The sequence below is a fragment of the Pan paniscus genome, chromosome 17 (genome assembly GCF_029289425.2).
Source record: "Pan paniscus chromosome 17, NHGRI_mPanPan1-v2.0_pri, whole genome shotgun sequence".
Taxonomy (NCBI): domain Eukaryota; kingdom Metazoa; phylum Chordata; class Mammalia; order Primates; family Hominidae; genus Pan; species Pan paniscus.
This window is the reverse complement of record NC_073266.2, coordinates 63,394,017-63,597,423: the sequence shown is the minus strand read 5'-3', so window position 1 is coordinate 63,597,423 and position 203,407 is coordinate 63,394,017. Positions and strand designations below refer to the sequence as shown.

General features: G+C 43.8%; 3 protein-coding genes, 2 non-coding genes and 1 pseudogene across 8 annotated transcripts; 4 read left to right on the top strand and 2 right to left on the bottom strand.

Annotated features, from left to right (window-relative positions):
• Positions 1-45,137: 45,137 nt before the first annotated feature.
• Positions 45,138-68,343, bottom strand: HAUS1 (HAUS augmin like complex subunit 1). 2 transcript variants are annotated; one of them, XM_055102628.1, is made up of 10 exons: positions 68,214-68,343; positions 67,287-67,461; positions 55,123-55,258; positions 53,373-53,507; positions 50,862-50,985; positions 50,088-50,153; positions 48,567-48,638; positions 47,670-47,717; positions 46,691-46,808; positions 45,138-45,396 (listed from the first exon to the last, which is right to left on the bottom strand). In XM_055102628.1, the coding sequence occupies exons 1-9, from the start codon at positions 68,241-68,243 to the stop codon at positions 46,707-46,709; spliced, it is 888 nt and encodes a 295-aa protein (XP_054958603.1). In that variant the 5' UTR covers positions 68,244-68,343; the 3' UTR covers positions 45,138-45,396; positions 46,691-46,706. The 2 variants fall into 2 exon arrangements, with proteins under 2 accessions (XP_054958603.1, XP_003830247.3); XM_003830199.4 differs by lacking the exon at positions 46,691-46,808.
• LOC112437863 (U6 spliceosomal RNA) lies at positions 51,729-51,835 on the top strand. The gene has a single exon (XR_003026365.1). It is a non-coding gene; the product is annotated as a U6 spliceosomal RNA (small nuclear RNA).
• Positions 68,344-74,064: 5,721 nt separating the features above from the next.
• Positions 74,065-88,441, top strand: ATP5F1A (ATP synthase F1 subunit alpha). The gene is made up of 12 exons (XM_003830193.4): positions 74,065-74,459; positions 77,480-77,558; positions 80,732-80,901; positions 82,583-82,756; positions 82,848-83,014; positions 84,323-84,471; positions 85,088-85,239; positions 85,348-85,572; positions 86,086-86,193; positions 86,323-86,467; positions 87,934-88,084; positions 88,225-88,441. The coding sequence occupies exons 1-12, from the start codon at positions 74,400-74,402 to the stop codon at positions 88,304-88,306; spliced, it is 1,662 nt and encodes a 553-aa protein (XP_003830241.1). The 5' UTR covers positions 74,065-74,399; the 3' UTR covers positions 88,307-88,441.
• On the top strand, positions 83,203-83,275 carry TRNAK-CUU (transfer RNA lysine (anticodon CUU)). Its single transcript has one exon. It is a non-coding gene; the product is annotated as a tRNA-Lys (tRNA).
• Positions 88,442-88,589: 148 nt separating the features above from the next.
• On the top strand, positions 88,590-189,220 carry PSTPIP2 (proline-serine-threonine phosphatase interacting protein 2). Of its 3 annotated transcripts, none has more exons than XM_008955630.4 (15): positions 88,590-90,666; positions 132,957-133,057; positions 148,113-148,190; positions 156,860-156,894; positions 161,482-161,588; positions 167,235-167,297; positions 173,236-173,334; positions 173,931-173,976; positions 174,943-175,022; positions 179,108-179,206; positions 180,614-180,710; positions 180,833-180,914; positions 182,060-182,094; positions 184,049-184,106; positions 187,306-189,220. In XM_008955630.4, the coding sequence occupies exons 1-14, from the start codon at positions 90,616-90,618 to the stop codon at positions 184,096-184,098; spliced, it is 1,023 nt and encodes a 340-aa protein (XP_008953878.3). In that variant the 5' UTR covers positions 88,590-90,615; the 3' UTR covers positions 184,099-184,106; positions 187,306-189,220. The 3 variants fall into 3 exon arrangements, with proteins under 3 accessions (XP_008953878.3, XP_034799498.2, XP_003830245.3); XM_003830197.4 differs by lacking the exon at positions 88,590-90,666 and adding an exon at positions 100,280-100,443; XM_034943607.3 differs by lacking the exon at positions 179,108-179,206.
• On the bottom strand, positions 141,725-146,097 carry LOC103783599 (U3 small nucleolar RNA-associated protein 18 homolog; annotated as a pseudogene).
• Positions 189,221-203,407: the final 14,187 nt, after the last annotated feature.

Genomic DNA, 203,407 nt, shown 5'->3' with positions numbered 1-203,407 from the left:
AAAAATAATAATAATAAAGCTTTGAGGAGGAAAATGTAAACGGTCTTTACCTTTACAGAGCTGTGCTGGAACCTCGGATGAGACCCGTCACCTCGGATGAGACCCGTCAAGAGGAGATTCTGAAAATCTCACACCACTGGGTCCGCACTCCCCTAAATATCAGTCTCCCCCTTCAGACCAGGCCCCTTAGTTCCCCCACTTCACTCATTTTTTCTGACTGCCTACAGGAGTGCGAGTTTTTCATCCCCAACTACAAGAATAAATTAAGAAAAGAAAATAACTTTTATTATACCAGGCACCTTGCATTTAAATGGGTTAAATCCACTGAATCCTCATTACAACTCATAACAACCCTATGAGTTGGATGGCGTTACTAGTCCCAAATTGCAAAGGTGGAAACTGAGGCACAGAGTGACCTGCCCAAGATGACACATCCAAGTAAGTGGCAGTGTTGGATTCCAACACAGGCAGAGCTTACTTTCTTAACCACAGCCACCAACTGCCTCACTGAGAATCACAGAGAACGTAGTGTGTGCTAGGTAAGTAGTTTATCCGTGTATGTTATTTCACTCGTTCGTTCATTTATTTACTTTCTGCTACCTGAGTCCTCAAGGGATTTGAGAGGTTATGGGGTAGTGACAAGAGCCCAGCCTATTTCAGGAAAAAAAGAAAAGAAAAGAAAAAATCACACTAAGATCACAACTTTCAGTCTGGAAATGAATGAATGTGGACTAATACATTGAGTTTTTAAAAGATTCCTTGACAGTCTGATCTAATCAATGCTGCAGAAATACTGAAGTAGGACCCTGACTACTGAGATACCATCTTGGGTCCTTCTCCTGTTTTTTGTTTTTTGTTTTTTGCTTTGTGGTTGTTGTCTCTTTGTTTTTTGTTTGGTTGGTTGGTTTTGGTTTTTTGGTTTTTTTCTTGAGACAGAGTCTTGCTCTGTCGCCCAGGCTGGAGTGCAGTGGCGCGATCTTGACTCACTGCAATCTCTGCCCCCCGAGTTCAAGCGATTCTCCTGCCTCAGCCTCCCGAGTAGCTGGGATTACAGGTGCACGCCACCACACCCAGCTAATTTTTTGGTTTTTTAGTAGAGACGGGGTTTCACCATGTTGGCCAGGCTAGTCTCAAACTCCTGACCTCAGGTTATCCACCTACCTCAGCCTCCCAAAGTGCTAGGATTACAGGTGTAAGCCAGCGCACCCAGCCCCTTCTCCTGTTTAATACCAATAAGTCAATTTCCTACATCGAATGGCCTTTGTATATTTTTGGAGGCTAGGGCATTTGATATCCTAATTACTAATATTTTTATTACTACTATATTTCCATTATTAAATGGTACAGTTACTTGCTTCTTCCCCTTCTTCTGTAGGAGCAGAAGGGATCCTACTTCTGCCTCAAAGTCTTCTGTGTATCCAATACTTAGCTCTACAAGCTCCTGAAATGCCATCTCTCCCATAAAACCAGCTCAGCCCAGACACAACCCCCGTCACCACTACCCTTATTACCCCCTCCATCCTGGCCTTCCACTGTGGGTCAGGACTCCCCTGCTCACACACAGTCTCCTACAAACATGTCTGCCCTTGGTCTATCTGTAGGGTTACTACTAAACCATATTCGTCATACTCTCAACTTCTGTCATAGCCCTAGAGGCCAGAGCCAAGCCTGTCAGAATCACTCTTCACCATCATTTTTTGCACCTGATATACTGCCTAGCCTGGGGCTAAGCCTGCAGCAGGTACCTGCCAGCTGTGGTGGCCTGGACAGTAGCATCAGGGCGTGGCTGGTCTGGCTTTGACTGTAACCTGATCTCTCCTGACTGAGCAGGTTACTTCTACCATTTGCCCTGTAAAATGGACACAATTATGAGAACCACTCTAGAGATGATGAAAGTAGGGGGAGATGAGGGGAGGGAACCCTCATTTCTGGGCTCTGGGCTGCCCCCTCCCTTCCATCTCAGATTGCTAAGAATTGGGCAACCTAAGGCCAGCCGTGGTGGCTCACGCCTGTAATCCTAGCACACTGGGAGGCCAAGGTGGGCGGATCATCTGAGGTCGGGAGTTCAAGACCAGCCTGGCCAACATGGTGAAACTCCATCTCTACTAAAAAAAAAAATACAGGCCGGGCACGGTGGCTCACGCCTATAATCCCAGCACTTTGGGAGGTTGAGGCGGGCAGATCACCTGAGGTCAGGAATTCAAGACCAACCTGGCCAACATGGTGAAACCCCGTCTCTACTAAAAATACAAAAAATTAGCCAGGTGTGGTGGTGCACACCTGTAATCCCAGCTACTCCGGAGGCTGAGACAGGAGAATCACTTGAACCCTGGAGATGGAGGTTGCAGTGAGCCAAGACTGTGCCACTGCACTCTAGCCTGGGTGGCAGAGCGAGACTCTGTCTCAAAAAAAAAGAAAAGGCTGGGCACTGTGGCTCATGCCTGTAATCCCAGCACTTTGGGAAGCTGAGGCGGGCAGATCATGAGGTCAGGAGTTTGAGACCAGCCTGGCCAACATGGTGAAACCCCGTCTCTACTAAAAATACAAAAACAAATTATCCAGGCATGGTGGCGGGCGCCTGTAGTCCCAGCTACTCAGGAGGCTGAGGCAGAAGAATCACTTGAACCCAGGAGGCGGAGCTTGCAGTGAGCCCAGATCACGCCACTGAACTCCAGCCCGGGCGTCAGAGCGAGACTCTGTCTCAAAAAAAAAATTAGCCGGGTGTTGTGGTGCGCTCCTGTAGTCCCAGCTACTCGGGAGGCTGAAGCAGGAGAATCGCTTGAACCTGGGAGGCGGAGGTTGCAGTGAGCTGAAATTGTGCCACTGCACTCCAGCGAGACTCCGACTCAAAAAGAAGAAGGGGCAACCTGGCCTCCCTCAACGTAACCACCCACCCCCACCATAGCCAGCACCCACTAGGATCGCCCAGGACCTGCTAGAAGGCAGTGGCCTCTGGAGAAATGCTGACCTTCTGCACAATAGTAGCCACAGAACCTCAGACAAGTCACCGCTTCCAGGGTTAACATGACTCGCTCTGCCTCACAGCGTCATTCCATGGGATTAAATGGCCTCCTCCAACACAAGGACATCCAGAAGCATTCTAAGGACTCTGAGTAGTGGAAGATCAGACAGTTGTCAGGACCAGGGGCTCTGGGGTTTGACAGATGTGACGTTGGACTGAGTTCCGCCTCTCTAGCAGAGTGACCCTCAGGCAGTTATATAACCTCACTGAGCCCCATTGTCCTCGCCTGCCAGACATGGATGACCCCCCAGTACTCCCTTGCAGGCTCTGGAGGAGTGAGGGTAGAATGACTCATGATTTCAGCTCTCAGCTCCATGCTCGGCTCAGACAGAATGCTCTAGAACGAGGCTGCCGCTCTGATGGCAGCACTCCAGGCCAGCACCTTCTAGGCCACAGACTCTCAGTGGTCAAATACAGTGAAATTTCCATCTCAACAGACTCATTTTTCCAGAGCAGCAGGTTCACGTGGAACCAGAATGGAACAGTGCAGAAGGATACCATGAAAGTGTAGCCAAGGGTGACTGGGAGGGGGCCCCCTTTCCCCCACAAACCTCTAGCTCCCCACCCTGGTTCTCTGGGCTGGCCAATTAAGACTGGTCTGTCTTGCGTAAAGTACTCTGAAACTCAGCTCCAAGTCTCTCTTTCTAACCAGGTGATTCCCCTGAAACTCCATCTATTTAGAAAGTCTGTAAGTTCTGAAAATGGGGAAAAAAAAGTGAAAATAAATGCAAAGGACAGTTTCATTTTTTGTTTGCTTGGTTGTTTTTTGTTGTTGTTGTTATTGTTTTTTGAGACCGGGTCTCACTCTATCTACCAGGCTGGAATGCAATGGCACAATCACAGCTCACTGCAGCCTCAAGTTCCTGGACTCAAGCAATCCTCCCACTTGAGCCTCCCAAGTAACTGGGACTACAAGCACATGCCACTATGCCCAGCTAATTTTTTAAAAAATTTTGTAGCCGGGCGCGGTGGGTCATGCCTGTAATCCCAGCACTTTGGGAGGCCAAGGCAGGCAGATCACCTGAGGTCGGGAGTTCGAGACCAGCCTGACCAACATGGAGAAACCCCATCTCTACTAAAAATACAAAATTAGCCGGGTGTGGTGGTGCATCCTTGTAATCCCAGCTACTCGGGAGGCTGAGGTAGGAGAATCGCTTGAACCCAGGAGGCGGAGGTTGTGATGAGCCAAGATCGCGCCATTGTACTCCAGCCTGGGCAACAAGAGTGAAACTCCCTCTAAAAACAATAATAATAATAATAAAATAAAAATGTTTGTAGAGACAGGGTCTCACTATGTTGCCCAGGCTGGTCTTGAACTCCTGGACTCAAGACATCTTCCCACCTCGGCCTCCCAGTGTTGGGATTACAGGTATGAGCCACCATGCCTGGCCCAAAGGACAGTTTTTAAATTTAACAAGTATGTATAAGCCTCTCATATTTTAATGAAAAGAATTGCCCTGTGTGACATAGTGCCTGACCTTGGGGGACCTCCTGGGTGGAGCAGAGGGTCCTCTGACACCCCATTTAAACTAGCACCCACACTCCCCATTACTGCACCCGTCTTCTTGTTAACACGTGCCCTCATGTGTTCCTGCTTTGCATGCTCTCTTTCGCTTTCATTGGACACACCAGAGGGACGAGCGGCCAGGGGGCAGGGTCCATGCTGTCTGATCGTGCTCAGTGCCTCACGGAGAGACCCCAGACACACTCAGTGCAAGTGTAGTGAATGGAGGAAGTAGACCTAAGATTCCGAAACCTACAAGGATGTCAAAACAAGGAAGTGGTGCTAGGTGCCAAGTGGGTTAGAAGCCAGGAGGAAGGAGGGACCCCTGCAGACAAGGCAGTAGGGGAATGCCTCAGGGAGGGTCTGAAACCTGCCTGCAGGTGGTTAAAAAGGAGGAAGACTCAGTGCCTTGAGGGCAGAGCCAGGTCATCCTTCTTCACTGCCCCCTTGGTGTCCAGCATAGAGCCTGGCAGATGTGACAGCCAAAAAGAGTTTGTGTGATTGAAAGGACAAGTGTGGAGAGAAGTGACTTTGTGGGAGGGGTGGGTAAGAGGTAGAAAATCCCCTGGGATGCTGGGCGCGGTGGCTCATGCCTGTAATCCCAGCACTTTGGGAGGCCGAGGTGGGCAGATCACGAGGTCCGGAGATCGAGACCATCCTGGCTAACACGGTGAAACCCTGTCTCTACTAAAAGTACAAAAAAATTAGCCGGGTGTGGTGGCAGGTGCCTGTAGTCCCAGCTACTCAGGAGGCTGAGGCAGGAGAATGGCGTGAACCTGGGAGGCAGAACGTGCAGTGCGCCGAGATGGCACCATTGCACTTCAGCCTGGGCGACAGAGCGAGATTCCGTCTCAAAAAGAAAAGAAAAGCCCCTGGGATATTTGGAGGACAACTACCCAAGGGCCAGATGCCTGCAGCTGGACAGCAGAGGAGTGAGGAGAGAGAAGGCTTCAAGGGAAGTTGGGGGATTGAATGAGAGCGTAAGAAGCCTGGGATTTATTTTTTATTTTTATTTTTAATTGTATTTAATTTTATTTTATTTTGAGACAGAGTTTCGCTCGGTCACCTAGGCTAGAGTAGTGCAGTGGCATGATCTCAGCTCCCTGCAACCTCTGCCTCCCGGGTTCAAGTTATTCTTCTCCCTTAAGCCTCCCAAGTAGCTGAAACTACAGGCGCCCACCACCACGTCTAGCTAATTTTTGTATTTTTAGTAGAGACAGGGTTTCACCATGTTGGCCAGGCTGGTCTTATACTCCTGACTTCAAGTGATCGCCTTCCTTGTCCTCCCAAAGTGTTGGGATAACAGGCGTGAGCCACCGCGACTGGCTGAGACACTGTTTTGGAAGAAAGGGCTTGGTAAAAGCTTCAAAGCCCTTGTAACATCAGCTTTATAGAGACTGTCTTCACCTTCCTCTCCCCAGCTCCCAAAACTACAGTATTTAAGTAAAGACAAAATTAGGGTATCTGTGGTAGAATAAAAAATACGCATTTGGTCTTTGCCCCAGTTCCTAGCACAAAGCTCTTAAGAGCCTCAGGATCTCCTGAGTAGTAGGAATGTCCTTTGTTATTCAGGACGAGCTCCTTTCAGCCACACCTGAGTCTGGCTCTTGGAGAGTCCCTAGATAGCTTCTGGATGAGGGCTGGTCACCACAGGAACCAACCATATGATTAGAGAGAGGGTTGGAACATTCAGCCCCCTCCCCACCCACAACCTCCCAGGATGGAAGAGGGGTTGGAGATTGAGTTCAATCACCAAAGGCCAAGGAAACTTCAGTAAAATCCCCAAAACCACGTGTCAGAGAGTTTCCAGTTGGTGCTGGGAGGATGGCCCACTGGAGAGGGCATGGAAGCTCAAAGCTACCATCTGCCTTTCTTCCTTGCCTAAGGCAAGGAAGGATATTATAAAGGATCCAACTCGGGACCTCCCATTTAGGTTCCTGAATTGAATCCTTTATAATAAGCTGGTATTAGTAAGGAAAGCACTTTCCAGAGTTCTGTGAGCCCTGCTAGTGAATTATCGAATTTAAGGGGGGAGAGGTCATGGGAACCCCCAAATTCACAATCTGCTAGACGTAAGTATGGAAGCCCAGGCACCTCACTTGTGGCTAGCATCTGAAGTGGGAGCAGCCTTGTGGTACTGGGCCCTTAGCCTGTGGGGTTCGAAATAACTCTGGGTGGTTAGTGTCAGAATTGTGTTAAATTGAACTGAATTGCTTGGATACTCACTTGCTGTCAGAGAATTAGAAAACTGGTACCAGAAAAAAAAAATACAGGATTCTAAAACTTTGACTTCATTTTACTTTTTTTATTTTTATTTTTATTTTTGAGACAGAGTTTCGCCCTTGTTGCCCAGGCTGGAGTGCAATGATGCAATCTCAGCTCACCGCAACCGCAACCTCTGCCTCCTGGGTTCAAGCGATTCTCCTGCCTCAGCCTCCTGAGTAGCTGGGATTACAGGCATGCACCACAATGCCCGGCTAATTTTTTGTATTTTTATTAGAGATGGGGTTCTCCATGTTGGTCAGGCTGGTCTTGAGCTCCTGACCTCAGGTGATCCACCTGCCTCGGCCTCCCAAAGTGCTAGGATTACAGGGGTGAGCCACCACACCCGACCTTTTTATTTTATTTTATTTTATTTTTTTGGAGATGGAGTCTCACTCTGTCACCTGATTGGAGTGCAGTGTCGTGATCTCGGCTTACTGCGACCTCTGCCTCCCTGGGTTCAAGCAATTCTCCTGCCTTAGACTCCCGAATAGCTGGGACTACAGGCACATGCCACCACGCCCAGTTGACTTTTGTATTTTTGGTAGAGACAAGGTTTCACTCTGTTGGCCAGGCTGATCTCGAACTCCTGACCTCAGGTCATCCACCGGCCTTGGCCTGCCAAAGTGCTGGGATTACAGATGTGAGCCACTGATCCTGGCCTATTTGTTTATTTTTACTGTTTTATTTTTTGAGACAGAGTCTCGCTGTGTCACCCAGGCTGGAGTGCAGTGGCACGATCTTGGCTCACTGCAACCTCCGCCTCCTGGGTTCAGGCAGTTCTCCTGCCTCAGCCTCCTGAGTAGCTGGGACTACAGGCACATGCCCCCATAGCTGGCTAATTTTTGTATTTTTAGTAGAGATGGGGTGTCACCCTGTTGGCCAGGCTTATCTTGAACTCCTGACCTCAGGCGGTCTGCCTGCCTTGGCCTCCCAAAGTGCTGGGATTACAGGCGTGAGCCACCGTGCCTGGCCTATTTATTTTTATTTTTATATTGTTTTTAGAGACAAGGTTTCTCTATGTTACCCAGGCTGGAGTACAATGGCATGATCATAGCTCACTGTAACTTTGGATTCCTGGGCTCAAGCAATCCTCCCACCTTAGCCTCCTAAGTAGCTGGGACTAGGGGCACATACCACCATGGCCAGCTAAATTTTTTGTTGTTGTTGTAGAGACAGGGTCTCACTATGTTGTCCAGGCTGGTCTGGAGCTCCTGGCCTCAAGTGATCCTCCTGTTATGGGGCGGGGCGGGGGTCCTTGCCCCCAGAGCTCCCAAGATGAGAGCGGCTGCTTCCAAGATGGCGGCAAGCCTTTTGTTCTCTGACCTGGGGTTCTTGGCGTCACGGATTCCAAGGAATGGAATCTTGGGCCATGCAGTGAGTGTTATAGCTCTATTAGAAGCCGTAGGTCATGGAAGAGAACCATGGAACCCAGTGACTAGCGTTCAGCTCGATTAGGACAAACCCGGGCACTTAGCTGTGCAGGAACAATGGCAAGCCTCTAGCCTGATTGGGAGTGGCAATGGGTGCCTCGCTGGATCAGGAGCACAGAGGACACCCTGCCGGATCCAAGGGATGGAAGTCAGCGGCGGGTCTGCAGCAGCGGCAAACAGCAGTGGTGGACGGCGAGCCAAAGCTCAGCTCCAGCCGTAACAAACACGGACCAGAAGAGAATGCAGTTGCAAGATTTAATAGAGTGAAAACAGAGCTTCCATACAAGGGAGGGCACCCAAAGAGGGTAGCAGTTGCCAACTGGAATGCCTGGGTTTATATCCCGATCATTATCCCTCCAACTGTGCTCTCAGGCAATAGATGATTGGCTATTTCTTTACCTCCTGTTTTTACCTAATTAGCATTTTAGTGAGCTCTCTTTACTATCTGATTGGTCGGGTGTGAGCTAAGTTGCAAGCCCCGTGTCTAAAGGTGGAAGCGGTCACCTCCCCAGCTAGGCTTAGGGATTCTTAGTCAGCCTAGGAAATCCAGCTAGTCCTGTCTCTCACTCCTGACTTGGCCTCCCAAAGAGCTGGGATTATAGGCATGAGCCACTGTGGCTGGCCTGACTTTAAACAAATATGTTATATGTGGTTTGAACTGGATATGTTATATTAAGCAAGACCAGTCATAGGGCAAATCTCTTATGAGGATTCCTTGCCTTCCTTCTGTGTGACCCTCTCTACCTTTTATTTAGGTGGCAGTCAAAGCGGCCATTCCCCCAGACACCAGAAGGTGAGTTGGTTTCATGCTCTGCCTCTCCCAGGGGTCTTGAATTATAAAGGAGTGCCTCTGAGGTGGAATCCATGGGAATTCATCTTTCCTGGTGACATTTCAGGTAAAGTAGTGGGTGGGGAAAATATTACCAGGTGGGGACCATCCCAACATTCCTTGTATGCACACATGATTACGTGGCCGTCTTCTCTAGGTGGGTATTAAGAGAGCCAAATGATGCGTGTTGTTCGATTTTATTCTAAAGGTATTCATTGGAAGCCTGCCCACTAACCACAAGGCACATTGTTAGGCTCTTGTCATATAATCCTCATGACAATGAGCAGGACAGGTAGGTTTTACAGAGGAGGAAACTTAGGCTCAGAGAAGACAATTCACCTAAGCAAGTCACATGGGCTAAAGGTCAGGGAGGGAGTCAGGATTCCTGGAAGAGAACATGGTCACCTCCCTCAAGATTACTGCTGTCTGTCTAAGAACAGGGCTCAACCTAGAAACACATCACAATAGCAGAGGGGGTCGATGCAGAATAGGGACATGTCGCATGGAGAAATTAATTCCCAAGAGCACCAAGGACTTCTTGGAAGAGGAAGCTTTTGACTAGGGCCTTGGAGAAAGAGCAAAGCTTCCACAGATAGAGATGAAGAGAACGGTATCCTGGGCAAAGTCTGGCATAAGGGAAGGCTGGTATCAGGGAAGTGCAGGGCACAGCCAGACTCCAAAACAGGTGTGTCTCTCATACAAATGATACATAAGGGTCATGTTTTGGGCCCTTATCCCCTCCCCTCCAATTTTGTTTTTGTGTTTTTGCTTATTCATGCCAAGAATGTACATTTGTATAGAGCTTAACTTGAACCCTCTTATAAGGAGGATTTCATTAGCTCCTCTAAACAGCCGTGAAAGGTAGTTAGGTTAGGTGGGTATTGCTACCATTTTGCAGAGATTATACAACTGACACCAAAAGATTTCAAATAAATGCCTATTGAATGAGTGAATGAATGAATGAATGAATGACTTGCCCAAGGCCACCAGCACTAAATGGGAGAATAGGGACTAAACCTCATTTTGCTCCTCCAAATCCCAAACTCTTTTCACTACTGTACATATCTGGGGGACTTAGCAGTGCCATCGTGTCTGTGTATTGGGGGTGGGGAATTAGACTCATTATTGTGTTTTATAATGTGCTGATCATCTGAAAAAACTCCGGGCAGGAGAACAATACAAGCATTCATTAAAGTACTTCAATAGACTGACAGCAGCAACAATAACCTAAAATTAAATGAAGCAGAGTATCTCATGTGAGTCCTCTCTTGAGGAGTCTGGCGCAAAGGCACCAGGCCTTGGGGAAATAGAATGGGACTCCCTAGGAGAAAGACAAATAAGAGATTTACAGAACCTGGTTGGAGGTAGGGGACAGCAGGCTAGGAGGGCCCCCACCAGCCAGGCGACAAACCACCAGGACCACAGGTCTCTGGGCAGCTTTCAAAAGCTCCACAATTCATGAGTAGCTATAATTTACCGGTAACCACCAGTAAGCACCAGCCTAGAAGCAACCTCAGAGATCACTATCGTATTTTAAAGAGTCCCAGCCGGGCACGGTGGCTCACGCCTGTAATCCCAGCACTTTGGGAGGCTGAGGCAGGCAGATCACAAGGTCAGGAGACCGAGACCATCCTGGCCAACACGGTGAAACCCTATCTCTACTAAAAATACAAAAAATTAGCTGGGCCTGGTGGCAGGCGCCTGTAATCCCAGCTACTCGGGAGGCTGAGGCAGGAGAATGGCGTGAACCTGGGAGGCGGAGCTTGTAGTGAGCCGAGATCATGCCATTGCACTCCAGCCTGGGCGACAGAGTGAGACTCCGTCTCAAAATAAATAAATAAATAAATAAAGTAAAAAAAAAGAGTCTCAACATAATGGCATCTTTGTACTAACTTCACTTTTTGGAGAAATGTGTCCTTAAAGTGCATAGTACAGCTGCTGTAGCTTTTTAATTCTGCTGGTGGTTTCTTTCATTAGTTCTTCGAGTCACCAGAAGGGCAGAAGGCCAGCTCTGCAGGGAGGCTTACCTAAATCCATCCCTGGGATATCAGGGAGGCCTCACAGAGTGAGGCCAGGCCCACCACAAGTCCAGGATGCCTGTAAAGCTGGAGGGTGAGCTGCAAATCTGGCCCTATCCCTTTAACCCAAGAGAGCACACACCCATGCACTTTGAGTCAGACTGAGGGGTATGTAAGGTGCATACGGCCAGTCTCTGCCTGCAGACAACTAAGACTGTCAGAGGTGTTTGAACCAGAGCGACTCCATCTTGAATAAGGGCAGAGTAAAATAAGGGTGAGAGCTACTGGCTGCATTCCCAGGAAGTTAGGCATTGTAAGTCACAAGATGAGATAGGAGGCCGCCACAAGATACGGGTCACAAAGATCTTACTGATAAAACAGCATGCGGTAAAGAAGCTGACCAAATCCCACCAAACCAAGATGGTGACAGAAGTGACCTCTGGTTGTCCTCACTGCTCATTATAAGCTAATTATAATACATTAGCATGCTAAGAGACACTCCCACCAGTGCCACAACAGTTTACAAATGCCATGGCAACATCAGGAAGTTACCCTATATGGTCTAAAAAGGGAGGAACCCTCAGTTCCAGGAGAATTACCCATCCTTTTCCAGGAAAACTCATGAATAATCCATCCCTTGTTTAGCATATAATGAAGAAATAACCATAAAATAGCCAACTAGCAGCCCTCGGGGCTGCTCTGCCTATAGAGTAGCCGTTGTTTTATTCCTGCAAGCTCCACCTCCCGGGTTCACGCCATTCTCCTGCCTCAGCCTCCCAAGTATCTGGGACTACAGGTACCCACCACCATGCCTGGCTAATTTTTTTGTATTTTTAGTAGAGACGGGGTTTCACCACGTTAGCTAGGATGGTCTCCATCTCCTGACTTCATGATCTGCCTGACTTGGCCTCCCAGAGTGCTGGGATTACAGGTGTGAGCCACTGCACCCGGCCTTTTTTTTTTTTTTTTTTGAGATAAAGCTTCACTCTTATTGCTCAGGCTGGAGTGCAATGGTGCAATCTTGGCTCACTACAACCTCCACCTCCCAGGTTCAAGTGATTCTCCTGCCTCAGCCTCCCAAGTAGCTAGGACTAGAGGTGCCCACCATCACACCTGGCTAATTTTTTGTATTTTTAGTAGAGACAGGTTTCACCATGTTGGCCAGGCTGGTCTCGAACTCCTAACCTCAGGTGATCCACCCATCTCAGCCTCCCACAGTGCTGAGATTACAGGTGTGAGCCACCACGCCCGGTCTGTTCCTTTACTTTCTTAATAAACGTGCTTTCACTTTACTGTATGGATTCACCTGGAGTTCTTTCTTGCGCAAGATCCAAGAACCCTCTCTTTGGGTTTGGATTGAGACCCCTTTCCGGTAACAAGACCTGTTAGTGAAATGATCAGAGGCCAAGCAAGGTGGCTCACACCTGTAATCCTAGCACTTTGGGAGGCTGAGGTGGAAGGATTGCTTGAGCCCAGGAGTTCAAGACCAGTCTGGGCAACATAGGGAGACACTGTCATCTCTACAAAAAAAATTAGCTGGGCATGATGGTGTGTGCCTGTAGTCCCAACTATTCTGGAGGCTGAGATGTGAGGATCACTTGGGCCTGGAATGTTGGGGCTGCAGTGAGCCATGATCTCACCATTGTGCTAAGCCTAGGTAACACAGTAAGACCCTGTTTCAAAAAAAGAAAAAAGAAACAAACAGCAGTTTCCTGAATTAGTTGCCTTCACTACAGGAAGCCTTACCTAAGCAAATATATGAACCCAAAGTTTGTCTTTGGTGTGTCCTTCCCTGCTATGCTCATGACCTCTTAAACCCAGCCAGTGCCTTCTCTCATCATTCAAGGCCCCAGGACCTCAGCCCTCTTTGCCCCTCCTCACTTCCAATAACCAAACCTTCCTGGCCTAGGACTCAATCTCTAAGGCTTCCATACTCCATGTCTTAACAACGATTAATTACAGAAACTAATTCTTACTAGAGTGGTAGCTGGCTAATATACTGCCCTTCCCAGGTGACAAAATACTCTGTCTGTCTAAAACAAACACTTCTCTAGAGGCAGTCAAGGAGTGGCATACAGGGTAGGAATTTCAAAGAGTAAAGCAGCTCAGCTCGGGAGAGGGAGATCTTTTTGTTGAGTCACATTTTTTGTTTTGTTTTGTTTTGTTTTGTTTTTGTTTAAGATGGTCTCACTCTGTTGCCCAGGCTGGAGTGCAGTGGCGATCACAGCTCACCACAGTCTCGACTTCCCAAGCCAGGTTTTTTGTTTTGTTTTTTCCTCACTGCAACCTCTGCCTCCCAGGCTCAAGGAATTCTCCTGTCTCAGCCTCCCTAGTAGCCGGGACTACAGGCACACACCATCATGCCTGACTAACTTTTGTAATTTTAGTAAAGACGGGATTTCACCATATTGGTCAGGCTGGTCTCAAACTCCTGACCTCAGATGACCCACCCGCCTCGGCCTCCCAAAGTGCTGGGATTACAGGTGTCAGCCACCGTACCTGGCCCCCAAGCCAGGTTTTATAGAATCCTCAAATTATAACATTCTGGTGGCCTAAGAAAGCCAGTCTAACACACACACACACTCGTGGATTCTTACTGATTCACGAATCCAGCTATTTTCTAGTCCTGGTGTACCAGGAACCAGGAAAACACAAAGCTCCAGAATTTATTTATTATTATTATTTTTTTTTAATTTAAAAAAAATTTTTGAGTCTTACTCTGTCACCCAGGCTGGAATGCAGTGATGCAATCTCAGCTCACTGCAACTTCCGCCTCCTGGGTACAAGTGATTCTCCTGCCTCAGCCTCCTGAGGAGCTGGGACTATAGACATGCACCACCATGCCCTGCTAATTTAACTCTAGAACTTATAATACAAAAAGACAAGAATAACTTAAAGGAAAAGAACAATAAGAAGACAATTGAGCTGGGTGCAGTGGTCCATACCTATTAGCTACTCTGGAGGCTGAGGCAGGAGGATCGCTTGAGACCAGGAGTTCGAGGCTGCAGTGAGCTATGATTGCTCCACTGCACTCTAGTTCTGGATGACAGAGCAAGACATCTTCTCTAAAACATAAACATAAAAAAATTAAATTTTAAAAAAGAGGACCATTGAGAGCTAAAGCTAAATCTGTGCATTGATATTATTAGAGCTATATTAATTCACAAAGGGAAAAGATCATTGTGGAAATGAGCCCACAATGGACTCATAGTGTGGAAAGAGTCCCACACTATTGTGGGATAAGACTGGGTCTAAAGTGTAGATGGAATACAAGTATGGAATGTTCCAGGCCTTTACAAAGGGTACTGAAAAGGTTCCCCTGGAACCCTTTTCTTACTTTTCCAAAGATTTCCACTTAATTTCAGAAGCTTCTAGAATCCATCTCCTCAAATCCATCCAATCCTGAGGGCTATATTGATGGCAGGGAGCAACCATAACCCTAACTTGGGGGGCCACTGCCACAAGAACTGTAGGAAACTTGTTTCCATTCTAGCAGGTCATGACCCTTTTATAATCCTCTTCCTTCAGCCTGCCCTTTGGGAGAGGTGTGTTCTCAGCTAGAAACTCTAAATTGGTATTGTTGAACTGGAAGAGTCAGGAACGCTCAGGAGACAGCTTATCATCATGGGAGGCCCAAAAGAGATTGCCCCAGGCTACAAGGGGGTGGGAATGTACAGTTACTGCCAGGGCCACTCATCCCTGCCAGTGGGCCTGCCAGAGTCTTGTAGCAGCAAGAACTCTGTACAATTCAGGGCTCATTCTCACCCTAGCCAGTTCTAGGAGTTCGGCAGAGGCCCCGGCTGCTAAAGGGCTGCCTCTGCCCTGCTCACGTCTCTCCCTGAAACAAGGACTGTTTATGGTTGCTTTGTCTTCTCCTCGGTTGTCCTCCTGAGACTGCCCCCAGAAGGCTGACAAGAATTGTATGCTGGGTTCTGGACAGAAATATAGTTGTAATTAAACACTAATCAGGCTGCACTCTGCCCACTTTCTTGTTGCTAAAAGTCACTAGTTCCTGAACATTTGCATTGCCTTTTTGCCTACAGGTAGGATCTCTGATATTAGGGTCATAAGACTAATAATTGATTTGCATCCCCATGGTTCCTGGCTGGAGTGCAGTGGCGCCACCTGATCTCAGCTCACTGCAACCTCCGCCTCCTGGGTTCAAGCGATTCTCCTGCCTCAGCCTCCTGAGTAGCTGGCGTTACAGGCAAGCACCACCACACCGAGCTAATTTTTTGTATTTTTAGTAGAAACAGGTTTTCATCATGATGGCCAAGCTGGTTTCGAATTCCTGACCTCAAGTGATCCACCCGCCTCGGCCTCCCAAAGTGCTGGGATTACAGGCGTGAGCCACTGCACCCGACCTAAAAGGTTTTTACAGACCCCCCAATTCCAGCACCCAGTCTGAAGATCCCCACAGAGGAACGGGATCCCCGTGAGAATACAGCTTATTCCTCTCCCTGTCCCAGGACTTCAGCCTGCACTCTTCCACCAATCAATGATCTCCGCACTTCTGCCCACTCCAAAACCCTTAAGAACCCTAACCCCAAATTCCTTGGAGAGATGGAGATGAGGTTTTCTCCCATCTCCTCATTCAGTGACACTACAGTTAAACCTCTTTCTCTGCTTCAACCCGGTGTCTCGGCGTATTGACTTGCTGTGTGGATCGGGCAAGCAGATGATGATGGCTCCACTAACCTCGTTTTTCCCTCTAATCTCCATTTTGTGCTGCAGCTTCTTCCTCACCCTTCTCTTTTGTATGGTGCCCCAGCTCACACCTTGGTCCACATTTACCCTCCAGTCATTGTTGCAGTTGCCTATAGGTATCACCTGCCCCGGGGTTTCCCTCCCGGGACACTCTGGATTGCATGTGGACAAACCTAGAAGACAGAAGGAGTTAACATCCTATGGGGCAACCTTGACCCGAGGGGGCCAGAACTGGTGGATAAACATCCTCTATTATTTCCCTCAGACGAACAATTTTGAAGCTCGTTCTTTGGTTCTCTTTAGGGGCAAACAGGTGGACCATGCCCAGGCGGCCTCCCTGGAGATGAGCTTGATAAGGCAGCACACATTGGAATGGCTCTCCCTCCTTCCTTGGGTCACTCTCTCCAGTTCCTCACTCCTGTTCTGGGGTAATTCCCAAAATTAATGACCTGTGTGCAAGCTCTTGTCTGAGACTCTGCTTCTGTGGGAAACCCCAGCTGAGAGCTCTCCTTTCTCCCCAGGCCCCACTCTGTTTTTCCTTCTCTGTGCTGCTGTTTTTCTCCTCAAGTTCTGTTCTCCTCAGTCAGCCTTGGAGACACTGTGTTCCCAGGCAGGCTGCACATGACGAGGTGGGAGAGTACACCTCCACTTGGCTCACTGGAAACCAAGGGAACCGAGGTCAAGGAGGGCAGCAAGTACAAGAGAGGGGCTATAGAGGGGAGGGGGATGCTTCCAGCCCTGAGAAGTCTTCTTTGGAATAGAAGTGACTGGTCTAGCCTGAGAGAGAGTACGGCCTGATGTTCTTCCTGGATACCCTGCGCTCCTTGGATGTAGGCCTGGTGCTGGTTGGTGGCATGATCTGCAGGTCTCGGAGGATCCTTCCTGTCCTGCTCAGCTCACCTGGGCTTTCTCTGTGTGGGGCTTCTTCTCCAGCCTCCAAGTATACAACTTGACCTTGAGCAGCCCTCTGTTCTCCATCCTCACTGAAGACACAGCAGAAGGACTTTATTTACATTTACATTTAGTCTGTGGCAGGAAGGACCCATCCACTGAAGGGGTTCCCCCTCTGTGTCAGGCTTGGCTCAGGCTGTTGTAAGAACCTGTCACCATCTAGTCTCAGGAATGGTAAAACACTCCCCAGGCCAGGTGTGGTGGCTCATGCCTGTAATCCTAGCACTTTGGGAGGCCAAGGCCAGCCAGTTTACTTGAGGTCAGGAGTCCAAGACCAGCCTAGCCAATATGGTGAAATGCTTTTTCTACTAAAAATAAAAAAAACAAAATTGGCAGGAAATCGCTTGAACCCAGGAAGCAGAGTTGCAGTGAGCCAAGATCGCACAACTGCACTGCAGCCTGGGCAACAGAGGAAGACTCTGTCTCAGAACAAAACAAAACAAAACACACTCCCCAAACGGTCACATTCCAAGCAACAGGTAAGGGAACAATAGAGTAAATTCTGGACTGATTCAAGCCTTGACAAAATTTCTAGGGTGGAAGAGTGAGAAGGAGAGCAACATTTCATGAAAAAACAAGGTCAGAATTTATTTGCAGTGAATAATACTCTAGCCCTCCAACTGAAGTATGCAAGAAACATCACTTTCTTCATTTCCTAGAAATCAATTTGATTTCTACTTTAAGGCCCCCACCTGGCAGGAGAATTCATACCAGTCATTGCTGAGGTTTCATTTGCCTTCCCCACCCAGGAAACCCCAGACACAATAGTTCTAAGAAGACATAGATGTGGCCAGAGGAACTTCCAGGTACAGCACTCAACCTAGTCTGCTCTATTGGGTAAGACAGGCATGAGGTCGCCTCCCATTAGGACTAGTGATAGCATAATAGAATAGAGTCCTAGAAACTGAGACAAGGAAGCTGCAAACTCAGCCTGAGCTCCTTGAGAACGATTGACTCACCGAGGGGGAGAACTCTGAGCCATGACTCTAAGAATGACAAGAATTTTGCCTCATAGAGAAGAGGAAAAGCATTCTGGAAAGATGTCACAGTGGAATGAAAGGACTAGGTCATTTTGGGAATGAGTGCCCGGAGGCTGATACTCATTTGGATGTGGAGAAGGCAAAGGTAAGGGAGGAATTTAGAAAAAGGAAAAAAATCTCCTTTGAGACAAGCCTGGCCAACATGGTGAAACCCTGTCTCCACTAAAAATACAAAAATTAGCCGGGTGTGGTGGCACACTCCTGTAATCCCAGCACTTTGGGAGGCCAAGGCAGGTGGATCACTTGAGGTCAGGAGTTCGAGACCAACCTGGCCAACATTGCAAAACCCCATCCGTACTAAAAATACTAAAAATTAGCTGGGCATGGTGGCGGGCACCTGTAATCCCAGATACTCGGGAGGCTGAAGTGGGAGAATCACTTGAATCTGGGAGGTGGAGGCTGCAGTGAGCCCAGATCATATAGCTGCACTCCAGTGTGGATGACGGAGTGAGACCCTGTCTCGAAAAAAGAAAAAAAGAACAAAATCCCAAGGAAGACTTATAACGTGGACTGTGATTTTTTTTTTTTTCTCTTGCTAGGGTTGGGGCCTGTGTAATAAATAACCCTTTCTCTTTCTCTCCTCAAGTTTGGAAGCAACTAAAAAATAAGATGCAGGAAACAGGCGAACACTTAAATGTCAACTTTATGGCAGATCAAAGCTGGATTGGGGGACACGGTGCAAATGAGCAGCCTCCATGAACTTCCTATCCCATTCCTGTCACAGCAAATGTAGACAGACTATTCAACCAGTCACAGGAGCGCTGCCCTGTCTGAGCAGCCCAGAATCTACCCTCAGGCAAGTCCTAAAGAGAATACCTGGTGAGGCTTCCCACCTCAACTTCTCCCTTGAAATCTTCACACCAGAAGGTGATCTGGTTTCATGCTCTACCTCCCACCATGGTCTTGAAATATAAAGGAGTGCAGCTGACATGAGATCCATGGGGATTAATATTTCCTGGTGACATTTCACGTAAAATATTGGGTGGAGAAAATATTACCGGATGGGAACCATTCTTCTTGCCGGGAGAGTCAGGCCAGAGAGACTCCAGGAATGTGGCTCCAATAGAGACCCCTCCACAGGGAAGCAAGAAGTAGGGGATGGAGTTTCCATTTCACAACCCACATCCACCCTGTGGGCACTCGCATTGTTATTGCTTTCTGAAATAAAGAACTACCTCACATCTGCGTAGAAATCAAACTTTTCAGAGTACTTTCACATCCATAAAACAAGAGCATAGATACAAAGTAGAAGAGTTTTCTAAAATCATCTAAGCCTATTTCTCCTTTTACAGATGATAAAATTCAGGCTAAGAGCATTAAGAGACCAGGCAAGGTGGATCACCTGAGGTCAGGAACTCGAGACCAACCTGGCCAACATGGTGATGGATGCCTGTAGTCCCAGCTACTTGGGAGGCTGAGGCAGGAGAATTGCTTGAAACTGGGAGGCAGAGGTTGCAATAAGCCAAGATCGTGCCACTGCACTCCAGCCTGGGCAACAAGAGCGAAACTCAGTCTCAAAAAGACAGAGACCAGCCAAGGGCTACACAATTAGTGGTCACCTGTCTCTCAGCATGACCAAAAGTCACAAGTTCCTTTGGCTTTAGATCCCCAACACAAAACCTTCCTCCATCTTTGAATTCTCTTCTCTGCAGCAGCTATCCTGAAAATCAACACAACTGTTGGAAAAGAGGGAATGGAAGGAAAAGAGCTCCTGGGAGTGGCTAACTGCTCTGAGTGGACTCAAGACGCTTAGCCTATAAAATCTATTTGTCTATATTTGCATTGCCGGTATTCAGCAGAGGGGCTGATAGAGTGCTACGTAAGGTCTCCATTCTGATGAACCGAATGAATGCTTGCATGAATAAATGAATGGCTGAAGAGCCAGAAAACTGGAGATAGGAAACATTTTTTCGGAAATGGGTGAAGAAGGATTCTTTAAACAGCAGAGCAGTAAACTTGGCATTGCTCAGAGGCCTGTGTTGGGCTTGTGCTCCGGCTGGCGCCTCTCCCCATTCTCCAAGCATCTTTAAAGGTCATCTTGGGTTTTTTCCTCTCCTTCATCCCTGTATCAAATTTGTTTCCAAGTTCTCTCATATCTCCTTCTTTTCCATCTCTGTTGCTACATCCTGGCCTAGGTGCTTATCACTTTGTGCTGGCCTGGACTCATATGTTGGGGCAGGGCTGAGCACAGAGGCCTGGGAGGCAGTTAGGAGGCTATCTCCCTGCATCAGGCTGCAGCTGACACCTGCTTTTGTCTCCCCTCTCCCTCCACTGCCTGTGGCCTCCTCCTTATCGGCTACCCTCATGTGCACCTTCAGCCTCCTCCCAGCCAGCTCTCAGCTCTCACCAGGCCAGGCACTCCCCACACTTTCAGGCTCGCTCCACCCCCTCACCCGTGCCCTCCCCTCCCCCAGCCCCTTCCTCAGGTTTCAATTAACTAGCTGCCCATAGATTGCAGCAAATTTATTCTCCCTGAAATAGAAGTGACCCATAACAAGGCTTAATGAGATCATCCCCCAAGGAATTTAATAAGGGACAATCCCTTTAGCCAGTCAGATGAGCGTGTCAGCCGTGTGTGAGGGAGTATTGGGGGAGGGAAGGCAGACAGTGGGTGCCCCACCTCTGGGGTGTGTTGGTGGTCCGGGCCCCTGGGACAGGCGGCAGCGGGTGTGGGAAGCAGAGAGACCTGGCAGACCGGCTGGGTGGGACAGCACAGAAGCACAAGCTCACCTACTTCAGAAGTGTGCCAAGAGCTAGCAGGAAACCTGATGCCCTCCCTGACTCAGCTTCCCAGGAGCTCCCCAGGGCAGTCCTAGAGGTCACAAGCCCAAGAGTTTTAGGTGTCATGAGAGGAAGATTGCAGAATGGACCCTTTGCCCCCCAGTAAATTAACAGTGGTGGATGCCCAGCATGGTTGCGCGTCCCTTACAGAGCAGGGGAAAGAGGACATTTGTTTTTCCTGCTCTTGAAAGCTGATCGCCTCTGCAGCCAGGCGTGGTGCCAGTTGTGGTCAGCGTCTAGCCTGCTGGCAGATGGGTCATCAAGGACTCAGGGTGAGTCCTCAGCTGTCTGCATTTTGCAGCAGCCACCTCAACGACACACCTCCTTGGCACCCACAGCCCCCCACATGAGAGCACTAGCCTGCTCACCCATTAGAGAACGATTCTTCCTTCTCACAACGGTGCAGCACTCAGCATCTGCCCATACAGAGTCTCCAAAAGCTAGAGCCTGAGAGACTCCTAGGTGTGACCTGGTTCAACCATTTCCCTAATTTACAGATGCACAACTGGGACCCAGGGAGGTTAAGAGACTTCCCTAATGTACTGGCTTTCTGTGTTGCCCACAAATCATCTAAAAATGATTGTCATATAGCAGATTAAAATAGCACATACTTAGCGTCATTTCCATGGGTCAGGAACCTGAGCTCAGCTTAGCTGCCTCCTCTGCTCCATGGTTTCCCCAGGCTGAAATCAAGGTGTCAGCTGGGGCTGGAGTCTCATCAGAGGCTCAAGGAGGGAAAGACCTGCTTCCAGGCTCCCTCAGGCTGTTGGCAGAATCCATCTTCTTGCAGCTGTAGGACCGAAGTACCCATTTTCTTGCTGGTGGTCAGCCGAATGTTCTCGCAACTAAATGCTGCCCCCTCTTCCTTGCCAAGTGGCTCTCTCCATAGGTCTTCTCATAGCAGGTCAGTTTCTTCAAAGCCAATAACCGAGAGAGAGTCTCTAACCTCAGGGAGGGGCCAGTCCTTAAAAGCCTTTTAAGGCTTTTAACTGATTGAGTCAGGCCCACCCAGATGATCTCCCTTTTGATGAAATGAAATCAACAGATTTGAGACCCTAATTACATCTTCAAAATTTCTTTACCTTTGCCATATTCTGTTTGTGAGAATCAAGTCACACAAAATTTGAATGTGTCCCACCCACATTCAAAGGGAGGGGATTATATCCCAGCTACTTGGGAGACTGGGGCAGGAGGATTGCTTGAACCTGGGAGGTGGAGGTTGCAGTGAGCTGAGATTGCACCACTGCACTCCAGCCTGGGTGACAGAGCAAGACTCTGTCTTGAAAAATAAATAAATAGGCCAGGCGTGGTGGCTCACGCTTGTAATTCCAGCACTTTGGGAGGCCGAGGTGGGTGGATCACGAGGTCAGGAGTTCGAGACCAGCCTGGTCAACACAGTGAAACCCTGTCTCTACTAAAAATACAAAAATTAGCTGGGCGTGGTGGTGCACGCCTGTAATCCCAGCTACTCGGGAGGCTGAGGCAGGAGAATTGCTTGAACTCGGGAGGTGGAGGTGGCAGTGAGCTGAAATCACACCACTGCAGTCCAGCCTGGGCGACATGGCTAGGCTCCACCTCAAAAATAAATAAATAAATGAATAACATGAACAGTAGCAGATGGGAAATTTTAGGGCCATTCTAGGGTCTGTCTGTCTACCACATCTAATGTCACACAGCTAGGTAACAGCAGAAACAACATCTAGAACCTAGGTTTCTTATAGAAACAGGTCCCTGGGGCCAGTTACATTTCAGAATTCAGAATGTTCCAGATTTCAGATAGGTAATCAGGTGCTTATACCATAAACATAATACCCCCAGCAGCGCCTGGAGGAACACCCAGGAGTCACATGCCTTAGAGTTCTGCAGTAGACCAAAATGGGGGTTCAGGTGAGGTTCTGCTACCAAATGAATTCAGGTCAGATCAGGTTTTGTCAAATGAATTATGAAAAACCTTTGGGTTTTAGAGCTTTGGGGGCTTTGGAAATTCCAGTAAGGGAATGTGAGCCCATAATTGACACTCATTGAGTTCTGACCATATGCCAGATTTGGGCTAAGGATGTGCATTCTCACAGCCCTGTGGGAGAAGCAGGTTTTCGAGATTTTTTATTTTATTTTATTTTTGAGATGGAGTCTTGCTCTGTAACCCAGGCTGGAGTGCAATGGCACAATCTTGGCTCACTGCAACCTCTGCCTCAAGGGTTCAAGCGATTCTCTTGCCTCAGCCTCCCGAGTAGCTGGGACTACAGGCTTGCACCATGCTCAGCTAATTTTTGTATTTTTAGTAGAGACGGGGTTTCACCATATTAGTCAGGCTGGTCTTGAACTCTTGACCTCGTGATCTGCCTGCCTTGGCCTCCCAAAGTGCTGGGATTACAGGTGTGAGCCACCGAGCCCGGCCATTTTTGCGATTTTTAAACCATTTTCCTTCCTATATATCCTTCCCTTCACTTATTCTCATTCAAGTCCGAATAAGGCTCTGCATTCATTGATGTGGAGGTGGGAGGAGGCTGGGTAGAGCCTGAAAATCTCTCTTGCTTAATTTTGACAAAGCTGCTCAAGCCTCAGATTGGGGAGGAAATGTAGGCCTTTGATAAAACACTTCTGATAAGCAAAATAAATACATAAATAAGTAAAAAACACAAAACAAACACAAACACCAAAGACTGGAAATAGATCCCACACACCAGGCTAGGTAGAGGAAGGAGAAGGGCTGGGGGCTTCTGGCAGCATTCCCAAGCCGGCAACACTCCCTGAAGGCTGCATGCTGTGTCTAAACAACTGGCATCCTGGGTGCCTCTCAGTGTGCTTCCCTGGGAATGGAGGGAAGGGGCATCCTGGCTAGACACTGCTTGGCTCAGGATTGTCTTTCATTTGCTTTCTCATTATGTTGTGTAAGTGAGTCTTCTCTTTGCACCAGAGCAAATCTATTTCTCTCTAGCCCAAGTACAGAACTTGTTGTTGAATAGATATTGCTCAATAAATGCTCATTTAGGGCCGGGTGCTGTGAGAGGTCAAGGAGGGTGGATCGCTTGAGCCCAGTAATTTGAGACCAGCCTGGGGAACATGACGAAACCCCATTTCTGCAAAAAATACAAAAAGTAGCCGGGCATGGTGGCAATAACCTATAATCCCAGCTACTCAGGAGGCTGAGGTGGGAGGATCTCTTGAGCCTGGGCTGCAGTGAGCCATGATCACACACTCTAGCCTGGATAAAAGAGTGAGACCTTGTCTCATAAAATAAAAAACAAAATAAAATAAAATAAGCTCATTGAGGGACTCTCTTCAGTGAGTACTGTGGGTCCCTGGCCCCTCCCTCTAGGACTTCCTGTGTAGTTTACATCCTCTGAAATATTTGCTTTGGTTAGGAGACCCTCTGTTTGTGTGTTTTTTGTTTTGTTTTTGTTTGTTTGTTTTTTTGAGATGGAGTCTCGCTCTGTTGCCCAGGCTGGAGTGCAGTGGCGCTATCTTGGCTCACTGCAAGCTCCGCGTCACAGGTTCAAGCAATTCTCCCTGCCTCAGCCTCCCAAATAGCTAGGATTACAGGCATCCACCACCACGCCTGGCTAATTTTTGTATATTTAGTAGAGACAGGGTTTCACCATGTTGGCCAGGCTGGTCTCGAACTCATGACCTCAGGTGATCCACCCACCTTGGTCTCCCAAAGTGCTGGGATTCCGGATGTGAGTGGCACCCAACCCTGTGATCTATTTCATCAAGGCTTCTGTCAGATTTCATGTATCATCCTCCCCTCAAGGGACCAGAGCCTCATGCTAAATGAGTGCAATCCCCAGGCCTAAAGTAGGAGAGTGGTTTGAGTGCTAGGCTTGTCCTTTTGGGAGCGAATCTTACCATGTGATTTGACTTTGGCCCCAGAATCCCAGAGATAGCCTTTGAAGGACTGGTTTTGTCCTTTTCCCCTTCACTTTGAAAGTATCTTAAAGATATGACTGCCCTCTGGTGGCTAAAATTATATATGTCAACGGCCCCCTGCCCTTCAAACATGATCCTAACAAGTGATTGAATGTCCTAGGAAGGAGTGAGCTGCAGGGTTAGGTTATGGGGTTTGTTTGGGATTGGGGTGAGAGAGTAGGCCATAACACTTCTCTCTGTGTTTACTGGCATAAATACCAGACTTCGGGCAGTTAACAGGATCTGGGTCATTTTGGGTGTAAAGTTCTTGAGGGCAGGGAACTACTTCAGTTTGGCTCAATGTTTTATCTAGTGCCTAGCAGAGCGCTGGGCACACAATACCTGCTCAAAAATGTTTATTGAATGAATAAACTGCTCCCTCAAAGGGAGCAACCACAACCTCGTTCATTATTACCTCACTTTGCTGCCTTTTCATAGATGATACAAAGGCATTTGAAAAAATTCACTACCTATTAAAAAAAAAAACAAAAAACAAAGCCAGGTGCAGTGGTTCACACCTGTGATCCTAGAACTTTGGGAAGCCAAGGTGGGCAGATCACTTGAGCCCAGGAGTTCAAGACCTGCCTGGGAAACATAATGAGACTTCGTCTCTACAAAAGATAAAAGCAAAATTAGCTGGGCATGGTGGTGCATGCCTGTGGTCCCAGCTACTCAGGAGTCTGAGCCAAGAAGATCACTTGAGCTCTGGGGGTCGAGGCTGAAGTGAGCAGTGATGGTGCCACTGCACTCCAGCCTGGGTAACAGAGTGAGACCCTGTCTCAAAAAAAAAAGCCAGCCTCCCTGGGTCCTGGGACCAAGGGCGGTGCAGTTTAAAATAAAAAAAATAAATAAATTTTTTAAAAAAGAATAAAATTGGACTAAAAGGATTTCCTTGACATGATAAATAAATAAATCCGAACCCAAGCTTAAAGGCAAAACCCCTTTAGTAGAAGAATTTCCATTCAACTTAGGAGCACAATAAGGCTGTTCTTTCTGGCCGACTGTTTTCCAAAGGTGGTTATGTGCTTTTCTTATGATGTAATCCTAACACTCCACCCATTGTGGGGAGTCTATGTCCCCTTCCCTTGACTCTGGGTACACTACTATGACTGCCTTGATTGATATGTATGGTGGAAGTAATTCTTTGACTCTGGGTGGACTACTATGACTGCCTTGATTGATATTCCATGGTGGAAGAAATCCTTTGTGACTTCCAAGGTTAGGTCATAAAAATGCCATATACTTTGTTGAGACATTTACCCTTAAAAACTAGCCGTAACATCAAAATAAACTTAAACTAGCCATCACAGAGGAGCTACTCAGAGAGGTCATGTATGAGCGTTTTAGCCAGAGGCTGAGATCTTGACCAGCATTCAGACATGAGTGAAGACATCTCCAGGTGATTCTACTCCTCAGCTATGGACTGGATGACTCTTTAAATATTGCTAACTTGAGGCCCCAGATAGTAAGGAGCAAAGATAAGCCATGTCCACTGTACTCTGTCAAAATTTCTCACCCCAGCAGATGTGATTGTTTTATTGCAGTTTTCAAGTAGCTTGTTATACAGCAGTAATGACTAAAACACTTATTATCACTACCACCACCACACTGGTATTACCTGTTAAACATAAACACAGCTGCACAGTAGTTAAAGTGGTGAAAACAGATTTTACTGGCCAAGGGCCTTGGCTCATGCCTGTAATCCTGGCACTTTGGGAGGCTGAGACAGGAGGATTGCTTGAGGCCAGGAGTTTGAGACCAACCTGGGCAACACAGTGAGACCCTTGTCTCTACAAGAAAAACAAAAACACAAAACTCGGGTTTTATTCAGCAACTACTGACAGAAGAAAGAGCCAGACTCCATTCTGCACTTGATCCCAAAGGCCGAGAAGCCCAAGCTCCATTCTGATTTGTGCTGAGATGACTGGGCCTTTTAAAGGCAGAATGACAGAGGAGACAAGTGAGTTCCCACTAAAGTCAGCGAAGGGAAAAATTGCAAAGGGTTGGTCAGTATCAATGCAATTAGGCCAGCTGTGCCTGCTAGCTGGCAATTATGCAAGTTAGGGATTCTGCCCTTCCACAGCAACTGGGAGACAGAGGGCCTATCCTTTTTGATGATTACATTTCAAAGGAATGGCTCTCTGGTCCTTGAGAAAGACACTTCTGAATTGGAGGAATTACATATATACCTCAAAGGGAGAAATGAAGTATTCTTAATTTTAAGCCCTTCTTACTAATGCTCTGAGAAACAGGGGGTCTATCATTAGAAGTTTGCTAGAACAAACAGTAGATTCTCCTGGCAGCATCAAGCTTGCTTTCTTTTGTTTTTATGTTCAGTTTTTGTGAGTATATATATTTTGTAAGTATATATGTATGGGGTATAAAAGATAATTTGATACAGACATACAATGTGTAATATTCACATCAGGGTAAATGGGATATCCATCACCTCAAGCATTTATCCTTTGCATTATGAACAGTCCAATTATACTTTTAGTTATTATTATTATTATTATTTTTTGAGACGGAGTTTTGTTCTTGTTGCCCAGGCTGGAGTGAAATGGCACAATCTCAGCTCATCAAAACCTCTGCCTCCTGGGTTCAAGCGATTCTCCTGCCTCAGCCTCCCAAGTAGCTGGGATTACAGGCATGTGCCACCACGCCCAGCTAATTTTGTATTTTTTAGTAGAGACAGGATTTCTCCATGTTGGTCAGGCTGGTCGTGAACTCCCAACCTCAGGTGATCTGCCCACCTCAGCCTCCCAAAGTGCTGGGATTACAGGCATGAGCCATCGCGCACACCTCGTTATTTTATTTATTTATTTGAGACTGAGTCTCACTCTGTCGCCCAGGCTGGAGTACAGTGGTGCGATCTCGGCTCACTCAACCTCTGCTGCCCGGGTTCAGGTGATTTTTCTGCCTCAGCCTCCTGAGTAGCTGGGACAAGCACGCGCCACCATGCCTGGCTAATTTTTGTATTTTTAGTAGAGACGGGGTTTCACCATATTGGCCAGGCTGGTCTTGAACTCCTGACCTTGTGATCCACCCACCTCAGCCTCCAAAAGTGCTGGGATTATAGGCGTGAGCCACTGTGCCTGGCCACTTTTAGTTATTTTATTTTAGACAGGACTCTGGCTCTGTCGCCCACACTGGAGTGCAGTGGCACAATCTTGGCTTATTGCAACCTCCACTTCCCAGGCTCAAGTGATCCTCCCACTTTAACCTCCTGAGTAACTGAGATCACAGGTACGCACCACTACACTGAGCTAATTTTGTTTTGTTTTGGTAGAGGTGGGCTTTTGCTCTGTTGCCCCTGCTGGTCTCAAACTCCTGGGCTCAAGCAATCTGCCCGCCTCTGCCTCCCAAAGTGCTGGGATTACAGATGTGAGCCACTGCACCCAGCCCAAACTGTGTTTTAAAACTTTGTTTTCTTTCCTCCTTTCTCCCCAATCTCAAGACACAACTGTGAGACAAACTGCGTATGTCTTTCCTTTCATCTTCAAATACAGCTTCGGAATGTGCTGTGAACCTCCAATCCTTTTCTTTTCCTATTCTATGTTCCCAAGCCTTACGTATACGTATTTACTTAGATACATGTTAAGCACATACCATACTCACTTATCTGGTCATATATTTCCTTAGAAGCTTCAGGGGCTGGATCCTGATATGGACCAGACACCTCGAGCCACGAAGTCGCCAACCCCTTCACCGGATGGAACAATAATTCAAGACAAGCTATTGGAGGAGGTCACGCCACCTGACACCTGCTAGCTCCCCTTCCTCTTCTGCATTCCAAACCCTCTGTGTGTGTGTGTGTGTGTGTGTGTGTGTGTGTGTGTGTGTGTGTGAGACAGGGTCTCACTCTGTCACCCAGGCTGGAGTGCAGTGGCACCATCACAACTCACTGCAGCCTCTACCTCCTGGGCTCAAGTGATCCTCCCACCTCAGCCTCCCAAGTAGCTGAGAATACAGGTGTGTGCCACCATACCTAGCTAATTTTTGTATTTTTTGTAGAGATGGAGTTTTGCCACATTGCCCAGGCTGATCTTGAACTTCTGGGCTCTAGTGATCTGCCTGCCTATGCCTCCCATATTGCTGGGATTATAGGCATGAGCAACCACACCTGGCCCAAATCCTCTCTTTAAAACCCCCTGCATTCCCTCTACAAATTCAAAAGTAGAATTTTTTTCATTCTTTCCCTTACTGGCATGGATAATAAAGTCTCGCTCTCTTTTTTTTTTTTATCACATCTTGTTATTATTTTGGCTTCTTTTTACAAACGGTGAGCAGCCAGACCCTTTTGCCAGTTACAATATCAGGGTTGTGAGATAGATAGATGATAGATAGATAGATAGATAGATAGATAGATAGATAGATAGATAGATAGTTTTTTTTTTTTCTCGGACCATTCTTCATAACAAAGGGGTGTGATATAATATTAGCTTCCTATAAAAGGAATGTGGCCAGGCACAATGGCTCATGCCTGTAATCCCAACACTTTGGGAGGCCGGGGTGGGAAGATTGCTGGAAGCCAGGAGTTTGAGACAAGCCCAGGCAACATAGAGAGACCCCATCTCTACAAAAAAAATTAGCCAGGCATGGTGGTGCACGTCTGTCATCCCAGCTACTCTAGAGACTGAGAGAGGAGGATTGCTTGAGCTATGATGGTGACACTGCACTCCAGCCTCTGTAACAGAGAAAAATCCTGTCTCTAAAAACAAAACAAAATAAACAAACAGAAAATGTGAACTGTAGTGGTTAACTTCAGACCTGGTGGGAAAGTATGGCGAAATCTATATTAAGTAAAAATGTAGGCCTATGTGAGTAGATGAATCCTTTTGCAGAGAACAACTAGGAAAGCTGAAAAAATGCAAAGTAAAAAATTGTTTGGGCCCAGTGTGGTGGCTCATGCCTGTAATCCTAGCACTTTGGGAGGCCAAGGCAGGCAGATCACAAGGTTAGGAGATCAAGACCATCCTGGCCAACATGGTGAAACTCTGTCTCTACTAAACACACAAAAATTAGCTGGGCATGGTGGCACACACCTGTAGTCACAGCTACTTGGGAGGCTGAGGCAGGAGGATCACCTGAACCTGGGAGGCGGAGGTTGCAGTGAGCCGAGATCACGCCACTGCACTCCAGCCTGGCAACAGAGCAAGACTCCGTCTCAAAAAAAAAAGAAAAAATTGTTTAAAGGTATGAGAGAGCTGCCCAAGCAGCCAGTACTTGAGGGGCTAATGTTCAGAGGGAAGAGAAACTTCTTGAATGAAGCCTCTCTTTGCCCTTGAGGAATGTGCTGATTCATAAATGGTGTAGGATAGGCATGCTGAAAAGCTGAACAAAAACTGGTTGACAAGCTGGGCACAGTGGCTCACGCCCGTAATCCCAGCATTTTGGGAGGCTGAGGCAGCAGGATCACTTGAGCCCAGGAATTCAAGACCAGTCTGTCCAACATAGTGGGACCCCATCTCTATAAAAAGTTAAAAAAATAATAAAAAGAAACATCCATCCGGGCGTGGTGGCTCACGCCTGTAATCCCAGCCCTTTGGGAGGCTGAGGTGGGCGGATCACGAGGTCAGGAGATCAAGACCATCCTGGCTAACACGGTGAAACCCCGTCTCTACTAAAAATACAAAAAAAAAAATTAGCCGGGCGCCATGGTGGGTGCCTGTAGTCCCAGGTACTCGGGAGACTGAAGCAGGAGAATGGCGTGAACCTGGGAGGCAGAGATTGCAGTGAGCCGAGACTGCGCCACTGCACTCCAGCCTGGGCGACAGAGCGAGATCACCTCAAAAAAAAAAGAAAAAAAAAAAGAAACATCCGGACTGAAGGAGGAAAAGACAATGGGGAAAAAGAGGAGAGAAAAAGAAGGTGGAAAATAGAGAAAAGAGTGCAAAATATCTACTGAAGACAGTGAGAAAGTCTAACATCTAGGTCATTGGAGGTATGAGAAACAAGGAGGAAAAGAATGGAGCAGAGGCAATACTTAAAGAGATAATGCTGATTTTTTTCCAAAGAGATGAAATAAGTCAAGCTATTAATACAAGGAGTTCTATGAACCCTAATTAGGAGAGGTTAAAAAAGAAAAATTCACCTAGCATGTCATAGGATTGCTGAAAACCAAAGAGAGAGAGACAATCTTAAAAATGACCACAGAATGGCCAGGCACGGTGGCTCACACCTGTAATCCCAGCACTTTGGGAGGCCAAGGCGGGTGGATCACTTGAGGTCAGGAGTTCCAGACCAGCCTGGCCAAGATGGTGAAATCCCGTCTCTACTAAAAATACAAAAATTAGCCAGGCACGGTGGCAGGCACCTATAATCCCAGCTACTCAGGAGGCTGAGGCAGGAGAATCAGTTGAACCGGGCGGCAGAAGTTGCAGTGAGCCGAGATCATGCCACTGTACTCCAGCCTGGGCAATAAAGTGAGACTCTGTCTCAAAACAACATGAATAATAACAACAACAAAAACACAGAAAAAAATACACTTACTTAAAAATAAACAATGTTAGTTTGGTGGACAGATGATTTCTTGGCAGAAATTTTATGTAGTGGACAGACTCAGAGTGGTCCCCACGAGCCTTGCCTCCTGGTGTTCATGCCTTTGTGTGATTTTTCCCTCTTGTGTGGAGACAGGGCCTGTGGCCTGCTTCTAATCAATAGAATAAGGCAGGCCACTTGTGGTGGCTCAATATCTGTGATCCTAGCACTTTGGTGGGTGGATTACTTGAGGCCAGGAGTTTGAGACCAACCTGGGCAACATAGTGAGACTGCATGTCTACAAAAAAAAAAAAAAAGAAAGAAAAATTAGGCTGGTTGCGGTGGCTCACGCCTGTAATCCTAGCACTTTGGGAGGCCAAGGCAGGAGAATCGCTTCAGCTTAGTAGTTATGTTTTTAGTTTTTATTTTTTGAGACGGAGTCTCACTCTGTTGCCCAGGCTGGAGTGTAGTGGTACAATCTCAGCTCACTGCAACCTCCGCCTCCTAGGTTCAAGTGATTCTCCTGCCTCAGCCTCTTGAGTAGCTGGTATTACAGGTACGCGCCACCATGCTTGGCGAGTCTTCGTATTTTTAGTAGAGGCAGGGTTTCACCATGTTGGCCAGGCTGGTCGCTGGTCTTAAACTCCTGACCTCAAGTGATCCACCCATCTCGGCCTCCCAAAGTGCTGGGATTACAGGCGTGAGCCACCAAGCCTGTTCTGAGCTCAATAGCTCAAGACCAGCCTGGACAACACAGTGATACCTTGTCTCTATTAAAAAAAATTATTTTTTAATTAGCTGGGCATGGTGGTGCTTGCCTGTAATCCCAGCTACTTGGGAAAGTGAGGTGCTATGATTGTGCTACTGCACTCAGGCCTGGATGACAGAATGAGACCCTGTCTCTCAAATCTCTTTAAAAAAAAAAAAGGTAAAGGTGACAAGATGTATGTGATTATGTGCATGTGACTACGTGAATTACAAGATTACATGATTGTGTTACAGAGGATCATAACACTTGTCTTACTGGAGTCTCTCCTCCTTTGCTGACTTTGAGGAACAAGGAGCCATGTTGGGGACTCTCACTTGGCAAGGACCTGTGGGTACGATGAGGAACTGAGGTTGGCCTCAGCTGATAGCTAGCAAAAAACAGAAGCTCTCAGTCCTACAGACTCAAGGACCTGCATCCTACCAACAAACTGAATAAGTTTGGAAGCACATTCATTTTTAGTCAAGCCCTAGGTGAGAATGAAGTCCTGGCCAACCCTTTTTTTTTTTTTTTTTTTTTTTGAGATGGAGTCTCGCTCTGTCACCCAGGCTGGAGTGCAGTGGCACCATCTCGGCTCACTGCAAGCTTTGCCTCCCAGGTTCATGCCATTCTCCTGCCTCAGCCTTCCGAGTAGCTTGGACTAGAGGCGCCCGCCACCATGCCCGGCTAATTTTTTTGTATTTTTAGTAGAGACGGGGTTTCACCGTGTTAGGCAGGATAGTCTCGAACTCCTGACCTTGTGATCCACCCACCTCGGCCTCCCAAAGTGCTGGGATTACAGGCATGAGCCACCACGCCTGGAGTCCTGGCCAACTCTTTATTTGCAGCCTTGTAGAGGACCCAGTTAAGCCATGTCCAGACGGCTGACCCAGAGAAGCTGAGATAATAAATGTGTTTTGTTTTAAAATGCTAAGTTTGTAGTAATATTTTCACATAGCAATAGAAAACTAACACATGACCGGGCATGGTGGCTCACACCTGTAATCCCAACACTTTTGGAAACCTGAGGCTGAAGGATCACTTGAGCTCAGGAGTTCAAGAGCAGCCTGGGCAACGTGGTGAAACCCTGTCTCTACAAAAAAATGTAAAAATTAGCTGGGCGTGGTGGCGCACGCCAGTAGTCCCAGCTACTCAGTAGGCTAAAGCAGGAGGATTGATTGAACCTCAAGAGTTTGAGGCTACAGTGAGCTATAATCGTGCCACTGCATTCCAGCAGCCTGCGTGACAGTGCAAGACCCCGTCAAAGGAAAGGAGAAGGAGAAGCAGAAGGAGAAGGAGAGAGAGAAAGAAAGAGAAGGAGAGAAGGAAAGGAAAGGAAAGGAGAAGGAGAAGGAGAGAGAGAAAGAAAGAGAAGGAGAGAAGGAAAGGAAAGGAAAGGAGAAGGAGAAGGAGAGAGAGAAAGAAAGAGAAAGAGAGAAGGAAAAGAAAGGAAAGGAGAAGGAGAGAGAGAAAGAGAAAGAGAGAAGAAAAGGAAAGGAAAGGAAGAAAGAAAACCTAACACATAATGGAAGTATGAAAACACTTGAATCATGTATTGAAGCTGCTAAAAGAAAATAACCGCCAACCTATAATTATAAACCCAGTGAAAATAGCTTTAAAAATAAAGGTGAAAGCACTAATCATAAAGGAAATGATTGATAAATCAGATACTAACATTAAAATCTGTTCATTGAGGCCGGGCATGGTGGCTCATGCCTGTAATCCCAGCACTTTGTGAGGCCTAGGCAGGCAGATCACTGGAGATCAGGAGTTCGAGACCAGCCTGGCCAATTTAGTAGAGACAGTGAAACCCCATCTGTACTAAGAATACAAAAATTAGCTGGGCATGGTGGCACACGCCTGTAATCCCAGCTACTCAGGAGGCTGAGGCAGGAGAATCGATTGAACCCGGGAGGCGGAGTGTGCAGTGAGCCGAGATTGTGCCATTGCACTCCAGCCTGGGTGACAGAAAGAGACTCCATCTCAAAAAGTAAAAAAAAGAAAAAAAATCTGTTCATTGAAAGATGCTATTAAAAGGGCAAAAAGGCAAGCCACAGAATAAGAGAAGACATTTGCAATATTTTAGCAGATAAAGAGTTAATATCCAGAATATATAAAGAACTGCCACAAATCAATAAGAAAAAGGCACAGTCTAATAGAAAAATGGGCAAAAGACTAAACAGGCAATTTACAAAACAGAGTATCTAATTAGCCAACAAGTATGTGAAAATGTTCTTAACCTCGTTAATCATATAGAAATGTCAAACTAAAACTAGAATTGTTTACTACTAACACTCAAAAAATAGTTTAACTTTTTTTTTTTTTTTGAGACGGAGTCTTGTTCTTTCGCCCAGGCTGGAGTGCAGTGGCGTGATCTCGGCTCACTGCAACCTCCACCTCCCGGGTTCAAGCGATTCTCTTGCCTCAGCTGGGATTACGGGCACCTGCCACCACGCCTGGCTAATTTTTGTATTTTTAGTAGAGACAGGGTTTTACCATGTTGGTGAGGCTGGTCTTAGACTCTTGACTTCAAGTGATCCACTCACCTCAGCCTCCCAAAGTGTTAGGATTACAGGCATGAGCCCCTGTGCCCAGCCTAAAACAATTTTTAATAGCAATACCAAGGATTTATGAGAAGGTGGAGCAACGGGAACTCTCACACACATAGCTGATGAAAGTGTAAATTAAAACACTCATTTTGGAAAACTTTTCGTAGATTTTTCTAAAGTTGAACATACTAGCAATTTTAGTTCTACATATCCACTTTACATAAATGCACACATATGCATACTAAATAACATGTATGAGAATGTACATAGCAGTTTTATTCATAAGAACGCCAAGTAGAAGCAACACAAATGTCCATCAACAGTAGAATGGGTAAATAAAACAATGAGGTATTCTAAAGTAGGGCACTATTGCCATTTTGGGTGAGATAACTTTTTGCTGTGAGGGGCTAACCTGTGTATACCAAATACTATTTAGCAGTGCCACTGTCCTCTACCCACTAGACTGCAGTACAACTAGCACTACCCTAGTTGTGACAACCAACAATGTCTCCAGAGATTGTCGAATGTCCCCAAGGGAGATTAAATCATCACCAATTCCCACCCCCAAGAATCACTGCTCTAAAGTCAACAGAAATAAACGAACTTCTGCTACGGGCAACGTTATAGACAAATGTCAAATATGCAATGTGTGAAAGTGGCTAGGCACAAAAGTACATGCTGTCTGATTTCATTTAAATAAAGTTCTAAAACAGGAAATACTAATCAACATAATACAACTTGGGATCTTCATGACTTTGGGAGAAGGTACTGACTGGGAGGGGACATAAGAAAGGTGGTCTCCGGCCGGGTGCCGTGGCTCACGCCTGTAATCCCAGCACTTTTTGGAGGCCAAGGCGGGCGGATTACCTGAGGTCAGGAGTTTGAGACCAGCCTGGCCAACATGGTGAAACCCCATCTCTACTAAAAATACAAAAATTAGCAGGGCATGGTGGAACACGCCTGTAATCCCAGCTACTCGGGCTGAGACAGAAGAATTGCTTGAGCCTGGGAGACGGAGGTTGCAGTGAGCCGAGATCTTGGCACTGCACTCCAGCCTGGCCAACAGAGTAAGACTTTGTCTCAAAAAAAAAAAAAAAAAAGGTGGTTTCTGATGATACTTTATATGAACCCTAATCTGGGTAATATTTCCAGGGGTGTGTTACTTTGTGAAAGTTTATCAAGCCATACCCTTCTGGTTTTGCTATATATACTCTGCTTTAAAGAAAGGTTACTCAAGAATATATGTTTGTGAATCTGGAGATGAGGAGAGACATAATTCTAGAATATGAAGCAAATGTTAAAATGTTACTCTAAAAAATACAAACAGTAGGGAATCTGACATCTCAACTTGGAAGAGAAAGAAAAACTGAGCTTTGTTAGAACAACAGGTGGCAGGAAAAGAAGTGGCAAAGCTGAGTAAAAAGAAAGAAAAGAAATCTTCTTTCCCCAAAGAATAGAAAGTGAGCTAAAGCAGAAAATTCAACCCAGGACTCGAAGGTAAAAAGCATTTCTACTCTGGCAGAAACTGCTAGTTACTCATGTTAATCCTTCCTGTCATTCTTCCTTAACTAACAGAATCGCAAATTTATTCTGTGCAACAATTTGACCACTAAAACACTACATTTTCTAGCCCTTCTCGCAAGTAAACTTTTTCAAACTGATGTGGACACGAATGCTGATGCTGCAGCAGCCATCATATAACCATAAGGTGACCTTGAGGAGGGAAATGTAGTGGAGCACAAAGAAGGAACTTTGAATCCCTGATGACTATAGAGGCTGCCACCTCCAACCTGGACTGCCTGCCTCTGGTATTTTACATAAAAGAGAAATAAACCTCTCTTTTGCTTAAACCATGTTTTTGTGTTTTCTGTCACATGCAGCTAAATGCAATTCAAAACTGACACAGTGACCCAGAGCTGCATGTGACAGAAAACACAAAAACATGGTTTAAATAAAAAGAGAAGTGTATTTCTCTTTTATGTGATTGCATTTAGCTGCAGATGACAGGAAATATATCAAAAACAGAAAAACATTTGTCTATAATGTTGCATGTAGAAGTCTGGCCAAGAGAGAGCATTGGGAATTATAAACCTGAGCTGATGATCCTTGGCAGCAATAGAACCATAGTTGCCAACACAGCACAGCACAGGGGATGGGGCAGAGACAACAAAGTATCAACAAGAATCCCGAATCTTTATACACATAGGAGGAAAACATGGACACTGAATGTGTACCATGTATTAAAAATGCATTAGGCAGTCACAGTGGCTCATGCCTGTAATCCCAGCACTTTGGGAGGTGATTACACTTTGTAATCACCTGAGGTCAGGAGTTCCAGACCAGCCTGACCAAACATGGCGAAATCCCGTCTCTACTAAAAATACAAAAATTAGCTGGGTGTGGTGGTGGGCGCCTGTAATCCCAGCTTCTGGGAGGCTGAGACAGGAGAATTGCTTGAACCAGGAAGGCGGAGGTTGCAGTGAGCTGAGACTGTGCCATTGCACTCCAGCCTAAGCAACAAGAGCAAAACACCATCTCAAAAAAAAAAAAAAGTGTATATTTTTGGATTTGAATAGCTAAAAGTCTAGAGGGATACACTCCAATGAGAGTAGTTACCCTTAGTGAGTAGAATTGGAGATAGGAGTGGAAATAATCTTAGACTTTTTTTTTTTTTTTTGAGATGGAGTCTTACCCTATTGCCCAGGCTGGAGTGCAGTGGTGCAATCTTGGTTCACTGCAACCTCCGCCTCCCGGGTTCAAGGGATTCTCCTGCCTCAGCCTCCCAAGTAGCTGGGATTACAGGCACCCGCCACCATGCCCAGCTAATTTTTTGTATTTTTAGTAGAGACGGGGTTTCACCATCTTGGACAGGCTAGTCTTGAACTCCTGACCTCGTGATCCACTCACCTCGGCCTCCCAAAGTGCTGGGATTACAGGCGTGAGCCACTGCGCCCGGCCTGATCTTAGACTTTTAAGTTTTATATATTTTAGAATTGTTGGAAATGCTTACAATAAGCAGGTATTTTTGTGGTTAAAAGTTGTTTGGAGTTTTTGTTGTTGTTGTTTTATGAAATTTGTTGTTTTACATTTGAGGAGCTTGGGTATCTCCCGTCTAGATTTCTAAAGTAGATAAAAGCTAGCTATAGGGATTGAGGTTTTAATTAGAGTTTAGCCAAAGGTAAGTGATGCGGAGGAAAAATCTTTGGGATGGGAAGTAAGCAATTTGCGTTCTGATCTTGACTGGCTGTGACATCTGGGCCGTCATTTTACTTATTTGGGCCTTAGTTTCCTTGTCTGTAAGACTAAAATTTGCACTGGACAGTCCCTTCCAGCCTGACATTCTGTAAATTTATAAATTGCCTCTCTGAGATTGAGGGGAAATTCTTATTTATCTTTGTTACTCCTCTTCTAACACACAGTGCTTATTAATACTTGTTAAGAAATGAGTGAGTGATGTGTGAGGACGGTAAGGCAGCTGTGATATCCATTTTGACATCGCAGAGTTTACATGATGTCTTTAAAGATCATATTGCTAAGTAGCATAAGGGCTAGGTTTCCTGTTCGGTGTCTGAATATGCTGCAGAAAATCTGGATCCTGAAAAAGTAGAGAGAGCAATTCTCTCTCCCAACACTGTGGAGGCAGCCTGTCAGCCCACAACTGCTGCTGCAGAATTTAAAGGAAACCGAAAATGTGAGAGCAGGGTACTGCAAGATAAGCCTAAAAATATACACCTGCACAACGTGAGAGGAAGCTGCGCTAGGATCAGAAGGACGTCCATGCATCATGGTACTAAATAAAGCTGACAGACTGCCCTCTTTGGGTGGCATCTCATCTAACCCACAACATCAGCAATCCAGACACAGGGTCACAGCCAGCCTGCAGTGAGCCATCTGTCACGTGCTCCTATGACAATCCACAAGAAAAAGTTCTCCTGGCAATCAAACAAGTTCCAAGGACATTTACACACAATCCTCAGTCCACTCTTAAAATAGCTGCACATTTTCACAAGGGATATCTTTTCATTCATGATGCACTTCTTATCCAATATTGAGCTTCGCATGCTTCCCATGGAACAGAGGCTGTCTCAATTTATTCTATTCTAATGGTAACTTGACCCCTTGCCTAGGCTGCGAGTTCTTAATTAAGTAGCAGCCAACACAAATCTCTTGACTGTATTGCCCCTCCCGCAGGCAGAACTTCGGGGCAAAGAAAGTCTTGGGCTTCAATATACAATGGTTCCTAGATTTGTGCCATCCTGTCTGATCTGCTCAGACAACTGAATTTGGGAAAGAAAGTTTCATAGACTTAGACATAGGGGCCTAATGAAGCAGAATGGTCAAAATGGGGTCTCTAAAGCTGGCTTAAGACAGACACAACTACACACAATATACGATCCTGGATTGGGAAAACAACTGTTATAAAGTGCATTACAGGCCGGGCATGGTGGCTCACGTCTGTAATCCCAGCACTTTGGGAGGCCGAGGCAGGGAGATCACCTGAGGTCAGGAGTTCGAGACCAGCCTGGTCAACATGGTGAATCCCTATCTCTATTAAAAATACAAAAAAATTTAGCCAGGCATGGTGGCGGACACCTGTAATCCCAGCTACTCGGTAGGCTGAGGCAGGAGAATTGCTTGAACCTGGGAGGCAGAGGTTGCAGTGAGCCAAGATTGTGCCACTGCACTCCAGCCTGGGCAACAAGAGCAAAACTCTGTCTCGAAATAATAATAATAATAATAATAATAATAATAATAATAACAGTAAGAGCATTACAGAGACAATGGAGAAATTTGAGTATGGATTATATATATTATCAATGTTAACTTGATACTTTTCTTTTTTTTTTTTTTTTGAGACAAAGTCTCCCTCTTGTTTCCCAGGCTGGAGTGCAATGCCGTGATCTCAGCTCACTGCAACCTCTGATTCCCGGGTTCAAGCAATTCTCCTGCCTCAGCTTTCTGAGTAGCTAGGACTACAGGCGCTTGCCACCATGCCCGGCTAATTTTTGTATTTTTAGTAGAGACGGGGTTTCACCATGTTGGCCAGGCTGGTCTCGAACTCCTGACCTCAGGTGATCCACCCTCCTTGGCCTCCTAAAGTGCTGGGAATACAGGCGTGAGCCACCACGCCCAGCCCCCAAATTGATAACATTTAGTAATATTATATCAATGTTAAATTCCCTGTTTTTGATCATTTCACAGTGGTTATCTCAGAATGTCTCTGTTCTTAGGAGACAAGTGGAGAAGTATTTAGGAGTAACGTGGTGGTTATCTACAGTCAGACATGCAGTGTAGGGATCAGAAGTGGAGACAAAAATATGGAGGCTCCTCCCTCTCACGCCACCATCTCCCCATAAATGTGTGTGTATTTGATGTTTCCAAGATATATGCAGGTTAGAGACCTAGAAATGGAATTATAGCAAAAATTTTAATTTTGGACTGCCTTAAATGTTTGCTTGTCCACACCCCACATTCCTCCCGACACATCAAGGCAAAGAGACAGAAGGTCCTTGGAGCAGCTGCCCCTGTCTCCTCCAGGATCTACTCCACTCCTCTGTGCTCTCTGGACCCAGCTTTCCTGGCTTCCTGACGAGCTGCACTCCCTATCCCACCACCTTTTTTATAACTCCAAATGTTATTGGAACAAGTAAGCAAAGGAGATTCACTTTAGATTCTGGAGGCAAGAAAATATTATGAATAATGCAATCTCTATTTATTTAAAAATTTACATAACATGGCAAATTTCCTAGTCTTTTCAAAGAACCAACTTTTGGTTTGTTTATCCTCTCCTTTGTGTTTATTTTCCATGTCATTATTATTATAACTCCAAATGTTATTGGAACAAGTAAGCAAAGGAGATTCACTTTAGATTCTGGAGGCAAGAAAATATTATGAATAATGCTATCTCTATTTATTTAAAAATTTACATAATATGGCAAATTTCCTAGTCTTTTCAAAGAACCAACTTTTGGTTTGTTTATCCTCTCCTTTGTGTTTATTTTCCATGTCATTATTATTATTTTTTGAGTCAGGGTCTCACTCTATCACCCAGGCTGGAGTACAATGGCACAGTCTTGGCTCACTGCAACCTCCTCCTCCTGGGCTCAAGTGATCCTCCCACCTCAGCCTCCCAAGTCGCTGAAACTAAAGGCACCAGCTGCCACACACAGCTAATTTTTGGTATTTTGGTAGAGGCAGGGTTTCCTAATGTAGTTCAGGCTGGTCTCAAATTCCTGAGCTCAAGCAATCCTCCTGCCTCAGCCTCCCAAAGTGCTGGGATTACAGGTGTGAACCACTGCACCCAGCCCCCATTAATCATTTTGTTACCGTTTCTTGGTCAATGTTTTTTTGTTTGTTTTTTGTATTTTGGTTTTTTTTGAGACAGAGTTTCGCTCTTGTTGCCAAGGCTGGAGCGCAATGGTGCAATCTCGGCCTACTGCAACCTCCACCTCCTGGGTTTAAGCGATTCTCCTGTCTCAGTCTCCTGAGTAGCTGGGATTACAGACGCATGCCACCACACCCGGCTAATTTTTGTATTTTTAGTAGAGACGGGGTTTCATCATATTGGTCAGGCTGGTCTCAAACTCCTGACCTCAGGTGATCCACCAGTCTTGGTCTCCCAAAGTGCTGGGATTACAGGTGTGAGCCACTGGGCCCGGCCTGGTCAATGTTTTTTATATTTACCCACATACACATATTTGCCACATTCTTTGCAGTTTATTCTCCATTGTGTTCCAGGCCTTCAATCTGGAATAATTTTCCTTCTGATAATTTTTTTTTATTTAGAATTTCCATTAATGTAGGTCTGCTGGGTGTTTTTTAATTTTTAAAATTATTTATTTATTTATTTATTTATTGAGACAGTCTCACTCTGTCACCTAGGCTAGAGTGCAGTGGTGGCACAATCCCGGCTCACTGCAACCTTGTCCTCCCAAGTTCAAGCGATTCTCTTGCCTCAGCATCCCAAGTAGCTGAGACTACAGGTGCGTGCCACAATCCCTAACTAATTTTTCTATTTTTAGTAGACACAGGGTATCACCATGTCGGCCAGATTGGTCTTGAACTCCTGACCTCAGGTGATCCACACGCCTTGGCCTCCCAAAGTGTTGGGATTACAGGAGTGATCCACTGAGCCCAGACTTTTTGTTTGTTTCAGAGACAAGGTCTTGTTCTTTTGCCCAGGCTGGAGCTGCAGCCTCAACCTCCTGGGCTCAAGCAATCGAGTAGCTAGGACTATAGGAAGGTACCAGCATGCCCAGCTAATTTAGATCTGCTCTTAATAAACTGTCTCTGTTTGTTTGTTTGATGTCATTTTACTTGCATTCTTTTTTTCTTCTTCTTTTTTTTTTTTGAAACAGAATCTTGCTCTGTTGCCCAGGCCGGAGTGCAGTGGCAGGATCTTGGCTCACTGCAACCTCTGCCTCCCGGGTTCAAGTGATTCTCCAGGCTCAGCCTCCAGAGTAGCTGGGATTACAGGCATGCATTACCATGCTTGGCTAATTTTTGTATTTTTAGTAGAGACGGGGTTTCGCATGTTGGCCAGGATGGTCTCAAACTCATGACCTTGTGATCTGCCCACCTCAGCCTCCCAAAGTGCCTGGTTTTTTGTTTTGTTTTGTTTTTTAATGAGACAGGGTCTTGCTGTTGCCCAGGCTGGAGTGCAATGGCACGATGTTGACTCACTACAATCTCTGTCTCCCAGGTTCAAGCGATTCTCCTGCTTCAGCCTCCCGAGTAGCTGGGATTATAGGCACCAACCACCATGCCTGGCTAATTCTTATTTTATTATTATTATTTTTTGAGGCGGAGTTTCACTCTTTCACCCAGGCTGGAGTGAAGTGACTTGATCTCGGCTCACTGCAACCTCTGCCCCCGGGGGTTCAAGCGATTCTCCTCCCTCAGCCTCCCGAATAGCTGGGATTGCAGGCGCTTGCCACCATACCTGACTAATTTTTTTGTATTTTTAGTAGAGACGGGGTTTTGCCATGCTGGCCAGGCTGGTCTCGAATTCCTGACCTCAGGTGATCCACCCTCCTCAGTCTCCTAAAGTGCTAGGATTATGGGCATGAGCCACTGTGCCTGGCCTTAATTATTGTATTTTTAGTAGAGACAGGTTTCACCATATTGGCCAGGCTGGTCTGGAACTCCTGACCTCAGGTTATCTGCCCACCTCAGCCTTCCAAAGCGCTGGGATTACAGGCGTGAGCCACCGCGCCCAGCCTTGTTTCGTACTCTTTTCTTTGCACACTTATCCTACTTAGAATTTGATAGACTCTTTGAACCTGTGTGAAATGGCTTTGTGATGTGTCAACTTGGGTAAACTACAGTTTATAGATTTCTCTTCCTAGCATGTTTCCAGTTAGAATGGGTTACAAGGGAGATTCATGAGGCTTGGAGAGTGGAAGGACAGCAGAAGACACTTTGTAGCATACATACACCTTCTCCCAGTTACTCCATCATACATTAGTCAGGTGTTGCCGTACAAGGAATTTATTTATTTATTTATTTATTTATTTTTGAGACAGAGTCTCGCACTATTGCCCGGGCTGCAGTGCAATGGTGCAATCTCGGCTCACTGCAACCTCCGCCTCCCAGGTTCAAGCGATTCTCCTGCCTCAGGCTCCCGAGTAGCTGGGATTACAGGCACCTGCCACCACGCCCGGCTATTTTTTTTGTATTTTTAGTAGAGATGGGGGTTTCACTGTTAGCCAAGCTGGTCTCGAACTCCTGACCTCATGATCCACCTGCCTCGGCCTCCCAATGTGCTGGGGTTACAGGCGTGGGCCATCATGCCTGGCATAGAAATTTTTAAATATAATTAATGTTTCAAATCAGTTGAGCTTCTGGCTTGGGCTTGCTTGGTTGATCTCTGCAGTTTGCTGGTGGCTCAATTGGAACTAGATGGCCTAAGACCTCATTCACATATCTAGCAATTGGCAGCCGGTTTTGTCTTAAGGGTTGGGGGCAAGGTTCAGTTGGAATTACTGTCTCTGCTTCATGTAGTTTCTTTTTTTTTGAGACAGAGTCTTGCTCTATTGCTCAAGTGGTGCAATCTTAGCTCACTGCAACCTCCACCTCCAGAGTTCAGGTGATTCTCCTGCCTCAGCCTTTCAAGTAGCTTGGACTACAGGTGTGCACCACCATGCCCAGCTAATTTTTGCAATTTTAGTAGAGACGGGGTTTCACCATGTTTCCCAGGCTGGTCTTGAACCCCTGACCTCAAATAATAGGCCCGCCTTGGCCTCCCAAAGGGCTGGGATTACAGGCATGAGCCACCATGCCAGGCTATTCATATAGTTTCTTCTCCTCCAACAGGCCTGTCCAGGCTTCTTTAAATGGTGGTTTTGGAATTCCAAAGAGAAGTAAGGAAGTAAGAGAGAGCAAGCCCCAATGCATAGTTTATATTCCTTTGCTTTTGTCACATCTGCTGTTGTCTCATTGGCCGAAACAAGTCATAGGGCCAAGCCAGATACAGCAGGTGGAGTATAGATTCTCCTTTGATGGGAGAAAGAGCCAAGTCATGTTACAAAGGGGTGAGTGCATAGAGATGACAAGAATTATTGTGGTCATTTCCACAATCAATCTATCAAATTGCCTTATGAAGAGCACTGCAATTAAGTCAAATGACAAACTTGGAAAAATATTTGCAAGTCCAATCACAAAAGATTAATTTAGCTAATACATAAGGAGCTTCTATAAATTGTTAACAAAAAGACCAAAAGCTAATACACAAATGGCAAAAGGATATGGACAGTTTCCAAAAGAAAATACAAATGTCTTTTTCTGGCTGACAGCAAGGGAAAGGAAAAAAGAAAAAAGCTTTAAAGACATTGAAATAATTTTTTTAAAGCTGATTTTTTTTTAATTGCATGGTACAAAACTTTAAAAGGCACAAAAAGGTACAGTGAAAAATCTCCTCCTGTACTACATTTATCATGTCCTTTGATTTTACTTACAATAGATTTTGCCATGCAGGTATTTTTATTATTTCAAAATATTTAAATAGGCCAGGCGCAGTGGCTCATACCTGTAATCCCAGCACTCTGGGAGGCCAAGGCGAGCAGATCACTTACGGTCGGGAGTTCGAGACCAGCCTGGTCAACATGGTAAAACCCCATCTCTACTAAAAATACAAAAATTAGCTGGTGTGGTGGTGCACGCCTGTAGTCCCAGCTACTTGAGAGGCCAAGGCATGAAAATCGCTTGTACTTGGGAGATGGAGGCTGCAGTGAGCCAAGATCATGCCATTGCACTCCAGCCTGGGAGACAGAGCAAGACTCTGTCTCAAAACAAAACATTTAAATATTTTAAGCACTTATTTATGGCACCTGGGTTCTGGTCATACATTTCTGACTCATAATTATTTAAAAATCAAACATTAGGCTGGGTGCAGTGGCACATACCTGTGGTGTCAGGTACTCAACAGGCTGAGGTGGGAAGATTGCTTGAGTCCAGGATTTTGAGGCCAGCCTGGGCAATATAGCAAGACCCTGTCTCTTAAAAAGAAGCCAAAACGTTAAAACTTCCCTTCAATTTCTTCTAGTACCTTTATTTTCAAATTTTTTATATTTAAATCTTTGATTCTTTGGATTATCCTGACATAAGGTGTGAAGTATGGACCTAATACCAAGTGTTGAATTATCCATCTTTCTACTACTGATTTAAAAGGTCATCTTTTTCATAAACTAAATTCCTGCATATATTAACATTTGGAGGCAGGCAGTGAGCTGATCAAAAAGAATGACAGCAAACCCCTGGAGAAAGAAGAGAGTGGGAGAAACATACTGGAGCTGTGGAACCTTTCCTTTTCACTTTAGCTGACCTAATGAATACATGCACAACTGTTGTAACATTTGCCTTGTAGAGCTACTGAAGGATTCTTAACCACCAACCACACAGAAACAAAGTAAGAGAAAAGGCTTTTTAATATGAAAACTATGTATTTGGGCACAAAAATGCAACACACAGTAAGAAACCATATTCTATCAATTATGATATTTTGTAATCTAAGAACACAGAAAGTTTTGTTAATAGGAAATGCCAAGAGGAAAAAGAACTCTGTAAAGTCCTATTCGATTTACTTTGTTAGGGAAAAGGATGTTTATTTGGCTTTTGTCACAGTTCCATCATGTCTACTCTTCTTGTAAGTTCAGCTTCAATGCTATCCTACAGGAAGAAAGACATACCATAGATAAGGACATAAAACAGATGCTCTAACTTTTATTTAATGTTATTTAAAATAAGGGAAGCAAAAAAGGAAACATTAGAACAAAAAATTTTAAAAATACCATTATGAATATCAAATATGCTTTTAGATATTCCCTTGCTTTTACATCTCCCCTCTTCCCCTGCAAAAGCACTCAGACTCCTAAGTGATTCTAAGAAACATGTGAAGGGAAGGGAAAAAAGCCTTTAGAGAGAGAGAAATCTGTAACGACATATGAATAAATTTTTCTGGCCTTTGCTACTAAAACAATGTGTTTCCACAATGTCACTCACATCACCTCTTTTCTGTGTTTTTTTTTTTTTTTGAGATGCAGTCTCACTCTGTCGCCCAGGCTGGAGTACAGTGGGACAATCTCGGCTCACTCTGCAATCTCTGCCTCCCTGGTTCAAGCAATTCTTTACCTCAGTCTCCCGACTAGCTGAGATTACAGGTGCCCACCACCATGCCTGGCTAATTTTTTTTTGTATTTTTAGTAGAGATGGGGTTTCACCATCTTGGCCAGGTTAGTCTTGAACTCTTGACCTTTTGATCCACCCACCTTGGCCTCCCAAAGTGCTGGGATTACAGGTGTGAGCCACTGCACCTGGCCTCTTTTCCATTTTCATTGCCACTGTCCTCATTACTTCTTATCTGGCCTAAATAAGCTAATTGGTTTCTGCAATTTTCTTTCTCCCAATCTACCCTTAACAGTGGCTACAGAATAATCTTCTAAAGCACTAACCTGATCAAAAAGTATAGCTTTGGCCAGGCACGGTGGCTCATGCCTGTAATGCCAGCACTTTGGAAGGCCAAAGCAGGTGGATTACTTGAGGTCAGGAGTTGGAGACCAGCCTGGCCAACATGGTGAAACCCCGTCTCTACTAAAAAATACAAAAATTTGGCCGCGCACGGTGGCTCACACCTGTAACTCCAGCACTTTGGGAGGCTGAGGCGGGTGGATCACCTGAGGTCAAGAGTTCAAGACCAGCCTGGCCAACATAGCAAAACCCTGTCCTACTAAAAATATAAAAATTAGCCAGGCGTGGTGGCAGGTGCCTGTAGTTCCAGCTACTCAGGAGGCTGAGACAGGAGAATCACTTGCACCTGGGAGGTGGAGGTTGCAGTGATCTGAGATCATGCCATTGCAATCCAGCCTGGGCAACAGAGCAAGACTCCATCTCAAAATAATAAATAAATAAATAAATAAATAAATAAATAAAAATGCAAAAATTAGCCAGGCATGGTGGTACACACCTGTAATCCCAGCTGCTCAGGAGGCTGAGGCATAAGAATCGCTTGAACCTGGGAGGCGGAGGTTGCAGTGAGCTAAGATAACGCCACTGCACTCTAGTCTGGAGGACAGAGCAAGATTCTGTCTCAAAAAAAAAAAAAGAAAGAAAGCATAGCTTTGATCATATTTCTCTTGAGCTTAAAAAACAAGGAAACACACAGCAGCTTTCTGTGGTCCCTACATCCTCTAAGTTCAACACTCTTTATATGTTAAGGCCTTCTACATCATAAACCAATTGACCTTTTCCAACTTTATCTTACATTTCATGTTTCTAAGCAGCCGGACTTTATCACTTGCTACAGCTTGAGTAAGTCCTCCATGTTTCAGCTTATATGCCTTTGCAAATTCTTTTTGCCTAGAATATTCTATATCTCTCAATATATCCCCCTTTTTCCACTAGGGAAATCTACACAAAATTTTAAAAGGCATAAAATACTACTATGTGTTTTTTTGTTTTTTGAGAGGGAGTCTTGCTCTGTCCCCCAGGCTGGAGTGCAGTGGCGTGATCTCAGTTCACTGCAACCTCCACCTCCCAGGTTCAAGTGATTCTCCTGCCTCAGCCTCCCAAGTAGCTGGGATTACAGGCACGCATCACCACGCCCAGCTTATTTTTGTATTTTTAATAGAGACAGGGTTTCCCCATGTTGGCCAGGCTGGTCTTGAACTCCTGACCTCAGATGCCGCCCGCCTCGGCCTCCCAAAGTGCTGGGATTACAGGTGTGAGCCACTGTGCCCGGCTACTATATGTTTCTTAATGGAAAAAATATATACACACGTACACAGCCAAAAAAGTATTAAAAGATGCAGGAGAATGATACACAGTAACTTTAGGACTACAGCTTACCACTGAGGAGAAAGGAAAGAAGGATGAAGAAGACTTTAGCTATATTAGCATTTATTTTCTTTTTAAAAAAATCTGAAAAAATTACAGGAACTACTTACTAGTTCTCGCTTTGCTTCTTCAATTTTCACTTGAGCAAGAGACGGATTCTTTAAAAAAAAATAAAACAAGGAAAGGTTATATTGCCTCAGTTCAGACCCAAGGAGAAAAATAATGCCATAATCCTTTTCAAAAGGCAAAAATCCTCCCAGAGGGATACCCAATGTACATGTAACACTGAAATTTACCACTGACTTTAAACCTTTAAAAACCAACACATTATTTTCTTTCTTTTTTTTTTTTTTGAGATGGAGTCTCACTCTGTTGCCCAGGCTGGAGTGCAGTGGCTCAATCTCAGCTCACTGCAGCCTCTGCCTCCTGGGTTCAAGCGATTCTCCTGCCTGTCTCCTGAGTAGCTGGGATTATAAGCGCCCACCACCACGCCCGGCTAATTTTTGTATTTTTAGTAGAGACGGGGTTTCACCATGTTGGTCAGGCTGGTCTCGAACTCCTGACCTCGTGATCCGCCCGTCTCGGCCTCCCAAAGTGCTGGGATTACAGGCATAAGCCATCATGCCCGGCCTTTTTTTTTGAGATGGAGTCTTGCTCTGTTGAGCAGGCTGGAGTGTGGTGGCACGATCTTAGCTCACTGAAATCTCTGCCTCCCAGGTTCAAGTGATTCTCCAGCCTCGGCCTCCTGAGTAGCTGGGACTACAGTTGCGCACCACTGGGTCCAGCTAATTTTTGTATTTTTAGTAGAGACGGGGTTTCACCATATTAGCCAAGCTGGTCTCTAACTCCTGACCTCAGGTGATCAGCCTGCCTTGTCCTCCCAAAGTGCTGGGATTACAGGCGTGAGCCACCGTGCCTGGCCTAAACACACTATTTTCATGGTCATATAGTACCCTCAGGGAAGGTTGGAGGAAATAATTGTTTTTTTAATTTGCGAAAATTATTACCGGCATTAAGTCTAAATAGGACTCCAATTTTTTCTTCAAAGGTATAGTCTGTTGCTTTAATCTTGCCAGTTTCTGGGGGTAAAAGAACACAGTCACAGAGTAATAGAAACATTCACAATGCAACTAATACTGTCCATTTCTGAAATAAAACACAACAAAGCATTAACATTAGTATATTTTAAATAACGTTATCGAATAAAAAGCTTCAAAGATAGACAGACTCACTCCAAATGGAAACAACACCTGTTAGATGCTTAAAATAGGAAAGTTATATTCTTATTTAATTATTATTATTATAATTTTTTTTTGAGATGGAGTCTCTCTGTGTTGCCCAGGCTGGAGTGCAGTGGTACAATCATGGCTTACGGTGGCCTCAAACTCCTCAGCTCAACCAATCTTCCCACCTCAGCCTTCCAGGTAGCTGGGACCACAGGCGTGCACCACCATGCCTAGCTAATTTTTTTTTTTGAGATAGAGTCTTGCTCTGTCACCCAGGCTGGAGTGCAGTGGCACGATCTCGGCTCACTGCAACCTCTGTCCCCTGAGTTCAAGTGATTCTTCTTTCTCCTGCCTCAGCCTCCTGAGTAGCTGGGATTACAGGCATGTGCCACCATGCCCGGCTAATTTTTGTATTTTTAGTAGAGATGAGGTTTCGCCATTTTGGCCAGGCTGGTCTCAAACTCTTGGGCTTAAGTAATCTTCCTGCCTCTGCCTCCCAAAGTACTGGGATTACAGGTGTGAGCCACCATGCCTGGCCTTTGCTCCCATTTATTAACAATAGGATTGAAGTATGCTGTCTTAGAATAGAAAAGAATGTGATTAAGAGGAATCAAAACATAAAGGAGGCTGGGTGTGGTGGCTTACACTTCTAACCCCAGCACTTTGGGAGGCCAAGGTGGGAGGATCACTTGAGCCCAGGAGTTTGAGACCAGCTTGGGCAACATAGCAAGACCCCCATCTCTATTTATAAAAACAAGGGGAAAAAAATGTAAAGGGAGAACTAGAATCCCAAATACATATTTATGAATTGTCAACATTAGATTCCAAGAACGAAGTATGAAAAACGTTAAGAATAATAAAACAAAACAAAACCCTCTATTTCTCTCTCTTCCCACCAAAACAGGTAAAACCTTTATATAACCTAAAATCCCAGAATTGCATTTGGTAACTACAGGAGTTTGGAGACCTGCATTTTACTGTCTACTGAAAGAGAAGAAAGGGGAGCACCTAGTGATTAGCTCATGGTCCTTCAATAAATTTGTTTAATAAATACATCAATAATACATAAGTGACTCCAGCGGAGTTTCTAACTTATAATAAAAAGGAAACCATGCAAATGTGAGGGCATATACAGCTAAACAAGGAATAAAAGATATAAATACCAGTGAATATAAAGTACAAAGGTAAAGGAAAAGAAATCAGGTTCACAGTGAATAAAAGCTGAATAAAAAGAAACAAATGAAAAAGCAGACTGTGGAGTAAAATTTTAAAGAAAGTTAACTTAGGTTAAAATAAGCTCACCTCTGATAGTGCTACTAAGGACTGATGAGACAGAGAAGCATCCATGCCTCTGGCTGAAAGTTGCTCCTACAATTACCAAAAAAAGGAGTTCAGTTAAAAAATTATTTCAAAAGTGACCACCATCAAATATTTTTCTATTTCTTCTTTTTTTTTTGAGACCGAGTCTTGCTCTGTCACCCAGGATGGAGTGCAGTGGCGCGATCTCGGCTCTCTGCAAACTCCGCCTCCCGGGTTCATGCCATTCTCCTGCCTCAGCCTCCTGAGTAGCTGGGACTACAGGCGCCCACCACCACACCCGGCTAATTTTTTATATTTTTAGTAGAGACGGGGTTTCACTGTGTTAGTCAGGATGGTCTCGATCTCCTGACCTCATGATCCGCCCACCTTGGCCTCCCAAAGTGCTGGATTACAGGCGTGAGCCACTGTGCCCAGCCCATCAAATATTTTTAACATATAACACAGTAAAGAGGAGCTACAAGTATAAATGAAAAACTGTACATGTATCTAAGCATTTGTACGTTACATGTGAATCCTTTCCACACTCACGCATTTGTGACAAGATGGGTGCAGTGTGTAAGGCCTGAGTTTCAGAGCCTGAATGCCTGAGTTTGAATCTAGATCTGCTTACTGTAATAGCTATGTAATCTTGGGCAAGTTACCAACTTCTCTGTACTCCTCTCATCTGTAAAAAGGGAATAATAATGCCTAGCTGTGAGGATGATGGTAAAAAATCAGGCTGAAGAGAGCTAACTATATTCGGTCCTTCATACAAACCTCTGCAGCCTTGATTCCAAATCTGAATTCCTCTGACTTTGCTTTTAGAAAGTCCATGTTCTGACGACGATTATCAACTTTGGCCCTTTCTGTAGACAGATGCAACTCTGCTTTCTTGACATCCCTTTAAAAAGCAAAATTAAAAACATTTTCTTCTTCTTCTTCTCAGTAAAAGTATTGTACAATAGAAACTCTACTACTTTTGGATTCAATGCTGGCTTGGCCAAGAGTTGGTAACCAGGTCATCTTCCCCTCCATGTTGCACTCTGGGTTTTTTTTTTTTTAAGAGATGAGGTCTTGGTCTGTCACCCAGGCTTGAATGCAGTGGTGTGATCACTGCAGCCTCAAGCTCCTCGGCTGAAGTGATCCTCCCACTTCAGCCTCCCAAATAGCTAGGGCTACAGACACATGCCACTATGCCTGGCTAATTTTTAAATCTTTTGTAGATGGCCAGGCACAGTGGCTTACACCTATAATCCCAGCATTTTGGGAGGCCAAGGTGGGCAGATCACCTGAGGTCAGGAGTTCGAGACCAGCCTGGCCAACATGGTGAAACCCTGTCTTTACTAAAAATACAAAAATTAGCCAGGCATGGTGGCATGCGCCTATAATCCTGGCTACTCAGGAGGCTGAGGCAGGAGAATCACTTGAACCTGGGAGGCAGAGGTTGCAATGAGCTGAGATTGTACCACTGCACTCCAGTGTGGGTGGTAGAGTAAGACTCCATCTCAAATAAAAAATAAAATAAAATAAATAATTTTTTTGTAGAGACAGTCTCACTATGCTGCCCAGGTTTACAACAATTTTACAATTAATGTAAGCCAATTATTCTTGAAGAAAGTAAATCAGCCATTCAAAAAAAAATTGGTGCTCACTTTGGCAGCTCATATACTAAAATTAGAACGACACAGAGAAAATTAGAGTGGCCTCTACTCAAGGAAGATGGGTAAATTTGAGAAGTGTTCCATATTTTGTTTTGTGGCTTATCTAGAAATAATATGGAAAATATTGCTGTTATTTTTGGCAAAGAAAGTCAATTTTGTATAGTTTATTTCAACCTAAATAAACTGTGAATTTTGTTTAAAAAATAATAATAATAATAATAATTTAACATATCTGAAGCCAATTTGAAATAGGAGGTCCTAAATACCTCTGTACTAAATGTGACATGAAGTTCGAGACCAGCCTGGCCAACATGGTGAAACCCCGTCTCTGCTAAAAATACAAAGAAATTAGCTGGGTGTGGTGGCAGGTGCCTGTAATCCCAGCTACTTGAAAGGCTGAGGCAGGAGAATCACTTGAACCCGGGAAGCGGAGGGTACAGTGAGCTGAGATCGCGCCATTGCACTCTAGCCTGGGTGACAAGAGAGAAACTCTGTCTCAACAAAATAAATAAATAAAATAAGTAAATAAATAAATAAAAATAAACGTGACATGACAGTGTCTTGCACATATGTAGTCATTTGTTGAATAAATTTACATACCGTCAAATTACTTGTGCATATATACACATACTCCTGATCTATAGGCCCTAATCTCTGGGGCAAAAAGGAACTGAAAAAGGCCTAAAGTATCATAAGAGGGATACACTAGCTATAGCAAGAATGCACAACAAAACATAATGTGACTTTAAGTATAAGAAAAATCACATACATTTTGAAAATTCTAAAACCCACATTATTTGTTTTTAAGAAAAGTCAAGAGGCTGGGTGCGGTGGCTCATGCCTGTAATCCTAGCATTTTGGGAAGCCAAGGCAGGTGGACCACTTGAGGTCAGGAGTTCGAGACCAGCCTGGCCAATATGGTGAAACCCTGTCTCTACTGAAAACACAAAAATCAGCTGGGCGTGGTGGTGCACACCTGTAGTCCCAGCTACTGGGGAGGCTGAGGCAGGAAACTCGCTTGAAACCGGGAAGTGGAGGTTGCAGTGAGCCAAGACTGCACCATTGCACTCCAGCCTGGGTGTCTCAGCGAGACTCCATCTCAAAAAGAAAAAAAAATAAGGTAAGAAATTGTATGAAGTAAAAGCTGAAAAAGTCAGGCCGGGCGCAGTGGCTCACGCCTGTAATCCCAGCACTTTGGGAGGCCAAGGCGGGCAGATCACCTGAGGTCGGGAGCTCGAGACCAGCCTGACCAACATGGAGAAACCCCATCTCTACTAAAAATACAAAATTAGCTGGGCATGGTGGCTCATGCCTGTAATCCCAGCTACTCGGGAGGCTGAGGCGGGAGAATTGCTTGAACCCAGGAGGTGGAGGTTGCAGTGAGCTGAGATCGTGCCACTGTACTCCAGCCTGGGTGAGAGTGAGACTCCGTTTCAAAAAAAAAAAAAGCTGGAAAAGTCTATATCCAACCATCTCCAGCTCCACTAATCATTCAACTTAAAAAAATGTTTTATGGATCCCATTTCCTAATGTTTTTAAAATCACACCTACTGCCAAAACTAAATTTGACAATGTCCTATTACTCCCTTATTTATAAATTGTCACCACTCTGAACTCAATTACTTACTCTTGTAGACATTTTTCTAATACTAAAGTTGCAGTTAAATTTTTTTCAAGTTTTTCCAGTTCAATCTTGATTTCTTCACTTTTGGATTTGGTACGAAAGAGATCAGAGGTCAAATCATTCACTGCAGGGATAAAACTAAAAGAAGAATCTGGTCATATACATGGGCTTAATGGGCAATAATTATAATTACTCCTCATTGCTAAAAATGACTTTATTGCCCTGTAGATTTTTATATAACCATGCTGTTCATACCTTTATGCCTTTTTTAACACACTGTTCCCATTGCCTGGAATGCCCTTCTTCATTCGGCAAAGTTCCATTTGTTCCTTCAAAACTCAGATGAGTGTCCCTGTCATCCTGGCATTAACTACCTCCTTCTCTGTGCTACCCAGCTATACCTTGTACATACTTTTACTGTTACAGCTGTCACACTATGTTATAGTCACATTTCTATCTCCCTTATTTGACTGTAAGCAGAGACTGTTCTTTAAGGAAGTTACTATCGTATTCATCTCGCTTCCCCAGTTATAACAGAGCTATAGTAAGAAGGCACAAAACATAATGTGACTTTAAGTTGTATGATAGTATGTAAGTATAAAAAAAAAGTTTAAAAAATTCTAAAATACACATTATTTGTAAAAAAAAAAAAAAAAAGGCAAGAAATTATATGATTCATCCCTGCTTCTGCAGTGCTTATACAACTAACATACAACTGGTATTTGTTATCTGCTGAACTTATTTAATTCAAGTCCAGATTTCTGCTGCCGTACAGTAGGGATGCTCTTATACCTAAAACACTACTCTTTGAGCTTATACATAAATTGCCTTTAAATTGACAGGTAAGCTGCTCTGCTGTGTTGTTCTCTGATTATGATAAATTGTATTAATATTCGTAGTGCTACCGGGCGCAGTGGCTCACGCCTGTAATCCCAGCACTTTGGGAGGCAGAGGTGGGTAGATCACAAGGTCAGGAGTTTGAGACCAGCCTGGCCAGCATGGTGAAACCCCGTCTCTACTGAAAATACAAAAAAATTAGCCAGGCATGGTGGCAGGTGCCTGTAATCCCAGCTATTTGGGAGGCTGAGGTAGGAGAATCGCTTTACCCCGGGAGGCGGAGGTTGTAGGGAGCCGAGATCACGCCACTGCACTCCAGCCTGGGTGACAGAATGAGACTCTGTCTCAAAAACAAAAACAAAAACAAAATATTAGTAGTCCTAGCTAAGATATGGCCAAAAGTGGTAGTCATATGAACTTTATAAGACTGGTTTTGAATCTCAGCTCTGCCATTTAGTAGCTCGGATAAATTATTTAACCCACACCTCCTGATTCCTCTAAAGGTTGTTGGAAGAATCATGTTATTATATAAGTAAAATGCCTGTTAAAAAGAATGAAAATTCCTGACCTACTTAACAAAAAGGTAGACATAACCAAAATTTATTATGCTCAACCAAATCATTTAGCCTACTATCTTTCTTATTATACACAGGGAACAATGTGATACTAACCCCTTTCCAAATATACATGAGAACCACCCTTCATAAATCTAATCCTGGAAGAAGAAAACACTAAAAATTAACCAATACCATATTTATCCAAATTAATTATACTCACTGGCAAAGACATGAAGTAACTAAATTCAGTGCTTTGTATTTATTGCCAATTTTTCATATAGAATTATGCTGAGAACAAAAAGTCTTTAAGACCTTATAGCAGATATGATTGCAGAAATTAAAATTGTCATAAGAATTACCTAGCTAGCGAGGTATCCTTTGTTTCAAGGGCCACCGCACTGTCAACCAAAGCATTCAGATACCTGGAACCAGTGCTAGAGAGATTGGCGGGGGAAAAATTCACACTCTCCATGAGAAGGTCTTGAAGATACTTGGCTAAAAACATGAAAGAGTTCCATAGTGACTGTTTGCTTTTTTAAAAATTTTTAACAGCTTTATCAAGACATAATTCACATAGCATATAATCCACCCACCTAAGGTATGTATGTAATTCAGTGGCTTTTAGTTGTATCCCCATCAGTACAACCTATTCTTAAAAACATTTTCATCACTCCAAAAAGAAACTCTACATCCCTTAGTCATCACTTTATTTTTCTTTTTTTTTCTTTTTGAAATGGAGTCTCGCTCTGTTGCCCAGGCTGGAGTGCAGTGGCACGATCTCAGCTCACTGCAACCTCCACCTCCCGGGTTCAAGTGATTCTCCTGCCTCAGCCTCCTGAGTAACTGGGATTACAGGCGCCCACCACCAGGCCCAGCTAATTTTTTTTGTATTTTTAGTAGAGATGGGGTTTCCCCGTGTTGGCCAGGCTGGTCTCAAACTCCTGACCTTGTGATCCGCCCACTTTGGCCTCCCAAAGTGCTGGAATTACAAGTGTAAGCCACTGCCCCCTGTTTATTTTTTCTTATAGAGACTAGATCTCGCTAGGTTGCCCAGGCTGACCTCAGGTGATCTGCCAGTCTTGGCCTCCCAAAGTGCTAGGATTACAGGTGTGAGCCACCATGCCCGGCCCCCCTTAGTCATCACTTCCTAATCTACCAACCCATGAAACCCTAGCAACCACTTCCTGTCTTTATTCATTTGCCTATTTGGGACATTTCATATGAATGGTATCATAAGATGTGTGGTCCTTTGTGACTAGCTTCTCTCACAATAGTTTCAAGGTTCATCCATGCCACAGCATGTAGCAGTACTTCATTCCTTCTTATGGCTGAATAATATTCCATTATACGGACATATCATATTTTATTTATCCACTTAACCACTGATGGACATTTGGGTTGTTTCCACATTTTGGCTATTATAAATGCTGCTAAAAACATTCATTCAGTAAATGTTAGGTTTTGATATGAACATATGTTTTCATTTCTCTTGGGTATAAGTGGAATTGCTGGTCATATGTTAACTCTATGTTTAAACATTTTAGGAACTGTCAGATTGTTTTCCAAAGTGATTGTATGATTTTACATTCCCACTAGAAGTGATGAAGGCTCCAATTTTCCACATCTTCTCCAATAGTTGCAATATGTCTTTTTGATTATAGCCATCCCAGTGACTGTGAAGTGGCACTGTGGTATTTGTTTTCTTGAGACAGGGTCTCACTCTGTCATCCAAGATGGAGAACAGTGACACAATCTCAGATGATCCTCCCACCTTGGCCTCACAGGTACCTGTGGACCACTATACCTGGCTAATTTTTGTATTTTTTTGTGGAGATGGTGTTTTGCCATGTTGCCCAGGCTGGTCTTGAACTCCTGGACTCAAGCGATCTGCCTGCCTTGGCCTCCCAAAGTGTTGAGATTATAGGCGTGAGCCACTGTGCCCAGCCTAGCACTGTGGTTTTGATTTGAATTTCTCTGATGACTAATGATGCCGTGCTTTGTGACCATTTGTGTATCTTCGTAGGAGAAATGTCTGTGTATACCCCTTGCCCATTTTAAAATTGGGTTGTCTTTTTATTATTGAGGTTTTGTTTTTTGTTGTTGTTATTTTTTTGGGGGACAGGGTCTTGCTCTGTCACCCAGGCTGGAGTACAGTGGTACAATCTCAGCTCACTGCAACCTCCACCTCCTGGGCTCAAGTGATCCTCCCACCTCAGCCTCCCAGGTAGCTGAGACTACAGGTGTGCACCACCATGCCTGGCTAATTTTGGTAATTTTTTAGAGATGTAGTTTCGCCATGTTGCCTAGGCTGACCTCAAACTCCTGGGCTCAAGCAGTCTGTCTGCCTCAGCCTCCCAAAGTGGTGGGATTACAGGTGTGAGCCACTGTGCCCAGGCTTTATTATTGAGTTGTAAGAGTTCTTTACATGTTGTAGATACAAGTCCCATATCAGATATATTTACAAATATTTTCTCCCATTCTGAGGACTGTCTCTTTTCATATTCTTTCTTTCCTTTCTTCCCTTTCTTTCTTTCCTTTTTCCCCCTCCCCTCCCCTCCCCTTCCCTTCCCTTTTTCTGAGAGAGTCTCGCTCTGTTGCTCAGGCTGGAGTGCAGTGGCATGATCTCGGTTCACTGCAACCTCTGCCTCCCAGGTTCAAGTGATTCTCATGCCTCAGCCTCCCAAGTAGATGGGATTACAGGCATGTGCCACCACACCCAGCTAATTTTTGTGTTTTTAGTAGAGACAGGGTTGGCCAGGCTGGTCTTGAACTTGAGACTCAGGTGATCCACCTGCCTCAGCCTCCCAAAGTGCTGAGATTACAGGTGTGAGCTACAACGCCCAGACTGTCTTTTCATATTCTTGACGGTGTCCTTTGAGAACAAAAGTTTTAAATTTTGATGATGTCTAATTTATATATTTTATTTTGTTGCTTGTGCTTTTGGCATCATATCCAAGAAACCAATGCCAAATCCAAGGTTACAAGGGTATATACCTTTGTTGCCTTCTATGCATTTTAGGTTTAGCTCATATTTTTTAGGCTTTTTTTTTGAGGCAGGGTCTCACTCTGTCGCCCAAGCTGGAGTGCAGTGGCACGATATTGGCTCACTGCAACCTCTGCTTCCCGGGCTCAAGCAATCCTCCCACCTCAGCCTCCCAAGTAGCTGGGACTACAGGCGTGCACCACCACCCCTGGCTAATTTTTTCTTTTTTTTTTTGAGATGCAGTCTCACTCTGTTTCCCAGGCTGGAGTGTAGTGGCACAATCTCGGCTCACTGCAACCTCTGCCTCCCAGGTTTAAGTGATCCTCCTGCCTCAGCCCCTCTAGTAGCTGGGATTACAGGGACATGCCACCATGCCTGGCTAATTTTTGCATTTTTAGTAGAGATGGGGTTTCGCCATTTGGCAAAGCTGGTCTCAAACTCCTGACCTCAGGTGATCCACCCACCTCGGCCTCCCAAAATGCTGGGATTACACCGCGCCTGGCTTTTTTAGGCGCTTTATTCATTTTGAGAGAATTCTTCTATTTTGTGTGAGTTTGAGTCCAACTGCATTCTTGAGCATATGGATATCCAGTTGTCCCTTTTGTTGAAAAGGCTATTGTTTTCTCTGTTGAATTGTCTTGTTACACCCTTGTCAAAATTCAATTGACCAGGAGATCAACTTCCAGCATAATAGTGTGGGAGTTGGGCTGACCTGCTCTTCTGTGAAACTGGTGAAAATCAGAAGAAAGAAAAAACAAACCCAAGCATTTAAAGCCTCTAAAAATGGTCCTAAAGGTACACAGCAAATGAAGAAACAACTATTCAATAAAATCTATAAAAACTCAGTAAGGACACTGAGAATTTGTGGTATTTGAACCAAGACTCCTCCCTCCCTCCTCCCTTCCAGCTCACTGAGGTGGAGACTCCACTCCAGATAGCTGCAGTCAAACATGGGGCTTTCTTTGCTCCCAGCTCCCAGCTTGAAGGCTTTCTTCCTCGGAGAAGCAAGACTTTAGTGTTTTTCATCCTGCCACTAGCTATCTGCTACTGCATCCAAGTCCCAGCGGGATGTGGTTGAGAGGTGTGTCTGCCCAGCCACTGCTCTTGGAATGGAAGCTCCTTGAGTAAGGCAAGCTGAGAATACTGGAGTCCCAATGGCCCTTGCTCCGGCTAGTGAGGTGGTGGTTCCACACCAGGAGAGGCAAGCCAAGAGGACCTAAGGCTGCCGCACTCCCTCTCTACCAAGCAGTTCCTATAGCTGGCATATCGCTCAGTGACAAACTTGACATTTTCCCTACCTACCTCCAACCCCAACTCCAGAGGCTGGGTTCAGAGATTTTGCCTCATGGGAAAATCAAGTCATAAAACAGATGGCTCTCCATCTCTTCGCAAAGGAACTGACTACATTTGCAACAGAGCTTAGAAAGGTTCAAGCCTAAGGGCAATCTCAAAAAGAGTAGAAGTTGTGGTCAAAGAAATTGGGAGCAGATTCAAGATACAGGCTAAACTGTAGGGCAATTAGTTTGTAGTTAAGACATCTAGGAAAGCCATCCAGAAGATAAAACAAATATCTAACTGACCTCAGAAACTATTCCTCTAAGGGAGCTAGAATTTGATTGGAATTGCTGGTAGAGCAGTTTATGCCCAGGGCATTGTTGAAAACAACAGCTGTAAATTAGTGGAATTTTACAGTCAGGTGTGCTCAGTGAAAGAGTGGAAGTCAGCTTGACCCAAACACTGTCAACTCAGAGTGACCTTGGAGATACTCAAGTATGTGTCTCCCTGAGGAGCAACATCAGGAGTTTAACTCTGTTGGGGATAAACAGACTTCATTAAAATAATCCAGCTAGCAATCAGACAGGTAAGCCAATAACAATAACAGGAGGAAGTAAGATTAGTACCTAGCAAGGATACAATATGTTGTCTGAAATGTCCAGTTTCCAGCAACAACAACAACAACAACAAAAGAGGAATGCAAAGAACAAGAAAGGAAATGTAATAGAAAAAAGCAAGCAACAGAAGCTGCCTGTGAGAATGACCAGATGTTGGCTTTATCAGGAAAAACTTCAAATATCCATAATAAGCATGTTCACAGAATTAAAGGAAACCGAATTAAAGAAGGAACATGAGGTAAGATGACAATGTTGCATCAAATAAAGAATATCAATGAAGAGAAAGAAATTGTAAGAAAAGAAGTAAATGGGAATTCTAGAGTGCAATAACTGAACTGAAAAATTCACTAGAGAGAATTAACACTAGATTTGCAGTGGCAGAAGAAAGAATAAGTGAACTTGAAGATAGATCAAAAGATATTATAGGCTGGGCATGGTGGCTCATGCCTGTAATCCCAGCACTTTGGGAGGCCAAGGCAGGCAGATCACCTGAGGTCAGGAGTTTGAGACCAGCCTGGGCAACATGGTGAAACCCTATCTTTACTAAAAATACAAAACTTAGCCAGGCATAGTGTTGCACGCCTGTAGTCCCAGCTACTTGGGAGACTGAGGCATGAGAATCGCTTGGACCCAGAAGGTGAAGGCTGCAGTGAGCTGAGATTCTGCCACTGCTCCAGCCTGGCCAAGAGAGTGAGACCCTGTCTCAAAAAAAATATATATATATATATGTGTGTGTGTATATATATATATATAATGTATATAATATATATATTATATATATATTATATATATATATGGAAGCCAAAGAACAGAGAAAAAAAGAACAAAGGAAAATGAAAGGCCAGGTGTGGTAGTTCACGCCTGTAATCCCAGCACTTTGGGAAGCCAAAGCTGGTGGATCATGAGGTCAGGAGATCGAGACCAGCCTGGCCAACATGGTGAAACCCCGTCTCTACTAAAGATACAAAAAGTTAGCCGGGTGTGGTGGCGCGTGCCTATAATCCCAGCTACTCAGGAGGCTGAGGCAGGAGAATAGCTTGAACCTGGGAGGCGGAGGTTGCAGTGAGCTGAGATCGTGCCATTGTGCTCCAGCCTGGGCAACAGGGCAAGACTCCATCTCATAAAAAAAAAAAAAAAGAAAGAAAAGAAAAGAAAATGAAGAAAGCCACAGAGAAATGTGGAACACCATTAAGCATACCAACATACGCATAATGGGAGTACCAGAAGGAGAGAAAAGAGAAAGAAGTGAAAATAATATAACAAGAAGTCAGCTGGGTGCAGTGGTTAATGCCTGTAATCCCAGCACTTTGGGAGGCCGAGGCAGGCAGATCACTTGAGGTCAGGGGTTCAAGACCAGCCTGGCCAACATGGTGAAACCCTATCTCTATTAAAAATACAAAAATTAGGCTGGGCGCTGTGGCTCACACCTGTAATCCTAGCACTTTGGGAGGCTGAGGTGGGAGGATCCCTTGAGGCCAGGAGTTCAAAACCAGCCTGGCCAACATGGCGAAACCCCGTCTCTACTAAAAATACAAAAATTAGCCAGGTGTGGTGACATATGCCTGTAAGTCCAGCTACTCAGGAGGCTAAGACAGAATTGCTTGAGCTGGGGAGGCAGAGGTGGCAGTGAGCCGAGATCACGCTCCTGTACTCCAGCCTGGGCGACAGAGTGAGACTCTGTCTCAAAAATAATAACATTAATAATATAACAAGAAACAATGCTGAAAATTTACCATGCTCATTCAAAAGCAATAATATACACATTCAGGAAGCTCAACAAATCCAAGTAAAATAAATGTAAAGAGAACTACAAACAGACATATTAGGGTAAAAAATGCTGAAGTAAAAGAAAATCTTGAGGCCGGGTGCGTTGGCTTATGCCTGTAATCCCAGCATTTTGAGAGGCCGAGGTGGATGGATCAGGAGATCAAGACCATTCTGGCTAACACGGAGAAACCCTGTTTCTAGTAAAAATACAAAACATTAGCCAGGCATGGTGGCCCATGCCTGTAGTCCCAGCTACCCAGGAGGCTGAGGCAGGAGAATCGCTTGAACCCGGAAGGCAGAGGTTGCAGTGAGCCGAGAATGCGCCACTGCAGTCCAGCCTGGGCAACTCTGTCTCAAAAAAAAAAAAAAGAAAATCTTGAAAGCAGCAAGAGAAAAACTACCTGTTACTTACAAAGAAACCCCAGTAAGATTAATGCTGACTTCTTGGTGAAATAATGTAGGCCAGAAGACAGTGAAATAACACATTCGAAGTGCTCAAACAGAAAAAAATCTTCAACCAAGAACCCTACACCTAGCAAAACTACCTTTAAAAAATGAAGGCACAGCCTAGGCAAAATAGCAAGATCCCACCTCTACAAAAAAATGTGAAAGGCCAGGTCGGTGACTCACGCCTGTAATCCCAGCACTTTGAGAGGTCAGATGGGTAGATCACCTGAGGTTAGGAGCTCAAGACCAGCCTGGCCAACATGATGAAACCCTGCCTCTACTAAAAATACAAAATTAGCCAGGTGTGGTGGCTCATGCCTGTAATCCCAGCTACTGGGAATCTGAGGCAGAAGAATCACTTGAACCCAGGAGGTGGAGGTTGCAGTGAGCCGAGATTGCGCCACTGCACTCCAGCCTGGGCAACAAGAGCGAAACTCCATCTAAAACAAAACAAAACAAAAAAAAAAACCTTAAAAAAATAAGCTGGGCATGGTGATTTACACCTGTAGTCCTACCTACTTGGGAGGCTGAGGCAGGGGGATCACTTGAGCCCAGAAGTTCAAGGCTGCAGTGAGCTATGATCATGCCACTACACGTCAGCCTGGGTGACAGAGCAAGACTCTGTGTCAAAAAAAAAAAAAAAAAAAAAAAGGACAAAATAAAGTCTGCTAGATAGAAAAAACAGAGAGAATCTTTTGCTAGCGGACTCAATTTACAAGAACTAAGGGAAGTTTTGTAGGCTGAAATCAAATAGCCCCAAATGGTAATCTGAATGCACATGGAAAAACAAAGACTGTAAGTAATGGTAACTATGGAATTATAAAGAGCATACATGCATATTTTTTCTACTTTCTTCCCTTAACTGATTAAAAAAGCAACTGAGGCAGGGCATGGTGGCTCACACCTATAATCCCAGCACTTTGGGAGGCCGAGGTGGGCAGATCATGAGGTCAGGAGTTCGAGACCAGTGTGGCCAACATGGTGAAACCCTGTCTCTACTAGGAATACAAAAATTACCTAAGCGTGGTGGCATGTGCCTGTAATCCTAGTTATTCAGGAGGCTGAGTCAGGAGAATTGCTTGAACCCGAGAGGCGGAGGTTGCAGCGAGCTGAGATCGCACCAAAGCACTCCAGCCTGGGCGACAGAGCATGACTCTGTCTTGGGAGGAAAAAAAAAAAGCAAAGAAAAAGAATACTCCACCCAACAAGAGAATATACATACTTCTCAAGGGCACATAGAACACTCTTCAGGAAAGAACAGTTTTATGCTAGGCCATAAAACAAATGTCAATACATTTAAAAGGATCAAAATAATGCAAGGTATTCTCTGGTCATAATGAAATGAAATGAGAAATCAATAACAGAAAGAAATTTAGGAAATTCACAAATATGTGTGATATAGTTTGGCTCCGTGTCCCCGCCTAAATCTCATGTTGAATTGTAATCCCCACAGGTCAGGGGAGGGGACTGGTGGAAGGTGATTGGATCATGGGGGCGGACTTCCCCCTTACTGTTCTCGTGATAGTGAGTTCTCACCAGATCTGATGGTTCAAAAGTGTGGCACTTCCAGCTTCATGCCCTCTGTCTCTCTCTCCTGCTCTGGCATAGTGAGTAAGATGTGCCTTGCTTCCCCTTCACCTTCAACCATGATTTTAAGTTTCCTGAGGCCTCCTCAGCCATGTGGAACTGTGAGTCAATTAAACTTCTTTTCTCTTTTTTTTTTTGAGACGGAGTCTTGCTCTGTCGCCCAGGCTAGAGTGCAGTGGCACGATCTCAGCTCACTGCAAGCTCCGCCTCCCAGGTTCATGCCATTCTCCTCCCTCAGCCTCCCGAGCATCTGGGACTACAGGCGCCCGCCACCACGCCCGGCTAATTTTTTGTATTTTTAGTAGAGACGGGATTTCACCGTGTTAGCCAGGATGGTCTTGATCTCCTGACCTTGTGATCCACCCGCCTCGGCCTCCCAAAGTGCTGGGATTACAGGCTTGAGCCACCACGCCCGGCCTAAACCTCTTTTCTTTATACCCAGTCTCAGGTAGTTCGTTATAGCAGTTTGAGAACGGACTAATACAAAGTGGAATTAAACAACACACTCCTAATAACCAACAAGTAAAGATGAAATCAAACACATTAGAAAATACTTTGAGATGAATGAAAATGTAGGTACAATGCAACAAAACTTATGAAATACATTGCAAATGGTATGTGGAGGGAAATTTATACTTGTAAATTCCTATTTTAAGAAAGAAGAACAATCTCAAATCAATAGCCTAACTTTCCATTTTAAGACATTGAAAAAAGAAGAGCAGACTAAACCTAAAGCAAGCCGAAGGAATGAAATAATAAAAATTAGAGTGGGCCAGGAGTGGCTGCTCACGCCTATAAATCGCAGCACTTTGGGAGGGTGAGGCAGGGTCAGAAGTTTAAGGCCAGCCTGAGCAACATGGTGAAACACTGTCTCTAGTAAAAATACAAAATTAGCGACAGAGCGAGACTCCGTTACCAAAAAAAAAAAAAAAAAAAAAAAAAAAAAGTAAATTCCCTCAAATTGACAAAGGGTGTCTACAAAAATCCCACAGCTAACATTACACTTAATGGTGAAGACTGGATTCTCTCTTGTCTAGGATTAGGGACAAGACAAGGAGTCTGTACTTGCCAATCTATCCAACATCATATTGGAGGTTCTAGCCAGGGCAATTTCTTCTCATTTGCCTCCTCAAGTGACAAACAGGTGGCATGAAGAATGAATAGTTTCAATAGTTTCATTTGTATTCCTCATGATTAAAAATCTCCACACAGCCAGGCACGTGGTGTGCACCTATAATCCCAGCTACTTGGTAGGCTGAGGTGGGAGGATCACTTGAACCCAGGAGTTCAAGACCAGCCTGAGCAAAATAGGAAGACTCTGTCTCTCCACTATAAACAACAACAACAACAACAACAAAACTTCATCTAAAAGTTTTATGTCCTTTCCCAATTCCTGCAAATATTTCCAAAAGTTCCAATCTCATGTGCTGTAAAGAACTGTGCTTTGCAGAAATAAAAACTGCACCTAAAAAATGATTTGGATTATTTTTAACTCAAAGGTCATTCAAGTCCAGCGAGCTATAGATGGCATTACTATTCAGTTTTTAGAATCACAAATGGAGGAAGCTGAAACTCTTTACCAATACACATCAATGTACACTTGTTATAAAGTTCCACATATTTTTCATTTTCTGCTCAACACTTTCACTGTATAAAAGAAGGAAAAACTTAGAAAAGAGAAGTAATGATGCATAGAGTTATCAGATCTCAATGGTGGCAATGCTCTTCTAGATACCTAGACATAAAAATTGTGTTAAAATTTTGCATACATTAGTTAGAACATTTGTTATTTAATATGTATCACCCTGAAAGGTATTTAAGGACAGATATAAATAATTTTACTTTGAAATCCTTAGATTTTTGGTTACAGTATATGATAGACAAAAAAGAAAGCTCTTATAAAATGAGATTTTTCTGGGCTCCAAGTCCCTTTCTCTGCACTATTTTAATAATTACAAAAATAAAATGATTTAAAAATAAGACAATTTTAAAAGCACATATATGGGAGAATATGGCTATAAAGGAGTGGCACAGGGGAGGTTTTTGGGGTGATGGAACTGTTCTGCATCTTGATTGTATGATTTCAGATTGTGGGAGTGGTTCTACACTCTAAGTGTATTAAAATGGTACACAAAAATAAAAAGTCAATTTTACCGTATGTTAATTTTTAATTAATTAATTAATTAATTAATTTTTTTTTGTTGAGAGAGTCTCACTCTGTTGCCCAGGCTGGAGTGCAGTGGTGTGATATCTGCTCACTTCAGCCTCCACCTCCCGGGTTCAAGAATTTCTCCCGCCTCAGCCTCCCAAGTAGCTGGGATTACAGGCACATACCACCACACCTGGCTAATTTTTGTATTTTTAGTAGAGACGGGGTTTTACCATCTTGGCCAGGCTAGTCTCAAACTCCTGGTCTCAAGTGATCCGCCCACCTTGGCCTCCCAAAGTGCTGGGATTACAGGCGTGAGCCACTGCACCTGGCCCTGCTGTATATTAATTTTTAAAAGAAAACTGGAAAAAAGCACATATGCAATAGAATCAAATATAAACTGCACTATATTCAAAATATCATATGTAACAAATACCATACATCTGATTAAATATAGGGCAAATGCAGGCCTCACTTCCTCTCTTTGGTGTATTCTCGTATCTAAAAAGATTTTTGTCAATCTTTACTTTTGTGGTTTGTATTATGAAAACAATAGGCATCTTGAATGCATTTTTTCTTCTTCTTTTTTTTTTTTTTTGAGACAGAGTCTTGCTCTGTCGCCCAGGCTGGAGTGCAGTGGTGCGATCTCGGCTCACTGCAAGCTCCGCCTCCTGGGATCACGCCATTCTCCAGCCTCAGCCTTCCGAGCAGCTAGAACTACAGGCGCCCGCCACCAGGCCCGGCTAATTTTTTGTATTTTTAGTAGAGACGGTGTTTCACCGTGTTAGCCAGGATGGTCTTGATCTCCTGACCTCGTGATCCGCCCGCCTTGGCCTCCCAAAGTGCTGGGATTACAGGCGTAAGCCACCGCACCCGGCCTTGAATGCACTTTTTCAAACTATATATGCCCAGCAGAAAATTCTAATGCAATCTCCTGATACGTAGTCATAGAGTAATTTCGCCCAAGTCTCACATTTCATGGCCACCACCTCAGGTGTCCTGATAGGTCCGTATGACTAAATCATGGAGACTGGAAACAGAAAAAACAGATAGGTAAGTAAAAAACCACAAGGCATCTTGTGTGTCAGACTAAAAAGTTTAGACTCTTTTAAGGCTTACTGTTTTGCTATCAGAGTACCAATAAGATATTTAGTATAATAACATTTATTATTTAGAGAATTACTACTGGCCAGGCAGGGTGGCTCATGCCTCTAATCCTACCACTTTGGGAGGCTGAGGCAGGCGGATCACCTGAAGTCAGGAGTTCGAGACCAGCCTGGCCAATATTGTGAAACCCTGTCTTTACTAAAACACAAAAATTAGCCGGGTGTGGTGGTGCAGGCCTGTAGTCCCAGCTACTTGGGAGGCTGAGGCATGAGAATCACTTGAACCCAGGAGATGGAGGTGGCAGTGAGCTGAGATCACACCACTGCACTCCAGCCTGGGAGACAGAGCAAGATTGTCTAAAAAAAAAAAAAAATATATATATATATATACACACACACACACACACACACATATACATATATATATAAACATAAAACAAAAAAGTTACTACTATAACAGAGTGGAAGAAAATCTGGGAAAAATAAAGGAGCAAAACAAGTAGTCTACAGTAAATTAATCCTGTACACTTTAGTGTTATAAAATTTGGTTACCTCTATTTATTCTCGTTCAAAACTCTGGACTTAATCTCACCTTCTGACTCGTATTCACTTGCTTTCTGCTTCAAGTCCTCTATTACCAGGTAGACATCCCTGTCCCGGACCCTGTTGCGTTCTGAAAGGTGATGTAAAATCTCTGTGGTCCGTGGGTTCACCTCATACTGTGGAATAGGATGATCTCCAGATATTTTTTTTAACCACGCAGCAACCTAACCATTAAAAGAAAGACAAATATTATAAGCCTTGTTTACTGTAATGGCTCGATGAGAATATGACAAAGAAGTGATCAAAAGCAAACTAAATGCTTTCTGTGACCATTTTGGAGTCCTACTTCACAACCTCACTTGTCTTTAGGGAGATACTAGATATCAGGAAATAAAAAGTGAGCAAGTACACAAAGAAACGTACAATACTGAAAATTACCAGAGAACAATCCGTTCTTTTCCAAATCTGCAAAAGCGGTACAGGCTAACAATTTGCCTCGCTTGAAAAACCTTAAAGCTTAATAGACCATAATAATGCGAACGCATTATTAGACCGTGCATGGTCTGAAAAAAGCAATTGTCCCTCGATCACCAGAAGCCCCGCCGCGCCGGGAGGCTCCCAGTGTTGGGATGCAGGGCGCGGAAGCAGTTCAGATGTGGAAGCAGCCAGGCTGAGCAGCGAACCGGAAGGGGGGTTTGGCTTCATAAGTCCCACTCCAGAGTCTGTTGACACGGGCTGCTCAACGCCTCTCCCGGGCCAGATCCAAACAAGGGGAGGCCCGGGCAGGAAGGGAAAGGCCTTCAGGAGAGTCTAAGCACGGGGGGCTTGCAGATAGCGACGGCGGCACTAAAAGACGGATGTGTGGAATAGGGGAGAGAAAAGTAGACGTGGCGCGCACAGGAGACCCGCTGTCGGCGCGGGGGTGTCAAAAACGCGTTTTCCAGGAGGCCAACGATCCCCATTCCCGCCCCAGCACCTGCGTTTCTCTCTCCTCCTGCGGCTCCATAGCTGCGGCTCCCGCCACTTTACTAGGAACTCCTAGCGGGAGATGCGCCCCGCTCACTCCCTAGGCCCCGCCCACACGCCGTTGGCACCCGCCCCTCGCCGGGCCCGGGATTTCTGGGAGTTGTGGTTTTACCTGAGACTCCTGGCCGTTGAGCCCCTGTGCAAGGCTGGTCGAAGGCTCTGGCATTGCAAGCCTCGCTTCGTTGCCACTTCCCAGCTCTTCCCGCCTTCCGCGGTATAATCAACACTACGAGAGATAGAGCCGCCTAGAACCAGGTTGTTTTTTCTTTCTTTTATTTTTATTTCTTGTTTGAATCACTTGTCGTTAAAAAAAAGTACTTGAAACGTTTGGTTCTTGCTTAGCAAGATGTTTGTGTTTCTTCCACATTGATTGCATCCACTCAGAATTTATATTCTACCCTGGCAATATGAGCTGAGGCAATCTTAACTTGATCCGTTAGTTCCCCCAACCTAAAAACTAGGGACATTTTTTTTTTGAGACGGAGTCTCGCTTTGTCGCCCAGGCTGGAGTGCAGTGGCATGATCTCGGCTCACTGCAACCTCTGCCTCCCGGGTTCAAGCGATTCTTCTGTCGCAGCCTCCCAAGTAGCTGGGACTACGGGCAAGCGCCACCACGCCTGGCTAATTTTTGTGTTTTTAGTAGAGACGGGGTTTCACCATATTGGCCAGGCTGGTCTCGAACTCCTAACCTCATGATCCGCCCACCTCGGCCTCCCAAAGTGCTGGGATTACAGGCGTGAGCCAGCGCGCTCAGCTTTTTTTTTTTTTTTGAGATGGAGTCTGTTGTTCAGGCTGGAGGGCAGTGGCACGATCTCGGCTCTCGGCTCTCGTCTCACTGCCACCTCTGCTTCCCGGGTTCAAGCGATTCTCCTGCCTCAGCCTCCCGAGTAGCTGGGATTACAGGTGTGCATCACCACGCCCAGCTAATTTTTTGTATCTTAGTAAAGATGGGATCTCATCAGGTTGGCCAGCTTGGTCTCGAACTCCTGACTTCAGATGATCCGCCCGCCTTGGCCTCCCAAAGTGCTGGGATTACAGGCATGAGCCACTGCGCCCGACCTTTTCTTTTCTTTTTGAGATGGAGTGTTTCTTTGTCGCTCAGGCTGGAGTGCAGCGACATGATCTTGGCTCACTGCGACCTCCAACCCCCGCCCCCAGGCTCAAGCAATTCTCCTGTCTCATCCTCTCTAGTAGCTGGGATTACAGGCTTGTGCTCCATGCAGGGATAATTTTTTTATTTTTAGTAGAACGGGGGGTTTCACCACGTTGATCAGGCTGGTCTCAAACTCCTGACCTCAAGTGATCTGCCTGCCTCGGCCTCTCAAAGAGCTAGGATTACAGGTGTGAGCCAACACGCCCAGTCTAAAATGATTTTCTTTTCAAAGGAAACTTACTAGCAAGCCAAGCTTATTTATTATTTATTTTATTTTATTTTTAGAGACAGGGTCTTGCTCTTTCGTCCAGGCTGGAGTATAGTGGTGATCACAGTTCACTGCAACCTTGAACTCCTGGGCTCAAGCAATCCTCCCGCTTCAGCCTCCTTAGTAGCTGGGACTATAGGCGTGCACCACCACACCCAGCTAACTTTTTGTATTTTTTGTAGAAAGAGGGTCTCACTATGTTGCCCAGGCTGTTTTTGAACTCCTGGCCCCAAGTGATGCTCCCACTTGGGCCTCTCAAAGTGCTGGGATTACAAGCATGAGGCACCACACCCAGCCTGTCTTGCTTATTCTTTTTGCTTCAAACATATCTCTGCTCTGGCTGGATGCGGTGCCTCACGCCTATATTCTCAGCACTTTGGGAGGCCGAGGCAGGTGGATCACCTGAGGTCCGGAGTTCAAGACCAGCCTGGCCAACATGGCAAAACCCCATCTCTACTAAAAATACAAAAATTAGCCAGGCATGGTGGCACGTGCCTGTAATCCCAGCTACTTGGGAGGCTGAGGCAAGAGAATCACTTGAACCCTGGAGGCAGAGTTTGCAGTGAGCTGAGATTGAGACACTGCACTCCAGCCTGGGCGACAGAGTGAGAATCCACCACAAAAAACAAAACAAAACAAAAACTAAATATATCTCTGCTCTGTGACCAAATTTCAGATAAACTGGTGCAGCCCTTCAGTATGGGGCAAAAAAAGTTATCTTTATGTCTTTTGTCCACTTTTATCACTACAAATTTTACAAAATATCCCTGCAATTTTTTTTTTTTTTTTGAGAGGGAGTCTTGTGCTGTTGCCTAGGCTGGAGTGCAGTTGAGCAATCTCGGCTCACTGCAAGCTCCGCCTCCTGGGTTCACGCCATTCTCCTGCCTCAGCCTCCCGAGTAGCTGGGACTACAGGTGCCCGCCACCACACCCGGCTAATTTTTTGTACTTTTAGTAGAGACAGGGTTTCACCATGTTAGCCAGGATGGTCTCGATCTCCTGACCTCGTGATCTGCCCACCTCAGCCTCCCAACGTGCTGGGATTACAGGCATGAGCCACCATGCCCGGCCTTTTTTTTTTTTCAGACAGAATCTCACTGTGTTGCCCAGGCTGGAGTGCAGTGGTCACTGCAACCTCCATCTCCCAGGTTTAAGTGATTCTCGTGCCTCAGCCTCCTAAATAGCTGGGATTACAGGCATGTGCCACCATGCCCAGCTAAAGATGGGGCAGGGGGTGCAGGGATCTCGATATGTTGGCCAGACTCATCTTGAACTCCTGACTTCAAGTGATCAACCTGCTTCAGCCTCCCAAAGAGCTGGGATTACAGGTGTGAGCCACCATGCCGGCTAATTTTGTTGTTGTTGTTGTTGTTGTTTTGAGATAGTCTCACTCCTGTCGCGCATACTGAAGTGCAGAGGCGCAATCTTGGCTCACTGCAACCTCCACCTGGCTCACTGCAACCTTCACCTCCTGGGTTCAAGCGATTCTCCTTCCTCAGCCTCCTGAGTAGCTGGGGTTACAGGTGTGCACCACCACCCCCAGCTAATTTTTGATTTTTTAGTAGAGACGGGGTTTTGCCATGTTGGCCAGGGTGGTCTTGAACTCCTGACCTCAGGCGATCTGCCTGCCTTGGCCTCCCAATGTGCTAGGATTACATGCGTGAGCCACCATGCCCAGCCTTGTTGTTTTTAGAAACCATATTTTTTCCTGTTAGCTTGTGAAAGTTGATTGGGTCATTCTTGTCATCCCCAACTAAAACAGTGTCGAGAGGTAAAGGGCAAAAAAAGCACTCAGGGCACATAACATTGCTCCAAAAATGTAATTATCTGTAAGCCTGGCTGCTGAAACTGCCCGCTATAACCTAAACCAGTTTTTTTGTTTGTTTGTTTTGAGATGGAGTCTCACTCTGTCGCCCAGGCTGGAATGCAATGGCATGATTTTGGCTCACTGCAACCTCTGCCTCCAGGTTCATGTGATTCTCCTGCCTCAGCCTCCCAAGTAGCTGGGATTACAAGCACCCGCCAACATACCCAGCCAATTTTTGTATTTTTAGCAGAGACGGGGTTTCATCATGTTGGTCAGGCTGGTCTTGAACTCCTGACCTCAGGTGATCCACCCGCCTCGGCCTCCCAAAGCGCTGGGATTACAGGCGTGAGCCACCGTGCCCGGCTGACCTAAACCAGTTTTATCTAATTAGCTGCTAAAAACAACCTGCAGTGACTCTAAGAATCGTTTTACCTAGTTGCCATTACTTGCCAATCAAAACTTGCCAGTTCCCCAAAACCTTACTAGTGACAATGAACTTTCTTAAAGAACAATATGCAACAGTTCTCTTTTTTTGTTGTTTGTTTTGATATAGGGTCTTGCTTTGTTGCCCAGGCTGGAGTGTTCTGGTGTGATCACAGCTCACTGCACTCCCAAACTCCTGGGCTCAAGTGAACCTCTCATCTTGGCTTCCCAACGTGTTGGGATTACAGGCATGAGCCACTGTTCCTGGCTATATTTCTCTTTTACAAAAATAAAACCTCTAACCATCTGTTTGTTCTTCTGACGTACCAAAGACCACCCTGTTTGTGTGTATGCCCTGAATGGCAATTATTGCTTCCCAAATGTTTTAAATTTAGAGATTTGTCTCTGTATTTTATTTTACTTGGACAGCCTTTTTCTTTTTCTTTTCTTTTTTTCTTTCTTTCTTTTTTTTTTTTTTAGATGGAGTTTCACTCTTATTGCCCAGGCTGGAGGACAGTGGTGCAATCTGGGCTCACTGCAATTTCTGCCTCCCGGGTTAAAGCAATTCTCCTGCCTCAGCCTCCCCAGTAGCTGGGATTACAGGTGCCCGCCCCCATGCCTGGCTAATTTTTGTATTTTTAGTAGAGATGGGGTTTTGCCATGTTGGCCAAGCTGGTCTCGAACTCCTGACCTCAGGTGATCCACCCGCCTCAGCCTCCCAAAGTGCTGGGATTACAGGCGTGAGCCACTGCGCCTGGCTTGGACAGCCTTTTTGTACCCCTGATTCCCAGGAGAACTGCTGCTATTTTCCCATGGCTTACCTTGAAAAGAGTAGGATACTAGAGAAAAGGATGGCTAATCACGTGTTTACAAGCCATGTTTCAGGAGATGACCCTTGTAGCCCGGATATTTATTTGCCTCACCAAAATTCAGGTTCTAGGTGTAAGCCAGGATTTGGGGGATGGAACTGAAAATGCTTCTCCAAACGGTGAAAAGTGGGCCCAGCGCAGAGGCTGAGGAGGAAGGATCACTTGCCAGGAGTTGAGACCAGCCTGGGCAACATAGAGAGACCTCCCCCCACGCCCTGCCCACCACCGCCGTCTTTACAAAAAAATTAGCCAGGCATGGTGGTGGGACCACAGGGGCACAGGCTGAGGTCGGAGGATTGCTCCAGCCCAGGAGTTCCAGGCTGCAATGAATGGTGATAAACCCACTGCACTCTTTCCTGGGCAACAGAGTGAGACCCTGTCTTAAATAAAATAAAATAAAAAAAAAAGAAAAGTGAGGGCAACGTTAATAAGTGTCCACTATGACATAATAATAACCAGCATCACACACACACACAAATCTTGCATATATCACAAAAATCTCAGTATGGTAATTCTGTGGAGAAAAAAAAAAAGCCCATCCAGGTAAGCATAGAAAGTGTTTTTTCATCATCTCCCTTTGACTCCAAATGAAGAAGCAGAGTTCCCAATAGCATGAACTAGATGTTGGCAGAGGAAAAAGCGAGTCCTCGTCCTATCCTGGTGTAAGACTTCTGATTTTGGACAATTCTCAGTAGGATTGGCAATGACTCTTCTAGGCCTCCTTGTGATTGTTGATATATTTTTTTTAATTTAAAGTTCCGGAATACATGTCCAGGACGTGCAGGTTTGTTACACAGGTAAATGTGTGCCATGGTGGTTTGCTGTAACTATCATCCCATCACCTAGGTATTAAGCTCCGCATGTATTATCTATTTATCTTGATGCTCTCCCTCCCCCGGTTATCAGGATTTTTAAACAGTTTGCTCTAATTCACTGACAGGATTCTTTTAGAATGAATCTTAAAAAGCTGGGAATCTTTAACCTGAGCGCAGATCGGATCACGTGGAACGGTGCTGGTGTTTGTTAAAAATTCAGATTGCCCCGAATTTTCGACTCAGAGGGTCTGAAGTGGGGCTAAGATCTGCAGATCAACGGGCTCCGTGGGAGGCTCCCTGCTGGTGGCCAGTCCCGGGGTTTAGCTGTTCACTGTTGCTACTCGTGCTTAAACCACGGTTTAACACTACCGACACTATTAATCGCCCTGGTCCTCAAGACAGCCGCGACCCCAGACGGGTGAGGCCCTCATCCTCTAGCACCGGATGGGGCCTGGGAACTGCTGCTTAGCAGATTCAGCTACCCACGTGGTCACCCGGGGCAACCACAAGGTCGACTCAAAAGACCAAAATAAATGTATAACGAATGCCAGGACCAAAGCCGGAATATATCTAATCATTCATTTTGAGGTTTAAACTTAAAAATGTTACATAAAAAAATAAGTAACCTGCCAAAAAATGCAGAGTGGCGGCGGGGGCGGGGGGGGTGGTGGTGAACGCGAGGGGCAGTACTTCCGGGTCAGGTGGGCCGGCTGTCTTGACCTTCTTTGCGGCTCGGCCATTTTGTCCCAGGCAGTCCGGAGGCTGCGGCTGCAGAAGTACCGCCTGCGGAGTAACTGCAAAGATGCTGTCCGTGCGCGTTGCTGCGGCCGTGGTCCGCGCCCTTCCTCGGCGGGCCGGACTGGTGAGCACCGAGGGCCGGCATGATGCAGGCGGCCGGGTGGGGCTGCAGGGTGGTGGTGCGCCGGCTCGGGCGCTCTCTGCAGGAGGGCGAGGGGCTGTGGCGGATGCCGCCATCTTGCACCCGTGGCTGCTCCGGCTGGACAGAGCAGGCGACACAGGTGCCCTTTTGCTCGTCACCTGCGCAGAGGCAGAATGGTACAGGGCAGACAGTTAACTCGATGGTGTCCAGAGACAGGGCCTCAAGATTCCTGTCTTCGGCTGACAGCGGCCCTAGAAGGGGGGTCTTGGGTGAAGGTCAGGGCTTGGGCGCTAGCTCTCCGAGGCCTGTTTTGAATCGGTGAGGTTCCTCTCTTTCGATTCTTAGGGTCGCGTCCCGCTGAAGGTCAGAAAACTGCTGTCAGCTCTTGTTGAAGCTAGTCAGTGGAGTCTGACATTGTGTGAAGGTCAGCAGGCCCAACATTTCACCTCTGCCTGGAGCTCAGTTTAGAGGAAAGGAATAAATGAAGGTGGTTTTTGGAATACTTACGTAGGCTTTCTCTTAATGCTGAATACGAAACGACCGTGAAAACATCCTGCAGGTGCAAAGAACCATTTCATGTGGCCAGCACTGTGACAACAGTGAAGCTGGTTTCTAAATTGTCTCTCCGGCAGAGTGTGTGCTTTGTGGCACTTGGACGTGTTTAAAGAATTTGTCCTTGAGTTTTCCACCTGGTTTTGAGTAATTTTTAGTGATGGAGAATTCAAGTAAAAGAGAACAAGGTTGGAAAATGGCTGTAAGGATTAATACCCTTCGTTATTTGTTTCCCTTGAAATTAACATGATTTCAGTGTAAACGCATTGACACTGACACTTTTTTTTTGTTTTAAAAGTAATCTCAATTTGAAAGGTGAAATAAACATGTTGGCTGTTTTGCTGCCTTAACAACCGCTGGTAGCATCTTGGGTTTCTGTTAACAAAAAAGCATTTTTAACGGTTTTCATCTAGCTCCTATGGAAGGTAGAGGCTTCAGAATTGACAGTGACCAGTCGCAGTATTACAACTTGAAGGAAGGAGAAACTGAAGGAAGTTCCAGGTGGCTGCAGGATTTGTTGAGAGAGTAAAATAAGTCCACATGCCACAACTCTTGGTTTCTAATCTAACTCCAGCATTTATTCAGTTTTTGTTTGCTTGTTTGTTTTTTTTTTTTTTTTAAGATGGTGTCTCGCTCAGTCGCCCAGGCTGGATTGCAATGGCGTGATCTCCGCCCACTGCAACCACCGCCTCCCAGGATCGAGTGATTCTCCCACCTCAGCCTCCCGAGTAGCTGGGATTACAGGCACCCGCCGTCATGCCCTGCTACTTTTTGTAGTTTTTCGTAGAGACGGGGTTTCACCATGTTGGCTAGGCTGGTCTTGAACTCCTGACGTCAGGTGATCCGCCCGCCTCGGCCTTCTGAAGTGCTGGGATTACAAGCATGAGCCGTCGTGCCCGGCCGCTTGTTGTTGTTGTTGTTGTTTTTAAGTAAAATTGGAAATACTTTGAGTTTTGCCCCTTGTAGGAAGCTGTTTATCTTAGAATTCCTGCAATTCCATTAAAATACATCTAAAGTCAAAATAATAAAAATTGGGTACCTTTAAAGGGAAAGACACTTACATTTTGTTAACAGTTGCTTTTTTTTTTTTTTTTTTTTGAGACGGAGTTTTGCTTTTGTCGCCCAGGCTGGAGTGCAGTGGAGCGATCTCGGCTCACCACAACCTCTGCCTCCCAGGTTCAAGCGATTCTCCTGCCTCAGCTTCCCGAGTAGCTGGGATTACAGGCATGTGCCACCACGCCCAGCTAATTTGGTATTTCTAGTAGAGACGGGGTTTCTCCATGTTGGTCAGGCTGGTCTCCAACTCCCGACCTTAGGTAATCCGCCCGCCTTGGCCTCCCAAAGTGCTGGGATTACAGGCATGAGCCACCGTGCCCTGCCAATAGTTGCTTTTTAAAATACTGACTGCCAGGCCGGGTGCAGTGGCTGACGTCTGTAATTCCAGCACTTTGGGAGGCCAAGGTGTGTGCATCACCTGAAGTCAGGAGTTCGAGATCAACCTGGCCAACATGGCGAAACCCTGTCTCTACTAAAAATAAAAAAATTAGCTGGGCATGGTGGTGGTCGCCTGTAGTCCCAGCTACTCAGGAGGCTGAGGCACGAGAATCGCTTGAACCTGGGAGGTGAAGGTTGCAATGAGCCAAGATCGTGCCCCTGCACTCCAGCTTGGGTGACAGAATGAGACTCCGTCTCAGAAGGAAAAAAAAAAATGTGTGTGTATATATATATATATTTATTTACTGCCCAGTCTGGGCAATATGATGAAATCCTGTCTCTATAAAAAAAATAAGTACAAAAATTAGGCTGGCCAGGTGGCGCACTCCTGTGGTCCCACCTACTGGGGAGGCTGAGGTGGGAGGATCACCTGAGCCCAGGAAGTCGAGGCTGTAGTGAGCCGTGATTGAGCCACTGCACTCCGACCTGGGTGACAAGAGTGAGACCCTGTCCCAAAAAAGAAAAAAAAATAAGCCGGGTGCGGTGCTCACGCCTATAGTTCTAGCACTTTGGGAGGCCAAGGCGGGTGGATCACTTGAGGTCAGGAGTTCGAGACCAGCCTGGCCAGCATGGTGAAACCCCGTCTCTACTAAAAATATAAAAAATTAACCTGGTGGAGGTGGCGCACCCCTGTAGTCCCAGCTACTCGGGAGGCTGAGAATCGCTTGAGACTAGGAGGTGGAGGATGCAGTGAGCCGTCTCAAAAAAACGATAATAATAAAGTACAGACTGCATTTTAAAAATATGCAAGTGTTTACTGTGTACTAGGAGCTGTATAAAAGGTTTTCACATATATCAAAAGCTACTTTCCCATTTGACATTTTAAACAAAATGCTTTATATGTAATTAGCATTTTCACCAGTACTTTGATCACACTAAGCTGGCATTTGTTTAAGCTTGTAAGTTTTATAAAGGCTTTGTTAAAAATCAAATTTTTAAGAATACTTTTGCACTAGGTCTCCAGAAATGCTTTGGGTTCATCTTTCATTGCTGCAAGGAACTTCCATGCCTCTAACACTCATCTTCAGAAGACTGGTAAGTTATTATTTCTCAGTCTACGCCGCACTTACTAGATGAAGATATAAATTATATACATCGTATAACTGTGGTGAGTTGTTTTTCATTTGTTAGTTTTTTCTCTAGTTTGTATAGACTCTCAGGTTCTTAAACCATAATGTTACCATTTAGCCCTGTCATGGTTCTCTTGTTATAGTCAAATGAACTACTGTTACATATTTTTCTTTTGATATTAGTACGGCTTCTTTGTTCTGGTAATGGCCCTTGGGTAGAAACAGAAAGAACATACACTAGGTAATGGAATCTTTGTGACCTCTGGAAGACTTCCTTTTTCCTTTTCTAAAAGGCATTAGAAAAAATGTAAGTTCTTATTGATAGGTTTTCTTATTCTTTTTCTTTTTTTTTGAGACAGAATCTTGCTCTGTCGCCAGGCTGGAGTGCAGTGGCAAGATCTCGGCTCACTGCAACCTCTGCCTCCTGAGTTCAAGCAATTCTACTGCCTCAGTCTCCCGACTAGCTGGGATTACAGGCATGCACCACCATGCCTGGCTAATTTTTTGTATTTTAGTAGAGACAAGGTTTCACCGTGTTGGCCAGGATGGTCTCGATCTCCTGACCTCGTGATATGCCTGCCTCGGCCTCCCAAAGTGCTGGGATTAAAGGCGTGAGCCACTGCACCGGTCCACTGATAGGTTTTATTTTTTCAAAGGCAGTAGCTACTAGATATTTGGCAATCCGTGAACTTGCACATTACAGATGCAGTAGAGAAGTGGGGAGGCGAGCATAGGAAGACACTATAAGTTGGGGGATTTCTTTGGAGATGAGTATTTGGACTTTTAAAATAAAGGTTAAATATATATGTGTGTGAGAGTGTGTGTGTATATATATGTGTGTGTGTGTGTATGTGTACACACACCCCCACGTTCAGCATATATGTTTTTCTTTTTTCTTTTTTTTTGAGATGGAGTTTTGCTCTTGTTGCCCAGGCTGGAGTGCAGTGGCATGATCTGGGCTCACTGCAGCCTCTGCCTCACGGGTTCAAGTGATTCTCCTGCCTCAGCCTCCCGAGTAGCTGGGATTACAGGTGCCCACCACCACACCCAGCTAATTTTTGTATTTTTAGTAGAGATGAGGTTTCACCATGTTAGCCAGGCTGGTCTCGAACTCCTGACCTCAGGTGATCCGCCTGCCTTGGCCTCCCAAAGTGGTGGGATTACAGACATGAGGCACCATGCGTGGCCTCCTTTTTTTTGAGACTCTGTTGCCCAGGCTGGAGTGCAGTTGCGCCATCTCAGCTCACTGCAACCTCCACCTCCCAGGTTCAAGTGACTCTCCTGAGTCAGCTTCCCTAGTGGCTAGGATTACAGGCACGCACCACCACACCTGGCTAATTTTTGTATTTTTAGTAGAGATAGAGTTTCGCCATGTTGGCCTGGCTGATCTCAAAGCCCTGACCTCAGGGGATCCGTCTACCTTGGCCTCCCAAAGTGCTGGGATGTTTTTTTGTTTTGTTTTGTTTTGTTTTGTTTTTTGAGACAGAGTTTCGCTCTGTTGCCCAAGCTGGGGTGCAGTAGCGTAGTCTTGGCTCACTGGACCCTCCACCTCCTGGGTTTCAGTGATTCTCTCCTGCCTCAGCCTCCCGAGTAGCTGGTATTACAAGCATGCACCACCACAGCTGGCTAATTTTTTTTTTTTTTCCTTAGTAGAGACGGGATTTTGCTGTGTTGGCCAGGCTGGTCCAAACTCTTGGCCTCAAGTGGTCCGCCCGCCTCCCAAAGTGCTGGTATTACTGGCGTGAGCCACTGCACCCAACCCCTGTATGCTAAGATGAAGAATACCACCTATACTACCCTGTGTGCCTTGAAAGAGAAAGACACTTACACTTTGTTAACAGTTGATTTTTATTTTTTATTTTTTATTTTTTTGAGATAGAGTCTTGCTCTGTCTCCAGGCTGGAGTGCAGTGGGGCTATCTCAGCTCACTGCAACCTCCTTCTCCCAGGTTCAAGTGATTCTCGTGCCTCAGCCACCCAAGTAGCTGGGATTACAGGCATGCACCACCATGCCCGGCAAACTTTTGTGTTTTTAGTAGAGATGGGGGTTTCACCATGTTGCCCAGGCTGGTCTCGAACTCCTGGCCTCAAGTGATCCACCCCCTTTGGCATCCCAAAGTGCTGGTTTTACAGGCATGATCTACCGTGCCTGGCCAACAGTTGGTTTTTAAAATATGTTTTTATGGAATTTAGCCAAAAATTCAGGTTTTAACATAGTTACAGATTTCTTAGAAATTAAAGGAGAACATTTATTTTAAGGGTTTTACTTAATTTGATTAGCTTCTTGTCTGGTTTACATTTGTTTTGTGTGGACTTTTTTTTCCTTAATCACTTGGTTTTATTTTCATAGCTTTTAAAAATAGAATCTCGTGTTACAGTGTAGAATATATATATATAATTTTTTTGTGTGTGATAGTCTCACTTTGTCACCTATGCTGGAGTGCAGTGACACAATCTTGGCTTACTGTGACTTCCACCTCCCAGGTTCAAGCAGTTCTCCTGTCTCAGCCTCCTGAGTAGCTGGGACTACAGGCATGCCCGTGCCCAGCTAATTTTTTTTTTATTTTTAGTGGAGACGGGGTTTCACCATGTTGGCCAGGCTGGTCTCGAACTCCTTACCTCAAGTGATCTGCCTGCCTCAGCCTCCTAAAGTGCTAGCATTACCACTGTGGCTAGCGTGAGCCACCGTGCTGGGTCTGTAGAATATATTTGGATTATTATGATCACAAAACTAGTTTTTTGTTGTTGAGAAATGGGCTTTGAAAAGATTCGAGGACCAGATTTTTATTATTATTATTATTATTATTATTTTGAGATGGAGTTTTTGCCCTTGTTACCCAGGCTTGAGTGCAATGGTGTGATTTCAGCTTACCGCAACCTCCGCCTCCTGGGTTCAAGCGATTCTTCTGCCTCAGCCTCCACCTCCTGAGTAGCTGGGATTACAGGCATGCGCCACCATGCCCAGCTAATTTTGTATTTTTAGTAGAGACGGGGTTCTCCATGTTGGTCAGGCTGGTCTCAAACTCCTGCCCTTAGGTGATCTGCCTGCCTCAGCCTCCCAAAGTGCTGGGATTACAGCTGTGAGCCACTGCGCCTGGCCCAGATTATTTTTTTAATTGAATTGAATTGTCTTCCATAGGGACTGCTGAGATGTCCTCTATTCTTGAAGAGCGTATTCTTGGAGCTGATACCTCTGTGGATCTTGAAGAAACTGGGCGTGTCTTAAGTATTGGTGATGGTATTGCCCGCGTACATGGGCTGAGGAATGTTCAAGCAGAAGAAATGGTAGAGTTTTCTTCAGGCTTAAAGGTAAATTATAAAATAAGATTTTGGTGTTTTAGGATCTAAGTCTTCTCAGTTATTCATTTAGTGATTCAAAGATTGTATCAGATTTTTAAAAAACTTTGTCTTAATTTGCCTCAGATTTTTTTCTTGTTATTATCATAGATTGTAAAGAGAATAAACTTAAGGATTTGAATTAGCCAGGTTTTTTTACTCTAGGGACTGATTTATACATAACTTGTAGCCACTGGCTCCAAAATATAAAATTGAATAAACTTTCACCCCAAATCCAAGAAGTTTAAGTCTGTTCTATCTTGCTGTTAAGATTATTTTATACAAAAGCAAAGCATTTGATAACTTCAACAAAATTTTTCTGGTGGAAATTGGAAGTCCGTGACTTTGTATTTCTAGTGAGTAGACATATTGTTCAAAGGCGAGTTTTGGTGTAGCTATCAGAAGCTCTCTAATGTAAGTCTACTTTGTATTGGGTTGAGCCTCATCTGTCAGGGTATGAGAAATAAGTTGTAGGAGTTAGGGAAAGCAGAGGATGACATCTGGATAAACTAGAGAGAGTGGAACTGTCTAGTAGGCATGCAGATATGGGAAAAGATAGTCTTGATACTCTTGGTAATGTCTACTACGGAAAAAGAGCCACTTGATGTGGAAGAATAATTACAGAGCCCAAAGTTATCATTAGCTGTAAGACATTGGCCAATTTAGCATCTTCAGTGTACAGTATTTATCTTTGAAAGGTGAGGTCGAAACAGATTAATTCTGAGTTCCCCTTTTAGCTTTTGAAATCCAAGTGTCTAGAACAGTACTGTCCAATAGTATTGGAAATACGTAGTATTCTGCAGTGATGAGAATACATCTGTGCTGTTTAATATGGTACCTACTATACTATCACTATTAATCATGTAAAATGTGGCTAGTGTGACAGGAACTGAATTTTTAATCTTTTAAATTTGACAAATTTAAATAGCCACATGTGGTTAGTGGATGCTGTATTGAACATCAGAGATGTAGGTTAAAGTTTTTGGATCTGTAATGATATTCCATGATACTCCAAGTACTTCTCCAGAGTTTTCATTATTGACCAGACTATTCCTGGAATAGCCTTTTTGCTTCAGACATGATTTAAAGATCTAAAATATAGTTTTAATGATGAGAGATGATTTGATGCTGTTATGTTATGAAAATTTGTATTTGATTGGTTACAGTTAGGTAGCTTTTAATTTCACTTTCTACTAACTCGAAGAGTACAGGTTTTGATTAATTTTTGAAACTGTTTATGGAGCTTCTCACACATAAATAAGATGATAATCAAATTTGTCTTAAGATTTCCATTTGGCCTTCATCACTTTATTTCATACTGATCACCCAGCCCAAGAATCATTGCCAAAGAAAATGCAGTGGAAAAAAGCTTATTAACCTGTCCAATTTCTTTGCTTCTGTAATAGTTATTTGAGGATATGATAGTGAGCATATTAGGCTTATCAATGTGCTGTCCTAAGATTATTCAAAATAGCAATTTTAAAAGTCTTAATCAGAGAGGGTTGTTTGTTAGTTGGAAAAGTACTCAAGAATAAACCAGGTGAAAAGGACAATACTGCTCCCCCCACCCCCGAATATTTTCTTATGTAGTATTGGTGTATGGGGAGGAGTGCCCATTCAGCTTCATTGATGTTCAATTGTGTCTTTTGTGCAGGGTATGTCCTTGAACTTGGAACCTGACAATGTTGGTGTTGTCGTGTTTGGAAATGATAAACTAATTAAGGAAGGAGATATAGTGAAGAGGACAGGAGCCATTGTGGACGTTCCAGTTGGTGAGGAGCTGTTGGGTCGTGTAGTTGATGCCCTTGGTAATGCTATTGATGGAAAGGTAGGTTTAATGTTTGTTAGATATAGTTGCAGCTTCTAACAAACATCAAAACTGATTATGCTTAGGGTTTTTCTTTTTATTTTTTTAACAGGGTCCAATTGGTTCCAAGACGCGTAGGCGAGTTGGTCTGAAAGCCCCCGGTATCATTCCTCGAATTTCAGTGCGGGAACCAATGCAGACTGGCATTAAGGCTGTGGATAGCTTGGTGCCAATTGGTCGTGGTCAGCGTGAGCTGATTATTGGTGACCGACAGACTGGGTAAAGACTCAAAAGCATATTAAAAGTTCTAACTAAAATTTGCTCAATGGAAGGATTATATTTTAGTCTTGGAATGGTAAATGGTAATGGGGACATTAGAATCTAATACGAGGATTAATAGTAAAATTTCAGCTGGGAAGTGAAGGGGGCCAGCTGCTCCACACCTGTGGGTATTTCTCATCAGGTGGGACGAGCTAGCTCAGTCGGTAGAGCATGGGACTCTTAATCCCAGGGTCGTGGGTTTGAGCCCCATGTTGGGCACCAGATGAAGGGGGCCAGCCCCTCCACACCTGTGAGTATTTCTCGTCAGGTGGGTTGAGAGACTGAGAAAATAAATAAGACACAGAGACAAAGTATAGAGAAAGAACAGTGGGCCCAGGGGAACGGCGCTCAGCATACGGAGGACCCATGCCGCCACTGGTCTCTGAGTTCCCTCAGTATTTATTGATCACTATCTCTACTATCTCGGTGTGGGGGATATGGCAGGACTGTAGGGTTAATGGTGGGGAGAGGGTCAGCAGGAAAACGTGAGCAAAGGTCTCTGTGTCATAAATAAGTTTAAGGAAAGGTGCTGTGCCTTGATGTGCATGTAGGCCAGATTTATGTTTGACTTTACACAAACATCTCAGTGCAGTAAAGAGCAGTATTGCTGCCAGCATATCTCACCTCCAGCCATAGGGTGGTTTTCTCCTATCTCAGTAAATAGAATGTACGATCGGGTTTTACACCAAGACATTCCATTCCCCGGGACAAGCAGGAGACAGATGCCTTCATCTTATCTCAACTGCAAAGAGGCTTTCCTCTTTCCCTAATCCTCCTCAGCACAGACCCTTTACGAGTATCGGGCTGGGGGATGGTCAGGTCTTTCCCTTCCCAGGAGGCCATATCTCAGGCTGTCTCAGTGGGGAGAAACCTTGCACAATACCCAGGCTTTATTGGGCAGAGGGCCCTGCAGCCTTCCACAGTGCATTGTGTCTCTGGGTACTCGAGACTGGAGAATGGCGATGACTTTTACGAAGTATACTGCCTGCAAACACATTTTTACCAAAGCACATCCTGCACAGCCCTAAATCCGTTAAACCTTAAGTCAACACAGCACATGTTTCTGCGAGCACAGGGTTGGGGCTATGGTTACAGACTAACAGCATCTCAAGGCAGAAGAATTTTTCTTAGTACAGAACAAAATGGAGTTTCTTATGTCTTCTTCTTTCTGCATAGACACAGTAACAGTCTGATCTCTCTTTCTTTCCCCCACAGGGAAGTCCTTTTAAGTTTAGGAAGATTTATATTTACTTTCTCTTTTTAAAGGAAAACCTCAATTGCTATTGACACAATCATTAACCAGAAACGTTTCAATGATGGATCTGATGAAAAAAAGAAGCTGTACTGTATTTATGTTGCTATTGGTCAAAAGAGATCCACTGTTGCCCAGTTGGTGAAGAGACTTACAGATGCAGGTATTAAAAGAAATTTAGTCCCATTGCTATTATCTTAAGTCCCGTTGCTGCTGATTGTAGAATAGCTTCTACTTAATGAAGGCATATTTTAATTACTTCCTAATGGGCTGAACTTTTTAATACAAATCAGTAGGTAAAATAATGTAAAACAGTAGTACATTTAAAGGTTTTGTTGGTTTCTTTAAAGTGGAAGCTGTTTGATTCTGATTAACTCTTTTTTTGTTGTTTGAGACGGAGTTTCACTCTTGTTGCCCAGGCTGGAGTGCGATGGCACGATCTCAGCTCACTGCAACCTCTGCCTCCTGGGTTCAAGCGATTCTCCTGTCTCAGCCTCCCGAGTAGCTGGGATTACAGGTGCATGCCACCACGTCCGGCTAATTTTTGTATTTTTAGTAGAGACGGAGTTTCCTCATATTGGTCAGGCTGGTCTCGAACTCCTGACCTCAGGTGATCACCCGCCTAGGGCCTCCCAAAGTGCTGGGATTACAGGCATGAGCCACTGCGCCTGGCCTGATTAACTCTTAATGGTAAATATTTTTAGCACTTGGGTAATTTTTATAGTAGCCTCCAATTTAAAACCACAATATTGATAAAATTGTAAAATGTATTTTCTCAGATGCCATGAAGTACACCATTGTGGTGTCGGCTACGGCCTCGGATGCTGCCCCACTTCAGTACCTGGCTCCTTACTCTGGCTGTTCCATGGGAGAGTATTTTAGAGACAATGGCAAACATGCTTTGATCATCTATGACGACTTATCCAAACAGGTCAAAGGAAATAAATTTTTAGAATCCATTTATTTGTACTGAAGTAAAAGTTCACATATGCAACTTCTATTTAATAGGTTAACTTCACAAACCTATTCTGTACCATAGGCTGTTGCTTACCGTCAGATGTCTCTGTTGCTCCGCCGACCCCCTGGTCGTGAGGCCTATCCTGGTGATGTGTTCTACCTACACTCCCGGTTGCTGGAGAGAGCAGCCAAAATGAACGATGCTTTTGGTGGTGGCTCCTTGACTGCTTTGCCAGTCATAGAAACACAGGCTGGTGATGTGTCTGCTTACATTCCAACAAATGTCATTTCCATCACTGACGGACAGGTATTATTTTAATGATTAAAATAAATGTTAAAAAAGATTTGGATAATTCTAAGGCATTGGTTGAGACTAATGGTATATTGACTGATTTGCTAAATGCATTTTACTTTTTATTATGGAAAATTTCAAATACATAGAAAAGTTAGGAGAATGGCATAGTGACACCCCATGTATCTGTCACCCAGTTATTTCATAGAGTAGCGTGTTTCGTTCTAGTTTCATTTTTAACCACTACTGTTCTCCCTTCTAGATAATTTTGAATCAAATAGAAATTATATCACTTCATTTGTATGTATTTCAGTATAAATATGTTGCCTATTATGTTTTTTTCTCATCTCATGCACATCTCCTAATTGCAGCAATAAAATATACAGGTCAGGTCGTGAAAGATTTGGGGTACTGATGCTTTGCATTGTTGGGTTTTGAGTTTCAGCTTTTTGGCATAATGACTTAAATTTGAAGATAGTTGATTTCTTACTTTAAGCTTGCTAGCGTGCGTATTTCCTTACATTATAGATCTTCTTGGAAACAGAATTGTTCTACAAAGGTATCCGCCCTGCAATTAACGTTGGTCTGTCTGTATCTCGTGTCGGATCCGCTGCCCAAACCAGGGCTATGAAGCAGGTAATTTTGCATCACTTTGGCAGTAAGGGGGCTATCATTAGATTAGCATCTTAAGGTATTAATATATTAACTATATTTGTATAGTGCTCTGTGTCACTGAGTTACAGTACAGTAATTTCTGTATTTCAGGTGGCAGGTACCATGAAGCTGGAATTGGCTCAGTATCGTGAGGTTGCTGCTTTTGCCCAGTTCGGTTCTGACCTCGATGCTGCCACTCAACAACTTTTGAGTCGTGGCGTGCGTCTAACTGAGTTGCTGAAGCAAGGACAGTATTGTAAGTTGTTCTTTTCATCATTTGGTCAGGTTCCTATTGTGTATCAGGGTCTTCCCAGGCCTACAGAGCTGCATCACATATCACGGCCTGTACTACGTGTTGTTATCTGTTATCTTTCATCAAAGGCACTTTTACTTAAACTACATTTGTTTTTTGATTTTTGATTTTTTTTTTTTTTTTGAGACGAAGTTTCATTCTTACTGCCTAGGCTGAAGTGCAATGGCGCAACCTTGGCTCATTGCAACCTCCACCTCCTGGATTCACGCGATTCTCCTACCTCAGCCTCCTGAGTAGCTCGGATTACTCAGGCGTGTGAGCCACCACGCCCGGCTAATTTTTGTATTTTTAGTAGAGACAGGGTTTCACCATGTTGGCCAGGCTGGTCTCGAACTCCTGACCTCAGGTAATCCACCCTGCCTCAGCCTCCCAAAGTGCTGGGATTACAGGTGTGAGCCCCTATGCCCGGCCCTGTATTCTGTTTTTTAAAGAGAGACAGTGTCTTGCAGTGTCACCCAGGCTGGAGTGCAGTGGTGCCATCATAGCTCACTGCAGGCTTGAACTCCTGGGCTCAAGCAGTCCTGCAGCCTTAGCTTCCTGAGTAGCTAAGACTACGGGCATGCACTGCCATGCCTGGCTAATTTTTTTGTATTTTGTAGAGACAGGTTCTCACTATGTTGCCCAGGCTGGTCTTGAACTCCTGGCCTTATGCCATCTTCCCACCTCTCAAAGTGCTGGTATTATAGGCGTGAGCCACCATGCCCGGCCTCAAACTATCTTTCTTTTTTTTTCTTTCTTTTTTTTTTTTTTTTTTTTTAATACAGAGTCTCCTTCTGTCACCCAGGCTGGAGTATATTTTTAGTAGAAATGGTAAAACCTCTACCATTTTGGCCAGGCTGATCTCGAACCCCTGACCTTAAGTGGTCCACCCGCCTCAGAGTCCTAAAGTGCTGGGATTACAGGTGTGAGTTACCGTGCCCGGCCCAAACTACATTTCTTATTATCATTTGAGTGTAAATGATAGGGGCTTCACAACCAGGAAAACTTAAGTATATTTAATGTCTTCCTTTCAGGAATTAAGGCCTGTTAGAGTCCCCTCCCCCACTTGGCTATATGAATGTATAATTTGGCAGATTTAAAAGAAAGTTAATACGTTTTTATTTTGTCAAGTCATTTCAGCAAAATATTTATACTCAAAACAGTATTAACACTGTCAGATTATAAACAGTGCTTATGGACTATACTGAAAGATTATGCCTCAAGCCTTGAAAATATAAGAAATAACTGTTTTCTGTCGGGGGAGGGAGGAAGGATTATTAAGTGGAGTTCTAGGTCATTGATATTGTGAAGAATAGATAATTTACAGGGACATGTTAGGAATTGGAGAAAAAGTAAGTTTTCCTGACCTTGGTAACATGGCATTCATTTCTTTGAGCAACTCACTTGGCATTCTTCTTGTATCTTTTCAGCTCCCATGGCTATTGAAGAACAAGTGGCTGTTATCTATGCGGGTGTAAGGGGATATCTTGATAAACTGGAGCCCAGCAAGATTACAAAGTTTGAGAATGCTTTCTTGTCTCATGTCATCAGCCAGCACCAAGCCTTGTTGGGCACTATCAGGTATGAATGCAATTGTTGGCATCTTTTTTTAAAGTTATGTTTAAGATATGAAGTTAAAATTATTTTCAAATCTGTAGTTAGGCTAGTCATTAAAACTTTTTCCAGGTCAGAACTTACGACCTGCTTTTATTTCCAAATAGGGCTGATGGAAAGATCTCAGAACAATCAGATGCAAAGCTGAAAGAGATTGTAACAAACTTCTTGGCTGGATTTGAAGCTTAAACTCCTGTGGATTCACATCAAATACCAGTTCAGTTTTGTCATTGTTCTAGTAAATTAGTTCCATTTGTAAAAGGGTTACTCTCATACTCCTTATGTACAGAAATCACATGAAAAATAAAGGTTCCATAATGCGTAGTTGTTTTCTGTCATTTGTGTTATTCTTTAAAACCAAGATCAAATTGAGAAATTGGTAAGCAAATGCTTCTTGATCTATTTTAGTTGAATATTGGTACAGTCAACTGGGCTAGATAATTCAAGGCTGAGCTCTTTGTAATTTTTTTTTTTTTTTTTTGAGACTGATTCTCACTCTGTCACTGAGGCTGGAGTGCAGTGGCACCCTGTCGGCCCACTGCAACCTCCGTCTCCAGGTTCAAGCAATTCTCTTGCCTCAGCCTCCCACGTAGCTGGGATTACAGGTGCCCACCATCACGCCTGGCTAGTTTTTTAGTATTTTTAGTAGAGACGGGATTTCACCATGTTGGCCAGGCTGGTCACGAACTCCTGACCTCAGGTGATCTACCTGCCTTGGCCTACCTACCACAGTGCTGGGATTACAGGTGTGAGCCACCGCACCCGGCTGCTCTTTGTAAGTTTCTAGAGTACTTTGTGTTTAAGAGAAATTCCTAAACTGGATATATGTGGCAGGCTGACAATACTGAAGAGCATAGCTGGCTTCTCTGCCCAGAGGATGTACCTGCATAAAGAGGTACTGTAGGCAGGAAAATAATAGGACAGTTAAAATTCTCAGGGAAATGAAAAAATTGCTGGAACAAAAGCTGAGAAGATAGAATGCATAGGATTATGAAAACTTGTCAATATCTCTTTTGTTTGTTTTGTGACAGGGTCTCCATCTCTCTCACCCAGGCTGGAGTACAGTGGTGTGATCTTAGCTCACTGCAGCTTCTGCCACCTGGGTTCAATTGATTCTTCCACCTCAGCCTCCTGAGTAGCTGGGGTTACAGGCACATACCACTACGCCCAGCCAATTTTTCTACTTTTTGTAGAGGGAGGGTGTTGCCATGTTGTCCAGGCTGATGATGAACTCCTTGGCTCAAGTGATCCTCCTGCCTTGGTCTCCCAAAGTGCTGGGATTACAGGTGTGAACTACCATGCCCGCCCATCTTTTAATATTTTCACAGCTACTTTATTTCCTCTGTTACTAGCTTTTCATAGCCTTTGCTCATTCTTACTGCATTAAATTTTTTTTACTGATTTATTTATTTTTTTGAGACAGAGTCTTGCTCTGTCACCTAGGCTGGAGAGCAGTGGCATAATCTCAGCTCACTGCACCTTTCACCTCCTGGGTTCAAGCGATTCTCCTGCCTTAGCCTCCCAATTAGCTGGGACCACAGGCCCATGCCACCACACCCGGCTAACATTTTGTATTTTTAGTAGAGACAAGGTTTCACCATGTTGGCCATGCTGCTCTTGAGCTCCTGACCTCGTGGTCTGCCCGCCTCAGCTTCCCAAAGTGCTGGGATTACAGGTGTGAGCCACCACGCCCAGCCTACTGATTTATTTATTTATTTACTTTTAATTTTTCATAGCCTTTGCTCATTCTTACTGTGTTACCTTTTTTTTTTACTTATTTATTTATTTATTTGAGATGGAGTCTCTGTCGTCCAGGCTGGAGTGCAGTGACCTGATCTTGGCTCACTGCAACCTCTGCCTCCAGGTTCAAGCAATTATCCTGCCTCAGCCTCCCAAGAAGCTGGAACTACAGGCACCCACCACCATGCCCTGCTAATTTTTGTATTTTTAGTAGAGGCGGGGTTTCACCATATTGGCCAGGCTGGTCTCGAACTCCTGACCTTGTGATCTGCCTGCCTTGGCCTCCCACAGTGCTGGGATTACAGGTGTGAGCCACCACACCTGGCCTTTTTTTTTTTTTTTTTTTTTGAGACGGAGTCTCACTGTCTCCCAGGCTGGAGTGCAGTGGTGCGATCTCGGCTCACTGCAAGCTCTGCCCCCTGGGTTTGCGCCGTTCTCCTGCCTCAGCCTCCCGAGTAGCTGGTACTACAGGTGCCTGCCATCACGCCCAGCTAATTTTTTTTTTTTTTTTTTGTATTTTTAGTAGAGACGGGGTTTCACCATGTTCGCCAGGATGGTCTCGATCTCCTGACCTCGTGATCCACCTACCTCGGCCTCCCAAAGTGCTGGGATTACAGGCTTGAGCCACCGCACCCGGCCTCATTTTTTTTTTTTTTTTTTTTTAACTGATATATAAAGGCTTTTGTCTGTAAGGGTCATACATGGTCATGTTCTAAAATATTTTTCCTAGGGTTCCGCCTTGCCATTTTATTTTGTTGATGGGGATTTGCTGTACCGAAACTTCATTCTTATCCATCTCTCTGTCTCCAGTAAGTCAAAATATATTTACATATGTGGGCTCCAATATCTTTGGTAGGAAAAGGAGAGTTCTTAAAGTACTCATAAGTCCTTTTCAGTACTTAGAGGAACACTAAACTTGATAGCAGTTGGTCATTTCTGATCAACTCTTGCTTTCTAGCTACTTGAGAAATAACTTCTAGATCTAATTTTCCTTTTCTGAAATAAGGAAGTTACTTTTAGTTAGAAGGTTCTGCACATTTCGTTTTTTTTTTGTTTTTTTTTTGAGAATTTTGCTCTTGTTGCCCAGGCTGGAGTGCAATGGCACGATCTCGGCTCACCACAACCACCGCCTCCTGGGGTCAAGCAATTCTGCCTCAGGCTCCTGAGTAGCTGGGATTACAGGCATGCACCACCACGCCTGGCTAATTTTGTATTTTTAGTAGAGATGGGGTTTCTCCATGTTGGTCAGGCTGGTCTCAAACTCCTGACCTTAGGTGGTCCACCGGCCTCCCAAAGTGCTGGGATTACAGGGGTGAGCCACTGCGCCCGGCTTGTTGGAGCATTTTATACCTAGTGTCAGTGGTGATTACTACTTTGGAGAAAAATACTTTGGCTAATGGATTGGAATTAATTTATTACTGGGAGTTTGTATTGTTTGTTTGTTGACTGGATCTCGTAGCCCACTCCTGGCACGTAAATGCTCAATAAACTTCTCAAATGAAGACAACCATGTTTGTCCATTATAAATCAAATTCCAAATGTTAACTACTGGTCTGGTCTGATGAGATTTTTTTTTTTTTTTTTTTTTGAGACGGAGTTTTGTTTTTGTTGCCCAGGCTGGAGTGCAATGGCGCGATCTCGGCTCACTGCAACCTCCACCTCCTGGGTTCAAGTGATTCTCCTACCTCAGCCTCCTGAGTAGCTGTGATTATAGGTGTGCACCACCATGCCTGGCTAATTTTTGTATTTTTAGTAGAGACAGGGTTTCACCATGTTGGCCAGGCTGGTTTCGAACTCCTGACCTTAGATGATCCACGTGCCTCGACCTCCCAAAGTGCTGGGATTACAGGCGTGAGCCACTGTGCCTGGCCCACGCCAGGCACAGTGATATTTAAAAATGTGATTTTTAAATATCACATTTAAAAATATGTGATATTTTTAAAGAATATGATAGCCCAGGCGCAGTGGCTTACGCCTGTAATCTCAGCACTTTGGGACGATCACTTGAGCCCAGGAGTTTGAAACAGGCTGCAGTCAGCTATGATCACGCCACTGCACTCCAGCCTAGGTGACAGAGTGAGACCCTGACTCTTAAAAAAAGTTGTGCTAGAAGACTTCAAGATCTCCCCTAAAACTGTATAGTCCTTTCCCTGGTGTTTTTGCTGAGCTATAGAGTCCAGCCCTTTCTGTTACAGCAATGAACCATGAGATTCAAATACTGCTTTTTACTAAGTACTTACAGACTTAATGACATAGGAGACCTCATAGGCACCTGGCTGTTTTTAACCAGGCAGGCCTAAATACACTGCCCAAGTGGCCCTTCTGTGTGGCAACAAAATGGCTGTCATAAAATTGTATCTGTGTGCATTTATCTTATCACTGGGGGTGGTGAACATTTGAGAAGGCTCTTGACCTTTGAAATGTGAAGTTTTATGGCTTTCAGACTTGTATTTTAAAAACTATTTGTTAACTGTAAGGTCTTGTCTTTTTTGCTCTCCTGAAAGTCTCTTAGCGTCTCAGCTCTATAATCTATGATTGCAAGAATATTAAGATAAGCATATCTGAAGTAGTACTTAGTTCAGCTATTAATTGAGCATTACCTATGAGATGAACACTTAAAAAGGATTCAAAGATGAGTAAGACACAAAAGGACTCCATCAGTAACTTACCTAACCTAGGAGTAAGGAGGAGGAGGGAGAACAAAAGACCAATTCATCATGTCTTGTAAATACTGTATAATTACTACATAGAAATACAAATAAGATGGAGTAACTAACCACTACAAAGTGTCATTTGGATTAAAAGATCTATGTTTAATGTTAGAACTAGGAAAGAATTTATGGGGGAGTTGGCCTTTGGCAAGAGTTATAAGGCTGCCGGACTTTTGACTTACTTCATGGGATGGATGTGACAAACCAAATATTGGTCATAAACCATTTTAGCAATTTAGGACAGTTGCTACCCAAACACTCACTCATCATTTGGATTATTTTAGCCCTTCCATGATGATCCATAGATTGCAGAGCTTTTAATAATGGAAGCTTTAAGGACTCAGGGAAGACCAGGTGGCCATCTAGGCTCTCCATGAGTCCCTGCTTAACACTGGATTTATATTCTTTTTTTAAAAATTTAAAAATATTTTGTACAGCTAGGGTCTCACTCTGTTGCCCTGCCTGGCCTTCAGTGATCCTCCCACCTTGACCTCCCAAAGCACTAGAATTACAGGCATGAGACATCATACCTGGCCTGTATCCTCCTGACTACCAATTTTGTTTCTCTAATTCAGGTGCATAGCACTATTTATTAAATTGGCTTTCACAGGTAATATGACTTGGACCATAAGTGTTCATTCAAATTGCATATATAAACAATTTCAGTTCTGGCTAATTCGGCATGAAAATATGGCAAATTATTTTCTTGATATTCAATTAGTTTTTATCCTGTTTATATTACCAGTTTCATAAACCAGGCAGTCTCTTCATTAGAGTTCTGAGACTTCTTATCCAGTCCAAATAATATGATCCTAAACTTACTGGAAGCCAGTATTCAAGAGTGCTTGTCAGGGTCCATTCCATCCTTTTCATGAATCTCCTTGTTGTTGTTTTTTTGTTGTTTGTTTTGTTTTTTTTATTATTATGCTTTAAGTTTTAGGGTACATGTGCACAATGTGCAGGTTAGTTACATATGTATACATGTGCCCTGCTGGTGCGCTGCACCCACTAACTCGTCATCTAGCATTAGGTATATCTCCCAATGCTATCCCTCCCCCCTCCCCCCATTCATGAATCTCTTTGAAGACACACTTTAGGATTTTGCTTGCTTGCAAAGAGCTTTTAGAAAATGTGTTGGATCTAAGCACTTAACTGTGGAAATGACTTGAGATGGTCATGGTTAAAGACACAGTTGACAAATTTGGTTATTTCCGTGCCTATAATAATTTAATATAATTACCATAATTACATGATAACATACCAAGACATACCAGAATTTTAGGAATCTAAAATAATTTTGGAATATGTATAACAACACATCCATAAAAATGTAACTCAAGGAGACCACCTGGCCAACATGGCGAAACCCTGTCTCTTCTAAAAATACAAAAATTAGCCAGGCATGGTGGCATGCGCCTGTAGTCCTAGCTACTTGGGAGGCTGAGGCGGGAGAATTGCTTGAATCCAGGCGGCAGAGATTACAGTGAGCCAGGATCATGCCACTGCACTCCAGCCTGGGTGACAGAGTGAGACTCCATCTCAGAAAAAAAAAAAAAGATAAATGTAACTCAAGGTCAAACATCATTCCTTATTTGTCAGTGCTTCTTATGTTGTTTGTTTGTTTATTTATTTTTTGAGATGGAGTTTCGCTTTTGTTGCCCAGGCTGGAGTGCAATGGCACGATCTCGGCTCACTGCAACCTCCAGCTCCCAGGTTCAAGCAGTTCTCCTCCCTCAGCCTCCCGAGTAGCTGGGATTACAGGCATGCGCCACCACACTCGGCTAATTTTGTGTTTTTGGTAGAGACTGAGTTTCCTCATGTTTGTCAGGCTGGTCTCAAACTCCCGACCTCAGGTGATCTGCCCGCCTCGGCCTCCCAAAGTGCTGGGATTACAGGCGTAGGCCACTGTGCCCAGCCTGCCATGGAATTTCTAAGTGGCATGGCTAGTTCACTGTACCGGGGCATTCTGACAAGAGTATGGGTTCCTCCCCAAAGCAAAACCTATGACTCCAGCTAGCAGTGTTAATGCTGTGTGTGGGTGACCACTGATGGGCAGAGAGGAGACAGCAGTGCCTCACAGATCTGAGTTGCATGGGAATCTCCATTCAGACCCAGGGTTGGGGTCTGGGTTAGGTAGGAACTCCTGCCACTTGTTGGTGACATGGCCCTAAATAGGGCTCCGAGATTAGGTTATAAAAATAATATGGCCTCTGTCTGAGTTTCTTTCTCAGATCCCTTGCTCTGGGGAAGGCAGGTTGCCATGTTGTGAGCAGCTTTATGACAAAGCCCATGCCACTATGACGTTTACCTCAGGCAAACAGCCAGCAAGCAGCTGAAGACAACCACAGGAGTAGCTCAAAGCAGATTCTCCAGTTCCTGGTGGGGCTCAGGCCGACTGCAGCCCCACCGACAGCCTGTCTACCACTTCATGAGTTGCCCTGAGCCAGACTCACACAATTCTAAAATCCCTAGCCCTGAGAAACTGTGGGCAATAATAAATATTTCTTGTTTTAAGCTGCAATTTTTGAAGTAATGTATTTTGCAGCAATAGGTAATGAGTACAGGTTGGGTGGGATGATTTCTTACTTTTTGAAGTCAGCAAGTCCTTGTAACTACAAGATAGGTCTGACTGCTCCGAGGTTCTTCCAAGTCACATCTGTGTTGCACTGATCCTGGATGGGAAAGGGATTTTAGGCAAAACAAGCAATGGAAAAAGTGACAGGACGTCAATACATAGGGTTGTATAGACATGAAAACAGGGCCCCCAAAAATCTAATTAAATACAAATTAATTCAGTTAAATCAATGTTTATTGAGCACCTATGATGTGCTAGGTAGCGTGCTAGGCTGTGAAATACAGAGCAAGACATGTTTGCAACAAAAATGGCAAATTGGTTAAAAAAAAAAAAAAGGAACAAGACTTTTGGCTGGTCCAGTGGTAGTGAATTATCAGAACTTACTAACATTAGTGTCACTAAAGTTGATGTACAGTCCCCTACTGCTAAATTTGACTGGCTTTAAAAAAGAAAACTAACAAAACTTCTAGAGATAAATGGGCAAAGGACAAGGACAATTCCCAAAAGATGGCATAGCCTGAAAAAACATGCGTATGAAAAACCTGATCAAGTAGTAATTAAAACCATGCAAATTTAAAGCATAATGAGAGCGTTTCCATGATCATATAACAAGGATTATGAATGATGTTATCCAATGTTTCTGAAAAGGCAGGGACACCGCTGTACACTGCTGAGAGTATAGACTGATACAACTTTTGTGGAAAACTATTTGGTAATATATTTCAAGACCCTTAAAAATATTCATATTCTTTAACCTGTAATTCCACTATGAGTAATTTTTTTTTTTTTTTGAGATGTAGTCTCACTCCATTGCCCAGACTGAGTGCAGTGGCGTGATCTCAACTCATTGCAACCTCCGCCTCCCAGGTTCAAGTGATTCTCCTGCCTCATCCTCCCAAGTAGCTAGGATTACAGGCGCCCACCACCACACCCAGCTAATTTTTGTATTTTTAGTAGAGGCAGGGTTTCACCATGTTGGCCAGGCTGGTCTCGAACTTCTGATCTCAAATGATCCACCCACCTCAGCCTCCCAAAGTGCTGGGATTACAAGCATGAGCCACTGCACCCGGCCTCCACTATGAATAATTTTAACAATGATTTATATAAAAGATATTTATCACAGTAATATTTCCAAAAGCATTAGGGAAATGCTAAGTACATATTGGTATATCCACTTGATGGGAAGTTATGCAAAAATTAAAAATGATATTGATGAGTTTTCTTTGGGTTTATCATAAACTCACAGAGTATAAATTCTAAGGTCCAGAAGGGCATGGGATGAAAAGTAGGGCTCTCTTCTGCTCTCTCCTATCTCTCAGGCCCCAGATCCCCACTTTAGAGGGGACCATTGAAAGTGTGTGTGTGGGCCGGGCCCGGTAGCTCACACCTGTAATCCCAGCACTTTGGGAGGCCCAGGTGGGCGGATCACGAGGTCAGGAGATAGAGACCATCTTGGCTAACACAGTGAAACCCCGTCTCTACTAAAAATACAAAAAATTAGCTGGGCGTGGTGGCAGGCGCCTGTAGTCCCAGCTATTCGGGAGGCTGAGGCAGGAGAATGGCGTGAACCCGGGAGGCGGAGCTTGCAGTGAGCCGAGATGGCACCACTGCACTCCAGCCTGGGCAACAGAGCAAGACTCTGTCTCAAAAAAAAAAAAAGAAAGTGTGTGTGTGTTCTTTTTTCTTCTCATTCTAGTGACAGCTTGTTTTGCCTTTTGTTTTTCACTTATTAATATATCTGATGATTGTTCCATATCAATACGCAAAGAGCTTCCTCATTTTTTATGCTTGAATATGATTTCATTGGATCGATATATGACAATATATTGAGCTGGTACTCCATGGATGGACATTAATTATTTCAAGTCTTTTGCCAAAATAACCACACTGCTATGAACAACTGTGTCATCTTTTACTTTGCATATGTGAGAATATATTTGAAGGGTAAGTTTTTTGACATGGACTTAATGGGTCAAAAGATAGGGGCATTTTACATTTTGATCACATGGCCAAATTTCTCTTCAAAGATATTTTTATTTTATTTTATTTTGAGATGGAGTCTCACTCTGTTGCCCAGGCTAGAGTGCAGTGGTGCAAACTCAGCTCACTGTAACCTCCACCTCCCAGGCTCAAGCGATTCTCCTGGCTCAGCCTCCCGAGTAGGTGGGATTACAGGTGCTGCGCCACCTCCGCACGGCTAATTTTTGTATTTTTAGTAGAGACAGGGTTTCACCATGTTGGCCAGGCTGGTCTCGATCTCCTGACCTCGTGATCCACCCACCTCGGCCTCCCAAAGTGCTGGGATTACAGGTGTGAGCCACCCTGCCCAGCCCTTCACAGAGATTGTCAATTTTTATGTGCAAGATTGTCTGCTTATAAAGTGGCCAGCCCTGTATTCTATCAAACTTTTTGTTAGAAAAAATACATTGGTGATTTTAGAAAATACTTATGAAATACTAAGTTAAAAAAGCAAGACTCAAAATTTTATGTACAGTAAGAACTTATTCTTGCAAATATATATTGTTGAAAGAGATTATGCCAAAATATTCACAGCGATTATCTTAAATGTATTATTTGTCTTAAATATATTAAATAATTTCATTATTTCATAATTGCTATAATAATATTGTTTAATTTTGTTAGTGTCCTAGTATGTTTTCTGTTGCTTATAACAGAGTATCTGACATTGGGTAGTTTATAAAGGAAAAGAATTTATTTCTCACAGTTATGAAGGCTGAAAAGTCCAAGGTTGAGGGGCCGCATTTGTGCCAGCCTTCTTGCTGGTAGGGACTCTGTGGCATGGGGTGTAACATGGCAAGGAGGTTGATCGTGCTAGCTCAGGCCTCTCTTCCTCTTCTTCTTCTTTTTTTTTTTTTTTTCTGAGATGGTGTCTCACTCTGTCTCGCCCAGGCTGGAGTGCAGTAGCACTCTCGGCTCCCTGCAGCCTATGCCTCCTGGGTTCAAGCGATTCTCCTGTCTCAGCCTCCCAAGTAGCTGGGACTACAGGCATGTGCCACCACACCCGGCTAATTTTGTATTTTTAATAGAGATGGGGTTACATCATGTTGGCCTGCCCGGTCTTGAACTCCTGACCTCAGGTGATCCACCTGCCTTGGCCTCCCAAAGTGCTGGGATTACAGGCATGAGCCACTGTGCCCAGCCATCTCTTCCTCTTCTTATAAAGCATAAAGCCACCAGTTTCATCTCCTGATAACCCATTAATCTACTAACCCATTAACCCATGAATGGGACTAGTGGCCCTCGTGACCCAATCACCTCTTAAAGACCCTACTCTCTCAATACTGTCTCATTTCAGATTAAGTTTCAACAAGAATTCTTGGAGGGGGCAACATTCAAACCACAGAAGTTAGTAAAATATCCTAAATATATCCCTTGGATATAGCACACACTTTGTTTGTTTTTTTACTCACAATACCTGCCCCAGAGATGAGCTGTTTGCGGAATGAAGAATATTTTCCAGCAGCGTGGATGACCATTTGCAATTAAAAACTTTGTCACCAGATGGCGGAAGAGGGTTAAAATTCAGGGAGCTTAGAGTCTGAGTCGCGAAAATCAAGCACAATGTACTGTGAGAGCTTGTGAAACGTTCTAATAACTTAAAATTATACATGTATTAAAAATTAAAATGTGACAATTAGAATTGTATCTAAACTATTTTTCCAGAATATTTAAAACTTCCAGGAAAAACCTTAGTGGTGTCTTCAGCTCTCCCGCTTCTATGTCCCCAGTTAGTGCCATTTCTTACCCCCTGCAGTTAAGCCTAGCTTCCTAGTGCCTACCACGTCCTCTGCTGCCCCTCGATGGTTCTGCCAGGCTTCTCTGCCTTCCTTCTAATCTCACTGCTTTCAAAGGATATGAGCAAGTAGGTAAATGGATGCATCCCTTGGAGATGCTTGGTGGCTGGAGGCCACCTCTCCGTCTTTGCAGTTGTGGATGACTTTATTGGTGGGAGTTCATCTGAGTGGGGCTGGTGGCAGTTTTATGGAGCAGAACTTGTTCCGGGTGCTTCACATAATTCTAGCAATTGCCCTTTCACTGTGTCTGGGTGTAGCTAGAACCTGCTCCAGGGGTGAATGCTTGCTTCTCCAGGCTGGGCTGGTGCCAGTCTTGGCAACCTTGACCTTTATCCTCCCCCCTTTGAGCACCTATTCCTCTGCCCAGGATGGATCTGCCCCAGGAAGGATGTCTGTCTTTGCATCTGTTTAGAAGGGCAGAGCTCTAACCTTGAGCTCTTCATCCCTTAAATAAACTGTGATCTTGGGCAAGCCATTCAACCCCTCTGGGCCTCAGGTTGGGCTTCGGGCCTGTCGCACCAGGCAGTACTTTGTCATAAGCCCTGCATTACTATTAAAAGTAATGGCAAAAACCGCAATTACTTTTGTACCAATCTAATACAATGCAGAGAGGGGTCTGACCTGCCCTGGGGTTTTATTTGTGAGGGTGGAAGAGTGGAGGGAGAAGAAGGAATCTTGGGCCCCTCTTGCTGGGGTGGAATGGGCAGGGAAGGGTCTTGCCTTCTGAGAATGGAAAGGGAGTCAGAGAGCGGCTGAGCTCCTGGAAGCCCTGTTAGGACACCACCAAGTGACTAGAGTCAAGGGGAAACAGCAGAGATGACCTCTCCATGACATTTTAGACTAAAACGTGACCCCATTCATTAAAAACACCTGCAACAACAAAAAGTAAAATAAAAAATGAACCGTCCCCCAGGGCCTGATCTGCAGCAGGTGCCGGTGGGGCCCGCCGTGACGCCAAGGCGTCTGCGGGAGTTGTCGGCCCCAGGCCTTCTGTAGCTTAAACCGGGTCCTCGCGACCATCTGATCAGATCCCGTCTATCATCCCGCAGAGCCTGGATTTCGTGCGGTCCAGGGGGCCTTGTGGGCAGGAACCCAAGCCAGGACCAGTTATTTCCAATCCCCAAAGACTTCCAGAAGGAGGCAGCTAGCTTCGGGCTGATATATTGATCGTGGCCTGACGCTGTGGGGCTTTAAATGGGCCTGGGTCCGGGTGCGGGCTGCAGCCCCTGGCCCGGTGAGCGCCGCGGGTCCCGCCCAGGTCCCGCGCAGGGAGCGCAGAGCGCCGACGGCGGCCGTCGCAATCGGGAGTGGTTTAGGACCCGGGGGCGGCTTCCCTGCGCGAGTGTGGAACGCAGAAGTTGAGTCTGCGGGGCCGCGGGCAGTGGCAGTCAGGCCTCCCCGCTCTGTGCCACCTGCGGCCCGGCTCTCCTCCGCGCCCCCACTCGCGCTGCGATGACGCGCTCACTGTTCAAGGGAAACTTTTGGGTAAGTCGTGGGGCCGACAGCGGATCGCGGGGCTCGGGACCCGGCCCGGGCGGGAGGCCAACGCGGCGGGCGTGGGGGGCGCCCCAGCTCCGGCGCCACTCGGTGACCGCGCGCCCGGGGGCTTGGCGGAGCTCGCGCGTGACGGGATCGGGGCCCCAGCCCCACTGCTCGAGGGGGCAGACCTGGAGCGGACGCTGGGCTGCTGTTCCCTCTCTGTCCCCCCGCTACCCACCGCGTGCCCGCGAGTCCCGGGGGCTCGGACTCCAGGGCCCACCCTCTGCCGCCCGCGCCCCCAGCAGCGCGTGCTCCTGAGGACGCAGAGAGCCGAGACACCTTAGAGTCAGGACATCAACCCCTCCTCTCACAGGCGAAGCAGAGACCCTTAGGGAGGCGAGACCCGTCCGGGGAGAGTCTCTGCCGGTCCCTGGAGCTGAGCCGTGAGAGGATCTGGGGGGATCTGGTGTGGGGGCTTGTGAGCTTTACCGGATTGACAACAGCAGCTGCCCCCCGGGATCGTCCTTTCCAGGAAACGTACAGCATAGAGGGCTTCCCTTTGCTGGAGCTTTCCCTGTTCGACAGCCTTGTTTCCCGAGCCCCTCCCCAGGCCATTGCCCCAGCCCTTCCGTCCAGGCCCCATAGCGGGGCTGATGGTGTGGGAGACCCTATAAGCTGGAGGGGGTACCCCAGCCCGGTAGGGCCAGCCCAGCCTGGAGGGAGCAGGTCTGCCTGTCCCTCTCCTCTGTCTAGTCCTCTTCCCTCTGTCCTCTCACTCCCCAGGTGCCCCTCAAGGTCCATGCCCCCTCATTCAGAGGAGCTGTCCTCATCCCTTTAAGACAGGAGCAGGAGGCCGCACACCTCGAAGTTGACCGCAGCTGCCAAGGGGCCCTGACTCCTTACTGGGGCTCCTGCTTGCCTCCCCCCACCCCCCACCCAGGTAGCTTCACAGCTGCCTAGATGGTCCCTCTACCCCACGTGGGCTGCAGGGTAGAGAAACCTGGCTGGGGACCTCAGGGACACAGTTGAGACTGTGCCTGTGAGTCCCTTCACTGGAGTTTGTGAGGTCCTTCTGGGGCACTACTCACCCTAGGGTGCAGGGTGGTGGCAGCCTCACAGAGGAACCAAGGGCACCACAGCTGGCTCTCACGGGAGGCCTGCGAGTTTTTCAGGTAGAATGGAGGACTGGGGGATCCCATGGCAGGCACTGTGGGAAAAAGGCTCTGTATAATACAAACTGGAGAATGAGATGTGGGCCCCAGAAATAAGGAAGTCAGCAGAGGAACTGGTTCGTGGAGACATAAGGAGAAGGAGGCAGACGTGATACTAACAGTATTTAGTTCAGGCACAGTGGCTCATGCCTGTGATCCCAGCACTTTGGGAGGCCAAGGTAGGAGGATTGCTTGAAGCCAGGAGTTCGAGACCACCCTGGGCAACATAGCGAGACTCTGTCTGTCTCTACAAAAAAATCTTAAAAATTAGCTGGGCCTGGTGGTGCATGCCTGTAGATATAGTTACTTGGGAGGCTGAGGCAAGAGGATTGCTTGAGGTCAGGAGTTTGAGGTTGCAGTGAGCTATGGTCACATCACTGCACTCCAGCCTGGACGACAGAGTGATTTGTGTTTGTCTCAAAAACGAACAAACAAACAAACCCAACCAAACAACACAATCCTCAGTATTTAGCCACAGTTTTAGCACTGGCAAGGCTAAGGCCAGGCGGGCGCTAAGCCCCTCCCCACCAGCCTCCACCCCTCAGCCCCATGCCAGGGATGCTGGATACGCGGAGGTCTTAGCGGAGAGGGTGACAGGGTGAAGACAGGGTTCCAGGCCACAGAGTTTGCAGTATTTTAATATCTTCACAGCCAGTACAAACTCTCTAATGTCTGGTGGGTGACATGCAGGGTTTGAGGGGCTGGTGGAGATGGCCCCGCCCCTTGGGAAGATGTCCAGTTTTGAGAGCTTACCGAGCAGCATGAAGCCTCTGGGTGGGCTGCCTGGGCTTGAATCCAGTTCTGCCCCTTACTAGCTAGGTGACCCTGGGCAGCCTGCTTCCGCCCCCAAGCCTCAGTTTTTCCATACATAAAAATGGGGATAATAACAGTGTCTACTCCTTAGGACCGTTGGGAGGATTAAACTTGAGAGTTTAGTACAGTGCCTGACACACAGAGAGCACCTATAGTTGCCAGCTATTATTATCAGCAGTAGAGGTGACAAGTAAAAGAAGTGAGTGATGGTTATTCAAGGAGAAAGAATGAAGAGATCGGAAGTCCACAAAGAAGCACTCTTAGTGCATGCCTCTATTGATGGAGGAGGAGAAAGGGGACAGAGAAACAGAGGAAGAGATGAAGGGATACAACCAGGAAAGAGCTATCACAGACCCAAGAGAGGGACATTCCAAGGAAGGTGAGAGGACTGTGGTCAAACGTGTTTGTACATGTTCCTGAAAAAGTATGAGTCAATACACACTTCATAAATGAATGTATGTAAATGCTTCATGAAAATATTTATTTAAAGAAATCTTCGATGAATCTGCTTCAAAAGGGAATAATCAGTGTTTAAAACTGGGCTTGGAGCTGGCGTGTGCCTGTAGTCCCAGCTACTAAGGAGGCTGGGCAACATAGTGAGACCCTGTCTCTAAAAATCATTTTAAAATAAATGAATAAAACTGGGATTGGCCCCCAATGAATTTGCCTGCTATTGGTACATACCTGTGTGTTGTTTCTCTCCCACCCTTCCCTGTTTATACCTTCTTTGTGGCACTTTGGTTAAGCAGTGCTGTATAATTTCTCTTGGTTAACTTTGATTGTATCTTGTCAGAATAAGACAGTGACCACAGTTTCCAAAGATCCAGGGAAACAGCCAGGCCACAGTGAGAAAAAATTCCAGTTTTTGGGATGATCAGACACCAGTGTCCTTCAGATACGGGCATGCACGGGTGACAGTGGGACCCGTTTTGGAAGGGTAGATGAAAGCAGTGTTCTCTCACCCCTGGGGATTTCCAGGCTTCTCACTTGGGTGTGAGGTCCAAATCGTCCCTGAACCTCCTGTAGATACTTATTTTTCCTGGGCCTTCCTGATTCCCAAGGTTCTTGGTGTAGACCAGCTTCCTAGTTGCTGTTTCAGCAATCCTGTTCCTGTAGTGGGCAGGGCTTCTCTCTGCCTGGGATTGACTAGGGCAAGTCTTGGGGCTGTCTGAACTGGCTCATTGCCCTGCTGTCAACACAAGGCTGTCACTCTCATCCAAACCTTTTACCAGATTGGAATCTTGTCATTCTGGAGCCTTAGCAGAGTTTGAACTGATGTTGCCTCTGGCTTTGCTCAATGGTTTTTCTCTATACAGTCATCTCTTGGTATCCGTAGGGGATTGGTTCTAGGACTCCCATGCAGGTACCAAAATTCATGGACATTCAAGTCCTTTCTTTTCTTTTTCAATACAGAGATTGGGTCTTGCTATGTTGGCCAGGCTGATTTCAAACTCCTGGCCTCAAGCTATCCTCTTGCCTTGGCCTCCCAAAGTGCTGGGATAAGAGGTGTAAGCCGGCCGGGCGTGGTGGCTCACACCTGTAATCCCAGCACTTTGGGAGGCCGAGACGGGTGGATCACGAGGTCAGGAGATCGAGACCATCTTGGCTAACACAGTGAAACCCCGTCTCTACTAAAAATACAAAAAAATTACCTGGGCGTGGTGGTGGGCGCCTGTAGTCCCAGCTACTCAGGAGGCTGAGGCAGGAGAATGCTGTGAACTTGGGAGGCGGAGCTTGCAGTGAGCTGAGATCGTGCCATTGCACTCCAGCCTGGGCGACAGAGCGAGAATCCGTCTCAAAAAAAGAGGTGTAAGCCACTATGCCTGGCCTCAAATTCTTTCTATAAAATGGTGTAGTATTTACATATAACCTACACACATCTTCCTGTATACTTTCAGTATTCTCCAGATTGCTTATAATACCTAATATAATGTTAATGCTATGTAAATAGTTGTTTACACTGTATTTTTTATTTGTATTTTTTAATTGGTATATTTTTATTTTTTAATTTTTGGAATATTTTTCATCTGTGGTTGGTTGAATCCATGGATGCAGATATGGAGAACTGACTGTACAGTGCTCTAGATAAATATAGGAGGCTGCTTTAAAAAAAAATACAGAAAGAATACAGGTTAACACCACAGAGTCTCCCTGCTGACCCCATAGTGTATTTTGTACAATGTTTAGATTGTTGCTGTAATTTTTAAATACTCTCTCAGATTTTATGAAAAGAAAAACTTCAGACTAGTTAAATTTAGCAGAGTTTATCTGAGCAAAGAAACTATTCATGAATCAGGCAGCACCCTGAACCAGTAAAGGTTCAGAGAGCTCCACAAGGCAAAAGTGGGCAGGCAATACTTACAGAAAAAAGAGGTGATACAGAAGTAGCCTGATTGGTTACACCTGGGTGGTTGCCTTATTTGGACTTGACTGGGCAGTCTGCAGCCTGGGATTGGCTGAAAGCTCCCCTGTTATGATTGGCAGAGACCCAGCTACTTGTTACAAGAATATACTCTTAGTTAGGTTACGGTTTGTTTACACACTAAGTTAGGTTGTGGCTTGCTATTTATGGAGGCAGCTTTAGGCCAAAATTTTTTTTTTTTTTTTTTTTTTGAGACAGAGTCTCGCCCTGTTGCCCAGGCTGGAGTCCAGTGGTGCGATCTCGGGTCACTGCAAGCTCTGCCTCCTGGGTTCACACCATTCTCCTGCCTCAGCCTCCTGAGTAGCTGGGACTACAGGGGCCTGCCACCACGCCTGGCTAATTTTTTTGTATTTTTAGTAGAGACGGGGTTTCACTGTGTTAGCCAGGATGGTCTCGATCTCCTGACCTCGTGATCCGCCCGCCTCGGCCTCCCAAAGTGCTGGGATTACAGGAGTGAGCCACTGCGCCCAGCCTAGATCGAATTTAATTTGACAATCTGGTCCCCAGAAACACACCAGGAGGGCTGTTTCCTTTTGTCTTGCCTAGTGGCAAAAGGGAAGATAGAGTCATGAACAATGACCTGCTCTCCCATACATTCTTCGTAGAGCAGCCGGAGGGAGCTAGCTTTAAAATAATTGTCAAAAACCTATTTTTTTTTTTTTTTTTTGAGATGGAGTTTCACTTTTGTTGCCCAGGCTGGAGTGCAGTTGCGAGATCTTGGCTCACTGCAACCTCTGCCTCCCGGGTTCAAGCGATTCTTCTGCCTCAGCCTCCTGAGTAGCTGGGATTACAGGCCACCACGCCCGGCTAATTTTTTGTATTTTTAGTAGAGACGGGGGTTTCACCAGGTTGGGCAGGCTGGTCTGGAACTCCTGACCTCAGGTGATTCGCCCGCCTGGGCAAAGTGCTGGGATTACAGGCGTGAGCCACCGCACCCGGCCTGTTCCACCCTTTTAAAGAACCTGTTCTGCTATGACTGGCTGGTGGTCTTGCATGAGGAGAATATCATTAAGGATGGGCTCTGGCTTCTTTAGAAGCCCTATACTCAAGAAGGGGTGCAGCACAAAGCCCACACACGTGGGGCTCACCTTCTGGTGAGAGACCTTGTGACCAACAGAGAAAACACAGCAACTTGTTGAAGAGAGGAACTTCTTCTCCATTCCCCACGTAATCTCAGGCAGTTCAACTCAGCAAATGTCTATGTGAAGTCTGAGTGGCCAGCCTTGTGGTAGCTGCTGTGGGCTCACAGAGAGACAGACACACAACATCTCACCTCTAAGAGATTATTAGCTACTCAAGAAGATGAGTCTCAACATGAAATTTTAAAACAATAGTTTTAATTTAATTTAATTATTTATTTTTGAGACAGGGTTTTGCTCTGTCACTCAGGCTAGAGTGCAGTGGTGCGATCACGGCTCACTGCAGCCTCAAATTCCTGGGCTCAAGCAATCCTCCCAAGGAGCTGGAACCGCAGGCACATGTCACCACGCCTGGTTAATTTTTGTATTTTTTGTAGAAATGCTGTTTCACCATATTGCCTAGGCTGGTCTCAAACTCCTGAGCTCAAGCAATCTGCCTGCCTTGGCCTCCCAAAATGCTGGGATTACAGGCATGAGCTACTGCATCTGGCCAATAGTTTTTAATATTAACATAAAATTAAGGTTATTAAAATATATATTATTAGTGATTTGGTACTTTCCCAACTTTTTTCCTCCATGCATAATTATAATCCTATACTATCTGTACTATCTTGTATTCTACTGCTTTAATTAAAATATCGTAACTTTGGCTGGGCACAGTGGCTCATGCCTGTAATCCCAGCACTTTGGGAGGCCAAGGCGGGTGGATCACTTGAGATCAGGAGTTTGAGACCAGCCTGGCCAACATGGTGAAATCTTGTCTCTACTAAAGAAATACAAAAATTGGCCGGGCGCGGTGGCTTACGCCTGTAATCCCAGCACTTTCAGAGGCTGAGACAGGTGCATCACAAGGTCCGGAGTTCGAGACCAGCCTGGCCGATATGGTGAAACCCTGTCTCTACTAAAAATACAAAAATTAGCCGGGCGTGGTGGTGGGTGCCTGTAGTCCCAGCTACTCGGGAGGCTGAGGCAGGAGAATCACTTGAACCCGGGAGGTGGAGGTTGCAGTGAGCTGAGATCGCACCACCATACTCCAGCCTGGGCAACAGAGTGAGACTCCGTCTCAAAACAAACAAACAAACAAAAACAAAAATTAGCCGGGCATGGTGGTGGGCACTTGTACTCAGCTACTTGGGAGGCTGAGACAGGAGAATCGTTTGAACCCAGGAGGCGGAGTTTGCAGTGAGCTGAGAGCGTGCCACTGCACTCCAGCCTGGGCGACAGAGTCAGACTACATCTCAAAAAAAAAAAAAATTATAACTTATTTTATATATTGCTATCTACTTTTCCTAACAATTATTTAGAAAAGTTTTGTGAGTGATACAACTATTCTGTCACTGTTTGGCATTTATGTAATTTCTAGAGTTTTCTTTTCTTTTCTTTTCTTTTTTTTTTTTTTGAGACAGAGTTTCGTTCTTGTTGCCCATGCTGAAATGCAGTGGCACGACCTCGGCTCATTGTAACCTCTGCCTCCTGGGTTCAAGCAATTCTCCTGCCTCAGCCTCCCAAGTAGCTGGAATTACAGGCATGCACCACCATGCCTGGCTAATTTTGTATTTTTAGTAGAGATGGGGTTTTTCCATGTTGGTCAGGCTAGTCTTGAACCCCCGACCTCAGGTGATCTGCCTGTCTCAGCCTCCCAAAGTGCTGGGATTACAGGCATAAGCCACCGCACCCGGCCCAGTGTTTTCTATAATAAAGAATGTGGTGCATGTCATTCGTGTAAGGTATTTAAAATTTGGATTCTTTAAGTATCTATTTCTGGAAACTCAAGACAGAACTCATCATTGCCCAGCCATTTTACTATGTTTCTCTAATAAATCACTCTTGCCCTTTCTGCAGTGATAATTTCATGCCTTTTCCACTCAAACCTACACATCCCTCCCACATTCTCACTGTGTTTTGGTGATCTTGCCTCTACTCCATTAAGAAACCAGACAGCAGGGCTGGGCGTGGTGGATCATGCCTGTAATCCCAGCACTTTGGGAGGCCCAGGCGAGTGAATCACCTGAGGTCAGGAGTTGGAGACCAGGCTGGTCAACATGGTAAAACCCCGTCTTTACTAAAAAAAAAAAAATACAAAAATTAGCCAGGTGTTGTGGTGGGTGCCTGTAGTCCCAGCTACTCGGGAGGCTGTGGCAGGAGAATCGCCTGGACTTGGGAGGGGGCGGTTGCAGTGAGCCAAGGTCACTCCGCTGCACTCCAGCCTGGGCAACAGAATGAGACTCTGTCTCAAAAAAAAAAAAAAAAAAAGAAAAAGAAAGAAGAAAAAAAGAAAAGAAAAAAGAAACAAAGAGCAGCTGGTGAAAGCTCACTTACCTTCTGTATAAATAGGATTCAGTTTGGCTGCAAGTAATAGAAAACCCCAAAACAACAGTGGCCTAGACAAGGAAGAAGTTTATTTCTCTCTCATCTACAAGCCCCTGATTGGTCATTCCAGGGCTGGCATGGCTGCCCTTGGGGTGAGGACCCACACTCCTGTCTGCTTACTCCAGTGGTGCCTGGTTCAATGCCTGGCACATGACAGATTCTCAGTAATACCTACTGAATGACTGAAAAAACCATTAACTAACAGGAGGACATTGAAAAACTCTTGATATGTAGAACCAGGATGATTTCCTAAAGAGTGGGCATATTCTCAGTGTTCCCAATAGTATGTGCGGATGCTAGTTTCACTCTGTCAGTCATAGCTATTGTCTTTTTTTCTGCTCATTTAATAAGCAAAACTTGGTGCCTTATTCAACTTTCATTTGCGTTTTTATCACCAGGGAGAGTGCATATTTGGTTATTTTCTTGTAATTCCTCTTTTACAAATGGTTTTGTTTTCTTCCTCATGCTTTGCTTGTAAATTTATATGCATATTTTAAAATATATATTTTTGTATATATACACATGTGTGTGCGTGTGTGTGTGTGTAATTCACATGTTCTAACATCCAGTATAGGCATGACACAGTGACAGGCAGTCCTCAGGCCCTCGAGCTTTTGCACTGGACATTCCCGGGTTTGATTCCCAGTTTGGCTCCTTTCAAGCCAAAGAATGTGTGTGCCCGTGTTCAAATTATTCAGCTTTCCTCAGCTTTGCCTCCTCATCTGTAAAATGATATATGTATATGGACTTTGAAAACACTTTATACAGTCAAGTTTATTGATCTAATGTTTTGTGATTTCTTCTATTACACTTCGAGGTTTTCTGTGGTCCAAGTTTTACTCAATATGTGTCTTTTGATTGGGCACTGTGGCTCATGCCTATAATCCTAGTACTTTGGGAGGCCGAGGTGGGACAATTGCTTGAGTCCAGGAGTTCAAGACCAGCCTGGGCAACATATTGAGACCCTGTCTCTACACAAAAAAATTTTAAAATTAGCAAGGCATGGTGGCCAGTACCTGTAGTCCCAGATAATCAGGAGGCTGAGGCAGAAGGATCACTTGAGTCCATGCGGTTGAAGCTGCAGCGAGCCGTGATTACACCACTGCACTGCAACCTGGATGACAGAGCAAGACGCTGTCTCACTAAAAATACTGTCTTTTGAGTATGAGGGCTTAAGTATTCTGACATTTGCAGAAGTCAGAGACCTGTGTGGACCTGCAAAATGAGGAGGAGGTGGATTCCTGCCCTCAGGGTCCTACATTCTTCTTAAGGAAGCAAACAAAGATGTAGGACACTAATGGGAAACAGACTGACCTGCTCTCCTTCAGGCTAAAAAGAGTGGTTTACCTGCCGGGATGGCGGCTCCTGCCTGTAATCCCAGCACTTTGGGAGGCCAAGGCAGGTGGATCATGAGGTCAGGAGATTGAGACCTTCCTGGCTAACACGGTGAAACCCCGTCTCTACTAAAAGTAGAAAAAGATTAGCCAGGTGTGGTGGCATGTGCCTGTAGTCCCAGCTACTCAGGAGGAGAATTGCTTGAACCTGGGAGGCAGAGGTTGCAGTGAGCCGAGACTGCACCACTGCACTCCAGCCTGGGTGACAGAGCGGGACTCCGTCTCCAAAAAAAAAAAAAAAGTGGTTTACCGGGGCAAGTTTCTTTTTCTTTTTCTTTTTCTTTTTAGTAGAGATGGGGTTTCACCATGTTGGCCAGGCTGGTCTTGAACTCCTGACCTCACATGATCCACCCACCTCGGCCTCCTAAAGTGCTGGGATTACAGGCATGAGCCACCACGCCTAGCATACCAGGGCAAGATTCTTGGACAAGTCTGGCTGGGTGAGTGCGATAGGGTACCACTCCTTGAAGAGTGCTAAAATGGCACCAGGCATGCAACAAGATGGGGAAATCTTTGTTTTCAGAATACCTCTCAGGGAGGGGATGGTGTGGCACAAGGCTGGAAGGCTGGAAGGAAGACTTGAATAAGCTGTTCAGGGTAGGGAGACTGAGACCCCATCCCTATCTGAAGCACCTGCCTTCTAAAGGGCAGGAGCCTAACTAACTTCTGAGCTTAGTTTTGCTGAGTGAGGCATGCAAGCTGAACTGCCAGAGAAAGCAGTCTCCATGGTGTGTCCTCTTTACACTTGCCCTATAGTGCTTGGTCTCTGCTTCTATTTGAACGTTACTATTGAAAGAATAGCTGTTGGAAGTGATAGTTTCATAAGTGGCCACAAATATTCGAAAACCCTAGAAATATGGGCATCTAAGTCCCTTCACTGCTTCAAACCTTGGTGGCCCCACCTCTTGTAATCTGCTCTGAGCCCTTATTATCAAATACAGATATTGTTTTCTCTGTCCCAGGAGATCCAGATCCTGCCCTACAAGGACTGAACTAGGGATTCAAAAAGACCTAAGCTCTCAGGAATAAAAAGTATTGACTCAGGCCTTTGTCAGCACTTCCGCAGATGGCCAGATCCGGGCACTGTTGATTTGTCCTGTGGGCTGTCTGTCCCAAGCTCAGGTTTCCTCATCTACCTGTCCTATGTTAGGGCCTAACTATTTAATCAGCGTTCTTGTCTAGTTCCTGCCCATAAGAGTGGTTGACCTTTACTGTGACCAACCACAGCCCAGAGCCACTATCTTGGCTGGCAGGCCTCTCCCTGGCTGATACAGACTGGTATTGCTTTTCCCTGGGCAGCATGGGCAGGAAGTTTGTGGATAAGGGACCTTGATGCTCCTGCCAGGTCCTCCGAATCTCCATCTCATCTGCTTCCTTTGACTTAGAGCTATTGTTTCTCAGTGCGAAGCAGCCTCATTTTGGTCATGAACTTCATATATGATTTTTTTTTTTTTTTTTTTGGTGAAATGGAGTCTCGCTCCGTTGACCAGGCTGGAGTGCAGTGGTGCGATCTTGGCTCAGTGCAACCTTCGCCTCCCAGGTTCAAATGATTCTCCTGCCTCAGCCTCCTGAGTAGCTGGGATTACAGGCACGCACCACCATGCCTAGCTAATTGTTGTATTTTTAGTAGGGATGGGATTTCACCATGTTGGCCAGGTTGCTCTTGAACTCCTGACCTCAAGTGATCTGCCCACCTCGGCCTCCCGAAGTGCCGGGATTATAGGTGTGAGCTACCACACCCAGCCTCGTGTATGATTTTTTATTAATGTGCATCTATTGGTGCATTCCCTCTTATCTGCCAACCACTGACCATTTCATCTCTGCTGTTTTATACGTGTCATTGTCAATTAGTAATGTAATATTGATGTCAAGGATAGAGTACTATAGAGTACAAGGCACCTGCCTGTGAGCACATGGCCCTTCCCTGCAGAAACTAAGCAGAAAAGCCCAAGGCCAAAGGGCTCAGCAAGTTATTATAGAAGCCTGTCTGCTCTCAGAGGGCAAAGAAACTAGTCCTCTGGGCAGAGCCTCACATGGGGAAGCTGGAAGCCTGGAAAGACCAGCACCCTCCCCTGCCATGTAAAGTTTGAGTGTACAAAGACTGCAGCCATTTAGAGGGAATTGTGATTGATTCTGAGAGAACAGAAAATGGAGAGGTCAAGGCCACCAGCCAATGGCAGCCACAGCTCTCCTACCTTTATTAGGAGTCATCTGGGGTCTACACGCTATTGTACTCAGACTAAATGTGTGACTTGTCCAATGCCACCCAGCTAACCACTCTGGACTTGAGCTTCCTGTTGTGCAGTGAGGATAATGATATCTGGCAAGCCCAATTTTAGGACTACAATGTGTTTCAAATGATAAAGTACGTCATAGTTGTGTTAAGGAGGTGGAATTGTGGGCAATGTGTTAGTATATCCACAGAATAGTATCTTTGCAGTTAAATTAATTTTTAAAAATTTAGATAATGAATGAAAATGATGAGTGGAAATCACTTTCAAAAATTTAAGGAATTGCAGTGAAATACCATAGTGAAATAGAGTCCCTAACCACTAAAAATTATGATTTAAAACAAGCACCAGGAAAGATATTTGAAATATAATAATATTATAAAGATATTTAAATGACGATTTAAAACAAACACCAGGAAAGACACTTGTAATATTAAGTTTAAAAGAAAGTTACTAAACAATTTGGAAAACAAGACCTCATTTTAATTTTATTTATTTATTTTTGAGACGGAGTTTCACTCTTGTTGCCCAGTCTGGAGTACAATGGTGCAATCTCAGCTCACTGCAACCTCTGCCTCCCTGGTTCAAGCAATTCTTCTGTCTCAGCCTCCCTAGTGGCTGGGATTACAGGCATGCGCCACCACGCCTGGGTAATTTTTTTTTGTATTTTTATTAGAGACGGGGTTTCACCACGTTGGTCAGGCTGTCTCAAACTCCTGACCTCAGGTGATCCACCCACCTTGGCCTCCCAAAGTGCTGGTATTGCAGGTGTGAGCCACCACGCCCAGCCTAGACCTCATTTTTATTAAACAAAAAATGAAGACAGTCATATGTCACTAGGAAAATATATGAGGATTACATAGCAAATATCAACTATTGTTTTCTCTGGAATTTTAGACAATTTGAAAAATATTATTTTCTTTTTGTTTATCTATACTTAAAATTTTTCAACAATAAAATAAGTATAACTTTTAAAATAAAGAAATAAGACCAGGCGCGGTGGCTCACGCCTGTAATCCCAGCACTTTGGGAAGCTGAGGCAGGCAGATCACTTGAGGTCAGGAGTTCCAGACCAGCCTGGCCAACAAGGTGAAACCATGTGTTTACTAAAAATACAAAAGTTAGCTGGGCGTGGTAGCAGGCACCTGTAATCCTAGCTACTTGGTAGGCTGAGGCAGGAGAATCACTTGACCCTGGAAGGCAGAGGTTGCAGTGAGCTGAGATCGTGCCACTCCATCCAGCCTGGGTGACAGAGTGAGACTCTGTCTTAAATAAAAAAAAAGACCTGCCTGGCCATCACGTTGAAACCCTGTCTCCATTAAAAATATGAACATTAGCTGGGCATGGTGGTGCGTGCCTGTAATCCCTGCTACTCAGGAGGCTGAGGCAGAAGAATCACTTGAACCTGGGAGGCGGAGGTTGCAGCGAGCCAAGATCGCGCCATTGCACTCCAGCCTGGGCGACAGAGGGAGACCCTATCTCACAAAAAAAAAAAAAAAAAGAAAAAAGAAAAAAAAAGAATTAAGAGGATTTCCCCCTAAAGTATTAAAAGAAGAGCAAGTATACTTGTTCAGACCATAGAATACAAAAAATACCAAACCTGCAACTTGTACCCAAACCCAGATGGAAGTGGACCAGCCTCCCAGGCAAGTGTCCAGGGTCCTAGGTCCTGGCCACCTGCCTGTGGCAAGGCCACAACCATTCCCTTGAGGACACAGAGGGTCCCACCCCGCTGGTGACAGGACCTGCCTAATGACAATTATCTTGCATCGAGACCTCTCCTCAGCACCCCTGCCTTTAAGCAGAGAGAACCACCTATGGATTCCATGAGCTATTTATTTTTCATTTTTATTGGTACCTTAAAAAACTAGGAATGTAGGGCCAGGTGCAGTGGCTCATGCATGTAATCCCAGCATTTTGGGAGGCCAAGGCGGGTGGATCACGAGGTCAGGAGTTTGAGACCAGCCTGGCCAACACGGTGAAACCCCGTCTCTACTACAAATACAAAAAAAAAAATAGCTGGGTGTGGTGGCGCACCCCTGTAGTCCCAGCTACTCAGGAGCCTGAGGCAGGAGAGTTGCTTGAACCCGGGAGGAGGAGGTTGCGCTGAGCCGAGATCGTGCTACTACACTCCAGCCTGGGCGACAGAGTGATACTCTGTCTCAAAAAAACAAAAAACAAAAAAAACTAGGAATATAACACATGCTTATTGTAAAATATCAAAACAATACAGATGTATATGGCGTAAAAAACCATAAAAATCCCTCCCTTAGCCTTCAAATCCCAACCTCCAGGGGTAAATTACTCATAGAGGATCTTTTCAGAGTCTTTTCCAGGAGTCTCCCATCCTGTACAGGTAGGCAAGTGTAATTGTCTACATGAGATGTTGAAGAAGTGTACTTATTATCATGCTAAGGAATGGCAGGTTAGCAAGCCATCTCTTCCTCTGACCCAGAGTTTTGTATTTTTTTAAAAACATAAAAGTAGAAATTTTACCTGGTTTTTAAGATTATGGGTGATTTTTTTTTTTTTTTTTTTTTTTGAGACGGAGTCTCACTCTGTCACCCAGGCTGGAGTGCAGTGGTGCGATCTCCGCTCACTGCAAGCTCCGCCTCCCGGGTTCACGCCATTCTCCTGCCTCAGCCTCCCAAGTAGCTGGGACTACAGGCGCCCGCCACCACGCCCGGCTAATTTTTTGTATTTTTTAGTAGAGACGGGGTTTCACCATGTTAGCCAGGATGGTCTCGATCTCCTGACCTCATGATCCACCCGCCTCGGCCTCCCAAAGTGCTGGGATTACAGGTGTGAGCCACCACGCCCGGCCTATGGGTGGTTTTTGATTTTTCTTTTTTGCTAATGTGTTCATCATAGAACAATGAGATATTCTGTAAATTAAGAAAAAATAGTTTTGGGCAGGCACAGTGGGGCACGCCTGTAATCCCAGTGCTTTGGGAGATGGAGGTGGGTGGATCACCTGAGGTCAGGAGTTTGAGACCAGCCTGGCCAACGTGGTGAAATCCCATCTCTACTAAAAATACCAAACAATTAGACAGGCGTGGTGGCGCTCGCCTGTAATCCTAGCTACTCTGGAGGCTGAGGCAGAAGAATCGCTTGAACCTGGGAGGTGGAGGTTGCAGTGAGCTGATACTGCGCCATTGTACTCCAGCCTGGGTGACGACAGTGAAGCTCTGCCTCAAAAAAAAAAAAGAAAAAAAAAAGAAAAAATAGTTTTAAATGTCTCCCAAGAAAGGTGGTGGTTAAGTCATGTGCACCTTCATGTGACCAAGCAATCTTTTCTCTGAGGGAGGCCCCTGTGGAGGGAGGGAGGGGTCTCTGCTGAGTGGGACACAGGCAGAGCCAGGGCTAGGCTGAGGCACTTGCCTTGCACGTAAAATTTAAGGGGGAGCCAAAAAAACCCTCAGTAGTTTTTTTCCTTTGAGATGGAGTCTTGTTCTGTCGCCCAGGCTGGAGTGCAATGCCCTGATCTCGGCTCACTGCAACCTCCGCCTCCCCGGTTCAAGCAGTTCTCCTGCCTCAGCCTCCCAAGTAGCTGGGATTACAGGTACCCACCACTGCACCCAGCTAATTTTTTTGTATTTTTAGTAGAGATGGAGTTTCACCATGTTGGCCAGGCTGGTCTTGAACTCCTGACCTCAAGTGATCTGCCCACCTTGGCCTCCCAAAGTGCTGGGATTACAGGTGTGAGCCACCGCATCTGGCCAAGATAAATTATTCTTTAATGTAATATTTAAAAAAATCAAAGTTAATGAGAAAAACCCTTCCAGGAACAAAATATCAAAACTTTATTTCTTTAGAGACAGGGTCTCACTCTTCTGCCCAGGCTGGAGTGCAGTAGTGCAACCATACCTCACTGCAGCTTTGAACTCTTTGGCTCAAGTGAGCCTCCTGCCTCAGCCCCCGGAGTAGCTGGGACCACAGGTGTGCACCACCATGCTCTGCTATTTTAAAAATTTCTTGTAGAGACAGAGTCTTGCTGTGTGGCCCAGACTAGTCTCAAACTCCTGGTCTCAAACTCCTGGCCCAAGCGATCCTCCCACCTTGGCCTCCCAAAGCACTGGGATTACAGGCATGAGCAACCACGCCTGGCCCCTCAAAATTGTAAAGAAAGACAGAATTGAACCCTGCACATGCACAACCATGCCTCATCCTAGTAGGGGCCCTGGAGGAGGGTGACGTTTTGGACCAATGAGTACTTTAAGGAAGCACAGGGCACAACAGAGGGAAGCATGGATTTGGGGTGGGCAGGGAAAGCCTGGAGAGGGGAGTTGGAGAACATAAGTGATGATCCATTTTGCAAAGGGAATTCCTACAGACTCCCAGACCAGCTAAGGGATCTACATTGCCGAGGGACCACCTGGACATAAGAAGCGGAGCCAGCACAGATTCCCCATCATCCCAGCCCCTGCAGGGCTGTGGAGCTGTGGGGAGCCCATCTCTGCTGTAGAGAGAGAAGGGAGAGGGCAAGTTTGTGCTTGGGGCTCCTATAGAAGCTGTCCTAGTGAGAAAATGCACCTGCAGTTCAGTTAGGTACTTACTAAACAAGAAAGATACAGTCTAAAAATACTCGGTTTTCCCATGGAGTAGAAGCTTGTTTGCCTGCTTTCTCTACCTTTATTTTCCTAATCCTCTTTTAAAAGTGATTTTTCCAGTACACAAATGAGAGTCTAAAAGTAAATTGTAAAAATATGGAGAACTTTTATACTTTACTACTAATAAAAAAGTCCAAATTATACAGTTTTGCTTATTAAATTTAGCAAGTTTTAAAAAGTATATCAAGTGTCAGTATCTTTCACTGGGGGAAGGTGCAGGAAATGAGCATTTAGTCATTGCGGGTAAGCTGTTAGAGTTATTTTGGAGAGGATTTGGCTGTGTGCATTATTAGCCTTAACAATCACAAATGTTGGCACTGGCTGGGCACAGTGGCTCATGCCTGTAATCCTAGCACTTTGGGAGGCCGAGGCAGGCAGCTCGCTTGAGCCTAGGAGTTTGAGACCAACCTGGGCAACATCATGAAACCTCAACCAAAAAAATACAAAATATTAGCTGGGCATGGTGGCATGTGCCTGCAGTCCCAGCTACTGGGGTGGCAGAGGTGGGAGGATCACTTGAGCCCAAGAAGGTCAGGGTTGCAGTGAGCTGTGATGACATCACTGCACTCCAGCCTGGGTAGCAGAGTGAGACTATACAAAGTACAAATTAACTATTAATAATTCCAGGGATTAGGATTTGGACATCTTTGGGAGAGGGTGTCACTATCTGCCTACCACATTAGGTGATTGGAGGGAGAGGCACTGGATGTGTATGAGGGACAGAGGGACCATAGAGGACTTCTCTATGGAGATGACATTTGAATTGAGATGTGGTAAGGTCAAGCTAGCCTTCTGGATGTCAGGGGAAAGGGGAGAGATAACAGTGAGGCTGGAAAGGATCAGTTAGAGGAACAGAAAGACCAGTGCGACTTTAGTAGGAAGCAGGAACTGGCCAAATTGCTGAAAATCAATTGACAAGAGCCAATTTGCTGATACGATCAAGTCACTAAAAACTAGTTTCTGTTAATTACCTACAAAGCTAAAATATGCTGTTGCCTCATTTTCAACAATTTTTAAAAATTAGTAGGTTTTTGGGAGGCTGAGGCGGGTGGATAACGAGGTCAGGAGTTTGAGACCAGCTTGACCAACGGTGAAGCCCCGTCTCTACTAAAAATACAAAAATTAGCTGGGCGTGGTAGCACATGCCTGTAATCCTAGCTACTCAGGAGGCTGAGGCAGGAGAATCATTTGAACCCAGGAGGCAGAGGTTGCAGTGAGCCAAGATCGCGCCACTGCACTCCAACTTGGGCGACAGAGCAAGACTCTGTCTCAAAAAAAAAAAAAAAAAATTAGTAGGTTTTATTATTTAGAGCGGTTTTAGGTTTACAGAAAACTTGAACTCAAGCCCAGATTTCACATCCGTTCTCCCTATTTTTCCTATTATTAACATCTTGCATTAATGTGGTATATTTGTTACAATTATGCACCAGTATGTATACATTATTATTCACTGAAGCTCATGGTTTATATTAGGTGTAGCTCTTTGTGTCCCATGGGTTTTGACAAATGAATAATGTCATATATCCACAATTATTGTATCATACAGAGTAGTTTCTCTGCCCTAAAATTCCCCTGTGCTCCACTTTTTCATCCATCACTCTTCCTTAAACCCCTGGCAACCAATGATCTTTTTACAATCTCTATAGTTTTGCCTTTTCTAGAATGTCATATGTAGACATGGGCCACATAATGATGTTTTGGTCAACAAGAGACTGCATATATGATGGTGGTCCCATAAAATAATAATGGAGTTGCTTTATACAGATGTACCATTTAAAAACATCCTCTGTACAAGTATTTTTACTATACCATTTCTGTTTGATATGTTTAGATACATAATACTCACCAGTGTGAGTATTGCCTACAATATTCAACACAGTGACATGCCGTACAGGTTTGTAGCCTAGGAGCAATAGGCCATACCATATAGCCTCACCGTGTAGTAGGCTACACCATCTAGGTTTGTGTAACTACACTCTGTGATGTTCAAATAATGACAGAATCACCTAATGATGCATTTCTTACAACGTATCCCCATTGTTGAGTGACATATGATTGTAGTTGGAGTCATACAGTGTGTAGCCTTTTCAGACTGGCTTCTTTTACTTAGCGCTATGCATTTAAGATCCCCTCATGTCTTCTTGTGGCTTGATAGCTCATTTCTTCTTATCATTGATTAATGTTCCATTGTATGGATGTAGCAGTTTATCCACTCACCTATTGAAGGATCTTGGTCGCTTCCAATTTTTGGCAATTATGACTAGAGCTTCTATAAACATTTGTGTGCAAGTTTGTGTGGGTATAAGTTTTCAACTCAATTTAGTTGAGGTTTAGTTTCAATGAATCAGACTTAATGGTCTGGCTGAATTGAATGTCATTTTCACATGTGTTTCACATCAAGATGTTTGCATACTGCTGTGCTCAAAACTCACGTAAGATGTTCATTAGATCAAGCTGGGTAAAAAATCAGCAAGTTAGAGGAGGGGAAAAGGCATTGGACTTCGATGAACATGTACTGAAAGAAACACTTCCTGTAAGTCGCTTCTAAAATCCTAACATTTAAGACTTGCTTAATTCTGAAATTTGAATATATAAAACATCCTCATTCCCATAAGTTATGGACCTGAAGTAAACTGAACTTGGGCTGGCCTCAGTGAAATGGCAGTAGTGAAGTTAGAAATAAGCTTAATCTAAAACTTAATTTAAATGAAAACTTTGGAAAAAAACCTCAAGGACAACACAAAATGTCAGTTTTATAAATAGCAAGTAGAAACAAGAGTCACATATTTCAAGGATTGGAGAAGGCTGACCCACTGAGACATGGAAGGTGAAAAGTTCTTGGAATAAACAATGGACACTGGTGTTACTTATCAGAGGCAAAGTTAATCAGTCTGATGTGTAAACTTGGAGATTACTTTTTTGTATTTATGTATTTTTGTTCATATGAAGAGTCTAAAGATTTTGGTCAACTTGCAATCTATGCTTGTTTGTTTTTTCATTTGTAAAAAGATGGAAATTAATGATATGATTGATCTCCAAGATGTACTCTACCTCTGATATCCTAGCACTCTAAAACTAGAGCACTGTAGGAAAGTAAATAGACTCTTTGCTTACTTAGAACATTTAGGAGATGGGATAATCTTAGTAATTGTACCTTCTGATTCATCGATAATGAACACTGATTCATTTCTGGTTCAAAAAGTATTAGAAACTGTAAATCTACTTTTGTCTGGGAAAATCCAAGTGTGAAGAACAGAAGGGAATTTGTTTTGGAGGATTCTTTCAATTATGCTTTGGGATTTGAAGATGGACAAGATGGGAGAAACTGAATGGGAATGAATGCACTGAGGTCAGGTTTTACCTTAGAAAAACTTTTTTTTTTTAATTAACATTAAACATTTTCTATTAACTTGCAATTTCTTGGGATAAAGAGGTAAGCCAAGGCTCCCCAGTTAGCAGCTGTGAAATGCATCCCAGCCTTTACGGGGTTGTGGTTAGGTCTTCAAAGTTATATGGTGTCATAAGCCTTCAATATTTGTTGTACTTTGCTTATCTGGCTCAACTAGAGGCTAGCTGATAGAGATTAAAGACCTTCAAAATTGTATTGTGGTAGGGATGTGACATAGTAGTCAGAAGCTGTTTGGAATTTCTATGGGTTGGGCCTAAACGTTGTACTTGGAGTGAAAAGGAACACAAGTCAGCTGGTGAAGCAATGTTGGACATTCCCCTGGGTTTGACCTAGTTCAAGTTCCTAGCTCCTAGTTCTATATTTGCTTTTGACAGTAGTGGCAGCACATTTGTTGTTTGACCTGGCTTGCTTTCTAGAGCTGCTGAGGTTTGGTGTCTCACTCTGTTCCTCTGGTCCCGTATTTGCGGACCTAGTTCCAGTTTTGGGTATAGCCACTTCCTGGCAGTTGCCTGCCTCCCCGCTCCTGTCTTGGGCATGCCCAGGAGTTCTCAGGGAATGCCATGGATCAGGAGGAGACCCGTGGGGTCTGCATTTCACACATCTTGGACGCATCACTGATTTGCCCGGTAATATGATGCATCACTAATTTTACCCTGTGATATATGTGGTTGTTCACCTCTCAGGGATATCCAACAGAACTTCAACTTGTTTTTTATTAACTGGAAAAGTCTGAACATTAACTTCAGTAATACACTCAGAGGTGGTTGAATGTTTGTGAATTAAAACACCTACTTCAATTCTCAGGTTTTCTCTTTCAATGGAATTGTGAATTGAATTTCTCATGTCCCTGGGGGTTTGGGGTTTTTCTGGGATTTGGATCATGTTGATGTTTAGATGGGTAATGTCAAACATTAACCAACTTTCTGAACATTGAAATCTACTGACTCTTATGCCTTCTATGTTAAGTTTCCAGGGATAATGGTCTTTCAAAAAGCCATGACCTTAACATACATAATAGAAAATAATCTGTGTTGTTTTCAGTTTTATGTTCAATTTTTTTTTTTCTTGAGACAGAGTCTTGCTCTGTAGCCGGGGTGGAGTGCAGTGGCACGATCTTGGCTCACTGCAACCTCCACTTCCCGGGCTCAAGTGATTCTCCCACCTCAGCCTCCTGTGTAGCTGGGATTACAGGTGCCCACCATGCACCCAGCTAATTTTTGTATTTTTAGTAGGAACAGGGTTTCACCACATTGCCCAGGCTGGTCTTGAACTCCTGTCCTCAAGTGATCCTCCTGCCTTGGCCTCCCAAAGTGCTAGGATTACAGGTGTGAGCCACTGCACCCGGCCTTATGTTCAATTTTTGTTATGAGAATCCAAACAGGCCAGGTGCAGTGGCTCACGCCTATAATCCCAGTTTTTTGGGCTGAGGCAGGTGGATCACCTGAGGTCAGGAGTACGAGACCAGCCTGTCCAACATAGTGAAAACCTGTCTCTACTAAAAATACAAAAAATTAGCCAGGTGTGGTGGTGGGTACCTGTAGTCCCAGCTACTTGGGAGGTTGAGGCAGGAGAATGGCTTGAGCCTAGGAGGTGGAGGTTGCAGTGAGCCAAGATTGCACCACCGCACTCCAGCCTGAGCGACACAGTGAAACTCCATCTCAAAAAAAAAAAAAAAAAAAAAGAATCCACACAGTTCAGAGATAGAGATTGTCACTACTACATGTATGGTGTGTCCCTTTCTTTTCTTTGCAGTTACATATAGTGGACCTGTACATTAACAAGTATGAGCTCATTTATAATGGGCTCATATATATAACTTTCATTTTTCTCCTGATATATTGTATCTTGTTATGTTAATGTATACAATTCTGCTTTATTCTAATATCTGTTCAGTTTTCCATCATGTGATTGTACATAATTTATTTAAATAATCTTTATTGCTGAATATTTAGGTTGCTTCCAATTCTTCGTTATTATCATTTTTATTTTATTTTGTTTTTTTGAGAAAGGGTCTCATTCCACTGCCTAGGCTGGAGTGCGGTTGTGCAATCACAGCTCACCTCAGCCTCGACCTCTCACCTTAGCATCCCAGGTAGCTGGGACCACAGGTGCATGCCACCATGCCTGGCTAATTTTTTAAATTTTTTTGTAGAGATGGGGTTTTGCCATGTTTCTTAGGCTTGTCGCGAACTCCTGGGCTCAAGTGAACCGCCAACCTTGGCCTCCCATAGTGTTGGGTTTATGATTGTGAACCACTGCACTTGGCCAGTTTTTTGTCATTATGTTGCTGCACTGAACATCCTTGTGTACAAATCTTTTCATGTTTGTGTAGTTATTTCTGTAGGATAAACTCCTCATCGTCAAAGGCTATACATATTTAAAATTTTAATGGATATTGCTAATTTCCTCCTCAAAAGGTTATGCCAATGTGCAGTTCTGCCAGTAGAATTTGACAGTATTCCCTATAGTTCCTTGCCAATGTTAGAAATTTTCAACCTTTCCTAATTTGATGGATGAAAAATTATATCTCATTTGTTTGCCTTTATTTGATTATTAATATTGATTCTCTTATTTAAAAATTGCTTACTGACCGTTTTTCTTTTTAGAGTGTTGCCTGTTTATATCTCTTACCCACTTGAGAAAATTGGTTGTTCTTTTTTTTTGTTTTGTTTTTTGAGACGGAGTTTTGCTCTGTCACCAGGCTGGAGTGCCGTGGCGTGATCTCAGCTCACTGCAACCTCCGTCTCCCAGGTTCAAGTGATTCTCGTGCCTCAGCCTCCCAAATAACTGGGATTAAAGGCAAGTGCCACCACACCCAGCTAATTTTTGTATTTTTAGTGAGAAGAGGTTTTGCCATGTTGGCCAGGCTGGTCTCAAACTCCCGACCTCAAGTGATCTGCCCGCCTCATCCTCTCAAAATGCTGGGATTACAGGCATGAGCCACCATGCCCGACCATTACCATCATTATTAATCTTGATGTCCAAATTGTCCTAGATTTGGACAGTGGGAAGCTCCTTTAAACTGGATCCTATTTCCCTTTGATATATCCTCATCATTCTTTGAGCACTTCCTTGCTAACTGGCACGAAATGTTACAGGCTTAATAGGTAATTTTCCTGCCCCAGTTCTGGAATCTGCTGTTTCTCCAAAGAGTCCTGGTTCCATTAAGCAGAGAATAATATTTAGAAACTAAGATTTGTGCTCTAGGTAAGCACATTGCAATTTGTATGTTTCCAGGATTTCCCAACAGACAGAGCTAGGAAATACATTTATGCATGATGATACCTCCAATTCCATTTCAACATCATAGGGTTTATTGTAGCCTTCCTTCACTTGTAGTTTTCATTCCCTTCTAGTAGTGTGCTGGCAGATGTTTAACAACTGGCTCTCCAGTGGATAAAAAGCCTGATAGGCAACGTTTGCCAGCATTCATGGTATAAAAGCTCCCTTCCATGGCCAGTTTCAAGCTAGCAACATGATATTACTGAATGGAGAATTAGAAAGAGATGTGTACAATTGGTTCTCACTAAGTAAGCCAGCTCTAGCATGCCACTGTTCCTTTTTCTATGAGAAACCTGGCTCCCATTATCCACAATAAGCAGTTTCAGAATTGCTAACCACACCATTGTGAAAAACAAGCTAGAATTTCATATTTGTACTTTTTTTTCAATCTTTGGCTAGGAGTACATAGTCAAAATATTGTGTTCAAAATCACTTAGGTTGGCTGGGCACCGTGGTAGATCATTTACATTTAAAAAGAAATCCCAGAATTTCTGATTTTAACTGGAATTGCTTTAACTTTCTAGATTTATTTGGGTAGAATTGACTCTTTCCATCTTCACCTAGGACTTATTTCTAGGCTGTATGGAGGTCTTCCTCTGTGTTCTTTGGCAATGTTTGGTGGTATTGCTTCAAAAAGACTTATTTTTAGGCTGCTCTGCCTATGGAGTAGACATTCTTTTATTCCTTTACTTTCCTAATAAACTTGTTTTCACTTAAAAAAAGACTTATTTCTAGGCATTTTAAAGATTTTGTTGGCATTTTGAACAGGATCTTTGTATTTTAAATTACGTTTTAAAAGGTTACTGTTAACACACAAGAAGGATGTTGCTTTTCTGTATATTTATACTTTGTTCCCAGTTTTTCACTTTAATCTCTGGTTTTCTAAGTAGATACTTGTATTAACAATTTCTGATATTTTTGTCTCTGTCTGTAGTGAGAAGTTGGGAAAGGCATTGCCCAGGAAGTGGAGGTTATTTAGAGGGCCTCAGAGCTGTGCTTACCCTTTTTTTTCTCTTTTTATTGTGGAAGCTTTGAAGACTGCTGGGGACAGTGCCTTTTGCTGTTCTGGTTTTCATGCCCACGTTAGACGCCTGTTGTGGGGTGGAGTCCTCGGACCAACTGCAACCTTGGCACAAATGTCACAACCAGCTGCTCTGCTTCCTCCTGGAGTGGGGCAGGCCACTGGCTGGGTTTCCAGTGACCTCCAAACACCCTGCCGACTTCTCCAAGGCAGCTCTAGTTTCAGCCTCTGCTGATGGAGAGCTTGGGGGCTTAAGTTCTAGGATTGTGTTGGAAAAGTTTGTGTATTTCCTTGTCTGTCTTGTCCGGGTTGGAACACTGTCTTCTGACCTCTATCTATCTAGTCCTATCTGCTTTTTCTATTGCAGAAATTCTTACAAATCTCCAGTTTCCTCATTGGGCCCCTCCCTGTTTTCTGTTGTTGCTGTGGATCATGTGTTATTTCAGTGTGGCTTCGGAACAGATGTGCGATAAACAAAAAAGTTTGATTTGTCATTAAGGGATGGAGGTAGGGAGAAAGACTTCAGATTATAAACACATCCTTTTTTGCTAACGTGCCTGGTCTTGAAAAATCCAAATGTGTCTTCCTTCATTTTTTTAATTCTTGAAGGAGTTGACAAACTCAAAGCACGTGATCTCCTTTAATCCTTCCAATAATCCCCATTTTACAGTCTAGTAAATTAACAGTAAGAGAGATTGAGTCTTTAGCTCAAAGTCACATAGTATGTGAATGGTAGAATTGCCACTCAAACCTAAGTGTAGCATGAAAGCCTGGGTGTGTTCCATCTAGAACTGCAAAGGAAATGGACTAATGGATAAAGACTTAGATGTGGTCCTTGTCCTCAAATAAGGGAAGCTATGTAGTTGAGTGGTTTAAAAATTCAGACTATGGTCTGTTTCAAAATACAGATTTTGAGCCTCAATGGCCTGTCCTTTATAGGAAGATAATAATGATACATATGTCATAGGATTGTGGTAAGGATTCAACAAGATATTCCATGCAAAATACTTGATATACTATTTGGCATACAGCAAGTACTCAATGTATATTAGACATATTTTTGTTTTTGTTTTTGAGGCACATTCTCGCTCTGTTGTCCAGGCTGGAGTGCAGTGGCATGATCTCAGCTCACCACAACCTCTGCCGCCCGAGTTTAAGCGATTCTCCTGCCTCAGCCTCCTGAGTAGCTACAGGCTACAGTACTCCTGAGTACTGTAGGCGCGTGCCACCATGCCTGGCTAATTTTTGTATTTGTAGTAGAGACGAGGTTTCACTGTGTTGGCCAAGCTGGTCTCGAACTCCTGACCTTATGATCTGCCCGCCTTGGCCTCCCGAACTGCTGAGATTACAGGTATGAGCCACCGCACCTAACCCTGGACATAATTATTAATATTAATTAATAATAATCCATATATGCAGAATTTGATCCGTTTGGTTGTACCTCATAGAGTGGTAAGTAAACAGGAAAGAAAGATCAAGGTTGACAGCATAGGGAGGTAACATGAACTTCATAGTCTTTATCCCAAGTCTGCTGTTTTATGGCTCTTAATAAATAACTGAGAGATTTGGATAATATTGTTAGTTGAGAATTAAAATTTTTCATAGTGGTTGGAAGCAGTGACAAGGAAAGCGAATAAGGAAAGCTTCCTAGTGCCTTGTTTCCTCCACCTGTAAAACATAGAAAGAGCTCCTGTCTCACTGTGTTTGTGGAACATGTTGTGGTTCTTTAATGCAAAGTGCAGCGCACTTATGCACCCTGTGCCCAGGCACCAAACTGCAGCCTTTGTATGAGATGCAAAGTAACTGGCCTCCTCCCTGTTCTAGTGGGGCTCTCTGGGCTTCCAAAAGCCATCATTGCCAACTTGCATGTTTTACTCAAGATTGGAGGTTTTTTAAACAATGAAATGCAAACCATGGAGGGTCTTCTCTGGCCTCTTCTTTGCACTTCTGACAGTCATTCTCTCACCTCCCCATTCTCTAGTGTTCTTTATTTTCACAGGCCTGCATCCTGCTTTCTTCTTCTTATAAGCTCCTCTAGGCAGGAACCATGATGGTTCTTTTAGCCTTTTATATTTTGTATGGCCACAATTGTCAAACTGCATTCCAAGTCACTTGGAAGGTGTATAGAAGGGTAGAGACTGCCATGCCCCACTCCAGGTTCAGAATTAGCAGGGCTGGGGTGGGACTGAGGGGTCTGCATGTTTAACAAGCTGCCTGAGTGATTCTAGCCTGCTGATCCCTGGAGCCCATGTCTATAGAGGCTGTATAGCAGACATCATGAGAGGAGCGGGCTGGAGATGCAGCACAGAACTAGATGTGCGGATGCTCAGCAGCGGGACCCGTAACCCTGATGGTGGCTTTGGAGACTGCGGGTGCTGTTTGCTTCCCCTCTGCTCCTTACGCTTCTGCCCAGAGGCCATAGGAGGATAGAAGAGGTGAAAAGGAGCATAGAAATAAGTTCTCAGAGGCCCTGCAGCATGGAATGAGTAGAGGCTTTTTCCCCCACCAAGTTTATGCAGTTATTCCAGAGCCATTTGTTGGAAAGATTACCATTTTCCCATTGAATAGCTTTGGCAACTTTGTTGAAAGTCAGTTGACCATATATAAGTGAGTCTATTTCTGCATTCTATTCTGTTCTGTTGGTCTGTTTGTCTATCCTCAGAAAGATACATACTGTTTCAATTACCGTAGCTTCAAAAGAAGTTGGTTTTTTGTTGTTGTTGAAGCAGGCGCTTGCTCTGTCATCCAGGTTGGAGTGCAGCGATGCAAAGCTCACTACAGCCTCAACCTCCTGGGCTCAAGCGAGTCTCCTTCTTCAGCCTCTTGAGGAGCTGGGACTACAGGTGTGGGTGTGCACCACCACGCCCGGGTCAAAAAAAGTTTCAAAGTCAGGTGGTATGAGTCTTCCAACTTTGTTTTTCTTTAAAAAAATGTTTTTTTCTTTTGTCTATTCTAGGTCCTTGGTAATTATTTATTTATTTATTTATTTATTTTATTATTGTTATACTTTAAGTTTTAGGGTACATGTGCACAATGTGCAGGTTAGTTACATATGTATACATGTGCCATGCTGGTGTGCTGCACCTATTAACTCATCATTTAGCATTAGGTATATCTCCTAATGCTATCCCTCCCCCCTTCCCCCACCCCATAACAGTCCCCAGAGTGTGATGTTCCCCCTCCTGTGTCCATGTGTTCTCATTGTTCAATTCCCACCTGTGAGTGACAATATGCGGTGTTTGGTTTTTTGTTCTTACGATAGTTTACTGAGAATGATGATTTCCAATTTCATCCATGTTCCTACAAAGAACATGAACTCATCATTTTTTATGGCTGCATAGTATTCCATGGTGTATATGTGCCACATTTTCTTAATCCAGTCTGTCATTGTTGGACATTTGGGTTGGTTCCAAGTCTTTGCTATTGTGAATAGTGCCACAATAAACATACGTGTGCATGTGTCTTTATAGCAACATGATTTATATAGTCCTTTGGGTATATACCCAGTAATGGGATGGCTGGGTCAAATGGTATTTCTAGTTCTAGAACCCTGAGGAATCGCCACACTGACTTCCACAAGGGTTGAACTAGTTTACAGTCCCACCAACAGTGTAAAAGTGTTCCTATTTCTCCACATCCTCTCCAGCACCTGTTGTTTCCTGACTTTTTAATGATTGCCATTCTAACTGGTGTGAGATGGTATCTCATTGTGGTTTTGATTTGCATTTCTCTGATGGCCAGTGATGATGAGCATTTTTTCATGTGTTTTTTGGCTGCATAAATGCCTTCTTTTGAGAAGTATCTGTTCATGTCCTTCACCCACTTTTTGATGGGGTTGTTTGTTTTTTTTCTTGTAAATTTGTTTGAGTTCATTGTAGATTCTGGATATTAGCCCTTTGTCAGATGGGTAGGTTGCGAAAATTTTCTCCCATTTTGTAGGTTGCCTGTTCACTCTGATGGTAGTTTCTTTTGCTGTGCAGAAGCTCTTTAGTTGAATTAGATCCCATTTGTCAATTTTGGCTTTTGTTGCCATTGCTTTTAGTGTTTTAGACATGAAGTCCTTGCCCATGCCTATGTCCTGAATGGTAATGCCTAGGTTTTCTTCTAGAGTTTTATGGTTTTAGGTCTGATGTTTAAGTCTTTAATCCATCTTGAATTAATTTTTGTATAAGGTGTAAGGAAGGGATCCAGTTTCAGCTTTCTACATATGGCTAGCCAGTTTTCCCAGCACCATTTATTAAATAGGGAATCCTTTCCCCATTGCTTGTTTTTGTCAGGTTTGTCAAAGATCAGATAGTTGTAGATATGCAGTGTTATTTCTGAGGGCTCTGTTCTGTTCCACTGATCTATAACTGTTTTGGTACCAGTACCATGCTGTTTTGGTTACTGTAGCCTTGTAGTATAGTTTGAAGTCAGGTAGCGTGATGCCTCCAGCTTTGTTCTTTTGGCTTAGGATTGACTTGATGATGCAGACTCTTTTTTGTTTCCATATGAACTTTAAAGTAATTCTTTATAAATTTTAGGCCTGACTTGCAAATTTCTACAGAAAAGACTTTCGGGATTTTGATGGGATTGTTTTGGATCTATAGATCAATTTGGGGAAATTGATATTTTAACAATATTCACTCCTTCAATCCACAAACATGGTATATACCTACTTTTATTTAGGTCTTCTTCCATTTCTTTTAGCTGTACCTTTTGTAATTTTCAGTGAAGAAATCTTGCAAAACTTCTTGTGTTATCCCTGTATAGTTTATCTTTTTAATGCTAATATAAATAAATGTTTACATTTTTTTCTTTCCTTTTTTTCCACCAGTATATAGAAATACAATAGATTTTTGTATATTGACCTTGTGTCCTGCAACTTTGTTAAACTGACTAGTTTTAGTAACTTTTTTGTAAACTTCTTAGAATTTTCTATGTCCATAATCATGTTGTCTACAAATAAGGCAGTTTTACTTTTTCCTTTCCAATATGTATGTTCTTTATTTCTTTTTCTTGCCTAGCACTGGCTAGGACATTCAGTGTGTTGAATAGAAGTAGTGAGAGCAGACATCCTTGCCTTGTTCCTGATCTTAGGAAGGAAGTATTCTGTGTTTCACCTTAAATAGGCTGTTAGCTGAGGCTTTTTGTAGATACTATTTGTCAGATTGAGGACATTCCATTCTCTTAATGATTTGTTGATTTTCTATTGTGAGGTGGTATTGAAGTCTTTCAAATCCTTTTTCTGCGTTGAGATTCCTCTTTTCTTTTCTTTTTTTTTTTCATTTTGAGACAGGGGCTCACTCTGTCACCCACGCTGGAGTGCACTGGCATGAACGTGGCTCACTGCAGCCTTGATCTCCCAGGCTCAATCAATCCTTCCGCCTTAGCCTCCCAAGTAGCTGGGACTACAGGCACACCACCATACTTGGCTTTTTTTTTTTTTTTTTTTTTTTAAGGAGAGGTGAGGTTTTGCTATGTTGCCCAGGATGGTCTTGAACTTCTGAGCTCAAGCGATCCTCCCGCCTCGGCCTCCCAAAGTGCTGGGATTACAGGCATGAGCCACCACACCTGGCCCCTTTTTCTTAATTAAGGATGAGGAAACTCTTTGAGTGGGACTGCACGGGTGGAACTAGGCCAGAGTTTCCTGGAAACACAAACCAAAACCACAGACCTCCCAGCTGCCAGCCTTTAAAAAACCCAGAATTGCTGCTTCAGAGGAGTGGCTGGACTACAGAGGCAACCAAGAAAGGAAATCCCCAGGAGAAAACAAAGAGTGCTGAAGGCCAAGTTAAAGTGGTGGAGGACTTGTCTGGAAACTCCTGCGTATGTTACTCAGAGAACACGGGTGGTAAGTTGACTGACAAAAATAAGAATAGGAGGGCCAAGAAAAAGGGCTGCACGATGCACCAAGACATCCTCCAATGTCTTTCTCTGGGAAGGGCAAAGACTCCTGTCTGCAAACCAGTTTTGACACTGACCATTTGGTACCCATTCATCCATCACTCAGGAATCTGTTTTCATTGTTCTCTTCTAATGCATCTGGCAGCAAGCACAATAAGCCTTTTCATTCTCCAGAATTTTACTGTAGGCCTTTGATGTAAATAATAAGATTTTTTGGGAGGGGATGCAGGGGTAGTTCAAAACTTGAAAGAAGCTGCAAGCACTTGCAGTGGAGTGGGGACAGAAAGGTATTCACAGGCATAATAGCAAACAACAAATTCAGATGCTGGGGACTCTGAGAACCTAGAGAAGGGAGAATTGGGGCTACTCAGAGAAGACTTCGGGAAAACCTGGGAATTGAGGGGCTAGATCTGGATTCAGGAGAGGATAATGTTAGCATCATCTTAGAGCTGCTGCTGAGAGCTGCATTTCAGGGGCAGTTAGATGCCTTCCTGGCTAAGACAGAGGGGTATGTATGGAGGAGGCCAGTGGACAAATGAGGCTTTGGTGGAAACTGTTTTTTGGGCTTTCTAAGGTCTAAATTTGTGCTCAAACAACTGTCACAAAGCATAGAATTAAACATTTCTAACTTAGATTCGTAACTTGTAAAAGTTTTGATGATTTTATAGGTCCATTTGAAAAGTGCAAGGTGAAATGGCTTGTTAGGGTGCCAAGTTGAAATCAGCCCGAGGCCTGGGTCCTGCTGGGTCTTTCTGGGACTGCTGTCTGCTCAACTAGGCCATCATAAGTGGCAGCAAATGGAAGAGAGAAATTCTGCTTCTCCAGTGTCCAGGGCTGGGTAGAGAGGTATCTTTAGAAACCCCTTATCCCATACAGAGCTACACTTCCTTCTGCAAACTGGTGCTGGGAAGAGTTGGTCTGCCTTGGCTGGGATGGGGTGGATGAGTTCAAAACTCCCCAGGGCACATCCAGAGGCCAGCTAACCAACCTCTTAGGGACTATAGTCTGAATCAGACAACCCATTGTATGCATTCAGGGGTAGAAAGGAGGGAACCAGCCTCCTTAGGGGACACTTTGGAGTGTTATTTAGTGGACTGATTTGTTGGTTTGGGGACTTGTTGGCTTGATTTTTAAAATGTACTGCATCTGAGGCTACTGGTTTGGGGGACTTAGCCTGGTCCCTCCAACCTTGGAGAGCACAGTAGAATAAAATATAAATAAACTGCTAATTTAAAAATGTGGCCAGGCGTGGTGGCTCACGCCTGGCACTTTGGGAGGCCAAGGTGGGCAGATTGCTTGAGGTCAGGAGTTCGAGACCAGACTGGGCAACATGGCGAGACCCTCGCCTTTACTAAAAATACAAAAAATAGCTGGGTATGGTGGCACGTCCCTGTAGTCCCAGCTACTCAGGAGGCTGAGGCAGGAGGATCACTTGAGCCCAGGAGGTGGGGTTGCAGTGAGCCAAGATTGTGCCACTGCACTCTAGCCTGGGTGACAGAGTGAGACCCTGTATCAAAAAAAAAAAAAGCAAAACATAACATATATATATATTCCTTCTCCCCTAATTGGGGCCAGTGACCACGGAGAGCATGTTTCATGCTTCCCAGTGGACAGACAGCCCCATTCTCCCACTCCTGAATCCTGGTTCCTGGCTTCTGGCTCAGAGCTGCTTGTCTTTTGTAGAGATACCCTTGACCCTCAATAGCGCTAACTGGTGGTAGGAAGAGCTATCAGGGTCAAGTTCAGTGGCAAGTTTAAGGACAGAGTAAAAATTTTATAGCACCAGGTTACATGGTCCTGTAGCGTGAGTCAGTTTCCATCCGGCAGTATGAGGAAGCACATGACAGAAGGCTGGAGTGGGCGCCCAGCTCCTTCTCCCTCTCCTGGCCTGAATTTGGGCTTCAGTAGAGGATCCATAGAGGGACCTCAGCCTAGCCAGCTCCCTCATCCATGTGCCTGTGATTTGTCTGTCACTTCCTGTTTTGTGGCCCTTCAGTCTCATCAATTAAAAAACTCTTTCACACTACATGTGTTCTTACTTCTTCCATTGTTCTTCTCAGCTACCTGTGTCTTGGAGGTAAAGTGTTACCCTACTGAACTTGGGTCTGCTCACTGGGCACAGCAAAGCCCAACACTGACACAAATGTTTGCAGTCACAGAAAGAAAGGCATTTATTGCAGGGCACCAAGCAAGGAAAAGGGGCATGATGGCTTACAAGCAAGGGTTTTTAAAGGCAGGAATGAGGGGGTTTCCAAAGTGAGTTAGGGGCTGAGGAATTTGTGGAACTTCCTTATCCATTTTCTGGTTCCAGTCTGTCGAAGGTCAACATGACTGTGATCAGCATTTGTTATCAGGTGAGAGTCCTGGTTTCTGAAAAACAACTCAAGGATGTATGTAAAGATGTTATCTTTGTTTCTATAGGGAACCAAACATCTTGTGACCCTGACTTACTTGGGTGGCTTGGTTGGTGGATTATTCATTCACATCCCTAATTTCTGGTTGCAGGGCTAGCTAGATACCTGGAATTTTCCTTGAAGGAACTGAAACATGTTCCTTCATCTCCAGGGTGGGGTGGAGAAGCCTGACAGGCTCCTAAGTGGGTCCCTGTGCCATCTCAAAGTGAGTCAGCAACGTTCCATGGCCAGCTTCCCACCTCTTTTGTCCTATCTTCTCTCCGGCCTTGGGGGCTGCCTTCTGTTCCTGGTCTGATGCCATGTTGTCTTTCCCCCAGAGTGCAGACATCCTCAGCACCATCGGCTATGACAACATTATGCAACATCTGAACAATGGCCGCAAGAACTGCAAAGAGTTTGAAGACTTTCTAAAAGAAAGGTACGATGATGCTCTGTCCTCTCTGAAGAGGGTGGGCCAAGATGTCTCCACACAGACAAGGAACAATTTCCTATTTTTCATTTGTGTTTAATGGTTCTGAAGACCCTCTCTCTGCTCTAGGTTATGGAATGATACCTGAGAAGTACATGATACTTCTGTCCTAAAGTTCTTAGAAACAAGTTTGACACATAAGATTTATGATGAAACTGCGAACGAATTATAGTAAGAAAAGAAATATACTTAGTACTGTGGTACAAATAACATTGAAAGACCCCATGATGTAGCTTTTAGACTGCTGAGGAAGAGACTGCTGAGGATTGGCAAAGAAGGAAAGGAGAGGGAAGGAAAAAGGAAGGAGAGAGGGAGGGAGGGAAAGAAAGAAGGAAATAAAATAGAGGACGGGGTGGCTTCATGGAGGAGTAGGTCCTTGTGGTGGCCCTCAGAGGGTGAGGTGGATTTGACAGGTGAAGAAGTACCTGGATATCTGGGAGAACAGCAAGCTTGAGGTGGGAATCAGATGGCCCACGTGGTTAGAGGGAGGCAGAGTGCAGCTCAGAGACCAGGAGGATGAGCTGTGGGAAAGCTGTGAAGCCGATCATGATGCTCCTGGGGGTGGCAGGGCATGGTAGTCCATGGGGAACTGGCATGGTTTAGAGGATTTTCTTTTCTTCTGTTTAAAAATGGATAAGATTTTAAAAAAAACAAAACTTAGTTTTGTGGAAACTTATTGATCTAGAATATTCCATTTTACAGAGGTTCTGGATGAAAGAATATGTTAAGAGGATTTGGGGCCAAAGATCAGGATCCTTGCCAAGGTTCAAATTAATGAACAGGTTCTATTTGTAAGGCAGTAAGTGAAAGGCTCAGAACCCAGAGATAGAGACATCAAAGCATTTTCGGTCAACTCTCTCACTTTCTACTCAAGAGAAAATTAGGTAACGATCAAACTTACTCACACTGGTTGCCCAGCCCTTGGGTGGTGAGGCCTGTCTCCTTGAGCCATTCCAAAGGTCTGGAGGACCTGGAGGCCTGAGGACGGGTGAACCAAGAGAGGCTCAGCTACTGTCAGCGCTGTGGAGCTGGCTGCTGCTCCTCCCCCTTTAAGGGAGCAGTTCCTTTCTTTTCTACCCAAGATGGTTGACAGTGTGGACACCCAGTTAAAAAGTGTGCCTTTCTTTTTACAAACACTGGCAGTGGGCTTCCTCCTTCCTTCAACAGTGCTAGGACAAAGAGTTTCATGAGCATGAAGGATCTAGAGATTGCAGAAGACTCTGCTTTTTTCTGTTCCTCCCCCACTTATGGCTTCTATAAATTTCCTCCTGGGAATGAAATGGCCTTGGAATACATCTGCAGAGGAAGGAAGTGTCTGTCGGCTCAGGACCCCAGGCACTGACTGCCTGGGGGACCATCCAAGGGTCCCCTGATACAGTGGGGTTTGTCTAAATCAGTGGCTTCCATACTTTTTTGAATGTGACCCTCAAAAAAAATGTATTTTATACAGCCACCCAGTACACACATGCATAAACAAAACAATGAAACAGGACTACCCTGTTAATTTATCCAGTAGTATTTAATTTAAAAATGCTAGTCTTCCAGCTATTCAGGAGGCTGAGGTCGGGGGATCACTTAGCCTAGGAGTTCAAGGTTGCAGTGAGCTCTGATTGCACCACTGCACTCTAGCCTGGGTGACAGAGTGAGATCCTGTCTTTCAAAAAAAAATTGCTGGTCATAATCCACTGAATTGATTTATGGCTCACAAATGGGTCGTGACCCACAGTTGAAAAACGCTAGTCCAAATAGGATCCCAAAGCTAAGATCTCACTTTTAAAAATGATTCACAAAAATACATAAGAGTAGGAAATAAATGGAGAATAAAAATTATTGATTATTTATATTGTATTTCTAGTATATGTTCTCTTTTCTCCCATGGGTTTTATAGCAAAAAGAAGTCAGTCTTGTGTTTTCCAATTCTGGGGAAGAATCTGCAGGCATTAGATCAGAGTGTCAGATAGGCATGCCCTGGGCGTGGAGATGCAGCCCCTGAGCGTGTGGCCTGCTTGGCTTTGGGCCTCTGTTCCTGGTGGCACACTTGCAGGAAGGAAGCTGCTGTCATTGAGCCTGTGTGTTTGTTCCTCCAATGTGTCTTGTTCAAGGGTAATTCATGTGCAGAAGGACAGTCCAGGCGTGGGGATCCTGCTTTCCTCTTGTTCGGGTGGGTGCAGGATGCTTGTGGGAACTGGGACTAAGTTGGCTGCATTTGTGCCATCATCTAATATGACTGAAACATCCTCCTTGAGTCTTAAACATTATTTGACCGAGCTGTCATAAATTACATGTAGAGGCCGGGCGTGGTGGCTCACACCTGTAATCCCAGAACTTTGGGAGGCCGAGGCAGGCAGATCACCTGAGGTCGAGAGTTTGAGACCAGCCTGACCAACATGGAGAAACCCCATCTCTACTAAAAATACAAAATTAGCTGGGCGTGGTGTAGCTGTAATCCCAGCTACTCGGGAGGCTGAGGCAGGAGAATTACTTGAACCCAGGAGGCAGATGTTGCAGTGAGCTGAGATCTCGCCATTGCACTCCAGCCTGGGCAACAAGAGTGAAACTCCGTCTCAAAACAAAAACAAAAAACAAACAAACAAAAATTACATGTACAACTCTGGGATATTTGTGGTTCTTAGAGACAAGAGGCAAACACACACAAATACAGGGGCAAAGATAACAGACTATTGTATGTAATAATTATTTTTGAACAACCACCTCTTGTCCAATGTTATACCTTATTTATTATTTTGAGTTCATCAAGTTTAATACACATACATTTATACCACTTTTACATGGTACATGCTAAACATGCCCTATATCTAATGGGGTGCTTTTAAGACTTTCCAGAAGTGTCAGAGTCCTACCATGGGCCTCTTGAATTTCTGTCAGTTTAACCTGCCCAGAAAGTGGCAAGGGGAAGGGGGAGATACTATACTTCCTGGTGAGCTCCCCAGCCCTGCTCTTCCCTGGATGGAACCCAGCACTGCACCCCTCCATGCCACATTTTACCTCCATTACCGAAACTAGGAAATATCCTTTTCCTTGGTCGTACCCAGGCAGATTGCAGTAAATTCATCTGCCCTCATGTGGGGTTGGACAGAACGATCACCCCAGTGCAAGGAGCCGCTCCGTGTGCTGCTCTGGAAGGGCAGGGAGGCTGCCTTTCTTGCCACCCACAGGGCAGATTCTTGCATCCAGGGTAGACATATAAAAATAAGGTTAGCTCAGAGGGTAGCTAGAGGTGGTTAAATGAGATTATATAATAGCTGCTGTTTATTGAAGGCTTGCTAGATACATAGGGCAGATTCCAAGGCCCAACTTTCCTAGGTTTCAAACCATATTACTCCTTATTAGCTGTCTGACCTTAGGCAAATGCCATAATCTCTCTGAACCTCAGTTTCTTCAATTGTAACATAAGGATGAGAACAGTTATTGTAACAACTAATTGTTACAATAATAATTAATAATTGTTAACAATTAATTGTTATAATAATTGTTTTTAACTACTACATTGTTACAATAATTGTTCATAACTACTACAATTAATTGTTACAATTAATATTATAACACATTAACAATTAATATTATAATATTAATTAATATTAATTAAATAAAATGATATTAATTAAATTAATTAATATGGATAATATAATAATTAAATAATACTGTAAGTAACAAAACACAGTAACAAACACTCCATCAGTAAATTGTAAATTTATCTAGTTTACCCTTCTGTCAGCTGGAAAAGCACAACAATAATAGAGGTGATGCTGGCAACCACAGCCAACATCTGAATAGCTACATAATATAACAACAACATTGAGGCTTACACATCCCTTTGGCACTTATGTTGGCTGCATGAGGTTTCTTGGCACAGAAGTGTAGCTTTGTAGATGAGGTTTAAGTAATTTACCAGGGGAATCTAGAAAGTGACAGAACCCAGAATGGCTCCGGGGCTGGTGAGGATGGGGGTCTCATACAACCCCTGTGTTTATGACTCATGAACACTGGCAAAAAGGCTGGTGGCTATCTAGGGAGATGGGCTAGTTCCCAGCACAGACACACTCTCCCTTTCTTTACTGTCTGTTTATACAATCTCACTCATTATACCCATTCTCTCTATTTCAGCCAGATGGGTTTATTGGTGAACACGCTTTGGATGTCTCTGCCTGTATGTCTTTACTTCAGTATTTCCCCACCTAGAAAGTCCTCCTTTTTCCTTGATGCCTAAGTAAATTCTCCCCATCCTTCCAAGTCCAGGTCAAATTTTCCTCTTCTTTTATTTCTCTCTCTCTCTCTTTTTTTTTTTTTAAAGACAGAGTCTCACTCTGTCATCCAGGCTAGAGTACAGTGGTGCGATCTCAGCTCACTTCAACCTCCGTCTCCCGGGTTCAGACAATTCTCACACCTAAGCCTCCCGAGTAGCTGGGATTACAGGCATGTACCACCACCCCAGCTAATTTTTGTAATTTTAGTAAAGATGGGGTTTTTCCTGGCCACAGGCTGGTCTTGAACTCTTGGTCTCAAGTGATCCAGCCCACCTCAGCCTCCCAAGGTGCTGGGATTATAGGTGTGAGCCACCATGCCCGACCTTATTTCTCTTTAAAGGAAACATTCTACATAGGACTTTAGTCTGAAGTCTTTCAGCTGGTTAACAATTGAAATGAAGCCATCTTGTCACTGGTAGCCCAAGCCCATGGACTCTCCCACCCTCAGATCCCCAGATGTGGCGAAATATTATATAATGAGCTCCTGATATGAGCAGAAAATGAGAACTATAAAAATAGGGTTAATCATACCTTAGAGGGTAGCTAGAGATGATTAAATGAGATTATATTAATAGCTGCTGTTTATTGAAGGCTTACTCTATGCAAGCTACAGTGTGTTTTGTATATATTATTTAATTCTCATAAAAACTCTGTATGGTAAGTTTTCTCATCCTTATGTTATAATTGAAGAAATTGAGGTTCAGAGAGGCTATGGAACTTGCCTAAGTTCAGACAGCTAATAAGCGGTAGATATGGTTTCAAACCTAGAAAATTTGGGCCCTGGAATCTGCTATTAACCAGTACACTGTGCCCAGTACAGTAGCTGGTACACAATATATAGTGGGTAAATGGTACCCACTGATCTTAGGCAAGTTCCACAACCATTACTAACATTGTTATATTAAGTGTAGAAGGCAAGTAAGGAATATATCATTGGCTTCCTTTTACAGTTAAGAACACTGAAGTTTAGTGGGCTTTAAATGACTTGCCCAAGATTACAATATGAGTAAGTAGTAAAGCTGGGATTCCTGCTGACTTCCTGTCTGATGGTTTTTCCACTTTACTTAATGGTCTCTTGAGAAAGTTGGGTGTATTCTCCGAAGAAGAACAGGAACTTGGCAGCCAAGTCAGTTCTCTTAATTGTGTGCTGCAATAGGATCCTGAGTAGGGAGGAGGGAAGCATGCTTGTGGAACACCTTTATGCCCAGAATTCTTTACCATTTGTAGATTAGCAGCTATACCTATACTCTAGGGGATCCACAGCCCCGGTGCCTCAGGACTCTGTACTCTTCCCCATAAGCTCCTGTACGTCCCATGGTCAACCTGCCCTGGCTACAGCTCTGTTTCCGGGACCCTCACTGTGGTCGGCTATGTCTCAGGACAGCCTTAAGAAGGACAGATTGCCAGGGTGGGAATGACAGATTCCTTCGTGCATTAGCTGGTCAAGTTGTCAAGCCATTATGTACCATATTAGTTTTTTAGGACTGTTGGGACAAATTGCCTCTAACTGAATGGCTTTAAATAACAGAATTTATTCTCTCACAAGTCCATAGGCCAGAAGTCCCAAATCAAGATGTTGGCAGAATCATGCTGTCTTGAAGACTTTATTGGAGAAGGTGTCCCATTCCTTTCTCTTGGTTTTTGGTGTCATCAGCAATCCTTGGCATGTCCTGGCTTGCAGCTGTGTAACTCCCATCTCTTCCTCTATCATCCTGTGGTGTTGTTCCCCTGTGTCTTCACATTGTCTTTTTTTTTTTTTTTTTTTTTTTGAGATGGGGTCTCACTCTGTCCCCCAGGCTGGAGTTCAGTGGCATGATCTCAGCTCACTGCAACCTCCACCTCCCAGGTTCAAGCGATTCTCCTGCCTCAGCCTCCTAAGTACCTGGGACTACAGACGTGCACCACTACACCCAGCTAATTTTTGTACTTTTAGTAGAGACCGGGTTTCACCATGTTGACCAGGCTGGTCTTGAACTCCTCACCTCAGCTGATCCACCTGCCTTGGCCTCCCAAAGTGCTGGGATTATAGGTGTGAGCTACCATGCCCAGCCCACATTGTCTTCTTATAAGGACACTAGTCATATTGGATTAAGAGGCCACCCTACTCCAGTATGACCTTATCTCAACAATTACGTCTGCAATGACCCTATTTCCAAATAAGGTCACAGTCTAAGATGCTGGGGGTTGAGACTGCAACCTATTTTGCGGGAGGAACACCTGTGCCCAAAAGAATGTACTAGAAGCTGAGAGCATCATGGGAAATAGAGTATCGGGATGGGAGTTTAGACACCTGGGTGGCCTTCTAATCCTGGCTTCCTCACTAACCAGTGCTGATATTATTCAAGGCCCTAGACCTTTCTAGGTTCCAGTTTCGTTAGCTGTAAAATTTGGATTGTATGAGATGTTCTGTGAGAGCCCCTTGGATCTAATAACATGGGTCTTCCCAAGGAACTTATCATTCAGTTGAGGTGCTGTGAATGGCATATACAGTAAAATTGAGCAAAATATTTAAGTGTTAGGTTTTATGGCAAAAGGATTTCATCTTTTCAGTTCACTCTGATTTTGGGGCAACCTGGAGCACTAGATTGAGGATCATCCTGAGGCTGCTTTCAGACCTGATGGAAAAGGCCATATCTGATGATGTTTGTCATGGGTTGTTTTTCTTTTCTTTCCTTTTCTTTTTTCTTTTCTTTTTTTTTTTTTTGACACAGAGTTTTGCTCTTATTGCCTAAGCTAGAGTGCAATGGCATGATCTCGGCTCGCTGCAACCTCTGCCTCCTGGGTTCAAGTGATTCTCCTGCTTCAGCCTCCTGAGTAGCTGGGATGACAGGTGCACACTACCATACCAGCTAATTTTTTGTATTTTTAGTAGAAATGGGTTTTCACCATGTTAGCCAGGGTAGTCTCGAACTCTTGACCTCAGGTGATCTGCTCACCTCAGCCTCCCAAAGTGCTGGGATTACAGATGTGAGCCACGGCACCCAGCCTGTCATGGGTTGCTGAAGGGAAAATGGCACATGGATTATTCCTGGTCTGGGAATTTGGATAGAAGCGAGGTCAAAGGGAGTTGGGGTTTTTAAGGAGAGCTTTGTGAAGCGTAGCCAGCTAAGTGCAAGAGGTGTGGTATTGCCTCTTCTGTTTCCTGTACTATTTTGTACATTTTCATCTGGCCCTTGTTACATGGTAGTAAACTAAAATATTCGTTTGCATCTCTCTCCTCTGCTAGATTATGAGCACCACTAGGCAGTTCTCATATTTCAGTCATCTCTGTGTTTTAGCACCTAGTACGATGCCTGGCACATGGTGGATGTTCAGTAAATGACAAATTGATGATCAGATGAGACAGAAAAATTCAGATAGGTAGTAGGAGGGTGATCTAGTTAAAGGCCTACTTATTCAAGCGTGATTTATGTGATGTTCTAGTAATTCCTTCATTGCCTGCCTGGACCCATTGCTTCCCATTTACGGGGAAATACCCTCTCAACCTCAGTGGTTGTTCCCTGGTTTTATGAGGCTGAGATTCTAGTTTCACTTCCATTAAAGCTCCTTCTTTTCTCCAAAAAGCACACCATGATGCTTGCTGGAACTCATTACTTCCCGGGTTCTAGGAGAACATCTTGTTTCATGGGGAACAAGATGTGGCCTATGGTATGTTTAGATTCACGATGTCTTCCTCTTACAAGAAAGAAACTGAGTGAGTGACTTCTTGTCTTGGAAACAACAAAAGAGTCTAAAGAAATCTTAATGGATATAATTCTGAGGCTAAAAGGATAAAATGCCTGTATATTATATATTTTTAAAAATGAAAATGGACTGAACATCTTTTTACATGTAAAAATATTAAATGTTCATTGTAGCATGTTATAAATTTTTATATAGATACAGTGAACAGAGATTCAGAAAGTTAGAAACAGTTACTAGGGAGTTAAGATGCATCTTTTTCTATAACTAGAGTCAGCTTCAGGTGCACTTTACATTGTCAGGAGCTGGAAAAACTTCAGAAGTAGAGTCGAAGAATAGAGGCCTGAGAAGAAACAGGTTTCTTGCTCAAACTGTAGTACTGAGTACTGTCTAAGACCATAAAGGCATGAAGGAGAAATCACTTGCGTGGTCTCAGAGCAAGTAGATAGGGCTGCCCACAGTACCAGGAGCAAGATGAAGCCAAATCACATAACAGCCATGCAAATGCACCTCCACCAGAAAAGGAGAGAAGGAAGGAATGAAGAAAGATATCAAGGCAAAAGCAACAAAGAACCAGAGCCCATAACTCAAGAACAAAGCCAATCCAACATCTGGATAACTGATCCCAAGTAGAAAATTTACCCAAAGGAATAGTGGAAGTATTCAGAGATATAATACAGGAAAAATGTCATGAAAGGAAGGACTAAATAGATCTGAAGGGCACACTATGAACCGGGAAACTCTGATACACAGTAATCAATACTGATTATGATTACATAAGGATCAATGTTAACACACATCCTGGCTAAGTTATTGAATTAAATAAAGAATTCTTCAAATATCGAGGAAGGAAAAAACAAGTTGTCTATACACAAATAATCAGGGGAAATTTGGGATGGCCCCAGGCTTCTGTACAATGACAGAAGCCAGTGGAACAAGTTCAGCCAAGTTCTGAGGAAATATTTAAGAACATTCGTTACACCAGTGAGGTTGTCAGTCCAATATAAAGTCCACAGGTAAATAGTCTCAAATACGAAAGAACTCAGGGAATACCAACCCCCTTCCTACCCTTGAACTATTTTGGCAAAAGGTTATGTAGTGATAAAATTTAGTCAAGCAAGAAATGAATCCAAATTAAAATCTTCAGGATGAGTAATTATGGTAACAGGACAATTATTGAGCCTCAAATTCATTGTAATAAATAGTTCAGACTAAATAACTGGGGGAAATATGATTGGAGAACAGAATATGTTATACACAAATGAAACAAAATGTAAACAATATTGAGGAGGTGGAAGTACAACAATGCTCATTATCTAACACTTCCGGCATGCTGTCAAACATCTAAAAATGGTCAAAAACAGAAACAAATTGTTAAAATGTTTTAATATCTCTATCCTCTTACTTTTTTTTTCCAAACAAAAGCTGCCACATGTTTATTAAGACATTACTGGTTCTTAAGCACAGCTGGCTCTATAAGTCATTTTCCATATATTATCACACATTCGGGAAAGTTTCTGAGACGATATATCAAGACAGGCTTCTCTTGTGACTCAACTGGACTTCAAATAGTCTGTTTAGAAGTCTGAGTAATGGTGCAACCTATAATCAGGGCCTTGCCCTTTTCTTTCTTTCTTTTTCTTTTCTTTCTTTCTTTTTTTTTTTTTTTTTGAGTCGGAGTCTTGTTCTTGTCACAGAGGCTGGAGTGCAATGGCGCAATCTCAGCTCACCACAACCTCCGCCTCCTGGGTTCAGGTGATTCTCCTGCCTCAGCCTCCCAAGTAGCTGGGATTACAGGCACCTGCCACCACACCCGGCCAATTTTGTATTTTTAATAGAGATGGGGTTTCTCCATGTTGGTCAGGCTGGTCTTGAACTCCCAACCTCAGGTGATCCACCCGCTTTGGCCTCCCAAAGTTCTGAGATTACAGGTGTGAGCCACCGCGCCCAGCCGGCCTTGCCCTTTTCATTCCCCAAGGCAAAGTATCCACCTCTGAGAGAAAATTCCATGGCGTAAACATGAGAAATAGTTTTCTTTTTAATGACTGGGAAGTTTGAAATACTGTACAGGAAGGAAGATGAACCAATGACTGCTTCTTTCATTTTTCCTGAAGCAATTGCCAATATTTCTGTAGTAGGATTGAATGTCAGAGAATTAACACCTGTAACCAAGTTCATTATAGCTTTCATTGGCTTTGGGTTTGTTCCTTCGAGACAAGAATCTTGATTATTTATATTTACTGCTCCACAATTAGAACCACAAGCAACTGTCCATTCCTAGATGTGGCAATGCTTAATCCATATAAACTGCCTTAATCAACAAATCTGTTAAGGCACCTCCTTGAGTTCACATCCCAAACATAAACTTCTCCATCCCCGAAGAGGCATATACTTTCTTACTATCTGAAGAGAACGTGGATGCTGCAACCCTTCCATTAATTTTCATGCTTCCAATCAGTTCTTTGGTCTTCATCGATAGCAAATGCAAATACCCAGCAATGCCATTTATGAGCAAGAAGGACCCATCTGGGGAGACATCTTCAAAGCTCCTCACTATCTTCTTTCAAACCTCTCACTTGATGCACAGGAATTAATTTCCAGCTAGCATGTCATAGACATAAAAAACCTTGCTGTGAGTACTCATGGCTAAAACTTCTTCCCCATTAGCACTAAAATAAGCCTTACAGTTTGGAAACCTTTCCAAACAGGTGCTCTGGATTTTAGGATTTGTTCTTCCATCAACCTGAAATAGTGATATAGGTTATCTAATCCAGCGACCATCACAATCTGTGCACAAGGACGGAACTGCACAGATGAGATCTGAGCAGCAGAAGGACGTTCAGCATTAGCATGCTGGCAGTTCTTCATCTTCAGGATTTCTCTTGGAAGAGAAGTTGATGTGGATATGAAATTCCCAGTCCTTTGCAACAAAGCATCTTCATCCTCTTCACTTTCATCATCTGAAGTTGTTTTCCGCTTATTAGTCTCTGCCCAGGCAGGTACTCCTCCCACGGCATGCTGGAATTCTTCTTAAAGTCGCTTCTTACGTTTGTCTTTCTAAAGTTTACTTTCACTAGCATTTTTCATCATTATCTTTCCGAAACCGATTGTTCATCATGTCAACCATTTCCTCATCTTCATCTTCTTCATCCACCCAAACTGGCTTCTTTTGAGGTGCACAATTACCTTTTGCTTCATTCTCCGCTTCTGCGTCTCCCGAGTCTTCATGTCCTTGAACCCGCGGACCCCGCAGACGCCGCAGCAGCGTGTCCTCGTCGTCCTCGACGTCGCCGAAGACCAGCTCCTCCAGGCACCACTCCACGGCCGGTTTGTCTTCTCCAGCGTCGGGCGGTTCCGCTGCCGGAGCCGTCTCTCCTCTTCCCTCGCCGCGCTTGGCCTGGCCGGCGGTTTTCGCTGGGATGAAGCGGCAGCCTTTTGGGGCGGCTCGCCCGGCCCCGCTCCGGCTTTCCAGTCCGCCCTCGTTCCGGGCTAACGCTTCGGCTTCGCTGCGGTTCTACTGTGCAGTTTCATTCGGCTCCTCAGTTCCCGCGGCATCGTTAGGTTTGAGGAGAAACGCAGGCGCTCGCGTGAAACCTCGCTGCGCATGCGCGCCTCTTTTCTTTTTGAGACACTGCCTCACTCTGTCGCCCAGGCTGGAGTGCAATGGCGCGATCTTGGCTCACTGCAACCTCCGCCTCCCGGGTTCAAGCGATTCTTCTGCCTCAGCCTCTTGAGTAGCTGGGATTACAGGCACGCGCCACCACTCCTGGCTAATTTTTATATTTTTAGTAGAGATGGGGTTTCACCATGTTGGCCAGACTGGTCTCAAACTCCTGTCTTCAACTGATCCGCCTGCCTTGGCCTCCCAAAGTGCTGTGATTACAGACGTGAGCCACCGTGCCCGGCCCTCTTACTTATTTTCGTAAACTTTTTCTTTTAACCTCAGAAAGATCTTTGAGGAACTAATTTTTCCTATGGTAAAGAGACTATTATTTCAATTTTAGTAATTCTTTCAGCTTCACTTCAGTTTTTTTTCTTCTGTGAAATTAAAATCAGATTAAAATTTCAATTTTTATTTACTTATTTTATTTTATTTTATACAGGGTCTTACTTTGTCATCCATGCTGGAGTGCAGTGGCGCAGTCACGGTTCACTGCAGCCTCAAACTCCCAGGCTCAAGTGATCCTCCTACCTCCGCCTCCTGAGTAGCAGGGACTACAGATGTGTGCCACCACACCCAGCTAATTTTTGTATTTTTTTGTAGAGACAGGGTTTCCCATGCTGCCTAGGCTGGTCTCAAACCCTTGGGCTCAATCGATCCTCCCACCTTGGCCTCCCAAAGTGCTGGGATTATAGGTGTGAGCCACAACACCAGTCCAAGCTATTTTTAAAAGGCATGTGGCATATGGTCTTATTCTTTAAAAAATTTTTTTTTAAATATTTATTTATTTATTTATTTATTTTTGAGATGGAGTTTTGCTGTTGTCGCCCAGGCTGGAGTGCAATAGTGCGATCTCAGCTCACTGTAACCTCTGCCTCCCCGGTTCAAGCGATTCTCCTGCCTCAGCCTCCCGAGTAGCTGGGATTACAGGCATGCGCCACCATGCCTGGCTAATTTTTTGTATTTTTAGTAGAGGCAGGGTTTCACCATGTTGGCCACGCTGGTCTCGAACTCCTGACCTCAGGTGATCCACCGCCTTGGCCTCCCAAAGTACTGGGATTACAGGTGTGAGCCATTGCACCCGGCCATATGGTCTTATTCTTTAAAAATTATTTGTTGCATGCATCTGTTCATCCTTTCTATTTGTATACCTGCAGAAAGAAATCCCTGTTACAATCATCATCAAATATTAATACTAATTAGTTTTAGTTGGTGGAATTTTGGGTTGTTTGTTTTCTTCTTTGTACTTTTCCTTCCTATCATAGTGTGCTGCAGCCTTGAACTCGCAGGCTTAAGTGATCCTACTGCCCCATCCTCCCCCAGTAGCTGGGACTGCAGGTATGCACCACCACACCCGTTTATTTCATTTATTTATTTATTTAATTTTGTAGAGGCACGGTCTTGCTGTGTTGCCGGGGCTGCTCTTGAAATCGTAGTCTCAAGCAATACTCCCGTCTTGGCCTCCCAAAGTGCTGGGATTACAGGCAGCCACTGCACCCATGCCCAGCCTGTACTTTTCTTCATGTTTATTTTTGAGTAATGAGCATGTATCATTTTAATAAATTGGGTAAAATCATTATTTAGAAAAGACAAATGACAGGATGGGAGAAACTTTGTAACATATGTAAGAATACATAGTCTATAAAGAACTTCTACCAAATTAATAGGAATAAGGCAAAATGCTCAGTTAAAAAGTTGGATGATAACTTACAGAAGAAGAAATGCAAATAAACAATAAGCATATAAAATGATGCACAACCACACTAGAAATCAGGGAAATGCAAATTCAAAAAGAAGTTCTTCCTTTTTTCAACCTCCCTCTCACACTGGTAGCAATTTTAAAAGATTATTTATATCCACTGTGGGTCAGCATTCCTGGAAATGGGAGCTCCTGTACACTATTTGTGGAAGTTTAAATTGAGAAGACTTTTTTGGAGGACACTTTGGCACTATTTTTCAAAAATTTAAAATGCATTCTTTCCCCTGACCTAGTAAATCCACTTTCTCAGAACTCTCAGAAAAACACTCTCAAGCTGGGTGTGGTGGCTCATGCCTGTAATCCCAGAACTTTGAAAGGGTGAGGCAGGTGGATCACCTGAGGTGAGGAGTTCGAGACCAGCCTGGCCAACATGGTGAAACCTTGTCTCCACTAAAAATACAAAAATTAGCTCGGCATGGTGGCGCACACCTGTAGTCCCAGCTGCATGGGAGGCTGAGGCAGGAGAATCGCTTGAACCCGGGAGGCGGAGGTCGCAGTGAGCTGAGATTGTGCCACTGCACTCCAGCCTGGGTGGCAGAGTGAGACACTCTCAGAGATGCCCGTGGATATATGTCCACAGATGTTCAGATGTTCATTTAGGTTTTTTTCTTTTTTCTTTTCTTTCTTTTTTTTTTTTTTTTAGTGGTAGTGAAAACTGGAAATAACTCAGGAGACTTTGTACTACAGAGAACTCCATATTGTGAATGTAGTGGATCCCTATGTGCTGACAAGGAACATTCTATATGATGTGTTACTAGGTGAAAAACAGAAGAGCAAATAATAGAATGATCTCAATTACATAAACATGAAAGTTACACATATGTGTATATGTGAGATATGGGCATGTAAATGCAGAGAAAAGGGACTGGAAAGCTAACTACTAACCTTGGCAGTGGCTGCCCCTGGGGAGAGCAGTGGAGCTGGAAGAGAGTGGGAAGGTGCTGGCGTGTTTTAGACTGTCTACCTTTGTGGTGTTACAGTCTTTTACCGTGAGGATATATTCATTTATTACTTATATAATTTTTTTAAATCTGAAGAAAAAAGTAGGGTAGATGAGCCTAAATCACTCTGTCCTAATCGTATGGTTTATATAAGGCTGGGCTGAGACAGAAGTGGAGATGGTGACAAAAAGCAGTGGGGAGAGGGGAAGGGGAAGGAGGATGTTTAGTGCTGAGACTGACCCTGCAATGCTGAGTAACAATCAGTGTTTTTATAGGGCATGCTGACTGCAGAGTTTTTTTCCTGAAATCCCCCTTCCTTTGGTACAGTTTAGTTGCGTATTTGAATTGCTTGTGAATGAAGGGCTCTATAGCATGGTAAAGGGCACTCTTAGAAAAGATGGAGGAGGGTTGGGCATTTCTTATTCCACTTAAACAAACGTTCAGTTTTACTGTAATGTTCACATAATGTCCATGTTAGGGACTTCCAGCTGGAGAAGACCACCATAGAGATGAGGGCCATCGATCTTTTTACAGTTGTTCCCTATCATACAGAGGGAGTCTTGCATTTTAGAGAATGGTGTTGTATCTGAGCTTCTATGGTCACAGGTGCAGTTTTGCTTTCCAGGGGAGGGTCATTGTGTCTTAACAAAGAGTCAGCTCTGAGAAGGACCCATAACCCTCTCTTCTGTTCCCCTAGGGCAGCAATTGAAGAGAGATATGGCAAAGATCTGCTCAACCTCTCTAGGAAGAAGCCGTGTGGACAGTCTGAAATCAAGTATGTATCAAGTTTTTTTCTGGTTTCCAGGTTGGTTAATAATACCTGGGAGCCCCCTCGCTTCAGCAGACAGAGTTACCAGGAGGTTGAAGTATGCTGGCTGAAAAAAAAATTTTTTTGGAGATGGGATCTCACTATTTTGTCCAGGCTGGGCTCAAACTCAAGATCCTCAGTCAGGCGCAGTGGCTCATGCCTGTAACCCCAGCACTTTGGGAGGCCGAGGCAGGTGGATCGCTTGGGCCCAGGAGTTCAAGACCAGCCTAGGCAACTTGGCAAAACCCCATCCCTACTAAAAATAGAAAAATTAGCCAGGCATGGTGGCCCATGCCTGTAGTCCTAGCTACTTGGGAGACTGAGGTGGGAGGATGGTTTGAGCCCAGAAGGCAGAGGTTGCAGTGAGCAGAGATTGTGCCACAGCATTCTAACCTGGGTGTCAGAGCAAGACTCTGTCTCAAAAAATTTAAAAAAAAGATCGTTGCATCTCAGCTGTCCAAGTCGCTGGGAATACAGGCGCGTGTCACTGTACTTGGCCGTAAAAAAATTATAATTTTTTTTCTTATTTTCAATTGTGAAAAATCAAGACAAGCAGAAAAATGGCTAAAGTGGACTGTGAAGCCACAACCTGTTATTAATACCTTCTAAGTTTTTCTTGAAGTTTTTTTATATGTACACCTTTTCGTAGGTAGGGCTATATTATATATATTTATACTACAAATTTAATAGTAGAGCTTCCTGTGTGTGTATATGTGTGTATGTGTATTGTATGCGTGTGTTTTAAAAGCAAGAGAAGACAAGAGGAAGGGCAATGTCCTATTTGTCCCCATTAGGACCTCTGAGGGGACATAGACTTCTGGGCGTCTCTGCAAGTGTGGATAGCAGAGATGCCCAGAGGTCTGTGTTGATATTATTTTATAATATCTATCCTAAGTAAAACACCTATAAAATTATATATCTAAAATTGTATATAAAATAGAAAATTATACATATATTTTTTCGTTTGTGATAACTATAGGAGATTTTGCACCATTTTAAAAAAACTTTTTTTTTTTGAGACGGAGTTTTGCTCTTGTTGCCCAGGCTGGAGTGCAATGGTGCGATCTTGGCTGACCACAAATTCTGCCTCCCGGGTTCCAGCAATTATCCTGCCTCAGCTTACCAAGTAGCTGGGATTACAGGCATGCGCCTCCATGCCCGGCTAATTTTGTATTTTAGTAGAGAAGAGGTTTCTCCAGGTTGGTCAGGCTGGTCTTGAACTCCCCACCTCAGGTGATCCACCTGTCTCGGCCTCCCAAAGTACTGGGATTACAGGTGTAATCCACCATGCCCGGCGAAAAAACTTTTATTTTAAGTTTAGGGGTATATGTGCAGGTTTGTTATATAGGTAAACATGTGTTATGGGGATTTGTTGTACATATTATTTCATTGCCCAGGTATTAAGCCTGGTACCCATTAGTTATTTTTCCTGATCCTCTTCCTCTTCCCATCCTCCACCCTCTGATAGGCACCAGTGTGTGTTGTTCCCCTCCACGTGTCCATGTGTTCTCATCATTTAGCCCCCACTAATACGTGAGAACATGTAGTATTTGGTTTTCTGTTCTGTTTTAGTTTGCTAAGGATAATGGCCCCCAGCTCCACCCATGTCCCTGCAAAGGACATGATCTCATTCTTTTTTATGGCTTCGTAGTGTTCCATGGTGTATATGTACCACATTTTCTTTATTCAGTCTATCATTGATGGGCATTTAGGTCAATTCTGTGTCTTCCTTGCATCATTTTATAATTGTCACAACCCATGTGAGATTTCTGTACCATAATTTTTAATTTTTCAGTCATTCATTTAATACATTGAGGTTACAGAAATGACCAGGTCATGGTGCCTACTTTAGCAATACACTCCATCTTACACAAGGCTGGTTTCCCTGGTGTCCTATGGCAACTCACACTTAGAAGGGTTTCATAATTGGTTTAATGCCCTGCTATCACCATTCTGAAATTTTTAATAATGTATAATCAAGGGGTCTCATGTTTTCATTTTGCAGTAGGAGTCACAAATTATGTAGCCAGTCCTACTCATTTGGAAATTTCTAGATTCCTTCCCCAACATGTTGAGGGAGGGTTTAGAGAAGGAGGTCAGGCTTTCTCTTTCCAGACCTAACCACATAACATACTTTCCTGTATCCTGCTCTGGCTGTGCTATCAACAGCTTCAGAGATGCGCAGAGGTCTGTGTCCCTTCAGAGGCCCTAATAGGGACATATAGGGCATTGGCCTTCCTCTTGTCTTCTCTTGCTTCTAAAACAAGCACACATGCAACACACACACACACACACACACACACACACACACACTCATCCTAGACTACAAAGGAAGGTATTGAACTACTGAGGAGGAAAACATTGGGAGATATTGAAAATATTAATAGTTATATAAACCTAAAAATCTTGTTACCCTCAGACATAGGAAATTAGTACAAAGAAGATTTATTTTTCATTGGCTAATTATATATTTTTGATGTTTTAAATGAAAATTTAAAAATCACAGAAAAGTAAAAAAACGAACATAATAAATAGCTATATACCCATCACCTAGATTTTACAGTTACTCATATTTGTCACCAAGATTTTACAATTATTAACAATGTAAATGCTTTAAATTTAAATCTGGAATCAGCTATTTCTCCAAGAATACTTGGTTCCATTCCTTTTCGTGATTAATTGTATTTAGAAACCAAATTTTCAGTTCTTTTTTTTTTTTTTTTTTTTTTTTTTTTGAGACAGAGTCTCGCTTTGTTGCCCAGGCTGGAGTGCAGTGGCCTGGCTAATTTTTTGTATTTTTAGTAGAGACAGGGTTTTACCACGTTGGTCAGGCTGGTCTTGAACTCCTGACCTCAAGTGATCCATCCGCCTTGGCCTCCCAAAGTGCTGGGATTACAGGCATGAGCCACCGTCTCTGGCCCAAATTCTCAGTTTTAATGTTGATCATTGTCACAGAGGCATCATCGTATGTAGGCCCTGGCAGGGAATGGATTTTAAAAGTGTGAGTTCATACTAATATTTACAATTCTAATTTAAATTTATAGGGCTCTATATAATGTTTAAAATTTTATGTTTATATTTCTTTCCTCTTATATTGAAGACCTGACAATATTAGTATAATTATTTGCTTTATTTGGTTATATATATATATATATATATATAAATTGTTTTAAAATAATATCAATATTGCTACTAACAATAAAACTTCTAAATAGAGCTTAACATTTCTTTGCAGTTCCTTTTGATCTTAGACCATAATAGGTCACTTAAACATTTATTTGCTCTGTGTGATTATGTAACCAATTTTACTTATAGTTAAGTTTATTTGTTTCAGTTTGTTTTAAATTATAGGGATTGTTTTCTTTTTCCTGTTTGACTTAGTTTTATTTTTTGAATATGTAAAACATTTGCATGTCCAAGGGTCCAAACTACATCAACTTAGACAAGTTTCACTGTAATTAAAGAATGGTTTAGAACATTTTATGGAAGATAAGTGGGTCAGTTGACCAGAAAAACTTTTTCATTTATAAAGAAAGCATAAGCCATTGGCAATATACCCAAAAACTTTTGAGGTGATGTGATGGAAAATGGCCGTATTCTCTCTACTACTTCCTGCAAAAGATATTTAGCAGAATGAATCTGACCCGAAATGATATTTCTTATATCCTTACATATTTGACGTTTGCCTTGTTACTTGGTAAATTCAGACAGACTGTAACACAGTTCTTTTCTGTTGCTTGATAAAAGCCAGTCAGTTTTCCTTCTAAGAGTATACCTCAGAGAGGAAGTAGTCATAAGATAGGAGAACTGGGATTGTTTCCAAGGCTGAAGTGAAACACTGTTTAGGTGACTTGTTTTTGTCACCCCATGACATGATCTTTAGGAAGATGTTCTAGAAGACAGTGGATGATTTTTTTTTTTGAGATGGAGTCTCACTCTGTCACCCAGGCTGGAGTGCAGTGGCGTGATCTCAGCTCACTGTAACCTCTGCCTCCGGGGTTCAAGCAGTTCTCTGCCTCAGCCTCCTGAGTAGCTGAGATTATAGGCACTCGCCACCCCACCTGGCTAATTTTTGTATATTTAGTAGAGACAGGGTTTCACCATGTTGGCCAGGCTGGTCTTGAACTCCTGACCTCGTGATCCACCTGCCTCAGCCTCCCAAAGTGCTGGGATTACAGGCGTGAGCTACCGCGCCCAGCCAGATGATTTTGCTTATCCAGGGACTAGCTAGGATTTTCCACCTCATTGGCTACCCTGAGAGACTCAAGTCTATAATGGAACCTGTTAGGGCTTAAGGCCAACGTGCTTTTTAAAGAGTTGTAGAATAGTTTCCTTTTCCACAGTGAGGGAGAACACTGTGGAGAAGAGAGGGTGAATGTTGTTACGCCCCCATTCCCATGGTTCAGATTCCATTCCTGGAATGTCATTTTGTCCTGAACACGAGGAATGGCAATGAAGTGATGATGGGAGACAACAAAGCTGATGACAAAGGAAATGAAGATGGGGCTGCTCTTTTAGGGGCCCTTTAATCAGTCACTGTGGTGGGAGAAAAATTTTAAACTTGGGACAGACAATTTAGCTGTAAGGCTGGCCTTTCAATCTATGACTCACTATAGGGAGAGAATTCCAGTTGTATCTCCTATCATACCCGTCTTTTTTTCCTATTCTTTGAAGACAAATAAGCATCACTGAAGAGTGGATTTATTAATTTCAGTTGACCATTGGTGCATTTGTTTGGATATGAACACTTTTTATTTTGATTTTTGTTTTTGAGATGGAGTCTCACTCTGTTGCCCAGGCTGGAGTGCAGTGGTGCAATCTTGGCTCACTGCAACCTCTGCTTCCGGGGTTCAAATGATTCTTGTGCTTCAGCTTCCCAAGTAGCTGGGATTACCGGCACGTGCCACCACATCTGGGTAATTTTTGTATTTTTAGTGGAGAAGGGGTTACACCATGTTGGCCTGGCTGGTCTTGAACTCCTGACCTCAAATGATCCTCCCGCCTTGGCCTCGCAACGTGCTGGGATTACAGGGGTGAGCCACTGCACCCGGCCTCAATATGGACACTGTTATAATGCATTGTACTCCTTGAAAAATTGTATCATAAGATGGGTAAAGTGAATGGAGAATGTGCAGTTAGGCTGTCCTGCTTAATGTATTTGTAATAACTGGCGCAAATGTTCATGTGAGAAAAGGCAGAGAGAAATAAGAACCTTTGTTTTGAGATAAATAGAGTGGGAAAAGTAAGGTAGCTGAAAGAAGGGGCCACTTGGAAAACACAGGGCCTTTAATTTCTAAAATAGTAAAATTTGCCATATATACATATATATATATAATGATGCATGATCTTATGCTGCTGTGGTAGGGGACCGTGAGTTTACAAAATCCCAACCCTGTTTGGGTAGGTTGAGTGAGCACAGTCCACAGTTCCATGAGATCAGCCTCCATGAAAGTAGCAGTGAGCAAGAAATTTACCAGGGCCAAGGCACCTCTGAGGGAGTTTGCTTAAGGAAGTGTAGGTTGGGGGAGAACTAAAATAATGGGCAAAGGGGAGTTGATTATAAGGGAGAGGATGGGGGAGATTGAGAGAAGGTATGAAAAATGAGTCACGGTCTTCCATATCCACAACATGGTAGACTAGATACTGGGAAAGCCCTCCCATTGTAAAACACTTAAAGTGCTGGTTTAAAATATATTTTAATAATTTAAAATAAATATGTGGCTATGCCGTCAAGAAAGTAAGGAAAATCCTTCCAGGCCAAAGACGAATCAAAGGTGTCTTTCAGTGGTCACTTAGCTCTCTGGATTCAAGCTTTTCTTCATCTCTTAAATCCCAGAGAAAGCCTATAAACCCAAAGATAAATAATGTCTTAATGAAAGGCTAAACCAGAGAAAAAAAATCTCAATAAAAGATATCAAGTCATGCCTGAAATCCCAGCACTTTGGGAGGCCGAGGCGGGCAGCTCACTTGAGGTCAGGAGTTCGAGACCAGCCTGGTCAACATGGAAAAACCCTGTCTCTACTAAAAATACAAAAATTAGCTGGGCGTGGTGGTGGGCACCTGTAATCCCAGCTACGCGGGAGGCTGAGGCAGGAGAATTGCTTGAACCCAGGAGGCAGAAGTTGGGTGCGTAGTTGACAGAGTGAGACTCTGTTGCAGGAAAAAAAAAAAAGATATCAATGAAAGATACCTCTCTAAACCTTGATTATGAATGATGGGAGTGGTTGCATCTCCTGAGAATCTGTAATTATAAGCCAGTTCTCTTGCAGATTTGGAGCTCCAAAGTACCAAATTTCATCAGAGTGGTCTGAAGAATCCTAAGCTAAAAATTTAGTTTAGAGTGGTCCTGGGTGTCAACAGAAGCAATAAATAGCAGAATTAGACATGCAAAGACTGTAGATACTAGAACTAACAGATCTAAAAAACAAGTATGTATAGTATGTTTAAAGAAAATAAAAGAGTGAATTAAGAGCATGAGTAGGGTGACTTTCAGAAGTATTCAAGAAATTTTGAAAGGGAATCAGATAGAACTTATATAAATAAAATAGAAAATACTTAAAATAAAAATCCAGTAGATGAGATGCATTAAGTAACACATTAACTATAATTGAAGAGGGAATTCAAAAATTAGAAATGAAAAAATCAGGAGAGGCCGGGGACAAGGTTTGGGGAAATGTTGATCAAAGGATACAAAATTTCGGTTAGGAGGAATAAGTTCAGGAGATCTATTGTACAACACAATGACTGTAATAATAATGTATTATATTCTTGAAAACCACTAAGAGAGTAGATTTTAAGTGTTCTCATCACAAAAAGTGTAAGTACATGAGGTAATACATATGTAACTTTGCTCTATTGAACCATTCCACAAAGTACATATTTCAAAACATCATTTTGTACATGATAAATATATGCAATTTTTATTTGTCAAGTAAATAAATACATTTCAAAAAAGAAAAGAAATTATCTGGAATTCATCACAGAAAAAAAAATCAGAGGTTAAAAGTAAAGAAAAATTAAGAGACATGGAGAATAGGATGAGAAGGTCAATGCTGAGTTCCAGAAGAGAGAATAGAAACAATGAGAAGAAATTTTTAAAGCAACAGAGCTTGACAATTTTCTAGAATTGATGGGAACCATAAATCTTCTGATTCAGGAAGCAAAATTAATCCCAAGAATGATAAATTAAAAGGAAATTCACAAGTACACAAGAATAGTCAAACTGAGTAAGATCCAAGTTAATGAAAAAGTCCTAAAGGCATCCAGAAAGAGTGATTACCCACTAAGGAACATTTATTAGAGCAACAGCTGATTTTTTCAATAGCAATGATGAAGCCAGAGACTGCAGAATTATGTCTTTAAAATACTGAGAGGAAATAATTATCAACCTGTAAAAATTATTTTTCTTGGAGAAATTATTTTTCAAGAAAGAAGGAAAAATAAAGATGTTATCCAACAAAAAATTAGAGTTAACTGTGAGCAGATGTTCAATGAAGGAACTTCTAAAAAATATACTTCAGAAAGAAGGAAAATAATCCAGGACAAAAGGTCTGAGGTGCAAGAAGGAATAGTGAGCAAAGAATATGGCACATATGGATAAATCTAAACAGTTTGTAAATAAATGGTATTAATGTCAACTTGGGTGATTTAAAAAACAAAATGGAGCCAAAATATTGGACATTAAAAGCTTATAACTTGTTAGGAAGGATAATCAGAGTTAAAGCATTCTTAGGTATTTTATTGCTGAGGGTAAGTATAATACTAACCTTGAGTAAGCAGATTCTTCCTCTGTCAAGCCACCAGATGAGAATGCAGCATGGGCAATACCTTGATTGCAGCCTGTGATGCTCCAAGCACAGGATCCAGCTAAACCATATTCAGACTGGCAATCCACAGAACTGTGAGATAATAAATGTGTGTTGTTTTATGCTGCTAAGTTTGTCATGCAGCAGTAGAAGAATGGATACAATTTGTTTAATGTCTGTCTCCTCTATTAGACTCTGAGGTCTGGGATGAGGTCTGTCTTGTACGACTGATTAACCAACATCTGACGCAATGCCTGGCCCATGGTTTATGGTCAATAAATATATGATTATTGACTAAATGAATGTAAATGAGTGAAAAAGGAGGCAGTCAGGACTAGGTTTGAACCCTTCCTTTGTTGCCTTGTATTCATATTTTGAATTGCTATACTTTATTTATTTATTTTGAGATGGAGTCTTGCTCTGTTGCCCAGGCTGGAGTGCAGTGGTGCGATCTTGGCTCGCTGCAACCTCCACCTCACAAGTTCAAGTGATTCTCCTGCCTCAGCCTCCTTGCCATACTTTAAAGAATCACTGGTATTCTTATGAGAAAAGGATCATAACTCCTATCCTATCATCGGAGAAAATGAAACACAAAAGAGTTTTGGCATGTTGCTCTCCCCAAATGAACAGTGAAGAATTTCTTGTGCCTGGGATTGAGGAAACTGGACTTAAGAAGTCTTGGTCTTTTGCTGTCTCTCTAGCTCATGGGCAAAAATTGGTCTGTAGTTTCTAAGTTAAGATATGGGCAGAGAGAAGCATGCAAAGGCATTATAATAAGATTGTGCAGAGAATTTCCAGAACTGAAATTATATATGTGCTTGTTTTTTTTAGCACCCTGAAGCGGGCCCTTGAAGTCTTCAAGCAGCGTAAGTGATTTTTTTAAAAAAAAATGTATTCACTGCCCTTGACAAGCCCTGTGTCTGTCGTCAAAGGTGTGTTTTAATTTGAACAGCAGTTTCATAGTGGGTGAAAAAAAATTAGAGCAACTCCTAAGGTGAGACAAAGCTCTGCAGGCTCGAAATGAGCTGGAGAACCTGCACACCTGCACATCATGATGTGTGTTTGCCTTACTCAGAGCCATGCTTCTCACGCTTGCATGAGCATCAGAATCACCTGGAGGGCTTGTTATTGACACAGATTCCTGAGACCCATCCCCAGAGTTTCTGATTCAGGAAGTCTGGAGTGGGGCCTGGGAGTCTGCGTGTCTCTCGTGTTCCCAAGTGATGCTGAGGCCTCTGGTCCAGGGACCATGCTGGGAGAATGGTTGCCTCAGAGAATCGTCTATACTTCTTAGTTCTAACTCGGGGACACTGTCATCCAAGTGCTCCTCCCTAACCCCTGGTATGTTCTTATGCTCAGTCTGGTTTCCTTCTACCAGAGCCACCTCTACAGGGCTTCAGACTTTGGGACCCTGTTGTGAGTGTCTTGCCATTTCTCCCAGATCACCAAACATTTGTATCCAGAATAAAGTTAATTACAGTAAGCATCGAAGGAAATATTGTCATGATTCCCTCACCTTTTACTCTAATCTGCCTGTAGTCCCACCACTCACCTGGAACTGCTCTCTCCAAGGACACCAGCCCTTTGGGTCACTAAGTTTAGGGGACAATTTTGGGCCTCTTCTAGCTTGACTCTTCAACAGCATTCAGCACTGTGGTGCATTTCTTTCTTCTGGAAACCTGCATCCCTCTGACTCCCTTGGATTCTTCCTGCTTCTCTGGCTACTTCTCTGTCCCTTTCCATATTGCGGGTCCTCAGAGCTTGGTCCTAGCCCTTCTCAGTCTGCCTAGAAAAACATCCTCATCCCTGACACCAGCTGTCACCTTTACATGAAGAATGTACATATCCATATTTTCAGTCCAGAACTCTCTAAGGACCAGACCTTACATCCTGTTGCCTACCTAGTGTTTCTTCTTGGGTGTTTCAAAGGCACCTTAAATTCAAAATATTTGCAGCTGAACTCATGATCTTACAGGCTGATTGCCTAAGGAAGTTTCATATCTGTTTATTTTTATTTTTTTTAAAGTCAGGGCATCACTCTGTCACCCAAGCTGGAGTGCTGCACAGTCACAGCTCACTGCAGCCTCACACTCCCAAGGTTAAGCGATCCTCCAGGCTCAGCCTTCTGAGTATCTGGGCCCACAGGCATGCACCACTACATCTGGCTAATTTTTTACTTCTCATAGAGATGGGGTGTCACTATGTTGCCCAAACTGGTCTTGAATTCCTGGGCTCAAGTGATCTTCCTGCCTTGGCCTCCCAAAGTGCTGAGATTACAGGTATGAGACGCTGCGCTCAGCCATTGAGATCTGTCTTTTTAGAACCACATCCTGTTTTTTCCTTAAGAATTCTTATTTATTTATTCTTTTCTTCCCAGGGTCAGGATGCTATGTCCTAGAAATGATCCCTTTTGGCCTGGTGCGGTGCTCACACCTGTAATCCTAACGCTTTGGGAGGCCAAGGCGGGCAGGTTACCTGAGGTCAGGAGTTCAAGACTAGTCTGGCCAACATGGTAAAACTCCATCTCGACTAAAATACAAAAGTTAGCCAGGCGTGTTGGCATGTGCCTGTAGTCCCAGCTACTCCAGAGGCTGAGGCACGAGAATCACTTGAACCTGGGAGGTAGAGGTAGTAGTGAGCAGAGATCTTGCCACTGCACCCCAGCGTGGGCAACAGAGTAAGACTGTTTAAAAAAAAAAAAAAAAAAGATCCCTTCTTTACTCCTCTCCTTCAGCCTCTTAAGAGGAGAACCCAGTGGAAGGTAATTCCCTCCTGTTTGGATTTATTTTCTTGGTTTGAATCGGGTATTCTAATTTTATCAGACTTCTTGAGAATGGTAAAGGCTAATTTAGAAAGGAAATAGAAAGTCTTTGGAAATACCAATGTCACAGTTGTCAGAGTTCATCTCTGTTGGGGTGAAGTTCTATTTCCCTTCATCTCTTTGAGGCTAAGGAGTCATTTTCTTCCTGTGTTGGTCATCTTTGCTTTTCTTGGTATGAGAAATTATTATTTATTGATATGAGTCTGGAGGGGAAATGGAAGACATAAGTCATAGTGCCCTTAGCATCCTTTCTTAATTTCTCAGTTCTCATTTCCACTTTGTGGCCTTTGGTTACAACTGCAACTTGGAATTCAGCCAACAGATTTTTATTTAGCTCCTATTATTCTAATGTGATGACAAGCAGAAGTTGGGCGATCCAGGGTGAGGCACTGGCACTTTGGTTTTCAAGGGGTCCTATCCAGTTCTAATATTCTTCAGGCCTGTTACTCAGAACCTGCCTCTAAAGCTTTCTGTTTTTCAGAATACCTGGCCCTTCCAAGCTAAGGATTTTAACACAGCATAGTATGTTTAATGCTTGCTTAAAGTGTTTCTGTAGCTAGTTGAGTAGTTCTAGACATTTGTAAATATTAGCTAAATGTTCATATTAACTTTTTCATAGAAGGTGTCTTCTTCCCTCTGTAACTCATCAATGAATACATTTCTCAAAGTAGAGACAGTAACTTTTCACGTTCCTTATATGCACTGTGAGGCCAAGTATGGCATGGCCCAAAGTCAAACCTCAGCATAGGTTGGGTCTCCTAAATAATTTTTTTGGCTTTACTTTACTTGTTTTCTTTTTTTCTAAAAAAATAAGTTTTATTTTCTTATTAAAATAATATATATATTTATCTTAAAAATTCAAATGAGACAACTAACTGTAAAGAAGATAGTAAGCACTGGAATTTTCTTCTCAGTGATTGTCTCCAGACAGTTTAATGCAATTAAACATATATGTGTATAGTATATATGTGTTTATTCATATACATAAGTAGTATTATACCATGGCAGTGGTCCACAATTTCTGGGATGGGGCCAGATATGTTTTTACATTGTTTTTAAAATGAAAACAATCATTTTAAAATCATGCTAGTAGTTTGGTATATATTTCCAGACCTTTCTCTGTGCATTTACAACTCTCTCTCTCTTTTTTTGAGACGGAGTCTTGCTCTGTTGCCAGGCTGAAGTGCAGTGGCACGATCTCGGCTCACTGCAACCTCCACCTCTTGGGTTCATGCCATTCTCCTGCCTCAGCTTCCTGAGTAGCTGGGACTACAGGTGCCCACCACCATGCCCGGCTAATTTTTTGTATTTTTAGTAGAGACGGGGTTTCACCATGTTGCCAGAATGGTCTCAATCACTTGACCTCGTGATACACCCACCTCAGCCTCCCAAAGTGCTGGGATTACAGGCGTGAGCCACTGCGCCCGGCCAACTCTTTTTTAATTGTAGATGCACATATGCATATAGACGTGAATGAGTTTTTATGCTGTTATACTATACATCTCTCGCTATAGTTTGTTTTACTTAACAATATATCATAGACAGCTTTTCGTTTCAATTCATATAGATCTGCCTCATTCTTTTACATTTAAAAAATTTTGTCTCTAAAAAATGCCAAATTTCCTCCAGAAAGGTTGTGCTGTTTTTTTTTTCCCAACAGTGCTGTTTTGTCCCATGCTTGCCAATATCAAGAATATTTGTGTTTTAAAAATTTTGCCCAACTGAAAGGTTTGCATTTTAAAGTTTTGCATTTTTTTCAGTAGTTTTAAGGCTGGGTATATTTCCAAATGTTTATTGGCCATTTAGCCACTCTTTTTTGAATTTCATGTCTTTAACTGGTTTTTAAATACTGGAATATGTATTTTTCTTTTGATTTGTGGAAGCTCTTTTGATATAGCTAATTGCTCTTTGTTATATAAATTGCAAATATGTTTCCAGTTTGTCATGTATCTTTTAACCTTCTTCAAGGTTTTGATACCCACGAGTTTAAATTTTTTTCTTAGATCAATCTGACCATCTTTCAGTCTTTCTAGCTTTATCTGTCAGTCTCTTTAGCTTTAATGCCGTGCTTTGATTTGTTTTCTTAGAACAAGTATTTATTCTTTTCTTTTACAAAGGCAGGCCGTGCTCCTTGTATAGATCTTAAAAAATAAGGGGAAAAATCAGCAATAATCTTTCTACCCAGAGATAATTATTGGTAGCCAAAATTTTGGCATATGACCTTTCTTATAAACATTCAGGCTCATGAGACATTAGAGATGGAAGGAACCTTAGAGGTCATCTACAGAGAATGAAGAGTCAAATTTGAAATTGTGCTGGCTTTGGTAATGTCTCCTAGGATGTAACCTTCATGAAATGGAACTTTGGCTGCTTTTCTCCCTAGTCCTGGGCACCCTAGGTTAGTAACAGTAGTGGTAGGAGGCTAAGCTAAAGATCTTCTAGCTTTGATCTTGGTGGCCAGGGCTATGCTGGACATATGGAGAGGTTCAATACATGTTGGTGACCAAATGAAGTGATGTTGATTTTACCACTTACTCCAGTATTTTGTATATACATATTTATTTTGTATGATTTTATATATTTTAATTCAGACATATGTAGACCTTGATTTTTTTTAAATTCTTTTTTGCAGAAGTAGACAATGTGGCACAATGTCACATTCAGCTTGCACAGAGTTTAAGAGAAGAGGCCAGGAAGATGGAAGAATTCAGGGAAAAGCAAAAACTACAACGAAAAAAGGTTGGATTTGCATATGTGTTAAGGTGTTTCCTTTCCTCCTATAGAAAACCGCAGGCTTGTTTGTTCATTATACTCCTCAGCTCAGCTCCCACCATCATGTAATCATGACCTGAGAAATTACTTATTGGAGTCCCCACATGGGGACTCAATCCAGATGGGTATATGCATTTCTACACCCCAGGCCAGTTGTCCTTTTTTAAAGTTCACATAGGATTCAGAGGTCCAGCTTGCATTCCTCTTCAGGTCTGCTGCCGCTATTCAGACTATGAATGGAAAGGGGAACCCTCTGACTTCAATAGACTCTAGCACATCCCAGCTGGACGGCTCCTGAAACCACACTCCTCATCCTGGACAAGGCAATAGGGGAAGGGAGAAGTAGTGGAAGAGACTCCCGCTCCCCCTGAAGACCATAATGTAGTCCAACTACTCTACTGTACAAATGGGAAAACTGAAGCCCTGGGAACTCCGAGTACTCTTGTCTTCAAAGCAGCTATACATAGGCTCTTTTTCATTCATGAGATTTACTCTGACCAACTACATGGAAGAAGACAAGGGTGAACAAGAGTTAATAAAACTGACAAATATTTGGGATCAAGAAAAGAAGTCCAGGTTTATATCAAAGTGTTAGTTAGACTAGACCAGCCACAACTCTGTTCTCTTCTATTTTGTTCCTGAAAGACTGGATATTCAGGCTGATCCTGCAGCCATGTAGGGTCCTTACAGAATTTTTTTCTGTGTCTGGTTTTCAAGACTGGAACCTGGGCCTCACATGGGAGACAAGCTCTTCTCTATCTGGCACCCAAAGATGTCTAACCAGGTCTCCCGGCACAGCTCTGCGTGACTTTTGGTGACCTCTTTCACCCTGCCCGGGGGTCCCTTTGGAAACCTTTCCTTATCCTGGGCCTGAGCTTGCTGTCTGCAATGAGCATATCTGATAAGCAGCCAGCTGTTAAGGCTGATTCTACCTTGACCTCAGTCTCTGCAACTTTGCCTGTGGCTCTGGGTTGGAGTCTAGGTCCAGCTTCCCTGGCGGCCACTGGCCTCTATGGTGGGCAGCAGCATCCTAAGAGCCTGCCTGCCTTACCCCTACTGCTGTTTCACCAGCTGCTTTTAGCACACTACTGCCTCTTCCATCTTACACCTGTACTTGTGCTGTTCCTTTTACCAGGAAGGAAGGGTAGAAATGAACATGGGAACACCCTGTCAGATGCTTTGACATACTCTCTCAAGCTTGATGTATCAGGTTTGAGGAGTGCCTCTGACCTGAAGCCTTTTTCAGAGCAGAAATAGCATGTGTATTAAACCCATTGGATGGTCAGACCCTTTTGGCTGACATAGCCAGGACTGCTCACCCCTCTAGGGGAATTACAATTTTTCAGAATCAAAATTGCCTTAGACAACCAGAGTCTAGGCATGCATGACTTCCCCTCAGAGGAGAGGAGAATCATTTCCTTGCATGTTTTAAGTGCCCTCCTTGGTAGCCCTAGTCCTTTCAGGGAGAGTTTTGTTAATTTTGCAAGGTTTCTGAAACTTCCTCATCTTAATAAGCTACACAGACCAAATTATTTTAAGCTAGAACTGAACTCTGCTCTGAACTGTGTTAAGCAATAGTGTAAGTCACCTGTGCTCAGTCCCCTGCCACCCTCTAAGTTCCATTTATTCTGTGTGCTGTCTGCAGTGGGATAATACCTTCAAAGCTTTCTTTGAGAAGTCCACATTTTATTAATAAAATTGTAATTACTTGTGTCAAAATGAACTCTGGGTTTTACCACTTCCGTATTTAGCTAGTTTTTTTTTTTTTTTTTTTTTTTTTTTTACACCATAAAACTTTGGAAGAAAATGTGCCAATGCTAACTTCTCATTTTTCACTGGTCAGACACACGCTTTGGTCTTTCACTTCTTGGAAATTAAGCCATTTCCACTTAAGGAAAACCATCAGTTGGTTTCTTTTAATAAATGAGGGCACAAGAGGTGCAGGTCCTGGAAGGGCTGGCCAGAAGTTCATGGTATGGTCCCTCGCAGCTAATGTTTTATGAAGGTGGTGACCAAGACGTACATGGTCATCCTTCTCTCACTAAGCATGAGAGCAGGGCCAGATAGACGGATGTGACCCAGGAATCATGGTAAAGCGTGATGTGCCTTACATGATGGGGGGGAGGAAGGCGCTATCTGAACACACAGTGGGAACACGTAATGTCATCTGGAGGCTTGGGAAGGCCTCCCGAAAGAAGGACATTGATGCTAAAACCAGTGGGGTGAAAGGCTGTATAGAGGAGTGAGATACTCACCCCAGGGGGTTGGCAGGGTAGGGAGGGGTCTTAGGAGCCATTCTCAGCGGTATTGACACTTGAGGGTCATGAGGTTTCTTCCCCAGTCCATAACTGTCTGTAGCATGACAATGACAACACATGATCAGACACTCTGTACTCTGGCGCCCACATGGTTTTATCACCTCAGCTAAGATTGGGATGGTCATGGGAGAGTTTCGTGCTGCCTGTGTGGAGAGCGGTCTCCAAAGAAAGGAACCTCCGTGGTTACAGAGGCGATGCTTCCAGTTTTTAGAATACAGCTTAAGGCTGGGCAAGGTGGCTCACAACTCTAATCCCAGCACTTTGCCGAGGTGGGCGCATCACCTGAGGTCAGGAGTTTGAAACCAGCCTGGCCAACATGGCAAAACCCCGTCTCTACTAAAAATACGAAAATTAGCCAGGTGTGGTCGCTCATGCCTGTAATCCCAGTTACTCGGGAAGCTGAGGCAGGAGAATTGCTTGAAACCGGGGTGGGGGGTGGGCAGAGATCACACCACTGCACTCCAGCCTGGGCAACAGAGTGAGACTCTGTCTCAAAAAAACAAAAAATAAAAATAAAAAATAGAATACAGCTTGAGTGTGAGTAGAGAGAAAAACGGGCCATGAAGCAGCTATTCCAATAGTCTCTCTCAGGGTTATAGGGGTCACTTGCAAGTTTCCTCTTCCTTTCTCCCTCTCTTGCCTTTCCCCACCCTATGGCAGAGATGGTTGTGTTTCTGCATTCCTTTGTGTTATCAGTAATAAAACCCAATCACATTTCCATTGGATTTGGTCTGAGCAGAAAGTCTGAGTCTCAGAAGAGACACTGCCCTGAGGAGCTCTGAAAGGGCACCTTTGGCTCACTGGGGTCACCACAAATGTCACCCTATAAGTGAATATGGACACAAGGACACATAAATCCAGGTAGTGTAGCAGACAGAGCTGGACCTGATGTCTCTGCCACTAACTCACGAGTGACCTTGAGCAAAGCATCTCACCTCTTGGGCCCCAGGGTCCACGCCTGTCAGGTTATGGAGGTGGATGGATGCTTTCTAGATTCCTACCAAGTTTCAAAGGCCAGGAATCCTTGAAGGCAGAGACAGGAATGATAGGAGGTGAACAGGGTTGGCTGGTGGTGGAATGTTGCAGCCACCTGAGAGGTGTTTGAAGCAAGTGTTATGTAGATCTTACAGGTAAGGTGGCCTAGCTGGGGCCACAAAATATAATATAGTAGCAGCTCCCAACTATAAGAGTGGCCATATGTATATTCACACTAGAAAAGACCTTGGAATAGACCAACGTTGCTAACTGATCTGCTCTGTGTAGCCTGGGAAAATTGGGAACCATTATTAAATAAATAAACCCAGCTTCTCCTCCTGGCAGAGGGACACAGTCATGCATGTGAACCGCAGGTTCCTGACTGCAGTGGCAGGGATCTGCCGTGTGTCTTTCCATGCTGGGCTCCTCTTGGAACCTTGTCTATTCTCTATGTCTCTGCTGCCTTCGCCATTAGCAGGCGAATGGCCAGCACCTGGCACCTGACTTTCACATGGGCTGGAAGATGACTGCTGGGTTTTCTGAGGGCTCCTTTGAAGCTCCTCCAAGGGAATTTCATGTACTCCACAAAGCTCATATTTGAAGTGAGACCATTCCCAATATTCCTTCCAGATATCTTCAAAATTCTTCTAACAATGTTTATGTGTTATGGTAGCAGACAAAAACTTAAGTTTTCTCTGTCTGGAAGGAACTACATTTGAATTTTATTTTCAATGTTATATCATTTTTGCACAACGTTAGTGTCATTGCTCATTTTGAATTTTCGCATCTTTTCGTTGTTTACAGTTTGGTTTTATAGAGCTATCATAAGGATAATGACAATTTGGGTAATAATGAGAAACAAAAGAGCACTGGAGTCAGGGCTACTGGGTTCAAATTTCAATTCTATTACTTGCTGACTGTGTTACTTTGGTATGTTAATCAACTTCAGTACCATCAGGAAAATGGGAGTGATAGTACTCACATAGTTGTGATGCATGAAAACTGCTTAGCGTGTAAGTGCTTGATAAATGGAAGCTACTATAATTATGTCTGGAAGGTACATCTTTATTATTAACACCATTATTTTTGCTAACAAGTATTAACAGCACAGCCACAATAAAGAATTTACTCCCAAGCGAGGCATTTACCTCACTTGGATGAGGTATAAAAAGTAGCAGGGAGGCCAGGCACAGTGGCTCATGACTGTAATCCCAGCACTTTGGGGGGCCGAGGTGGGTGGATCATGAGGTCAGCAGTTCGAGACCAGCCTGACCAACATGGTGAAACCCTGTCTCTACTCAAAATACAAAAAAATTAGCTGGGCGTGGTGGCGGGTGCCTGCAATCCCAGTGACTTGGGAGGCTGAGGCAGGAGACTCGCTTGAAACCAGAAGGCGGAGGTTGCAGTGAGCTGAGATTGCACCACTGCACTCTAGCCTGGGCATTAAGAGCAAAACTCTGTCTCAAAAAAAAAAAAAAAAAAAAAAAAAAAGTAGCAGGGCTGAGCATGGTGGCTCATACCTGTAATCCCAGCACTTTGGGAGGCCGAGCCAGGTGGATCACTTGAGGTCAGGAGTTTGAGACCAGCCTGGCCAAGAAGGTGAAACCCCATCTCTACTAAAAGTGCAAAAATTAGCCAGGTGTGGTGGTGCAGGCTTGTAATCCCAGCTACTCTGGAGGCTGAGGCACGAGAATTGCTTGAACCCAGGAGGCAGAGGTTGTAGTCAGCTGAGATCATGCCACTGCACTCCAGCCTGGGTGACAGAGTGAGACTCTGTCTTAAAAAATAAAAAAATAGAATAAAAGAGTAACAGAACAACTTCTTTTAGTTGTCTTACAAATTCTTTTTTCCTTCATACTGCCCGGGCACCCTGATGGTCATGGATGTGTCACTGATGGGCTGCAGAAATGAATGTTTACAAGTACTGAATTTAACTGTGCTGATGTATACTTATAGAATAAAGACCTCTTTTAAAATATAAATGGCACTTTAACAAAAGTTTTAAAATTCCTTTTTGAAACCAAAGTTCCTTGATTCAAGATTTTACTGAAGAGACTGCTCTAAGGTGATCAGTGAGTCTCCACGGTGTCTGAGAGTTCAGGCTTTGGTGTTTGCCTGCACAAGTTCAAAGATGGGCCCCGTTATTAGCTAGGAATAAGAGCTTGGGCAAATTGTTTGGTCTCTTTTCTCTGAAGATTGTGAAATGTGGGTAATCATTTTGAACACTTAACCCTCAAGATAAGCTGGTATTGATAATGATTTCTGTTTTTATTAATAATGATTTATGTTTTTATTAAGAGTGTTTATGATCTCTTTACAGACAGAGCTCGTAATGGATGCTATCCATAAACAAAAGAGCTTACAATTCAAGAAAACCATGGATGTGAGTCACATTTTATAGTCTTTTTTGGGATAATGGTGACATTTTCTGAAATCCTGTGCTGTGTATGAACATATTCCTACTCAAATAACATTTCAAAAATGTTATTATTTATTAGTGCAGTGTTTTAGGGAAAACAACCTTAAATGCTTTGGGTTTTCTTTTTTATTGTTGTTGTACATATTATTACATTACCCAGAGATTAAGTTCAGTACCCAATAGTTATCTTTTCTGCTCCTCTCCCTCCTCTCACCCTCCCTCTCAATTAGAACCCAGTGTCTGTTATTTCCTTCTTTATATTCATAAGTTCTTATCATTTAGCTCCCACTTATAAGTGAGAACATGTGGTATTTGGTTTTCTGTTCCTGCATTAGTTTGCTAAGGACGATAGCCTCCAGTTCTATCCATGTTTCCTCAAAAGACATGATTTCATTCTTTTTTATGGTTGCATAGTATTCCATGGTGTATATGTACCACATATTCTTTATCCAGTCTGTCATTGACTGGCATTTAGGTTGATTCTGTGTCTTTGCTATTATGAACAGTGCTGCAGTGAACATTCACGTGCATGTGTCTTTAGGGTAGAATGCTTTATATTCCTCTGGGTGTATACCCAGTAATGGGATTGCTGGGTCAAATGGTAGTTCTGCTTTTAGTTCTTTGAGGAATCTCCATACTGCTTTCCACAATGGTTGAACCAATTTATACTCCCACCAACAGTGTATAAGGTTTTTCTTTTTTTAAGGCCTTGGAAAGATTGAAAGTGACACTAGATAGTGGAAATGCAACAGGGTTATCTTTCTGGTAACCTGAGAAAATATAGCAAGTCAGTTCAAATATTTTAGGCAAAGATACAAAAACATATATAGTGTACAATACCCTTTATCTTGTTGAATTTGCAATTTTACCCTGTTACTATTTTGAATCTTGATTGCTTACCTATTTTATTGAGTGATCCCTTTCTGTTTTAAGATATCTGAAAATTATAAAAACTTTTCCTTTAAGTAATTTATTTAAAAAATGCTTGGCAAGACAGAGATTGGACAAGTTGCTAGAAATCTCTCTCTAGCTTTTATGAATCTGTTGACTCTGGATACAACAAACTCTGTTATTAGAACATATATGACTCCATCTTGACACCGAAGTATCATCATGATGTTCTATGAGTAGGATGTAATAGGGAAGTGTCACCAGTGTTGATAGCATATGCAATCTGTTCTGCTGCATTCTTTTTCTCTTTGATGCAGAAATCCCTCAAAAACAATTGATAAATAGGGAATGATGTCAGTGTAATACAGAAATAGTGTTAGTTGATAGATGATTTTTCCCAGACCTTTTTATATTTTAAACAATCTGGGGCAAGATTTTTTATAATTAAAGAGAAAGGCTTATCAAAATATAACTTTCTGGCTGGGTATAGTGGCTCACACCTGTAATCCCAGCACTTCGGGAGGCCGAGGCGGGTGGATCACCTGAGGTCAGGAGTTCGAGACCAGCCTGGCCAACATGGCAAAACCGTGACTCTACTAAAAATACAAAAAAAAAAAAAAAAATTAGCTGGGCGTGATGGTGTGCGCCTGTAATCCCAGCTACTTGGGAAATCGAGGCAGGAGAATCGCTTGAACCCAGGAGGTGGAGGTTGCGGTGAGCCGAGATCACACTATTGCATACTCCAGCCTGGGCAACAAGAATGAAACTCTGTCTCAAAAAAAAAAAAAAACTCTGAAAGGTGGAGAGAAGAAGGCACACTGGCTAGTGACCTTGGACTCAAAGAACAACCTGACAAGGGTTCCCTGGGCTTTCTTTTTGCCTCATTTATCATAGACTGAGTGCCAAAGAAGCAGGCATTCCAGAAATGCCAATGGTCGTAGGCCAAAAATTAAAAAAAATTTAAAAAAAAAAGCTCCAAGAAAAACCTGTTCTCTCTAACCAAAAGACCAGAAAAGGGGCAGCCTAGCAGGACAGAAACTTTAGAAAATAACCATTCTACTGCGGCCAAACACCACGTAAAAAACCTGGGTACCCACCTCCACACATCAGCAAAGGCCAAGTGGAGAGTCTAAACTTCCACCACACCAGGCTGTGGAGAGCACCCAACTCCCCTGCCAAGGTGGCAACAGAGAACAAATAGGGGACCAGGACTTTCACTCCCACCAGGAGGTAACAGAGCCTCCTCTACACAGTGTTATTGGGAGCTATGTGGGGAACCCTGACTTCCACCTGCACCGGGAAATAATGATGTACACCCTCTCCCTCCTGGGATGGTGTCTAAGGCGGTCTAGTGGAGAGTGAGAATTTTAACCACTTTCCAGTAGTAACTGGGTCACACACACTCTGTGGTGTCAGTGGAGACCAAGGAGGGGAAACCTGGACTTTCACACTCACATGGCAGTAATGAGATGATGCCTCACCTTCCCCTGCTGGAGTGGTGTCCTGAGGAAGCTAGCTAAAACAGAAGCCTTAAATAAAATCCAGAGTCTTGTAACATAATACCAAAAATTCCCCCAAATCAATCAAATATCACTCTTCATACCAGAAAGATATGAAACTGCATGAAAAGAAAGACAATCAATAGCTGCCAAGATCTAGATAACAGAGATGTTGGAATTATGTGACGAAGATTTTACAGCATCCACTATCAAAATATTCAGCAAGCAATTACAAAGACACTTTTTTTGAGTTGGAGGTTCTCACAATGTTGCCCAGGCTGGCCTTGAATTCCTGGGCTCAAGTGATTCTCCCACCTCAGCCTCCTGAGTAGCTGGAATTACAGGCATGTGCCACTACACCTGATTCACACTTGAAACAAATGAAAGAAACAAAGAAAGGACTGGCAAAGAAATAGAAAAGCTCAGCAAAGAAATAGAAGATATAAAGATGAACCAAATGGAAATTTTAGAACTGAAAAATATAATAATCAAAATTTTAGAAAATTTAAACCCAATATGTGGGCTTAAGAAGAGAATGGAAGAGACAGAAGAAAGAATTGGTTAACTGGAAGACAGAATAATATAAATTACCAGACATGAACAACAGAGAGAAAATAAGCTGAAAAAAATTAACAGAGCCTCAGGGACTTTTTGCACTATAAGAAAAGATCTAACACTAATGTCTCTGTGATACTAGAAGGTGAGGAGAAGGAAGGTGGGCTGAAAAAGCCCAGCTTTATGTCATTATTTGAAGAAATAATGGCTGAAAAATTTCCAAATTTAGCAAAAGACATAAATCTGTATATCCCAGAGGCTGATTAAACTGTAAACAAGATAAACCCAAAGAAATCCATACCAAGACATATAATCGAACTTCTGAAAACTAAATGAGAGAGAAATGACACCTTCACTAAACGGGAAAACCTAAAAGGGAAAACCAATGACAGCAGATTTCCTATTAGAAACCATGGAGACTATGAGGAAGTGGCCCAACGTATTGCAAATGCTGAAAGAAAAGAACTGTTAACACATAACCCCATATCCAGTGAAAATATCTTCTAAAACTGAAGGGGATGATAGCATGATATGGTGATTATAGTCAATAATCACTTAATTATATATTTTTAAACAACTTAAAGAATGTAATTGGATTGTTTGTAACTCAAAGAATAAATGCTTAAGGGGATGGATGCCCCATTCTCCATGATGTGCTTATTTCGCATTGCATGCCTGCATCAAAACATCTCATATACCCCATAAGTATATAAACCTACTATGTACCCACAAAAATTTTTTTAAATTAAAAAAAATAATGAAAGGGAGACAGAACATAGAATGGTGGTTGCTAAGGGCTGGGGAAAGAAGAAGTTGAGATGTTATTGTTTAACGGGCATAGAATTTCAGTTTTATAAGATAAAAAGAGTTTCGGAGATGGATGGTGGTGATGGTTATGTAACTTTATAAATGTATCTAATACCACTGAATTGAACACTTACAGTGGTTACAATGGGAGAAAATATGCAAATTATTCATCTGACAAGAGACTAATACCCAAAATACACAAGGAACTCAAACAACTCAACAGCAAAGAGAAAAACAAACAATTGGTTAAAAAAATGGGCAACGGATCTGAGTAGACATTTCTCAAAAGAAGACATACAAATGGCAAACAAATATTTTTTTAATGCTCAACATCACTAATCATCAGAGAACTACAACTTAAAACCACAATGAGATACCATCTCACCCCAGTTAGGATGGCTGTTATCAAAAAGACAAAAAATAACAAATGCTGACAAGGATTTAAAGAAAAAGGAACTCTTACACATTGTTGGTGGGAATGTAAACTAGTACAGCCACTATGGAGAACAGTATGGAGATTTCTCAAAAAACTACAAATAGAATTACTATATGATCTAACAGTCCCACTGCCAGGTATTTATCCAAAGGAAAGGAAATCAGTAGATCAAAGGGTTTATTTCACTTAACATAATGTCCTCCAGGCTTATCCATGTTGCCACTGATGACAGGATTTCATTATTTTTATAGTGGAGTAGTGTTCCATTGTGTATATATGCCGTATTTTCTTTATTTATCTTAGTCAACCATTCTTTCTCATCATTTTTATTTATTAGCTAACTGTTTGATTCACAGCTTTGTTGGTTTTCTTCCCACTTCCTGGAATTAAGATAAAGCAGCTTTGGTGTTTAAAAAAGGCTTTGCTTTCACAGTTGAAACAGAAAATTATTTTTATGATTCACTAATGATTATAGTTTGTGAACTGTTTCCATAATACTGGTGGCAATGGTAGCACACGATAGACCATGGCCTACGTTTAAACTACATAAAACAGAATTCTTTAAATAAAAAAAGAACACTGGCTGGGTGCAGTGGCTCATGCCTTTAATCCCAGCACTTTGGGAGGCCGAGGCGGGTGGATCACCTGAGGTCAGGAGTTCGAGACCAGCCTGGCCAACATAGTGAAACCCTGTCTCTACTGAAAACACAAAAATTGGTGGGGCATGATGTTTGCTTGCCTGTAGTCCCAGCTACTAGGGAGACTGAGGCAGGAGAATCGCTTGAACCCAGGAGTCAGAGGCTGCAGTGAGCCGAGATTGCACTACTGCACTCCTGCTTGTGTGACAAAGCTAGACTCTGTCTCAATAAATAAATAAATAAGGAACATGACTATCTTTAAGCAAAATAAATGATGGCATTGGTAACCTGCCGGCTGTTCACATGCTGTGGTGAATATTGAGGCCTCGTTAGAATTAGAGTGAGTTGGTGCCAAATAACCAAGTGTTTGTACAGGCATTCTTAGGATTATGAATGTTTCATAAATTTTAGACCGCACGTTTTAGAGTTACGTAACTATTTTAATTGTTATTGTTGTTGTTATTGTTATTTTGAGACAGAGTCTCACCCTTTCGCCCAGGCTGGAGTGCAGTGGCATGATCATAGCTCACTGCAGCCTTGAACTCCTGGGCACAAGCGACCCTCCCAGCTCAGCCTCCCAAGTAGCTGGGACCACAGGTGTGTGCCACCATGCCTAGCTAAGTTTTGTGTTTTTTGTAGAGATGGGGTTTCATTCACTTTGCCCAGGCTTGTCTTGAACTTCTGGGCTCAAGCAATCCACCCACTTAAGCCTCTCAGAGTGTTGGGATTATAGGCGTGAGCCATGGTGCCTGGCCTTAATTTTGTCTATTTCAAATTCCATCTTTCGTTTCAGTCCATCTTTAAAGCTCATGTACTTTATGTTGCCAAATAGGAGCTATTACTTCCTTGATCATGTTGCCACTATTACATAATTTGAAAAAGGGCTAGAGAGAGAGAGTGAGCTTTCAAAGACTGATAAGAAAAAGCATCTGCCCTCTGGGAGCCCATGGCTTAGTGACAATCAGAGCACTAATCAGACGGCCCTGTCCATGCTGGACTTCCTGGGCCAAGGGGGCTGCATTTCATGGTTACACTCTGTTCATTTGTTTTGGTTCTCTTTGTTCATAATGACAAAGGCAAAGAAGAACTATGAGCAGAAATGCCGAGACAAAGATGAGGCAGAACAGGCCGTGAGCCGGAGTGCCAACCTGGTGAACCCGAAGCAACAAGAAAAGGTACCCGGGAGGGCTAACAACCCGAAAAATCTGAGACTGACCTATGTCAGGCTAAAGCCAATTATGAATCTTCATAAGAAATGAACCTGTACCCTAAACCCCTGGCAATATCTTCCTTCATGTATTGGGGGTCTTCTGAACCTGAAAAACCACTGCCACATATTTGGGGGTTAGGGGAAGAGCGATAGAAGCATGGCTATGAGGGAGGGAGATGGGGTGATAAGAGGTTGGAGGGGTTTCCCAGTTGTTGTCATTTTTCTTAAAGACTCAGCTCATGTATTCTTTGTAGTCAGGCTGCCTTTTGCTTGGGTGGATTACAAATTTAACTTTGTAAAATCTAGATACAAGATTTCTGCAACCAGAGGGCTGGGTGTGTCTTTAGGAAGACACTGGGCAAGATGCTTTATGGATATTTTCCAAGACTGATAAGATTGCAGGGCACGTTGAATGATTTGCTCACGAGGGAAATGTACACAGGACTTGCACTAGACCTGGTCTCTTCATAGTTACTGCTTTTCAATCTGTTTTGCCTATGGAAGCCTTGTCCAGCATTCCCAATGCTTGCTCTTTTTTTGTTTGTTTGTTTGTTTTCACAGCTTTTTGTGAAACTGGCAACTTCAAAGACCGCAGTAGAGGACTCGGGTGAGGGGGCAGTTCCTACGGATGGGGGAGGGTTGCTGGTGGGGTTTACGTTATCCTAAATGTGTCCCTGAGAAAGGGAGTTTTATATACCTTAAAGAGAGAATATATGGATATTCAGCAGGATTAGTGAGATATCAGAAGGGAAAAAGGGAGGAAGGAAGGGAGAGAGTAAGGAAGGGAGGGAGGAAAGGAAAGAAGAGGAGAGAGGAAGGGAGGGTGTATTAGAACCCCGGAAGGTGGGAGGAGGCTATGAGGCCACTGTTTCTGGCTTCTGTCTGCTTAGATCTTGCTGCCTTACATGGGAGTGAGATGGTGGAGTCATGTGGTAGCGGCTTTGCAATCAGGTGCTTCCTCTGATGTATCTGGTGCATCTATCTAAAAGACCATTTCAGCCCCGGTAGCTCTTATCTGCTGTGAAACAGCCAAGCTGCAAGGCCTTGTTATCACTGAAATCTAAGACCCAAACCAGGCATTTGCAAAAGCTTCTAATTCCCAGAATATCCTGCAGGAAATATCCCTCATGACTGTGGTGGTTATGTACATCTTAATCTCTACATTTGAAACTAAAGTAACTTGGTGCCCCTTTAGGGCTCAAGGTAGTTCTCTTCTCTGCATCCTTCATCAGACAATTTTGAAAATGAAAAGCGATGGGAAATACTGAGGTGGAATTACACAAACAAAACCCTGGCTGAGGTTTCTTATCAGCTTTCACTTCTTCCTTAGAACCTTTCTTTCTCAATGTTAGGTCCAATGTTTAAAAAGAAAGTGATACCCTCCTTTGCCTACTTCACCAAATATGATGAGGGTGAGAGATGCAATAACTCCCAGTGCTCAGAGTCCTGGGGGCCTTGTGAGCTCAGCACAACTCGGATGAGTTTCTTTTGCCATCTGAGACGAGCCTGTGGGTGTATCTGCGAGCCACCTTCCTGTCTAGTTTCTGACCCAGGTCTCTCCCTTCTGTTGCAGACAAAGCATACATGCTGCACATCAGCACCCTGGATAAGATCCGAGAAGAGTGGCAGAGTGAGCACATCAAGGCCTGCGAGGTACCCGTAACCGGAAGCTGCTCAGGACTGGGGTGGGTTGGGGGGAGGTGTGTGTGTAACAGGAAGCTGCTCAGGATGGGGGGGAGGGGAGGGAGGGAAGGGGGGGAGTGGGGCAGGGGGTGGGGGGTGGGGGAGGACGGGGGGGGCGGGAGGTGGGTCTTCTGCCCAGAACCTGGAGAGTCTACTTTTGTAGAAATGATCTGCCCCGATTCTCATAGGGTTACAGAGCTTGAGGGCAAATTAGAAATCAGAAATTTGGCCAGGCACGGTGGCCCATGCCTGTAATCCCAGCACTTTGGGAGGCCGAGGCGGGTGGATCACCTGAGGTCAGGAGTTCAAGACCGTCTGGCCAACATGGTGAAACCCTGTCTCTACTAAAAATACAAAAATTAGCCGGGTGTGGTGGCACACACCTGTAATCCCAGCTACTCTAGAGGCTGAGGCAGGAGTATAGCTTGAACCTGGGAGGCGGAAGTTGCAGTGAGCCAAGATAGTGCCATTGCACTCCAGCCTGGGCGACAGAACAAGACTCCGTCTCCAAGAAAACAAACAAACAAAAAAAGAAATCAGAAATTTAAGTGAAGAATGGAAGGAACTGGAATAGTTTTCCCCAAACCTTGTCTGCCTCATCCCCATCCTGACCATGCTGTCCAACAGTTCAAATTTTAGTCTAATGTTGGGTTAGCACAAGCATAGAATAGCTGAATCAGTTAATGGTCGATTAAGTAATTATCTTTGGAGAGCCTGGCCTTAATAGGCTCTAAAGGGAATGCCGACAGCAAGTGAGCAGGCTTTGGAGATTTGTTTGTTTGCTTTTTGTTTTGAGTCTGGGTCTCACTCTGTCTCCCAGGCTGGAGTGCAGTGGCATGATCAGAGCTCACTGCAGCCTGAAACCCCATGAGCTCAAGTGAAGTAGATGGGACTACAGGCGTGCACCACCACGCCTTGTTAATTATTTATTATTTATTTTATTTTTAAAGAGACAGGGTCTTGCTCTGTTGCCCAGGCTGGTCTTGAGCTCCTGGGTCTCAAGCAATCCTTCCACCTTTGCCTCCTGAGTTGCCAGGGTTACAGGCATGAGCCACCGTGCCTGGCTGGAGGGTTTTCTTTTTTTTTTTTTTTTACTCTCCTCATACCTTCAATTTCACCACTGCTCCCTTTCTTTTGCAGCAAATGACCTCACAATTTCCAAGAGAAAATAAAAAACATAACTTGGAAGCTTCCTTAAGTTTCTGTCACCCCGCCTACACATTTTCTTCCAGTGGTTCTCAAAGTGAGGTCCTAGGACTGGTAGCATCAGCATCACCTGGGAACTTGTTAGAAATGCAGGTTCTCAGACCAACCTCAGACCTATCGAATCAGAAACTCTGGGGGTAAAGCCCAGCAATCTCTGTGCTAATAAGCCTTCCAAGTGATTCTGATGGGAATTCAAGTATAAGAATCATTGACAGACACGCCTGCCCCACTCCTTTTTTCCTGTTAGCACAGAAAAGGGGCTGTTCCTTCCTTGTTCAAGATCTTTTTTCATCCAGCTTGCTTTTCCCCACCTGCTTGGGCATGGAGAACTTGTCAACTTCTGTTATCTTGCACACAGACTCAACTCTCTCCTAGCTTTAAAATCCACCAGTTCAGCCAGGCATGGTGGCTGCTAATGCCTGTAATCCCAGCACTTTGGGAGGCCAAGGCAGGCAGATCACCTGAGGTCAGGAGTTCAAGACCAGCCTGGACAACATAGTGAAACCCAGTCTCTACTAAAAATACAAAAATTAGCTGGGTGTGGTGGCAAGCACCTGTAATCCCAGCTACTTGGGAGGCTGAGGTGGCAAGCACCTGTAATCCCAGCTACTTGGGAGGCTGAGGTGGGAAAATCACTTGAGCCCGGGAGGTGGAGGCTTCAGTGAGCTGAGATCATGCCACTACGCTCTAGCCTGGGCAACAGAGTTAGACTCCATCTCAAAAAAACCCAAAAAGCAAAAAACAAAACCAGCAGTTCTTACTTTCTATCTACGACCCCTACTACCCCCGCCCTTCTTCACAGCCACGCTGTTTGAAGGGGTTGTCTCCAAGTCCATGTTGTCCTGACTGCCCCAGCCTGCAGCATCTGGGATTTGCTTCCCTGCAGCTGCTGTCTTGGAGGGCACCAGAATCCCTTGGCATGAGGGCCAGTGGGCCTTTGCAGTTTCTAATCTTATTTGATCTCTCTTTGCCATCTGATACTGTAGGTTATTATGCTTCTCCTAAAACACTGTTTTCTGCTTTACTACTGTAACTCCACACTCTTAGGGGAAAGCCTAGAATGAGGCCATTTTTTAATAAGGTTTAAAAACATGTAAAGCAATATCATGTACATATACAGATACATATATAGTGTAAAAACCTGCATAAAGGCCAGGTGCGGTGGCTCACGCCTATAATCCCAGCACTTTCAGAGGCTGACGCGGGTGGATTGCTTGAGCCCAGGAGTTCAAGACCAGCCTGGGCAACACAGCGAAATTTTGTCTCTACAAAGAAATATAAAAATTAGCCGGGCATGGTGGTAGAGGCTACTTGGGAACCTGAGGCGGGAGAATTGCTTGAGCCCACGAGTTTGAGGCTGCAGTGAGCCATGAGCGCACCACTGCTCTCCAGCCTGGGTGACAAAGTGAGACCCTGTCTCAAAACAAAACAAAATAAAACCCCCCAAAACCAGACAACAAAACAACCCCTTCCCCATAAAAAACAAAACAAAACAAAACAAACCCTGCATAGGAATGATACAATTCAGGATAATGGCTATCTGGGGAAGGAGGAAGGTGATAGAAACGGGGTAAATCACACAGGGGCTTTTACAGAATCTGAAAAAATATGGCTGAAGTTTTTGACAAAGCTAGGTAGTTGGTATATAGGTATTTATTATACTGCTTTCTGATTCTATGTGAAATATTCCATAACAACAATAATGTAATATTATTAAATTATTATACTATGTTATATAGATATAAAAATATTTAGAGGTGAAATAATGCATTTGCTTCAAAATACTCCAGAGAGTAGGGTAATTGGTAGAGGTATAGATAAAACAGAATCGGTTGTGAGTTGATAAATGTTTAAGCTGGTGATGAGTACATAGGGATTCATCATACTATCTGTACCTCTCTACTCTTGTATATGTTGGAAGTTTTGTTTTATTTTATAACAAGTTTTAAAATGTAGCAAATTTTAAAAGGCATTCAAAATTTTTTGGTTTTGAATAAAACCTGTAGTATGAGATATGAAATTGAATCAGAAAATGTGGGGGTAGAGCCCAGCAATCTCTATGCTAATAAACCTTCCAAGTGATTCTGATGTGAATTCAAGTATGAGAACCACTTATAGCTATACCTGTCCCCATCCTTTTCTCCTCATAGAGTGGAAAAGGGGCTGTGGTATATAAAAGCTATGGTATGTAAAATTCATTCATGTTAAAAATAGCGATGGTATTCAATATTTTAAAAATACACTGATGTATCACATCCACTGTTGAATAGAATACCATCTGCTTCATAGAACAGCTTGATTTTTTTAAAGGTGATATTTGTTTATATCCAAAATACTGTATCTCAGGCAATGACTTTTATTTTAACCCTTTTTTTAAGGAAAAACAATTAAACATACACAAAGACAGAAGACAAGTACACGGCCTCCCATGTACTCATCAATCAGCATCAACAATTATGACCATCTTGCCAGTCAAACTCATTCATTCCAGGGTGGGAGGGGCAGCATTTTGAATCTGAGGCTCTGGCAGGCTGCTCAGGTGGAGATGATGTTAGATAGTTGGAAATGTCGGTAGGAACTCAGTTAGAACATTGGTATCTGGGATCATCATTACTTTTTACCCTCAGAACTATTTCCAAGCCTGTTTGTGTTACTATGATATTAGGATTTGTTTGCATTCTTTGTGATATGAGTTTATGAGCTTCCTCAGTGGTGGGGGAGAAGTATTCTAAATTGGACAGTAAGTTTACAGATAACTGAAGGTTGACACTGTTTCTTAAGTCACAGCCAGCCAAAATGAATGGTCCTTTTCCTTGCATATCTATGTACACGTAGCTATTTTTCTGTAGGCATTTGAGGCTCAAGAATGTGAACGAATAAACTTCTTCCGGAATGCATTGTGGTTACATGTGAATCAGCTGTCACAACAATGTGTCACCAGTGATGAAGTAAGTCAGAGGCATCCACTGAGGATTGTCGTGTGCATGTTGGATACATTAGAGTAGAAGGAACTATAGATATTGATTGGTTCACTTTGCCCTTGGTGAAGTAAGGTGACTTGCCTAAGGCCATACAGTGAGTTGATAGAAGGATGCAGATAACATGTAACCTGACTCCTGGCTCATTTGCCACCATGATTTTCTCATTAAGAGATTCATGGCTGGGAGTGGTGGTTCACTCCTGTAATCTCAGAACTTTGGGAGGCTGAGACGGGTGGATCACCCGAGGTCAGGAGTTTGAGACCAGCCTGGCCAACATGGTGAAACTCCGTCTCTACTAAAAATGCAAAAATTAGCTGGGCATGGTGGTGCACCCCTGTAATCCCAGCTACTCAGGGGGCTGAGGTGGGAGAATTGCTTGAACCCAGGAGGCAGAGGCTGCAGTGAGCCAAGATCGTGCCACTGCACTCCAGCCTCGGCGACACAGTGAGACTCCATCTCAAAAAAAGAAAAAAAAATTCAGCCAAGGCTTTTGTCCTGCCACAAAGATACATTTTCTGTCATCTTTAAAAAATTAATAGTAAATGTAGGCTGGGCACGGTGGCTTACACCTGTAATCCCAGCACTTTGGGAGGCCAAGGCAGGCAGATTGCCTGTGGTCAGGAGTTCGAGACCAGTCTGGCCAACATGGTGAAACCCCGTCTCTACTAAAAATGCAAAAAAAATTAGCCAGACGTGGTGGCATGCGCTTGTAATCCCAGCTACTTGGGAGGCTGAGGCAGGGGAATTGCTTCAGCCAGGGAGGTGGAGGTTGCAGTGAGCCGAGATTGCACCACTGCACTGCACTGCAGCCTGGGTGACAGAGTGAGACTCTGTCTAAAAAATAATAATAAAATTAAAAATTAAAAATTAATAGCAGATGTGCATCAGAGAAAAGCTCCAATATGAATCTGGGACTTTGGAATGTGTTCTTTTTTTTTGAAAACAAGAAAATTTGGAAGAGTCAGCTCTCTATCAAACCCATGTTTTTTTGTTTTTTTGTTTTTTTTTTTTGAGACGGAGTCTCGCACTGTCGCCTGGGGTTGGAGTGCAGTGGTGCGATCTTGGCTCACTGCAATCTCCACCTCCTGGGTTCAAGTGATTCTCCTGCCTCAGCCTCCCAGGTAGCTGGGATTACAGGCGCCTGCCACCATGCCTGGCTAATTTTTTGTATTTTAAACAGAGATGGGGTTTCACTATGTTGGCCAGGCTGGTCTCGAACTCCTGACCTTGTGATCCGCCCACCTCAACCTTCCAAAATGCTGGGATTACAGACATGAGCCACTGCGCCCTGCCTCAAACCCATGTTTTTAAGGAGCTGTGTCACAATGATCTCAACATACCTCTACCTATTAATTGACCTTCTTTTTTTATTAGATGTACGAACAAGTCCGAAAGAGTTTAGAAATGTGCAGCATTCAGAGGGACATTGAATACTTTGTGAATCAACGCAAAACTGGACAGATTCCACCAGGTGAATGGGGCGGTGGGGTGGGGAGTGTTATTTACACAATTCTATTAGCCTTTCTTGTTAGATGTCATTAAGGATGAAAGACGCCTGCCTCTTCATGTCCTGTTTCTTGGTTACTTTCCTAGCACCCATCATGTATGAGAATTTCTACTCCTCCCAGAAGAATGCAGTCCCAGCAGGAAAGGCTACAGGGCCTAACTTGGCAAGGTAATAACCAACTGCCTTTCATATGAAGAAAAATACTTTTAGCAAACATTATTATCATGAATGTTCTAAGACATGTTAGAATTGGAACATATCTACTACTGCATCTGCTTAATAAGGCTGCTTGCTTTTTGGAAATAGTATTTTTAGGACAAATATTAAGTGGATTTTAATAGTCATAGTTCAGGGAGGAGTATATCATGCTTGAACTTGATCATTGTTATTCATGGATGAATCCTATACTTTTCTTATAGTCCGTAGAAATCCTATACTTTTCTTACAGCCAGTCAGCAAACTATGGCCCCTGAGAGTTAAATCCATTTTTATAGGGCCTGTGAGTTAAGAATAGTCTTTACATTTTTAAATGGCTGGAAAAAAGTCAAGACAATACTGTTTTGTGACATGTGAGAATTATTTGAATTTCAAATTTCAGTGTTCCTCTATCAAGTTTTATGGGCACACAAGCACCCTCACTCACTGAGGTTTTGTCTATGGCTGCTTTGCCACTAGAGTTGAGTAGAGTTGCAAGAGAGACGGGAGGTGGCCAGCAAAGTCTAAATCATTTACTACTTGGCCCTTTACTCAAAAAGTTCGCTGCCGTTCATGTAAAGGATCCTGCGGGAAGAGAAACTTCTGTTTGACATAGTCAGCTTGCAGTCTAAGCTTTTGAATTTTCACTCCAGTTTTAGTAAGGATGGGGAGTGCCTGGGAAGGATTGCATGATCATTATCAATATTTAAGCGTGTCAGGCACTGTTCAAAACAGTTAGTGTGAATTACCTGATTTAATCCCCACAATGAGGTGGGAGCTGTTTATACTTCCTATTTTACTTATGAGGATGCGGATGTTCAAGGCACTCAGGAAGTCTTTCCCACCCAGCTAAGATTTTAATCCTGCCAGTCCGGGTTGTGGGGATAAAGCTCTGTGCTCCTAATCACTATGCATGCTGCCTCTTGCCATAGTACGACGTCTGCAACTTAGATTTCCGTAGGTCAGTGCTACAGATCATTTGCTTTAGGTGAGCTTTCTTGACCCTCCAGTGCAGAAACCAGATCTGATTAGAGTACAATAGGCTTGTAGCAAGAAGTAAAAAAATTATAAAAATAACAAGAACTTATCTAAAATACTTTGGTTTTCATTTCTTACAGGAGAGGACCCCTCCCAATTCCTAAAAGCTCACCAGGTATGCCACTAAAAAAGGTCTTTTGAAATTCTTATATTGCAAGGCAGGCAGATCACTTGAGGTCAGGAGTTTGAGACCAGCCTGGTCAACATGGTGAAACCCTGTCTCCACTAAAAATACAAAAATTAGCTGGGTATGGTGGTGTGTGCCTGTAATCCCAGCTACTCAGGAGGCTGAGCCACAAGAATTGTTTGAACCTGGGAGGTGGAGGATGCAGTGAGCCAAGATTGCACCACTGCACTCCAGCCTGGTGACAGAGTCAAACTGTGTCAAAAAACAAACAAACCAACCAAAAAACCCCAAAAAACCCACGAAATTCTTATATTGGGTTTTCTTTAAAATTAAATAGCTAGAACTTTGAAATAAAGGGAATGAAAGGATTAAATAGAATCAAATTCCCAAGAGAATGAGCCTATATTAGAATCTTACTATAATACTACTTGTCACAGAGTGGAATATGATAATTGGTGGTCTATTTTATAGCTTATCCGAGATAATTCAGTTACTGAAATACCAAAAGAAACTTATTGCAAGCAGATTTTACCTAAAAGATTATTTCAACTTGGACTGTGAGAACAGCAGAACTGAGATATAGTTCCCCTTGGATTACATAGAAATACAATTTATAGAAGGCATCGATGTCAAGAAACATGTCCCTTAATGTTATCTTTAATGAGACCTTTCACTAATCACAGTAGTCTTTTTCTTTCTTTGAACGCCTATGATATCTCTGGGAGAAGTACACATCTTAGCACTTCTTATTAGTTGTATGGGATGTGAGGGCAGTCTGGCTGCAACATTTGTCAGCCCATTGATTGCTAGGGTTGATTCGGTGCATCCGGCTGGCTAGGCGGGTGTCCCCTTCCTCCCTCACCAGTCCATGTGCATCCCTCCCGAAGCTACGTGCTCAAAGAGGATGACCATTTCTGATAGAGGAGGGCCAGTCTTTGGTCAAGAGTATATGAGTAGCTGCATTCCCCTGCAACTACTCCAAACAAGCTCTCGTTAGTTGTATGCCTTGAATAATAAGAAGATCCCAAGGTCAGGTACAACTTTGTCTTCTGTATTACAACAGCTGACACAGTTCTGAGTACATAGTAGGTGTTCAACATATATTTATTATTTGAGTAAAGAAAAGATATACCTACCCATGTTCAAGAGAATGAGCGTACTAGTCTGTTTACATGCTGCTGATAAAGACATACCCAAGACAGGGAAGAAAAAGAGGCTTAATTGGACTTACAGTTCCACTTGGCTGGGGAAGCCTCAGAATCATGGTGGGAGGTGAAAGGCACTTCTTACATGGTGGTGGCAAGAGAAAATGAAGAAGATGCAAAAGCGGAAACCACTGATAAAACCATCAGATCTCGTGAGACTTATTCACTACCAGGACAACATTGTTGGGGAAACTGCCCCCATGATTCAAATTATCTCCCACTGGGTCCTTCCCACAACGGTGGAAATTATGGGAGATACAATTCAAGATGAGATTTGGGTGGGGACACAGAGCCAAAACCTATCAATAAGGGAGGAGGACAGTTTATGCTGCACTTAACAGTTCACTAAAAATTTAGTGATGGAAAAAAAACTGTAGTGGCTGAAATTATATCTTTGAACAATATGAAGATTTAAGGTATTTTATTTCTTGTTGTTTTAGAATTACCACTTGGTAATGTAGGATGCTATTTCTGTCCATTTTTAAAGATGATTTTACTGTGGGTACTGTACCTGAGCATGGATGAAAAAGGGCAAAGAAGTCAGAATAGTGATTTCCAGAATGTCCTCTGGTTTGGAGTCATGACTACCATTTATAGTTTTTGTTGGCAGATCTATTTTCTCTTTACAAAAGGATGGACACCAGAATCTGTAAGTGAAATGCCCTGGCTTGAAAAGGGTGAGATCTTATTATGAAAAATTGATGTTACTGTTGTTTTCTGTGTTCTGCCTTTTGCAGATGATCCCGATTACTCTTTGGTTGATGACTACAGTTTGCTCTATCAGTAAAATCAATGGTAAGAACCTTTATTTTTCACATAATTGAGTCATGTGTAGACTGGTAATTGTGCTATTGAAGCCTTTGAACCTTCTTTATAACACTACCACAAACTAGCAAGGCCTTGCATGAGGCAGGTACACTGGCCAGCATGCTGTCCCTTCAGGACACCTCTGTGGATCCCACAGCTGGAAGCAGACTGGAGACCCCTCCATACCTATTTGAATGAGGTTATTTTTCCTTCATTGATTATTCCACAGTAACTCTTTATCTGCTTTTTTTTTTTTTTTTTTCCCGAAGCAGAGTCTCGCTGTGTCACCCAGGCTGGAGTGCAGTGGTGCGATCTCAGCTCACTGCAATCTCCACATCCTGGGTTCAAGTGATCTTTCCACCTCAGCCTCTTGAGTATCTAGGATTACAGGCATGCACCACCACACCCAGCTAATATTTTTTGTATTTTCAGTAGAAACAGGGCTTCACCATGTTGGCCAGGCTGGTGTTGAACTCCTGACCTGAAGTGATCTGCCCGCCTCAGCCTCCCAAAGTGCTGGGATTACAGGCATGAGCCACCATGCCCAGCCCTCTTTATCTGCTTTTATTAAGCTCTTTTATAGTTATTACACACCTGGATTTAAGGCAGTGCTTATCAACAAAACACACATCATCCTCACTGTTAAAGTAATTTAGATTTTAGCTTACTCTCTCACCATCTAAAAGAGGAAAAGTCAAATAAAAAGAAGTGCAAATGATATCACACTCACTATACACACAAGGTCATCATGGAGGTCATCCTGCAGATTATTATTGCTCTGAATAAGCAAACCATGAGGATTCTTAGACGAGGACTGAACACTGCTAAGCCAACTGCAGCTGCAAAGATATACTGCATGGTGACTTTTTCTTAGGCACTCAGGTGTTTGGAACATTCTCCAAGTCAAAATCATTCTTCACAGATGTGAAGAAATGCCTCAGAAGCCAAAGTAGCGATACTGAAAAAAACTCTTCATAAAGTATCATTCTTTTACCCCAGTGGGCTTATCTTGGGGTAAAAGAATTATATAGGTACACACGAGCAAAGAAAAGGTCTGAAGAGATATATTCCTAAATAGGTAATATTTTTCCTTCCTGTTTTTGAATTTGTCTGCAATGAAAATGTGTTACTACTTTGACTAAAAACTGTTTTAAAGGGTTGATCCACTTACATATTCCTGATCTCAGTGTGGACTGAGCTACACTTCTGAACTACACGTCTTCGCATTTCTTGTTAGTTGAATGCCCTGGATAACAGTATCAGAAGACCAAGTGGCAGGCAGTGGGTGGGTGGGATGCCAGAAGTCAACAGAGAAAGGCAACAGCCTCTCTCTCACCCTTCCTGGTTTGGTGTTGGTTACATATACTGTCGTTTATGAACCTAAACAGATTTTAACAGTGCTCCAGGGTGATTTTCTATAGCGTTCTATACCACCAAAGTGAGCACATCAAACATTGTTTGTCTCCGGTCCTCTAAAAACACCTACTTTGTGACTTATAGCCAACTGGCTATCTAGGACAGATGCCAACTTGTCCTAATTACATAAAAATAATCAGCTAATGACCGGGCACAGTGGCTCACGCCTGTAATCCCAGCACTTTGGGAGGCTGAGGCAGGTGGATCACTTGAGACCAGCCTAGTTAACATGGTGAAACCCCATCTCTACTAAAACAAACAAACAAAAAATACAAAAAAGTAGCCAGGCATGGTGGCAGGCACCTGTAGCCCCAGCTACTTAGGACCCTGAGGCAGGAGAATCACTTGAACCCAGGAGGTGGAGGTTGTAGTGAGCTGAGATTGCGCCACTGCACTCCAGCCTGGGCGACAGAGCAAGACTCAGTCAAAGGAAAGAATCAGCTGGTTTCTATTATATTTAAACATAAGTCCTTAAATTGCTTAATATAATTGCTTAATATATTTAATATTTAAGCAACTTTGCTATAAAATATATGGAACTTGAAGACATAAAGTACCCTGTTCTTTAACTATATATAATTTAGGACCTACAAATCTACAAATAAGTGCTAGTCTTTACAATCAGTCATCATTTCTTCTTCATTTCATAAGCCTCCCTCTTTCTCATGGAAAGGGGCAAGGCCCTAGTTAGAGGCAGAGTGGAAACCTGGTAAATCAATGACTTGGAATTCAGATGTGGCACCTGCTCTCTGGAGCACTGTGTAGATGATGGGCAGGTCACTGGCAGTCCTAAGTGTTTCTTTTTATTTTTTACCTTTTTCTTTTCTGTTCTTACTTGTTTGGGTAAAGAATATATTCTAGTAGCTTAATAGTACCACTTGACCCAACAACCGTAGTTCCTCAGAGTCTAAGATTGTGATGTTTGAATGCAAGATGCTAGTGCCAACACATGTACTTGAGTTATATCATTTCACTGGAGTTCACTGGAATCTGTGCCAGTTCAATGAGTTGGGGTTCAACATATACTGAATTTCAGAAAATTTTAAAGAAGGAAGTCTAATTTAGTGAATAACTTACTAAGCAACTTATCACAACAATTAAAATAGTTTGAATGAACTTTTGGAAAATAAATTTAAACAGGGTCCCGGTACGGTGGCTCATGCCTGTAATTCTAGCACTTTGGGAGGCCAAGGCGGGCGGATCACCTGAGGTCAGGAGTTTGAGACCAGCCTGGCCAACATGGTGAAACCCTATCTCTACTAAAAATACAAAAACTAGCCAGGCACAGTGGCGGGTGCCTATAATCCCAGCTACTTGGGAGGCTGAGGCAGGAGAATCACTTGAACTTGGGAGGCGGGGGTTGCAGTGAGCTGAGATTGCGCCACTGCACTGCAGCCTGGGTAACACAGCAAGACTCTGTCTCAAAAAAAAAAAAAAAAAATTTAAACAGGAAGAGTGAGGAATTTGTGATTTGTTTTGTAGTTGTTGATTTTAGCTGCTATTCCTGTTGTTAATTCTAACATGTTTAGGTAAAGATAGATTGAAAATTTCAAATTTGAAATATGTATAAAAATGTAAATGTATGTATTATTTACCATAAAGCAATGCTGTTATCGTCACATTCCGTTTCTCATTGCTTGGAATACCCATTCCTCACCATTTGTTTTCCTTGGCCTGCACCCTTATTCTTGTTGAATATACTCTCAAGGTAGGAGAGATTATTGACAAGCACCTTTCATTCAGAGGAAATTTCTTTGTTATTTTCTTTCAGGAACCAGAGCTTTTTCCGGCTAGTGCTTCTGTGATATGGAAAGGGCACCCAGAGCAGCAGGACCTATAGCCACGTTATGTCAGCAATGAAGACTTTGAAGTGAACCCTTGCTATAATTTTTTAGAGATTTAAAATTTATGGTAGACATTTAGGACAACATAAGCAAGTAGAGTTCTGCAGTTTTTTGAAGTTTACAAATTGCCCCATTCTGAAGAATTATTCTTTCCCAGTTACTCAGGTTATGAATGAATTAGGTTTTCAACATGGGAAGCATGAAATCCACTTCTGGATTTGGAGCATCCACTTGAGGAGCAGAGGTGGCAGCAGAGGATTCTGAGCCACCAACTGCAGTAGTGGCTCCTTTGGCTTTGGGCAGCCTGGCTGTGGAGTTTCCACGGCGACACACAGCCTCAGTGGTGCAAGATTTAAAATTACCTTCCTTTTTGGCTGGAAGACTTAGAAGCCCCCTGATCATACTTTCTCATTTTACAGATGAGGAAATAAAGCCTACAAGTGTGAAATTAATTTCCTTACAGTTTTCCTAGCTGATCAGGGACAGAACCAGAACTAGAGCCTGAGCCCAACCCACATCACTATTCTTCTAACCCTTCCTGAAGTTGTGATGCTCATGCTGAAATTTAAGATGCCAAATATTTTTGCCAGCACTTTTTCAGTTGGGAGAATCACCAGGGTTTAAATGTCAGATTTATTTTTATGTGGATCCCTGTGTATGCTGAACTACAGAGCATGATGTTTAATCTAATTTAAGGAGCCACTGATTGTAAAACATGCCATTATTTTATGTTGCACTAAGAAGGTGGGGTCGAGGAGTTGCCAATAAACTTGGGACAGACCATTGATGGCCAAGCCCATTTGAATTTAAGATGCTAAAGTATGAAAAAAAATACATCCTAGAATCAATGAAATACCATATTTTGATTCCATTCCTCAAGATCATTTTAGAGTTATAAAACCAGTCCTCAATTTTGGGTCTTCACAGAGAACCTTCCCCTTGCTAGACCCCAGAATTTTAAATGCATCCGTTTTACACTTTCACAAATATTTGGGTTTTCCTTTTTCACTCACAAACAGCAGGGAGGTCATGTACTTTTTGTACAACATCTGTGCACTATGAGAAAATGGTACCTTTTAGTTATTGACAAGTTAAAATAGCACTCTCAGTTTTTCAGTATTACAGAGAGCAAATAGTTTCCTCTCCTGCTCTGTGCAGTAGCTTTTCCAGAACTATGGACAAATTGATCAGAAGAAGATTGATTATTTCCTCATCTTTTTTTCTTTTTTTTGAGACAGAGTCTCTCTCTGTCCCCCAGGCTGAAGTGCAGTGGCATGATCTCAGCTCACTGCAACCTCTGCCTCCCGGGTTCAAGTGATTCTCCTGCCTCAGCCTCCTGAGTAGCTGGGATTACAGGCACCCACCACCACACCTGGCTAATTTTTTGTATTTTTAGTAGAGACAGGGTTTTACCATGTTGGTCAGGCTGGTCTCAAACTCCTGACCTCAGGTGATCCACCTGCCTCGGCCTCCCAAAGTGCTGGGATTACAGGCGTGAGCCACTGCGCCCGGCCTATTTCCCCACCTTTCGTGTAAGGTGCTACTGAACATGACAGCTTCTTGTCATGACAGGAAACTTGCATCAGTTGGATATCCTTTTGAGAAACTGAATTTTGCAAAGGGCCAAATTTCCCCAAACTGAACGGGCTCAGGAAATGTTCCTTTACACTCAGAACATTCTATTTTTAAGTATATTATTTATTGTTGGCAGTTCCTCAGGGATTTCCCTTTTCTCTGTATTGGTCAGTGTAGTTGATGTAAAACCGTTTTGTGGATGGAAAATATTTTTATTTTATTGCTCTTTTAGTTTGGTAGGTTAAATAAAGGTTCTTGGTAATTTGGGATTTGTTTCGTATTTTTGTGTTGACCATATCACTCTTCCAAGCTTTATTTGATCCCTTGCCACATTTGTGATTGTTAGGCTTCAAAAAGACAAACCGCTGGTCAGGGAAGCCAAATGGAGATGGTGCCGAACTACTTTGTACTAATCCTTCAGAGGTCAATTGCAGTGTTACTTCCTCTGCGAGACACCATCTCTGCCTTCAGACTAGGTTGGATCCAACTACTGTATCTCTCCTCCCCCTCCATTTTCCTTGTTATGATATGACTCACTCTTGAAATTAATTGTTCAAAGCCTGTCTTCCTTTTTAGACTGGAACCCCAAATGGTAGCAGGGCCATTGTCTATTCTTTTTCCTGCTGTATCTCCAGCACCTGGCACATAGTAGAGACTATGAAAGAATTAGTGGCCCATAAGAAAACATAGCTAGAGAAACAACCACTTGAAAGAGAAATAAGGAGTGCAAAGTGAGTGAAGCCAAACGAGTACATGTGTTAAATTTAGTAAATGTGAGCTATTCTATAGACTGTTGGTATATTAATTTGGGTTCCATCAGAAGCAGACCCCGAGATAAGGATTTGTGTACAAGTACTTTTTCCAGAAAGTGCCAGTATGGAAGTGGGGAAGCCAGATAGGGAAAGGAAGAAAGGCAAAAAAAAGTGTGCATTATCAAGTAAGCTACATGGCAGGCAGCTGGAGCTTACTCTTGTTGAAGACTCCCAGGAAACAGTGCAGAACACACAACTGGGGCTGGGCGCGGTGTAATCCCAGCACTTTGGGAGGCCAAGGCAGGTGGATCACCTGAGGTCAGGAGTTCGAGACAAGCTTGGCCAACATGGTGAAATCCTGTCTCTATTAAAAATTAAAAAATTATCTGGGCATGGTGCGCGTGCCTGTAATCCCAGCTACTCAGGAGGCTGAGGCAGAAGAATTGCTTGAGCCCGGGAGGTGGAGGTTGCAGTAAGCCAAGATCGCGTGCCACTGCACTCCAGCATGGGCAACAGAGTGAGACTTTGTCTCAAGAAAAAAAAAAAAAAAGAACACACACACACTTAGGAGATATTGCACCTAAGCCACCAGGGAGCTGGAGTATTTATTCACCAACTCCTGTCAGTCACTGGTTGCGGAATGCTCCTAGGAGGCATTAATTTCCCAGCACTTCTGGGCTGCCTCCAATGCTGGAGAGTGGGAACAGTCTGAGAGGGTCCTTAGGCAGGGACACAGTTCCTGACAGTTGGAACTGTGTGTTTAACGAATTGAGAGGTACTGAAGGGATGTGGATGGGGCGTTGACAGCATCTGACCCCACATGGTTCAGATGCATCCATACCCCACTTTTTACTCCATCCTATCACTACTTCTTCAAGTCCCAACTTCCAAAAACAGACACACACACACATACAAATGAAACAGTTAGCAGGACCAGCTATATTTCCTGTTCTTACAGATAATCTTAAATCCATAATTGATATTCATCATCTCCTTCCTCCCCCTCCTATTATGGATGAATTGTGCACCCCACCCTCACACACAATTCATATGTTGAAGTCCCAGCTGCCAGCCAGTACTTCAGAATGTGGCCATGTTTGGAGATAGAGCCTTTAAAGAGGTGATTAAATTGAAGGGAGGCCGTTGAGGTGGGGCCCTAATCCTAGTGACTGGTGTTCTCCTAAGAAGAGGAAGAGGCCAGATGCGATGGCTCATGCCTGTAATCTCAGCACTTTGGGACGCCAAGGCTGGCAGAGCACTTGAGGTCAGGAGTTTGAGACCAGCCTGGCCAACATGGTGAAACCCCAACTCTACTAAAATATAAAAATTAGCCGGGCGTGGTGGCAGGGACCTGTAATCCCAGCTACTCAGGAGGCCGAGGCAGGTGAATTAGTTGAATCCCGGAAGTGGAGGTTGCAGTGAGCCAAGTTCGCGCCACTGTACTCCAGCCTAGGTGACAGAGGGAGACTCTGTCTCAAACAAACAAACAAACAAACAAACAAAAAAAAAAAAAAAAAGAAGAGGAAGAGACAGCAGGAGTACGTGTTTACAGAGGAATGAGCACGTGAAGAGGCAGCAAGAGGGTGGCCATGTGCCAGTGGCAAGCCCAGGAAAGAGGCCTCAGAGGAAACCAACTCTGCACCTTGTTCTTGGACTTCCAGCCTCTGGAACAGAAAGAAAATAAACTTTGGTTGTTTAAACCACCCAATCTGTGGTATTTTTTTATGGCAGCCCTAGTGAACTAATGCACAGACATTCTAGAATCCTCTTAAACTTGGCTAGTTCATCTGCTTGTCTAGGTTGCTTGACTGGTGGAATAATCTGCATCTTCCTCCCTGGGGTGGTGGTCTTAGCCCTGGTTATCAGGCTTTTGTCCCCTGTTTGCTGAAATTGCCAGTTTATATTAATTACCAGGCATGGTAACACAAGGAAGCACCCCAGGGGAACTCCTGCCTTCCAGATATATTCATCCTTGCCCCCTTTTTCTCATGATAATCACTAACTCCTGTTGGGATTGGTATGCCTCTCTTTGCCTGCTGGTCTATTGGTATGAGGAACCCCAATAGCCCAGGCATTGGCCATAGTTTTATGGAACCCTTTCTATATCCCCTGGTATAGGTATCCCCTGCCAACCTCCTAGAGTCAGGAGTTTTTGTCTGGCAGAGCCTAAAGTCGAAGGGATGGGAAGCACAAATTCCCGGTGGGTCAGTGTGAGCCATAGTGACAGACGCCACTCTTACCTCTTGGTTTCTGTGAGAGACAAACTCACCCATCCAAACCCAAAGAATGGACTCAGAGACCTGCAGAACATCAAAAATGAGACTTTTAATGATGGTCTTGCAAGATCAGGTGTCTGATAGGCAGGCACACCCAGCACAGTTTCAACAAGCAATTTATCCCCTAGTGCACAGGTCCCTCCCCGGTTCCTCAAAGGCTGAGTATTACAGGGTCACAATCTTCCTGGACATTGCCAATTGATTGTTGGGTAAAGGCTTTAGGTATTTTTTTAGGGTTGTCTTGCTGCATCTTGTTGCAGCCCACAATGCATTGCAATCCTAGCTCAGGCACTGTTCAAGTATTTGACTTATGACCTAAATAGCTGGGCAGGCTGATAAGAACGGGCAAAAGGAACTATTCTGCAGGCTAGTAAACTTTCATCTTAGACTAAACTCCTTTGGTTCAGGTGAGGGCAACTAAGTTGTGGGGAAGGTGGAGGCCAACAAGCAGGCGTTGGCTATCCAAGCAGAGGCCTCATATATCCTGTTCCTTTTGTAGTTTGCTGATCTAAGCCAATTCAAGGCACTTTGTGTTGGAAATGGACCACTGTATACATAATTTTCTTCAGTTCCCAGACTGCGTTTTCTACCTATTGGAGTCATAACATGCAGTACCAGATTGTGGCCATTTAAACACCAATACCTCAACATCAGGGCCAGCACCCCAGCCTTGCAAGGTATTATTCTCAAGCTGCTGCACCTTTAAGAGGACATTCCAGTAATCTATCAGGACAGCATCTTCTAGGTGATGCGGTACACAGTAGACAAAGGGGAGCCGATGGGCATTTGTCTGTTGTTGTACCACCTTTGCCATAAAGCAAATATCTCTTAGTGTAAGATTTGCATTCTCAGCCGGATGTGGTGGCTCATGCCTATAATCCCAGCACTTTGGGAGGCGGAGGCAGGTGGATCACGAGGTCAGGAGTTCGAGACCAGTCTGACCAACATGGTGAAACTCCATCTCTACTAAAAATACAAAAATTAGCTGGGTGTAGTGGCATGTGCCTGTAATCCCAGCTACTCAGGAGGCTGAGGCAGGAGAATCGCTTGAACCCAGGAGCCAGAGGTTGCAGTGAGCCGAGATCACGCCACTGCACTCCAGCCTGGGCAACAGAGCAAGACTCCGTCTAAAAAAAAAGAAAAAAAAAAAAGATTTGTATTCTCAGTGGGGGCAGTATTGCCACCAAGGGGGTGAAAATTGGTTATTGATAGACAAAACAAAACTTACTATTTTTATGTATAAAGCATGGATAAACATATACTGCATAAAAAGAAATACAGCTGGGCACGGTGGCTCATGCTTATAATCCCAGCACTTTGGGAGGCCAAGGTGGGCAGATCACAAGGTCAAGGGTTCGAGTCCAGCCTGGCCAACATGGTGAAACCCCATCTTTATTAAAATACAAAAAATTAGCTGTGCATAGTGTCAGGTGACTGTAATCCCAGCTACTTGGGAGGCTGAGGCAGGAGAATCGCTTGAACCCAGGAGGTGGAGGTTGCAGTGAGCTGAGATTGTGCCTCTGCACTGTAGCCCTGGCAACAGAGTAAGAGTCTGTCTTGAGAAGAAGAAGAAGAAGGAGAGGGAGACGGAGAGGGAGAGGGAGAGGGAGAGAGGAGGAGGAGGAGGAGGAGGAGGAGGAGGAATAATACAGTATATCTGTGGTATTAAAATTTCATGGGAGTTTTTGAATTCAGAAGGCATGTTAAAAAAAAAGAAAAGAATAAAAAAAGAAAAGTTTCATAGGGTGACAGTTAGGAAAAAAAAGTCTAAAAAGGCTATTAAGGGAGTGATAATGAAAAAAAAATTGAAGGCCGGGTGAGGTGGCTCATGCCTGTAATCCCAGCACTTTGGGAGGCCAAGGAAGGCAGATCCACTTGAGATCAGGAGTTCAAGACCAGCCTGGCCAAAACATGGTGAAACCCCGTCTCTACTAAAAATACAAAAGTTAGCCATGCCCAGTGGCATGTGCCTGTAATCCCAACTACTCGGGGAGGCAGGAGAATCACTTGAACCTGAGAGACAGAGGTTGTAGTGAGCTGTGATCATACCACTGCGCCCCAGCCTGGGAGACAGAGCAAAACTCCCTTTCAAAAAAAAAAGAAAAAAAAAATTGAGAAACACTGGTTTAAGATGATGTTATGTGGAAACCATAATGTTACATTAGACACTCTATAAGCTCCTGGATTGTGGTGCTGGCTGAGGCAAGGCTAGCAGGAAAGGCAAATCCATTCTTGAACTCAATCCCAGTAGACAGAAATGCTTCCAGGGTAGAATGGGTTTGATGGGATCAATTTGTCACCAAGTGGCTGGTTGGTTTCCTTGAGGACTGGTAACATATTTAGAGCTCAGCCTCAGTCTCTAGGCTAATGGATCAGGTATTCAGTGGTAGTTGCTACGTCGGGGGTTGGTGAACAGGTGCATTCCTGCCACCATGGCTACTCTGTTAATGGGCCCATTGAGGAAGCACCAGAGTGGCCAAGGACAGAGGATTGCTTACTGCACTGGATGAGTCATCCCTGCCACCTGGTTGCTCTGCACCTGCTTTGTGATGGATATTCTCTCATAGGCCTTGGTATGAGACACAAAGAGTTGCACATTTTGTTGCCTAATTCTAGAGGCCACTTGCCTGCTTCTTCTCTAGGCCTCTTTGTCTTCAGTCTTCTATTTATTTTTATTTTATTTGTTTTAGATTCAGAGTGTCCCTGTGTCGCTCAGGCTGGAGTGCAGTGGTGTGGTCTCGGCTCACTGCAGCCTCTGTCTCCTGGGTTCAAGCGATTCTCCTGCCTCAGCTTCCTGAGTAGCTGGGATTACAGGTGCCCACCACCATGCCCGGCTAATTTTTGTATTTTTAGTAGAGACAGGGTTTTACCATGTTGGCCAGGGTGGTCTCGAGCTCCTGACCTATCTTCCTGCCTCAGCCTCCCAAAGTGCTGGGATTACAGGCGTGAACCACCATGCCCAGCCTGTCTTCAGTCTTCTATTTCCTCCCTTGCCAATCAGTCAGGTCACGTGCCACAGCCCAGGAATCTATGTATATTATTTACTGTGGGCTATGTCTCCCTTCACAGCAAGCTGATGAGCAGCTGGACTGCTTGACTCCTGTGCTTTGAGAGTATTCCTCTTTGCTGCTGTTTTCCACAGTCCCTCCTGAGTGGGACTGTCATGTGGCAGCAGTCCACACGGGTACAGAGCAACAATTAACATATAGAGCTGACCTATTCTTGACCAGGCCTGAGTTTTTCTCCATCAACTGGGTTGAAGAGTGCCTTCTCTGAGGCCATAGGTATGAGGTGAGGGAGAGGCACAGATACAACAGAGAAGGGTAATTGATGAGTCTGCATCACCTTTTGGGGCAACATACTTGTGCTCCCTGGATTTGCTTAGGCCTGATCCAGAATGTACCGTTTCTACGCAGTGCAGTCATATGCACCTGCAGTCCCAGCTACTTGTGAGGCTGAGGTGGGAGGATCCCTTGAGCCCAGGAGTTTGAGACCAGCCTGGGCAACATAGTGAGATGCTGTCTCTATAAACAACAACAACAAAGAAACCAGAATGTACCATTTCCACTGCAGGAAGGATTACTGATGTGCCCTCCTGACCCGTGACTCAGGGGATCTGAAGAAAGATAAAGTAATTTGGAAGTAACATCATTTCTTTTTATATTCACGTTATCTTTATAATTTTGCAAAATGCATCTCTTTAAATGATGCCATAAGGGCTTTCTGGCTTTCCCACTATTCCCTAAGTGACCCGAGCTTGTGATTTTCTGCAGTGTATCAACAGCAGTTGATAAAAACCAACCTACTTGATAGTCCTTAGAATTACCTTTGCCCCATATCTTTCAAGTGTTAGTAATGTTGCATGAGCTCTTCCACCTGTTTCACCCAAATTCACCACGAGTGAGGCCTCAGTAACTGTGATTCCGCAGCATAGTTTTTTTTTTTTTTTTTTTTTTGTCTGCCTGTGCCTCTTTAATCATGACATCACATCAAGACTGAACCACAAGGGTTTGGCATTCTAATGGCTTGCATTACATATGAACATAATTGAAATGCAATGTGGTAATAGAGGCATTTACAAAGACCTGTGAGGTTCAAGGGAGAAATAATTATTTCTCATGAATGGGTGAAAGAGAATGAAGCATTTCAATATTGGTAACTGGTATCACAGGGGTTTGTTGTACAGATTATTTCATCACCCAGGTACTAAGCTTAGTACCCAATAGTTATTTTTTGAGACAGAGTCTTGTTCTGTTGCCTAGGCTGGGGTGCAGTGGCATGATCTCGGTTCACCGAACCTCCACCTCACAGGCTCAAGTGATCCTCCCACCTCAGCATCCTGAGTAGCTGGGACTATAGGCATGTGCCACTACTCCTGGCTAATTTTTGTGTTTTTTTAGAGACGGGGTTTCGTCATGTTGCCCAGGCTGGTCTTGGACTTCTGGGCTTAAATGATCCTCCAGCCCTTAACCTCCCAAAGTGCTGGGATTACAGGTGTGAGCCACCGCGCATGGCCCCAATAGTTATATTTTCTGATCCTCTCCCTTCTTCCACCCTCCACCCTCAAACAGGCCCCAGTGTCTGTTCTCCTCTTTGTGCCCATGTATTCTCATCAGTAAGCTCCCACTTATAAGGGAGAACATGTGGTATTTGGTTTTCTGTTCCTGCATTAGTTTGCTAAAGATAATGGCCTCCAGCTCCATCCATGTTCCCAGAAGGGACATGATCTCGTTCTTTTTTATGGTGCAGCACAGATGTTATCACCATTTCATTTCACCCTGACTGAGACCGCCTTTGCAAAAATATTAACTGAGAAGATTATGACAGTGAAAGACATCAGACCTAACTGACCCTATCTTGCTTCTAACCTCTAAACTGTCCTTGTTCATTCCTGGGCATAGGCCAAACTAGCTTTGGGAAGGAATTTAGTAATAGTTTATATAACAGCCCTTCCCAAAAGGCTAAATTGTTCTCGTAAAACAAATAAAAGGGCACTAGCCACCAAGTCAAGATGAGAGGGGCTAGAATTCTTTTTGGCGTGATCTGAGCTCACTTCAACCTCCACCTCCGGGGTTCAAGCGATTCTCCTGCCTTAGCCTCCCGAGTAGCTGGGATTACAGGCACCTGCCACCATGCCTGGCTAATTTTTGTATTTTTAGTAGAGATGGGGTTTCACCATGTTGGCCAGGCTGGTCTCGAACTCCTGACCTCAGGTGATCCACCTGCCTCAGCCTCCCAAAGTGCTGAGATTACCGGCGTGAGCCACCGCGCCCAGCCCTGGCTTATATTTTTGTTGTCTGTCTTTTAGTATAGTTTAGTTTTGTTTTAGGTTGAAGGGACAGCTATTGCCAGAAATTTCCATTTGAGTGCCAAATACATTTAAATTTCATGGCCTTAAATATCTGGTTCTCATCTGTAATCCCAACACTTTGGGAGGCTAAGGCGGGTGGATCACCTGAGGTCAGGAGTTCAAGACCAGTCGACCAATGTGGTGAAACCCTGTCTCTATTAAAAATACAAAATTAGGGCTGGGCGCTGTAGCTCACGCCTGTAATCCCAGTACTTTGGGAGGCCGAGGCAGGCAGATCATGAGGTCAGGAGACAAGGACCATCCTGGCTAATGCAGTGAAACCCCGTCTCCATTAAAAATACAAAAAAAAAAAAAAAAAAATTAGCCGGGTGTGGTGGCAGGTGCCTGTAGTCCCAGCTACTCAGAAGGCTGAGGCAGGAGAATGGTGTGAACCCGGGAGGCGGAGCTTGCAGTGAGCTGAGATTGCGCCACTGCACTCCAGCCTGGGTGACAGAGCGAGACTCCACCTCAAAAAAAAAAAAAAAAAAAAAAAAATTAGCCGGGCATGGTGGCACATGCCTGTAATCCCAGCTACTTAGGAGGCTGAGACAGGAGAATTGCTTGAACCCGGGAAGCGGGGAGGTTGCAGTGAGCCGAGATCGTGCCATTGAAAGAGATTGCCTGGCCAACAAGAGTGAAAATCCATCTCAAAAATAAAATAAAGTAAAATAAAATAAAATAAAATAAGTTTTGGAGGAGTCAAAATTTATATGCAGAGTTCAACTGTGTGGAGGATTAGTGACCCTAACTCCTGCAGTGTTGAAGGGTCAACTGTGCTTGTATGACTCATTTAATGTTTGGAGATTATAAGAGGAAAAAAAGGACAAAGTTTATATGCTTTGCTGCCTATGGAAGCAAAAATCTGTTGATGGAAAAGAGCCCACCTATGGAAGACAGTTTGTTAGAAAAACATAGGTTGTATATTTTTGGTACGTACTTGCTCTGGGAGCTAATTGTCTCAAGAAACTGAAATAATGTAGAAGTAACCTGATTCTTTCGCAATTTTACAAAATGCATTTAGTAATGAAGAATGATGAAATAACGCCTTGTGCTGTTATGATGTACAGAAAGTAACTATCTGTAGCATGAATGACTTCTCGGAAATCATATGTAAGAGGTTTCACCAAGCAGGCATTGCCACCAGATGGCAACAGAGACTCTGGAATGGAATTTTGCAAGGCGATTTAAGAAAGGTCAACCCAGCGTACCTTCTAGAGTTCAGCAGCTTTCACTGAACCTTGCTTTTACTCTTTTCCAGATGCTGGCTGACTTATGCATCATAGTCATATTATGTTATGGAATGCCATAATATAATATGTGAGTTACAGTCTTTTTATGAATGCTGGGTTTTTTTTTTTTTTTTTTGAGATGGACAGTTTCGCTCTTGTCACCCAGGCTGGAGTGCAATGGCTCGATCTCGGGTCACCACAACCTCTGCCTCCTGGGTTCAAGTGATTCTCCTGCCTCAGCCTCCCGAGTAGCTGGGATTACAGGCATGTGCCATCATGTCTGCCTAATTTTGTATTTTTAGTAGGGATAGGGTTTCTCCATGTTGGTCATGCTGGTCTCGAACTCCTGACCTCAGGTGATCCGCCAGCCTCAGCCTCTCAAAGTGCTGGGATTACAGGGGTGACCCACCACCCCCGGCCGCCTTGTTCTTGTTTTTAATTGACCAGGATTTTAATCATGAGATTAAAAAGTATTTTAAATTCTTAAAGCCACAGTGAAAATTAATACAGCCTATTAGGAGGAAATCTGGTAAATATTTTTCAAAATTAAAAATGAGAATGCCTCTCTGATCAGCAATTGTACATCTAGGAATTGATTTTATAGAAATAAACATGCATAAAAATATATGAGTGGTCATGTATAAGCACTGTTTTTTTTGTGGGGGTGTTTTTTTTTTTTTTGAGATGGAGTATCTGTCGCACAGGCTGGAATGCAGTGGCGTGATCTTGGCTCACTGCAACCTCCACCTCCTGGGTTCAAGCAATTCTTCCATCTCAGCCTCCCGAGTAGCTGGGACTACAGGTGCGTACCACCACGCCCGGCTATATTTTTGTATTTTTAGTACAGATGGGGTTTCACCGTGTTAGCCAGGATGGTCTCCATCTCCTGACCTCATGATCCACCCTCCTTGGCCTCCCAAAGTGCTAGGATTACAGGCATGAGCCACCGTGCCCACCAGCACTGGTTTTAATAGTGAAACATTGAAAACAACACAATGGCCATCAAAAGTCTGTTTACATAAATTTTAAATAAGTTTAAATAAGTTTATGAAATATTTTATTAATTGAAGGAAAAATGAGGTAGAAGTATCTGTTTTTACAAGGAAATAGCTCTAGGATTCATTAATTAAAAGGTCACAATCTATACATAGGCATGGAGTATTTAAGAGTGTGATTTTGTATGTGAGTAGAGCAAAGTCTTTAAGGATGTATACTGAACTGTTAATGTTAACTCTGGGGAAAGGAGTATTAACTTACTATCATAGGTACTTCTATATTGTTTGCAGTTGCATTTAGAAATATAATTTAATACAAAAATTAGCTGGATGTGGTGGTGCATGCTTGTAGTCCCAGCTACTCAGGAGGCTGAGGCAGGAGAATCGCTTGAACCTGGGAAGCGGGAGTTGCAGTGAGCCAAGATCAAGATCATGCCATTGCACTCCAGCCTGGGCATTGCAGCGAGACTCTGTCTCAAAAATAAAATAAAATAACAACAACAACAACAACAACCACCAAAAGAAATATTATAATTTAAAACTATTATAGAAATTTTTGAAGAGAAAAATATAACCTTGACATCCAGCAGTCAACACTGTGACTATTATGATTAATACAGTATCTTTTAAATGAAATATTTCTGATAGTCATCTTGGCCCCAGTGTATAAGTATTAAATATTGCAAACATGGAGACAGTAAACCTGGCTTCCTCTTCAAAGTCTGTTTATATTGTATAACTGCCTTCGTTCAAATCCCAGCTCCACCACTTACATAAGCTGTGTGACCTTAGGCAAATAATTCAATCTCTCTGAGTCTTAATTCTCTTTTTATAAAATGAAAGCAATGAAATCCACAACATCGCGGGGTTGTTGGAAGAATCAAATGAGTTAACACATGAAAAGTACTCAGAACAGGGCCCAGCAGAGAGTAAGAGCTCAGGAAATGTTGGTGATAATTATTACAGCCCAGAGTAGCAAACCCTTCTCTGATAATTATGCCAGTGATGAACACTGCTTGCTGTCAAGATGAATTTCTTAGAATCTCTGCAAATAGTACTTATGCATAGAGAAGACATTTGTTGTTATTTTGCTAGCTGAAATTAGTATTTTAAATTATTTAAAAATTAATCTTAATTTATTAAACCCATACACATTCTAAAATTTAGTTTTTGTTAAGTCTTTTTTTTTTTCGAGACAGAGTCTCACAGGCTGGAGTGCAGTGGCGCGATCTCGGCTCACTGCAACCTCCGCCTCCCGGATTCAAGCGATTCTCCTGCCTCAGCGTCCTGAGTAGCTGGGATTACAGGTGCACGCCACCACACCGGGCTAATTTTTGTATTTTTAGTAGAGACGGGATTTTACCATGTTGGCCAGGATGGTCTCCATCTCCTGACCTCGTGATACACCTACCTCGACCTCCCAAAGTGTTGAGATTACAGGCGTAAGCCCCCATGCCCGACCTTTTTTTTTTTTTTGAGACAGGGTCTTGCTCTGTTGCCCAGGCTGGAGTGCAGTGGTGCAATCTCAGCTCACTGCAACCTCCGCTTCCCAGGTTCAAGTGGTTCTTGTGTCCCAGCCTCCTGAGTAGCTGGGATTACAGGCAGGTACTTGTAATTACAAGTAGTACGGGATTACATGCCCGGCTAATTTCTGTATTTTTAGTAGGGACAGGGTTTTACCATGTTGGGCAGACTGGTCTTGAACTCCTGTCCTCAGGTGAGCCACCCACGTCGGCCTCCCAAAGTGCTGGGATTATAGGCGTGAGCCACCACGCCCGGCCCAGTTTTTGTTAAGTCTTCAAGTTATCTTTATACATACCTCAACATTATTTTTATAAATCTAATAGAGTTTCATAGTCATGTTCAAGGGGGAACCTTAACAATTCATCCACTCACATTCAACAGACCAAAGTCCCTTAAACAATTGGTCCCATCATCACTTAAATTCCTTCAAATGTTTTATACTACAGTATTAATCAAAATATTAATTTTTTTAATGTTGCCTGAACTGACCAACCAACCATTCTAACTACTTAAACCATCCTACTAAGGTCCAACAAATTCTTTTTTTTTTTTTTTTTTTTGAGACGGAGTCTCACTCTGTTGCCAGGCTGGAGTGCAGTGGCATGATCTCGGCTCACTGCAGCCTCCGCCTCCTAGATTCAAGCGATTCTCCGGCCTCAGCCTCCCGGGTAGCTGTGACTACAGGCGTGCACCCAGCCAATTTTTGTATTTTTAGTAGAGACGGGGTTTCACCATGTTGGCCAGGATGGTCTCGATCTCTTGACCTCGTGATCTGCCCGCCTTGGCTTCCCAAAGTGTTGGGATTACAGGCGTGAGCCACTGCACCCAGCCACAAATTCAGTTTATAAATATGATAGATCTTAATTTCTCAGAGATATTCCATGATTATGTAAGCCGTATAAAATTATCTTATTTTTTAACTAAAATATACGTAATCTAAAATCAGGTAGTAAAATACATATTTTAATTTGGAATCATAAGGTCTATATCTTTTAATTTGCCAAATTATCGTAACCAGTACAAGCACTTTAAATACAAAAAGATACAGTTTATTCCTAATTTAACACAAAAGGATTATGCTGTCAGCTTAAATTACTTTATCTGCTTTGTATTTGACTTTCCTGAGATGATACTTTACTTCCAGGAATTGGTTTACCTTTTTTTTTTTTTTTTTTTGAGATGGAGTCTCGCTCTGTTGCCCAGGCTGGAGTGCAGTGGCGCCATCTTGGTTCACTGCAACCTCCGCCTCCTGGGTTCAAGCGATTCTCCTGCCTCAGCCTCCCAAGTAGCTGGAATTCCAGGTGTATGCCATGATGCTATGCTAATTTTGGTATTTTTTAAAGTAGAGATGGAGTTTCACCATGTTGGTCAGGCTGGTCTCCTGACCTCAAGTGATCTGCCGTGCTCTGCCTCCCAACGTGCTGGGATAACAGGTGTGAACCACCACTGCCGGCCTGTTTACTTTTTCAAGCTACTGTCTCACAAGTTGGGTTTAGCAGCCCTGGGAACTCAGGTTGCTTATCAGTCAGTTGTCTGGCTGGGACATGAAATCCTTGACTGCATATGTTCAGGAACTTTTCTGATTCCCTGCTCCCATTGTCCCTTTTAAAATTGTTGCTGTGGCAACAGACTTCAAGTCTATATCCTTCAAAAGGAGTAGTTTCAAAACCACCTTCTCAGTTCAAATTATATCATTACCTAACTGATTGTTGCTTTACCTTTTGTTTGGATTCTACTGAATTTGAATTGTCCGGCTGTTGACCTCACTTTCTGAAATTAATCTAATGACAGATAACTTCGTGATGGAAAATGTAGGTCTCCTTAGTAGTTAGCCCTCTGCCAGGCGGCTTGGTTTCCACCTCCTCTTATATCTGGTTCTTCCTTCCTCTCGAAATTCTCTAAATCTCTGCTTATACAGAGCAATCTGGCTCTCTCTGGCCTCTCCAGTCATCATACATCATACTTACATTCACCATCTTGAGAAGTGCAGTAAGCCACATAAATGCAGCAGAAGTACCTTATGCAGTCCTGGGAGGCTGTGGTTTCAAGTTGCTTTTTTATTTTTATTTTTTTGGAGACGGAGTCTTGCTCTGTCACCCAGGCTGGAGTGCAGTGGCACGATCTTAGCTCACTGCAGCCTCCACCTCCTGGGTTCAAGCAATTCTCCTGCCTTGGCCTCCCAAGTAGCTGGGACTACAGGCGCACGCTGCCAGGCCTGGCTAATTTTTTGTATTTTAGTAGAGATGGGGTTTTACTGTGTTGCCCAGGCTGGTCTCAAACTCCTGAACTCAGGCAATCCGCCTGCCTCGGTCTCCCAAAATGCTAGGA

What these genes read in the sequence shown, in the direction of transcription:
- HAUS1 (XM_055102628.1), bottom strand. Translation starts at nt 68,243, where the DNA reads ATGGAGCCGCAGGAGGAGAGAGAAACGCAG. An exon ending in AGGAGGAGAGAGAAACGCAG is followed by an intron (nt 67,462 to 68,213) that starts GTGCTGGGGCGG and finishes TTTAATGGTTAG; the next exon opens with GTTGCTGCGTGGTTAAAAAA. An exon ending in AAGTGAATACGAGTCAGAAG is followed by an intron (nt 55,259 to 67,286) that starts GTGAGATTAAGT and finishes TCATGTTTTTAG; the next exon opens with CCAAGTATCTTCAAGACCTT.
- ATP5F1A (XM_003830193.4), top strand. Translation starts at nt 74,400, where the DNA reads ATGCTGTCCGTGCGCGTTGCTGCGGCCGTGGTCCGCGCCCTTCCTCGG. An exon ending in GTAATGCTATTGATGGAAAG is followed by an intron (nt 82,757 to 82,847) that starts GTAGGTTTAATG and finishes TTTTTTTAACAG; the next exon opens with GGTCCAATTGGTTCCAAGAC. An exon ending in ATTGGTGACCGACAGACTGG is followed by an intron (nt 83,015 to 84,322) that starts GTAAAGACTCAA and finishes CTCTTTTTAAAG; the next exon opens with GAAAACCTCAATTGCTATTG.
- PSTPIP2 (XM_008955630.4), top strand. Translation starts at nt 90,616, where the DNA reads ATGGGGATTTGCTGTACCGAAACTTCATTCTTATCCATCTCTCTGTCT. An exon ending in AATTCAAGAAAACCATGGAT is followed by an intron (nt 167,298 to 173,235) that starts GTGAGTCACATT and finishes ATAATGACAAAG; the next exon opens with GCAAAGAAGAACTATGAGCA. An exon ending in AGCACATCAAGGCCTGCGAG is followed by an intron (nt 175,023 to 179,107) that starts GTACCCGTAACC and finishes ATTTTTCTGTAG; the next exon opens with GCATTTGAGGCTCAAGAATG.